At 36.4% G+C, this 288,358-nt stretch overlaps 4 protein-coding genes and 1 long non-coding RNA gene across 5 annotated transcripts; 2 read left to right on the top strand and 3 right to left on the bottom strand.

Moving 5' to 3' along the window:
* Positions 1-66,252: 66,252 nt before the first annotated feature.
* Positions 66,253-76,673, bottom strand: LOC140165793 (large ribosomal subunit protein uL23m-like). Its single transcript, XM_072189114.1, has 4 exons — positions 76,593-76,673; positions 72,446-72,568; positions 68,281-68,437; positions 66,253-67,305 (listed from the first exon to the last, which is right to left on the bottom strand). Exons 1-4 carry the CDS (start codon positions 76,628-76,630, stop codon positions 67,153-67,155), a joined length of 471 nt encoding a protein of 156 aa, XP_072045215.1. The 5' UTR covers positions 76,631-76,673; the 3' UTR covers positions 66,253-67,152.
* Positions 76,674-83,316: 6,643 nt separating this feature from the next.
* LOC140165791 (uncharacterized) lies at positions 83,317-191,744 on the top strand. Its single transcript, XM_072189113.1, is given in 11 exon segments — positions 83,317-83,772; positions 134,137-134,221; positions 168,961-169,613; positions 169,715-170,255; positions 170,258-170,554; positions 170,622-170,768; positions 173,579-173,767; positions 181,033-181,263; positions 183,971-184,035; positions 189,140-189,403; positions 191,104-191,744. Coding segments are annotated over 9 exon segments (2,349 nt in total). The 5' UTR covers positions 83,317-83,772; positions 134,137-134,221; positions 168,961-169,070; the 3' UTR covers positions 191,176-191,744.
* A 23,965-nt stretch (positions 191,745-215,709) lies between these two features.
* On the top strand, positions 215,710-236,268 carry LOC140165790 (uncharacterized). The gene is made up of 7 exons (XM_072189111.1): positions 215,710-215,864; positions 218,138-218,459; positions 220,724-220,795; positions 226,556-226,690; positions 228,685-228,840; positions 233,431-233,587; positions 235,454-236,268. Exons 2-7 carry the CDS (start codon positions 218,271-218,273, stop codon positions 235,501-235,503), a joined length of 759 nt encoding a protein of 252 aa, XP_072045212.1. The 5' UTR covers positions 215,710-215,864; positions 218,138-218,270; the 3' UTR covers positions 235,504-236,268.
* A 17,776-nt stretch (positions 236,269-254,044) lies between these two features.
* On the bottom strand, positions 254,045-254,422 carry LOC140166627 (uncharacterized). The gene has a single exon (XM_072190126.1). It carries the CDS (start codon positions 254,420-254,422, stop codon positions 254,045-254,047), a length of 378 nt encoding a protein of 125 aa, XP_072046227.1.
* A 6,331-nt stretch (positions 254,423-260,753) lies between these two features.
* LOC140165789 (uncharacterized) lies at positions 260,754-261,681 on the bottom strand. The gene is made up of 3 exons (XR_011860767.1): positions 261,615-261,681; positions 261,314-261,385; positions 260,754-260,826 (listed from the first exon to the last, which is right to left on the bottom strand). It is a non-coding gene; the product is annotated as an uncharacterized lncRNA (long non-coding RNA).
* Between the last annotated feature and the right edge of the window lie 26,677 nt (positions 261,682-288,358).

The following is a 288,358-nucleotide window of genomic DNA, read 5'->3' as shown; positions in this document are numbered from 1 at the left end:
GTAGATATAGCGAAAAAATCCTAAAACGCGTACCTTTACTCTGCCCGAATTAAAAAATCGGCATTCGGCCAATATGCCGCGCTATTAAAAAAAAAAAAAAAAGGGAGAAAAAAGAGGTAACAATAGAGAAACAGGCAGATGATAATCTCTGCTTTATAAGTGCCGTTTAAAATTTTGGTCAGCTTCGTTATTTTTACATTTCTTTATTATCTCTGCAGTCGGCATGCCGATTTTTCTCTGATCGCGCAACCCCGTTCAATGCAGTTTTACCGTTTCGCGCGGTACTGAATCATCATCTACAACGCGTGCTAATGGTTTTTTTGGGTTTTTTTTAAAATATTATTATTATTATTACTAGCGGGACACCCGCGCTTCGCGCGGGTCCCCGCTAGATGAGTAAACGGGAGCGTTCACTCAAACAGGAGGAATTACTGAACACTAGCGGGATACCCGCGCTTCGCGCGGGTCCCCGCTAGATGAGTAAATGGGAGCGTTCACTATAACAGGAAAAATTACTGAACAGGTAGAATCATTGAAAAGGTACATTTTATTTATCTAAATCTGTCTCTTCTAACATTTTCTTTTTTAGTTTCCTCTGCTTAGATTGTGATTTTCCGTTTCCATGTTATTTATTTATTTAACGCAGTTCCCATTATTTTCTAAATCTGTTCTTTCTTACATTTTAGCGATTTTAGCATCTTTTTTTATTTGCTGCTTCCCGTTTCCATGTTTTTTATTTAATTCTGTTCTCATTATTTTAGCTTCTTTTTTTCTTACATTTCCTGAATAGTTTCTTTCCTTCTTTGTTTCGTTCCCGTTTCATTAAGTTACTTTAACCCGTTGGTCTAATTACTCGTACCTTAATTTTTCTTTATAGTACCGCTTCATCCCGTGACCCGTCCATGTACCTTTTTGTCCTTTATTATTTTTCCTTCTTTCCGTATTATCATGTCCACTGATCTCTGGCTCGCATATCGTGTGGCTTTGCGCCGTTTACGCGCGCATTGGTGTAATGCGCATTACGCACGCGACGCCGACGCGCTGCCGGCCAGCTGCAGTGACGCGTAGGCTGGTAACCGATTTTCATAACAAAAACCCTGTTTTTACCCATATTTTCACTGTTTTTGCAGCCAATTCTTGACCGTTTCAACCAAATTTTCGCATTACCGTCTCGGTATAGTCTTTGATTTCCCGTATGAATTTGGTGACTTTTGGATCGAAACTGACGGAGCCTTTATACACATAGATAGATAGATAGATAGATAGATAGATAGATAGATACAACATTCCCCTATTTATAGTAAGATGTAGACTCATTGAAAAGGTAAATTTCATTTTTTATAGACCTGTCCCTTCCCTTCTTGCATTTCCTTTTTAGCTTCTTTCTTTTCAGTTTCTTCTCCCCCCTTTTAATATTTCCTGCTTAGCTTTTAATTTTTCGTTTCTGTGTTATTTTATTTATTTATTTATTTATTTATTTAACCCCGTTGCCTTTTCTTACATTTCTTTTGTGAGTTTCCGTTTGCATGAAATAGGCCTAATTAATTATATTCTTATTATATTAGCTTCCTTTTTTCACATTTAATTATTTATTTATTTAATCCATCCAAAGTAAGCCTACCTTTTATTTTAAGTCTTCGTAGGCCTAATCCGATCCCGTTGTCCCAACCCGTATCCCTAAACCATAACCCCGTACGCAAGTTACACTGCAAGATTCTCATCTGTGTGACGCCGATGTCACCAGAATGTCACTCCATCGGAAACTACACCTCGGTTTTCCATATCGCCGGTCCGAAATAGCCGGGTAGCCAGCCTCCTAGGTTTCTACAGAGTGACTTCGCGGCGCGGTGACTTCGCAGGAGAGTCACACCGGTGTGACTACGCGAATTGGCCTGGGTGCTCAGTATCGGCGTTTTGGGTTGCCGGTTTTGCTTTTATTGCCATATTTTTTATATTCTCTTGATTTATACAAATAATATTCTTAATTTCTTGCTTTTTTAGGGGATTAGGGAGGGGAAATTACAAACTGCACTTTAAAAATAAGGGAAATATTAGATGAATAAAATAAATTTGTTAGTAAAAGAAATAAACATGATAAGTAAACAAAGTATAATTCAATAAACTAACATGATGAATAAGATACATTTTTATTAATTGGTGGTCAAGTTATTTGAATAACTAAATAACTAAAAAATAAGAAATAAATAAACATGAAGAAACCAATAAACATGCAAAGAATGGAAGAAACAAAGAAACACTTCGAAAGAAAACAACTTGAGGAAAATTGAAATTAAAGAAGTTAAAAGTAGGAATATTATAAGCATGTAGGCCTATTGATGAATTAAAATATTAAATGTGTAAAATAAATTAATAATAATAATTATAACAATAATAATTTATAACAAGCATTAATATTTGCGTGATAAAAAATAAGACACAGTTTCAAACAAACACTGCAATAGGCATATATTGATGTGAATAAATAAAAAACAAAATTTAGTGAAATATATTTAAGTGAATATCAAACTCAAGCAACAAAAACAAGTTAGCTATTTTTAAAAAGTGCACGCATCAAATACAAAGCAAACAAAAGTCGACGACAATAGCAACAAAATACAAATAAAAAATTCCCCGATTTATAGGCATAATTTGATAACGTAAAAAAAATCAACATGACAAAGAAATCAAACTAATAGGCCTATAAAAAACACCATTTTGAAAAACGGAAAAAGAAAATAGCACAAGCCAAAGTTTTGCATAAACTTACGGCAGTAAAAGTATAAATTGTAGTAGGCCTATATTCAGGAAAGTGACAAGAAGTAAAACAAAATGCATGCTATAGGCCTACAAATCAATTAACAGAAAAATTCTTGCTTCAACATTTATAAGTGAAGCTTTGGCAAATCAAAATGTATAAATTGAAAATGCTAGGCCTATAGGCATAGGCCTACTTTGCGAACTTCGGCTGAAAATAAAATTAATATCGCTTTTAACACAATTTATTTTAAATAAAAAAAAGTGTCAATAGGCCTATAACGTTATCATGCAAAAATATGAAAAATAGGCCTAATTTGATTGCAAAACATGCCATCTAACCACTGAAGTAAACAAAGCAAAGTTTTGTGGGAAAACAAACAAACAAACAAATAAAGAAAATAAAAACGTTTGAAATGAAACAAACAAATAAACCAAGAACAAGAACTGCAAATAAAACACACACAGTTGATGAGATTATTAAACATGCAGCACGAAAAGAATTAAAATATATAAAAGAGAACAATAAATAAACGAAACAAAATTAATCGGAAGTCTCACAGTTGAAATATAAATGATAAAGAATGCAAAAGCACGATAAAAAGCACAAAAACGGCAGTACAGCTAGCCACGGACCCAGTGTACAGCATGCATCAATCAATTAATTATAAAACCAACTCATTCCATTCATGAGCGTATGCAAGCAGTAAACAAGCATGATACGCGTATTTTGTCATCATCAACGCGTATTTTGTAGATATACGCGCGCGTCCCCAGAGTGTTCGAACTCATAACAGGGCTCGGTCAACGACCTTTTGGCAGTGTAGTCACCTTGAAGTTCGCCGACTGGGCACCGAGCAGGCGACGCATGGGGCACTGGCTACGGAAGTCACTTTGATGTGACTACAAGATGTGGACCACTGTCGGAATCTACTCAATGGTGTACATCATGAGTCGCCGATGCGGCATCGAGCAGGTAACACATCGGAGGCTAGCAGTTGTAGTCACTGCGTGATGACACTGCTGCACAGTACCCTAGTGCCTTGTTTCCGATGTAGTCACTCTCCTGTAGTGACTCTGTCGGCCACCATAGGGTAGGTTATTCTGGAGTGACGGCAGTAGTGACTTTAGAGTTCCAGTGCGATATAGTCACTATGTCGCCAGGAATTTTGCAGTGTACAAGATGTGGACCACTGTCGGAATCTACTCAATGGTGTACATCATGAGTCGCATCAGGTAACACATCGGAGGCTAGCAGTTGTAGTCACTGCGTGATGACACTGCTGCACAGTACCCTAGTGCCTTGTTTCCGATGTAGTCACTCTCCTGTAGTGACTCTGTCGGCCACCATAGGGTAGGTTATTCTGGAGTGACGGCAGTAGTGACTTTAGAGTTCCAGTGCGATATAGTCACTATGTCGCCAGGAATTTTGCAGTGATAGCTATGCGGACCCGTGTACGCCGTGCGTGCAAGTCAAGTGGCGCGCGTCGTGTACGCCGACGACGCGGTTTATGCTAGACAGATTCAGATTCAGATTCAGATTTTATTGACATTCATCTTACAACAAGATATGGTCAAAACATATATAATAATACGATATATATAATACAAATAAAGTACAAGAACAATACAGTTTACAACTATAAAGAATATAATATAAATTAACTAGGCATAGGCCTATTATTTAAATCCCGTTTTTCAAATGCAGTATAAATGAAATTGGCAACTGCATTGGTGGTGTCAAAATCATTGGCACCCAAGATAAGAAGAAACTTATCATTTTCAGTTAAATTGTTTGTAACAAAAATATCATCTATTAACGTCATAAATCTATTACGGATATCGTTATATAAGGAACATTTCATAATGAAATGATATTCGTCCTCAATTTCATTGAGATTACAATATTTACAAATTCTTCGTTCTGGAGGCAATTTAGGTGAAATATATCTATCCATTTCAATCCTTAATTTATGACAACTAATTCTAAGTTTACAAAAAGTAGATCTATGCCTACGTTTTAATAATGTAACATAATTTTCTAATGAAAATGAACGCTTGAATTGACAATAAGTTCGAAGTTTAGTCTGATGGTTTTTACAACATTTAACCATGAATTATTATAAACAGTTTTAGACTATCTACAATTAATGTGTTAAAATTAGCCTTATTAATCATGGTAGGTCTATTCCATATGTCATATTTATCAATCAGTTTCAAAACATTCATAATTCCGGTGGACCAAGAAAAGGTGTTTAGTTTCCTGTTATCAATCAGAGCCTTTGTTACAAGAGAGGTTGAACCTAACATGCAGTTTAAATCAGGTTTAAATTAAGTTTCCACCAATATTTTATAGCTAAAGCAATCATAGTAATGAGAATGGGGTAACTTCCCAATTCTCCACGTACAGCATTATTTGTAGCTTTCTTATGAACACCCAGTACTGTTTTACAAAATTTTATATGTACATTTTCGCCAGGAGGCTTATCACAAATATTTACAAAATTAGTATCATTAATGTTTTTACATAAATAAGGCACCCATATTTCACTGCCGTAACTTAAGATTGGTTGAATGAGAGTACGGAATAATGTAGAGCTGCACTTATAAGAGTTGCTATAAAGGTTTTCACGAACTTTAAAATATGCTTTTAAAGCTTTATCTTTCAGCCTAACCATAGCATTTTGAAATGAACCTGATGGTGTGAAAATAACACCCAAGTATAGCAGTATTCATTAGTTATTTTAAGATCAGTATTGCCATAAGTAAATGTGAAGTTTCGAATGAGATGACCTTTTTTATTAAAGATCATGACGTTAGACTTGTTAATATTTACAGAAAGCTTCCATTTTAAACAATAATTATTTAGATTATCAAGTGCTTGTTGGAGACCTTGAGCACTTTCAGAAAGAATGACAAGATCGTCAGCATACATTATACAAGATAGACGATATTTATCAAGCAATACTGGATCACATGAATTGTCAAATATTTTTGGAATGTCACTGGTAAAAATATTAAAAACATTGGGCTAAGAATACATCCCTGTTTGACTCAACTGTTGTATAAAACGTGTCGGTTAACTTACTATCATATTTTACAGCAAAATTGACTGAAGAGTACATATCACGGATAATATTAATCAAGTGACCACCTATTCCAGCCTGCATCAGTTTATATAACAGTGCGCTTCTCCATACGGTGTCAAAGGCTTTTGAGAAGTCAATAAAACAAACAAAAAGTCTTGACTTTACTGAGTTCAAGCTTTGGTTCAAGTATTTGTCGATAAGAGATTTAAGAACGAGAATATGATCACTCGTACGGCTACCCTTTCTGAAACCAATTTGTTCAGTTGGAATGGTCTTGTATTTATCTGTAAATAAAACAAGACGATTATGTAAAACTAAGCAAAATAATTTGCATAGATTACTGGACACTGCTATACCACGATAGTTTCCTGGATCTGTTTTATCACCTTTCTTATGAAGAACAGTCAGTGTACTTAATCTCCATCTTGATGGAAATTTACCGCTAGTATAAATTGTGTTAAATAGTATGCATAAAGCAGGTGCAAGAATATGAATACCTTCTTTTAACATTTCGTTTCTTATACCATCAACTCCTGGTGCTTTGTTGTTCTTCAGTTTCAGACCTGCTTTAATGACTTCATCTGGAGTTATGTTAAAATTTAATTCATTATCCGAGAAGTCATAATGATCCCAGAGGCTGTTTAAAGAGGCCTCAAAATCTTTATCACTGTGTACGATATTTCTGTTCATCAGTGTTGAGAAATGATCTAACCATTTTTTTGGACTGATAGGATTAGTAGAATCAGTGTGAGAACTACTGCATAGATCATCATATAAGTTCCAAAATGCTTTAGGATTATTTTCCTGCATATTATCTAGCATATCAAAAATGTTATCACGGAAACTCTGTTTTTTCATATTAAGCAATTTCTTGTATTGCTTTTTCATATAACGGAACTTATGAATTAAAAACATGTTAGATGGTTGTTTCTTAATATTACGAGCCAAACATTGCAGTTGACGAAATGACAGTTTACAATCCTTATCATACCATTTACCATCTTTGCGTTTACGACATTTATGTAATTTATCAGAAGAACACTTCTTGCCTTTTACTAAGCCCGCTGAATTGCCCATGTTTTCAATAAGATCGTAAAAGTTATCTACGACTTTATTACTACGTAATTCCTCAGAAGTATCTGAAAAATTGTCAATTTGAACGTTATGGGTGAATGACTTAACAAATGATTCAGCATCTGGGTTTCTAATAAAATCTTTCCATGCCTGTAAAGCGTGAGTGTTCCATATAAACTGATCAGGAAGCACATGAAGAGGAGTTTCTTCAGCAAAGATGTCATTGTAGGTACACCAATTTGACTTTACAGTACAAGATATCATACAATGAATGGAGGATGGTGTTAAATCATGAACACGGAAATATTCAATATCATTTAATATGTTGGAACTACATAATGCATAATCTATCACACTTGGGGTACCTCGATGGTTGAAACAGGTAAAATTACCACAGAGATCACCTAGTTTTCGACCATTAATAATACGTAGTCCACTGCTCTTACATAAATCTAGTAACTTCTTACCATGGGTATCAACATTCTTTTCGTCACAGCTTCTCCTAATAATAGGCGTATCACTAACATAAGATGAAGACAGTGACAATAAATTATTATTATCATTAGTAATATAGTCGGGTTTACAGTTCGTTCGAGCATTGAAGTCACCAATAATGATACAATTACCCTTCACTGATAAACGTATAATGTCTTCTTCAATTAAACTAAAAATATCATCTCGTTGAGAAGAGAAACTAGAGCGAATAGGACTAATATATACATTACAAATATAAATATCTTTGTCCAGACCAAAAAAAACGTTTGTTTAATTTGAACCACATGTATTCAGAATGAGTTGATTTTAGGAAGGTAACCCCTTTAATCAAGGTTGTTTTCACCCCTACTGCCAGACCGCCGAAAGCATGAGGAGCATTTTTGATTGCGGTCTATTATTTTGTACGATGTGGTAACCAGGAACTGAAAGAGAATCAGTGGAGTTACAATGAGTTTCAGTAAGACAGAAGATATCTAGTTTTGATAACATATCAACAACATGTTTAAATGTAAGTTTGGAGGTACGAATATTTGCTATTCTAGTATGCACACCATCGATATTCCATCCTCCAATTTGAATATCAGATTGAGAAAATGTCTGAATGTTGAATTTGATTCAAAAGTGAAAGTTCGTAGGCTAACTTATCTAGAATTAGCAACATACCGTTTTCTTTTTATCACGGATATTTAAGGTAACTTCGATCTTGCACCTAATATTACTATATAATAGACTAGAACCATCTTGGGAAAGATGGTATCCATCAGATGCTAACAGGTGGTCTATTACTATACCATTTCTCAAGAAGTTACTGTGGTCACAAAACACAACATTTGGGAAATTAGCAAGTTGAATGGAGTGTTTTAGCATGACATTTACCATATCTGTGGCGAAGTTCAGGTTTTTGAAGTCTTTGCGTGGCAAACCGAGCGAGAGAATGAACTTGGTTTTGGATATTTTGAGGAGAATTCATTTAAAATACCCATTAGTTGGTGTGCGCAAATATGCGGTGGCATCCCTTTGAGAGAATTGGTAATCTCGTGGATTACGATGCAGTCAGGAGTGAATGAGAGGTTGGCTAACCTGTCGTAGACTTCTTGAATTGTGTATGCTGGTTCGGACAAGCATACGCGGGCGCGAGGTACCAAACGCGACGCGTCTACGTTGGAGAAGTGCGAGTTACCAATGATGAGAGCTGTCGGACGATAAGGTCGCTGGTGAGCATCATCTCTGTATTCGTGGTAGTAGTCCGGTGGATCAGGTCTATCACGAGTTGCTGATGCGGCAGGTAGGCCTGCTGATGGTGATGAATGATCATGAAGCGGTATGCCATGCTGCGCTGGAGATGATGAAGATGAAGCTGGTGGTTCACTGACGAGAGAAGGAGACTGAGCGGGTGTTTTGCGGGCTGTCTGTGTACGCTTAGCTGGTGTTTGCTGAGACTTTTGGTTTCTGCGGTTTACAGCAACGAAATCATCATCAGGGTAGACGGCTACCTGCGCCTGTGCATGTTTAGCTGGTGTTTGGTGTGACTTGCGGTTTTTGCTGTTAACAACAACAAAGTCATCAGGACAGACGGCTGTCTGTGTGCGCTTAGCCTCGTAGGCCTCCTCCTTGGCTTTGAAAACTTCAACCGTTGCAACTGCTAGTTGTTCTTGAAGTGTCGTGATCTGCTTGTCTTTCTCCGTAGACATGTGGACGCGTTAGTTGGCATAGGCCGTAAACAAACAACCGCTATATAATTGCCCGAAAAACTCACTTTTTTACTGTTTTTGCAGCCAATTCTTGACCGTTTTCAACCAAACTTCCGCATTACCGTCTCGGTATATTTCTCGACATCCCGTATGAATTTAGCGACATTTGGATCGAAACTGACAGAGCCTTTATGGACATACCCAGATACAACATTTCCCTATTTATAGTAAGACTAGCGGGATACCCGCGCTTCGCGCGGGTCCCCGCTAGATGGGAGCGTTCACCATAACAGGAATAATTACTGAACAGGTAGAATCATTGAAAAGTTACCTTTTATTTTTCTAAACCTGTCTCTTCTTACACTTTCTTTTCTAAACAACAAACATCTTTTTCCCGTATTTATACGTCCTCTCATAGCGTGTCTGCGGACGTGTTCACCCGTTATCATAATCCCGTGACCCGTCACGTGTACCTTTTTGTCCTTTATTTTTCCTTCTTTCCGTATTATCATGTCCACTGGTCTCTGGCTCGCAGTCGCGTGGCTCTGCGCCGTTTACGCGCCCATTGGCGTAGTGCGCATTACGCACGAGGCGCCGACGCGCTGCCGGCCAGCTGCAGTGACGCGTAGTCTGGCAAAGGATTTTCATAACAAAAAACCCGTTTTTACCCATATTTTCACTGTTTTTTGCAGCCAATTCTTGACCGTTTTCAACCAAATAAAGTTTAAACACGGTCCCGTATATTCATCGATCTCCCGTATGAATTTGGCGACATTTGGATCGAAACTGACGGAGCCTTTATAGGCATACATAGATACATAGATAGATAGATAGATAGATACAACATTTCCCTATTTATAGTAAGATTATTATTTTGCTTGCTTTCTTCTGAAGATAGCAATTTTGGTCAGCTTCGTCATTTTAATATTTCTTTATAGCTTTGCATTCGGCCTAGTGCCGATTTGTATACTAAAAGAAAATGTGGCGAGACATGCCGTAATTTGCTCGATTCTGGTGCCGGTGTCTATAGAGCTCCTGCATTGATTTACATGGGTAATATTGAAATTGAAATATCTCAAGAACCGAATACTGTATGACACTGAAACAAACTTTGAAATAAAGCTTTTACATTTCTCTATCTGTTTTATGTCATTTTGGTGTTTGTCGGATAAGTGTGATTTTGCTATCAACTGCAGATAGCTCAAATTTAAATGCCCGTTGGTTGTCGTTTTTGTCTGCTGGTGACGAGATATACCACAGAAAAGCTTTCCAGAGACTTTACGTGCTAAATAGGGGTCACGCGTTTTGGCCATAAGACGAGTTACGTCCAACTTTGAAATATATATTTGATATCATCTTAACTAGAACAAAATTCTGCATAACATTTCTGAAAATGACTACACATTTTAGGTCCGACTAATTTTTCAGAAAATTAGTGCTATATAAAAGGTCACATTTTCCTGTGTTTACATCCGACTGCTAACCGCTTTCTGACCTCGTTTGTTCATGCGCATATAATCGTAAATATCACTCAAATTTTCGCATTTTCTTTACAAATTTGTAGAGATCACATTCACAAGTTCTAGTAAAACACGATTTTCAACACTAAAATTGTTAATATTGTACAGATTTTCTAGAATTTTTATGCAAAGTTTGGGACTATAGGCGTGATAAACTTTTACCGGAAACCGCTTCGCAGGCGGATTTAGTGGTATATGAACCCAAAAGCGATATTTTATAGAATCACGTTACTGCTATCTTCTGAAGATCAAATTAAAATGTCAAATGTTGCTACATTTTGTTTTGCTTTATAATTTTAATTGCATGTGTTTTTTTCTTCTACCTACTGAATACTAGTAGGCTATATAGCTGAAATAAAATGCAGGCCTATGTTTTCATTGTCCCCTGCGCGAGATGATATATATTTTCGAATCGAATTAGGCCTACTGGTGATGATCTACTGAAAATCAAATTAAAATTGCAAATGTTGCGACATTTTGTTTTGGTTTAATTTGGGACTATATATGCGTTAATTTGGGACTATGTGAGATTCTAAATGCTAGGCCTATCTTCAGTAGATATAGCGAAAAAAATCCTAAAACGCGCACGGTTACTCTGCGCGAATAACAAAAATCGGCATTCGGCCCGGGCATTCGGCCTATAGCCTATGCCGCGCTATTAAAAAAAAAGGGGGGAGGTAAAAATAGAGAAACAGTCAGATGCAGAAAGTGATAACTTTGTAATATCGCTTTAAACTTTCTGATAGCGACTGATGTATTAGAAAGAAAAAACTCGCCGCTACATGATGAAGTAAAGATTTAGAGAAAATAATGTAAAACATTACTTCTAGTGTAGAAAGATGCAATGAATCGGGATGAGATTCTAAAAGCTATTTATTTATTAGGTCTGCAATGCTATCTTCAGAAGATAGCCGTTTGCGGGCGCGTTCCGAGAAAATGATGCAGATCGTAAAAGCTCGTAAATGATGCATGCCGTAAGTACAGGCTCGCGCGTGTTCACAGAAGATGATGCATGTCGCAACGGGTGATTTGCAAATCGCACCGTAAATGGTATCTTGGGTAGATAAAAAACAAACAAACAAACAAACAGACAGACAAACAAACATGAAATATAAAAAAATATACCAAATGATCTTTCTCGGCATTCGGCCTATATGCCAAGCTATAAAAAAGAAAAAAAGGGGGCAAAAAAGAGGTAAAATTCGCCGCTACATAATGAAGTAAAAATTTAGAGAAAATAATGTAGAACATTGCTTCTAGAGTAGAAAGGTGCAATGAATCGGGATGAGATTCTAAATGCTATTTATTTATTAGGCCTGCAATGCTATCTTCAGAAGATAGCCTTTTACGGGCGCGTTCCGAGAAAATGATGCAGATCGTAAATGATGCATGCCGTAAGTGGGCTCGCGCGTGTTCACAGAGGATATGCATGTCGCAACGGGTGATTTGCGAATCGCATCGTAAATGGTATCTTGGGTAGATAAAAAACAAACAAACAAACAGACAGACAAACAAACATGAAATATAAATAAAATATACCAAATGATCTTTCTCGGCATTCGGCCTATAATATGCCAAGCTATAAGAAAAAAGGGATCAAAAAAGAGGTAAAAATAGAGAAACAGTCAGATGCGGAAAGTGATGAGTCTGTAATATCGCTTTAAACTTTCAGATCGGAACTAATGTATTCGGAAAGAAAAAATTCGGTTACTCTGCGCGAATAACAAAAATCGGCATTCGGCCCGGGCATTCGGCCTATAGCCTATGCCGCGCTATTAAAAAAAAAAGGGGGGGTAAAATAGAGAAACAGGCAGATGCGGAAAGTGATGAGTTTGTAATATCGCTTTAAACTTTCTGATCGGGACTGATGTAGGGGCCTATTAGAAAGAAAAAAACTCGCCGCTACATGATGAAGTAAAATTTAGAGAAAATAATGTAAAACATTACTTCTAGTGTAGAAAGATGCAATGAATCGGGATGAGATTCTAAAAGCTATTTATTTATTAGGTCTGCAATGCTATCTTCAGAAGATAGCCGTTTGCGGGCGCGTTCCGAGAAAATGATGCAGATCGTAAAAGCTCGTAAATGATGCATGCCGTAAGTACAGGCTCGCGCGTGTTCACAGAAGATGATGCATGTCGCAACGGGTGATTTGCAAATCGCACCGTAAATGGTATCTTGGGTAGATAAAAAACAAACAAACAAACAAACAGACAGACAAACAAACATGAAATATAAAAAATATACCAAATGATCTTTCTCGGCATTCGGCCTATATGCCAAGCTATAAGAAAAAAGGGGGCAAAAAAGAGGTAAAAATTCGCCGCTACATAATGAAGTAAAAATTTAGAGAAAATAATGTAGAACATTGCTTCTAGAGTAGAAAGGTGCAATGAATCGGGATGAGATTCTAAATGCTATTTATTTATTAGGCCTGCAATGCTATCTTCAGAAGATAGCCTTTTACGGGCGCGTTCCGAGAAAATGATGCAGATCGTAAATGATGCATGCCGTAAGTGGGCTCGCGCGTGTTCACAGAGGATATGCATGTCGCAACGGGTGATTTGCGAATCGCATCGTAAATGGTATCTTGGGTAGATAAAAAACAAACAAACAAACAGACAGACAAACAAACATGAAATATAAATAAAATATACCAAATGATCTTTCTCGGCATTCGGCCTATAATATGCCAAGCTATAAGAAAAAGGGGTCAAAAAAGAGGTAAAAATAGAGAAACAGTCAGATGCGGAAAGTGATGAGTCTGTAATATCGCTTTAAACTTTCAGATCGGAACTAATGTATTCGGAAAGAAAAAATTCGCCGCTACATGATGAAGTAAAGTAAAAATTTAGAGAAAATAATGTAAAACATTACTTCTAGAGTAGATAGATGCAATGAATCGGGATGAGATTCTAAATGCTATCTTCAGTAGATATAGCGAAAAAATCCTAAAACGCGTACCTTTACTCTGCCCGAATGAAAAAATAGGCATTCGGCCAATATGCCGCGCTATTAAAAAAAAAGGGAGAAAAAAGAGGTAACAATAGAGAAACAGGCAGATGATAATCTCTGCTTTATAAGTGCCGTTTAAAATTTTGGTCAGCTTCGTTATTTTTACATTTCTTTATATCTCTGCAGTCGGCATGCCGATTTTTCTCTGATCGCACAACCCCGTTCAATGCAGTTTTACCGTTTCGCGCCGTACTGAATCATCATCTACAACGCGTGCTAGGCAATGTTTTTTTTTTTTTTTTTTTAAATATTATTTAATATTATTATTTTTTATTTTTTGCTTGCTTTCTTCTGAAGATTTTAATATTTCTTTATAGCTTTGCATTCGGCCTAGTGCCGATTTTTATACTAAAAGAAAATGTGGCGAGACATGCCGTAATTTGCTCGATTCTGGTGCCGGTGTCTATAGAGCTCCTGCATTGATTTACATGGGTAATATTAAAATTGAAATATCTCAAGAACCGAATACTGTATGACACTGAAACAAACTTTGAAATAAAGCTTTTACATTTCTCTATCTGTTTTATGTCATTTTGGTGTTTGTCGGATAAGTGTGATTTTGCTATCAACTGCAGATAGCTCAAATTTAAATGCCCGTTGGTTGTCGTTTTTGTCTGCTGAACGAGAGTACCACAGAAAAGCTTTCCAGAGACTTTACGTGCTAAATAGGGGTCACGCGTTTTGGCCATAAGACGAGTTACGTCCAACTTTGAAATATATATTTGGTATCATCTTAACTAGAACAAAATTCTGCATAACATTTCTGAAAATGACTAGGGGAAAGTGGGGTAATCCCGGGCACCTTTCGTTAAGGCTACACAGGTACAAGATTAAATAAAGTTCATCAGTGAAATTCATATCAATGCAAAGTAGGAGTAATGTTCTAACTAGTAACCCGTTTTTAATAACTCAACATCTATAGTTAATAAGTTATAATTAAAAAACAAAATGGAAAAAAATGATGGGGTAATGCCGGACACGGGGTAATCCCGGACACATGATTGTTGCTAAGAGGGAAAGTGGAGTAGGATGATAATCCCCTGAATGTATTAGGTACTTCTGTTACCTCAAGCATACAACTATGGGGGCTGTTGTTGTTGTCTATATTTTCGAAATAACAAGTGTCCGGCATTACCCCATCTGTATAGAGACGCATGTGTGTCCGGGATTACCCCTCACGGTCCCGATTTATTTTTTCAGTGCTTGTTCTACTAATCCATTTTGAGATACCAAAATTCATACATCCAGCTAACAATCAAGTATCAAACATAATTTTCATCCATACTTTATCTGTGTCCCTTGTCGCATTAACTGTCACCCAGCTAATAAATCACTTTTCAGATAAAAAGTCAAAAATGACAATTTCTGTTTTTTCGTAATTTTCACAAAGAAGGGCGAGACCCAAAGCGCTGGTAGTAGTACACGTGAGGTACACCTTGAGGTAGCTAATACCCTAAGGTAGTATAATAGTGCCACCCTTCTCCGTTTAGCTGCAATCGACGTGTCCGGGATTCCCCACAGTCCGGTATTACCCCACTTTCCCCTACACATTTTAGGTCCGACAAATTTTTCAGAAAATTAGTGCTATATAAAAGGTCACATTTTCCTGTGTTTACATCCGACTGCTAACCGCTTTCTGACCTCGTTTGTTCATGCGCATATAATCGTAAATATCACTCAAATTTTCGCATTTTCTTTACAAATTTGTAGAGATCACATTCACAAGTTCTAGTAAAACACGATTTTCAACACTAAAATTGTTAATATTGTACCGATTTTCTAGAATGTTTATGCAAAGTTTGGGACTAAAGGCGTGATAAACTTTTACCGGAAACCGCTTCGCAGGCGGATTTAGTGGTATATGAACCCAAAAGCGATATTTTATAGAATCACGTTACTGCTATCTTCTGAAGATCAAATTAAAATGTCAAATGTTGCTACATTTTGTTTTGCTTTATAATTTTAATTGCATGTGTTTTTTTCTTCTACCTACTGAATACTAGTAGGCTATATAGCTGAAATAAAATGCAGGCCTATGTTTTCATTGTCCCCTGCGCGAGATGATATATATTTTCGAATCGAATTAGGCCTACTGGTGATGATCTACTGAGAATCAAATTAAAATTGCAAATGTTGCGACATTTTGTTTTGGTTTAATTTGGGACTATATATGCGTTAATTTGGGACTATATGAGATTCTAAATGCTAGGCCTATCTTCAGTAGATATAGCGAAAAAAATCCTAAAACGCGCACGGTTAGGGCCTACTCTGCGCGAATAACAAAAATCGGCATTCGGCCCCGGGCATTCGGCCTATAGCCTATGCCGCGCTATTAAAAAAAAAAAAAAAAAGGGGGGGGGGTAAAAATAGAGAAACAGGCAGATGCGGAAAGTGATGAGTTTGTAATATCGCTTTAAACTTTCTGATCGGGACTGATGTATTAGAAAGAAAAAAACTCGCCGCTACATGATGAAGTAAAAATTTAGAGAAAATAATGTAAAACATTACTTCTAGAGTAGAAAGATGCAATGAATCGGGATGAGATTCTAAATGCTATTTATTTATTAGGTCTGCAATGCTATCTTCAGAAGATAGCCGTTTGCGGGCGCGTTCCGAGAAAATGATGCAGATCGTAAATGATGCATGCCGTAAGCACAGGCTCGCGCGTGTTCACAGAAGATGATGCATGTCGCAACGGGTGATTTGCAAATCGCACCGTAAATGGTATCTTGGGTAGATAAAAAACAAACAAACAAAACAAACAAACAAACAGACAGACAAACAAACATGAAATATAAAAAAAAATATACCAAATGATCTTTCTCGGGATTCGGCCTATATGCCAAGCTATAAGAAAAAAGGGGGGCAAAAAAGAGGTAAAAATTCGCCGCTACATAATGAAGTAAAAATTTAGAGAAAATAATGTAGAACATTGCTTCTAGAGTAGAAAGATGCAATGAATCGGGATGAGATTCTAAATGCTATTTATTTATTAGGCCTGCAATGCTATCTTCAGAAGATAGCCTTTTACGGGCGCGTTCCGAGAAAATGATGCAGATCGTAAATGATGCATGCCGTAAGTGGGCTCGCGCGTGTTCACAGAGGATATGCATGTCGCAACGGGTGATTTGCGAATCGCATCGTAAATGGTATCTTGGGTAGATAAAAAACAAACAAACAAACAAACAAACATACAGACAAACTAACATGAAATATAAATAAAATATACCAAATTATCTTTCTCGGCATTCGGCCTATATGCCAAGCTATAAGAAAAAAGGGGGGCAAAAAAGAGGTAAAAATAGAGAAACAGTCAGATGCGGAAAGTGATGAGTCTGTAATATCGCTTTAAACTTTCAGATCGGAACTAATGTATTAGAAAAAAAAAATTCGCCGCTACATGATGAAGTAAAGTAAAAATTTAGAGAAAATAATGTAAAACATTACTTCTAGAGTATATAGATGCAATGAATTGGGATGAGATTCTAAATGCTATCTTCAGTAGATATAGCGAAAAAATCCTAAAACGCGTACGGTTACTCTGCCCGAATTAAAAAATCGGCATTCGGCCAATATGCCGCGCTATTAAAAAAAAAGGGAGAAAAAAGAGGTAAAAATAGAGAAACAGGCAGATGATAATCTCTGCTTTATAAGTGCCGTTTAAAATTTTGGTCAGCTTCGTTATTTTACATTTCTTTATAGCTCTGCAGTCGGCATGCCGATTTTTCTCTGATCGCGCAACCCCGTTCAATGCAGTTTTACCGTTTCCCGCCGTATCGTACTGAATCATCATCTACAACGCGTGCTAGGCAATGGTTTTGTTTTGTTTTTTGTTTAAATATTATTATATTTTTTTTTGCTTGCTTTCTTCTGAAGATAGCAATTTTGGTCAGCTTCGTCATTTTAATATTTCTTTATAGCTTTGCATTCGGCCTAGTGCCGATTTTTATACTAAAAGGAAATGTGGCGAGACATGCCGTAATTTGCTCGATTCTGGTGCCGGTGTCTATAGAGCTCCTGCATTGATTTACATGGGTAATATTAAAATTGAAATATCTCAAGAACCGAATACTGTATGACACTGAAACAAACTTTGAAATAAAGCTTTTGAATTTCTCTATCTGTTTTATGTCATTTTGGTGTTTGTCGGATAAGTGTGATTTTGCTATCAACTGCAGATAGCTCAAATTTAAATGCCCGTTGGTTGTCGTTTTTGTCTGCTGAACGAGATATACCACAGAAAAGCTTTCCAGAGACTTTACGTGCTAAATAGGGGTCACGCGTTTTGGCCATAAGACGAGTTACGTCCAACTTTGAAATATATATTTGATATCATCTTAACTAGAACAAAATTCTGCATAACATTTCTGAAAATGACTACACATTTTAGGTCCGACAAATTTTTCAGAAAATTAGTGCTATATAAAAAGGTCACATTTTCCTGTGTTTACATCCGACTGCTAACCGCTTTCTGACCTCGTTTGTTCATGCGCATATAATCGTAAATATCACTCAAATTTTCGCATTTTCTTTACAAATTTGTAGAGATCACATTCACAAGTTCTAGTAAAACACGATTTTCAACACTAAAATTGTTAATATTGTACCGATTTTCTAGAATGTTTATGCACAGTTTGGGACTATAGGCGTGATAAACTTTTACCGGAAACCGCTTCGCAGGCGGATTTAGAGGTATATGAACCCAAAAGCGATATTTTATAGAATCACGTTACTGCTATCTTCTGAAGATCAAATTAAAATGTCAAATGTTGCTACATTTTGTTTTGCTTTATAATTTTAATTGCATGTGTTTTTTTCTTCTACCTACTGAATACTAGTAGGCTATATAGCTGAAATAAAATGCAGGCCTATGTTTTCATTGTCCCCTGCGCGAGATGATATATATTTTCGAATCGAATTAGGCCTACTGGTGATGATCTACTGAGAATCAAATTAAAATTGCAAATGTTGCGACATTTTGTTTTGGTTTAATTTGGGACTATATATGCGTTAATTTGGGACTATATGAGATTCTAAATGCTAGGCCTATCTTCAGTAGATATAGCGAAAAAAATCCTAAAACGCGCACGGTTACTCTGCGCGAATAACAAAAATCGGCATTCGGCCCGGGCATTCGGCCTATAGCCTATGCCATTTGTATGCCGCGCTATTAAAAAAAAATAGGTAAAAATAGAGAAACAGGCAGATGCGGAAAGTGATGAGTTTGTAATATCGCTTTAAACTTTCTGATCGGGACTGATGTATTAGAAAGAAAAAAACTCGCCGCTACATGATGAAGTAAAATTTAGAGAAAATAATGTAAAACATTACTTCTAGAGTAGAAAGATGCAATGAATCGGGATGAGATTCTAAATGCTATTTATTTATTAGGTCTGCAATGCTATCTTCAGAAGATAGCCGTTTGCGGGCGCGTTCCGAGAAAATGATGCAGATCGTAAATGATGCATGTCGCAACGGGTGATTTGCAAATCGCACCGTAAATGGTATCTTGGGTAGATAAACAAACAAACAAACAAACAGACAGACAAACAAACAAACATGAAATAAAAAAAATATACCAAATGATCTTTCTCGGGATTCGGCCTATATGCCAAGCTATAAGAAAAAAGGGGGGCAAAAAAGAGGTAAAAATTCGCCGCTACATAATGAAGTAAAAATTTAGAGAAAATAATGTAGAACATTGCTTCTAGAGTAGAAAGATGCAATGAATCGGGATGAGATTCTAAATGCTATTTATTTATTAGGCCTGCAATGCTATCTTCAGAAGATAGCCTTTTACGGGCGCGTTCGAGAAAATGATGCAGATCGTAAATGATGCATGCCGTAAGTGGGCTCGCGCGTGTTCACAGAGGATATGCATGTCGCAACGGGTGATTTGCGAATCGCATCGTAAATGGTATCTTGGGTAGATAAAAAACAAACAAACAAACAAACAAACAAACAAACAAACAGACAGACAAACTAACATGAAATATAAATAAAATATACCAAATTATCTTTCTCGGCATTCGGCCTATATGCCAAGCTATAAGAAAAAAGGGGGCAAAAAAGAGGTAAAAATAGAGAAACAGTCAGATGCGGAAAGTGATGAGTCTGTAATATCGCTTTAAACTTTCAGATCGGAACTAATGTATTAGAAAGAAAAAAATCGCCGCTACATGATGAAGTAAAGTAAAAATTTAGAGAAAATAATGTAAAACATTACTTCTAGAGTAGATAGATGCAATGAATCGGGATGAGATTCTAAATGCTATCTTCAGTAGATATAGCGAAAAAATCCTAAAACTCGTACGGTTACTCTGCCCGAATTAAAAAATCGGCATTCGGCCAATATGCCGCGCTATTAAAAAAAAAAAAAAGGGAGAAAAAAGAGGTAAAAATAGAGAAACAGGCAGATGATAATCTCTGCTTTATAAGTGCCGTTTAAAATTTTGGTCAGCTTCGTTATTTTTACATTTCTTTATAGCTCTGCAGTCGGCATGCCGATTTTTCTCTGATCGCTCTACCCCGTTCAATGCAGTTTTACCGTTTCGCGCCGTACTGAATCATCATCTACAACGCGTGCTAGGCAATGTTTTTTTGTTTTTGTTTTTTTTTAATATTATTTAATATTATTATTTTTTTTTTGCTTGCTTTCTTCTGAAGATAGCAATTTTGGTCAGCTTCGTCATTTTAATATTTCTTTATAGCTTTGCATTCGGCCTAGTGCCGATTTTTATACTAAAAGAAAATGTGGCGAGACATGCCGTAATTTGCTCGATTCTGGTGCCGGTGTCTATAGAGCTCCTGCATTGATTTACATGGGTAATATTAAAATTGAAATATCTCAAGAACCGAATACTGTATGACACTGAAACAAACTTTGAAATAAAGTTTTTACATTTCTCTATCTGTTTTATGTCATTTTGGTGTTTGTCGGATAAGTGTGATTTTGCTATCAACTGCAGATAGCTCAAATTTAAATGCCCGTTGGTTGTCGTTTTTGTCTGCTGAACGAGATATACCACAGAAAAGCTTTCCAGAGACTTTACGTGCTAAATAGGGGTCACGCGTTTTGGCCATAAGACGAGTTACGTCCAACTTTGAAATATATATTTGATATCATCTTAACTAGAACAAAATTCTGCATAACATTTCTGAAAATGACTACACATTTTAGGTCCGACAAATTTTTCAGAAAATTAGTGCTATATAAAAGGTCACATTTTCCTGTGTTTACATCCGACTGCTAACCGCTTTCTGACCTCGTTTGTTCATGCGCATATAATCGTAAATATCACTCAAATTTTCGCATTTTCTTTACAAATTTGTAGAGATCACATTCACAAGTTCTAGTAAAACACGATTTTCAACACTAAAATTGTTAATATTGTACCGATTTTCTAGAATGTTTATGCAAAGTTTGGGACTATAGGCGTGATAAACTTTTACCGGAAACCGCTTCGCAGGCGGATTTAGTGGTATATGTACCCAAAAGCGATATTTTATAGAATCACGTTACTGCTATCTTCTGAAGATCAAATTAAAATGTCAAATGTTGCTACATTTTGTTTTGCTTTATAATTTTAATTGCATGTGTTTTTTTCTTCTACCTACTGAATACTAGTAGGCTATATAGCTGAAATAAAATGCAGGCCTATGTTTTCATTGTCCCCTGCGCGAGATGATATATATTTTCGAATCGAATTAGGCCTACTGGTGATGATCTACTGAGAATCAAATTAAAATTGCAAATGTTGCGACATTTTGTTTTGGTTTAATTTGGGACTATATATGCGTTAATTTGGGACTAGGCCTATATGAGATTCTAAATGCTAGGCCTATCATCAGTAGATATAGTGAAAAAAATCCTAAAACTCGCACGGTTACTCTGCGCGAATAACAAAAATCGGCATTCGGCCCCGGGCATTCGGCCTATAGCCTATGCCGCGCTATTAAAAAAAAAAAAAAAAAAAGGGGGGTAAAATAGAGAAACAGGCAGATGCGGAAAGTGATGAGTTTGTAATATCGCTTTAAACTTTCTGATCGGGACTGATGTATTAGAAAGAAAAAACTCGCCGCTACATGATGAAGTAAAAATTTAGAGAAAATAATGTAAAACTAGAGTAGAAAGATGCAATGAATCGGGATGAGATTCTAAATGCTATTTATTTATTAGGTCTGCAATGCTATCTTCAGAAGATAGCCGTTTGCGGGCGCGGTCCGAGAAAATGATGCAGATCGTAAATGATGCATGCCGTAAGCACAGGCTCGCGCGTGTTCACAGAAGATGATGCATGTCGCAACGGGTGATTTGCAAATCGCACCGTAAATGGTATCTTGGGTAGATAAAAACAAACAAACAAACAAACAAACAAACAAACAAACAAACAGACAGACAAACAAACATGAAATATAAAAAAATATACCAAATGATCTTTCTCGGGATTCGGCCTATATGCCAAGCTATAAGAAAAAAGGGGGCAAAAAAGAGGTAAAAATTCGCCGCTACATAATGAAGTAAAAATTTAGAGAAAATAATGTAGAACATTGCTTCTAGAGTAGAAAGATGCAATGAATCGGGATGAGATTCTAAATGCTATTTATTTATTAGGTCTGCAATGCTATCTTCAGAAGATAGCCGTTTGCGGGCGCGTTCCGAGAAAATGATGCAGATCGTAAATGATGCATGCCGTAAGCACAGGCTCGCGCGTGTTCACAGAAGATGATGCATGTCGCAACGGGTGATTTGCAAATCGCACCGTAAATGGTATCTTGGGTAGAAAACAAACAAACAAACAAACAAACAGACAGACAAACAAACATGAAATATAAAAAATATATACCAAATGATCTTTCTCGGGATTCGGCCTATATGCCAAGCTATAAGAAAAAAGGGGGGCAAAAAAGAGGTAAAAATTCGCCGCTACATAATGAAGTAAAAATTTAGAGAAAATAATGTAGAACATTGCTTCTAGAGTAGAAAGATGCAATGAATCGGGATGAGATTCTAAATGCTATTTATTTATTAGGCCTGCAATGCTATCTTCAGAAGATAGCCTTTTACGGGCGCGTTCTACTGGTGATGATCTACTGAGAATCAAATTAAAATTGCAAATGTTGCGACATTTTGTTTTGGTTTAATTTGGGACTATATATGCGTTAATTTGGGACTATATGAGATTCTAAATGCTAGGCCTATCATCAGTAGATATAGTGAAAAAAAAAATCCTAAAACGCGCACGGTTACTCTGCGCGAATAACAAAAATCGGCATTCGGCCCCGGGCATTCGGCCTATAGCCTATGCCGCGCTATTAAAAAAAAAAAAGGGGGGGAGGGTAAAAATAGAGAAACAGGCAGATGCGGAAAGTGATGAGTTTGTAATATCGCTTTAAACTTTCTGATCGGGACTGATGTATTAGAAAGAAAAAACTCGCCGCTACATGATGAAGTAAAAATTTAGAGAAAATAATGTAAAACATTACTTCTAGAGTAGAAAGATGCAATGAATCGGGATGAGATTCTAAATGCTATTTATTTATTAGGTCTGCAATGCTATCTTCAGAAGATAGCCGTTTGCGGGCGCGTTCCGAGAAAATGATGCAGATCGTAAATGATGCATGCCGTAAGCACAGGCTCGCGCGTGTTCACAGAAGATGATGCATGTCGCAACGGGTGATTTGCAAATCGCACCGTAAATGGTATCTTGGGTAGATAAAAACAAACAAACAAACAAACAAACAAACAAACAAACAGACAAACAAACATACAAACAAACAAGAAATATAAAAAAAATATACCAAATGATCTTTCTCGGGATTCGGCCTATATGCCAAGCTATAAGAAAAAAGGGGGGCAAAAAAAAGAGGTAAAAATTCGCCGCTACATAATGAAGTAAAAATTTAGAGAAAATAATGTAGAACATTGCTTCTAGAGTAGAAAGATGCAATGAATCGGGATGAGATTCTAAATGCTATTTATTTATTAGGCCTGCAATGCTATCTTCAGAAGATAGCCTTTTACGGGCGCGTTCCGAGAAAATGATGCAGATCGTAAATGATGCATGCCGTAAGTGGGCTCGCGCGTGTTCACAGAGGATATATGCATGTCGCAACGGGTGATTTGCGAATCGCATCGTAAATGGTATCTTGGGTAGATAAAAAACAAACAAACAAACAAACAAACAGACAGACAAACTAACATGAAATATAAATAAAATATACCAAATTATCTTTCTCGGCATTCGGCCTATATGCCAAGCTATAAGAAAAAAGGGGGCAAAAAAGAGGTAAAAATAGAGAAACAGTCAGATGCGGAAAGTGATGAGTCTGTAATATCGCTTAAAACTTTCAGATCGGAACTAATGTATTAGAAAGAAAAAATTCGCCGCTACATGATGAAGTAAAGTAAAAATTTAGAGAAAATAATGTAAAACATTACGTCTAGAGTAGATAGATGCAATGAATTGGGATGAGATTCTAAATGCTATCTTCAGTAGATATAGCGAAAAAATCTTAAAACGCGTACGGTTACTCTGCCCGAATTAAAAATCGGCATTCGGCCAATATGCCGCGCTATTAAAAAAAAAAAAAAAAAAAGGAGAAAAAAGAGGTAAAATAGAGAAACAGGCAGATGATAATCTCTGCTTTATAAGTGCCGTTTAAAATTTTGGTCAGCTTCGTTATTTTTACATTTCTTTATAGCTCTGCAGTCGGCATGCCGATTTTTCTCTTATCGCGCAACCCCGTTCAATGCAGTTTTACCGTTTCGCGCCGTACTGAATCATCATCTACAACGCGTGCTAGGCAATGTTTTTTTGTTTTTGTTTTTTTTAATATTATTATTATTATTATTTTTTTTTGCTTGCTTTCTTCTGAAGATAGCAATTTTGGTCAGCTTCGTCATTTTAATATTTCTTTATAGCTTTGCATTCGGCCTAGTGCCGATTTTTATACTAAAAGAAAATGTGGCGAGACATGCCGTAATTTGCTCGATTCTGGTGCCGGTGTCTATAGAGCTCCTGCATTGATTTACATGGGTAATATTAAAATTGAAATATCTCAAGAACCGAATACTGTATGACACTGAAACAAACTTTGAAATAAAGTTTTACATTTCTCTATCTGTTTTATGTCATTTTGGTGTTTGTCGGATAAGTGTGATTTTGCTATCAACTGCAGATAGCTCAAATTTAAATGCCCGTTGGTTGTCGTTTTTGTCTGCTGAACGAGATATACCACAGAAAAGCTTTCCAGAGACTTTACGTGCTAAATAGGGGTCACGCGTTTTGGCCATAAGACGAGTTACGTCCAACTTTGAAATATATATTTGATATCATCTTAACTAGAACAAAATTCTGCATAACATTTCTGAAAATGACTACACATTTTAGGTCCGACAAATTTTTCAGAAAATTAGTGCTATATAAAAGGTCACATTTTCCTGTGTTTACATCCGACTGCTAACCGCTTTCTGACCTCGTTTGTTCATGCGCATATAATCGTAAATATCACTCAAATTTTCGCATTTTCTTTACAAATTTGTAGAGATCACATTCACAAGTTCTAGTAAAACACGATTTTCAACACTAAAATTGTTAATATTGTACCGATTTTCTAGAATGTTTATGCAAAGTTTGGGACTATAGGCGTGATAAACTTTTACCGGAAACCGCTTCGCAGGCGGATTTAGTGGTATATGTACCCAAAAGCGATATTTTATAGAATCACGTTACTGCTATCTTCTGAAGATCAAATTAAAATGTCAAATGTTGCTACATTTTGTTTTGCTTTATAATTTTAATTGCATGTGTTTTTTCTTCTACCTACTGAATACTAGTAGGCTATATAGCTGAAATAAAATGCAGGCCTATGTTTTCATTGTCCCCTGCGCGAGATGATATATATTTTCGAATCGAATTAGGCCTACTGGTGATGATCTACTGAGAATCAAATTAAAATTGCAAATGTTGCGACATTTTGTTTTGGTTTAATTTGGGACTATATATGCGTTAATTTGGGACTAGGCCTATATGAGATTCTAAATGCTAGGCCTATCATCAGTAGATATAGTGAAAAAAATCCTAAAACTCGCACGGTTACTCTGCGCGAATAACAAAAATCGGCATTCGGCCCCGGGCATTCGGCCTATAGCCTATGCCGCGCTATTAAAAAAAAAAAAAAAAGGGGGGTAAAATAGAGAAACAGGCAGATGCGGAAAGTGATGAGTTTGTAATATCGCTTTAAACTTTCTGATCGGGACTGATGTATTAGAAAGAAAAAAACTCGCCGCTACATGATGAAGTAAAATTTAGAGAAAATAATGTAAAACATTACTTCTAGAGTAGAAAGATGCAATGAATCGGGATGAGATTCTAAATGCTATTTATTTATTAGGTCTGCAATGCTATCTTCAGAAGATAGCCGTTTGCGGGCGCGGTCCGAGAAAATGATGCAGATCGTAAATGATGCATGCCGTAAGCACAGGCTCGCGCGTGTTCACAGAAGATGATGCATGTCGCAACGGGTGATTTGCAAATCGCACCGTAAATGGTATCTTGGGTAGATAAAAAACAAACAAACAAACAAACAAACAAACAAACAAACAAACAGACAGACAAACAAACATGAAATATAAAAAAATATACCAAATGATCTTTCTCGGGATTCGGCCTATATGCCAAGCTATAAGAAAAAAGGGGGCAAAAAAGAGGTAAAAATTCGCCGCTACATAATGAAGTAAAAATTTAGAGAAAATAATGTAGAACATTGCTTCTAGAGTAGAAAGATGCAATGAATCGGGATGAGATTCTAAAAGCTATTTATTTATTAGGTCTGCAATGCTATCTTCAGAAGATAGCCGTTTGCGGGCGCGTTCCGAGAAAATGATGCAGATCGTAAATGATGCATGCCGTAAGTGGGCTCGCGCGTGTTCACAGAGGATATATGCATGTCGCAACGGGTGATTTGCGAATCGCATCGTAAATGGTATCTTGGGTAGATAAAAAACAAACAAACAAACAAACAAACAGACAGACAAACTAACATGAAATATAAATAAAATATACCAAATTATCTTTCTCGGCATTCGGCCTATATGCCAAGCTATAAGAAAAAAGGGGGCAAAAAAGAGGTAAAAATAGAGAAACAGTCAGATGCGGAAAGTGATGAGTCTGTAATATCGCTTAAAACTTTCAGATCGGAACTAATGTATTAGAAAGAAAAAATTCGCCGCTACATGATGAAGTAAAGTAAAAATTTAGAGAAAATAATGTAAAACATTACTTTTAGAGTAGATAGATGCAATGAATTGGGATGAGATTCTAAGTGCTATCTTCAGTAGATATAGCGATAAAATCCTAACGCGTACGGTTACTCTGCCCGAATTAAAAAATCGGCATTCGGCCAATATGCCGCGCTATTAAAAAAAAAAAAAGGAGAAAAAAGAGGTAAAAATAGAGAAACAGGCAGATGATAATCTCTGCTTTATAAGTGCCGTTTAAAATTTTGGTCAGCTTCGTTATTTTTACATTTCTTTATAGCTCTGCAGTCGGCATGCCGATTTTTCTCTGATCGCGCAACCCCGTTCAATGCAGTTTTACCGTTTCGCGCCGTACTGAATCATCATCTACAACGCGTGCTAGGCAATGTTTTGTTTTTTTGTTTTTTTAAATATTATTTAATATTATTATTTTTTTTTTGCTTGCTTTCTTCTGAAGATAGCAATTTTGGTCAGCTTCGTCATTTTAATATTTCTTTATAGCTTTGCATTCGGCCTAGTGCCGATTTTTATACTAAAAGAAAATGTGGCGAGACATGCCGTAATTTGCTCGATTCTGGTGCCGGTGTCTATAGAGCTCCTGCATTGATTTACATGGGTAATATTAAAATTGAAATATCTCAAGAACCGAATACTGTATGACACTGAAACAAACTTTGAAATAAAGTTTTTACATTTCTCTATCTGTTTTATGTCATTTTGGTGTTTGTCGGATAAGTGTGATTTTGCTATCAACTGCAGATAGCTCAAATTTAAATGCCCGTTGGTTGTCGTTTTTGTCTGCTGAACGAGATATACCACAGAAAAGCTTTCCAGAGACTTTACGTGCTAAATAGGGGTCACGCGTTTTGGCCATAAGACGAGTTACGTCCAACTTTGAAATATATATTTGATATCATCTTAACTAGAACAAAATTCTGCATAACATTTCTGAAAATGACTACACATTTTAGGTCCGACAAATTTTTCAGAAAATTAGTGCTATATAAAAAGGTCACATTTTCCTGTGTTTACATCCGACTGCTAACCGCTTTCTGACCTCGTTTGTTCATGCGCATATAATCGTAAATATCACTCAAATTTTCGCATTTTCTTTACAAATTTGTAGAGATCACATTCACAAGTTCTAGTAAAACACGATTTTCAACACTAAAATTGTTAATATTGTACCGATTTTCTAGAATGTTTATGCAAAGTTTGGGACTATAGGCGTGATAAACTTTTACCGGAAACCGCTTCGCAGGCGGATTTAGTGGTATATGAACCCAAAAGCGATATTTTATAGAATCACGTTACTGCTATCTTCTGAAGATCAAATTAAAATGTCAAATGTTGCTACATTTTGTTTTGCTTTATAATTTTAATTGCATGTGTTTTTTTCTTCTACCTACTGAATACTAGTAGGCTATATAGCTGAAATAAAATGCAGGCCTATGTTTGGCATTGTCCCCTGCGCGAGATGATATATATTTTCGAATCGAATTAGGCCTACTGGTGATGATCTACTGAGAATCAAATTAAAATTGCAAATGTTGCGACATTTTGTTTTGGTTTAATTTGGGACTATATATGCGTATAATTTGGGACTATATGAGATTCTAAATGCTAGGCCTATCATCAGTAGATATAGTGAAAAAAATCCTAAAACGCGCACGGTTACTCTGTGCGAATAACAAAAATCGGCATTCGGCCCCGGGCATTCGGCCTATAGCCTATGCCGCGCTATTAAAAAAAAAAAAAAAGGGGGGTAAAATAGAGAAACAGGCAGATGCGGAAAGTGATGAGTTTGTAATATCGCTTTAAACTTTCTGATCGGGACTGATGTATTAGAAAGAAAAAACTCGCCGCTACATGATGAAGTAAAAATTTAGAGAAAATAATGTAAAACATTACTTCTAGAGTAGAAAGATGCAATGAATCGGGATGAGATTCTAAATGCTATTTATTTATTAGGTCTGCAATGCTATCTTCAGAAGATAGCCGTTTGCGGGCGCGTTCCGAGAAAATGATGCAGATCGTAAATGATGCATGCCGTAAGCACAGGCTCGCGCGTGTTCACAGAAGATGATGCATGTCGCAACGGGTGATTTGCAAATCGCACCGTAAATGGTATCTTGGGTAGATAAAAACAAACAAACAAACAAACAGACAGACAAACAAACATGAAATATAAAAAAAATATACCAAATGATCTTTCTCGGGATTCGGCCTATATGCCAAGCTATAAGAAAAAAGGGGGGCAAAAAAGAGGTAAAAATTCGCCGCTACATAATGAAGTAAAAATTTAGAGAAAATAATGTAGAACATTGCTTCTAGAGTAGAAAGATGCAATGAATCGGGATGAGATTCTAAATGCTATTTATTTATTAGGCCTGCAATGCTATCTTCAGAAGATAGCCTTTTACGGGCGCGTTCCGAGAAAATGATGCAGATCGTAAATGATGCATGCCGTAAGTGGGCTCGCGCGTGTTCACAGAGGATATATGCATGTCGCAACGGGTGATTTGCGAATCGCATCGTAAATGGTATCTTGGGTAGATAAAAAACAAACAAACAAACAAACAAACAGACAGACAAACTAACATGAAATATAAATAAAATATACCAAATTATCTTTCTCGGCATTCGGCCTATATGCCAAGCTATAAGAAAAAAGGGGGGGCAAAAAAGAGGTAAAAATAGAGAAACAGTCAGATGCGGAAAGTGATGAGTCTGTAATATCGCTTTAAACTTTCAGATCGGAACTAATGTATTAGAAAGAAAAAATTCGCCGCTACATGATGAAGTAAAGTAAAAATTTAGAGAAAATAATGTAAAACATTACTTCTAGAGTAGATAGATGCAATGAATCGGGATGAGATTCTAAATGCTATCTTCAGTAGATATAGCGAAAAATCCTAAAACGCGTACGGTTACTCTGCCCGAATTAAAAATCGGCATTCGGCCAATATGCCGCGCTATTAAAAAAAAGGGAGAAAAAAAGAGGTAAAAATAGAGAAACAGGCAGATGATAATCTCTGCTTTATAAGTGCCGTTTAAAATTTTGGTCAGCTTCGTTATTTTTACATTTCTTTATAGCTCTGCAGTCGGCATGCGTTTTCTCTGATCGCGCAACCCCGTTCAATGCAGTTTTACCGTTTCGCGCCGTACTGAATCATCATCTACAACGCGTGCTAGGCAATGTTTTTTTGTTTTGTTTTTTTTTAAATATTATTTAATATTATTTTTTTTTTGTTGCTTGCTTTCTTCTGAAGATAGCAATTTTGGTCAGCTTCGTCATTTTAATATTTCTTTATAGCTTTGCATTCGGCCTAGTGCCGATTTTTATACTAAAAGAAAATGTGGCGAGACATGCCGTAATTTGCTCGATTCTGGTGCCGGTGTCTATAGAGCTCCTGCATTGATTTACATGGGTAATATTAAAATTGAAATATCTCAAGAACCGAGGCATAACTACACAATACCCACCACACCATGGGCACAGCCCTGAGCTGCTTCAAAGGAATAGCCCCTCAATTTGATATTTTCTTGTATTTTGACAAATAATCCCCTATAGTCACATCATAATTTCTTTTACATTTTGGTTCTTGGACAAATGTCTTCAACGAAGCGCCATCTATCTAGTAGTTGGACAAATAATCCCCTACAGTCACGACATGGCTTTTGGTATTTTGGTATTTGGACAAATAATTTCAGACAGAGAGGGTGTGTTGGTTGAAAACAGCCCGACGGTGTTGGTCGGCGTAGACGCAGTGTCTTCAACGAAGCGCCATCTATCTAGTAGTTGGACAAATAATCCCCTACAGTCACGACATGGCTTTTTGGATTCTGGTATTTGGACAAATAATTTCAGACAGAGAGGGCGTGTTGGTTGAAAACAGCCCGACGGTGTTGGTCGGCGTAGACTCAGTTGAAAACTCATTATTTGAGTACGTCCAAGGTTCCACACCATGGGACATTAACCAAGTGCGTCCATGTGCAAATAGGATATGCACGCAATTCTTGGTTTTATGTTGGCGCAGTCGGCGCAGACGTAGTTCGATAGAGGGCTTATAGGTCTTGGTTTTATGTTGGCGCAGTCGGCGTAGACGTAGTTCTGAATTCGATATGGGGCTTTGAAAACAGCATGCTTCTTAACAGGACATAGACACACTTGCGTGTAGGTCTTGGTTTTATGTTGGCGCAGTCGGCGCAGAGGTAGTTCTCAATTCGATAGAGGGCTTATAGGTCTTGGTTTTATGTTGGCGCAGTCGGCGTAGACGTAGTTCTGAATTCAATATGGGGCTTTGAAAACAGCATGCTTCTTAACAGGACATAGACACACTTGCGTAAACACAATGCACGACTAAACATAAATATGTATGAGGGAATGCCTCGTTCTAACAAGAAAGCCCGACTGCGCGTTGGGACGAGAGACCTTATTTTTTGTAGTAGGCCTATATTTAGAATCAATCGTATCAAATTTGTACTTGAGTTGTAAAAACCATAAAAAGAGTCTCAATCAGTCTCATTAATTTTTATGTATTTTGCTGTTTGTTGGTATAAGAAAATATGTAATAGTAAGTGCAATGCATCGCAACAAGACCAAAGTCATATAATTTGGATTCTATTATTTTTTGGAATGTAGTTCAGCCATCAATTCGCGGGAGAATTTTCCCAATTTTAACGTGATAAAATGGACTTTACAAGCCATACCCCATGCCCCCCCCCCCCCCCTTTCTTTGGTTGCGGCTACCCATAACCCCCTTTTTTCTATAATAGCATCATCTAAATGCAACTAAACAATGCAGAAACTGTCCAATTTTGCTTCATTTTTTTCACATTTATGCCGAAAGCTTCAAAATTTTGCTACATTTTGTCACAATTTTCTACCCGATGACCCTTTCTTTAAATCTTATACTCGATGACCCCTTTTTATTTTGTTTGTACCCAATGACCCCGTAGTTTTAAAAATAACGCTTTGTACCCGATATGCCCCTACTTCGCGACTCCGGTAGGCACATACCCGTCACTTCCAAAATTGAGTGCCCCCCCCTCCCCCGAGGTTAAAGTTGTATATGGTATACAAATGTGACTCAAAGACAGAGATATACCATATACACAATTATTGTTTAATTCTTGATGGTTTATTGATAGTAATAACAAAATATACTTACAAAATTGGATGCAAATATAAGTGAGATGATTGTAGTCATACAGTTATAACAAGATTAGAATGTACACGAATTTGTTTGCCTTATTAAGAAATACAGAAAGGTGTACAATAGAGTTGATAATGGTAATCATGGCTATGTGTCATTCTTTTGAAAATATGCAAGCTTCATAAGCATGTAATTGAAGATTCCGCATGTTTTGAAGGTGATAATGATACTTTTTTGATAATTTTGGCTATGGAGCACGGGCCCAAAGGGGGAGGCTGTATATTGCACGTCCCACGGCTGGTACCAGAGGATGATTTAAGCACTTCCCAGCAAGTCTTGCGGTTAGCATAGCTGTGGGGGCGAACATGACACCACTGCCCGCCCACTGCATACACACGTACACGTGCATGGTTAAATTTGAATTTGGACAGATATATTTACAATAAAAACACCTTCAAAAAGTTGGCCGATTTCACATTTTATGTTATCTTATCTACAGAAGGTGTGATTTATCCTTCGTGCATACATCACTTTACATCTGAAATCGACCAAGTAATAATGACACACGGACAATTCTTAAACAACATCTTTTGCACAGAGTTCAATGGGATTTGAAAAATATAGTGGCAGTTGAAACTCAGAGGATGATTTTTAAAAGCACTTCCCAGCAAGTCTTGCGGTTAGCACAGCTGTGTGAGTGAACATGACACCACTGCCCGCCCACTGCATACACATGTGCATGGTTGAATTTGGACAGATATATTTACAATAAAAACACCTTCAAAAAGTTGGTCGATTTCACATTTTATGTTATCTACAGAAGGTGTGAATTATCCTTCATGCATACATCACTTTAGATCTGAAATCGACCAAGTAATAATGACACACGGGCAATAATACTAAAACAACATCTTTTGCACAGAGTTCAATGGGATTTGAAAAGTAGAGTGGCAGTTGAAACTCTAGTGATAACACTTTTACAATGCATCATGGGGCTTCCTTAAATCATCCTCTGGTTGAAACTCTAGTGATAACACTTTTACAGTGCATGATGGGGCTTCCTTAAATCATCCTCTGGGCTGGTACGTTCAATCTCAGCCCATTGTCATTTTGACAATTCAACAGGAAGGCCTGTTTCCATTGCTACATTCTTGATGTCTTATATTAAACGAAAGTACGATTGCCGGATTCCGAATGATATTGTTGATTGTAACACATAATAAGTTCTATGTTAAAGCTTTGTTTTACATTACCTAATTACAATTGGGTGAACAATGTGTTCGTATGTTTACTGCGCTCTGTACAAAATAGAAGAATAACATTACATAAAACCCTCCACCACTAAATACTTACAAATTAATACTTGAAGAAAATAATATTTAAACTGGACTACTGCCTAACATTTTGTGTCTTGAGCTGTTTAAGGTGGTTATGCAGGCATTATAAAAGTGCTCTAAACAGATTAATTGAGTAGACCAAAGTACACTGATCAATATGCCTTTTCTTTGGAATCAATCGGACATAGGCCTACGGTTTTCAAAATACATCAATTTATATTTTCTTTGTATCGTATTGTCTTTATCAATAATCAATCAAGTCAATAAGCTAAAATGACTGGAGAAGCTCTTTAACATATAATTTTTGCCAATATTTTGCTAAAAATCCATGCATAAATGTTCGGGGTACTTTTATTTTGCATAAATTTGCCCTGAAACTTGGTCAAAGTGTTTCTAATATGTTTTAATGTATTATATAGTGAAGGCCAAGTTCAATAATAAACAACATGTTTTACATCCGACTTATTCAAAACAAGGTGGAGGAAAGGGCATTTTATTTTTAGAGCAGAATCGTGAATACCCATAATTATAGTTATTCTAGCATACACTATGTCTGCACAAAAGAGGAGAAATCTTTTTATTTGTTATACTGACATATAGGACCCCCTTATTTATCTCAAAACATTCCTAAAGTGTTTCTAGTTTATTAGCAAGGCTATAGGAAGAATATTTGTTTTGTTAAAATAACTGACTTTCACAAAATACAAATTTAATTGAAGAAACCTCAACAAAGGAAACAAAGAAGACGTGAAACATGTTAATTTTGTTTATTTGGCCTAACTTAAGGGCTATATGTTTTACATCCTACAGCATTATCGTTGCTCAACAATGTAAAAACGTTTTTGTAACATTCCTAAAACATTTTTGAAAACTTGGTACAAATCATTCTAAACAGAATGTTATTTTGGAGTTGCAAAAATATTTTGAAAAACATGTTTGTCCAAGTATTTACAATCACGTTTTTAAAATGTTTTCACGACCTTTATATAACGCGACATTTAAATGTTATTAAAATGTTTTACGTTTTATAACATTCCAAAAACATTTTTGAAAACTTGGTACAAATCATTCTAAACAGAATGTTATTTTGGAGTTGAAAAAATATTTTGAAAAAAAAAATGTTTGTCGAAGTATTTACAATCACGTTTTTAAAATGTTTTCACGACCTTTATATTATGCGACATTGAAATGTTATTAAAATGTTTTACGTTCTTATAACATTCCAAAAACATTTTTGAAAACTTTGTACAAATCATTCTAAACATAATGTTATTTTGGAGTTGACAAAATATTTTGAAAACGATGTTTGCTCCAAATATTTCGTTTTTATAAATATTTACAAATGAAGGTAAAATGTTTCTAGTAAATGGTTGAAATTTTAAACAGGGTCAGTCCATATCAAATCAACCAATTTCTGAAAAGTTCCCAGGTGACCCTCTCAGATTTTGATGAAATTCCATCAGAATATTCTTTTGTGGCCACAATGAACCCATACAAAAATTTGGCTTCATAGGCCATGTCGTTTTTGAGAAATGGCCCTTTGAATTTTGGCCCGGACCCCCCCCCTTTTTTTGGCACTCGCGAGTGTCATTGGTGATTTTACCAACTTTGGTGGCTCATAACTTCTTGTTCTGAACAGATATAAAGCTGCAATCTTGGATTCTAGCTAACCTTATGTCATATTTTCAGAATCTGGCTCTAAATTTCAGATATCTGCTTTCCTTTTTAAGTTATGAGCACCCAAAGTTGGTCATTTATTTAACCGCAAGTGTGATTTTGTCATTTTGGGGGTCCCCTGGTGTCAAAAATATGTGGTCATATGACTCAAATGTCATAGATACATTGTCTATAGGTACATATCTAAGCCCACAAGCAAGTTTGAGCAAAGCAAACCATTAATGGAGGAATGGGCGGTATACGAAGTTGGGTTCGGGTGAAAATTTGCTGGAGACCCCCCCCTCTTTCAGACCAATGGTTGACCATGTTGACAGTTGAAACATGAATTGAAACTTACAGCCCTGAAACATACTTATGAGACCTACCTAGAAACAAAAAATCAGCTTTGGTACTCAACTCCATCATAGTTAGATGGCAGCTTGAAAATAGGGTGGAAAACCTACTATTTCTTGTCTAAGGGTGTTGAATTCAGCAACCATGACAACAAAATCAGCAAAATTTGACCAAGTTTTTTCACAAGTGTCATATGAAATTTGTTCTGGGTGTGTTTTAGAAGCTAATAAACACATCTAGAGTAGTCTGTAATGTACGACCCAAAAATATGCACATATACTAAGTAAAATTTTGCATATTTTGTTGCCATGGTTGCCGAATTCAACACCCTTAAACAAGAAATAACAGGTTTTTCTCCCTATTTTCAAGAGCCATCTAACTATGATGGAGTTGAGTACCAAAGCTGAATTTTTGTTTCTAGGTAGGTCTCATAAGTATGTTTCAGATCTGTAAATTTCTATTCATGTTTGCTCCAAATATTTCGTTTTTATAAATATTTACAAATGAAGGTAAAATGTTTCTAGTAAATGGTTGAAATTTTAAATGTTTTTGCTTCCTAAGACTATGTATTTATTATCAATATCATGCCTTATACTCTGTTTGACCAAACTTCCTATTCAATCATGAGATGGAAATTTGTTTTTTAAGATGTATCCGGGAGTTGTATAACACTTTCAATTTTCATTTCATCACGCTCTAAAACAAACGATTTCTTATGTATTACTTTGTTTCGTGATGAAAATCGTGATGTTTTATTTCATCACTCACGAAAAATTGATTTCTTATGTATTACTTTGTTTCGTGATGAAAACCGTGATGTTTTATTTCATCATCACGCTCTAAAACAAACGATTTCTTATGCATTATATTTGTTTTGTGATGAAAATCGTGATGTTTTATTTCATCACGCTCTAAACAATAATTATAGTTACATGCAAAAAAAAAAAAAAATCTTATTAAAACAGTATGTTGTTTAGAAAAATGTAGAAAGTGATGATGATGATGATGATGATGATGATGATGATGATGATGATGATGATGATGATGATGATGATGATGATGATGATGATGATGATGATGATGATGATGATGATGATAATGTCTCCAAAAGTGTCCCGGGTTTAATTTTTCTTGCCCTAAATCGTGCGTAGGCCCTAGGCACTTCAATAATCAATAATCAGTCCCGCGACGGTCTCCGCTAACTAGCTACTAACTTGGGTTATGGGCGCTGATTTTCATGTTCACTGTCACTTACTCATCAGCGAAGTACGACCCTTTGTCAATCACCTTCAGTACCCCATTTCGGCATACTATATAAGAAACTCATCATGATGATCGAACAGAGAGTACTTTAAATGTAGCTTGTACCGTTTTCGTGTGGCATTCTTCAGAAGTGAGCGGTCCGTTTACCAAAATTTTCGGTAAAATCTCCATTCAATTAACACGGGAGTTGGCTAGCTATGCCTTGCCCTCACTCACTATTTTACCAAAGTACCAAATTTCTGAACATCTAACCTATAGCTGTAATTTTAGGTCATGTACTTTTAATATTGGCCGGTTAACCCTAACCCTAACCCTAACCCTACCACAATATACTGCCGGCCATTTTGAAAAAATCGTGTGAACCAATGTAGATACATTTTATGCAAAAACCCGGCAAAAAAGCTTTCCGGATTCGCTTTCAGCAGCCAAAATGGCTATAGAATCCACTCGTCTAATAAATGATTTGCAAAAAATGCTATCATTTGCCCAGGTACGGTATTGTGCAAAATTTTACTAAACAGCAGAGTAAAATCTTTCCCTTACTCAACACCGGGTAATTTTACTCAATTCATGTGATGTTTGGTTTATAATGTGATTTTTGGTTTACATTGTGATATTTTGGTTTAAAATATGATCAAAAATTAGTTTTTGGTCTAAAATGTGCTTTTTGATCAATAATTTGATTTTTTTGTTGGTCAAAAATCAAAAATGTGACTTTTGGTCAAAATTAATGTGATTTTTTGTTTGGAAGGTGTTTTTGGTCAAAAATGTGATTTTTTTTGTATGTATGATTTGTTTTCCTTTTCTAAAACATCTTGTTTTAAAATTGGGAAACAAATGATAATGACGTAGATATTCATTTGTTTTATACACATTACCCACCTAAAAAAATGCGGACAGTCCTATATTGCATAATATGTATTTCGATTGAACATCTGCATTTTGTACCATTCAAAGAACAGTAGTTTTAGCTAGTAGTAACTATACAGTTAATATTGATGAGAATTTCAATAATATGATATTGGAATTAAATTCATAGTCCCTCTTTAAAAATAAAATGTTATCAATTTCAGACAATTGAGGCCCGATTTAAGGGGTACTACACCCCTGGCCAATTTTGTGCCTATTTTTGCATTTTTCTCAAAAATTATAGCGTATTGGTGAAAAGTAAGACATGTATATTATAGGGGCAAGGATTACAACTACTGCACTGAAAATTCAGCAACTCAAGCCAAGTAGTTATTGATTTATTGATCAAATATTGGATTTCCCTCATTTTTGACTGTAACTCCACAACTGTTGTTTGTGCTGAAATAAAATTTCCAGTGCAGTAGTTGTAGTCCTTGCCCTGTAATATACATATCTTACTTGTCACCAATGCGCTATAATTTTGGAGAAAAAATGCAAAAATAGGCACAAAATTGGCCAGGGGTGTAGTACCCCCTTAAGGAAAGTTAAAAATGAGAAAGAATCCTCACTTTGCAGTTTTTTATGTTTCTTATTATTTTGTGATGATAAAAGTAAGGATATTTTAACACTTTAGAAATTTCTCGTTTGTTACTTTCTTTAACATTGATAGATCTTCCAGATGAACAATATTCTCTTAACGCGGATCTACTTTTTCGGCGTAGTAGTAAAAGCCTAACAATTCCCGCCGATTACGAGCTGATCAAAGTCAGGTGGTGGCCGCATTGCATTCTCTAAATTCAGTAAATTCTCATCGTCAACCGTGTAATTGAATGGGATTATTTTCAAATTTTAAAACGCTTGAATTATCACAAACAAATAGGCCTACGTTGATAAATGATATAAATACAAGCTAAAACCGCTGGGGTTCGATAATGAACCCCACAAAACTAGCCGAGTATATTGGAAAATGCCATACGGCCGGGCGGTTTCACAAGTTGCCGGCCTGATCAAAGTAGGCCTATACAGCTTATTACGGGACGGACATAATAAAACTTAATAAACAGTGTTGTAGTCGAGTCCTCGTCATCCGAGTCCGAGTCCTTGGTGTCCTGTGTCCGAGTCCAAGTCCGAGTCCGAGTCCCTGCTAATTTCTGATGTCCGAGCCCGAGTCCGAGTCCTCAATGTTCGAGTCCGAGTCCTTATGTATCAAATTCAAGCCCCGGGGTTTTCACCAATACTTTATCAACGTATAGCCTATACTTAACCAGAATTTTAGTTCTATATTATTTTCTTGTAAATACATAATGCATATGCCATTTTTGTGTGTTCCCAATTTACAAACTTTAAATGGTTTAGATAATTATGTTTCGAGTGCAGCGAGTAGGGAAATCTGTATTATGTAAGCGTTTCCGTACTGTTTTCTAAGCCTTTTTAGAGCATTTTATTTGAAAGGTGCCCCATATGTGCCAAAAATTGCTTGTTCCTCCCTCTCGGCTTGCCAAAAATTCCTTCCACCCCGGCCCTTTCGATCGGTCAAAAAAATTTTACCCTTAGGTAGCATAGGGGGAGAATGGGGTAAGTTGAGCCACTTTTTACATTTCCTTTCACTATGCTCAAATAAATAAAGCAGGACCCAAATCCAGTGTTACAAATGAAAGATGTATGTTTACTAATATGATACCACAACATTTTAATCAATTTTTTGCACTTTCTCACAGTGAGCTACAGTGAGACGCCAAACATTATTTGCAAATTGGCTCAACTTACCCCAACGGTGGGGTAAGTTGAGCCAGTCGTGGGGGTAAGTTGAGCCACCATAGAAATGCACAGGTATATGCCATAGCTGTGAATTTCAATTTTGCCTTTTTGCTAAATTGTTATTTTCATGTATTTATTTCGAAAAATAGTTAATATAGAAGTAGTTTGTTCTAAATATTGCATACAAGTAATTTCGGACAAGATTTTACTTTGAATAAAAAAATTGGGGAAATTTCTGCAGGTTTTTCCTATGTTCAACTTGCCCCATGGCCTTTGGATCAACTTACCCCATGTGATCCTTTTTGTCAACAAGCAAGCCTCCCGCCTGACTAAAACTTGTTACAGTTGTAAATAGTTTTCTAAAATAGAATGTTTTCATTTGTTATATTTCTTATTATTTTGTGATGAAAAAAGTTGTTCATTACGGCGCCAATTTTTCATTCATTTTTTAAAATTATTTTGTGATGAGATACGTGAAGATTTCTATCACATTCGAAATATAATTAGATATGGCACGATTTGGGGGAGAAATTTTGGCACCTATTTTTTGGACATCATAATAATGCATCACTTTTTTCATCACTTTGAAAACAATATTACAAAATGCAATCAAACAATATCAAGGCATGGAATAATAATATTAAATTTCTCAATCCATGGGCTTAAAGCAACATTGTACATTATACAGAAAATTTAAAAAAATCCGAAGTAATTTCAAAATCTTTTTCCATACAAAATAATGTGAAACGTAACAAATGAAAAATTTGCGAAGTGATGAAAAAATCCTCACTTTTGTCATCACAAAATGATAGAAAACATTAAAAATCAAAAATATAAAAGTAGTAAAAAATCCTCACTTTTTTTCACCAGAAAAAATATAACAAACATAATAAATAAAAAATTTGCAAAGTTATGACAAAATTCTCACTTTTTTCCTCACAAAATATTAAAAGACATAAAAAATTCAAAATGTGCAAAGTGATGAAAAACTATCACTTTTCCTCACAAACTATAAATAAGAAACATAACAAATGAAAAAATTACAAAGTGATAAAAATCCTCACTTTTTTCCTCAAAAAATATTAATAAGAAACATACCAAATGAAAATATTACAAAGTGATAAAAATTTCGGGTTGGTACAATTTGTGACCCTAACTTCTCATACCCGACTTTTCAACCTAAAAATTTCAGCCAATATGGTACATATTTTCTAATGATTTAAGCAAAATATTTTTTTTAATTCTCAAAACCCAACTTAACTAAATAACAAAAACTGATGCTAAACTTAAAATGTGTATCCATTATTTAAATTCAATCAATCCCGGAAATTAAGCATGTTATTAAAACCCTAAGCCACGATGGGTAGATTTGTTTTTGATTACCCAGATCAGCTATAATGCGTATAATAAAGGCTACTGCATGGAGGTGAGGTTTATGACCAAGAAATGTAAATATTGACTTTCCCTCTGTGTGTGTCATCACATGAACAATTACGTAATCGTATTGACTTTTGTTGAACCATGGTTGAACTTGTTAAAAGGTCAGTGAACTCATCATCACTCCTGCCAGAGACCATTTTCTCGGGGGGGGGGCCTGTGCAAAGCAACATGATTCAGCTTTGGCCCTTCAGATCTGTAACCTAACTTTTCCAAGCTGTCCCAAAAAATGTCTTTTCCCGTGAAAATTTGCTATCAACGCTAAAATGCGAAGGGGGATACCGGAGCCAGGGGCCAAAATTTCCACATCGCATCGTTCAACCATCGAGATAAAATATATTTTTATCTCGATGGTTCAACTAAAAAACATTAATTACCAGGACAAATGCGCGCGAAAAAATTGCAATGAACAAAATAATCATGTGCCATAAAATCGTGCCAAAGCCCACCCCTATAGCCAAAGTCATCCTTAAAGAACTAATATCACTTTTAAAACATACTGAATCTTCAATTATTAGGGGGGGGGGCTGAAAAATATGTAGGGGGGGTTATAACATTTTGGAGTTCTGAATATAGGGGGGTGCAAAAGTTTTGGGTGTATGAAGAGGGAGGTTAAAAAGTTTTTGTGCACTTAGAGGGGGGCTGTAAAACTTTAGCAACATTAGTCCTGAAGCAAAAAATAAAGAATAGCCTGCAATATTTTCGTAAATGTTCCAGTATTAAAAGTCAAAACAAAAGTTCATTCCAGATAAGGGTATTTATTTGATACAGTTAACATAATTTAACTACGTCCACGCCTAAACGCAACACCTGCTATTTTTGAACTACGTCTGCGCCGACTGCGCCGACATAAAAACCAAGACCTACGGTCCAAACACTGCATGTAGCAGCAAAACACTCAAACACTTCTGGTATCAAACACAAAACAACATACCATCCCAATTCAACTTCAACGGGGACAAATCCCCCTCCACCACTGCGTCCATGCCCCATTGATAAAATCACCCATTTTAATTACGACCACACCCAAAGCCCAAACATGCTAAATTTCGACTACGTCTGCGCCGACATTAAACCAGGACCTATACTTTGTCCAATTTACATGTACCAACAACAAATTCAAACACTATCAAACACAAAACAACATCTTGTAGGCCTACTCCTTCAACGCCATTGGGGACAAATCCCCCGCAATACTGCGTCCACGCTCCATTTTTAAAATCACCAATTTTAACTACGTCCACGCCCAAACGCAAAATCTGCCATTTTCAACTACGGCTGCGCCGACTGCGCCGAAAAAAACCAAGACCTATGTCCAACATACTGTTCATGTACTGCCAGTCTGCCACCACATTCACACACAATTTAACATATTATACTAATTCAACATCATGGGCACAAATCCCCAAACACTATGTCCCATTCATAAAATCACCAATTTTATCCACGTCCAAGCCCAAAGCCCAAACCTGTTAATTTTCAGCTACGTCTGCGCCGACTACGCCGACATAAAAACTAGACATAGAATTTGTCCTAGTAGGCCTATACATGTACCAACAACTAATTCAAATACAATAACACAAAAAAATACCACATCTTGAACTCCTTCAACGGTATAACGGGGACAAATCCCCCCGCAATACTACGTCAACGCCCCATTTTTAAAAACCTGTCAATTTTCAACAACGTCTGCGCCGACTGCGCCTTGTTAAAAACCGACACCTAGGGCCTATAGGCCTACTCCCGAGTAGTACCAGCAAACATACTTCCTTTGTTTCATCTGCAACTTAAATAATGCATCTACGCTGCATTGATCAACCCGCCAATTTAAACTGCGTCCACGTCAAACGCCAACTCTGTCGGTTTTTCGACTACGTCTGCGCCAACTGCGCAAACAAAAAAACCAAGACCTATACTTAGTCTCCAGAATAACACACTCACAACATTACCATACACAAATCATTAAAACAGAATACCCCACTCAAGCACAAAACACCCTATTCCAATACATACAAACATGTTACAACTTTATACAACTATACCCCCGAGAGGGGTATTCTGTAGTTACTCCAGAACCGAATACTGTATGACACTGAAACAAACTTTGAAATAAAGCTTTTACATTTCTCTATCTGTTTTATGTCATTTTGGTGTTTGTCGGATAAGTGTGATTTTGCTATCAACTGCAGATAGCTCAAATTTAAATGCCCGTTGGTTGTCGTTTTTGTCTGCTGAACGAGATATACCACAGAAAAGCTTTCCAGAGACTTTACGTGCTAAATAGGGTCACGCGTTTTGGCCATAAGACGAGTTACGTCCAACTTTGAAATATATATTTGATATCATCTTAACTAGAACAAAATTCTGCATAACATTTCTGAAAATGACTACACATTTTAGGTCCGACAATTTTTCAGAAAATTAGTGCTATATAAAAAGGTCACATTTTCCTGTGTTTACATCCGACTGCTAACCGCTTTCTGACCTCGTTTGTTCATGCGCATATAATCGTAAATATCACTCAAATTTTCGCATTTTCTTTACAAATTTGTAGAGATCACATTCACAAGTTCTAGTAAAACACGATTTTCAACACTAAAATTGTTAATATTGTACCGATTTTCTAGAATTTTTATGCAAAGTTTGGGACTATAGGCGTGATAAACTTTTACCGGAAACCGCTTCGCAGGCGGATTTAGTGGTATATACTTTCTTTAACATTGATAGATCTTCCAGATGAACAATATTCTCTTAACGCGGATCTACTTTTTCGGCGTAGTAGTAAAAGCCTAACAATTCCCGCCGATTACGAGCTGATCAAAGTCAGGTGGTGGCCGCATTGCATTCTCTAAATTCAGTAAATTCTCATCGTCAACCGTGTAATTGAATGGGATTATTTTCAAATTTTAAAACGCTTGAATTATCACAAACAAATAGGCCTACGTTGATAAATGATATAAATACAAGCTAAAACCGCTGGGGTTCGATAATGAACCCCACAAAACTAGCCGAGTATATTGGAAAATGCCATACGGCCGGGCGGTTTCACAAGTTGCCGGCCTGATCAAAGTAGGCCTATACAGCTTATTACGGGACGGACATAATAAAACTTAATAAACAGTGTTGTAGTCGAGTCCTCGTCATCCGAGTCCGAGTCCTTGGTGTCCTGTGTCCGAGTCCAAGTCCGAGTCCGAGTCCCTGCTAATTTCTGATGTCCGAGCCCGAGTCCGAGTCCTCAATGTTCGAGTCCGAGTCCTTATGTATCAAATTCAAGCCCCGGGGTTTTCACCAATACTTTATCAACGTATAGCCTATACTTAACCAGAATTTTAGTTCTATATTATTTTCTTGTAAATACATAATGCATATGCCATTTTTGGGGGATCCCAATTTACAAACTTTAAATGGTTTAGATAATTATGTTTCGAGTGCAGCGAGTAGGGAAATCTGTATTATGTAAGCGTTTCCGTACTGTTTTCTAAGCCTTTTAGAGCATTTTATTTGAAAGGTGCCCCATATGTGCCAAAAATTGCTTGTTCCTCCTCTCGGCTTGCCAAAATTCCTTCCACCCCGGCCCTTTCGATCGGTCAAAAAATTTTACCCTTAGGTAGCATAGGGGAGAATGGGGTAAGTTGAGCCACTTTTACATTTCCTTTCACTATGCTCAAATAAATAAAGCAGGACCCAAATCCAGTGTTACAAATGAAAGATGTATGTTTACTAATATGATACCACAACATTTTAATCAATTTTTTGCACTTTCTCACAGTGAGCTACAGTGAGACGCCAAACATTATGTGCAAATTGGCTCAACTTACCCCAACGGTGGGGTAAGTTGAGCCAGTCGTGGGGGTAAGTTGAGCCACCATAGAAATGCACAGGTATATGCCATAGCTGTGAATTTCAATTTTGCCTTTTTGCTAAATTGTTATTTTCATGTATTTATTTCGAAAAATAGTTAATATAGAAGTAGTTTGTTCTAAATATTGCATACAAGTAATTTCGGACAAGATTTTACTTTGAATAAAAAAATTGGGGAAATTTCTGCAGGTTTTTCCTATGTTCAACTTGCCCCATGGCCTTTGGATCAACTTACCCCATGTGATCCTTTTTGTCAACAAGCAAGCCTCCCGCCTGACTAAAACTTGTTACAGTTGTAAATAGTTTTCTAAAATAGTGTTCATATATCACATCCTCAATACCCAGAATGCTATCATTAAAGCCATTTTCTTTCTGGTAGAAACATGAAAAAAATTGTTTTTTTCTAAAAGTTCAACAAAAGTGCGAAAAATGAACTAACTTCTAATGGCACTTTCTTACCATATGTGTAAGTGATTCCATATTACACTTGAGAAGCCTCTAGTATGTCATATACAAATATTGTGGAACTGCAAAGTAAGATAAGTTTTTAATTTTCTTTCTAAAGGGGGTGGATCAACTTACCCCCTGGCTCAACTTACCCCACTCTCCCCTACCTTGGAAACAGAGTATAATCACAGACTCACAGTAACTTATTAGGCTTGTGTTTTAGAGAGGCAAAAGATGCAATATTACACTAAAAATATGACGTCACTACCAAACCCCACTAACAAATGAAAAGGTGTTGGATCCGAGCTGTAGGCCTATGCAGTATTATTCTGGGGGTGGGGGTCTCTCACATGTAAAGATGGTATGGGTATGTCCGGCGGTCAGGGGTCCCTTTTCAGGCTCTCCGGCAGTCCCTTAACACATTTGCATCATGCTCCAGTTCATTGAACCTAACACTCTGAAAATTGTAGCTCTTTAGCTCAAATTTGGAAATATTTTGAATTTGTTAGCTCCAAAGCCTATAATTTGGTCCAATTTTAGTTCACAGACCTCCACAAAAATGTTGAAATTTCAGTTCATCAAGCCCCTATTTTGCCCCCAAATCAGTTCTTATAGTTCCCAAAGTTTGGCGCCGCACACCCCTACCAAAATTTAACTTGAGTGCCCCGAGTATTATTATTTACCCATGCAGGGGGCCACACAGGTTTACCTGACATGGGATGCTGTAAAAGGTTGTTTGGTACCAAAGTCTTCGGGGAACCTCCCTTTACACATTCTAGGTGGACAACCCTGAAAATATGCTACTGAAAAAATATGGCGGCCATTTTTCAAAATGGCCGCCATATAAATTTAGTTTTGACCATATCTCAACCTATAGTGTACATAGAGTTGTGATTTTGGTGGCTATAACCAGGTTTTGGGTGTCACATAATCTATTTGAGCAATCAGATAATACATGTATATGTAATAAACAAAATATGGCGGCCATTTTTCAAAATGGCCGCCATTCAAAACTATTTTTGACCATATCTCAGCCCAACATGCACATAAAGTGTTAATTTTGGTGGCTATACCCAGGTTTCTGGGGTCAAAGAATCCATTGGGGCAATTGCCGTAAAATGGGGTAACTTTGGGCACTTTTCAGAGTTTTTAAACCACTGCTTCCAAACAAAACCAACTATATTTCTAATTATCTCATTTTTATGACATTAGGGTTCCCTTCTACACTTTGAAGTTGAAAAAGATTTTTTAATAATTTTGTAAGGGTGCCCTAGGGGTTTAAAATAGCCTGACCAAAGTTACACTGCATTTGGGGCAACTCTGGTCAGAGTATTACATTCCATGAAGAAAAAAAATTAAAAAATTGATCTTCGCTGTATATGGGCAACGTGTTGTTTTTTGTGACATTTGACCCCTTGCAAAATTAATCAAGCACACATCCTTGCTCACAAATATTGATTTTTATTTTTTCTGAAAAAAATGTTAAAAAATGCTCATTTTTGGTAAAAAATCCCGATTTTTCGAGGAAATTGGACATGAGCGACTGTTATTTCTTCCAAATATATTTCTTAACAAATTGACACCAAATATGACTAAAAACAATATTGCTGTATGAAAATATGACCATTTCAAAAAATATATTAGATTTTAGACCGACCAAAGACAAAGTTACCCCGCTGACCGAAGTTACCCCATTTTACGATAGTTACATCTACAAAATATCCAAAATGGCTACCAATATGGCTGCCGTAACTACCACAGTGGCGCTAGAATGGTGAATACATGTATAAGTATTGAAATTGTTATTGGTATTATACCAAACTTTACACAGCTTTTGGTGTACCTGCTCTCATCACTACTCAGTTCATCAAGCTGTGCCAAAAGTACGGTAGTGCCGCGATTACACCTGTCTTGTAATCCGGTCCCGGAATCCGGTGCATCTGCAGCCGATATAGTATGGTAGGCTACATCTTTCTTGACGCAGGAACATCTGATAACACATCCTGTGGTGCAGGTACAGATCGAGCCAATTCTTGATTCCATACTGGGTCAGAAGGTGTTGCAGGAACAAAAGCGTTATCTATGACAGTCTAGACAAGTTCTTGAAATGGTGGCTTGGGAATATGAGCCGACTTGTATATCATGGTTGCCAATGATGCACGTTTCAGACGGAGCTGCTTTTGTTGGAATAAGTTTCAAGAGAGTGAATCGGTTATTCAGAACCCAGCAAACACAAAACGTTTTCGACATCATTCGCAAAAGGTTATAAAAGGTTGTCAGAAAACGTTTAAATGTCGGGTTATATAAAGGGTATATTAAGAGTATAAAACGTTTTCATAACCTTAAAAACATTTTTGATAATCTACTGCTCAGCAAACAAAAATGTTTTACAGAAACGTTTAAATGTCGGGTTATATAAAGGGTATAAAAACGTTTTAATAACATTCCAAAAACATTCTTGAAAACTTGATACAAAACATTCTAAACAGAATGTGATTTTGGGGTTGAAAAAAAATATTTTGCGAAAAATGTTTGCCCAAAATATTTTCAATAACGTTTTAAAAACGTTTTCATGACCTTTATATAACCCGACATTTAAATGTTATTAAAAGGTTTCGAAAAAAACATTTTAAGAACATTTCTGTGTTTGCTGGGTTTAAATATTTTAACATAATGTTATTTAAGTATTGACAAAATATTTGGCAAAAATGTTTGCAAAAATAGTTTACAATAACATTTTTTGAAAACATTTAAAAATATTGTGGTAGTGTGTTTTCATACAAAATGTTTTAAAACGTTATCATGACCTTTATATAACCCGACATTTTAATGTTATTAAAACGTTTTTACCTAAACCAAAAGCCAAAATATAACTTATTTAAAATGTTTTTAAAACGTTTTTGTGTTTGCTGGGAAACTTGTTAGCTCTGAAAACATCAAGTGTTTGATCTACATCATTTTTTTGGCATACACACTGAGCATAAGCTGTCTTGCTTGCTGCGTAAGAATGTAAGATTAACTTCAATATCAGAGGGAGTCAGCAGTTTCAGCAAAGTCTTGTAGGGCTGGTAGATTGAGAGCCTTCTTACTGGTGAAATAAAAGAAACGAGTTGTAGAAATCGGCATCGGGGTTGCCCTAGCGCAGCAGCTACCCGGTATATCATGTAGGCCTATAGGTAGGTGTATATATCTGTCTGTTCTTATCCATATTTCTGACACATCAAGTTGTAACAGCGAGGAGGCATAATAGATGAAAAGGACAACCACATCTGTGTCATTGGCATGGACAACCAAACGCTCAGCATTATCTTTCTGTACACTATTATATACAGCATGCAGGATGAGTCTAGTATCAGCCTCTTCCTGATCATGACAGTCTTGGTTTCTTCGCAAAAGTCTCCTCTTAGATACAGATTGGTTTTTCCGCGATGTATTTTCTGCTTCCTCCGCAGACCACACAAAGAAACTGTTCCAATGATCCACCTTTGTTTGATGACACTCAAAAACCCAAGTGGCTCTGGTACACGGATCTGTTCCTGAATGTCATAAACTTCGGATTGTGCTGATTCAGTCGTGATTCGCTTTTGACGTTCGGTTCTGTTCAAGCTTGCTGCCCTATATCTGTTGCAGCAAATGTGAGTCGATTCTGTGTTACTTGGTACATCTGAGAGTAGTAGGCCTAGGTGTTTGAATCGTTGGGCAATCTCTCCAAATGTTTCATCCTTATGGAAAGACCAATGACGAATGGCAAAAATGGCATCTAATGACTGCTGTTTTCGACTGGGTTTCTGGCAACTGGGGAACTGAACTCACCTCTGTTTCCGCTTTTATGGCCTTGACGAGGTTTGCTTATTACCAGATCTCATTTGACCATCTTCTATGAACATCGATGGTAGATATTTCGTGCATTCGTGGTTTATGATATACTGGACAATGTCAACTTTTCTACCGCTTGCAGCAATCTGAATCATGCGAAGAAGAGCAACAGATTCATCGCTCTTCACACTTGCTGAGGTTTTTTTGCCAGATTTTGCTGCCTTATGTTGAGTAGAAAATATCTGCAGCTTCACCGTTTTTTTCTGTTTCATCTGTATTGAATCAGATAAGACTTCGGTACCAATTTGTTTCAATTGAAGTGGTTGTTGTTGTACCACATTATCTGCCTTCTTACCAGGGGCGTAGCCAGCTTTCTTGGTCAGGGGGGGCAAAATAAAATTTTGGGGGCACAGACGAAAAAAATTGCAGTTGCATCATACAATAGGCCTACATAGAGACTGTATGTCTTCGAGCTCCCCGAAAAGGGCCTTATTGGGATGATATGCGCGCGTTGCGCGAAAAAAATGGTATTTTACACTATTTTCTCCCATTATCCGGCTAAAAAGGGCTTTATTGTTACAATGTGCGCGCGTAGCGCGGAAAATTTTGTATTTTACACTATTTTGGCCCTGAATTTTGCTAGAAAAGGGGCTCCTTGCCCTTTTTCTTTTCCTTTGCCCTCCTGATTTTCTCTTTCATTTTTTGTCAGAGGGCACTTTTTCTTTCATTTTTTTTTTTGTCAGGGGGCACTCTGCCCCCCCCCCCTTGGCTACGCTACTGCTTCTGACCATGTTGATGAGATTTGCATTCTTTACAAATAGGCTTTTTTCGATGACAGCATTTACTTTCTTCAGAATCTCTTTCAACAAGAAGGTGACCTCCTTCATGATGCGGGTTTTCAGTTTCCGGATCTAGATGCAGCATACTCTTCAACTGTGACGAGACAGCTGCGGTCATGGACTTGGTGTATACCCATTTGGTTCGAGCAACAGGATTTGTTGTTATTCCACCGAAACCACTTGTTTACTTTGCATTCTTATTGTAGCTCTGTTCAAGTAGCATATATGGAGAGACACAATTGTGATAACCCTCAGCTCCCCTTCCAACAAAGGCTCCTCGCATGAATGCCTGATGAACTTCGGGTGCTGTCTCTTGAAGTTGTTTTATCTCATGCAGGTACAACGGCAATAACTGCTGGTCATATTTTAATGGCCTGCTGCAGTTTAGTAGGGAAGTATCTTTGCTGCTTTTGACAAATGACAAGCCAGTTTCTCACTCTTTCATGCAAGATGAATTTATGGAGAATGTCGGACATATCTAGAAAGTTCACCCAGAATAGAGCTGTTGCCCTGTCTTGAAGAGATTATGCGGAAGACTACGAGTTGCTCCTGAAGTTGAGCTTTGCGTGATTTGCTTCATTCAGTTTCAACTACTCTTCTCGAGATCGTCATTGAACAACCAGGATCTGGAGCATTATGTATGATTGGGAATCATACATACTTAAACCTAGGTGACTTAGTTTCGTCTTAAATAAGTGTGTTTTTAATTAATACCAGTCTTTTAAAGGTCACTTATACCCTATTCTTGATAGCTGTAATGAAGAAAAAGATAAAATATTGTTTGCATCTTGAAATTAAATAATTTCCAATTTTGGCGACATTTTGGCGGCCATTTTGGATTTGTAGTAGATACAGGGACTCAATGTAATAATGTATAGTTCCAATGGATTCTTTGAACCGCAAAACATGGGTATAGACACCAAAATCACAACTCTATGAACATTATGGACTGATATATAGTCAAAATAGTTTTGAATGGCGGCCATTTTGAAAAATGGCCGCCATATTTTTTCAGTAGCATATTTTCAGGGTTGTCCACCTAGAAGTGGTTCCGGGAGGTCCCCTGAACACATTGATACAACACAACGTTTTACAGCATCCCATGTCAGGTTGACCCAAAAGGTTGAGTTTGGCCCCATGGGAATTATTCATTTACATTCTAGACTTGCGTCTAACAAAGCAGTCATGTAAAAACAAACGGATATGATTAAAATCCATTTAACCAATTAAAGATATAACTGAAAGCAATCTTGCTTTTTGATTGTAGGCCTACTTTTATTTACAAACTGAATTTATTTGCATGCAAAACTACTTAAAATTAATCATGTGATGTGACCATTGATCAAGCATAAGAAGTTTACAATGAACGAAAATAAAAGACCTAAATAGACCCTATTTTGCCGGACTCGAGGAGGACTCGAAGCCGAGTCCCCGAGTCCTTAGCTTCCGAGTCCAAGTCCGAGTCCTTGAAAAAAGGACTCGAGTCCGGACTCGAGTCCGAGTCCGAGTCCCGGTATGACCCGTTTAAATGCTTTAAACATGATTTGTGTTTGCTGGGTAGCCTACATAGCGCAAAAAAGTTTGTGAATAGTCTCCCGAGACAAATTTAAAAAAAAATTTCTTTCGGGTGATCTAGGGCCTATAGGTGAAAACAAATTCCGTGATACATGTATATAGGACCTACACAAAACTTGTGCCCCCCCCCCCCACGATCAACTTCGACTTGACGCCTACGTCCTGTGTGATCCCGGGGTTTCTGGAAATAAGAGTAGGCCCGCACCCCGGAGGTCCGGTTTGCTTTAATTTTACGGGCTTTCTTTACTCTTTTACGTGTTCCCAAAGACCTCATGGGTAACGCACCCCCTTGTCGGCGGCACTGCTCTCGTGGTCACAAATTGACTACAATTTATGGGCAAGGTGCACGCTGTTTATATAGGCAGCTGAAGCACAGGCGGGGAGGAGAGACCCCCTACAATTTTAACAAAATGAAAAATAAAGCAATGAATAATTGCCCTGTGCACCTTCCCCCCTAAAAAACACCTTTTTCGGGGCCAAAATTGCTCCATTTTTCCACGCTTCGCAGGCAGTGGCCCATCGAGTACCGAAATTCACCTATAGTCTGAAACTGTTTCGTGCCAAATATCCCAATAGGCCTATACGGCGCAAAATACACTCGTCTCCCCCCCAAGTTCCGCCGTCACTGACGCTCTTTTAAGAGAGTAGGCCTAGGTGATTTTAACAAAATTCAAACTTGTTTAACTCCGAGGAGGGTACCCCATGCACCCCCCCAGAATGGCCAATAGAGTTACATTTGCAGTTCCGCGCGCCGAAAATCTGCCCCCGGCATACACCGTCCGGTAGTGGGATCCAGGCGATGATATGTCCCCCCACTTTTCGGCAAAATGACCCATTTTTTGTTCTTTTCAGCCACTTTTTGACAATGTTAGCCAATTGTCCCCCGCCCCATATTTCAAGCGGGATTGGCGCTAATGAGTAGGCCTGTCTGATTAGGTTTTTGTGTAGGGCTTCATTGCCCATCCTGGAGGTAATCGGGGGCTGAGACGAAATATATTTGTCTCAGATCGGGGGTCCGTCTAAGTTGAAAATTTTACAAAAATGCATTGAAAATCGCCATTTTTATGAGTTTTCCTGTCATGACTGTGGACCTGCGTGGCCTTTCCTTTTGGGTGCTCGGAGTAGAGAAAATGTATCTATTTAAATCGGAAAGAAAAGCACCAGACTGGGTGTATAATGCTCATGCATGTCCCTTCGTGCACTCAGTTGGCATTGAGAGGCAAAGTGAGTATCCGAGGGGACAAACGTTGAGAATGGTGCGTATATTTTTTTAACCTCAAAAGTGGAAATTTTCCCGATTTGGCATGCAGGGGACAGCTGGGCAAAGACAGATTAAAGAGGAATGCGCAATGCCCTCTTAATTCATGCTCTCCTGTTTGACAGGTGAAAACTGGCGGCAAAGCCCATAAATGAGGGAGAGTTAGTGCCACCCCTACATGCCCTATTTGACTGAGATGGGGCACCCCCACCCCGTGTGCATTTGCATCTCCAAAGTTGTTTGAACTTATGTGATTTTTGAAATATGAAGATAATTTGGATACCCAAAAATAGAAACCACAAAATATTGAACCTTTGGACTTGTTTAGTCAATACGCACTTAGGCCCAGTCCCTGATAAACAAGTATTCCTGAAAAAAATTGGTGTCAGTTCCAATTTACAATGTAACTATTATTTTAATGTAATGTTAAAGAGAAGTTTTGCACTGCAGCACTGACAAGAACATTTAGTGGTAGTTCATTTTATCATTAAATAGGCCTAATTATACACTTACATAGGCCTGCGTGTTTTGGCGCAACGTCAGCCTTCTATTCTTCAAATTTTTTCACAGGAGGAAGATGGCGAATTTCATCATTCGATATCAGCAAAGTATCAGGCCCTTGCAACTCCTATACTAGCGCAATACAAAAACATGCTGGATGTTTTTATAAAAATATTGTATGTGATGAAGAAGGGGGCTGGTGGTTTGTGTAAAGGTCAAAATTTGTTTTGGTTTTTTTTTTTTTTTTTTTGTAATTTTGATTTTGAAATGGAGCCTTCTTTGGTTCGAGTTGTATTTTTTCCTGAATGTATTTTAATGCTTTCTCTCCCCCACCAGCTCCAAGTACTGATAAAATACAAAAAACTGAAAAAGAAAGAAAGAAAGAAAGATGTGGACACCGTCAGTTCCCCCCGTGTAAAAATGCTGCTGCCACCAGATATAGGCTAAGTAAAACAGCGTATTACTATCAAGACTTACGTTTGAAAGCTGTCCTCTGACGTCATCTGATGATGACTTGCAAAAACCGGGCCATGATTTTAAGCTTATTGTTAATTTTGCACCTTCAAACATACAAACCATCTCAAAAGTTAGGTCTTTATAGTAGGAAACCTTTTTGGGCGAAGGCACCATGTCAACAATGCCTAGAAAAGTTGCTTTTTGCCTTGTAAAAGTACGTAATTTTTCGGCACTTCCTGGTATCAGGTCAATTCGGCCAAATCAATTCGTCCACAGTTGACTTGGCCATATGCCAATTCATGCATTTGGCCCCAAGCTAAGTCAGCCACAAACCAATTCGATTGACCAAAAGGGATAAACGATTTAATATGTTAATGAATATATGTGACCGTCCATCTCGAAACAGCTGTAAAGTCGGCTCGCGGTCAATTTTGTTTTATTTCGTGTTTAGAAAATATATCATAAGCTTTAAAATGAAAAATCATTTGACTCCAAACGATATCCAGAAGTAAAAAGAAAAGAGGGTTAAGTGCACAACTGGCGTACAAAAAAGTGATTATATCTCATTAACCGATGATCCTACAGATATGCGACCACTGACTTTTTTTTTCCCTTTTGACCAGAGGAAAAATTCGACATATGGCACGACTCGAGGATATTTGGTTAAAAAGATAGAGGGTTAAGTGTACTTGGACTTGAACTTTTCCATTAATTTGCATGGCTTCAAAGCATCTTCATCGCATTGACTCTCACAAGTTTCAATTGAAATTTGTTGTTCTCATCTTAATAAATGTTTTTAGTAACATTGTTTAATTGGTTTAATTGCCTGTTATACCACCTTAATTGTGACCTTGTTATCCATCATATGCTCGGTTGATCTCCAACATTTCTTGTGCTCAGGTGATATAATCTGTACTTTAATTCATGCTCCCATAAATTTTCTTTCTACACAGTTCCACACAGTTCCAACTTGCTTTTGTGCTTCTATTTGTACGCTATTTATTTATTAGATTATGTTCATATTATATATGTTATGTATTTTGGCAGAACGATTTTATCTGGTATATCTGTTTGAGTGTTTTTTGTGTTACATGTTGGCAGCTATGGTAAGTGAATGTTATTTTATTGATATTATTGAAATGTTGTATTATTTGATACATATTAATTCTGTAATGATTGAAAAATGTAATTCTTGTTACAAAAACATCACGCATCACCAGCCAAATATTTTGTGTAATGGGTGTAATATATTCTATCACACCCGTTGTGTTTATTCTGATCTTAATCATGAGAGTTGGTTTTGTTTTAAATGTACTGGTGATATTTTCCCTTTTAATCATTATATTGATGACAATGAATTTAAATTTGCTTTATTTAGTTTTGACCATAGTATTGATTATAATAGAATGTTAAGTCTCAAATTTAATCCGTTTGTCTTCAATGACATGTTGAATAATTCTGATAATTTGAATCATTATGATATTTCACATTCCTGTTCTTATATTTTTGATCATGATGACATTTCTGCTTCTTGTGATGATGATTTTTCAATTTTGCATATTAACCCTCGTAGCTTTAATAAAAATTGTGATCAAATTAATGCCTTTCTTTCAGGATTAAAACATACCTTTTCTGTTATTGCATTATCCGAAACTTGGTTCAAAGAAGATGGGTCTAATATTATTTCTATTGAAGATTATGTTTTTCTACACGAGCCTCGTCATGGAAGAAGAAGTGGTGGTGTTGCTATTTATGTTCATAATTCACTTTCGTATAAAATTAGAAATGATTTAAAATTGAAATTTCAGTTCCTGGTAAAAAAAATATTATTGTTGGTAATGTTTATCGTGCCCATAGATCCAATACTGATACGTTCTTAAATGATCTTACCAATTGTTTAACTAAAGTTAATTCTGAAGATAAACATGTTTACATATCTGGTGATTATAATTTTGATTTGTTACATTGTAATGATAATTATACCATTAACGAGTTCCTTTCTATTTTTATAATCATAATATGTTCCCTCTTATTGACAGGCCTACCAGAATCACGCCCACAACAGCGTCTTTAATTGATAATATTTTTAGTAATGTCTTTACGCATAATATTAAATCTGGTGTTGTCATTGCTGATGTTAGTGATCATTTTCCTATTTATCAAATTACCAAGTCTGCTTCTGTTTCTAACATTAATTCAATTCAAATTCCAACTCGACTATTCAACCAAACCAGAGTTAACAACTTTCATAATAATTTAAGTCTTGTCGATTGGAACTTCGTCACTGATTTTGAGTCTGCTGATGATGCGTATAATGCTTTTTGTCATAAATTTGCTGATGTTTATAATTTCCATTTTCCAATTAGGTCTAAACGCCTCACTAAATCTAGCCGTCGTCGCATTCCTCGTAAACCTTGGATTACCTCAGCGATTTTAAAATCTATCCTTCGCAAAGAAAAGCTGCATAAGAAGTATGTAAGTCGTCCTACCGATTCTAATAAACTTGCCTATGTGACTTTCGTAATAAACTTACTGCTTTAATCAGAATTTCTAAGCGTCGCTATTATGCTGAGAAACTTGAAGAATCTAAGTTTAATTCAAAGCAAACTTGGAATGTTCTTAATAACATCTTGGGACGACATATAGCGTGTTTCTATTGAGTCCCCTGCATTTTACCGGTAAAACTGTTCGCCGTCAAATAGCGGCGAAAGGCGGATAACGGTCAGTTTCCATTGCACGTTGTTTACCGGTAAACACTCGATGAACAGCGTGAATTGACACACCTTTAAAGTTTGCCGGCGAAAGGTCGTGCACTGGGGTCAATCCCCGGGTCAATCGCAAAGCATTGTGGATTTTAATATTGTAGTATTTTCTTAATTGTTAAAAGAAGACTGAAAAATAATGGTTTTTTTATTAGCGTTTTCATTCGTTCTCGTACATCAAAATACGCCATTGCTTGGGAAATCCCCCTCAGTGATTAGCCTGAATCCTTCCAGGCCCAGAATTGCGGCGTCTTTATATTACCCACAATCCTTCACGTTGCCTTCACCATCAGCACAACCCGATGACCGTGCGTAGATGTTGATAGGACTGGAGGATTCAGTCTACTCAGTGATATCGACGTGAGTACTCAGTATTGTTGCGCGCAAAAACAAATAGGTCTTAGAATTTAATCTTTCACAGTTTAATTTCAGTTAATTCTTTTTAGCAAATAGTAATTTAACATCAACAACATAATATTAAATTCATGAAATCTTTCTAATTTTCTGAAGCACACACCGCCGCGGATCCGAGTTGATTTCTATTTTTTTTTCGCATGCACAGCTGGATTCATCCGCTGATGTTGTTGTTGTTTTATTTCATGGCTTTACTAAGGTCATAAATCATAACTCATGTTAAATATTTAGCATAATATGTATAATGCAGGGATAATGCATTATGAATATTTCTTCCATTTACTTTATTTATAGCAAGTGAGTCAAATATTTGTATGTGATTAGGCCTAAGAATTTTTGCGAACGGAATGGTATAAATTAATCATGGTAAATACATAAACAAGCTAGCTCATTGATGATGCAGAGGTCAATTTCGCGACTCAACTTCCGTTTTCTTCCCTGTATGCGCATTCAATCGGAACGGAGTGAGTTTCTATTGACGTTTACCGGTAAGCTTCCCCGCTATTTTCCTTCCTCAAGAAGGAAAACGTTACCGGTAAAAACTCGCCCCTGTTTACCGGTAAATAGCGGGGAAGGTCAGTTTCTATTGAGCAGAAATAATCCCTTTACCGTCTTTTTACCGGTAAACGGTCCCAATAGAAACACGCTTATAGAGGACCTAAAAATATTCCTTCCTTTTTCAAAGTTAATGATTCTCATATTTCTGATCCTCAAATTGTTGCTGATAATTTTAATTTTATTTTGTTAATATTGGTCCTGATTTGGCACGTAACATTTCTCATACAGACATTAATTTTCAACATTTTATGAGAGAAATCAGTTCTCCCTCTAGTTCTCTCTTTTTCTTACCAACTGACGTGACAGAAGTCCTCTCCATTTGCAAAACTTTAAAGTCTAGTGCTAGTAGTGGATTTGATGACATAAAGCCGGACGTTGTTAAATCAGTTAGTGATTTAATTGCACCTCCTCTTGTTCATATATTTAATTTATCGTTAAGTTCTGGTGTAGTGCCCGATAAGCTCAAGATTGCTAAAGTAGTCCCTATCTTTAAAAGTGGCGAGAATGATATCTTTGGCAATTACAGGCCTATTTCAGTCCTACCTGTTTTTTCTAAAATATTGGAACGTATAATTCATAAAAGACTTTATAGCTTCATTCATCGCTTTGATTTACTTCATAAAAATCAATTTGGTTTCCGTCCTAATTTTTCATCAGAAATGGCCATTCTTCAAGCATATGATAATATTATTTCCGATCTAGATAAGAGAAAGCATACTATTGGGTTATTCCTGGACCTCTCGAAGGCTTTGACACCATAAACCATGATATTCTTCTTTCCAAGCTTTCTAATTACGGTATTCGTGGTATAGCCTTCGAGTGGTTCAGGAGTTATCTCACAAATAGATCTCAATTTGTTACTTATAATCATCATAATTCGTCTTTATTAAATATATGTTGCGGGGTTCCTCAAGGCTCAATTTTAGGGCCTTTACTGTTCATTATTTATATAAATGATTTAATGTCTGCTGGTACACATTCTCGTTTTATTTTATATGCCGATGATACTAATATTTTGGTATCTCACAATGATTTGACTCAATTAATTAATAATGTTAATTTCGATCTTGCGAATATTTCTACTTGGTTCAAGGCGAATAAGTTATCTCTTAATGTTAACAAAAGTAATTATATGATTTTTAAAAATAGGTTCAGTAACCGCAATTATCCAGATATTCATATCACCATTGATAATCACATTATTTCTCGCGTTTCAAGTACAAAATTCCTTGGTTTAATTTTGGATGAATGTTTAACTTGGAAAGATCACAATGTCCAAGTTGCAAATATTGTTTCAAAGTATTCTGGCATACTCTTCAGACTAAAGCACGTTTTACACGTGAACATGTTTTCATTATATAATACCTTAGTTCTCCCACATATTCAGTATTGTAGTTTAATTTAATGACCGTAATAATTGCAATTTAGATTTAGTTCATCGCAAACAAAAGCGTATTATGCGTCTCTGTACGAATTCTCATTTTCTTGAACATTCGACACCTTTATTTGCCAGACTTAATACTCTTACTGTATATGATATTCATAAATTATCTAAAGCTGTGTTTATGTATAAATTTACGAATGATTTACTGCCTGTAAATTTTTCTGATTACTTTGTTACTGTCAATAGAATTCATAATTATGGTACCAGGTCTTCTGAATTGTTTCGCCCTCATAATTTTGTCTCTGATCTTGCCAGAAATACGATCAGAAGACAGGGTCCCATTCTATGGAATGCTATTGAGACATGTACTCGTAATTCCTTATCAGTTAAAAAATTTAAACTAATGTATAAAGTGAATTTACTGTCTAATTATCATTAAGTGGTGATTATTTTATGCTCTGAATATTATTCATGTTATTTAATAGTGTTATCTATATGTAGTCCGCACTTCCAGACATATCTGTCCTTTTCGTGTCATTTGCTCTCTTGTTATGCTGCTTTTGCTTTTCCATTTTGCACGCTTGTTTCGTTCATCCTTATGGACCTAACCAACTGTCTGGGAGTGTGGTTTACACATGGATCTGCCTTTGTTGCCAACATGTAGCGAATGTCTGTCCCACTTGTAGGTAATGTCTTTGTCTACACATAAATGGTGTCTTTGTCTTTGCACTGTTTTGTATTTTGTTATTACCTTTCAGGGTGGCTAAAGTCTTCTCGAGCTTTGCTCTTTTTTTGGTCATCCTACCATTATGTATAATATATATTTTCTTTGCGTTGATATGGTAAATAAATAAACTGAAACTGATATGTGACCGTCCATCTCGAAACAGCTGTAAAGTCGGCTCGCGGTCAATTTTGTTTTATTTCGTGTTTAGAAAATATATCATAAGCTTTAAAATGAAAAATCATTTGACTCCAAACGATATGCAGAAGTTAAAAAGAAAAGAGGGTTAAGTGCACAACTGGCGTACAAAAAAGTGATTATATCTCATTAACCGATGATCCTACAGATATGCGACCACTGACTTTTTTTTTTTTTCCTTTTGACCAGAGGAAAAATTCGACATATGGCACGACTCGAGGATATTTGGTTAAAAAGATAGAGGGTTAAGTGTACAAAATTTTAAAAAAGGTGACTATATCTCATTAACCAATGATCCTACAGATATTGTACCACTGACTTTTCTGTTCCTATATGACCAGAGGAAAAAATTGACATATGGCACGACTCTCTAGGATATTTGGTTAAAAATTAAAAAAAAGTGAGTATATCTTATTAACCAATGATCCTACAGATATGCGACCACTGACTTTTTTTGTTCCTTATGACCAAGGGAAAAGTTTGACATATCTCACGACTCTGTGGGAAATGATGTACATCATCATCATCATCATACATCATCATTTTATTTTCATTCAAATCAACATACAAAATATAAAAGACACAACATTCGAATGAGGAGATGCTCAAAAGGCCCAAAGGCCTGAAGCGAGCACCCCTTACACTGTCTTAAGTTACAACATACAATTACACAAAGTTAACAAATAAAAGAAAAAAGAAAGAGGAGAAGAACATGCAAAGAAAGACTCCAATATAAATATTTATAACATTTCATATAGACATTCCACAGTCCTCACAAGAAATTGATAGTTGGAGTGGAGATGGGGGGATGGGTGAGGTCATTAAATAATCCCTAAATATTAGATGTAATTTTTTATTAGACTTTTCTTTATTTGTAACTTAAACTGGTTTACTGATTTTGCCATCTTTATATATTTATCAGTAATGTTCCATTTCCTAGGCCCGTGTTGTGAGGGCCACAAACTGCGGCTACGTACAGATACGCGAACGCTGACTTGTTTTGTTCTTTATGACCAGAGGAAAAGTTCGACATATCGCACGACTCTTTAGGATATTTGGTTTAAAAGATAGAGGGTTATTGCACAAAGTACAACGAATTGGTTTGTGACCGAATGCAAGACATCAATTCATCTCAGATTTGGTGTAAAAACAACGGTTATGGAGAAAATCACGAAATAGTTAAATTTGGCCAACTTTTTTTGTACATCAATATACAGGGTTCGAATTGGCATGTGGGCGATTTGATTTGGGGCTGAATTGACGAATAGTATCGATATCGATATTGATATTTTTACAGAGCACGTGATATTTCGATATGATGATTCGAATTGTCACGTGATCGTCAAACCTGTACTAAAGGTGTCAGTTCTGCAGGAACTGACACAAAAACTGCACACATCGAACAACATGGCTGCTAAATATCCTTCTTTCGCTTCTGCTGCCGCTAATGACCTTGCTTGTCCGATATGTTTTCAGTTCTACGTCACACCACACGAACCTAAGAATCTTCCAAAATGCTCACATATGTGCTGTTCTCTTTGTTTGAAGAAGGTGACCGAAGGAGGATTGAAAACAATCAAGTGTCCACAGTGCAATAAGATATCCAACCTACCAGACGAAGGAGTAGATGGATTGATAACAAGTTTAACTGTAAGAAACGTGGCTGAAAAACATCCAGAAGGTATCAAGCAGCGCAAAGAAAAAATGCAAAGTAACTTTGATCAACAAAAGCAACGCAAAATTGAAAAGTTGAAAGCAGAAGAGGAAATCGAGAAACAGATCCGATCGTCAATTGAGCAAGAAACGAGGGAAGTTGAGAAAGCTGCTTTATCTGTGATTGAGTCCGTGATGACGCAAACGAAAGAGCTAGTCCGTCAGATTAAAGATTTGGGACAACCAAATCTGTCCGAAGCTCGGCAGAAGATTACACAACTCAAACAACAGGTAAATGACATTGAACAATCTGAAACCACACTAAAGACAATGGATGACAACGAGTTTCACACCCAGCTCGACAAACTCGTTAACCAAATCGACAAACTTCAGATCAATGAATCGGTCAGAGGAAAAACAGACCCTGTCGGTAAATTTGTAGCGCACAACGTGCAGTTGGGTAGAATTGTGAAACCGCGGAGACTGGAGCTAGTGCATGAAGTAGGTGATTTTTATCTTGCAACCGGTATCGCGTCGAAACCAAATGACAATATTTTTGCTGTGTGCGATACCTGCTCATGTCCTGAACAGGTGCATGTATTTCATAATGAGAATGGAGAATATAAGGAACGATCTAAATTTAAGATCGAAATGCATAGTAAACATGATCAAGATGGTGTATCCATAGATATAGCAGTATGTGCTGATGGCAAATACCTGATATCATATTGGGACGCAGGATTTGATGTGCATTCCTCAGATGGAAGGCTTCAGGAGAGGGTTAAAGTAGCAGAATACCCAGAAGAAACCTGTTCTATTACCACTACAAGAGATGGAAGCCGGGTCATAACAGGATCCAGAATTGAAATATTTATTGAAGGTGACGAAGATGACTCCTACAAGTACGAATATTTTATACGAGTGTATGATACAGCAGGACATATCCTGAAGACAATACCCACAGGTATATGTCCATTGTACATTACTGATATACGCGGGACACACGTAGCTTTCGGTGATGACAAAGTCTGTGTATACCACTTGCAATCGGGGAAGGAAACTCTCAATCTTGATATCCCAATGATAACAGCTATTTGTTACGATGAAGAGTCTGACTGTATGCTGATAGGAAGAGCCACAGAGAAAGATGAAGAGTATGGGTTCGGAATAAATGGTTCCGGTGTAATAGAGCAATACTGCAGCACGACGGGTAAACTAGTAGCTGTCATTGCACAAGGATTGAAATCTCATTTTAAAATGACCATCACGCATGACGGAATGCTTGCCGTGACAGAATCAGAGACAGTCAAACTGTACAAAATGCACTAGAACATGTAAATGTCAAAGGTCGCCTACGTATAAACTTGCACTCTGCGTAAATGGTATAGGCTATAATCTTTACACTATAATTTTGTTAATTTTTAATAGAAGACTATTATTGCAATTAGCAAAAGTACCCAAAGTGTTCCAAAATATTCTTCAAGAGTACATTTGTGATGTTGCCATAATTCCAGGGTTAAGACCACCCTTTACACTACACTACACTCTGTTCAATAGGTTTTGAAATGAGTACGATGACTGAAACTGGTGACAAATTTTTTGAAAGGCTTTATATATCTTTTTTATCCTTCATAAATGCATACCACAAGCATGGAAAGTAAGACAGTTCTTATTAAAGAGGCTCTACGAAATTCATATAATGAACATTCAGCAAGTCAAAATAAGGCAAACAACCCACTTTGTCACTTTTTGGATCAAAATGCAAGAACCCCAAGACCTACAAATGCAAAATTTGAATTCCCTGACAGGTGTAGCCATTTTATTACAAGTTTCCACTCTTCTTAGAATATATAAAGCTTTCAAAATGTTTGTTAAACAAACTATTTTTCAATAATAATCTAAAAACATTATTGTTTTAATGTTTTTTCATATATAACATTTTGATGACATAACCCAACATCAAACAAAAATGTTTTTAAAACATTGTAAATATTTTAATACGTTTGTGAAGATTATCATTCATCCAGATAGTAAACAATAATATATGAGCTACAATCTAGGCAACTGGACGTACGTTTTTGAGTGGGAAATTTTCACGTTCGATCCTGAACTTTTACTGTTAGAAGATCAGTAGGGCTGATGATGCGTTCAGGATCGAACATGAAAATTTCCCACTCAAAAACGTAAGTCCAGTTGCCTAGATTGTAGTTCAAATATTATTGTTAAGTATTTTAATATATTTACAAATGTCATTAAAACTTTTACATTTTAAAAACATTTTTGTGCTTGCTGGGAGGGTTAGGGAACAATCCAAAAGTTTGATGAAGCCCTATAAACGAAAGTCCTTTCGTTAGAAGGCCAACCCCCTCCACCTCCCCTCTAACATAAGTCAAGTGTCAAATATCGAAAATTCCAACCCGTATTCATTGGGCACAGGGCCGTCGCTATCACGGGTTAATAGGGTTGTGGAGGGATGCGACATTGCTAGGATATTGATCACGTTTAAGAAACAATAATTCTATTTTATTTTGAAATATTTGTCTTCATAAAAAACTAGGACTTGCTGGATTTTCAAATAAAAAAGAATCAAAGTGCGGTACAGCTGCTTTAAAAATGAACTTACAAGTTGCAGGTTGCGAGTACTGCACTCTATATTTATTTGAAATCATTTTGAAGCAACCACTGTAAAATGTCAATATCGTACTTCAGAAAATACTAAAATTTTACAATTATATATTAAATCCTTAAAAAAATATCAACGTTGACCGATGTTTTAAATACTTCTTTACAAACGTAATCGGACGTTTTGACCCCCTTCCCTCCCTAACAAAAGGATTTTCGTTTATAGGGCTTCATCAAAGCTTTTGGGTTGTTCCCTTACACATTTCCTGAAGGTAAAATGTGGCAAAATGGGGTTTTTCAAAAACATTCTTGCCAATAACTGCCAGACTATCCCTTTGAATTCCAACACTCCAAGAATACACCTAATAAGCCTAATAAATCCTTAAAAAAATATCAACGTTGACCGATGTTTTAACTACTTCTTTACAAACGTAATCGGACGTTTTGACCCCCCTTCCCTCCCTAACAAAAGGATTTTTATAGGGCTTCAAAGCTTTTGGGTTGTTCCCTTACACATTTCCTGAAGGTAAAATGTGGCAAAATGGGGGTTTTCCAAAACATTCTTGCCAATAACTGCCAGACTATCCCTTTGAATTCCAACACTCCAAGAATACACCTAATAAGCCTAATAAATCCTTTAAAAAATATCAACGTTGACCGATGTTTTAACTACTTCTTTACAAACGTAATCGGACATTTTGACCCCCTTCCCTCCCTAACAAAAGGATTTTCGTTTATAGGGCTTCATCAAAGCTTTTGGGTTGTTCCCTTACACATTTCCTGAAGGCAAAATGGGGTTTTTCCAAAACATTCTTGCCAATAACTGCAAGACTATCCCTTTGAATTCCAACACTCCAAGAATACACCTAATAAGCCAAGTTACAAAACTGAATGTACTTAAGGGGGTACTACACGCCTGCCCAATTTTGTGCCTATTTTTGCATTTTCCTCAAAAATTATAGCGCATTGGTGACAAGTAAGATATGTATATTATAGGGGCAAGGACTACAATTACTGCACTGGAAATTTTATTTCAGCACAGACAGCAGTTGTGGAGTTACAGTAAAAAATGAGGGAAAACCAATATTTGATCAATAAATCAATAGCTACTTGCCTTGAGTTGCTGAATTTCCAGTGCAGTAGTTGTAGTCCTTGCCCCTATAATATACATATTTTACTTGTCACCAATGCGCTATAATTTTTGAGAAAAATGCAAAAATAGGCACAAAATCGGCCAGGGGTGTAGTACCCCCTTAAGGCTCTCGTGAACTTATTCAAGTTGGCAAATGTGGACGTACATCTGGCTGGATGCAATTGTTGTGCTAACAATTACATGGATTTAACAATAAACACACTGCATGACATTTACACCTACATCCACATTTGGCATGAATGTTCATCTGAATTGCATTGCTGGGTGAAAAAAAAACCCAACCACCTCAAATGTAATTTCAAAGTTCATAATGCAAAACCTCATTTAAAGACACTTGTACTGGGAACTGTTTACAGTTAAAAGGAAAGGAACCAAAATTACATGAGATTTTAATATTGGGGCCCACTTTTTACATGAGGTTTTGCATTTGACCTTTGAAATTACATGAGGTTTTCCCCGCCCAGTGACAATTGGAAGTCCGTATGGGATACAATCTGATCCAGCCACACCAGATGCAATTTTGAAAATGAAAGCACAGATTATTGAAACCTTCCCATTCCTAGCATTCTTGGTTACAAAGATGTGAGCTTTTATAATACCTATTGTCTTGTGTATTTTTGTGTTTTTTTGCTCCGTAAGTTTGCCTGGATCTCAATCATTACAACCTTTCATCTGATTGGATCAGATCATGTCAAATATAGAAAATCAAAACTATTGATCTCAATATTGATTCAATACATAATAATATGTGATTTTATCATAATATCAAAAAGAGACACTTTTGGGCAGGCTATAAATTTTGAGTGTTTTACATATAGGCCTATATCTTGGAGATATTTTGCTCCATAATGCTGTTTTCCCCAATGAAATCGGACATTCCTAAGCGAAGATATTGAGTTTGTAAGTTATGGTATTATGAAATTGGAAATTGAGATATCAGCCTTTAAACAAATTATTGACAAAGTTGAGACTAGGAATGACCTTTAAAAATGTCTGAAAAAATACAAGATGACAGTTATATTTCGGTCTGAAACTATCAGACAATAATGTTAAACATTATTAACATCACAAATTTGCAACAAACCCAAATTGTGAAAAAATCAACCCCGGGCATATTTTTTGCTATTGCTCCGTTTACGATCCTGCCCAAAAGTGTCTCCTTTCGATATACCACGTCACATATTTGCCTCCAAATTTTCAATTGCTGTCACTACAGACATCTTAATTCAGTGTAAAATAAAGCAATAACCCACAAAACAACTGTTTGTCAATAAATTTATATTTGACACCTTTTGCAGAACATCCATTTTCATACATACTCAAAGTCTTTACAATAATTATGTTAAGAGGTGGTAGGGCTACATGCTACCCTGCACAAACCACAGGATTGGTTATTATAATCATCTAACCACAACAAAATACACAATCTCATTTCTATACATCACTTTTTATGGTGTTTCTACTTGGCTGCTGGCTTTTCTTACGCTGCTCTCTTCTTTGCTGCCCCCTTTTAGTGGCGGCTTCTAGGGCTGTTAGGTGCATCTCATCAATCCAACCTCACAACTGTTTGTAGGTAAAGTAAACCTGCATTTTTTAAAGGACAGAGTGCCCATCTCTCTTTCGTTAGTGATTAGGCCAGACTCCATTGTGAAATGTTGCTGTGGGGGGATCAGGAAGGGGGATCGTCACACCTCCACAGCGAGTCTGTTACCTTCCCAGCATTTAAGAATACCCATTTATACACATGGTGGAGAGGAGTAATAGAGATAAAGTGCCTTACTCAAGGGCAGAACACGATGGCGTCGAAAGGGCTCAAACCTGCATCTTTCCGACTATGAATCGGAGCCCGTTCTGCTCGGCCATAGTGCTCCCCAAGATTATTGTAGGGCTGAGTTGAAAGCAAGCAATTTTGCCTCTCCATAAAGGTTCAGTATTCACAACAAAATTAATCCTGGGCTACAATGTGTCTCAATTCAACAAGCAAGTTCAACTGTTTATTGAAGATCCAGTGAGAAATACAATTTGAATTGTTCAAATAAAAAAGGTCTTATGATGTTGAACTAAGCCAAACATTGCCCAAGACCCGGGCCCAAGACTAACTCCACTTTATAAAAATATCAGCTAAATTATATCATAAGTTCTATGTAATCTTTCATTCATCATAAACTAAACCAAGGAGAAATGCCTCCTCTATCTTTAACAATTCTATCCTGTTTCTTCTGTAGTTTCTCTAAGTTTTGCATTGTCTTGTCGTCCTCCTCTTTCTTTGTTGTTGGGAATAAGTCTGGAAATTCAAAGGTCTGTCCTGCAGGCTGTTGGCAAAATAATGAAAAACAAACAAAAACATGTAATGGATTAGTAAATGTAATAATTGCATTGAAAAGTGAAAAGATAAAAGCAATAATAACCTTGAATTATGTGGTATTGATTACTATAAAACAGGTAGTTTTGTGTGTATAATTTGTTGTGCTTTGTCGATATTGAACAGTGGCGGCGGAAGCATTAAAATTTAGGGGGGGAGCGAGCATATTTTTGTCCTGTTTTACAAAGACTTGTTTTTGAGCACAAAGCGTGCGAAAAATGTCAATTTCAGACAATTTTAGCCACAAATTACGGTGTTTTCTGCTATTTGATGGGCCAATGTACCCCCATTTGGGCCCAAAGCGTACAAATGTAGTGTTTTAAGTGCTAAAAAGTAAGATGCACAGGGCAATTATTGCTTTATTTTTTTCTATTATATTTTTAGGGGGATGTCCCCCTTGCCAAAATTTAGGGGGGTTATGTTTCCCTGGTTCCGCCACCTATGATTTTGAACTACTTCGCTTGTTTTTAAATCACACAAATTTTCCAAGCTTCCTTACAATTACATTGACCTAAACACGCTTAATAGAATGGGTGTTGTTAGTTTTCACTGTAAATGCTTACAAGAGGCAAAGAGAGTATCCGAGGGGACAAACGTTAGGAATGGTGCATAAATGTACCACACACATTTCTACTAAAGTACATATCATCGTGGTTTTCTCATATTGATCGGTAAAATTTGAGGGGCCGCTTCACAGTAATATGGTATTCATCAGTATGCAGAAACACACATCGACTGCTCAATGCCAAAAGTGGGTAAGTGCAATAGCTGCCATGTTTAGCTCCCATGTGTAGATGAGTACTATACTGTGTGTAAATTGCCAAATGTTCACAGAGCAGCTATTGCACTTACCCACTTCTGGCACTGAGCAGCCCAAAATAATAAGCTCTCCAGTATTTTTTGCTAACCAAAATTGACTACTTACCAGTGTGATGTGAGCTCTTTTGTAGTCATCCTTTGGCTTGAATCGCTGGTTTTTATGAGTCCTGAACAGAGGGATGGCCACTACTTCTGTGTTCACTTTTAATACTGGAACATTGTAGATTTTTTCTAAGTAGCTTTTGATCTCAAACTTTGTCATTCTGATAAAAAAGAACGAGATCAATTTAATACATTTATAATGTCGACTTTTGATATAGTAAAGCAGGGGTGACCTGTTAACACTATTTGACCTTAAGAGTGTACCACACAGACTGTCTTTTGGAATTTGCAGGAGAGCATTAAATAGTTCATCTTGAGCTGTTTAGTGCATTTACAACAGAGTGTAAGCAGAGAATGGTCAACTAAGGACAGCTAAAAATCACTCTCCTTTATATCAGATTTAAGGAGAGCAGTAGAGAGTGATTGCTCTCACTCTCCCCAAAAGGCAGTCCTTAAAGTGAGGAGTGAGGACCATGTGGCAAACGTTAGACAATTTGACAGGTCACATAACAGTGACAGTGCTATTACTAACTTGTGTTTTATATATATTCACATTTCATCAATATTCATTTTTGTAAAGTGAAAAGACTTTGAGGGCCACATTGGACATGGACATTGTCAAGGGCTGCATTTGGCAACCCCTGTTCTAAAAATAATCATATTACCCTGAAAAACACATTGTTTGATGGGCTCCCTAAAGCATCTGAATCTCAATAAAGCATGGTACATACTACAATTTGGAATTGGCCCCATCTTTTGTGTGTGAGTAGTAGGGGTTGCAGGCTAAAGATGACAAAATTTGGACCTTACAAATATTTTGGGTTTTGGTGGATCCAGCTTTGATTTTCGGCTATGTTCAGACCATCACATCTTTAATATGGTATATGGCCCATTTCACGGTTAGGCGCCACTTTTTGATTTTCAACGTATCTGGCCTGGTGTGTAAAAAATAATGGGGTTACAGAATTGACTGTTGGTGATTTTTCATTGTCTCTGTATAGCCTACCTCCACTAGCTTAATCGGCCTTTCTGCTTTTTATCTTTCAGGGCGCATTAGGGGTCAGAAGTGGTCAAAACCACATTTTACTAGCAACCTAAAAACTGACATTTATTTTCCAATGCTGCCACTTTTAACTATGTTGAGCCTACCAGCTGCTTTTGTTGTTTTTATGTAATGAACAAGTTGCACTATACAGCCATACATGAACAAAGTAGTAGTTGTCAGTTAAACTAGCATGAGAACCATTTAAATTTCTGAATTCGGATGTGACATTTTCCGTTCACATCTATGTACCTTATTCAATGTGGAATAGATCGACTAATACTTTACATGAATGGCAAACTAGTGTGTTTTAGTAAAGTTCAGAGTCTTGTTACTATTTGTTGAACAAATTACACTTGTTGCTCTTAATACGTAGATACAGCGATATTTTGAATTTTTGCCAACAAATTCCGTTCACAATTTTGTCACATCCGATTATTTTTCCAAATAGTATAATTTATAACAAATAAGTGGCAGAATTTGTTCTCCTTGATTTTTAAAAATCTCCTGCTATGAGCTATCTAATGACACCATTTAATGAAAACTCCTTCATCAACTTAGCTTGCAGATGTCATTTCAAAGTTTCCGTTCACATGTGTCACATACATGGTACCTGTCACATCCAAAATAGTTTCTTCAAAGAACTAAGACAGGTATGGGACTAGGATGCCAGTTTGAAGTTATTTCATTACAAGTTTGTGGGGGATCAAAAGGCACAATAAGTTTTTAATTCAGCATGCCTTCTTTAATTGTGGGACAGGAGATTCAAAAGCTTCAATTTCCGTTCACATGTCACATCCTCAAAATTAGTAGTTTTAGGCCAAAATACTTAAACAACATGATATTTTACTTTCTAAAATAGGTTTATTATTTCATACATGTCACATATGATTATTTCATGGCTTTGTTGTTGTCTTTTAGGGGACAGTTTTGTGTGCAATTTGCGGAGGCGGATGTGACGTTTTCGATTGTGAACGGAATATTTCAGTGTTATAGACATTTTGCTTGGCAAAAATAGAAAGGGTCAGGAAAAACATTTTAGCATTGCTCAATTTAATAGAATCTATCAAAATATATGTGTTAGAAGTGCTTTAAAGCTTATATTTTGACAAGCAAACTGTTTATGGTGGTGAAATATTCTGTTCACAATTGGGGGTGTCACGTCCGCCTCTGTAAATTGTAAACAATGTTTTAAAATGAACACTAACACAGGTTAATATGTTTCAATATATCCCATTTAATTTACTGAGTGTGTGAAAACTCTTTGAATCATTATTTTCTAAAACATACTCTACTTTACAGTGTGTGGTTTCCGTTCACATTGACATCAGTCACATCCAAAATTGCACAAACATAAGAATCTTGAATTTGACCTGTGCTTTCAAACTGGCTGATATTATTTGTGAACATTACCCATATTATGACCATCAAAGCTGTGAAATATCAGAGTCATTCATTGATTATTAAAATTGTTGAGTAAACCTTTTCATGTCAATTTCCCTTTTTTACCACAAAAATTACATGTAAGTGGCCATAAATTTGTCATTACTCAACAAAATTTGCCCAAATTCGGTCAGAAGAGAGCCTATGACATACTTGTTTATTTTAAATATCTATTATATATGTATTGGACAGTAAAAGTATAAATATTCACTACTCAATATTTATCACATTTGTTAAAAAATTACATAACATGAGATAATAAATTATAATTTTCTTCAAGAAGTAGAGAGATTTAAGCTGGGAAATGATATTTTTATGAAAATCTGGTCTTATGTGGAAAAGAAAACCCCAATTAAATGAAATTTAATCCATTTTGAAAATTTCAAGTTTTTTTCACCAAAAGTGGCGCCTAACCGTGAAATGGGCCATATCCTATGAACTTCTAAGTTGCATATTTGGATTCTACACAGAAAGTTATCCCAGAATACAAACTTTCAGGGTGTGGGATATAATATATACATTTAGAATTACGCCAGCTAGAAAATCAAAGTAGACCTTGCGATGCTTTATTTTCGCGTGCCCCCCTAAACGAAAAAATAAAAGGGAGTTACAACCTCAAATTTTAATTTCTCAATAGTATCTACCAGTACACAAAATAAGGAAAAAATCCATGAGTATGGGTTAATTCTCATGCTGACTTGGCATGTAATGTATTTACTCAGTTAATGACTTGCACACAATTACTTCTGGAGTTCTGGGGAATTAGAGGTTAATAACTATAATGTTTTCCAAGGTTCCTTTGACAGTGTTAACCATCGCGTACAATGTATGTGCGCAAGCGTCAAGCGTGTGCATTGGACCTTGTGCAAAATAATATGCGCTGGTCTGGGTAGCAGTACGCTTAATTTGTAAAAGGAAATCTGAATAACAGTATACGCATCGGTTATTTGCAAGGCATTGTGAAAAATCTAAACATTTTGCCTTTGGAACCGAGGAATATCTCAAGCTTTGATTCTCGGCCAGCATGTGCCCAGTTTGTTCAACGCACAACACGGTGCGCGCAGCGGTTACTTAATATTTACGCTGGAACAATTACGCATTTTGCAGTCAATTGCGAGATATTAATGACCTCGATTTGTGTTCACGTTTTTACAAATAATAAAATATGATTGGATCACACACATCACCTCTATTCATGAATCAGTCACTAACAAAACTGGGGGCAGTATTCGATTTACCAGTAAAAAAGTTACTTGCATTTGTGCAGGTAACATCTAGAAACCTGCACAAAGTGAAATAACTTGCACACAATTTAACCATAAAATAAGAAGTTTGTGTTGTGGAACTAATTGCAATAATTTGCCCTTGCCACTAACAAGCATAAGGCCTAAAAAAAAATTGTTTGATTGGCGTAACCCTACCGACCCTAAAAATAGGCCCGACCCTAAACTTTTTTTCTTATTTTTTTGCAAAAAATGAATTAAAAAATCAAAAAAGATTAAAAGAAAAAAAATCATGATTTTCAGCTTAAAATGTGTGTAAAAAAAAAAAAAAAAAAATTAGCGACCGACCTACCCTAATTTTTTTTTTTCATGTTACACCAATCAAACAATTTTTTTTAGGCCTAATGCATAAACATGCTCAGTTAGTACTTGGTACACAACTTTCCTGTCTATTTACTTACTGCACAGGACAGTGGAAGGTGACAATGTTAGGCGGATTATCCACTGCACTCTTCACGAGCCTCATCCAGAATTCAGGGAAAAAGTTTCTTCTTTGTGGACCACCCCTCACTGTGACTGGATACCTGATGAAATATAATAAATCATTCACCTTGGAATTAGAAAATAAACATCAACTATTCTGAAGGTATTTTGAACTTTACCAAGTGCTGCAGACCTTCAACCATCATATTCATTACGGTACCCGGTACCGTATATTACATTAGTACATGTAGTAATTTGTACTAGTACAAGTTCATGATGTAGGCCCTTCACAATTGAAGAATTAAAAATAGGCATGATAGGACGAGGTGACTTTTAATTATTAATTATCTATTATTTTCTTTATTTAGTATTAATTAGTTAAATCACACACAACCAATTATCAACCCGTTATGACTGGAGCCGACATTTAATTATGTTATGCTTACTTTTACACATAGTATTTATATTTAGGCAGGGTCTTAGGCAGGATTTGAAGGTTTGGGTGTGTAAATTAAAAAAACTGGGTGTGTAAATTTAAGATTTGTGTGCAAAGTATAGGCCATGTGGGCAAAAACTGGGTGTGTATTTACAAATTTGGGTGTGTAAAACACTCCCTACACGGCTGGCTGCCTAAGCCCTTGGTATAAGGTGCAGTATGCTGTTTGTTTAAATGCTGTTTGTTCATGTTAGAACAGGGCTCCGCAAATAGCGGCGCGCGCACCACATGTGGCGCGCCATGGCTTCCCGAGTGGCGCGCAGCGCCGTTTAGATTTACAAAATAAATAAATAAACAATGCGATTCCCATGTTATCCTTGTAAAGACAGGGTAAAATAGTGCAAAATGTTGCACCAAATGGCGTCATTTGCACCTCAAATTTAAAAAAATCGATAGCTTCACAGGGGGGCAACCCCCTCTGACTCCCCCGGCGACTTCGCAGCCATTGAGTGGCGCTTTGCAGGGTTTTTTTAATTTCATGTGGCGCTTCAACAAATCTATTTGAGAAAGCCTGTGTTAGAAAGTAGGAAGTAAAAGTCATTGAAAGTTATTTTCAAGAAGAAAATCCAAAATATAGATAAAATAATTAAATAATAAATATTTTGCAATTTTCAATTTTGCACGCGGGCGGTTAACAGTAAACTAAGAATTAATTGTGAAGGGCCTTATGTAGGCCTACTACAAACCATGCCAACCGTTTGTCAGGTCATACATGTAGATAGTAAACCAGGAACAAATGACTTGCGTGGAAAAATAGCAAACTGCGAACGAACTTTTACAAAAGTTTAAAACACACATGTACACACAACAAGAAAAAAAAACATGTCAATGAAATTATACACCTTGTCATGTATAGGAATTTTTTTTAGTATTACATTGTAATGATTATGATTATTATTATTATGATAAAATCACACAATTTGTGGCAATTTGATTTTTTGACAATTTTAGCTAAAGAAAGCCTAGGCTTGAGTGCCTAGCCCTTAGCCTTTAGCTAAGGCCATTGCATTGTAAGCTAAGGCATTTGATTTTTTACAACTGTGTGTGCTTTTTACTGCTTTTCCAACACAAATATATGCTTCAAAGTTTCTGTTTCAGCGAATCCGACCAGATTTTGAATGTAATGGTCTAGAGTGTGAAGCTATCGGTGAGCAAATTCTTGGCTAAAAAATAGCAAAAATAATAGTTTCTCGATCATGAGAGTATGAATGTACTGCGTGCACTAGACGTTCGCTTTTCGTATCTCTTTCCTTGTTGGAAAGGTATAACGTTGAGGAGATAGGAACATGTACAGAAGATACGGGACCTACTCTGCCATGTTTGGCTGAGTAACGGTACATGAACACGGTCTTTTGTGCCTATGTAAATTAGTGATTGTGTAAAGCTGTGTTTATACACACGGGTTACTCATCATCAGACTGAATCATTGTCGCTAACTACACAAGTTATAGTGTGCATTTTTAGATAACGTTGACCGACAGAGGGTGTCAATATAGGCCTACGTGTCGCTTTTGAAAAACAGCGAATCATGCGCATGCGACTGCGATTTAGTACACTGACCATGCGTGCGATTCAGGTTTCTCCAAAAGCGATTGAGTAAATGCATAAATGACCGGCGATTGTGTGTTCTCAAGTGGGTTTTATCATGTTAATTAGTGACCTCTATCAAGCATTGAAATGCTGTCATTTTTTGTACTGGATCGTTCAAGCATCTCCAACAAACAGAGTTCTAGGGCTAGCGTGCACTGCGACATGCGTAATGAATGTCGCAAGTTTAGTGGAATGATACAATAGTATTAGGGAGTCCAGTAGTTTCCCGATTTCCGAATTTGTATCTGGAAGCACGTAAAACACGCAAGAATGGTCGTATGTTTTAAACATGATTTTTATGTTCAAATGGAAAAATAAATTATGATTCGAAGAGATTAAAGATTAATCTTTCTAACTATATGATGTTTTTTCCAAAAAAAGTCCGTATAATCCTAGATCAATGCGATAAATACGGTGTACCTTCAGAGCAACAGATTAGCAGTAGATGCATTCGTCGCCATCTTGTCACATGAGCTTCCGGATGTGACGGAGTTTTTGGATCACATCTCATTAACCGCTGACCTAGTGCAAAATCTGAGATTATTATGGGATAGACAAAAGAATTCCCCATCCGGCAATAGTAAACAAATGCCCGTTGATAAAGCATGAACGGTAGTCAAAAGCAATTTCTGAGGCACCAAAATCAAGGTAATTTTTCCCGATTTTTCTTGTCAAAAGCCTTATAATTCGGTTATAAAGAGTCCATGAAACCTATATGAAACTGGTATTAGATTAAATTATAGACTTTCAAGAAGAAGTTGGCCAAGTTGCAGAGCAATCGGAGGTTGCTTGGTAAAATCTGAACCATGATTTTGTACAGGGAGGTACTGTGGTAACATGCGAAGTACGGGGAGTGTAGTGGTGTGTTAGCGGTGCATGCCATGTGCCTTGTCGGGTTGACGCCGGGTGGTAGATGTAGCGCATTATCGGGTCTTGAGGGCAAGGATAAAAATGAAGAAAGCACACTTAATACAAGTGATATTATTTATGTTACTACTTTTAATCATTTTTATGATACTTAAAGAATCTGTGTAATATTTTTTAATTTTTTTTTCACTTCCTTTGTATTTTTTTTTTCAATTCTGAAGTTAAGTAGTGCAGTGTCAGATGAGCTTCATAAACTAAAGACAAGAACATTTTGCATGAGGGCTTCAGAGAAATATGAGAAAAAAACCACTTCAATGAATTGATATTATTTATGTTACTACTTTTAATCAACTCCAGTATAATAAGAATCTCTGTTCTAAACTTGTTATAAAAATGTTTGTGTTTTTTCCCGCATATGCCCGAAGTTTGGGGTGACTTGAGAAAAAAATAAAACACACACAACTGCACTTCATACTATGTAATCAATCATATGTTGTTACTTTTTTATTCAATAATTGTCAATATGATATTACAATACTTTTAACTCCCTTTCCAAATTTTATTAGATTTCAAATAAATTTTGAGACAGTAATCGACATAGTAGGGACTTCGTTGCACACATTCCAGTTGGTCATGGCGACAGACACAAAACCTGTACGCCTTTACACAACTTTAATTGAGCATAACTTCACTATACTTCAAGCTACTGAGCTGATTTAAAGACTGTTGGTTTTCTCTTTAAATTCTCTTTCCAGTGATACCAAACTTGATAAGGTTCGCTTAAAAGGCAAAAAGTGCCGGACTCCCTAACAATAGCCATGATGATGATAGCGCGATCGATTGTGCACGCACAGGAAATGCAGAGCGTGTGTGGTAGGAGTTGTACGTCGACGCAATTGTCATTGCGTGCCTATTGAGCTCTCATGATCGAGAAACTATTATTTTAGCTATAATATAAACTTCTCGAGCAACATGCGCCGGCAGAAAAAACGGAGACGAATTCGACAGGCTTGTGTTAGTAGTTCATCATGATTTACCAGTTTTCTCTACTATCACTTCAAGCTGCAAAGTGATTTAGCTACGAAATGATAGAGAACAGTCTCCGTTGCTCAAAGAAAACTTCTAACATATCCCTGGGTGTCTTGATATTGTAATATGGTTAAATTTCATACCTGTGCATGGGTCTGAACGTCCTCCCGAGGTGAGCCATTTTGTTTTTTGCACCATTCGACCGTAGGTGGCGTCCTTCATTAGTGTTGCCAAGTTTTATTTCAAAATCATTGATTTCAGGAATTTATGATAGCTTCGAAAAGAGACTGCTCTGCAGTATTTCTTTTCTTTCTTTTTTTTGATAAACAATTCATACCTTTCCATGCATGCCGTGGCGTAACTAGGGTTCGTAGCGCCCGGGGCAAGAAACAAAATTGGCGCCCCTACCCCTCACCCGAGAATATCTTGAGAACATTATACCCCTCCCCCAAGTGAAACAATTGCGTGAAAAATTTTGGACAAATAAGGCCTACCACTACTTAATTTTGGTTACTAGAAAGAAGTCGAATATCGGTCTTAAAATGTTCTCTTAATTGATTTAATGCTGAAATACGCGTGAAGCGCGCGAAAATTTTGACTTTCATCGCTGCAGAATCGATGCTGAATAGGTCAATTTAGTGTTGCCCCTGCCCCCCCCCCCCCCCCCGTAGTTATGCCACTGCATGCATAAAACATACCGGTAACACATCCCCATAGAAAAAAGTCTCATGGATAGCTGAGCTGTTGAATCAGAACAGGATTGGTGGATTTTCCATGGTCAGGTCTCTGGGTCAGGTCAGAGGGATTTATAGGGGATGATAAATTAAAATGGTCTATTACAGTAGACTACGAAAAGATATGAACATGAGATAAAAGACTAGCAAAAACAAATTTAGGGGGTGATTTATTTTAAACAAAAGTTTCCAAAATAAAAAGTGAAAAGCAGTAGACAGTGCAGTGACACTAGGAATGTTTCAGAAGGGGTGGGGCATTGTTGGGTCAACGTTAAATTCAGGGCAAATAATTGTCTATGCAATTTAAAGTTGAACTTGCCGCAAGTCGTCGGTAGGGCCTACACAGTGGCGTAGCCAGTGGAACCAGTGCCCCCCCGCTCGTCATGCCGCGGTTCATGTAAGGCCGCGTCGGTAGACTGAAAAAAAAAAAAAAAAAAAATTGGGTTAACAATAGGCTATTATTCAGCCAGGGTGACAGAAAAAAGGGGCGAATGATAAAAAAATGATGAAAAATTTTTTTTTTTTTTGCTCTTCAGTTTTTCAAACCATGCAAAAAAAATTTGGGTCAACAAATCACAACTTCCGACGGCAAAAAATATTTCTGTCGGTACATTTACAAGTTGTGCCCCCTCGATTCAAAAATCCTGGCTACGCCACTGGGCCTACACAAAGGGCGTTCAGTTGGTAAAAATACTGGGTGACACTGAAAACAGACATCCCAATTGAATAAAAAACGTAAAACCGAGTGGTTTTTTTTGTGTGTGTGTGTTTTTTTTATAAAATTTGAATCCCTCCTCCCCCCTTACTTTCTTGAGTAAAAAACATTGGGTCAACAATTCACAACTTTCGTCGGTAAAAAACAGTGGTATACAAAATCCGTCGATATAGACCTACTACATTTAATTTACAAGTTGCTGTGCACCGTCGAATAATTTGGAGAGATTCCACCCCATCATGGTGGAAGTATAAAAATCAGACAAAAGAAATGTCTTTTAAAAACAGACAACGCAATTTAATGGATGTACTTTCACATAGAAGTTCATAGATATTGGTAAGGAGGACTTGGTGCTTAAAATGAAAAAGCTGTTTAGAAGAAGTGGCACTATAGGCCTAAATGTGTAATTTACCCGGCCGGGTATTTTTCTAATTTATATTATATACATTCGTTTCTTTAAATTCAACATGAGAAAACGTGAATTCTAGGTCATTGTAGGCTAGGTAGGCGGTAGGCCTATGACATGTATGACTCGTTCTGTTCTATAGTTTTTCGGCAATCGCCAGATTTGGGGCTGATCGGTTAACCATCAAGTCGTATCATACTGCAGCCGTCCGTTTTCCTATACACAATACACAGTGCTCTTACCATTGACGCGTGACATCTACAAATAGCGTACGTTAGAAGTAGAAGTCAACAATCATTATGTTGCTCATTTTCAAGAATGCTGGTTAACAAAAAGCAGACCATTGTCTCATTTCGTGAACAAAGGTCCACTACCACCCACATACCATTGTTTCCTTGCGTTTCCTTTATAATCGGTTACCCAACTGAAGCTATAATACTAGTCTCCTCCGCAGCCAGTTTGGTTACGCTCCCTCCACACAAACAGTCTGCCAATGGCCACTTATAACGCCGTTTCTGATTGGCTACACGTAAGTAGCCGTAGAGCTGTACATACGGGAACTTGATTGACCTCAGTCTATAGCTGGCGAGATGGCGGGTCAAGGGGGCGCAACACTAAATCACTACGCATTTATGTAAGAACGAAATTCGGCTAATATAGTCCCCCCGGGTATAGTCCATAGTGAGTACTGATGAGATTGTAGCGACCATATCTACCGACATGTTCACTTTAAATCACTCAATATCAGCTCATATGAATTCGACAAGTGTCTTCAATGATAACATGCAGAAAAAACCGGACATTTTATCTCAAAAGCGATTCTCTGTGGCGGATGAAGACAACTTCCGATTTTGAAATGTGAGTGGTGAATTTAGTATATTTTTAGGCCATATTTTTTGCACCGCGAAATAGCGAAATAGCGAAAAAAGTCAACGGTCATCGATATATGCCGACAAATGTTTTGGAATCTATAGAAACAGAGCTTTAATTTGATACCAAATTTATTTTTCCAAGTATTGCAGGGACGCCAGGAATGGCGCTCGAAGTAGGCCAAAATCACACGTTATCCTATGGGACGCTTATTTAACGCGTTCTTTTTACATTCTTCGCGTAAAATAAGAAATGCGCGTCATGAAATGTGTTCTATTTCAATCATGATGATAAACAAGGATTACGAAAAGTCACCCTGATGAATTATTATTGGGGAAAATGCTTTATTGGCCGAGCAGGCGCCTGCAAAGTCTAGAAATTGTATCCAAAAATCTTCAAAAGGCTCAAAAATGGGTTTTAAAGTTAATAGGCATTGTTAATCTGCATGAAGCCGTTTTGCTGCATATTCAGTAGGCCTATGCAAAAAGACCATAATTGTTACTGCTGAAACAGGGGGGTGTTTATACTTCACACTCATTAACAAGTGCTTTCCAAAACAAAATGGCAAGACAGATAATCTATAAATGAAATTAAACTTGGTTCAAAGACGTGCTTAAATTGTTGTCTGTCACTAGTTTAGTGAGGTTTTGTGTAAACTCTCGCATATTGGAGGAAAAGTCGAAATATGCGATTTTCCGTGTTTCGGCACTGATCTTTAAAACAACATTTCTCTTGAACGAAATGTCGCAGAGACATGAAATTGTCGGTGTTGAGCTACAAATTTTCTCTAATTTAATTAATAAGTGACAAATGTGGATTTTGAAAACTTTTAAATCCTTGTAACGGCCGTCGTTTATGAACGCGTTCTTTTTACATTCTTCGCGTAAAATAAGAAATGCGCGTCATGAAATGTGTTCTATTTCAATCATGATGATAAACAAGGATTACGAAAAGTCACCCTGATGAATTATTATTGGGGAAAATGCTTTATTGGCCGAGCAGGCGCCTGCAAAGTCTAGAAATTGTATCCACAAATCTTCAAAAAGGCTCAAAAATGGGTTTTAAAGTTAATAGGCATTGTTAATCTGCATGAAGCCGTTTTGCTGCATATTCAGTAGGCCTATGCAAAAAGACCATAATTGTTACTGCTGAAACAGGGGGGTGTTTATACTTCACACTCATTAACAAGTGCTTTCCAAAACAAAATGGCAAGACAGATAATCTATAAATGAAATTAAACTTGGTTCAAAGACGTGCTTAAATTGTTGTCTGTCACTAGTTTAGTGAGTTTTGTGCAAACTCTCGCATATTGGAGGAAAAGTCGAAATATGCGATTTTCCGTGTTTCGGCACTGATCTTTAAAACAACATTTCTCGAAATGTCGCAGAGACATGAAATTGTCCGGCAGGTATAAAAGACTGGTCACTGATTACTGATTGCTGATCACTGACTGCTGATTGCTGATTGACCAGTTACTGATTACTGAATGGTTACCTGATTACTGATTGATCAGGAGCTGATTACTGATTGTTCAGTCACTGATTACTGATCGTTCAGTAGCTGATTACTGATTGTTCAGCAGGTATAAGACTGATCACTGAAAACGCTGATTGTTCAGTAGCTGATTAGGCCTACTGATTGGATTGGAAATTTGCTGAATGACTTGTTTAAAAGGGGCATTCGCAAATTTGAAGTTATAAAATCTAAATTAAAGGAATATTAATCAAGTTGTTTAAAGGGGCATACTTTACAGTTATTACCTCTGAATTAAAGGATCATTTAATGAGCTGTGGTTGACAGATTAAAGGGGCATTCGCAATTGCAGAGCTATAAATTGAAATTTAAGGAATATTAATTGAGTTGTTGGATAACTTGTTTCAGGGGGCATATGTAGTTCAACATCGTTTGGTATTTTGCACGAGTCAATGATTTTTAGGGCATAAATTAAAATTACAGTAATCAGGTAACCATTCAGTAATCAGCTACTGAACGATCAGCAATCAGTGGTCAGTGACTGAACAATCAGTAATCAGCTCCTGATCAATCAGTAATCAGGTAACCATTCAGTAATCAGCAACTGGTCAATCAGCAATCAGTAGTCAGTGATCAGCAATCAGTAATCAGTGATCAGTAATCAGCAATCAGTGATCAGTCTTTTATACCTGCCGGAAATCGTCAGTGTTGAGCTACACATTTTCTCTAATTTAATTAATAAGTGACAAATGTGGATTTTGAAAACTTTTAAATCCTTATAAGGGGCGCAACACTAAATCACTACGCATTTTATGTAAGAACGAAATTCGGCTAATATAGTCCATAGTGAGTATGAGATTGTAGCGACCATATCTACCGACATGTTCACTTTAAATCACTCAATATCAGCTCATATGAATTCGACAAGTGTCTTCAATGATAACATGCAGAAAAAACCGGACATTTTATCTCAAAAGCGATTCTCTGTGGCGGATGAAGACAACTTCCGATTTTGAAATGTGAGTGGTGAATTTAGTATATTTTTAGGCCATATTTTTTGCACCGCGAAATAGCGAAAAAAGTCAACGGTCATCGATATATGCCGACAAATGTTTTGGAATCTACAGAAACAGAGCTTTAATTTGATACCAAATTCATTTTTCCAAGTATTGCAGGGACGCCAGGAATGGCGCTCGAAGTAGGCCAAAATCACACGTTATCCTATGGGACGCTTATTTAGTGTTGCGCCCCCTCAAACTTGCTCATGAATAATAAAGTAGCCGTCTAGCCGATCGACCAATTGAAAGCTTTGTTTGACGTCAAGCTGGATGACGTCGGCAGAAAACCGTTAGCGAATCAAAAAGGACCAGTTCGTGACCATTGGCAGACTGTTTGTGTGGAGCAGGGTGTGGAGGGAGCGGAACCAAACTGGCTGCTACTATAATACCAGCTCATTGCAATACCGCACATATAAAACAGACACACGTGCACAACCAGAGAAGATCTGATTTAATCAGTTGAGCTGTTTTCAATGAGTGTTATCTTGGTTTAAAGCTGTTTAATAGCTTTTAATGCGGTTTAAGTCCCGCAAAGGTCGTGGTGAATTCTACTGTATACGGTACATGAGCTTACATGACTGCATCATGTATAATTATATCATAGACCATGGAAATAGAATATATTTAAGTTGCATCAAAGCATTTAATATGAATAGCCATTTTTGTTATAAGAAGAGAATCATGCCTTTCGTGTTCAACAATATAAGTTACAAAAATCCATTGCTTATATCGAGAAAAACGTGATTTTATGAAACATTTTAGGTCCCATGGAGGCTTTTATATGTTAACTTGTAATTGATATTTTCATAAGAATGGAATATTCAATATCTAATCTCGGACTAGGTGGGTGCTTTTTGTCCTATAACGTTCCGGAAATTGTGATTATCTTGATTGATTATTGATTATCAATGATCGATTATCCATTATCGATTATCCATTACTTGATTGACACTATACATCCCCCTCCCAATGCAAGTAGATACTTCGAGCTACTTCGTAAGGTGATATGCAATAATTATGAGCCCTTTATAGGTAAAATTGGGGGGGTTTGGCGAGCCGAAGGGGTGGGGCAATCAATTTTGGCAAGCCGAGAGGGGGGGATTGCTGGCACACATTCATGGGGGGGCGCCTTTTCATAAAAAACAACCTTTAGGCCACATCATGTCACAGGGGAAATTCCCAAAGTTTACCAAATTGACATTGTCATAAAACGACGGTCACAACATTTAGTATTGTTAAATACGTAAAATGGCCCAAAGCTGCATAACATAACATTGCGGAACACTACCGGGTACATCATGAACGATTTTCGGCAGGTCCGTATGCAGGCTTTTTTTGGGGGTGCTGATAACACGGTGATAAGAGGGGCGATTTTGTGAAAAATGGACTTTCTTCCCAAAATTTGGACCTTTTTAGACCAAAAAAGGGTAAACAACCTGCTCTCTATAATATACGCTCTTACGTTAGCGTGATGCGTCGAGTATTAAAAATCATGGCAATGATGTCTTCCTTGTTGACTCCCGGTGCTGACGGATGAGATGAGATGTTTCGCGATTTAACCACGCACGAATTAGCATTTTGTTTAGTAATTTTGAATCTGGCAACCCAAACAGTCTCTTGCACAGATACAAGATTCTCAATAACGTGTAATTGTCACATAGGACGCCTTTGTGTGTTTACGTTGTAGAGACGACGTTGTTTTCAGGAGATGATCACACTTTTTTCGGCTGCTCCTCTTTCGCTTCCGGATTCTTGTCTGTCCTCATAGATGGAACTCTTTTGAAATTTAGCCCATCAACTTTGAGAATTTATTCTTCTGAATCTGCTGCTGGAGAGGAATACACGGCTAGCGACTGGCTGACGGGGTAACTAAGGCCATTTCAATTTTGGCACGATCATCATCTGACTGAGCAGCTTGCTCAATCAACAACAGTCAGTCAGTGCATGATGAGTGACAGGAACTTGCATGCTTGACATTGATGACAATATCAATCAATAAGCTTACACTGAGACAGTATTAATAACTCGGATCAGAACTGCTCAATAACCTCGCCTGGTATTTGCAAGGTAAGATCACCACACCATTTAAGTACTAGTACTTCCATGACCACACGAATATGCATGGCATTAAATGTTAATAATTATCAAATATTAAATGATTTGACATTTACAGTACAGCCTCTGGCTCAGGCAGAAACTACTCACTCCACAGTCGGCCCTGATTTGGTAAAATGATCTAACTTGAAATTAAAATTGTTGTTTCGAGAAAAGGAGCTTTAAAGTTTGAACACTTGACGTTTTTCTTTTTGAATAAAATAAATTATTAAATAGATCTAATGTATTAGAAAATATAAAAATCTCATTATTTGGTGGCATGGTGGTGCTTTTAGGATGTCACCAACATAGACATACCAACCTAGACCTATTACTGCCCATCCTTTACCACAGCGGGAGGTGAAGCCCCGTATCCAAGGTGATATTGACGGATTGACGGGGTTACTAGCGCGGAGAAATATCATAAACATGTTTGACGCGCTTCGTTTGCGTGATTACTGCGCCGTTATCGCCTTGGCGTCAAATGCAACATGTTCCATAGACGCGACACATGTCTGCTTGTTTGCGTCGGGTATGCGTCCTTGTCAAATTCGTTTGCTAAGCAGTGTCGGCTTCACTACGCGAGTCAAAGTCATAGGTCTAGGTTCTTGTTTGTCTGGGGTCACCAATGGAAAGAGCGCCCTCACATTACCCATGATATGGATTTATCTCAAAATATCCAAATTTCAAGTTAGATCGTTTTACCAAATCAGGGCCGCACTGCCATGCCACGCTGCTCAGTTCTCAAGTCCAGCTCCACCACCATTTGCTCGAGAGCCACAAACTTGCTCATCGTCATAATCTTCAGCTCACATTCGAGGCTAGAGACTGTTTTATTCAAAATCTAGTCTGATTTGCTGAAGCATGGCACCGTGTAAAGCAATGGAAGTTCAGTAAACACGGCTCAGCTGATCACGACGGGCTATCAAGTCAAAAATGTACTTTTTACAAAATTTTGGACTGTACGAAATAAGCAATCTTTTACTCAAAAGATACAGTTGACTATAACTTTAATTCAAATGTCATTGTTAACAAAGCAATTAGCAAACAGCATAAAATAATATCCGTTGCAAAATTTAAAATGTCAACGGTGATCGAATGCGGCTAATAAACTACCCCGGTATCGTGTGCAAATTTGAAGCTACATGTAGAGTTCTCGAGTAACCCCCCTCCCCATCTGACCCTGGGACCTGGCCCCATCATGAATTCATGTAATCATCCCCATCCCATTCATTATACCCTGTGTGAACAAGTCATACTTCAGTATGACTTGCCCTGAACGTCCATATACCGTATTGTTTGTAATAAACGCTCCCCCTCTAATAAGCGCCCCCTCTAATTTTTCTGTGAAAAATTGACAAAAATGCGAACATTTCCATGACATATCGTGTAGGTAAGCTTAAAACTTGCATCAGTCATGTCAGTCACGATCGCTAAATTGAATGGACAAAACCTATTATGACTCAACTCCCAACCATTTCATTGCCTAATTATGGTAGAATTTCACTAATTCCATGCACTTACAGGTGTAATTTTGTTGTATTCCCCACGAAAATATCATTTTCCGTGGGCGCCGCCATCATGTATAGTGTAAATCCCTCCTTTTAATAGGAGCACCATCGGAAATTGAACATGATTTTAAGCTTTTTCACTGACAATTCACTTCCAATAAACGCCCCCCTTTTGGAAAAATGCAACGCCCAGGCGTTTATTACAAACAATCTGGTATGTTAGGAAGAGACGGATACATTGCATGAGAGCCTGCCAATTTAAGCTTCCTATAATATCAATTGCAATAAACATACGAAGTCACAAACTTACAAACTTCAATATGCACTTCAAATACAGCAGACCAGCTGTTAATTATTACCGATCCTGTAGAATAACTTACATAATCGTCCATTTCATGGAATCCCGTTGCTCAGAATTGCCAATTTCATTTTTATCTGTCAAATGCGCTGTGGATGTGCTCCATTAAATCACAGCTGTGAAACTGACTTTATACCACTTGCTCGCTTCCGTAGAAAAGCCAGCCTCGTGGCTCTGGGGAATGACGTCATCGTGGACGTATGCAAAATTTCCGACGGGCGTCATATAACCCGTATTGTGATTGGTTGCAAAAGCCATTCTTTGAAATCGTAAGCCAATCAATGAACGCGACGGCCTTTTACGGTATTAATTAATGTGACTTGCCAGTAAAGTACGTCTAACCTGATTGGTTTACAAAACTATTTTGATAATTGCTAAGCCAGTCAGCGTGCTCGATGCAACAACCTCGTAGAGGTTTTCGAGAGGCGAATTCACGTGGGGATCCAGCGATCGAGTATAAATTCAGCTTGACAACTGCTCTCGCGCGAGATCGTAGGTGCAATAACAATACATGGAGACAATCAGTGACAACTACACAATGTAATAATGAATTATTTATGACATGCATCGGCTGGATTTTACGATCGAGGTAAGGTTTTTGGCCTGTCCCTGCGTGAATATCCTTAGTTTTCAGCATCAAAGATACTTGCTGTTACGTTCACTGCCGGCTTATCTTCTTAATAAAACTATGAAATCACACCATCAGGCGAAGTTTTACCATAATTCTTAGACTTGGGAGTCCTTTTATTTCTCTCTCCATCCTCTCTCTCCTCTTTTCTTCCCATTCCATAGTTTTACGACATCAGCGGTCGGACATTACATTCAAAAGTGAATCACAATAATAAAATACATTCGCAATCATGGCGCTCACGCAAATCTGCGGACATAGCGCCACGCCCTTTGATACTAGTTTGAGCGCATATTGCAATTAATCGCGCATTGATAACATTACCACATGACACTCCCGAACTCCTATATATGATTGTGTCAATCATCTCAAAAATGCACATTTAAATCGCGTTAAATTTACATCTTTTTGTGTGCATAAATATAATTTCATGCATACATTTGTTTTTAATGCACGTTTTAATTCATTTTATAAAATATTCTCCAACGTACATTTGCCATAAATACAAATAAAATTTATGTGATAAATTTCTTCTCCAATGATAATCTCACACAAGTTTCCATCTCTCCAAAACATAATGAATTAAGTTATACATGTCCATGTTTATATGAAATGTCGCTTGACTAATTGCGCACTATAGCTGCAATACCAAACGCTTGTCCAGAAATTTAAATTCATCATGAAATCCTGATCAATACGCACATTTTGTGATAAAATCTTATTTTAAACACAACAGTTTTTTGACGACCATATTATATAAATACTTTATCCCTTCATTTCAATTTTAAAGAAATGTCGACTCGATTGACTTGCGCACTACTGCTGCAATCCCAAAGCGCTGTAAAGCTTATTACATGTACAACAATCCAATAAAAAATCTTACACATATTTTTGTACTCTGGCTCGAGTTTTTGCATGTGAAATAATGCACACATTTGTCCATGTGCATGATAACACTAAATTAAAACAATATAATGTTTCATTGCTGTTTATTTTTTATAAACGCAATTATACTTTACACAACAAACATTTTTGAATGCCACAAAAAGATTGACGTGCATTATGTAAGCTTAGGCCTACATCTCTACTAAACATGATGTATACAACATTTAATTTTGATATGTGCATACACATTTCGGTGTACGTACTTTTCATTTGTGCACGTACATTTGCAATATTTATAATACTTGCTTCACTATCGCACAATCCTCGTTTAAATTTTATAATATATTACTGATCATTTTCATCCGTGAAAATATAAACATCTCTTGATTGTCTTCAAGTAAAAAGGCCAACAGTCAAAATATCATACCAAATGTCTGGTCATTTAGCAAGGAATCCAAGCAGGCTAGAACCTGAAGACAGCCTCTCGTAATCCATTTTCCACATCAATCTGCCACACCGATGCGTAGATCATGTAGACAACACTGCCACTGATGAAAACACGATTCACCTGTCTTTTTCCAGAAGAACACAAATCAGCAATATATTCCAACGATGAAAATGTATTAATGTGCATCAAATCTCACGGTATTTGAACGGAATTGATGATGATACAGTCACGAAGCTACTCTGTTTTCTTCTCTTCTTTCTTCTGTAGCGAAGCTATCTGTGACGCTCTCTTCTTTCTTCCAATACAACAGTTATTCAGTTCTGCGTCCTCTTCTTTCTTCCAATACAACAGTTAAGGTTTTACCATCGTAACTAAACCTTAATCAGTTATACTGATCTCTTCTTTCTTCTTGTTCAACAGCAGTTCTGCGTCCTCTTCTTTCTTCTTGTTCAACAGCAGTTCTGCGTCCTCTCGTCCTCTTCTTTCTTCTTAGGGCTAACTCACTGAAGGTTTCTTCTTCAAAGCTGAACTAGTCTTTAGCGACTTTGAGACCTTCTTTGTCGATTTTCAAGTTTCTTTCTTGAAAACTTTGTTGATGTTTTCTTTGGTAATTTTCCAGTTTCTTTCTTGAAAACTTCGTTGATGTTTTCTTGGTGATTTCTTTGAGTCTTTCTTAGGCTATTTCTTGGAAATGGCGTACCTGTAGATTTACTTTTTCCGCTGCCACCATGTTACGTTCGCTTCTTAATAAAACTATGAAATCACACCATCAGGCGAAGTTTTACCATAATTCTTAGACTTGGGAGTCCTTTTATTTCTCTCTCCATCCTCTCTCTCCTCTTTTCTTCCCATTCCATAGTTTTACGACATCGCGGTCGGACATTACATTCAAAAGTGAATCACAATAATAAAATACATTCGCAATCATGGCGCTACGCAAATCTGCGGACATAGCGCGCCACGCCGCGTACTAGTTTGAGCGCATATTGCAATTAATCGCGCATTGATAACATTACCACATGACACTTGCGATGACCAGTTTTTTGCGGACACTTTGATAACAGGTAACTTTTATAGGTCATAGGGTAGAAACTATAGTTGTACAATTTGTACGAACTTACATTTTGTTATAGGCCTAAAATGTTTACAAAAATATATTGGTCCGTACGATGTGCTTGTATTCAGTTGTTCGGCGTATAGTAATTCATCAGCACTTCAGCTCGAGGAACAAGACATATTTAGTAAAATTATTAAAGTACTGGGGTCTAATTATTTGGGCAAAACACATCAATTGATTTTTTATGGGTATTTTTTTTAAAACCTGCGTGGTGGCCTAGTGGTTAGAGCGTCCGCCTCACGATCGGGAGGTCGCGGGTTCGGCTCCCGGCCGGGCCATACCAAAGGCTTTAATAATGGTACCTACTGCCTTCTTGCCAGGCGTTCGGCATTGAAAGAATAAAGGAAAGTTAAACACATGGCTACCAGTGGACTAGCCCCTGCTGTAGCTTTTCTGCTTGCAGACATGTGGCCTAGGGTTATGAAGCGCCGCCCAATGGGCCGAAAGGCTTGGGAAGGATTTAACTTAACTTTTTTTTTTTTTTAAGGGTATACCGGTATTGAATGTTACGGTACGGTATTGTAAAATATTTTGGGCAAACATTTTTAGAAAATATTTTGTCAACACTTAAATAACATTCTGGTTAGAATGTTTTGCATCAAGTTTTCAGAAATGTTTTTTGAATGTTATTAAAATGTGCTTTTAATACCGTACCCTTGAAAAATTTTAACGTTTTGTGTTTGCTGCCCAGGTATTCTGTATTTTGTTAAATGTATACTTTTCAGCCTTCTTTTATGAATGAAGTTAATCCAGACATGCCAACTAGTACGGTTTCACCGTATTTTGTACGGTAAAACGTGAAAAATAGTACGGTCACCCCAAAAAAAATACGGAATTCCAGAATTTTGACCAAAATAATGAAATGTTGTGTCTTAAAAAGATAAACAGCTGCAAGATTAGACTACGAACTGAATTACTGGTATCATTGACCACTTTCTTGGTCTGTTTAAGTGGTTGCCTACATCGTTTTCTCTCGACTTTTGATGATGCATGCACATTAAAAAATTATTATAAAATAGGCCTACAAGATGCTTTCCGAAATAATTTTCTTCTGACTTGCAGATTTTTCGTGCACAGAAATATTTTTTATTAACCACCTAATGCTATGTCTGCTGAAGGTTATTAGTTACAGTCAACATTTAGAGCCAAATTTTTGGAAGGTCATTTTGGGGTCATCTGGGGTCACCCAGGGGTCATCTGAGGTCAAATTAGTAAAAACTGTCGTATGGGCATGAAACTTGGAGGGTACAGTCAACATTCAGAGCCTAATTTTTAGACAGTCATTTTGGGGTCATCCAGGGTCACCCAGGGGTCATCTGAGGTCAAATTCGTAAAAACTGTCGTATGGGCATGAAACTTGGTGGATACAGTCAACATTTAGAACCAATTTTTTGGAAGGTCATTTTGGGGTCACCAGGGGACAGGGGTCATCTGAGGTCAAATTAGTAAAAACTATTGTATGGGCATGAAACTTGGTGGGTACAGTTAACATTTAGAGCCAAATTTTTGGAAGGTCATTTTGGGGTCACCAGGGGTCATCTGAGGTCAAATTAGTATAAATAAATAAATGTTAAATAAATGTTGGTATTTATACAGCGCCTTTCACATGTGAACATGTACCAAAGCGCTTTACATTTATTCCGCTGTCATTAGAATATGTCAGCTGCCATACAATGCCCAAGGCATGCTCATACCTTTGGGTGGCGCTCAATGGACAGTATTCATAACAGCTCCCCATTTCACACCTGGGTGGAGAGGAGTGTCGAGATAAAGTGCCTTACTCAAGGGCACAACACGATGGCGTCGCCGGGCTCGAACCCGCAACCTTCCGATTATGAGTCCTAGCCCGTTCCGCTCGGCCACCGTGCTCCCTAAACTACTATGTGGGCATGAAACTTGGTGGAATGAAATTTTGGGGTCATCCGGGGTCACCCAGGAGTCATTGAAAGGTTGTTTTGGGGTCATCCAGGTGTCATCTACATTGTAAGGTCAAATTCAGTCTCCTCTTGAAGCTTGAAGCTTTGTATCAACTTGTGAATTCACATCACTCCCTTTAGTGGAGGCATCACGGTCGACGCTGTGCGCCGAAAACCGCGACATCCGAGAACCGCGGTCCATCTAGTTAAAATAAAATGTTGACCAAAATGTTTATCCAGAATGTTAACAGGACCTCACTTCAGACTCTGCGAGACTTCTGCAAGAATCAATTGATTCTCCCAAAGTCGGAGCAATATGTGTGCGAGCTGCGAAGTGGACATCACAAGAACGTAGCACAAAGTCCATGCAGCTGGGGTCCAGGGCCTGCCTAAGGGCCCTGGTTTCTCTCTGGTGCAATCTGTGGTTAAATTCTTTTTCATAAAATTTATGACCAATATTTCAGAAATAGATCAGGCCTTGTCTTGTCAAATTTCCAGGAGTGCCTTCAAGGAGAGCTGTTTAGACTTCCTAGAGCATTTACAATAGAATGTAAGGAGAGAATGGTCAACTAAGGAGAGCTAAGAATCACTCTCACATAGCAGATTTAAGGAGAGCAGTAGAGAGCGATTGCTATCGCTCTCAAAAGGCAGTCCCTGCTGTATATGCTTTAGTTGGGGTGTGCACTGTGCAATGAGGTATGAATCAAATGAGTTTTTGCCTAATTCTGCCTCATTTCATCAAAATTTGCTATTTTTATTGCTAATAAAATAAAGGAGAAACCTTTCACAGAATTTTGAAAAGTTCAAAAAATTCTACAATTCCGAAAATGACAAAACATTATTTTGAGTGCAAAAGTTTTTACCTTCTGGGTAAGATTTTTTTCTTGCATGCAAATGATGCAATGTCAGCATTTTTCTTGTAGGTTAGAAATTTGATAGTTCCATGGATGAGTTTTGTATGGATACCTAGATATATCAAATTTCTAACCTGCAATAAAAGCCACAAAAGCTTCAGAACAATGTGGACACATTTTTTTAGATTTTTCAAAACAATTTAAAGACTTTGGAGAACAGGATAACTTGAATACAATGAAGTAAAACTTTTACACAACATACTTTCATGTCTCTTTGTGGTACTCTACCTGCTGGGGGGGTTTATCCTCCAGAAAGAAAGAAAAAGGGCTTCAATTTCTTCAATCACTTTTGAAAAGATGGAAAACTACTATAAACAATTTACTGGGTACATTAAAAAACACCCACCTCCCTTTCTTATCAAATCATGAAAATCCTCCGGACAAGAACATGCGATTAATTTTATGTGACCTTAATATTTAAGAAAATGTAACAGTGCTTTATAAAAAAATACATGTTAGGGAGCGATCGTTATTTATGGCAGGGGGGAATGGGTAAATTTTTTGTGGTCTTGAGGGGGAACCTGAAATTTTAGTTGAACCAGGAGGGGGATTGTTAAATTTTAAATGGAGAAAATTGGGAAAACAAGGGGAACGCGAAAATTTTGAGCGGACGCAAGGGGGGAACGCGAAATTTGTTGTCGATATTTTTGCCAAAACACCCATTCCCCCCCTGCCGTAAATAACGATCGGTCCCTTAGTAGAGAATGGCCATTACCCCAGTAATACTCTTTGCAGTGTATGTGCATTAGTCGTATTGCACATTGTACTAAGTCATGCTTTGAGCTTGTATGTTCAGTAGCCTGGTCATGCTTACAAGTGCTGTGTGAGATGGATGGGCGACATGACACATTGAAGATTATGTAGACTCTGGTACAGACTGGATGATAGTGTGTATATTTTGCCCTCAGAGAAGAAGAGCTCTATCAGAGACTAGTTTAAACTAAGCTCGATGTTTGATGCTGAATCATATTCTGAATTAGCATTTTAAAGTAAACAATTTAAGGGAACAAATGCCTTTAATTATGTAGCCAACTAGCCATACACGGTACCCAGGGTTCAAATTTGGCTGTATCGCATAGCAGTTTGCTCCTTATTTTGAAGTAACTGCTACCCAATTTTGCATTTGTATAGCACTTTTTATAGTGCTTTAGTATATGGAAGTATCCTGATTATGATGAATTAGCCAAAAACTGCTACACGCAAAATTTTTTAACTAATTCAAACCCTGACGGTACCACCCCTGAGCCCGTGGGGTGGGGGTGGGTATTAAATCTTGATTGGGTTCCAATGCTTGTTCAAGGGTGTCAAAACTGGGCAGGTTATCATCACTAGTTAGCCTACAGCAGGGGCGTACTGGGGCCAACGAGGCAGAGGAGGGCAAAATTTCAAATCGCACAGCTGACCTGTTTATGGGGACAGACCTGGTTATGGAGGAAGTGCATGGAAATGTGCAGTTTTAAAACTAAATTGGGCCAAAATGTTTGTGTGTTGTCTTGTCACTTTGCCTTTGATAAAGAACATGCTTAGTGCTAGGATCGAAAGCTAAGGCCCTCAAAAAACTTTACTAAACAGGCTATTTTTGTGGATAAGCAGTTTCCAACAGCTCGCTTTCAACTTTTAAATTAAACCACAGACCATAGGGTCTGGTTTAATAACCCTATAACTAACCCTTCTATTTATTAAACCATAGACCATCATTAGATAGTCTATGGTTTTAAAAACCCTAGTAGCGTCTATTGGTGTTAAGGTCCAGTGGTGGCGCCAGGAATTTTTTGCGGGGGGAATTGAGGGGGCAAAGTAAATTTCGGGGGGGGGGGGGCAAAATCAACAAATTCTGCGCAAATTTTGGTTGGGTTTTTACGGGGTGGGGAAAGAGTTCTGACTGGGGAATTTGCCCCCTCATGCTTCCCCGTGGTGCCGCCACTGTTAAGGTCATTGCATGGGCACTTTGGGCAGGGCAGACAACACAGGGCAATACCTATATCAAACCACTCTTTGCAAATAAAATTGCAAAAGAGTAGGTGAGCAAATGAAATGGAATTTCCTAACTCCATTCCAAATTATTATAGTAAAATTACTTTGAAAAAGACCCACATGGACATGCACCCACCCACACATATTTTTTCAACATCTTCAAGGACTTTGCCTTCTTCCTCCCTTAATCATGAAATATTCACCAATACTCAAAAGCATAAATTTATAAATCTTACGGTTCTTTTGAGATGTATAAGTTGGCATTTAAAATGTCATGGGATGATTTGCAACTACATTTTGTACAGCAGGGCAGGGATGGGCAAGTCATGACATTTACAATCACTGACTTGAAGTTAAGTGGCTACTAAGTATGCTTACCATTTATATACCTGCAGGTCTGCCATGTGATCTAATCAGGCACTTGGACCACAATGGCCTCATCCCAATGACAAAGTCCAATAACCTCAATTACATATTCATAGTGCAAAAATTTGACCTCAAGTTGAAAGGTATGAGTTTTTGTACCCAAATTTTCAGAGGTCATTCAATGAATGTACAAATGTATTGGGGTTTAAGAACTGTGCCCTGATAGATGTGCATATTGTGGAGTGAGGTCTTAGAACACTGTACATCTGTACCTTTAGGAAACAAAGTTCGTGCCCCAGATGTCGTTTATTGAAATCTTTAGCCAGTCATTTGGTGCACTAAATGTAAGCACATTTCAGAAAGTCATGAATAATTTTCACATGTTTTTTTAGATATTAAGTTTCTGAAGTGCTGATGGCTCGGAAAAGGAGTAAAGTTGTTTACAAATCAGATGGTGAGGTCCAAGTCGGGGTCCAAAGTTTAAACATGTACGGGCTGTGAAATAAGCTCTCAATACGGGTAAAAATTATGGAGGGGGATACTTTTTTGCAACCTGAAAAAAGGGAGGGCAAGCAATTTTTGGTACATGCCAAAAGGGGCAATTTTTTGGACATTTTTCAACAAAACAAAACAGTACCGTACCAAACATTAAATATGCAAAATTTCCTGCTCACTCTCAACACTCTTATCATTTTTAAATTAGACAAATATTTGAAAAATGGGTTCATAATAGGTCATGTGCTGGGGGAGGGAAGGATTTTGTTCACATGTGAGGGGAGTGAAGCATTTTTTGGCACACTGTTACTGCCCACATTGTCACATGACCCGTAATTATTGCACAGCCTCTAACCCTCAAAGGGACCGGGAGGGGTGGGGTGGGGGAGGGGGTTGTCAGATGGCATTTGTGTATATTTCAGTGCCTATATTAATTGAAATATTCTTTTAAAAAAAAGCAATGCCTTCCCGTGGTGTTGGAACCTAATAAACAATCATTAAGATTTGTGTGAAATAAAGGCAAAATTATACAAGATTAGAAGGTCTCCCTAGCACGATTGCATTTCTATTCTATGCACATTTCACATTTTGTGACTTTAATCTAGACAGAGGTACATTTTAATGATATTTGAGAAGTGAGTACGGCAATGAATAATGTATAAAGAAGTCAAATGTCATTTTAAGACAGGGCCGTAGCAAGCGGGCGGCCGGGGATGCCATGGCCGCCCCACTTTTTGAGAAACTTGTTATGTTTTCTTTTATATCTCTATTTCAATTGGGGCATATATTTGTAATTTGGTCGCTCCACATTTGTGATGGCCGCCCCACATTTTTCAACCTTGCTACGGCCCTGTTTTAAGAGCATGCTCAACAGAGCTTCTTGACATGTTTTTAAAGGAAAGATGATTTCTAAAGGCCTTTAGATTTGTAGATCATGGCTTTAATTGTACTCTCTAAATGTGCACCGAGTGGTAAGAGCGGAATAAAAGAGTGAGAGTGAAATGGAGGACAACTGCTGTTTGAGTTGAAAAATTTCACTCTAAAAGGATTCAAAAAAGTAGTCTGTATACTCTCAAAAGGGTGAATATTGCCTAAAGAAAATGTACTTTCTTTCATTTTAGAATGTTATTCCACTCAAAAAACGGGTTGTGCTTCGTTCAACTCCTTTTAGTGTGGAAATTCACTCTTTACATTTAGAGAGTAATAACTGGTCTCACAAGAAGTTCAGAACAAAAACAAACAAATACTGTTTTTAAAACAAAGTAGCCCCTATAACAGCAAATCAACAGCAGTAATTCTGGAACCAAAGTGCAACTTTCAAAGCTACATCTTTCCTTAGGCAATGAGCCATTGTGACTGAACGCCATGATGTGATACCATAAATTAAACCAAGTGTGTTAAACAAACATAACTACCAATAATTTGTATAACTTTGTTAAGTTGAGTAAAAAACTTATACAGCAATTATTGAAGAGATTCATCAGGAATACAATATTTAGATTTTTGCCGAAACTGTCTGGAAAATGTGAGTTTTTTATTGGAATTTTGCTAAGAAAAAACTTATACAGCAATATTTTCATTTATAGTCAATAACACAGAACTTGTGAATTTGTAGGGGCCTATATTTCCCCCTTTATTTTAAAATAGACCAATTTCAAAATTGCAATCAACAATATTGACAATGTTTGAATTTTTAAGCAAAGTTGCAACCCTGGGATATATTAAACTGCATGGTATGATTCATTACTTGTTTACAGCATCTCCTTCATCATGTTTATAGAGGAAACCACAAACTTATGACTTATTATGCATTTTTATAAAGTTGAAATGGATACCACTGTTTATGACTGCACTATTTACACCCATATAAAGGTACCCTGGTTGGTATTGGTAAAAATAGATGATGATGTCATCATGCTCCGCACCTGCTAATGGGTGTGGTCCATCTCTGGTATGTTGTAAATATTGTTGACCTAATTCTATGCAAATTAGATTTGTCTGGTCGGTAAACAAATACCATGATTAGGTCTTGTAATTTGCATGGTCTGCTGACCCTTGTCTGCTGTTGGGAGCTGCTGGGAAAAGAATGTTTTTTTTCTTGAAATTAACGCTTTCTGCAAGTTTGACATGTAACTTGTAAAGGCCGGTAGCAGGTAGGCATCACAAGTGATGCACCTATCTACATGTATGCCTAGGTTAGCCATAAAGAAAATTGTCAAAATTACCTAGAAAAAAATGAATGTTTTGGACTTGATGATGATAAAAAAAATTTGTAAGCTCTTGAAAATTAAATTAAGTCTAAAAATGAAGGGAACATTTTGCTACTTGCTAGTTTGTAAAAAGCTGGATTTATTATGGCCAAAATGAAAAACTTGAATGTAAAAATGGAGTTTGTTTATTGAATTTGATGTCGAAAATTTACACTTTCATACATCATCAATAATTGAGCTTAATGCTGATCAATATAAAATCACCTTTTGATGGCTTCTTCAATAACAATGTTCAATAGCCAGGAACAATAGCAATTGGATCACAAACACAAAGGCCCATAATGACTAAAATGAATCATGTTATTTCCTGTGATGGGTGTAAACAAGCAAAACTTAATTTCCTTTGACACTTGATCAATTCAATTAGCCTCTTGAGCAAGGTATTCAGGTATTACAAACAAGAACTTATGCAACTCAAATGAGGTCATTGTCTCACAATGCTATTAGGCATGCTAAGTTAAGCCTTAAGGGGGTACTACACCCCTGGCCAATTTTGTGCCTATTTTTGCATTTTTCTCAAAAATTATAGCGCATTGGTGACAAGTAAAAAATGTATATTATAGGGGCAAGGACTAAACTACTGCACTGAAAATTCAGCAACTCTAGGCAAGTAGTTATTGATTTATTGATCAAATAGTGGTTTTCCCTCATTTTTGACTGTAACTCCACAACTGTTGTCTGTGCTGAAATAAAATTTTCAGTGCAGTAGTTGTAGTCCTTGCCCCTATAATATACATATCTTACTTGTCATCAATGCGGTATAATTTTTGAGAAAAATGCAAAAATAGGCACAAAATTGTGCAGGGTGTAGTACCCCCTTAATGTACAATCTTTTTAAAATTTTAGATTTTTTTTTCATCCAAAATGATAATATGCTATCATTATGAAAGTTCCCAATACATTTGGACGCGAAAAACATTGGGAAAGAAACAACATCATAAACTTCACCTCTATCACTCGAAATACCTTGCACTTTTTAGATTAGGACAGCGAGTGCGGCCTCAGAGTTAGTCTCCTATGCAATCAGTTTGGTAGCAAACTGGCTTTGTAGGAGACTACGATTTGCGATCTTTTCGACGTATTATCGTAATCTGAAAAATTATGATAATATGTCGGACCAACAGAAAATCATCCCGTTTTACTACAAATTGGACGAATTTGACAGTTTGCTCATAGATTTAAGTTGGAACATGTGTTACAAGTATTACTATTACAAATATGCCAAAAAATAGGTTTTGAAAAAAATAAAGGTATATTCTGAAAAAAGATCGTACATTAAGGCTTTAAACTATGCAATTTTGGAGGCCTAAATATGCACCTTGATTTTCCAAAATGCAAAAATGATTGCAGCACTTGGCTCTACATGTATGTGAAGGGACTCTCCAAATCTGCACACAAAAAAATTGCAATTGCGTAATCTTTGCAGCCCTACTATTAATGATGTGTTGGCCAAGATTCAAATCATGGCTTGTACAATTAATTTAATTTTTATTGATTGAAATTGGAATACTTGGGCTGGGTAAGTATCACCATAGTATTGCTTACTAATTAGCATTGATTAGTTTTACTCAATTATATTCCAAACAGGGTTGCCAAACCCACAATTTTGTAGCCCAATTGGGTAATTTTTGAAGATTTCCCCTGGGATTTTCCCTGTGACTTTGAACTATTTCCTGTCCCATAGCAATGGTTAAGACAAAAATTGGGCGACAACATTGGCTCCTGCAACTTCTGGTAGTTTCCACCCCATAAAATCAATTATTTGTTTGTGGGCAGATATATTTTGTCAATGAACCCTAATTCCAAAGATATTTGTAATGTGACATGTGTAGGGCGTACATTTTCTACTTCCGAGAAGAGAAATAAATTAGCAGTTTTTCGCCAGGCATTTTCTTCGGAAGGGGGGTCCCAAATTTACAAAAAGTCTTGTGTTAATAAAATTGCGACCCCCCTATTTCAGCAACAAAAATTTTATGACCCCCGCCACCGATACACTGTACACCCTAAACAGGCTAAAATTGTATTGAATTCAGTCTTTTTGAATAAATTAATTTAAACACTATCTGTGGTCATCTTGTGACTATCTTCATTTTGGTTGGTAACCAAAAATTTTATGACCCCTATATTTCACTCAAAAAATTTATGACCCCCCGTATATTTGGGACCCCCTTCCGAAGAAAATGATAGCCCCTTGAAGATCATTGTTTTTGTGTTTCGGTCTATTTAATTAGATAGTGATATCTTTATTCCTAAAATGTTTGTAATGTAATGTGAACATTTTCTACTCTGAGAGAAATACAAATGGCATTCCAAAGAGGACTCGCCAGATTAGTGCAAGAAATGAACTATTTTGGTCGGGGTCGGCTTGTTATTATTCCAAATTGAGAATATGGATATTATTCCAAAGGTTTATTCCAATTTATATAAAAAATGGTGATTGCGACAAGTCCTACGCATGCAGTGCAGACTTTACATTGTAATGATGTCATACAAAATGAATCCCCTTGGATATTGTTTAATCATTAATTTTTCAGCAGACGTGAACTATTGATTTTTTGACAGCATAGTCATTTTTTAGTTGCTCAGACCATTTCTTGATTGATTTTCATCTCAGTAAATGAGAATTGAAGAGGAAAGAAACAAGGTCATTAATTGTTAATATTGCCATTAGTCGGAGAGAATAGAGTACGGTATTTATAAATGAACTTACATGTAAAACAATACTAAAGTGTACTGTAGTATCTAGTATGTTCCATGTTAGCTGCTTTTATAATGGTAAAAAAATTCCTTTAAAATAACTTGCTGTGATGGTATAGTTGCATTATATTCAAATTAAATGTTAATTAATTCAAGGTTATGCAATTAAAACAAACTGCTGAATATAACATTTGGTGGCTGATGATAATGTGAATATATGAAGGACATGTTGATAAGTGGTTATCTGTGCATTAACTGGAAATTTAGTGTAGTTATAATATATTTCCCGGAGTTATTTAGTGCTTATGTTTGCCACAATTTTTCGGCCCATTCCAGTATTTGTTTCAATTTCCTGTAAATTGTATCAACGTACTGGGTTAGCTCGTTCACGTAGCGTTTTCGTTGTCCCACTGGCCTACTTCAACGTTAATAACGTAGATTGCCTGGCGATCGGAGTGTTATCGTCAGAGCACCTCGGACTAGTACTGGGTAGGCCTATTTGTAGGATTTCTGATGAAATGTTGCGTCTTTAGGAATAATAATTGTTTAACAGAAAGACCTTGGTGCTATTTTCAAGAAAGAACAAGTTTTCATCAGTGAGTATTGGCTATATCAGGATATGATATTATTCTGTAATAAATGACCGGGAGGGGTTACTTCCCTGTAGGTAATTAGGCAATCAGATGTGTATATCATTTCACTGTAACTATATTGTTCAGTATAAATTTCTATGAAATCTGCAGTTTTTGTATGACCCCCAATTTTTACCAGATCTCTGCCCATTTGGGAGGGAGTTCAGTCATTTAAAATAGCTATTGTTTTGATTTATTAGTTTGGTCTTGTTTTGAGTTCACAGAACTTACACTTGAGCATTATTTTTAGAATTTAGCATACATGTACAAAAGTCGTGTTCACATTGTCGGACGTACGCCCGGCAGAACTTGGTCGGCGCAAGTTGCTAGGAGTAGCGGTAGGCGCTGCCAGGAGTGAACGATGGTCAGCGTAAGTTCCGCCAGGCGTACGTCCGACGATTTACTCCTGACAAAAGTCAGGAGTAGCGAGATGGGTGTAACCTCCGCCAGGCGTAAGTTGCAATGTAAACACAGATTACGCGGCACCCGGAGTAAGTTTGACCTTTTGTTGGTCAGAACTAAGAAATTACATATCGCGTGGTTGATAAAGGTCACAGAAACACCGGAAGTGGTAGCCAATGTTTACGCCGACCAGAAGTGAATGATTGGTGGAACTAGTCAGCGTACTGCTAGGAGTAGGCTAGGTGTGGACACGCGGTAGGAGTAGGGAAAATATTTGTGGAATTTTGATCAATGTTAGCATAAGTTTACGCCGGGTGTAACTCAAAATGTGAACACGACTTTGTACATGTATGTCGTACACATTAATTTTGCCTGTCGAAGGAGCAAATTGCCCATCCAGAATTACGGGTGGATGGGTGACTAGCTTTTTTGACAAAAAGGTAGCAAATCGCGTAAAAACAAGTTTCATTTTTTACTCTATATTTAGGGTCATTTCAAACATTAAAATAAAGCCTGATTGACAGATTGTCTGTGTGCCCATAGAACAGGGATATTTTTTTTTTTTGGCTTAGATACACAGCCCTCTGCAAAATTAAAGTGTCCGCAAAACATTGGGTGCTGTGGGTGACATCCCGCTATCTCTAAGGTCCGCTATCTCTAAGATTCGCTATCTCTAAGGTTCGTTATCACTAATTTCGATTAAGGTTCGCTATACCTAAGGTTCGTTATCACTAATCTTAAATAAGGTCCACTATCTCTAATTTTAAATAAGGTCCGCTATCTCTAATTTCAAATAAGGTCCGCTATCTCTAATTTTAAATAAGGACCGCTATAGCGAACCTTATTTGAAATTAGAGATAGCTTAACCTTATTTAAAATTAGAGATAGCAAACCTTATTTAAAATTAGAGATAGCGAACCTTATTTGAAATTAGTGATAGCGAACCTTAGAGATAGCAAACCTTATAGATAGCGGACCTTATTTAAAATTAGAGATAGCGAACCTTAGGGATACCGGGATTGTTAAAATTAGAGATAGCGGACCTTATTTTAAATTAGTGATAGCGAACCTTAGAGATAGCGAACCTTCAATAAATTAGAGATAGCGAACCTTATTTAAAATTATAGCGAACCTTATTTAAAATTAGTATCGAACCTTAGAAATATCGAACCTTTTTCAAAATTAGTGATATCGAACCTTAGGTATAGCGGACCTTTTTTCGTAATTAGTGATAACGAACCTTAGAGATAGCGAACCTTAGAGATAGCGAACCTTAGAGATAGCGAACCGTAACCAAAACATTGTTGCTGTTGTCATTCTTTTGTACTGTGCACTTGCCAGTCTTGAGTGAGTCAGAAGACAAATCTCATGGGAGTTTTTCGTTCCAGAGTTGAAATTATTTATTAGTCTGCAAGAAGTAAAGTATAGTTTTGAATCTAGAGCCAACCTGTTTTCCATGGCAAGATTAAATATGTCAAAGTGAATGGAATTACATCTAGGTTTGCATAAAATGTGAGTTATGAGTGACACTGATATTGAATTGAAGTACTGTATGATGATTTTGACTTAAGATATATACAGTCATATAATATGAGGTATTTGGAATGCTATTTATATGTAAATTGCAAATTCCCATTCGTAAATTTCATAAGTAACCCCACCCCCCAAAAAAAATAACTAAGTTAAAGCCATATTATAACATTTGCTGAGGAGAACGCCCTCAATATTTTTCAAAATTCTGTTTTTTACATGATTATTTTACACTTTAAAACTGACATGCCCTGCAAAAATCAAGACTATAGGTGCTGTAGTTTTGTCAAAATCCGACATTGTGAATAAAACGCAGGAACCGTCGTTTTATTATTACGATGGAAATATTAGTCGAACATGTACACTATGTTCGTAAAACACAGTACGTGCATGGCATGCGGGACGGATCGTACACATCAAAGGATAGTACCGTAATACAACCGACGGAGTGATACACATTGGCAAAATCGTCGCTGGTATAGTGAATTCCAATTTTCTTTGCTTTACCTCAGTTGTTTGGCTCAAAATTAAAAGTTACATATCTGATAATAAAAGCTAACATTTTATGGCAAAGAAATACTAATCTATTTTGTATGGAAATGTTATAATATGGCTATAAGCACCGGGGGGGGGGGCTAATTTAGGTCGAATATCGTACATGGTAGTTAAGTCAGCTTGCCATTTTGGAAGTAGTTTGCATTACCGTAAGTCTTGATTGAAAGGCTGGCTGGTAATTGAATTACAATGATACCCAAATGTACAGTTGTAAAGCTTAAATTTGATTTGTCTTCTGGCGATACATGTTCCTTGAAATATTAGCAGGGTGAATCTAAACCATTTAGGATGGAATCAGTCGCTGGAAGCATTTCCAAGTGTCTCGGGGAAAAAGTACTGTATGCATGATATGGCATTGGAAATATAATTGAATAGGGCTTTTTTATATTTGAGAAATTGCACTTTTTCTGTATCAAAATGATAAAACATCCTCTCTGATTCTGACACAATTGAGGATAGTATTTTCCTATAGATTTGAAGTCACTTGGTTCTCCAGATTGGTAAACATGAGTAGGATTTAATCTCTCCCTAGAGTTCTTTTCAGAGGGCAAAGCTTTTGTTTTGTTTATCATTCATAACCTCATTAATATACGCAGCAAGTGCGATCCAATCACAGATAATAACTTTTAAATACGCGGACGCAAATGCAGGTCATTGAAAAAGTATAATGACCGCGTCTCGTAACGTAGCTAAAAGTACGCTCTACAATGACCGTGTTACGTGACGTGTTACGCGTTCGAACAATTTACGCGGACGCTGACCGCCGTATTTGGACATCGCATGATTGCGTGCTAGTATGATTGGTCGCTAGCGGTATTTCCTTAATGGGCTATTCGATTTTCTACAGGAAAACGACAGATAAAGTTAAAATTGTGTTCTGTTTTCAAATTAAAAGAAGAAAATGTGACGTAAATTGACTTTAAAAAAGTGAAACGTACCGGTTATGAATGAGGTTAATGACTTTGCATCAGTTATTTTTTTTTTATTGTGAAATATCTAAACATTGTGCTTTGTACCTCGGAATATCCCTCGGGGCTGCGCCCCTCGGAATATTCCTTGGTTCCAAAGCACAATGTTTAGATATTTCACAATACCCTCAAAACAACTGATGCGCAGTCATTAACCTCTAATTAATTGTATTTTTAAAATAAGTAAAAAATTAAAGCCATATTGTAACATTTATTGAGGAGGACACCCTCAATATGTTTCAAAATTCTGTTTTTGACATGATTATAATAACATACCCTGCAAAATTCAAGACTCAAGGAGCTGTAGTGTTGTCAAAATCCAAGATCTTTAAAGTAGGAACCGCTGTTTAATTACGATAGAAATATTAGTCAAACACATGCGTGATGTTCATAACACTACGTACATGGTGTGCAGGATGGTCATACACACATCAAAGGACTGTACCATAGCATGACTGACACAGTGACACATATTTTCTTTGCTTTACCTCAGCTGTTTGGCTCAAAATTAAAAAGGGACATATCTGACAATGAAAACTTACATTTTAAAAGAAATATTATATGATTGAACTACTTTTGATAACACTCTCTGTTGAACTACTTCTGATCAGTTACTGTTGAAATTCTTCTAACCAGAGTCTCTGTTGAATTTTTGGTTTTGTTGTTGAAAATTCAAAGGAGCATTTGTAAAAGTTAAAAGATGTATATTGGAGCTGGTGAATTAAAGTATGATATTGCACTTGCAGCTATAAAAGCCATAAATATTCTTGAGATCCAGGCTCTTTTTCAGATAATATTTCAAAGAAATAATTTAATGGAAATTATATTTTATTAAAATTGGGTGAAAAAGGAAATTTTATATTTGTTAGAAAATTGCAGAAAACTTTAATCAAAAGGGATGACCACTTGTATGCATTATCAGTTTCTAAAATGAAAAGGTTTTAAAAGTAGGTTCATATAAGGCCGGAAAAAAAACATGGTTGTTTCCTGTAGCAGGTCAAAAAAGTCTAATGCGAAATGCATTTTTTAAAATCCATGTCTTCAAATGACAAAAATGCCTTTTTTTTTGCGATTGGAATGGAAATTTACAGTGGGTCTCTCCGACACACACAAAAAAATAGTGTTTTCTCCAGTAGTTTTTCACTACGTTCGTTTGTTGTGTAATGTGTAAATGTTTACTCCAGTAGTGTTTTATATTATTTTTTGTGATTTTTTCATTTTTCTTTGTTTTTCTTTGAAAAGTGAACAAAAAACCCCTCTAATGCGCAAAATAAGCTGTCAAATATGTAATGCACGTCGCTACAGGAAACAAACTTGTTTTGTTTTTTTGGCCTAATGCAGATCTCCTTTAGCTAGCTGGAAATAATTTGTGTCTTACCAGTTTCCAGGTACCGGTAACAAGAGCTAGTTTTTGTTATTACCGTGGTAGCAACGAGATTGAAAGGAACACCATCGCATCAGAAAAGTAGTAAATCAAATTTTATGAGTTTCCATATTAATAGAGAGACCTGTTATAAGGCCTGAAAATTTAATTTCACCAGGATTGTCATGAAGAAAAATGGCACCTCGGTGTTGGTTTCTGTTTTTTGAAATTCATGATGCAACATGAACAAATTTATTGACGAAATGCCAAAATTAAAGTAAGAAATAAACAACTTCATATTCTTATTAACTAATTTTGTCGCCACTTTGAGGAGAAATATATGAGACAGAATGTTTATCGTTTAAAAAGTTGCACCCTATTTGTAAGTTGTATTGCCCTTTGCACGGATCTACCATCTTGCTACCAAAACGAGGTCCTCCTGTAAACGCTTGCGCAAAAAGTGCATTTTTGTTTCTTTCGCTTTTCCTGCAACGCACCAGAAGGATTTTGCAAAGCATGCGTGACAATTAAAGCACAGGCAAAATTAATGCAACAAACACTTTGCGGGTAGAATCTCGTTTTGAGATGCCCGTGCGATCGGCGAATTGCAGTAGGCAAATGTCACTTGCTATTTCTGAGGTGGATTATCAATTTTATCATGCTCATGCAAAATAAATGTGTAAAAACGGTACATTTTCACAGGCAAGCAATGTATATGCACGTACATCGCAACAGTGTTATAAACATCAAAAATCAGGGAAAAGGGTAGGCCTATGTTTTACATGACATGATAAATAACTTAATTTGGCTAAAATACTTGTTTTAGGTGTTACAGAAGCCCTGGGCGAGTCCGTTTTGAAAAGTCCGTAAAGTGTCGGATCAAGTAATTGAGAATTAAGTTGTGAGAATTCATTCACTTATTTCCTTGGAGTTTTATTTTAAAAAGAAGTGCAATAACATTTTTACTCCATATTTTTGCCTCTATCTCAATTTCAAATTTGCCGCCTTTGGCCCCCATGGACCAGATTGTGTCACATATAGATGGTAATATTGCACATAGACATATTGATCAGGTCAATGGTCCTTTTAATTGGTTTCTGAGATTAAATTGCACCCTAGATCATGTATGAAGATACATATTCATCTTTTTTTTTTTTCTTTTTTTTTTATGTCGGGCATATCTAGGCATTAACAGCTGAAATCTAGGAGATAACGCTGACGAAACTTGCCAGATACAAGTGACCTGGTGAGCGAAGGGTGTCGCCGTGAGATAGCTGGTCGGGGTATTTTTACAGGACAGGCAAGTGTAGCCGACAATCGGGGGTTACCCTGATCGGAACCGCCTGTAAACGAGGTCTTTTCTCCTGCAAGTAAATATATCACAGTGTCTGGTATAAAGCACCTGCTGTATGCTACTTTGATCCCTCAGTAAAGAGATAGATGACATCAATAAATCAAACATTCTTGAATTCAGTTGCTCCTGGATGTATTTTTTCATCAATATTTGCTCCAAACTGGATGCTGTTGGATCTAGAGTAACCAGGATGGTGTGTTCTTAAATTTTTGGGTAGAATAATCTAGTTACATTTTGATTTTTGTGAGGTGCATGGGAAAAAATAAGTAGAGGCACCAATGGTATTAAAATGCCTTGGATGCCCTATGCCTTTGCCTTGGTGCCCCTCAACAATGTGTAACTTTGGATGTATTCTTTAACATGTGATTGCCTTGGTGCCCTAACAGACCTTAGCAGAATTGCCTGGCTGCCCTCACAAATGCCAAACCCAAAAATGTACTTTTTTCGCTGGAGGTGTGATTAAAGTAATGTATTATTTTATGTTTTTTCTTTTCCCATTAATTTCCCTCAAAAGGCAGCATATATGCACCTGATAGAATTTCATTTCCAACCCATAATGAAGTATTTTCTGCATGAACTGTTGCGTCAAGCCAATGTCATAATGTCCATAGTAATATATGATTGATGCATTGTCTATTAATGAACACAAGGCATGTGCTTTTCACCGGATGTGTACCGCAAACATAGCAACTGTATAGCATGTTCCAAAAGACTGACTGTTTTATATACCAACATGATCAACAGAGATAGTCTGATTGGAAATTTCTCATTAGCTGTGTATTGTCATGAACATTTCACAAATTTTGGACAGTTTTTAGGAATAGTAAATTTTTCTTATTTATTAATGTTAGGACAAATTAGCTCTCTCTCATCAAAGTGATTAGATTATTACAATTGTAAAACATATAGTCTGGTGACAGGGTTTTAGCAAGAAATTGAGAGTTACCCGTCATTTGAATAACATTGCCTGTCCTAATTTGACCTTTAAAACATTTACCAGACACCTATAGCCCATTGGGGGTTCAAAGAGTTCAAATATGTGTTGATATATGGCCTTGTTCTACAAATTGGGTCTACTAAAAAGGTCAATTAGCTTCTCAAAACATACACTTTATAATATAGCATCTGTCAAAGACATTAATTTTGCCCGTCCCAGGAGCAAACTCCCCGTCTAAAATGACGGCCAGACGGGTGGCTAGCTAAGACCCTGTCTGGTGATCCGTTTTCCGAAATGGGACCAGACTCGAGGAAATTTCTCACACAATATTGAGTGCATGGGAATGATGTTTGGAATCATTTTATTTCTCCTAAGAAAAAAAAAAAAAAAGCTTTGTCTCAAAGCTCACGAGAAATTTAAAAACAAATGCGAAATGCGATTTTTTTGTATTTTTATTCACGACTTTTTTTTCATGGTATTTTGAGAAAAACTCTGATTTTCGCCGATTTTTCTATAAAAAAAAAAAAAATTTGAAATAAAAAAATTTCCGCATTTCTTTTTTGTCAAATCGTGCGATTTTACAAACGCGCGCGCAAGCTTTGAGACAAACCTTTTTTTTTTGGCCTAATACATATTTAGCTTCTTTAGTCTGTCTTGTCTGAAGTTGACCATGTTGGGTTTTACAGTGGAAGGTTCGAATTGCGCATGCTGACCTAATCCTGCGGGGGATATACACATGCATAGAAGGGCGATTTGTCTGTATGTTCACAATGCAACCATGTAAGCACACTGATTCGAATCTGCCACTCCCGGTGGGTTCAGTCTTCACTGACAATGTGTACGCATGATGGTTCCAATTAGGGGTACTTTTCAAGAAATGTCCGTGGAATTTTCGAGGACAAAATTGTTCGCGATTGTCCAAATTAGGGGTGTTTTGGAGCAAAATTGTCCTTGAAATGAAAAATAGGGTGTACTTCTAGGACTTTCGTCCGTGTTTTCCCGCTACAGTTTTCGTTATTGTCCTCATTTCCCTCGTAAATAGGGGGGACAATTCAAAAGCGTCCTTGAAATGGTAAAAATAGGGGTATTTATTTCTGAAAAATGTCCTCGATTCCTCATGATAAGGGGGTGAAATGAAAATGCGTCCTCAAAATGATAAAAATAGGGGAGGTATATGGGGGCAAATTTTCCTTGATTTCGCGCAAAATAGGGGGTAAAATTGCTGCAAATGTCCTTGATTCCCCGTGAAATAGGGGTCATTTTCAAATCCTGGAACGGTCATACGTCCTACCTTTAAATACAAACTGAACCCACCGGGCTGCCACTGTGAAATCCCACATGGGGTTACTCTCAACTGAGATGAGACACACTATATACATTTAATCTTGTAGTGAAAGTGCCAAACACTGTTTAAAACTTCTTTTAATTTGCCAGTTAAAAAAAAGAGTTTAAGTTTTGTCACAAGCATGGATTTGATTTTAGAATTCACAAGTGCGTCTTTTAATAAATTACTTTTTCCCCTCTCAAAGTAGACTTCAATATTGAAGTATGTGAAGAGCACAGTAACATCTCTATGCTACTTTAAAATATATCTCCAGTGAATTATTTATTGAAAGTTCACATGCATCATACTTTTAGTTCTACAGTTTTTATAAGAATTTAAACTTGTATGACCTCTTTCTAGAAATACAAAAACACTATTCTAGTTTGTAACAACACATTTCTTGTAACAACTTCAAAAAGTTCTGGAAATTGGTGGTCCTAATTAATTAAAAGACCCCTTGCTCATTTTGTGAATTTAAGTAGGCACACATTTTCAAATATTTTTTGTATCTCCATAGCAATGTAAATCATATCACAAAACTGGATCAATATCATTGAGAAAGGGAAGCATTCTGCCGTACATTCACCTTCTTGCCAACATAGAAGCAGGGTTGCCAAACCTATGAATTAGTAGCCCAATTGGGTGATTTTTGAAGATTTCCCCATGACTTGGTGGGAACATTACCTGTCCCATACAGTGGTATAGATTTCTTTTTGACATTGGGGGGATGGGGTTGGAAAAAATATCTTGAAGTATAGTGAATCCAGCACCTTTTGGCCACAAGAGTAAGTTTATGAAATTTTTTGCCATTGAAGCTAAAACGATGAAATATGTTACAAAATTGGCACTTTTTAGGCTAAAATGACCAAATATGAGGTTAAGTTTGTCAGAAACCCATATACAGGCGTCAACATAATTGGGAATAGGGCGATGATTGTATGAACCACCTGTTTTATCAAAATATCAGGATCTATGCCTTTTGTCCCATAGAAACTTCTGGCCATGACTTCTGGTAGTTTCCTGTGACTTAGAAGCCAATGGAAAAGAGGAAAATTGGGTGACTTTTTCGATTATTTGACCCACGATTTAGGGCAGAACATTTGAGGCAACCCTGCATAGAAAGTGTTTTGTATTTGACAACACTGTCATCTTATTATGTCATCTCTGTGATCATGTTCCTGGTCTCATATGTATTGATATAAAGATTATGTGTTGAAGACAAGCATTTAGTATGCTGTCAATGAGTTCTCAAAATAATGAGAGCTTCAAAATAGGTATGATGAGAATGTGATATGATAGTATACTAGTGTATGGTATTAATAGGCAAGTCACACTTGTTCGCTAAATTCTAGATTAAAAGAAAACATCCTTTCTGTAAAGATGTAATATGAAGTCATTTTGGGCTTTATTTGAGTTGAAAGCCTTGTGTTTCATTCAGAATAATTTTAATGTTGATTTGATCACATATATTGTGTCTGAAACATGAGCCTGTTAAACGATGTAATCCTAGAATGTGTTTGTGTGTGCATTTAGGGTTTAAAGTACATCAAATTCCTTGAAAAATCAATTAGTATTAAACTTGTGGCAAACACAAAGAAAGAGAGAAAGTCTATTTACCCAATCTTATTAACATCAGATAGCCAGAGGTTTGAGTTAGATCATTCTTATTAGATCAAGATATAACTTGCCAAATGCCAGCAAATATAGATGGTATCTTTTGAATACCGGTATGGAGAAATGGTAATAAGCTTCTCAAGTTAGCATGGACGGATGTGTACTAAATAATGATAGCTCTAGATAAGTACATTAAATGCCATCTACTGAAGATAGTATACCAGTATGTACAGAATACACTATCTGTGATGATATTGAAGATAATGTTAGATGTACATAGTATAATAATGCTGTCTACTGAAGATAGCATTCAGTATAATGATAATAATAATTATACAAAACATTTATAGAGCACAGTATATCAAATATCTCAAAGCGATTACAGTATGCCCAGAAATGTTTACTTAAGACATGAAAGATAGCATTAAATGTAGAATGTTGTATTGAAGACATCATTTCATGTGCACAGAAATTGCTGTCTACTGAAGATAACACTGTATGTGTATGCATATTATACAAATATTGACTGTTATGAGGGGCATGGTTAAAATTATAGGCCCGCGGTGATCTCAAAACCATGCTATGACCGAGGCGCAGCCTCGGGTCATAGCATGGTTTTGAGATACCTTGGGCCTATAATTTAACCATGCCCCTCATAGCAGTCAATATTTGTTTTATATACCTCATTAATATAGATTTTTGTCATCTGATTGGTTAAAAGGCCGATTTTATTGTTCATAGCCATGGTAAAATTTACAAAGAAAGCTTTTCGTTATGAACCGATCGCGTCACGGAACTGGCAGGCAGCGTTGGCGCCAAGCGTGCGTAATCTTAACACGCCATCGCTCGCGTAGAGTTTGATCGGGACGCACACCGATGATGTGAAAATGACTATGCCCGGGTCTTTTTAAAAGAATGCCCGGGGAATAGTTCAGTTTTTACGTAATTCTTAAAAAAGAGGGCATAGCTAATTCAATGACTGCACTTTTAACCAATCAGATGACAGGAATCTATATATGAGGTATATAACAAATGCTATCTACTGAATATAGTGTTGGATGTACATAAATCAGCAAATGCTATCTACTGAAGATAGCGCTTAATGTGCATATGTGTCCATCAATTGCTATCTATCTAATGAAGATAGTGCTTGATGTGCATACATCATCAAATGCTATCTAATGAAGATAGCACTGGGTGTACATACATCATCAAATGCTATCTACTGAAGATAGCACTGGGTGTACATACATCAATCAAATGCTATCTAACAAAGATAGCACTGGATGTGCATACATCATCAAATGCTATCTAATGAAGACAGCACTGGATGTGCATACATCATCAAATGTTATCTACTGAAGATAGCACTGGATGTACATACATCATCAAATGCTATCTACTGAAGATAGCGCTGGACGTACATACATCATCAAATGTTATCTACTGAAGACAGCACTGGGTGTGCATACATCATCAAATACTATCTACTGAAGATAGCACTGGATGTGCATACGTCCATCAAATGCTATCTACTGAAGATAGCGCTTAGTGTTCATATGTGCATGAAATACTATCTACTGAAGATTGCGCTGGATGTGCATACATCATCAAATGCTATACTGAAGATAGTGCTTGATGTGCATATGTCCATCAAATGTTGTTGAATACAGATAGCACTGGATGTACATCATCAACTGCTGTCTACTGTAGATAGCACTGGATATTTATAATGTACACCAGATGCAATCTACTGAATATATAATTGAAGAGCGAATTAAAAAGAATGTGTGCATGCACATTGGTTTTAGTAGTGAGCTTCAGTGAGACTTGAATGGGTTAATGCAATGTAATCTACATCAGTTCATTTTATTTTATGTTAGAAAAATTCAAAATAAAACAAAAAGAATAACTTTGGAACCACACACTTGGCTATTCACAGTAGGGGAAGAAATTTCCATTTTGTAATCCAACTCTAAGCCATGTACAATACCATGGGAAGATATTGAATCCATAGACAAGCCTATTACCATACAATACTTAACATTACCACTACATGGAGTTCCCTTACTTGACTTATGCCATAGGTATAACATTACACACATCAATAATCGGATAATCAGAGGTGACACAGCTCGGGCTATTCAGTCTACATGCCCCATATTTTTTATGCATTTTCATTACTTTTACTTCACCACCTTGCAGCCCAGATTTTCTTATCGTTTATCTTAAAATACCGTGTGATGACGCGCTAGTAATAAATCATGGCGACAAGAGACAACAAACTAATCACCGTTGCTAAAGGATGCTGTGCAATTTGAATAAAAAACAAGTAGATATAACCTCTTAACAAATGAGTTGTTCTTGCTTCTCGTTATTAGGCTATTCCATTTAAAATCTAAACCCCTGTGGAAAATTTATATCTTCTATGGGCAGGGCTGGAAAAAATGAAAATTTTTCTGGAAGATGATCAAAATTTCCCTTCAAAAAGACAAATTTCCCTCCAAATTCTTACGTATTTCTTTGTTTAAGGACCTTAATTTCCCTCCAATCTTCCAAACTTCCTGGGAAGGAGCTTCCCACTTTCCACATTTTTTGTTGGACATTATGAATTTCAAATGGAATTAATACATTAGCAGCTCCATTTGAAACTCATTCTCCCTCAGGGGAAGATTCAAGTTGAATCTTTCTCAGAGGGTGCTACCTTACATGTGCTTATTCCATTTGAAATTCATACTCTCCCTGTGGAAGATATTTCCAAAATCTTCCGCAGGGGTAGTCTGGATTTTAAATGGAATAGCCCATTGGAGGAGTAATTTTCAATCCTCATGTGATCAATTTCAATTATAATGTATATAATTTATTTTGATATCAGTTTAGGTGTACAAGTTTCCTCTTTGTCGCCGAGTCGAAGTAAAACCATAACCTGTTAAATAATGACTATGAACCAGTAATATCCTAATTACTTAATGGTAGACTATGGATAATATAGCTTGGCCGCTTACTAACCTGATCATATTCACATAGTTAACTTGGATTTGACTTAACATTCGGTAGCTTTACATGAGAAACAATCTGTTAACAGTGTATAATACCGAATTTATTAATTTGTTTTAAACAATTCATTGATGCCAGCACTGGTGGCATCCATTACTGCCTGTAGAAAGAGTGTCTGGAAAGGTGACCTCAAGGCTGTGGGTGGCCTTCCTGTGCTTTTGAATGGGACAGCAGTAACCGTGGCCAATTTTTAGACTGAATAATTTTACGATTTTTGACATTATTATCAAAGTTGGATGAGGGTAAAAAAAGTCACTTTTTTTTAACATTTTCCGTTCGAAATTTCATCAGAAAATATTATCATGTGAGAGAAGGATGTTTTTCCCTGTCCATATTTGCAAAAAGTCAATTCTGATTTTCCACCCCTACACATACATTATTTGGCCCATATCTCAAAACTAGGATCGCCAATTTCCGACTGATTATGCTTGATCGCATCACAATAATTGTGCTAGTGTCTGTTGCGTGATTCTTCTTTCCCCTGTATATTGATATATTAAGGATAACGATTAAGCATCATTAATTTGATCTTGTGCGCTAGTTTTTAATGTTTCTATGTTCCTGTGAGCCTCTTCCCTTGTTTGTATATTATATTAGGCTGGCGGGTAAACATCATTAATTGATCTTGTACACTGGTGTGCTATGTACTGTTTACCCTGACTGCTCATATCCGGAAGTACCAGACTTGAGCCCCGTTTATCAGGGTAGCTCAGTGGTTAGAGCACTCGCTCCTCAAGTGAGAGGTCTGGCGTTCAAGTCCCCATACAAGCAGGTATGTCCAGAGTTTTTACTCTGTTTTATCTGCCTATGCATGTTTTGTTCCTACTTGTAATTTCAAGTTTAATTGCGCTAGTGTGCGATGCACGATTCTTCTTTCCTCTGTATATTGATATATTAAGACTAACGATTAAGCATCATTAATTTGATCTTGTGCACTAGTTTGTAATGTTTGAATGTTTCTATCAGTGTGTGATGCGTAAACCTCTTCCCTTTTCATACACCCTTAACTCTACACAATGATTCTAAACTCTTATTATAACAACTGACTGAACAAAATCAAAATGCCTTAAGATGGAAGGCCTAAGGTTATAGGTCTAAGTTGAAGTCATCCAGCTCTACAAGTGACAAAGTATCAATGCACAAAATCTTGAGGTAAACCTGGTTCAATTGTTCTGAGGGGAACTACAATATGTCAGGCAAAATTCTAAGATTTTTAAAAACTTAGGCTATATGTTGCTGTGTGACAAATCTGTCTTTCCCTTCACTTGCATACTATGTATAGTTGTATTAGGCGGCAAGCCTGTGTACGCCCACAGTTTGGTACATTCTGATGGTTTGCGGCACAAGTTGTTAGTTCTGTGACACTAGGGATTTCAGGATCAAGGATGAGTTGAAACGTAGTGATTTATAGAACCGTTTTAAAGGTATTTTGAATTTTGCATCTAAAGAAAGACAAAACACATTCTCTTAATGTTTCAGTGTTTAAAGGGGCATTTTTTAGAGTTTGAAGGCCAGGGGAGATGTTTTATCTGCTACATTCCTCAATATGATGAGCTCACTTAAACTTTTTAAGGGAGCGCAAATACATGGTGCTATAAACATTTGTGCAGTTAGGTAGCTTTAATGTTAGGTATTTTTCTTTTAACACACATTTAACATTTTAACTCCTCAAAAAAAGGCATGTAGTTGAACAGTGCATCAGTACATGAAGCACATACAAACTAACGACATCCATTACATTACGTTAGAGATGGCCTCATAAAGGTAATACAGTGCGCATTAAATACCGGTAACAGGGACTTGACATGCTGGAGAAGTGTACGAGTAAAGATCAATCTTCGCATTAACTTTGTTTTCGTGAAACTTGAAAAGTTCTTTTGGTACCTAAAACTGGATTCAAATTGTTTTCATTAAAGCTGGGAAGGTGGATTGAACAAAAAAAAACAGTAAAAAAATGTGCAACAATTTTGAATTTCAAAATTTGTTTCAAAACATAACATATTATCATTGAAATTAAACAGACGGCAAAATAAAGTGTTTTCTTCTTCACCCGTACCTAGTTCTTTGATTATGTCAATATGATGGCAATGTCTCATAGCAGCTGAAGGGAGTATCCCATCATGCATTGCAGTATACCTGCATGCCCCATAGCAAATGTATGCAAAAAATAAACAAGAGTCGCTTAGATATTGAGAGCTATGGATAGTTTCACAATACTTTAGGGGTCATATTTTTGCAAACAAAACTCTAAGCTTCCCTGATTTAAACGAGTTATTGAAAGTTGAAGTGAGGGATTTGTGTACATTTTCTATGGCACATTCAGTTCTATTATAGTACTGCAAAGCATGATGGGATACTCCCTTCAGCTGCTGTGGCAATGTCTAGGATGAATGGAGCCAGTGTGAAAGAAGGCAGGTTTAATTATAAATGCTTAGCTAAAGCTGACAAGTCATGTTTACATTAGCACTGAAATATCGGTATTGTGGATCACTGAGAAGGGAAGATGATTTTTAGTGAAGCACTAAGTCTAGGATTTCAAGAGGCCATTTTGGTGATTTTACTGTTTAAGTAGTTTTGGGTCAGGAGTGCATACATGAATGGGAAGGCTGGTGGAGATAGAGAGTTGGCAATAAAAATGATTTTAGTTGGGCAACTTGTAGATCTATAGCATTTGATGATGTATGTATGTACAAACAGCACTATCTTCAGTAGATGGCATTTGATGATGTATGCACATCCAGTGCTATCTTCAGTAGATAGCATTTGATGATGTATGCACATCCAACACTATCTTCAGTAGATAGCATTTGATGATGTATGTACATCCAGCGCTATCTTCATTAGATAGTATTTGATGATGTATGCACATCCAGTGATATCTTCATTAGATAGCATTTGATGATGTATGCACACCCAGTGCTATCTTCATTAGATAGCATTTGATGATGTATGCACATCCAGCGCTATCTTCAGTAGATAGCATTTGATGATGTATGCACATCCAGTGCTATCTTCATTAGATAGCATTTGATGATGTATGCACACCCAGTGATATCTTCAGTAGATAGCATTTGATGATGTATGCACACCCAGTGCTATCTTCAGTAGATAGCATTTGATGATGTATGCACATCCAGTGCTATCTTCATTAGATGGCATTTGATAATGTATGCACATCCAGTGATATCTTCATTAGATAGCATTTGATGATGTATGCACACCCAGTGCTATCTTCAGTAGATAGCATTTGATGATGTATGTACATCCAGTGCTATCTTCATTAGATAGCATTTGATGATGTATGCACATCCAGTGATATCTTCAGTAGATAGCATTTGATGATGTATGCACATCCAGTGCTATCTTCAGTAGATAGCATTTGATGATGTATGCACATCCAGTGCTATCTTCAGTAGATAGCATTTGATGATGTATGTACATCCAGTGCTATCTTCATTAGATAGCATTTGATGATGTATGCACATCCAGTGCTATCTTCATTAGATAGCATTTGATGATGTATGCACACCCAGTGCTATCTTCATTAGATAGCATTTGATGATGTATGCACATCCAGCGCTATCTTCAGTAGATAGCATTTGATGATGTATGCACATCCAGTGCTATCTTCATTAGATAGCATTTGATGATGTATGCACATCCAGTGCTATCTTCATTAGATAGCATTTGATGATGTATGCACATCCAGCGCTATCTTCAGTAGATAGCATTTGATAATGTATGCACATCCAGTGATATCTTCATTAGATAGCATTTGATGATGTATGCACACCCAGTGCTATCTTCAGTAGATAGCATTTGATGATGTATGTACATCCAGTGCTATCTTCATTAGATAGCATTTGATGATGTATGCACATCCAGTGCTATCTTCATTAGATAGCATTTGATGATGTATGCACATCCAGTGCTATCTTCATTAGATAGCATTTGATGATGTATGCACATCCAGTGCTATCTTCATTAGATAGCATTTGATGATGTATGCACATCCAGTGCTATCTTCATTAGATAGCATTTGATGATGTATGCACATCCAGTGCTATCTTCATTAGATAGCATTTGATGATGTATGCACATCCAGTGATATCTTCAGTAGATAGCATTTGATGTATGCATCCAACACTATCTTCATTAGATAGCATTTGATGATGTATGCACATCCAGTGATATCTTCAGTAGATAGCATTTGATTGATGTATGTACACCCAGTGCTATCTTCAGTAGATAGCATTTGATGATGTATGCACATCCAGTGATATCTTCATTAGATAGCATTTGATGATGTATGCACATCCAGTGCTATCTTCATTAGATAGCATTTGATGATGTATGCGCATCCAGTGATATCTTCAGTAGATAGCATTTGATGTATGCGCATCCAACACTATCTTCATTAGATAGCATTTGATGATGTATGCACATCCAGTGATATCTTCAGTAGATAGCATTTGATTGATGTATGTACACCCAGTGCTATCTTCAGTAGATAGCATTTGATGATGTATGTACATCCAGTGATATCTTCATTAGATAGCATTTGATGATGTATGTACATCCAGTGCTATCTTCATTAGATAGCATTTGATGATGTATGCACATCCAGCGCTATCTTCAGTAGATAGCATTTGATGATGTATGCACATCCAGTGATATCTTCATTAGATAGCATTTGATAATGTATGCACATCCAGTGATATCTTCATTAGATAGCATTTGATGATGTATGCACACCCAGCGCTATCTTCAGTAGATAGCATTTGATAATGTATGTACATCCAGCATTATCTTCAGTAGATAGCATTTGATGATGTATGTACATCCAGTGATATCTTCATTAGATAGCATTTGATGATGTATGCACATCCAGTGCTATCTTCATTAGATAGCATTTGATGATGTATGCACATCCAGCGCTATCTTCAGTAGATAGCATTTGATGATGTATGCACATCCAGTGATATCTTCATTAGATAGCATTTGATGATGTATGCACATCCAGTGATATCTTCAGTAGATAGCATTTGATGATATATGTACATCCAGTGCTATCTTCATTAGATAGCATTTGATGATGTATGCACATCCAGTGCTATCTTCATTAGATAGCATTTGATGATGTATGCACATCCAGCGCTATCTTCAGTAGATAGCATTTGATGTATGCACATCCAGTGCTATCTTCAGTAGATAGCATTTGATGATGTATGCACATCCAGTGATATCTTCATTAGATAGCATTTGATGATGTATGCACATCCAGTGCTATCTTCATTAGATAGCATTTGATGATGTATGCACATCCAGCGCTATCTTCAGTAGATAGCATTTGATGATGTATGCACATCCAGTGATATCTTCAGTAGATAGCATTTGATGATGTATGTACATCCAGTGATATCTTCATTAGATAGCATTTGATGATGTATGCACACCCAGTGCTATCTTCAGTAGATAGCATTTGATGATGTATGTACATCCAGTGCTATCTTCATTCGATAGCATTTGATGATGTATGCACATCCAGTGCTATCTTCATTAGATAGCATTTGATGATGTATGCACATCCAGTGCTATCTTCATTAGATAGCATTTGATGATGTATGCACATCCAGCGCTATCTTCAGTAGATAGCATTTGATGATGTATGCACATCCAGTGATATCTTCATTAGATAGCATTTGATGATGTATGCACATCCAGTGCTATCTTCATTAGATAGCATTTGATGATGTATGCACATCCAGCTATCTTCAGTAGATAGCATTTGATGATGTATGCACATCCAGTGATATCTTCATTAGATAGCATTTGATGATGTATGCACATCCAGTGATATCTTCAGTAGATAGCATTTGATGTATGCGCATCCAACACTATCTTCATTAGATAGCATTTGATGATGTATGCACATCCAGTGATATCTTCAGTAGATAGCATTTGATTGATGTATGTACACCCAGTGCTATCTTCAGTAGATAGCATTTGATGATGTATGTACATCCAGTGCTATCTTCATTAGATAGCATTTGATGATGTATGCACATCCAGTGCTATCTTCATTAGATAGCATTTGATGATGTATGCACATCCAGTGCTATCTTCATTAGATAGCATTTGATGATGTATGCACATCCAGTGCTATCTTCATTAGATAGCATTTGATGATGTATGCACATCCAGTGCTATCTTCATTAGATAGCATTTGATGATGTATGCACATCCAGTGATATCTTCAGTAGATAGCATTTGATGTATGCGCATCCAACACTATCTTCATTAGATAGCATTTGATGATGTATGCACATCCAGTGATATCTTCAGTAGATAGCATTTGATTGATGTATGTACACCCAGTGCTATCTTCAGTAGATAGCATTTGATGATGTATGCACATCCAGTGATATCTTCATTAGATAGCATTTGATGATGTATGCACATCCAGTGCTATCTTCATTAGATAGCATTTGATGATGTATGCACATCCAGCGCTATCTTCAGTAGATAGCATTTGATGATGTATGCACATCCAGTGATATCTTCATTAGATAGCATTTGATGATGTATGCACATCCAGCGCTATATTCAGTAGATAGCATTTGATGATGTATGCACATCCAGTGATATCTTCATTAGATAGCATTTGATAATGTATGCACATCCAGTGATATCTTCATTAGATAGCATTTGATGATGTATGCACACCCAGTGCTATCTTCAGTAGATAGCATTTGATGATGTATGTACATCCAGTGCTATCTTCATTAGATAGCATTTGATGATGTATGCACATCCAGTGCTATCTTCATTAGATAGCATTTGATGATGTATGCACATCCAGTGCTATCTTCATTAGATAGCATTTGATGATGTATGCACATCCAGCGCTATCTTCAGTAGATAGCATTTGATGATGTATGCACATCCAGTGATATCTTCATTAGATAGCATTTGATGATGTATGCACATCCAGTGCTATCTTCATTAGATAGCATTTGATGATGTATGCACATCCAGCGCTATCTTCAGTAGATAGCATTTGATGATGTATGCACATCCAGTGATATCTTCATTAGATAGCATTTGATGATGTATGCACATCCAGTGATATCTTCAGTAGATAGCATTTGATGTATGCGCATCCAACACTATCTTCATTAGATAGCATTTGATGATGTATGCACATCCAGTGATATCTTCAGTAGATAGCATTTGATGATGTATGTACATCCAGTGCTATCTTCATTAGATAGCATTTGATGATGTATGCACATCCAGTGCTATCTTCAGTAGATAGCATTTGATGATGTATGCACATCCAGTGATATCTTCATTAGATAGCATTTGATGATGTATGTACACCCAGTGCTATCTTCAGTAGATAGCATTTGATGATGTATGCACATCCAGTGATATCTTCATTAGATAGCATTTTGATGATGTATGCACACCCAGTGCTATCTTCAGTAGATAGCATTTGATGATGTATGTACATCCAGTGCTATCTTCATTAGATAGCATTTGATGATGTATGCACATCCAGTGCTATCTTCATTAGATAGCATTTGATGATGTATGCACATCCAGTGCTATCTTCATTAGATAGCATTTGATGATGTATGCACATCCAGCGCTATCTTCAGTAGATAGCATTTGATGATGTATGCACATCCAGTGCTATCTTCATTAGATAGCATTTGATGATGTATGCACATCCAGTGATATCTTCAGTAGATAGCATTTGATGATGTATGCACATCCAGCGCTATCTTCAGTAGATAGCATTTGATGATGTATGCACATCCAGTGATATCTTCATTAGATAGCATTTGATGATGTGTGCACATCCAGTGCTATCTTCATTAGATAGCATTTGATGATGTATGCACATCCAGCGCTATCTTCATTAGATAGCATTTGATGATGTATGCACATCCAGTGCTATCTTCATTAGATGGCATTTGATAATGTATCATCATGTATGCACATCCAGTGCTATCTTCATTAGATAGTATTTGATGATGCACGCACACCCAGCACTGTCTTCAGTAGATAGCATTTGATGATATATGCACATCCAGCGCTATCTTCAGTAGATAGCATTTGATGTATGCGCATCCAACACTATCTTCATTAGATAGCATTTGATGATGTATGCACATCCAGTGATATCTTCAGTAGATAGCATTTGATTGATGTATGTACACCCAGTGCTATCTTCAGTAGATAGCATTTTATATTATATGTTTTGTGTTATTCTTATCTCATAATGCCATTGGTTTACCTGACAAGTTGTGGTTTATTTTACATCCTTATATAACTACCTTGTTTGACATGCATGGTCTCTTATGCTTTCATGCTTCTATCCACTCATGAAATGTTGGTTCGTGTTAATTTATCATTAGTTTATTAATTGCTTTGATTTTGTTTACAATGAACTCAGTCATGGGTAGCATGATTGACGGGAGTTTGACCAGCTGTTTTAAGTAGGTCAGACCTCTTCAATCATGGTATCCATGGCAGGGTCCTATGGCATGGTTGATGAAAAATTTTATTTTATATTATTTGATTTGCGTCATATTATCTCATACTGCCATTGGTTTCAGGATTGATTGATGATTGTCCTGCTGTTTTATGTATGTCATGGTATCCAGAGTCTTGTCACATTTAAATTATTTTGTGATTTTGTGATATTGTGAGCTTAGAGCAATCCTTCATTTTTCATCACTTGGATTGCTCATCCATAATCTTTGTAAATTATATTATTTTGGATTATATTAGTACTTTAGTCCAAATTGGTTTACATTATTTGTTTGTTTTGTTTTTCTTTTTTGTAATATTTTTGGTGATAACAATAGTGTTTAATATATTTATATTTTCTTATATATATTATGTCAAGTGCACAAAATTGTTGTATTATTTGTTCCAACTGTATTAATATAAATGATATAAGTTTTTCTTGTACAATATGTAACTCATTTGCTCATGATGAATGCATTAGAAGTGATAGACAAGACCTGGCTTCAAATTACTGGAATTGTAGGGCATGTATTATTCGAACTAGTTTCCCATTCAACCATTTCAATAATGATGATGACTTCAATAATGCTATTCAAGGCTTTGATTCAATTGTTGAGCATGATCAAATAGATATTGATATCACTAATAACTTTGATCACCTCTGCTTTAATCCACTTCGACAAGATGATGATTTTAATGCGGCTAGTTGTGATATAGATTATGTTTGTAAGTACTTTACATCTGACAGCTTTAACACAAATGTAAATAACAACTTGATTAACAATGGTATATCAATGTTCCAGTTGAACATCAATAGCATGAACAAAAATTTTGATGAATTGAAATCTCTCCTGCAAGTATGCAAACATCGTTTTTCAATAATTGCTGTGACTGAAACATACTTTAAATGTATCCCACCTGAATACTATAAGCTTCCTGGTTATGAATTTGTTTATAAAAACAGAGAAGGTATGCATAAGGGTGGTGTAGGTATGTATGTGAGTAATGATATCAAATATAAGATCAGATCTGATTTAAATGAAATTCATTCATCATCATTTGAATCATTCTTCGTTGAAATCGAGGATGAAAAGAGTAAGAACATCATTGTGGGAGTAATCTATAAACCACCAACATCAGGAAATAGTATTCAGCTTTTTAACTCTGATTTTGATTATGTTCTAAACAAACTCAGCTCAGCTGAGAACAAAATCAGCTATCTCTTGGGTGATTACAATATTGATTTGCTTAAAGAAAAGAGCAATAAACATATTAGTGATTACTTGAGTATGATCTATTCTTATGGTTTTACCCAACAATAGATAAACCGACTCGTATTACCAGAACATCTGCAACTATTATTGACAATATTATTACGAATAATTGTTGGGCCAATCACCAATCTGGAATCTTTGTAGTTGATATCAGTGATCATTTCCCCATTTTTACTAATACTAATATAATAATAAATGGAAATAATGCTACGCCTAATAAAACTCAAACTGTATATAAAAGACAAGTTACGGATGATAATATAAATTTGTTATTAAAAAGACTTTCATTAGTTAATTGGAATGTCGTACTAACTGACGAGGTGGATGTAATGTATACTAATTTCATATCTAAATTCAATGACTTGTATGATGAATGCGTACCAAATAAAAAAATTAATCGTAACAAAAATCAAGAACCACATTCTCCATGGATAACAAAAGGACTCTTAAAATCAATTAACCATAAAAATAAATTGTATAAATCGTTTCTGAAACATCGCACGACTGCCAAGCAAGATCGGTATAAAATTTACAGAAATAAATTAAATTCACTCCTCAGGAAAGCCAAAAAAAGTTACTTCACAAATAAACTAAATAAATACAGAAACAATATGAGGAACACCTGGAAAATACTTAAAAATATTCTGAATAAAAATAAAAGTTCAAACTTCACCACCAAATTTCGTGATAATAATAAAGTATACACAGATCCAAATGACATTGCAAATGGCTTTAATGATTACTTTGTTAACATAGGTCCAAAATTGGCTTCATCAATTGAATGTATTCCAGGTATTGATTACTCGCATTATCTGTCAATGAGTAAAATCAGTCATGACAACAGTATGTTTTTACACCTATCACTGAGCATGAAATCCTAAAAATTATCAATGGATTGGACTCTAACAAAAGTCCAGGGCATGATGGACTTGGTTCATTTATAATAAAAAAGTTGCTCCAGTGATAGTAAAACCACTTCAGATAATTTTAACGAGTCTATTTGTACTGGTAAAATACCTGACAGTTTTAAAGTAGCGAAGGTAATTCCACTATATAAGAAGGATGATAATGACTTGTTTTGAATTATCGACCAGTATCTGTTTTACCAATTTTCTCAAAGATTCTGGAACGACTTGTCTTTAACAGGTGCATGTCATACTTAGATCATCATCGCATTTTATACAAACGTCAGTATGGTTTTAGGAAAACCACAGCACATATATGGCAGTGATTGACTTGGTTAACAAAATTACTGAAGCTGTTGACAATGACTATTTTACAGCAGGTGTCTTTTTAGATTTATCAAAAGCATTTGATACTATAGACCATACAATATTGCTTGATAAACTCTATCACTATGGTTTTAGAGGTATTACACACAAATGGTTTGAGGATTATTTGAGTAATAGAAAACAATATGTTTATTATAATGGTGTTTCATCTCAACAGCAAAATCTTACTTGCGGTGTGCCACAGGGTTCAATACTGGGTCCACTGCTTTTCATCATTTACGTTAACGATATTCACTTAATTACTGATTCACTTGATGTGATTTCATTTGCTGATGACACCAATTTATTTTACTCTCACAATCAGTTTAATGTTGTTGAGGAGGTTTTCAACAAAGAGCTTATAAATGTGAATAGATGGTTCCAGGTAAATAAATTATCTGTCAATGCTAAAAAACTAATTATATGTTACTCGGTACCAAGAAGAACACAAAACCCGAGTACAACTTGTTACTCTTTCTTGATTCTGACATGCACTCTACAGCAAGAACACCGCTTGAAAGAGTGCCAAGCACTAAGTTTCTAGGTCTACAAATCGACCAGAATATCACTTGGAGAGAACATATTGATAATATTGTAAAAACATGTTCAAGAAATGTAGGTATCATTAATAAATTAAAAACTTCCTCCCACATGAGGCGCTACATACATTGTATTGTTCGTTGATATTACCGTATATCAACTATGGTATTTTAGCTTGGGGATGTGCATGTTCATCATACATAAATGATCTTTTTAAAATTCAAAAGAGGGCACTTCGTATTATAAGTGCAAGTGATTATAGAAGTAGCACTAATCCCTTACTGATTAGGTATAATACTTTAAGTGTCAGGGATATGTATACATTTGAACTTGGTTTATTTATGTACAAGCATGAAAATGGATTTTTACCAAGTGTTTTTGATGATTTGTTTATAAAACAGTCTAAAATCCATGACTTAAACACCAGAAATGGTGCTCGTCGTAGGCATTCCTTTTAAAAAAAGAGCTTTCTGTGAAAAATCCATCATCAAATATGCAGCTACTAAGTTATGGAATAATGTTGATAACAGCATTAAAAGATCATCATCGATTAATCAATTCCGCCATGTATTTAAAAAACATCTTATGCAAAGTTACTATTAACTCTTATTGTATCTGGTTTATATGACCACATTGGATATTTATATTGTATATTACTTATTTGTGTTGTGCATTTTCTTATTTACTATTGTTAACTGTTATTTTTTTTTATTTAGGTTAATTCATATCAAGATATGACAGCTTACTGTTACTTCATTGAAGTGACAGTCTGCTGCCATGTCAAATGATGAATTAACCAATCAAGGGATCACAGATTTTCAGGCCTCTCCTTGGCCTTTCCTGTGATTCCTTCACTCTCACTTATATTATGATTTTGTATGTATTCTTGCTTTTTGTAATTTGATGAGTGAAAAATAATAAATGAATGAATGATAATGTATGTACATCCAGTGCTATCTTCAGTAGATAGCATTTGATGTATGCAAATCCAGCATTATCTTCAGTAGATAGCATTTGATGATGTATGCACATCCAGTGCTATCTTCATTAGATAGTATTTGATGATGCACGCACACCCAGCACTGTCTTCAGTAGATAGCATTTGATGATATATGCACGTCCAGGGCTATCTTCAGTAGATAGCATTTGATGATGTATGCACATCCAGTGCTATCTTCAGTAGATAGCATTTGATGTATGCAAATCCAGTGATATCTTCATTAGATAGTATTTGATGATGCACGCACACCCAGCACTGTCTTCAGTAGATAGCATTTGATGATATATGCACGTCCAGGGCTATCTTCAGTAGATAGCATTTGATTGATGTATGTACACCCAGTGCTATCTTCAGTAGATAGCATTTGATGATGTATGCACATCCAGTGCTATCTTCATTAGATAGCATTTGATGATGTATGCACATCCAGTGCTATCTTCATTAGATAGCATTTGATAATGTATGTACATCCAGTGCTATCTTCAGTAGATAGCATTTGATAATGTATGCACATCCAGTGCTGTCTTCAGTAGATAGCATTTGATGATGTATGCACATCTTTTGCTATCTTCAGTAGATAGCATTAAATGGATGTATGGATAGACATAAGTATGCACATCTATTACTATCTTCAGTAGATAGCATTTGATGGACATGGCCATTGCTATCCTCAGTAGATAGCATTTGTGTCCATATATCCATTGCTATCTGCTAATGAGCATCAAGTCTAGTTTAATGTATTTGATGATGGGTGTTGTGAAACTTCAATGCTATCCAGGGGTTGTAGGCAAAAGCATTTTTTCAATGCACTTCAATAAAGTCCCAACTTAACCTTAAACACATTGGACTTGAAAGTTTCTCACACCCATGGCTCGAAAAAGTGGGGAATTGGGGAAGCTCATTCCCAGGAAATGTTGTTGTTTGGAGGAAATTCTGGTATTTGGAGGAAATTGTATCTTTTTGTATATAAAAACATGCTATAAATTGTGGGAAATTTAGCTTGCTTCCCGGGAAATTAAATTTTTTTCGAGCCCTGCTCACACCCAGATTTAGATTATATCAAGATGCATTTGAGTGGCTATAAAATATTCCACCCAGACCAGTGTTTACTGTGAGGCTGTATGTCGTAATTTTGGCCTGTGAAAATTATATTTGGCACACACAGATTAGCAATGCTGTATTCAGGGATGTGAGAGTTCCGCGTTTTCGCGAATTTCCGCGTTTTTAGCATGCCTGCGTCGCGGTTTTATTTTTCCCAAACTAAAATCCGCTGCTTTGCTTTTCCCCAATGATTTATACATTATACGTTGTCCGTCCGCCTGTCTTCCATTAATTTAATGTATGAGACTAACTTACGCTATGTATTAAACCTGCATATGAGACTAATTTGCGTAAAGACGACCGCATGTATAGAGATCCGTGGTAGGATGTGTAGCATTGTGTAGTATCATATCATATGGCAGCGGTCATCGAACGTTGCCGTTGGGATCGATGTTTTGTTTACGCATTTGGCACGCCATTGCAGAATTGTTTCATGTGGGTTGTCGAATTGTACCATTTTCAATCGTAACCATCCATCTAAAGTGTGACAACATGTTTACTAAAAAAAGCACAAGGAATTAAGAGAGGATATATCATGGCTACCAGGATTGTAATTTTGTCGCGCAATACTCACACATATGTGCAATGAAATATAGCTTTTAATCTTCTAATATTTATGATGAAATACGCACAAATACGGATGGTAGTAGGTAAGCTTTCTATGCGTGCTTCGAACACACTAATGGATACTTGGTTTTTTTCCGCGTTTTTTGGAAAGCTCCACTCACACCTCTGTGTATTACAATTTGTTGCTGTTTTGACATACTGTCGTAGACTGTTTCATTTTAACTAATTACATTTAGGTCTCAAAACTTTGTGAATATTCACAGATTTTGAAAGTTTATATAACCCATTTTGCCCCAAAATCGTCATACGACAGTATGTCAAAACAGCGACGAATTAGTCAATTTGAGGAATTACTGAGACAAAATTAGATCAATTAGGGGGAATTTTGCTTTATATAATGGCGCACCCAATTTCTGGAGAGAGTTACCACTGCTACAGACAAAATGCACAATTTAGTACTCTACCCTGCAGTACAGTTATTACTCATGTTCGCACAATCAGTATTATTTTCTTACATGGCACACTAGTGTGCACATGAAAACATTGGATCTAAATTGAGTAAATTCTATTGATTGAATCAGGCCAGTAGTAAAAAAGTGTACCTCTGAAATGTTGGTAAAGACTAAACAAGACATACATCCTGCCTGCTGCAGCCATAACTGCCATTCTGTTACTGTGTCAAAATGGTTGGTTGTCATGACGATGGGACCTTGTAAAGGATTTGACATGGCGCATCATGAATTTTTTGGAGGCAAATATGTTTTCAAACGAGTTGCTAACTTGTTCGTGAAATGTTACTTTTGCCCATGGCATATGCATGTTACAGAATTCAAAGAAATGGCACGGTAGTTTTGGTGATTGTATTTTCTTATTAATGGTGGCAAATATGCGGCAAGTTCAGTTTGTGTCGTTCTAATGTTTCAAGCATGCAAAGGTGATACTTCAGGAAAATGCATAATTACCACATGGTGTCTGGTAAATGCCCGTGTCCAAATAAACGTCCCCATAATTTTTTCAGTGAAAAAGTATTTTATCAGTCAAAATAACTTTTTTGAATGATCAAAATAAGTTTTTCAAAGGTGTTTGGAATGTTTTGGTATAAAATAAAATCAGACTTTTCAGGGTACATACTTACAGTGCATCATTTTGGGACAGTTTTGATTATAGATGAAAACTTAAGATTGGCTAAATAAAATGTATCACAAGTTAAACATGATTTAAAACAAAGCAATAAGTATACGTGCTTTTTTTTTTTTTTTTTCCCCCAAGCACTAAAACTTGAATACAAACTTGGTATACCTGTAATAAGGCATCAAGGATTATTTCATCAGAATTTGTCTCATTCTAGTTCCGCCGAGATGAGGCACAGTGAAAACCTATTGTCCACTTACTTTTCATTCTCTAATTTTAGGGTGAACCATGATTGGAAAATTTGAATTATAAGCCCACGCAATTTACAATCTATAGTCTGACAAACAAGACGGTATAATTCGCAACCTGTGCAGCCCATTCAACATTAGAGGAAGCGGAACTAGGCTACTACACACCACAGCAGCTGAAGGGAGTATCCCATTATGCTTTGCTTTACCATTATAGAACTGATTGTGCCATAGAAAATGTAGGCCCTACACAAAATCCCACACTTCAACTTTCAATTACTCGCTTAAATCAGGGAAGCTTAGACTTATGTTTGAAAAAATATCACCCATCAGGTATTATTGTGAATCTATCCATAGATCTCAATATCAAAGCGGCTCTTGTTTGTATTTTGTATGTATTTGCTATGGAGCAAGCAGATATACTGCAATGCATGATGGGATACTCCTTTCAGCTGCTGTGACTACACACTGAGAGCTTCATAGTCACTTTCCTCCAATTATCTGATTCTCAATTTCATTTTGGCTCTTTCATGTCTTGTGTTGTCTGCTTCTGTAGGTGGTTAGAAAGAATGGGCTATTCCAGATGTATTCCGCACCCCCCCTATGGAAGACACTTCCGGAATTCGGGGCTAAATTGACAGCCGGAATTCACATGTCAGGAAAAACCCATGGAAGACACTGCGGAATTGTGGTAATATGGCCAGCCGGAATTCACGTAAATGTAAATGTCTTCCATAGGGTTCCAGCTGGAATTAGAACATTTTTTGTTTCCAGCCAGAATTCAAGTAAATGTCTTTCATAGGTTAATCGAGATGATGATCATAAGTGAAGATTCTGCTGGAATTGGAGCATTTTTGACCATTTTCCAGCCGGAATATTAAGAAATGTGAATGTCTTCCATAGGCACATCATGGCCTTTCACAATCCCCACTCTTGTTTTTTTGTTTATTTTAGCAGCCGGAATTTCACCTAATCTCAATGTCTTCCATACCCTCCAGCCGGAATCTTTGCTAAAAATGACTGCTGGAATTCTAGACACATCTCAATTCCAGCTGGAATTGTATTTTTTATATGTCTTCCATATCGGGGAGGTGCGGAATACATCTGGAATAGCCCAATCAGATCCCTCTTGTTTCTCTGACAATTGATAACAACTGAAAATCAATGTTATTTTATTTGGCTCTGTATAGTAGTTCCGCTTCTACAATGTTAAGACCCAAAAAAAAAGGTTTGTCTCAAAGCTCGTGCGCGCATTTGTAAAATCATGAGATTTGGAAAAAAAGAAATGTGGAAATTTTTTTATTACAAAAAAAAAAAAAAAAAAAAATTTTGTAGTTTTTCCAGAAAAATTCGGCGAAATTCAGATTTTTTTCTCCAAATACCATGAAAAAAGTCTGGAATAAAAAAATCAAAAAAAAAAAAAAAAATCGCATTTCGCATTTGTTTTCAATCCACTCGTGAGCTTTGAGACACACCATTATTTTTTTTTGCCTAATCAAAAAGGTGTTTTTTTTTCATGTGCAATGCTAGTGACAAATTGGGTGTTATTCTTCAGGATTTTTCCTGATTTTCTGGATTTTTTTGGCCAAAATTGTCATAATTTCAATGATTTTCAGCCCATTTTGGAGCATGTTAGCCCCATTTCACGCTGTTTTCAGGATTTTCTACTATCAGGATATTTCACAAGCTTTCACACCCCTGTTAGTTACACTTAAAGCCCATATTGTAACATTCCAATAAATATTTTGAGCCAAACAACTGAGGCAAAGCCAAGAAAAAAAATTACAATTAAATCAAGCGCCAATGTTGCCAATGCGTGTCATTCTAGTGATCATATGAGGTCGGTCCTGCTGTTGATGTGTTATGACCATTCCGTACACCATGCACAGTGAGTGTTATCAACATTGCGTGTGCGTTCGACTAATATTTCGATCGTATGAATTAAAAGACGAGACACACAATTTGATTAAAATTATAGGATTTTGTCTCAAATACAGCACCTAAGGGCATGGTTGTTTTTCAGGGTATGTTACTGTTTTTAGTTCCTTAATGTACATTACATTCATTTTAAACTCAGAATTGATTTTTGACCAAACTTGAGTGTCCTCCTCAGCAAATGTTACAATACATAGGCTTCAATTTTTAACCTTGTAAAGGGGATGTATTAAGCTCTGGATATGTTGGTCATTTTGTCTTTTAAAACCTACATTTTGGAAGTTTTTGTACAAAATAAACAGTTTTTATCATTTATTTTTGTGGGTTCTGTGCACTTTTTGAATCTTTTAGATCTATCCCAATTGTTGGTCCTTTTGGTACTACTTGAGTTTGATTTTTAGCTCTCAAAATCAAAAGCATTTGAAAGTTTTAAGTTTTATCTGGAGTTTTGGTTTATAAAATTCCACACTGTACACAGAATTCTTTGCTCAAAATTGAATTGAGAAATATTATTGCTTAGGGCACATTTTTTCAAATGTGCCAAGAAAATGGCATAAACGGAAACTGTTTGCTTCGCAGTGTCATCGTATATGCAAATTAATGTGAAAGGTGAACCACAAATCAAAAAAAGCAGCAAAGAAAAACCCCTATCAGCTGTAAACAATATGTGCCATATTGTATATTGTGATGGCCGACTTGACGGAAAATGGTACTCGATGTAATATGAGGATGCAAGGAAATCCATATAAATCCTACTGAAACGTGATCTAAAATAAAATCAGGGCGGTGTTGCTAAGGTTATTTAAAGACCACTTTTCCTAAAGTTGCTTAGGCCATCTTAATTTAATAGTTTGTCTCAAAGCCTCCGCGCAAATTAATAAAATCACCCTCTTTTTTGCACGTTATTCCCGCTGGATTGAGTAAATTTCATTTTTTCCCTCTTTTATGTTTTTTTTCCAAATCCAACACACAAAAAGCTCACATCTGACAAAGTCGGACGTGAAAATAGCCTAAATCATAAATCTCAATAAAAGTCTTCATCTTGACCACAGTGAAACCTCCTTGAGAGATGAAAGGATGTCTGTTGTGAGTTTAATAAATCCTCTGTTTTAAAATGGGTGCTAGTTTCACTTTTAAACATATTGCAAACTACATATTAAATTCATGTAGGGAACAGTCGTACACTCAGTTTTAGGCATAAAATTAAGGATTCTAAGTGTGAATTTGACATTATAGAAATGTGCTATTAACATTCAGGGTGCGATCGACTAAAGAGATATACCTGTAGGACAGTATAATTCAAGTGGCCTGGTTTTAATCTATCAGGCTTTTACATGTAAAAAGGAACACTGTGAAAGTTGTTAGTTGTTGTCAACTTTGACCCACAATTTTCCCTGAAATATCGAACAGAAGTCGTTATTATGCCGAGCGTCAAATTGTTACAAGCTTAACTTAAGGCAACTCGATTACAAGTTGCTGCGATATTTGCCAGAATTGAATCCCTAGTAGCATTTTGCACAATCGTTACCAGTATTGGATCATCAGCAATTTGTCTCTTGATGTGACACCAAAAACCAACATAGTGTCATTCACGATGGCATAGTTCAACAACCCCCATGTATTAATCATTGCTCAAAATTTGACCTCAAGTTGCAGAGGATGAGTTTTTGTACCCAAGGACATTCTATGAATGTACAAACATATTGGGATTTTGAACTGTGTCCTGACAGATGAGCATGTCACTATGGACCACAATAGCCTCATCCCAATGGCACAGTCCAATAACCTCAATTAAGCAATCAGAATGCAAAATTTGACCTCAAGTTGCACAGTATGAGTTTTTGTACTCAAATTTTCAAAGGTCATTCAATGAATGTGCAAATGCATTGGGGTTAAAGAGCTGTGCCCTAATAGATGAGCATGTTGTGGATCCTAGTTGTGTGTTTGACATCTTAGTGTATGATATGACATTAGTGTTCCTTTAAGCCACTTTAGTCAGGCTGGAGATGTGTATACCTGCTGAAAGCCTCAATAATACATTGACATGCATGTGGAGAACGAGCGGGTGGAAAGAAGTACTTATTAGCATGGTGTTCTATTTATAACTTTGTCATTTAACTACATGTAGGTCTTTTGAAACTGGCTTCGTGTTTGGATTGACAGAAATGGTTACGAATAATAGGGAATTGCCTGTAATTATTACAATGTTGCAAGCAAACCTGTGGTTACAGAGCAATATGGTGATTTAATAGCAATTTTACACTTGTTTGTCTATATTTTACTGATGTGGATGTTGATAGGCTACATACAAAGAGAACAAATCAGATTGATAACCTTCCCCCACCATAGACTTAGAGGTGAAGGGGATGGGGAATCTTGAAATGTTGCTTGTTATGTCCATCTCTAGGCCCCTATATCTCTGAAGTGGATGTTACTTATGCCACATACAAAGAGAACCAATCAGATTGATACCCTTCCCCCACCGTAAAGGGGATGGGGAATCTTGAAATGTTGCTTGTTATGTCCATCTCGAGACCCCTATATCTCTGAAGTGGATGTTAATAGACCACAGACAAAGAGAACCAGTCCGGTAGATAAACTTCCCCCACCATAGACCTAGAGGTGGAGGGGATTTTTCAATTTTTGTCTTATCTGATCTAAAGACTTATATAGCCTGCTGTAATGGAGGATTGATTTACAGATACATGTTGAAGAACTGACAGAGAAGTGTGAACTGGAGGACTTGACCACTACCAGATGCTACTCTAGTCATTATCTAGTGGCAGCTAAGGGGTGGCTTTAGGGGACTCCGGAATTATGCAAAAACAGCCTCTTTCTGGCATATTTCAGGCACTCAGCTGGTTGAACAAATGTCTGGGAGCATCCTTGCTATCTGTGAGTGCCCCATTGGCCTGCCAATCCACCTATTAAGAACAATATAGCTGTGGCATTTACATCTAAGAAGCTTAAAATGTAGTCTTCTTAAATAGGGTTAAATATAGCTTGGCATACAGTACATGTCAAGTTGAAAGTGAAGATTGCAGCAGCCGTGACATACAGTCTTAGGGACCGTTCACAAACACTTGTTAAGGGGGCCTGATGCAAAAAAATTTCATCACAAAAAAATTTTGGCCCCCACCCTTTACAGACCTCGAAAAATTCAGGCCCCCCCCCTTTTGACATGAAAATTATGGGTCAACCCCATAGAAAAGCATATAAACTCAATTTTCCCAGGAAAATTTGTGGTCATTTTTTCAGGCCCCCCCCCCCTTAGGAGGCCCAAAACTTTGCAGGCCCCCCCCCTTTTTGCATCAGGCCCCCCTAACAAGTGTTTGTGAATGGTCCCTTAGTATATTGAACATGTAGATGATTTGATGTCTTATTTTTACTTATTTTCCTTTATTTTTTATACAGGTGGGAGCTGTTGTTTTGAGTGGAATAAAATAGACATTGAGATGTAGATGGATTCACACAATGGGAGAAGAATGACTGTGATGATGTAAGTTATGTTTTTAAAACCAAATGATATATCAAAAGAAGATATGTTACACTTCCCATAATGCATTTCTTCCATTTCAATTTTCTGTACTGCGGATTTGCTATCTAGTGCAACATGGGTCGATAGTGAAGAAATGTACCTTAATAAACCGGGGGCACTTCAATTTGAAATGGATATAGGTGTAGGGCTGGCACTTTCGCACTAAGGGGCATTCGGTGAGAGCAAAATGTAAAAAATATGGGGTCATTGGGTGAGAGCATGATTTTTTGCATTGGGTGAGAGCAAATGTAAAAATATTGGGTCATTGGGTGAGAACATGACCTTTTTTAATGGAATCTTTGGGTGAGAACCGAAACAGCGCCACAGAAACCTCAAAATCAATTTCTAGTTCCAAATGGCTAAATTTAATTTCTTTGTTTTTTCAAAATAAGTAACAAAATCAGTGATAAATGAAAGTTGCTTTGGGTGACAGATCAAATGGAAAAATAGGGGGTCTTCGGGTGACAGAGCATGTGTTCGTAAAAAAATATGGGGTCTTCGGGTGACAGAGCATGTGTTCGTAAAAAAATATGGGGTCTTTGGGTGACAGCGATGCTGAAAAAAGGGGGTCTTAACAGCTCTACATACGCGTCACCTCCAAATTTGGAGTGCCCCCCGGGTAATAAACAGAGCACATAGAGCACATCCAGATTGCAACAGATGTTTATTTCTTGACGACCGATCCACGTTTAGCCAGTATATTCTCAACATTATGAATACGAAGGGAATCTGTGCAAAGAAATGAGGGTGTCGTTTGATGGGGTTGTATCATATTGCAAAGGATTCTGGGAAGGGTAAGGTATCTTCTCTGGCTCATACAATTAAAGACACTTTGGTGTGGACAGAAATTCAAATCCTGCATCAGGAAAAAAAATAATGATTTATTATGAAAATTTACTTTATTTATTCATACTTATGATCTTAAAAATGAAACTTGATTTTCCAAGAAATAAAAATAAAAAGGACATGTCACTTGCCTTGCATCTTGAATATCTATGTGTCTAAAGCATCGCCATGCATGCATTATATCAGGAGAATTGTAATGTCGTTGGCTGAAATCTATTATAATTTTTGCAGTGCTGTATAATGATTGATGAACAGAGTTCATTAAATTTTAACACAATTCATAATTCAGTTCATGTCTTGCATACAAATCCATTTAGCGTCAGTGTAAACAGACTGGGGTTTAAAGGAAGGGTAGACTTTGATACTTGCGGGTATATAATCCATGTATATTAATGTTAATGCTGTAGGCGTCAGGGTTCACAGTTTGCTCTCAAATAACCGGGTCCACTTTTTTATGCTGGACCCATTCAGATCCCATTTAGTTGAAATTTGCGGGTCCCAAATTGATTTTTGTGGGTCCAAATTGTACTTATACATGTACTGAAACTTCAGAAACACCCGAAATGTATTTTCAGTACTGGCATAAACGATAAATATTAAAGTATGCTGAATTCGCACCCAAAACTTACCAAAGTCGAGTCAAATTACTGGATAAAGAACGACTTGCCGCGATCGGCCGACTTTCTCATAAAGAACTACAATTACTACCTAATAACATGCACTACTTTAATCATCTAATTATTTGGTTATTTTGTTATATTTGCTCGGGTGAAATATACAACTACAGCAAAAACGTGTTTTCGCGATGTCACCAGGAATTGACCCTGTTTTGTTGACATTTTTATTGTAACATAATATTTGCACGATCTGAAAAAAAAAATCGCAAGTCAACCTCTTCCACAGTTCCCCTCGTATCGCTGATCAAATATCTGTGCATGAAATAGCGATGAAGTGTGTATCATGTTGCAGCGATTTTTGTAATTGTATTTGTATGTAATTTATGAATGAAAAGTGAGCCGATTGAGCTGGGTTATCGCACAATGGCGATCTATGATGATATTTTCTATTTCTTCCGGGTCCAAGCACAGCCTGATGGACCCATTCAGGTTACATAATCTTACTTTTTCCGGGTCCAGTGAGTTCAAAAAGCGTCTTGGACGTGAAAACGCGATAAACTGTGAACCCTGGTAGGCGTACCTACTGTAATAACTTTGAGAGCGGTGGTAGTATGAGAAACGTTTATCCAGGGGTGGAAGAGAGGAGACAAATATGATAATTTGCCTAAAATTGTGCAGGTTTTTGCCCCAAATAATGAAATTTTCAATGTTTGGTTGCGAAAGGGTGCAACTGGTACAGACAAAGCCCAAGTTGGGAGGGGAGGAGTACTTATTAGAATGAGATTTTATTTTTAATTGACAGTTGAATTATGATAATCCCTATTCAATCATGTGTAAGGCAGGAAACTAATTGGTCCATTACTTAGAATAGCTCAATTAAATTTGGCAAAAATATCAAAGCATCATTTACAAAATTTATCCATTACGTTTTTATTCAAATCATGAAATGTCAAAAATGCGACTTGCTCCTAGTTTTGTCAGATCGGGTAACATAAATATTATTTACTCTTACAGCATAGATACAAGATTATAATTATCTAAACTGCTTTCAAAAGCTAACTAGTAATCAACTGTAATTTGTTTGAATGTAAAAACTTGTGAAATTATGTAGGCTAATTAGTTTTGTGATCATGTATTTAGTAGAGCTGTATGCTATGTCACTTTCATTTAGGTCTTTTCTTTTTTTCCATTTCTTCCGATTCTAATAGCTTCAACTGTGTATTCTTATCTTAAAGTGGTATTTACCCAGCTCTTTGAATTTTACAAATTATATATATGTCAGTTTTGATCACATCTGTGTTAAAAATCTACCTCAACTGGCACAATGCAAATTTGTCATCTTTATGAAAACCTTTGATAAATTGCTGTGGTAGCTTGTTTTTTTAATGATTTTCTTGGCAAGAATGAGCAGAAATTAGGAAACATATTGTAATGGATTTGTGTGATCCTACTGCAGTTCCTATCTTGTTCCACCAGTACAGATTTGTTGATGAAGTATAAAACAAACCAAAATAGTTTTTACATAATTATATATGTGACACGATCTGGTCCATGGGGGCCAAAGGCGGTAAATTTGAAACTGAGATAAAGGTAAAACTATGGAGTAAATAACAACAAAATACATAAGAAAATACACATCACAAAACCTCATAACTTTAGAACCAAGTATGCTAAACCTTTGGTGTTTTCAGTATATGATAGCCTAATTTTACTAGAAGGTAATAATTATAGTAACTCAATTGTCAAAAATGCCTCCTTTGGCCCCCATGGAGCAGATAGTGTCACATATTAGTTCTAATGACATGCCTATATCCAGAAACAATTGAGCTACAGCACCATTGGTGCTCTTGTTTGAAAATGAGAGCAGTTAATCAAATCTAGGCACTGGAGGAAAACACAATTTTGGAAGCCCACAACACTCACTTTGATTGTCCAAAAAATGCAAAAAACTGTGATTTCCCTTGTTATTCAGGAACCGGAGAAATACTGCTCCTAAAAAGAAAAAAGTTAAAAATTCTGAAATTTTTTTTCAAAGCCACAGAGGGTCTATATTGTCTATAACTTTTTTGTTTTTAATTTATGTAAAAAAAAATCTTTTTTTTGTTGAAAAAAAACTCATTGCATTTTTCTCTGATGCTTATTCAAATCAGTGTGTTGTTTTATGTGTACGTTTCTTGTTTTTAGCTAAATCTGGAAATTATTAGCTTCTGATTTTTACTTGTCAAATCCCTGGCTAACTACTTCAGCAATAGTTATTCAAAATCTAGGTTAATGGAGATGATAGTGCCTTGAGGTGTTAAATAATTACATGTCAATATGCATGAAATCCATTACAAATTACTGTCCGATGGTAATTTGTTAGGCTCACGTACTGCAATTAAGATGCGGTCAATATATGGTAGTGACAATCTTCCTTATTTACTTGCATATTAACTTTATCATGCTGATTATGTGCAGGCTTCCTGTTAGTTTACAGGAATACATTGCAAACCTCAAGAATTTTTTCATTGATGGTTGAGACCTTTGCATTGATTTATATTTGTTACACTTGCATGATGATGTAAAAAGGTCATGTGACCAGCTCCAACAAAACCTGGAACAAGTCGCCAGATATGTTTTTGAGTTTAGCCTTTAAAGATGACATTCCCATAAAAAAAAAATCAAATTTTGGGACTAAAATGGACTTTCAAATCCTTGAAAGTACTTATTAAAAACAGGTTTATTTAATCAATTATTAACAGTTGAACTATGATAATCCCTATTCAATCCTAAGGTAGGAAACTAATTAGCCCATTACTCAGAATAGCAATTTGGCAAAAATATCAAGGTATCATTTACAGAATTATCCATATCTTAAAAAGTATTGATGCTATTTATATAATTTTGGTATCATTTTAAAGCTTATTGTCTAGTGCTTACATTTTTATTCGAATCATGAAATGTCAAAAATGCTACTTGTTCCTGGTTTTGTCAGAGCGGGTCACATATATTTGTTACACATAGTGCATGGTGATGCAAAAAAGGGGCATTGATCTCGAATGGTGTGATTTTGTAGTATTCTGTAACTGGTGTGCGATGAACACAGGTACATGTATATACATATACAGGTCTCTCATTATAGTGTGAACATTGTGGTAATTGTAGGGTAAAAGCGCTTTCAAAATGATAGGCCTGCAGGCATCTCAACAGCCAACACATAAGATGGTTATGTTGGAAAAAGGTCTTTCACTTTGGCCCAAAGGAAAATATCATGAATGTGGCAAACATTGATTTTCCTACATGACACTGATCTGAAAGTAACATCAATTTAATATTGAAGAACTTGTTGATGTGTGCATGGTGTAAGTTGTGTCAGATCAAGAAACTGGCACTTGACAATGTAGTCAGATGGCAATGTAGTAAGTTTATAGCACAACACTGTATGCATTACTTAATCTACCAAAAAACGTTTCAAAACGTAAAAAGGGGCCAAGTTTAAAAATCTTTCCTGTGTGGCTTTTCACCCTTTTTAAACTTGGTCCCATTCAGTAAAGTAGTACCGTAATAACATGAAGAATGAGTCCTAATTTCTACATGCAACAATTAGGTTTAAGACTGTTCGAAAAGCGGTGCAATATGAGCGTAGGCTATGTATTATCAAAAACATTTGAAGGTTTATGTTTCATTATATTGCGTGTTCATAAAGAGTAGTATAGAGTATTATATATACTTAGCAAATTGACTGTCTGTCAACCTGTTACATATTATAGGCCCTACATCTGTAGGAGACGAAGAAGAATTTAACAAAGTGAGTATTTGCTACTTTTGCTTAAATCAAAATACATTATATAACGTCTTTACGGAAAAACTTCAATCAAGCACGAACATTAATTAATTTACTCTACAAAATAAACACTGACAACTAAGAAAACAAACAAGTAGCCTAAAGATGACTTCGTATGGGTCTTTAGAAACTTTCATAAATGGGACCAAGTTTAAAAAAGGGTGAAAAGCCACACAGGAAAGATTTTTATGCCTCCACCGCTTATGCCTCCACCGCGAGGCATACTGTTTTTGCAATGTCCGTGCTTCCGTGCTTCCGTCCTTCCGAGCTTCCATGCTTCCGTCCGGACGCTATATCTCGGGCATGCATGGGCGGATTGACTTCAGATTTTCAGGATAGGTGGGTCATGGTCAAAAACTCTGGCTACTTTTTTTTTTGGGTGAGGTTCAAGGTCATATACTGAGGTTAAAGGTCATTTGAGGTCAGGGGCCCATTTTCCTTATTTACCTCTTTTCTCAGAGACTAGGGGTCATACGTTCCTCAAACTTGGTGGGTGGGTGCATCTTGACCCCAGGCAGAACAAGTTTGTATTGGTTAGTGGGTCAAGGTCACCTGAGGTCACCCAGGGGTCATCTGAGGTCAAATGAGCAAAAACTGTTGTATGGCCATGATACTTGGTACATACAATCAACATTTAGAGCCAAATTTTTGGAAGGTCATTTTGGGGTCATCTGGGGTCAGCCAGGGGTCATCTGAGGTCAAATTAGTAAAAACTGTCGTATGGGCATGAAACTTGGTGGGTACAGTCAACATTTAGAGCGAAATTTTTGAAGGTCATTTTGAGGTCATCCAGGGGTCATCTGAGGTCAAATTAGTAAAAACTAGCATATGGGCATGAAACTTGGTGGGTACAGTCAACATTTAGAGCCAAATTTTTGGGAGGTCATTTTGGGGTCATCCGGGGTCACCCAGAGATCATCTGAGGTCAAATTGATAAAAACTGCTTTGTATCAACTTTTGAGTGCCACATCGCTCCCTTTGGTGGAGGCATCACGGTCGACGCTGTGCGTCGAAAACCGCAACATCCGAGAACCGCGGTCCATCTAGTTTAAACTTGGCCCCTTTTTACGTTTTGAAACGTTTTTTGGTAGATATTAATTCTTTTTTGAGGTAAAAAGATATTGCGCGGTAAGTGGTTCTTTGTAGCCATGCGAGGCGAAGTAGTTGGATATCCATATTTCGCGGTTAATGGTTTTTTGTAGCCCGGCGGGGTAAACTAGTTGGATATCCATATTTCGTGATGAGTGGTTTTTTGAAGCTTCGAGGGGCAAACTAGTTGGATATCCATATTTCGCGGTTAGCAGTTCTTTGTAGCCCTGCGGGGCAAACTTGTTGGATATCCATATTTCGCGGTTTGTGGTTCTTTGTAGCCCTGCGAAAGGCAAACTAGTTGGATATCCATATTTCGCGATGAGTGGTTTTTTAGCTTCGAGGGGCAATCTAGTTGGATATCCATATTTCGCGGTTATCAGTTTTGTGTAGCCCTGCGGGGGCCTATGTTCGATATCCTCATTTCGCGGTTAGTGGTTTTAACGACCGTAACCACCCCAATCAGCTGCATGGGGTAAAAGAAAAAAATAATAGCTAAACCCAATAGTCAGCCAGGGACTGGAAACGACATATTGATGACTATATATGACAGCGTTCGAGCTTTGACTTACGTTTGGCGGACAGAATGGTGGGAACTTAAAGTGAAAGATATCCTACTTAAAGGAACATTTTCTGGGGTGAAATTTTGTGTAGAAACTGAATCTGACATAAAAAATGCATAATTGTCAACTTGAAAATTTTCCCCATAGCACTGTACAGGCATATTTCTGCCCGAAGTCCTCAAATTTGAGCGAAAATTGGCGCAAAAAAAAAATAAGTGCTTCAAAACTGGGACTCTCAGGGCTAAACAAACATAAACTTGCTCTAGAGGGAGGTCTTGGCTATAGCAAGTTTATATTTGTTTAGCCTTAAACCTCACAGTTTTGAAGGACTTATTTTTTTTGCGAAGGCCTTTATTTTTTTCACACCCGCCGAAATGTTAGGGGTAGAGGTAACATATTACTACTTTAATTTTTGTCAGTACATTCAACTGTGTCAAGTTTTATACCACTATTTAGCTAGTGAAATACTGAACATAAAGACACAAAAACCATCTCGATAGCTCATACCATTGAGGAGTTATGGCTTTTTCAAGCTCAAAATTAGGCGAAAATTTCATTTTTTCCCAAATCAATTGTCACCCTGACCTCCAACTTTCTAACCCTGTTACAAAAATGAAGAAACAGATTTAACCCATTTAATGATTTGAATATCACAAATGTACCTTTGTCACATAATTAGCACAAAAAATTAGGCACTACTCAGTAGTTTTCATGTTCATACACTCACAGGAAATTAGCAAGTCAAAATTGTTGTCACCCCAAAACGGCCATTTTCGGCCAAAATTGGACCAGAAAATGAATTTTTCTCAAAATCAGTGAAAAATAAGGGGTTTTAAGTGCCAAAATCTGAAAATATGTGACATTTTACCTCTAGAAACATTTAAGCAATCAAGAATTTTGACTGTTTTCACCCCTAAATATTTTTTTCACACGCGTGTCCGCCAAATGTAAGTCAAAGCTTGAATGCTGTCATATAGAGTGTATTCAAAAAACCCAAGCGGAACGAGAGCTGCTAAGTAACCGCTATCCGAACCATAAACACATGCATGATCAGACAACGAGTGTTCAATTTCCTCATAGCTTCTCACGTTGTACACACGTCAGTCGAATTTGGTGGTGTTGGTTTGTTAGCCCTCCAAGTTATAACATCGTTCACTTTGTGTTGAACATTGTATGTGGGCCGCACTGTAACATAAGGCCTCGTATCCATAGGCCGTTCCCTTGTGGCGTGTGCCCTTGTTCCGTGTTTACTTTTTCCCATGTGACCTGCCACACAGACAATCTATGGATACGGCCACTAAGCAAAACAAAGGTTCGTTGTCTGTGTGGTAGGTCACATGGGAAAAAAAGTAAACACGGAACAAGGGCACACGCCACAAGGGAACAGCCTATGGATACGAGGCCTAAAGATCAGTCTGATCAGTGTGATGATATCATTTCAAGAGGTCACTTCCCGATTAACATGATTAACAGTGGCCAAGCACGAAAGGTTTCTTGTTATCTCTTCAAGTATTTTTACCTTAGGTCTATAATCATAATGCAGGCCTAAATCCCGGGCCTAAATTAAGTGTACTGTTCGAGTAGGAGGATTTGTTTGATATTATTCTTGACTTTGAATAATATTATAGTACCTGTTTGTTTCCTTAGCATATATCGGTTATTAAAATTACAATTCACCACATACACATTCCAGTTTGCGAGAGGTTTATAATGAATAAGCGAATAGGTGTTATTATTTGAATTATAATTATTTAGGGAGAGTGTTTTAGGATTTTGTTAGAAAAGGGATGATTGTTGATCATGTTTATTTTATTGTTGTATGTATTTTCCTGTCAATTCCTGCAAACCTAATAAAGATATTTTGATAATTGAAAATAGTCTGTATCATAAATCGTAGAGGTTGAAAGAGTCAACAAGCGTCAGAAATTATAATTTGCCATGGAACTTCGGTCATATTTTATTTGAAATATAACTGGATGTTAGGGTCTGCATGCATGGTATGCATTGTACGATGACATACAGACACTGACCTTTCCCTAAAACTATTAAGCAGCAAGTTGTGTATCACACCCATCATGGGTTCGAACCCCTTTATTGTATTTTATTGTTAAACCTGAATAGCGTGATTACTTTTGAATGAGCGGCAGCACACATATTTTGTTTGAGGATAGCTGGATCTATCTCCTTTTCCTCACATCTTCTCTGCAGTACAAAGCTGTCTTTTTATCTAGTGTTTAGACAATTTTTATTCAACCATTGCTATCAATGGATGTTGCCATTTTTGACGACTTCTAACTTTTGATAAGCCCAAAATGAATCAATAAAACCGTGTATAAGATATTTGCGGGGATATTTGGGCGCGATTACAAAAAATTAGAAAATAAATGGGCACTTCAGGGTTGGGTATCTATAGAGGCCCTGCATGAAATTATTGATTGGCTCCAAACAAAGGATTTGAACCGGTGTCCTTCACCGTAGTTATGGCGTAGTACAGTCCATTCAATCAAATGTTGTCATCAACCTATTTGATCGTAGTGCAGGGTTATGTGTGTGAGACGAACTGTCACGGTAGATTGCAATCATGCTTTTGTTGAATGCATTTGAGTAGTCTGCCATATTTACGGGATGATACGTCACATGCAATGCCTCTATAGATTCTATAGAATTTAAGTATGATATATTTTCGATGGTAATATATTTTCACTTTCAAAGTTTGTAGTTTTCATAATTGCAATTTCTGAATATTATATAAAAAGCACTAATAAGTCTATAAATGTAAGAGTATCGGATCATTTTGAATGTTAATAAATGCGAAACGACGGCGGTAGACACCTGCGATATCAGGGATTGCCGCGATTCTTGCAGTAGCTTTTATGAATAGAATACAATAGTGGATACAATAGCGGATACAATAGCGGAACAATAGAGCTCTCTTACGGGCAAATACACCTCGTCGCGTTTTGCTAAATTTCACTTCTTCTTTTTCATGAACTAACCGTTATTTCATTAAGTAACCGTTATTTTTAAAACTTGGCAAAACCTCGACGCGAGGTTTTTAATGATGCTGACACTAGTGGTATAAAATAAAAGATGGGAAATTTATTAGGACAATAGGACATACATTTTTTATTTTGAACTTTTTGCATGTGAAATGGAAATATCGTCAGCCTGCTACACTAATTGCCTAAGTCATTTTTTGTAATTTTGAGAACAAAGTACAAAATATGGTTCAAGCATGAATTTAAGCATATTTATTCACCAATCTTTGCACAAGAACAAATGATAATGGTACGGTACTAATAAAAGTGAATAATCTGAAATAATTAGGGTGATTGACTGATGCATGCTTGAACCACATTTTGTTCTTTGTTCTCAAAATTACAAAAACTGACTTAGGCAATTAGCGTAGCAGGCTGATGATATTAAAACCCATGACAATATATTAGCCCATATCATGTACAATCTATGTAGAAGTATTTAGATAATAATATATAGTTAAGCCCTACAAATTGTTCCGAGCCATAATTTTCTAGATTCATGACAAAGTTGAATTCCAACATGTGGTGTCATAGTCAAATGCAAGGAACTCCTTGAATTTAATGAAATGACAGGATTGTTGCAGATTATTTAAAGAAATCTGCTAATAATAGTAATATCCAGGTGCCAGTAATGTTCTCAGAATTGCTGTCACTGTAACCATGGTAACTGTCTCCAACATTAAACCAGACATTAGATGAATTTAACGGAAAGAGGAGGATACCAGCACTCAGTCTGACCCAGTGTTCTGTATATGATACGATAGTGTTGCAGCATATGGAGGCCGAGGGTTGAGAGCCAGAAAGCCTCAACTTTTAACTCACAAGCATCTGCTCCCACAAAATGAGCATAAAGTCGCCAGGACACTATAGAAGATGCAGTCCCTTAAACATGACAAAATTCAATAGAGGTAAAAAGGTAAAGGAGACGATCCTGTATAAACAGTGATCGAGTGCCCGCTCTCTCTTTCATTGGCGATTGGGCCAGACTCCTCCATGTAATGTTGCTATAGGGGATCACTACACCTCCTCTACAGCGAGTCTGTTACCTTCCCAGCATTTAAGAATGCTGTTACCCATTTAAACATCTGGATGGGGAGGAGTAATCGAGATAAAGTGCCTTACTCAAGCAACCTTCCAATTATGAGTCAGTGCCCGTTCTGCTAGGCCAACGTGCTCAATAGAAATCAAAAGAAATTCTGGAGGAAATATTGATTTTTGGAGAAAGCAGACATCCTAACATGTTTGGTATGAAGTTAAATGAGGATTTGAAATCTGGAATATCTCAGGAAGTTGTTGCAAACTTTATGCTCATTTTGTGAGAGCTGGCCATAGTGAGTTACGTTTTTCTGGTGCTCAACACTCGATATAGTTGCTATGATGAATTGAAAAGAAAAGTTCCACATGAAAGTGTCATATCAAATTCCTGTCAGAAAATGTCAATTTTGCCTTCTATTTTAATTAATATTTGCACCAAGATTTGTGTGAAGGAAAAGGGATAGATACCACTACCAGGAGGGATATCACACAACAATGAACGGGGAAAGAGATTATTATAATATTAACCTTTACTACATGTACATGTAGGCCTAACTAAATAAACATCCCAATTAGGTCTTGTATGTTTAGCAAAAAAAGAAAATTGTATAGCCCTTAAAGCTCCTAATATAGGGTCAGTCGTGTCGGCCAATTCTTTTGTATGTAGGCTATACATTTTGCCAATTCAATTTTTGTACTGGTATATATGTTTCCACCGATATTATTGAAAATGCAAGTTTCTCCTCAAATTACGATGGTAAACAATGATTTATGCAGCTTGTCAGGTTCATTTCTGGAATATATCAGACGGCAGTATTCCAAATTACCAACAGGAATACCAAAAATATGAAAATTCAAAAAATGACAAAAAAGTACACTTGCTCCAGTAATAAGAGTACACGTAAACTCATAAAATCCTATTAAGAATTAAAGATTTGACATATATATTACCATGGTTACCATTTCCACAAGTTCAATTATTACATGAAAAGAGGTTTTCATAAGCATGTTTAATGCAAGAACGTGCAGGAGATTTAAAAAGCAGTCGAATCTGGTACATGATAAACACATTGCATTTTCCATTTCATGTTAATTTGGCATCCATGTCCTTGATATTAGGAGGAAAAGATTAAAGTACATCTGACTTTTTATGTACGAAATTTGGAAACAAGTATTAAGATGTAAGTTTAATGCAGTTTAAGAATCACAGGGAAGTCAGGAGAAGCAGTTGATATGACCTTGGCCATGATTACTCATCAAAAACTAAAGGTGAATGAAGTCATATCAGTTTAAAAAACAAGTATAAAAAAAGAGAAAAATTTATTAACGTATTTGTGTCCAAATCGTACCTATTTTTGAATACCCTATATCCTCGAATAGTCCCCCCCTTCAATTAAACACCCCACCATTTTTTTTCAACCAAGATGTTTCAAAAATGCTGAGCATCCATGCTATCTTATACAGTAAGCTTACCAAGGTGCACACACGATTGCTAAATGGCATCGGTAGTTGGCGAAAGTCTGATTGTAAACCCTGAAGTGAACCGTAAGTCATCGTTCCTAAGTTTTTAAGCAAAACGGGAATTATCGTTCTATAAATGACCTCCAATAAACGTCCCACTTTTGGAAAATGCAACGCCCCATGGGGACTCATGGAGACTATTCAAGGATATACGGTACTGATTTTTTTTAAAGACGGTGATACACACAGGATATCATGAGCCAGTTGAAATGTGCGATTTCTTGATTTTAAACTTCTTTTTAACTTCAAACAGTCACAAACTACTTTGTTCCATTTTTAGTGCCATTTTTATTATCCACAATATATCAAATTTTAATGACCTTCCTTTTCACTTCCCCCCCCCCCCCCCGAAATCATGAAATTAAAATATTCAGGGTCTGTGCTCTTCTTACTATACAACATTCTGAACAAAAGAGCGCATCTGAGTACTTTTTACCCAAATCAGTAAATTTCGTAGAATTCTGATGATTAATTCTCAAAAATCAGTAATTCCCACATGAAAGCATAAAGAAATTTGAATAATTCTAAGAATGCCAGGTTTTCTGTTACCCCCAGCTTTCTGTGCGTCTCAATTACGGATGTAACCCTGAACATAAAGCATGTTTTTGACACATGTTGCCATATCGGTCGTCTACCCCTACACATTAGTCATCATCAACAAGGGTAAGAGTACATGTACATGCCTTCTTGTTCTAGTTGTTTTGCTTGCCAATACCAAGCAATTTAAAAATAAATATTATCATCTATTGTTGCATCACTTGTACATTGTCCCTTTCATGACCCAAAGCTTGTGGTTCCCATAGCAACCAGGTTCCCCACCCTCCCATTGTCAGCATGTCAGTGAGCTTGAAGTGTGAGTCGGAGTGGGCGTTGTCATTGTGGTTAGAGGTATATCCCAGGAATTCTGACAAATGGGCTATTCCAGTTGAAATTTATACACCCCCTATCAAAGCCATGGCCTTAATATCCCATACAGGGGGTGTAGATTTCAAATGGAGTCACCCATTCAGGTAACCCCATTTGAATCATAGGTCTATGTTTGAATTCACATTCTCGGTGTGGAAGATTAAGGTCATGTCTTCCATAGGGGGTGTGTGGATTTCAACTTGAATAGCCTGATGTGGAAGTGTATGGGGTTCATGGTCATATATTACCATTGTTTAATTTGATGGGTTGTTTTTGTTGTTAGTAATAGTGAGAGATTTTTGAGACAGATTAATGTTGTAAACATAAGTGGTGTAAAACCAATATACCCTTAGGCCAAAAAAAATTGTTTGAGTTGGTGTAACATAAAAAATTAGGGTAGGTAGGGCGGGATTCTTTTTTGTTTGTTTTGTTTTTGTTTTGTTTTGTTTTTTTTTTGCTTTTTAAGCTGTAAATTTCCTTTGATAAAGGCTTTGGAACTTTTTTCTTCTTTATTTATAATTTACTTATTTTTATTTATTTCTTTTAATTTCATTATTTATTTATTTTTTGCAAAGAAAAAAAAAGTTAGGGTCGGGTCTAATTTGGCCACCCCTTCCCCACTCCCACCACCCCTTCCCCCAAAAAAGAAAATGGTCCTGTTGTATACATTTTGATGATTTTGTATTGATTGTTTTAAATCACCATTGTAGTGAATATGTCATACCTTTGTTACTCTTTCTCGCTTGGTTTGCACACCTGTTAGCAACCCATTGACTTTGTGTAGTGATCATTTTGATAGTGGTTCCAAATACAGAGAGCGTGAACCAATTTCCATCACACTGCCACAGCAAATATCTATTTTACATTTGCTGTGATCTTGCTTACAGTGAATACATTAATGTATACTGTACTGTAATGTAAGCAATAAACTCTACTCAATGAGGATGAGTAAGGTAATAACTCCACTTGGGAACCATGCAAACAAGCATTATGGTATCGTAATTACTTTTTCGTCAGCCACAAATCTTCAACATTAACAAATTTGATGATGCTCTACCATTATTAACAAAACAACACAATGGGTTTATAAGTGGTTAAATTTTCAAACCATTGTTTCATGGTAGGTGTGTGGCTAACAATTAGCAAAGCGCTAATTGATATGTGTTGTGATCTGGAATCTGAAATGACCACCGCAAGTATTTTTGTCGTAGTGCAATGATATGCGCATCATCATCATTGATAGGGTTTGGCAGTTGGTAAATGAATTGTTGTTGGAGCGTGATTGCAGAGAATGAATATCGGCAGTTAGGTTGATGGTTGCTTTGTGATATTACTTGGCTAATGGCAATGCTCATTCGGTCTTTGAACCTTGGAGGAATTGTTATTATAGTAATGGATGATGGTTGTAATGATGATTATTAATAATTTCTTGTTGCATTGGAGTGAGTTTAATTTTGTCTAGAATGGATGGAGTTCACCATAATTATGTGACACGATCTGGTCCATGGGGGCCAAAGGAGGCATTTTTGAAAATTGAGTTACTGTAATTATTACATTATACATACAATAGGCTATCATTTACTGAAAACACCAAAGGTCTAGCATACTTGGTTCTAAAGTTATGAAGTTTCTTGGTGTCTATTTTCTTATGTATTTTATTGTTTGTTTATCCCATATTTTTGCCTTTATCTCAGTTTCAAATTTGCCGCCTTTGGCCCCCATGGACCAGATCGTGTCCCATATGTAGAAATACAGAAGAGGTAACCAATATGTTGATGATATTTTACTTTTAAGGAGTATTTCGTGATCCTAGCATCCTCTTTTTATGACAGTTTTCAGTCGATATCCATGAAAAAGCTTATTCCCAAAATTTCAGCTGATGCGATTTTGCGTTTGCAAGTTATGATCATGTGTATTACACTGGTCCAAAGGCCACTGTGTTGTAATTTTGTTCTGATGTACCAGAATGTAATTCAAATTTGGCGATATTTTTGCTAGCTAAAACGAATTAATCTGCAAGAAATTTTCTGTACATAAATTATGTAGCTAGAGGTTTCCAGTGGCTTAAACATCTCAACTTATTTTGAGAAAAGTGGGAGATGAGGCTGTGGATCACAAAATGCCCCTTTAACTTGATTATAAATAAAGAAGAATCGATAAAAATGAAAAAAAAAAAAAAAAAAAAAAAAGGTTTGTCTCAGGACCCCGGACGAATAAGTTTTAAAATGGGATTTAGCGCGTAGCGCTACGCGCTAGTGTTTTTTTTTTTTTTTTTTTTTTGAATGATAAAACATCGTAGTTTTCAAGAAAAATTACATTTTCGGCACAATCAATTGGCGATCATTTCTGACAAAATGTCAAAAATAAATACTCCAAGAACTGTATGACATGTTCGCTCTGAATACCGATCTCTTGAAACAGTATGCAAGTAACGGCTCTGCGAAGCGAAATAAGCGGGACAATCGACTCTACTTGTAGATCTAGAACACGTCACTGGGAATTCCCCATGTGCAGATATTTTGCTGCTCGATAAGCGATTTCATATCGGTATACCAGAGAAAAGATCATCATTTAACTAATTTTCATACCATGCCGAGTAAATATAGGAGTTTCCTCAACACATAAATGTCAACTTTTTGTACTCCTTACTTACGGTAATGTTTAAATGTAGGACAAAATAGCGGCGCACATCAACATTTGTGGTGCTGAATTTTGCACCAATTCATTGGCACTACTCACAACATTTACATTGTCACGTCGTGTGATCGAAATTTTTCAGAACTTGAACGGAAACTTGAATTATTTAGCATATTTTTTAGTATAGGTTAGGGTTTAGGTTAGGGGTTTTAGGAGGTGACGGTTAGTTAAACCGGGAGTAAGAACTACGTTTGCGTATGCCATGTTATTTGGGGCGGCGTTCTTGTTACAAAAAAAAAAAAAAAAAAAAAAACATCGAAGGACATAGCCTGTTTTTCAAAAAAAAAAAAAGAAAAAAAAAAAAAGCATAGCACATAGCTTTTTAGCCAAAAGGTCCAGAGACAAACCTTTTTTTTTTTTTTTGGCCTAACAAGAAAAAAAGTAAATGAGTAGAAAGTTGAAACTATGGTCGTTGGTGTTTAGTAATTGAAGGTGAGTGAAGGTTATATAGCTTTAATGTCTTCAATAAATAAAAGGATACAGAGGGTGGGGGGGGGGGGCAGGATTTGTTGATTTTTGATTCATCAATTATTAAAGAGAGACAATCCTGTTTTCTTAAAATTTCAGTGATGGCAAATTTAAATGTAAGAACAGCAGAAAATTATGCAAATTTCACTTTAAAATTTTACTATTGTATTCTCTTTTAGTCTATAACTCTATGATAAATGCAGACCTGCAAAACCTTCTGAATTCTGAAAGTGTTGCACACCTCAAATCTCTGAATTTGTCAGTACCTGGTTTGCATATGTTAAGTCATGCATGCAGGGTGTGTGAACAAATTATTAAATTACAAATGTGATTAATTTTTTAGATCAATAAACATGCTGGAATATGCTTATCATGTTTGTGGAATAGGATCCGTGATGATGATGATGATGATAATGAAGATGACATCGATAATGATAATGACAACAAAATTGATGATGAAATGAAGCAATGCCTGTAAGGGACGCACCATTAGACTTCAAGGGAGGGCGAGGAAGTTTTTGGAAAAAATTCCTTCACTACACATGTGAGCAAAAAAACAAACTTTCCCTACCAACACTAAAAAATAATAATAATAATCCCCACCTAACTGAATGCATAAAAAAAAAATTTTTAACAACTTTGCGGAAAAAAACAAATTTGCCCCGGCCCCAACTTCCGCCATCCCCCCTTGAAGTCTAATGGTGCGTCCCTAATTGCTTCAAATTCACAGGTGATGGCAGTAAATACGAATTAAACTGAAACATCTTGGAACTAAAATGAAATTGCCCTACTTCTTTCATTGATCATGTTGATTTTTAGGAAAATGATTTAAAATCGAAAAGATTCTTTCTGTTCCTTTTCCTGAACTTTGAGTGAACTGAATTGGCCTGAAACCAACCTCATAATAGTATTTCTCTCTCCTGGTGAGTCTTGTAGTACAAGTTCGCAATTAAATGATGATGCATCACTGTCCGATATTTCACCTTTGATTATGCAATCTGTTTATTCATATGCTAATTAGTGCAACTATATTTGGTCGTCTCATATCCACCCCTGTTGTGTGCTGTAGATGTCAATCATTCAAATGTACCGCCCATATATTGACTCATGTTGGGCAAAGTGCCACTTTGTAATTTATATCATTAATTGAATCATGAATGAATTTTGATCATGTTGATTGGGCCTATTCTAAAAGGGCAACATATGGGGAAACATAATGTAAACACAGTGCAATTATGAACTATACAATTTGCTCATTAACACACTAATTTTGTTGCGTCATTTAATTACACATATATCCTGTATTCACAATCTGACAGGTAGTTTTGGAAAGGATGGTTAGCTAATTAATAATAATAACAACAATAATAATAATGTGGATTTATATTGCATGCAAATCCACCAAATTGATGGCGCTCAAGGCATGATACAAAAATTACCCTACAAAATTAATTTAACTTACTATACAACTTAATCTATACCTAAACAAGAAACAATCAACAGGGGAACAAAAAATATGTAGACACGCGTCAGAGTGAATTTTTAAATTACGCTAGAGATGTACTTGATTAAAATATCAATTATGTACATTTCCGTTGGTTTTTACAAGAAGATATTGTCTTTTTCAAATTGAAGTGTCAGTTCTTGAAAACACCACTATTTTAAATTGTTTTTTGCCCGAATCTTCAAAATTAATGTTAGGTATTAAAAAAAGAAGGGGAAAAAAAGAGGCAAGAAGAGAGAACTCAACTTTCAGATCTTCTTAAAACTTGGTTGTGATAAACCTGTTTTAACAAAAATAGCCTAACATCCACATCCAGTATGTCCAGTCATCTTGGTACCATCCTTCATATGTGACCATCCACCACAACTGAGCCCGGATGTCTCCAGTGCTACTATTGAGATATGCTCCATAGACAATAAACAATAGGAAACAAAGGATATATTGATTGTTTTATTGATTTTTCACTACTTAAATGTCAAGTACTATAGACATGATATACATCGTTTTAAAGCCAATTTCAAGCAGAATATTTTGGTTGAATATCTCAAAAATGATGATTGGCGACTTCAGGGCTCAGTTGTGCTGGATGGTCACATATATAAAAGTGAAATACTTTCTTTAGGTTTTTGTAAGCTCAATCCAATATATTGGTCTTTGAAATGGATATATCTTAGTTTTCAGTTGTCCCATTTTAACCGGCGCAAAAAAAATCTGAAACAAAGGTCCACTTTTTTTTGTAAAAACATTGAAATCAGTCTTATTTTGAAGGAAAATTTCACAAAAGTTCTGCAATCTTCAGGAAAAACATTGAAATTAGTCTTTTACTGAAGGAAAAAAAATTCACAAAAGGTACCCGCTCCCAAATAAATTCTGGCTACGGGCCTCCTTTCACATTTGCCATTTATTATGGCAATTTTGTGCAACAACAACAAAGTCGGTGTAATCTGGTCAGGGCACCGTATAAAGGGAAATCACTGATTTGGAACCCCGGGGGGCCACTCAAATATGACAGTGTACGCATGCGTGACCAAATTTTTTTCAAACACCCCCTAAACGAGTTTTACCCTACCAGCAAATTTAGCCCCTTAATAAGGTAATTTAGTATAGAATTTACCCCCTAATGAGTTTTTGGCTGGTGAAAATGCAACAAATGTACCCTTTTTGGACTCATAATTTACCAAAAATTTGAAAAGGTACCCTAAACAAGTTGTCCAGTTTCAGAAAACTACCCTTATTCTTGAAAATCACTGTTTTTTAGACCCTAAGCGCGTCACGCACAGTAACTTGCCTTGCCTAAAAAAAACACCCCCTTTTACTTGTTTTTTTGGTCACGCATGCGTACAGACCATTTATGTGAGTGATCCCCCCGGGTTTGGAACTCAGAAGTCAAAGTTGTAATATTGAATGCTTGAAATTATATAGCATATTTCTATAGATTAATGGACAGAAAGTTTGTCAGGGTTCAAAGCCTGGTAGTATTTACTTTGTATAGGTGCTGCAATACTATGTCTCTATTGTGTAATTAATATTCACTCGCTAAATATTTGCCTTACCAAATCATTATCATATTTTATTTATTTTGATATCAGGATACCGGATTTAGTTTGCATTTTGATAAACGTCAAATGCTTGAGTAAACTGTTCAACCGGAATGCTGTCAAGACTAGCTAAATGGGAAGCACAATTTAGAAATCTGCTACTTTTTACAAAATTGTGAATCTTTCAATAAGTAAATTTATCAGCAGGTTTGGAAGCATGACATCGTGCACATATAATACTCCAAGTAAATTTATGTTTGAATTACACTGAGTCCTGTATTCATGATAATAACCCAGCAAACACAAAAATGAATTTCAAGGCCTATTCAGTGATTTGCTCATCTGGACGTTCATCAAAATTCAGATGTTTGTCCCTTTGTCATGGTCATAGATGTGTCTGTATTTAAGACAAAATAAGGCATTTTACATAAATCTGTAATTTATATATTGACAGTATTAACTACATGTATTTGAATAGGGACCGGGGAATGGAGCAGATTTTTCCATGCAAATTTCCACTGAGGTGGGTTTCTCTGAATCCAATCATACAAGTAAATGTTTCTCATTTGATTTTCTCAAGAAATCTCTTGAGAACCCCATTAATTGCAGACAATTAACAGTGGATTTGTGGAAATTAATTATTTGTTAGAAGAAGTTCTTCTAGGTCAAGTATGGAAAGCTTTCCTATTATCCACACACATACTGTATGTACCCAAATCAACAGTTTGCGATGCATTAAATTAACACAGACAATAACCGGAACAACGCTATCAATATTATTGATTTAGAGTCTCACTCCAATAATGAATTATTAATCATTTATATTGATTAGCAAAGGGAATCCCCCTAAACAACTCCTATTGTTATCTAAATCATTCATCTCTTTTCTCATTTTATGTACACAATCTAAGCAATTACGCTCATTTCTTTGAACTAATTAACCAAATAATTGCATTTCGGCCTAGAATGGTTGAAATAGGGAAATGCGCCTGTACAGTGCACACACATGCTTTATACAACATCCGGGATATTTTCCTAGTGAAGAGTGAACCTTGGTCAAGTTGGTTGTAACAAGTATATAGGCGTGACTAACAGTCAGATTATTTCATAATTAATATTTTATCAACGTGGATATACTGTGTATAATTATTTGCTGTGATCAGAAGCAATAGTTGTTTAGTTATACAAGGGAAGCTTTCTTGGTCTTTTGCGTTTGTGTAGGATAGTATGGATAGAGTATATATTATGCGAATGTCTCCACTGATAAAGGCAAAACATCAGCTTGAACTTCAAGAAATTAAGGTAAGAAATGGATTACTGAGTATCTCTATTATTTGAAGAACTTAAAAAGCTTTTAATTAAGAATCCAATTTCTGGCAACAAAAGTTGGAATTATATATATATATTTTAAATGTTGGTATTTAAGCCTATACAGCACCTTTCACACGTGCCCATGTACCAAATCGCTTTACATTTATTCCGCAGTCGTTAGAATTATGTCAGCTGCCATACAATGCCCAAGGCATGCTCATACCTTTGGGCAGCTTAATGGATAACATTCATAACAGTTCCCCATTTCATGTGGGTAGAGAGAGGCAAGTAAGGTAAAGCACCTTGCCCAAGAGCACAACATGATTGCACCGTCTGGGCTCGAACTCGCAATCCACTGTTTACAAGGCAGAGCCCATACCGCTGTGCCAACGTGCCCCTACATATTTCATGCTTGAGGGCTCTGACTTTGTTTGTCACTTGTATCACCAAAATATCAGGCAGAGTTTCACCTGGATTTCTGACAGCATTTATGTGTTGCATGGATATTTAATATGATGGCAAAAGTCTCTCAATAACAGAGTTGTAGATCATCCGTCTGGAGATACAGAGGTTCTGGATTTAAAGATTTTGATTTCTGCTTGGTTATGTTGACTAGTAATTCCTTGATATGGTATATGCAGGCCTTAAGGCCTGCCAAAGATGGCTCCTGGTCCTATAGTTTGTAGTGTAAAATATTGGACACACCAGGAGCTAAAACTTGGTAACCATGGGGTAAAAAAAGCCTGGGTGCCTGGTTAATATAAGCTTTGGGTATATGTGTTCAATTTTATTAGTCTGATTGAATCTTATTCTATTTTGGTTTTGATGACATCAAAATCACATTTTGTATTCATTTAATTATTATCATAATCATTTGATGCAGCATTATTTGTAAATTTAATTTTGTAAGAGGAATACCACAAAACCTCATCTACAAGCATATAGAGTACTTCTGATGAAAGCTAAATTAATCCAAGCGCCCTCATGGAATTTGAGCAAATAAATTACAGATCCAAGCATATATACAAACAAGTATTATTGTAAGACCAATCTATTGTATTGGCATATTTACGCATATATCGTATTAATTTAGCTTTATAATTTAGCTAAAAACTCTATATGTGACCATCCAGCACAAATGAGCCCTGAAGTCGCCAATCATCATTTTTGAGACATTCAACCAAAATATTCTGCTTGAAATTAGCTTTAAAATGATGTATATCATGTCTATAGTACTTGACATTTAAGAAGTGAAAAATCAATAAAACAGTCAATAAATCCTTTGTTTCCTATTGTTTATTGTTAAGTTCAATGGAGCATATCTCAATAGTGGCACTGGAGACATCTGGGCTCAGTTGTGGTGGATGGTCACATATATGCTTGTAGCTGAGGTTTTATGGTAATAGCATAAAGTGGTGCTAATATTATGACGAACAGTTTAATCGTAGGAATTATTTGTTGTAAGTGGACAAAGCTAATAGTGTTGAATTTCATGTTTTGGTGAGCTTGTGCAAATGAATGAGAAGTGGTTAATTGACCTCCTTGAGATTACAGACTGTCTTGAAGTGGAATTAACTGTGAAATTATGAGTTGACTTTGGATTGGATTTCATTTCTACAAAAGTTTGACTTATTATTTTTCAATTGGGAAAGATGTGTTAGCTTTCTTTTAAAATGTAGGTACATCTGGTTAAACATTAGGCCTATACATTTTTGTAACATTGTAAAAAGTGGCTTTAAAAGATAAAATCATATGTTTCTTAAAAGTATAGATTTGTTTGGATTAAGGATGCACACAGGATCACTGAAGTGTTACATGGCCAAAATTGAGTTTTCATCACTAATGTCATCTTCAAACCGTATTTTATCTTGTCATTAATAGATTTTAAAGAAATCTTAAAATTTGAACCATAAGAAAAGCTATTTTAAAGACCCTTTTTTTTTTATTTTTTTTCAAAATGCAAAAGCAAATAAATCATTGTTTTTCCGCAATATATCGCGTTCTCAGAACGCGTACTGCGGCCACAGCTAGCAAAGACACGCACACATGGTAAACATGGTAAACTGGATGGGCGAGGTGATTGCTGATTGAGGCGCTGGAGTCGCTAATCGCGATCACTACCGTATTTATCTCTTCCAAGGTAGGTAAAGCTTGCATTGCGAAACTGCGGGCCGACAGACCACCACCGTCCCCGTCCCAGTAGGCCTACTCGATAAATTTCGCCAAAAAAGTGCTGATATAGTGGTATAAATTATAGGTTTTTATTATAAAAACATAATAGTGAATTTTTTGTTTGTTTTTGTTTTGTTTTTCAAGTTTAATTCTGAACTTGAAAAGATGAAATTTATCTGTAAGAAGTAGTTGCCCGTAAGAAGCCCTGTGACGCAATCTGGTAGATACAATAGAAAACGTAGGCCCTAAATATTTTGCTAGTAGACTAGACTTAGCCCATATAGTACATCATTAAGCTTAATATTTTATGTTTAAAAATTTGTTTTATTTCATTCATTCATTAATTCATTAATTCATTCATTCATTCATTCATTCATTCATTCATTCATTTCATTGTTATTATTTGATTTACCAAGTTGGTGTAGTTGGACAAGAATATAGGCCTATTATATTAGCTTATATTTTATGCATTCCCAGCCTTGGTTCGGGGGCCTCTGCGGTCGTTCAGTCTCGTCTTAATTTTGAAGACCATAAAAAATAGGCAAGCAGTTACTACCGGTAGGCCTATATTTATACCGAAGGCCCTGAATAATGTTTCAAAGTGTTATTAAAACACGGATTTAAGATTCGTTTTCAAACGTTCTCTACTCCTGATTGACCGTTAACGCAATGTCAAAAACGTTGACATTTCAATACATAATATCGACCATCTATAGGCATGGCCTACAACTCTATGTCAAAAGTGTCGATATTTGAAATCGGCATATAGCGAGCACGCTTTTATGAAAGAATTTTCATGAATGTTTTAATGCTAAATAATACTTGCAAACGAGAAATATAATCGAAAACGCAAATTCGTGATTTTTTCATAACCCATTTTAACTATATTTCCATTAGTAGGCCTATTGCGATAAAAGCTTTTGGTTTACAACACTTTTTGCGAATGTTTTGGCCGAATGCCTTTTTATTTGCAATGTTTGTTTGGCTTTCAACTTTCACGTTTATAATGTTTTCTGCATACTTTAAAAGGCAAACTGCTTTAAAGCTCTTTATAGCATGATGCCTATATACGGTAGGCCTACTGCATAAACCACAATCTAATTTAAAGCTATAAGTGTTCCGTTTTCTACTTTTGAAATTCGGTTTTGTTAGGCTATGTCAATTTCCGTGTTTTTCAGTTTTCTTGTGACCTCTCCGTGTTTTGCCCGTTTAACATATATATAGGCCTACTTTTTGTCCGTTTTACAAGAAGTTTATTCAAGACATATTACAACTTTTACCCCACTTTTTACATGCTTATTTGATTGAAAACAACAACAGACACACTTGCAGTACAAAATATTTTACAACTTTAATGTGGCTTTAGGCCTATCGCCTATGACTTTTGTACGTGTTTGATATTCCGTAAAAAGTTAAAAATAAAATATGATAACAACAAACAATTACAATAACAAAAACGGAATATTGAGTAATGCGACACATCAGAATCTTTTAAAATTTTACTTGGGATTCCTGTGGTGTAGGCCTAGTACAAGGAACTTATACGATGTTCACAAGTTTACGTTGTGAACTAGTGTAGGCCTAGCTATAACGGGCGTTAAAATGCCTATCTTTGGCGCGGACGGGCCGCTGTGGTGCCTCTCAAGCACCAACTAAAAAGAAAAAGCAACGAGTAGTAACAACTAACAACATCATGTTTGCGGTTCACAAAAGGACAATGAACATAAAAATGCAATATTTGTCAACACCAAAAAAAAAAGGAAAAAAAAGAAAGAAAGAAAATCACCAAAAACGATAAATTAAAAACATTGCATTTTAAAGCAAAATTATGAAAATTAGGACAAAACAGAAATTGCAATTATCATGATTTATGTCTCCATTTATTCTTCATTTCATATTCTTCATTTCAATTGCTTGTCAGTTATTCTATTCTACTTTTAATGTTCTGATGTTTTCCGCAAATTTTAATACAGAGCATGATCTTTTTTTTATACGGAACAGGACAATAATTTGTGCTTAAATAATCATGGTTTCGTTCGCGGCAACACGACCATGCACTGTGCAACTTATTCGCGTAACCTGTCTGTCTGTCCATGCGCCCTGTTTCTCCTCAAACGCCGACGCTTGACGCCGAGCCTTGCCGGAAGCTCTGCTGCACCATGGAAACAAGACTGCAGTAAATAAAATGGCTACACCATGTGGATAAACATCTGCCGAATGTGCACGGATAATTTTGTCATATTGTATATTTTACCTTCTAAATCACCAAAAAATGCCAATCTGCTGCAGTTGGAGGTCCTTCTCATTTTCTAACTTGACCAAAGCGTCACAAGTCACGGATTATATATTAATGGAATAATCTTCAAAAATGGACCTAAAATCCGCTGTATTTTTCTAAATCGCGATTTTCGGCAAGTTCACTTTTTACGACTTTTAACCATTTTTGGTCCGCCATAGCGTCTAAATGAAGCATCACTGAGGTAAGTTTTTAAGTCAAACGTTTAGATATGGCCAAAATCTAGATAGTGTTTTTTCATTTTTTAAAATTAGGGCCTAGAACTTTTTTTATCACCCAAGATTCAAAAATTTGAACACGGGTCACACGTTTTTACTGATTTTTGCCTATATTTTAAAAACTAAGCAAAATTTCAAAAAAATAAAAAAACGCTTTCTAGATTTATTTGTCTAAATTAATAAAATTCATGTTTTACAGTTTTTGATTTTCAAATAATTTTTTTATGGCGGACCAAAAATTTTTGGTCAAAAAAGCCGTTTTTTGGGATTTTCTCGAAAATTGTACTTTTTGACCCAAAACTGACATTTTAAATGGATTTATGAGCTCATTTCCGTTCAAAAAATGTATACTTTTATATACTTTACATAAATAGTTTTCGAGTTATGAGGTGAATAATAATGAATAATTAGTGATCCTGTGTGCCTCCTTAAGGGGGTACTACACCCCTGGCCAATTTTGTGCCTATTTTTGCATTTTTCTCAAAATTTATAGCGCATTGGTGACAAGTAAGATATGTATATTATAGGGGCAAGGACTACAACTACTGCACTGAAAATTCAGCAACTCAAGGCAAGTAGTTATTGATTTATTGATCAAATATTGGTTTTCCCTCATTTTTGACTGTAACTCCACAATTGTTGTCTGTGCTGAAATAAAAGTTACAGTGCAGTAGTTGTAGTCCTTGCCCTACAATATACATATCTTACTTGTCACCAATGCGCTTATAATTTTTGAGAAAAATGCAAAAATAGGCACAAAATTGGGCAGGGGTGTAGTACCTCTTAAAGCAAATCTAAACAACAGACTGTTGTAGCAGGCCTGTATGTAAGAATTATTTTTTGGGGTACACAGAAAAAGCTTTTTTGAATGAAAAGTGTGCTACCGAAATTTTGATAATTCTGAAATATGGGCAATAAAATGTTGTAGAAGTTGTAATGAAATACAAATGATGTAAATGCATAAATTAGTCAAATTAATGATACCTGTGAAAAATGCTTCTGCGCAAACTTTTCTTCTTTCGTACTCGGCATTATTTACGGAGTATTAACTTTCCGGGATTAACTTGCGCAAAGCTTCAAATTGAGTTTGTTTTACAGTTTCATGTTACCATGATCAAATAATCAGCCATAAAGTACATCTAAATTTAGACCTCATGACCATGCGCTAGCAACTGGTCATTTGCATCACATACTGTCATGTGTCATAAGGCTGCCTTGTGTGATTTTTATTATCATTGTTGTATTTTATTGTTATTTTATATTTCTGCATGCTTCTTTTATGAATGGACATGAGATTAGAATAAAAATAAAAAATAAAATAAATTTTGGATTTATAAAGCGCCTTTCTCCAGATCTGAGAGGACTCAAAGCGCTGTAATTTCGCTGCAATGATGAATCATCACAATCAGATCGCATCAACTAGGTTGCTGCCGAACGGCGCACACGCACACCTATCCGCATTTAGATTGTAACATCCACCAATTATTGTGCAGCTCCCCAAATTCCATTGGGTGAAGGAAGTTTTTGATAACCAAACAACTCGAGAGCGAGCATGGAATCGGGATAAACCAAGTGCACATGAGTCCTTGGGCCGCGCCGGGGCTTGAACCCGGGACCTCAGTGGTGCAAAGCGAGGGAACTACCGCTGCGCTAACCTTAAAATTAATATATAAAGTTAATTTTACAGTGTATGATTCTCATCACAATTGGATGACGATCATAATTCAGTCCAACCTCCCTTATAGTTACGGACCTCTTTTAAACGGATCTCTCTATTATCCGGATATGTGATCTTCATAGCAAAGGATGTTTTAATGCCTTGAGAGCATGCACTGAAGCATTTAGAAGGCCATTACTATGTGGCACTCAAATACCACCTTTCAGTGTTATTACCCCATTTTGAGTAGCCTTTGCTGTCCCAATGTTAGCAATTCAGACATTCAATACAGAATTACATATAATTCACTTATCCTGATTTTTCACTTATCCAGCCAATGCTTGATGCCATCATGGCCAGATAAGAGAGGTTGGACTGTAACTCAAGTCAAATTACTCAAGGCAGCCTTTTGAGATAGGACAGTATAAAGTGATGGGACAACTAATTATGCTGAAGGATAACAAATTCACCACACAATAGCTGAAACAATGTATTTGAATGGTGACATAATTTGAAATTAAATACGGGTTTGATGAATATGTTATTGGTTGTGGTGTGTGCTGTGTAAACAGGAATTTGCTAGAATAGAAGACTAATAGATAGATGGTTGTATAACAACAGTTGTTTGATCAGGATGATAATCATGGATAGAAAGTAAAATGCCTGGTAAAATGCCCGGTAAAATGGCAGTACTAATGATGTGTATATAATAGATGTTATCTGTCAAGGTGACCGGTATAATTCTGGTATACCATGCGCACCCTGCATTTTAGGGTTAGGATTGTGGTTAAGATAAGAATTATGGTTGGGGTTATAATTAGGGTGGGTTAGGATTAGGGTTATAATTGGGATGGGTTAGGGTTATAATTAGGGTTAGGATTAGGGTGGGTTAGGATTAGGGTTAGGGTTATAATTATGGGTCAGGGTTAGGGTCAGGGTTAGGGTTATACTTATGCATGAGGGTATTCCAGAATAGCTAATAAGGTGGTTCACAAGTCCTAAGTCCCCCATAGACTTTAAAATATAAAGTAGAAAAGTCTGTTACAAAAGTAAAAAAATTATAAGAAATGGTGGTAGCTTATTTTGTTTTATACAACTTGTCACACATTGCTGCGTTTGGTCACAATGGCACATTACGTAAGAAAAGATGCAGTTTTGAAAGTTGAAAGCACTTTGAACCATTCCGAATATCACAAAGCATGCAGAAATATGTAATGTACAGTAGGTATTGTTTGAGAGTTGAATGGACCAAAGTGCAACTTTTTCAACACTGCATCTTTTCTTAAATGAGTCATTGCTACCGAATGCAATGATGTGTGACATTTTAAATTGTATCAAACAAAATGTTATAATTTTTTAATTGTGTAAATAATTACTCCCGAGTTATTCTAAAAAGTCTTAGGGGAACTAGAACTTGTGAACAAGTTAAATATGATAAATACATGTCGATACATGGGTCAATTCTGTGGCCTCTAAATTCATAGTACATTTGGGAAACATTTGAAATGTCAACAAGGAAAAAAGCAGTAAATGGTCATTCTGTATATTGTATGAACAAGCCGGGGGGAAAAGTGATTTGGGGGGAGGCCAAAATCACAAAATTTTGCACAAAATTGCTGCAAAAAGTGGAAATTTGGGTTTTTTTACTGGGGGGGGGGGGCAAGAATTCTGACTGCATGTATTTCTTTGTGAAATTATAAAACACAAAGCAACTATAAATAACCCAAATTGGTACATTTGTAGATCAATGGACACAAGTCAAACTGTCAATAAATGAGTAGTTAGTAAATGCAATTCTCTACTTGCACGGTTCCGCCATTATGCACTATGTGCGGGGAGAGCCTCGAACTGGCAGGATACATGAAAGGAAGAATTATGTAACCTTACACAGAATGTTATATGACTAGTTCAATTCCCATTCATGTATGCTGCCAGTTCGAGGTTCTCCCCGCACATAGTGCATAATGGCGGAACCGTGCAAGTAGCGAATATGCTGAACTGCAAATTTGTTTGTTTGTGTGATAAATGTGCCATCCGATTGTCAATTAGTTTTGTATGTAAATGACCCGGACCCAGTTCTGTGCTTGGCATTTTGAATAGCATGATGCTGTCACTGGGAAGGTAAAAGTGGAAATCTGTCGTTATCTTGAAGAGGAGATTCAATATTAATACCACTGACTCCACATCAGAAGTTGTTTGCTCCTGAAATAATTGTAAATGACTCAAGATGACTCATGGGGGTTTACATTATCAGTCTCTTCCACATATTAACAGGTATTAGTCAACCTTTATATCCTGTTCATACCATAACAGTAGGGAGACAGTAACAGAGTTGTGTGCTAATTTTAGACTATACCATCAGGGGTTTGAATGAGGGGGTGTTCTGTCAAGAGTGAATAATGTGGGGGTGGGATTGATAAAGTTATTATTGTTCTATCTGCAGTCAGGGCCATGCATTCATTTCAATAATGTGTTTTGATTAAGCAAAGGCATGCTGTTGGAAGAATGTTATTGACAGATTCAAGTGGCAATTCAAATATTCACAAGGAAATAATTTTGTTTAGTGGTGACAAAAAGAGGTAAGGAATGTTGAATGCCAGCAAACTGTATTACATAAGTCATACATGTAGCTAATTATTAATGATGGTTTTTAATTATTTGAATGTCATCATTGCTATTAGTGGCAAACAGTTAGTACTCTAACATTGGAATTAGGTAGCTAATTTGTGAATGAAGTCTTTCAGTTGAATTAATGGAAGGATTCTTTTAACATCAATTGATTTTAACAATCACTGGTAAAATTTCACACTTCTGTCTTTCTCTTCGATCTCCTGTAACAAATTATTGCCAATATATTAAACATGGGCACTGGTTATATTGAATTTTGTCACATCGCAGTATCAAAGCATTATTGATTGATACATAATAATTATTATGTTTTTTGACAATTACAGGATTTAGGGCAATTTCCTGCAATGAAGTTTCCTTTGTAAAACAGACTTGGTCAATTTGACACAAATTGCTAAATAACAAAAAATGAATTTTTTTCTCTTTATTCTGGCGGATAATGTATTAAAACCATACAAAGCTCATTATATATATTATTACCTAAATTAATAACTTATACTAAGTTATTAATTTTATTTTGATCCATTCAGAATTTCAGAGAAACATAAATTAACAGTAAAACCAAAAATACAAACTTTGACAGTTCACCTGCATAAATTACCAAATCTACGCTCATTCACTTCCGCTAAAATCGCCTCAAGCCGTCTTAATATAAAATGAATCATTATCAATAACCTCAGGGGGCTGTTTTTCCCAGTAACAAACCTGGATAAATTATATCTACGCTTCCATACATAAATTGACCACGCACGTGTACATTGTATAGCCATGTAATCACCACTCTTAAGCTGCAGTATGGTCAGATGCACTCATTACAAGGAGCTCAAAGTCAATATTTTCACCCCTCTGGCCAAGAATGGTTGCATCCTAGATCTTTCTTTTGAGAAGATGGCACCCTGCGAGTCGTACAGTGTCATCTGCTTAAGCTGGATGCAAAATACATTCTTAAATGAACATTGCTGATCTCTAAGGCATGTTAGCTTGCTGATGGACCATATAGCTTATGGATTAATACTACCTATTGTTTTGGATGATATATTTTGGATAAGTACGATTTGCAGATGATAATGTTGATTGATATTTAGCTTGAGGGACACAAGGTAAGGGAGTTGCCCTGTTAATCTGTTGCGTGTGGATGTGTGGCGTGATGGTGCAGCATGGATGGTTTTTATGGTGTAAGCATGGGTGATATATGATTAACACAGACACGGTGGAGTTAAAATCACAACTGATATATTGTGATCATTTGTTAGCTTCAGATATGTTTTAAAATATATATTTTATAACCATTACATAGTAAATCTACATAGCTATGCAAAGGATAGTTAAATACTTATTGAGTAGTATTAACAGGTCAAATTTAATTAAGAGAGTGGCAAATGGCTATTAATTTTGTGTTAGTGAACACTTACTCATTCTAAATTGTCTGTGACATGCTTAATTACAGCTTTTGTAAATGCCACAGTTGATTGGAAGTAACAGTGTACTGGTAATAAACTAATAAATCTGAAAAACAATTTGTATGCTATGCTATGAGTCTTCTCATCTGAAAAGTGTCCAACATGCTCAATTATGTGGTTTTTATTTTGCACCACATCCCAAATTGAGTTGAAATTAGAATTCACCTTTATGCATTTCCTACAGGAAATTATTGTTTAATCATTATTTAATTTTTTTAAATCTGGGTTAATTATTCTCTTCATTTTTCTATGCTGTGAGGATGTGAATTTCTCATGAGCTGCAAGAACTTAACAAGTCAAAATTATTTGATAACTATAACTCAATAATTTTGGTGCGGGGGCTGGAATACCTTTCTGCCCCTAAAAAATTGTGATAAAATAGAGGAAAATGGGTGTTTGTGACATATTTTGCCAAATTTTCTGACTCCAGGATGGCCCACCAAAAATTCTTCCAAGTTTCAGCTCCCCCCAATGTTGAAAATCTTCCTAAGCCAATGTTATTGGTAATGAGATTGCAACCATGTGAGTTTTCATATTATTATTACTCCTCCAGGATTGAAAATATGCCCCAATGATTTGGATCACAATCATTTACACCTATTTGTATGTTTGTATATTATTATTACTCCAGGATTGAAAACATGCCCTATCATTTGTAAACACTAAAATGCACACATTGTACTTTTCCATTTCTTGCTCATAGATCTTTGTATGTTTTTCTTGATATTTGAAAGTTTGTTGTGTGATTAATACCGGGGATTAAACTGACGCGAGTATAGTCCCACCTTCGAGTAAAGTCCCACCCCCAAATTTTCGAAAAATTTCAGAAATTAAAAAAAAAAAAAAACATTTTTTTTTTTTTTTTGTAAGTTATTATTTTTTTATGACTTTGGAGTGTCCCAGGACCTAGACCTAAATGCTAGGATCATTCATGGTTGACCTAAAAAAATTTAAAAAAATCAAGATGTTTTTGTATTTTAATATGAAAATTGATACTTGGTATTCATGTCATAATCTATTAATGATTTCAAAATGCATTCAAATTCAATGCATTTTGAAATCATTAATAGACTATGACATGAATACAAATTATCAATTTTCATATTAAAATACAAAATATCTTGAAATTTTTTTTTTTTTTTTTTTTTTTTTTTTTTTTATTTTTTTTTTTTTTTTTTTTTTTTTTTTTTTTTCTATATTTTTAAAATTATAAAAATAAAAAAAAAAAAATTAAAAAAATATTTTTTTTTTTTTTTTTTTTTGAAATTGAGTATAGTCCCACCCCAATTTTGAAAATTGTTCACCCAAAAACGGAGTGTGATTATACTCGCGTCAGTACGGTAATATAATTATGCTCCTGGTTATATTTAACATAGATCTGCAACTACATTTATTATAGGCCTAAGCTATATAATATTAACTAATTATATCAATTAAAGAAAGAGACTAGATTCAATAGAATTGAATATGTATATTCTCCCTCAGTAAATACATCAAGCATCAATTTCTCTATCTGTCTGTGTTTGCATTATAAATGTGCATTTTTGTAAATATTTAATATTTAAATTAGAATGGTTATGCACCTGTTTGATTACCAAATACAATCATGATTGTGAATGTATGTGTCATCATTTGAAGGATTTGTGCATTCTATGATATAAACACAGCCAAAAAAGAAAGTCTCCAGTAGTTCCATCCCCATTTAATCAGAGTCTGATGAGTTTATGGCAAAATAATTTATATAATAGTTTTCAATGTACTTTCCTTCAAGCGTTGATACCAAATTTGATATAAAAAGTTTAATCATCATGAGCATAGGAGCCATTGTTTGTAAATTTGTGCAATTTTAAAAATGACAAATTACGAATTGACCACATAACATCCAATGCATGGTATCAGCTTATTATGTGGCCTGAAGCAACCCGTACAGGAATCATTGCACACTTGCCTGCGCACAATTGAAAGAGCGGGGTATTTGATTTGCATTTTGACATGCATGGGTAAACCTTTAACCTGCCGGCCTATTCAGGCGACGTAATTCTTGGCATTCACGCTAGCTCTGCTAGTGATACAATTCCCTATGTCATTTTTAAAATTGCGCGAATTTCCAAACAACGGTTTCTATGCTCACGATGATTAAACTTTTGATATCAAATTTGGTATCAAACTTTGAAGGAAAGTGTATAGAAAACTATTATATAAATTATTTTGCCATAAACTAATCAGACTCTGATTAAATGGGGATGGAACTACTGGAGACTTTCTTTTTTGGCTGTGTTTATGAGTTGTAATATCATAATTTGTAGAGAGGTTTTAAATGGAAATATATGAACTGTACGACTTCATATCACTCTGTTTAAAGGCATGTATAAAGGTTTGCCACCCTGTTTGTTTTTGTTTTGTTTGTTTGTTTGCCTATCCGGCAAACACAAAATGTTTTAAAGAAAATGTTCAAATGATAGGTTATATAAGGGGTGTAAAAAACATTTTAATAACATTCAAAAACATTTTTGATAACTTCCTGCAAAAATTCTAACAAAATGTGATTTTTAAATATATATTTGAATAAAGTATATAAAATATTTTTTGAAAAAATGTTTTCAAGGGACAATTTCTTTTTTAATTTTACTTTGTTTTTTGTTTTTTTTACTTATATTCCTACATCTAAATAACAAAATCCTGAAATAGTAACAATATAGGTCAATCTTTGTCACCAAAAGACTTACTAGCAACTTATATTGATCTAAAAACAAGTATGATTTTTGTTGTTTGTTTTATCAAGCCTTTCAGAATTGAGAGGTAAATTTCTGAAATGCTCATTTGTTTTCTTTGAATAAGCATTCCCTGTTAGTAAGGTTCAAATTAAATGAAAGACCTTATAGTTATTTTCTGCAGGGGCAGGGGGACTGCAGAACTTACAAACTGACTATTGCTATTTTGCTGCTGCTGCTGTATTAATTCATTGTCCAGTTACATTTTTATTAAAAACATTTTTAAAATGTTGATATGAACTAGCAACTTTCTAGGATGATTTTCTGTTGCAATCTTTTGACTTGTTCTAGTTATAGAGGCCGTCAGCCTTTCGCCATCTTGTGGGTACAAATGATCTGTGTGTTCTTGCGTCGGACACTACGCGCAGGGCGCAGCTTGCCACGCAGCTGTTATCGCGCCTCAACGCGGTGATTTTGCTGTTCACGCATGGAGATCGAACGTCCATCACAGCGTGTACCCACAAGATGGCGGCATATGACGTCACGTTGACGGCCTCTATTGTATGACTGATTCTATTCCTGTAATTTTCATATCTTTCCAGAATAAAAACCTACTTCAAAATTGTATAGACCAGAAGTCATGTGACAACAACATCACCAAGGATACCAAAACCATGGCGGCGTCACCTGAATTGAGCCGCCACCTACCCTGATGCAGGCTCCATTTCATGTGGAGGAAGACTCGGAAGCATCATGTGGATTCAGCCGGGATTTTACCGATACTGGGACTATAAAACGTGCTAAACCAAAGAGTAAGCACAAAGATGAAATTGGTGTTACAGCCGATGGACATACTAGCGGTGTGTCATCGGCGCCTTCATCACGGACAAGTACTTTGAAGGCTGACCAGAGATCAAAGAGTCCTCATAAGCGCAGTCCACGATCACCTAAGTCTCCATCATGGCGCAAAAAGGACAGTACTGTACCAACTGTGAAAGCAGAAACTATAAAAGTGATGGATATGTTTTTGAAGAGAAGGAGCATGAGCTTAAATGATGCTGTACTGCAAGAGGAATTCTTTTTACAAGAACGAAAACGCAAGGATAAGGATCTCAAGGCACCTCGTAATAAAACCATATCAGTGTTTTCTACCATAAGTACGGATTCCACTGAATATCCAAGAAGTAGCGGAGATTTTGGAGATAGAGTGCAGATTACCAGAAGAGGCGCTGCTCCAATCGCCGGTGCGGAAGATGTCACCGTGGAGCGGACTACGAGGATGATACTTTAAAGCGTAAAGATGGTAAACCAACGGAAGATGGAGATGAAGAAAGTACTCTCAAAAGGACGGTTAAGGGGAGTTTACGTCAAGCATTACGCCATCCTGTTGATCAGGAAGGCGGTAGGCGAGCAAGGGAACAATCATCAGCTGATGATGAGGCATCTTCTCCTGAGCAAGAGCGAGGACGGGAGATCTCACGGTCAGCTCCATCGACTTTACGCATGCAAGTTGGGCCACCGACTAAAGCAGATATTGATAGACTTAAGAAACATGGCAGTGCTGGTAATGGTGTGGCACTGCATGCGTATCCACATCATCATCATCATCACGCTCATCAAAAAGTTGTCGTAAGACGCGAATCTTCCAAGAAAAGGGATCAGCCAAAACGTAGGAAAAGTCTCCTTGATAAAGCTCGGCAGAGGTTTGGCTCTCCGAGTACTCATCGTAAACCAACTCAGGACGATAGCAAAGATGACGATAGTCGTTCAGATAAATCTGAAGTACATAAAGAAATGAAAAAGACTGGCTTTGCAGCAAGACTACGTAGGACTTTCGGTCGGCGCGATTCTAAAAAGGGATCTCGCGATTCCGACTACATGGCGAATCGGACACCTCGGCAAGTGTTAGTGTGAGCGCTCTTCCAATACCTAGGGACCATCACAAACAGAAAAGATGGCCGTCTTTTCAATTCAAAAGAAAGCCTAGGAAAAGTGTCTCCACACCAACGGATGATAGTCTAGCTGGTGCTACGCCATCGGACACGGCTTCCATGACAGACTGGCCTTGTTTCAGTGATCGCGATCCAAATCTATCGCTGACGGAAGCAGAGCGTCAAAAATTACTTACAGAAATTCATAGGGGTGTCCATCTACGAAGTCCTGCTTCAGCTGGTAGTGATACGCAGCTCAGCAGCAGTGTGCAGACCGTTGAGAAAAAGCAGGTTGTGACAAAGACAATGTCAGCGGGAGCTGTACCTAAAAGCGCCCGATAGGTTGTCGGGTTCTAGAACAAGCTCACAGGAGTCTAATCTATCCTCCATTAGCTCAGAATCAGGGCGTCATCAGAGACCGCAGAGTTTGAATCTGAGAGCTAGAAGAGCAGAGAGAGCACGACGTGCTGGTTTAAATGGTAAGTGTCTTGAGATCACATCACTTTATCATCACTTTAGTATCAAATGTTACTTTGAATAATTCACAGAGAAAGAGAAGGAAGAAGAGAGAAAGAGATAGAGTGAGGGAGGGAATGAGAAAGATAGCGGAGGGATATAAAATGAGAGAAGGAGGGAGAGATATAGGGAGGGAGGGAGTGAGAGAGATAAAGGGAGTGATGCCCCTGTCAGACTTATAATGTTGCTTGCGGCAAGCGGCTTGGCAGGACGAGACAAATTGACCATACAGGGAAGTGCGCAAACATGGGTAGCATTTTTGGCCTTTTGGTGTATCAATGACTCCTTCTTGTTAGTTAATTTTGGTATATGGATGGGCCCTTTTTTCAAAAGTTTCTTAATTTTTTTGGAAAATAGCCCAATTTGTCCTCAATCTTGCCAAAATTTGGGGGAATATTTGTGAAAACTTAAAACAATTTGGGTTAAATTTGTCCGAAATAAATAAACTTGGCAGTATCACCTTGAATTGAAATGTTTTGATAAAAGATGCATAATTTATGAATTGCTGTGTTTGAAGATGAATACTTACAATATCAGTACGTCATATATTTGTAAGTAATGTGCATGGGTAGATAGATATGAATGACATTGGGTAGAATATTAGAATTATCTGGATAATTGGAACAAAATTTTCATTTTTCCTTGGTTTTTTTAGGAAATGAGCCATCTTAAAAACGGAGAGGGGAAATCCAGAATGTTAAAAAAGCTTGGGAAAAAAAAACCCTGAGAAAACTTGGTGAAGGGTATTACTTGTATTAATATCAGCAATGACCCCTTTTTAAAGGACCTTGTCACCCAATGGCTCCCAAATTTGCAGTCAATGATTAGTTTCCAATCATCTATCGTCCAAGCATGCCAATGGCTACTACTTTTGCAGCAATATTATCACATTTTGATACATTTGTGGAATCGCTGCAAAATGTCTGAAAAAACACTGAAAATAACACCATTCACAATCTGTCCCCTAATGACCCTCCTTATTTTGCAGACCTGCACTTAACCCCCTTTCCCCAAAAAGTCTTAATTCCTTCTTATTTCATGTTCTAGTCGCAGTATTCTTTGATGAGTGATCCCTTCCCCCTTGACTTTGACACTTTGAAATTTACACAGACATGTGACACACCCCACCCCCACCCCACACACAAATTGCTCCCCTGCCTTGGGGAAAAAACCCTGAGAAAACTTGGTGAAGGGCCTTACTTGTAATAATATCAGTAGGCTCCTTTTGGGGGATGAATATCTCACACAATGACCCCTTTTTAAAGGACCTTGTCACCCAATGGTTCCCAAATTTGCAGTCAATGATTAGTTTCCAATCATCTATCGCCCAAGCATGCCAATGGCTACTACTTTTGCAGCAATATTACCACATTTTGATACATTGTGGAATCGCTGCAAAATGTCTGAAAAAGCACTGAAAATAACACCATTCACATTCTGTCCCCTAATGACCCTACTCATTTTGCAGACCTGCACTTAAAGTGAAAACTCCACTTTTGGTTCAAGTTCTTTGGGGAACTAGTCAAGGTTTAAATGTATCCATTTAAATTCTGTTCTGTCTGTCATCAAAGTAACAGGTGTATTGTCAGTTCTTCTGTGGAGAACTGGGCAAGCGGGGCTTCATGTTTAACACCCTTTCCCCAAAAAGTCTAATTCCTTCTTATTTCATGTTCCAGTCGCAGTATTCTTTGATGAGTGATCCCTTCCCCTTGACTTTGACACTTTGAAATTTACACACACATGTGACACACCCCACCCCACACACAAATTGCTCCCCTGCCTTAAAAAACAAAACAAAAGATGGACATTTGGGGGGAAGAAGATAGTAGTCATAAATTTTTTTGTTGTTGTGAGCCACCTTAATGAAGATATAATTATGTGTACGTGTGAAAAGAGCACAAGAAGTATTAAGATGCTCGAGGCTTGCAGCTGTGAATTAGAAGCTTTGTGCAAATGGTCTATGCATTGTGTGTATGTCACTTGCACTGAATATTATATAATGAATGTAATTATTTCATCAATAAGTCCATATTAATGCTCTGCGTGCTATTCATGTGCTTCAACAAGAAAAGTTCAAGTTTTGAAATATTTTCTCAAAATATCAAGAGCTATCTTAAGAACTACTGAACCAATACTAGGCTTGTTTGTACTCATTTTAATGCAATTTTCATGTTGATTCCAAATATGGTCAGGAAAATTTACATTTCTGAAATTTTTTAATTTTTAAGAAATTTTTGAAACATGTCGTCTGCAGTCGACACCCGCGTGAAGAGAGTTAAAAACTGAAGTAATCATATGGTAATTATGTTGTGATACATCAAAATGAATATTATCTCTTCAAAGCCAAATCATGTGTTGAATAAAAATTACCTTGAAATGAAGCCTATTCTGGGATTCTGAGGTGCGTAAACAAAATATTTTGCCATATTGAGCATCATCATTTTGTTTGAGAAGAATAGGAACTTGTTTTAAATCGCCTTCGCTTTAAATATAGAATAGGCTTGTAATAAAAAATCTTGTAATGATACCATAGTGTCACTATATTTCAGTCATTTTAAGGATTCTGATACCTGTATGATCTAAGGTAGCCACTACAGTATTACTCTCATCGCTTGCGCTATTCGAGGGGTGTTCCGGTTTTTCAAACGGGGCTAGTTCTAGGATGAGCATAAGAAATCATTATTGACAAACAATGTTTCATAAAGTTATTGCTGCTGAGCTCTAGATACCTTTGATTTGTGATTTTAACTGTACTTATTCTGTGAACTTCCAGAAATGCTCCACATTGACAGGACAACTCCGGGTCATGTCCGGCGAGACACCAATACCGGGGAACCCCTTATGCCACCACCTGCAAACTCAGATGATGTCTTGACAAACGGGGCTCCGGATAACGTCAGCGAAGGAACAAGTGAATTATGGGAAACTAGCGGAGGTCAGAATGTGTTTGCTATGGCATTAGGTATTGCATGATTGTTCTTTGTTTGCTTCTGTACTTTAGCTCTTTGGTTGCTTTGTAATGTGATAGGGTTTCCAGAAGGACAGAGGGGTGCATTATCAAGTTAAAAGTTCCCCCCTAATAATTTTTAAATCGAAAACTAATTTATGAAACCTAAAAGTGTAAAAAGGTATGTGTAGCTTTATTTGTTTTACACATATGGACCAATTTATAGCGTCACAGTCACAATGGTTCATTATGTGAAAAAGAGACTGATTAAAAAGTTGCATCTGAGTCCATAGGAGTCAACTCTCAAACAATACAGTAGGCCAGGCCTATTCATGTGTTTGTTGTAATGTTAAGGAAATCCTGACTGCTATCATAATGGACTTGGTGCAACTTTTAAAAGAGCCTATTTGTTACATAATGAACCATTGTGACTGAACGCAGTGATATGTGATGCTATATTGGTACAGATGTGTGAAACAAATAAGGCTACACATACCTTTTTACATTTTTACATTTCGTAATAAATCTCCGCTATCCCCATGGTTCATCTGGTAATGGCGGGGCAGATGATCCATGATAAAAGACCTTGTTACAGTCAGTTCCGATCAGAGTAACCCCGATTGTCGGCTACACTTGCCTGTGCTGTAAAAATACCCCAACCAGCTATCTATAGCGACCCCATTCACCAGGTCACTTGTGCCTGGCCGAAGTTTCATCAGCATTATCTCCTAGATTTCAGCTGACTCAAATGGAGCCGCCAATTCAGGTAACCCCATTTGAAATTCACACTCCCTGTGTAGAAGATTAAAATCATGTCTTCCGTAGGGGGTGTATGAATTTCAACTGGGATAGCCCAGTCATTTGCGGTCATTAACAAAAAGGTATAATGGGCTGTTCCATTTAAAAACCACACTACACTGTGGAAGAAGGAGTATGAATTTCGATTAGAATGGAAAATTAGGTAACTTCCATTTGAAATACTCACTCCAGTTGTGCAAGATACAGGCAAAGGCATGATACAGGAGGAGTATAGGTTTCAAAATGATTAACCCTGACCAATTACATTTGAAAAACATACTCCCTTTGTGGAAAATATTTCCAAAATGTTCCACAGGGGTAGTGTGGATTTCAACTGGAATCACCCAATATAATAAAAGTAACACATTTGCAGTCATTTTCATTCATACTAAGTATCCATTAAATTAGACATGTTGCCAGTCTTGTTGTTGATATTCATCCGGCGATGTCGATCAGTAATACACAAAATACATCTAGACCCGCATCAAAATTCAAATTGAACCGCAAATTGGAGCTGACATTTAACAAGTGCATTATACTTATGAGTCCATTCAAAATGATTTTTTTGCCACAACTGAAGCTTTTTACCACTTAAAAGTAGTCCCATGCGGGCATTCCTTTTATATGAAAATGCATTATATGGCTGAGAATGATTTGTTTTACCTTTTTACAGATTTTTTCTTGACTCTTGTACATTTTCCAATATTGCTATAAATAACCAGTATTGTATTCTTTGTGTCGTTTAGTATCAAGTATAGTGCTTTTAATCTAAGCAGGGAGTGTGAGTAATGATGTGTATAAAAGACTGGCATTGTAACTTCTTTCGTCTCTTAAGGAATTGGATAGCAACGTTTCCACAGTGTTTTCAGACATATCAAATTGCATTCTGAATATGAAGAATGTCCTTTTGATATCAAATCATTTTGATTTTTTTTTAAATTGGTGGTATAAATTTACAAATTTAATAGCAAATTATTAAAAATTTATATATTTTTATATTTAATAGTTCTCAAAGTAAACTTTGTAAATCTAATGATATGTACGTATAGTATCTGTAGCTGGGAGGACAAGCCGGCCATCATGTAAAAAATTTGACTTTTCGTATTGAAGATAAAACTTTTTTTTTTCCCAAAAAGACCTACATTTTTTTAGCTGTTAAATATCAAAAATATCAAAAATATCAATTTGTAATAATTTGCCAAAAAATTTGTATTACATTGCGGATTTCAAAAAAATTGATATCAAAAGGACATTCCTCGTATTGAGAATGCAATTTGATACTGTTGCAACGTTCATACCAAAGCCCTTAAAGGCCCATATAAAATTAACAGATGTGGAAATAGGAGTATAAACTGACCAATAGATCCAGTTGTAGTCCTACTAATTCATGGCATATTGGATGGCATAGGGAAAGTTAGCCCATATTAGCAAGACTATCCTTGCCTTCAAGGTGAAACAAACCTACTCATGTTACCCTCTGGCCATGGGCTGGCCTGGTGTCAGATCTTACCCAGGGAAAGATGACATTCCAATATCGGCCTTTAAGCATTTTTTTCAGTGTTCTGAAATAATAGTTTATAGGGTTTTCAGTGGTCATTTAACTTGCAACACATTTTCAATAGAACGTGAGAAATTTGGAAAATTATAAAAAATGGAGATAATTTCTAAAATGTTAGGTTTGAAAAAAAAATTAGTGTGTTTGTTTCACCCTGCATGCATGTATGTACACATAAATTTGTGTGTTTGTGATTGTGTTCGTAAGCTCAATAATGTATACATATAAGATATTTTGTGGGTATGCGTATGTATTTCACATCTAAGATATCAGATATATGTGTATAATACTAGGTGTTAATGTATCAAGTTTTTTATATGGCATGGTACATGAAATCAGAAAGCAGTCTTAAAAACTGAACAGTACATGATGCTGCGTTGTATGTTGTGTCGCAAAAGACGATCGATATTGCATGGTTGATAATTTACCGGATAATTATGGTATATTTGTTTGCTGATGATTGTTAAAGCTATGCAGTGTGTAAGTGTTGAGATTGGAATTAGTTTATATATTGTGACTTATATTATCAGGGTTTTATTTTCAATTTATTTTATTTGAGGAAATTTTATGTAATATGAATGTTTAGTTGTGATATTGTAGCATATTGTGATGCCAAATATACTTTATTTTTATTTTTGAAATACTATCAGAAACAGTCATTTTCATATGCACACTTGTGACTTTGTGTAACACACACATAAGCACCCCATCCCTGCACAACCCCATTCCACCCCACACACATACCCCATCCCTTTCCATACAAACACAAGCAAATGCCATTATATGATTCTGCCTAAGTGTTAGCAATACATGGTCAATTTAGTTATGATAACATTATCTAATTACCACACCCCTACACACCCCCCACCACCCCACACACACCCCCACATACCCCACCCCTTTACATACAAACACAAGCAAATACCATTATGATTCTGTCTGAGTATTAGCTATACATGTACAATTTAGTTGTGATAACATTATCTAATTACCACACCCCTACACACCCATTCCACCCCCCACACACACACCCCCCAACCCTTCTATACAAACACAAGCAAATACCATTATATGATTCTGCCTCCTGAGTGTTAGCTATACATGGTCAATTTAGTTGTGATAACATTATCTAATTACCACCCTATACACCCCATTCCACCACCCCCACATACCCCCACCACCCCTTTACATACAAACACAAGCAAATACCATTATGATTCTGTCTGAGTATTAGCTATACATGGTAAATTTAGTTGTGATAACATTATCTAATTACCACACCCCATTCCACCACACACACCCCACCCCTTTACATACAAACACAAGAAAATACCATTATATGATTCTGTCTGAGTATTAGCTATACATGTACAATTTAGTTGTGATAACATTATCTAATTACCACACCCCATTCCACCCATACACACCCCCACCTCACCCCTTCTACACAAACACAAGCAAATACCATTATATGATTCTGCCTGAGTGTTAGCCATACATGGTCAATTTAGTTGTGATAACATTATCTAATTAAATAAAAATGAATCTCTACAAATACCCTTGGGATGTCCTTCCACTGAGCTGATAAACAAGCTATTGCTTAACTGTTATATAAAGAAATCCTTCACCAGTTTAATATTATGCCTTATAATTAAGGCTCAAGGAATATACACTAGTATGTTTATGTATAGACCTAGGGATAAGAAGGATTAAGTATAGATACAAAAAAACAACAACAACAAACACACAAAAACACAAATTTTAGCTTTTTACTTTTCTATAGTGTGTTTACAACATTTTTAGGCTAATTAAGTTGTTGTTTTTGTGATTTTCTCTAAAAGTGTCATTTTTACATCAAATCTGCATTTACAAATGTATAATATTTGACTAATTTACTTTCCAAAATGTATACTTTTATTAAATGTTGCATGAAGAAGTAAGAAGTGCACAGCCATGTTAGGCCAAATAAAAAAAAATACATGTTTAATGTCCATTTTTTTTACATGAGGGGGAGGGGCTTTTTTTTAATTGGAAAAATGGTGCAAAACCCTATTTGGTCCATATTTGCATACACTCGATACCTGGAAAAAAGGAGGCAGCCTTTTTCATTTTTTGTCTGGTAAGTCCATCTACTGATCACAAAACTTTCCTGGAGTGCTTCTTATACATTTGTATAATAGACAGCTATAGAACTTCTCCAACTTCTTCATTAAAAAGTTATAACTGAAATTTCAGAAAATAAAAGAAAATTTAAGAATCTTCAAAAAAGGCAGCGGGAGGGCACGCTAAACATGTTTCTTTTTTTACTCGGCCTTAATTTGCCATTTTGTTTCTTCTCATTTATACTTCTCCCATATAAACAAACACATCAAATTCATCATTATTATACAATCCACAAGGAGAGACCCAGATAGATGAACAAACATACATGTACATGTATGTATTAACTTCCTGAATGTGAACCACACAAAGTATAGACACCTAAATTATGCTTACAAGTCAGTAATTCAAATTCATCAGTTAGTGTTAAGGCAATATTTGCATTGCTGATATTGGTCATCATATACCGTATAAAAACCTCATCTACAAGCATATAGAGTACTTTTGATGAAAGCTAAATTAATCCAGACGCCATCAATCGATAAAATTATAATATTATGGAGTACAAACAAGTACTATTATAAGATCAATCTATTGTATTGGCATATTTTCAGCTGTCTCATTTTAATTTAGCTTTCATCAAAAACACTCCATATGCTTGTAGACGAGGTTTTACGATATGCATGAAATGACCAACCATGCAATGTTTATTGGGTTCACTTTTTATTTACGAACTACAAAGTACAAGACTTGCATTACACTGTATGTATATGGCTCAAAATAAGCTAAGGTGTCATAAAAGTGTAACACACAATTATTTTTCCAGCTCTTTTCTTTTGGTCTCCAACCAGGTTTAAATTATAGTATGCACATATATCGTTCATAATACACTAAAAGAAAGATAAGTTATAGACCATTTACTTCACAAATTTAATTTTCTAGCCCTTGCGTACGTTATATTTGACAGACACAATTTTGATGATTTTCTGCAATCAAATAAAAATTTATAAAGTATTACATAAGGTATTTTGTGGTTATTTAGGTGTAGGACCTACAGCAACTGATTGTGGAAAAAAATGTGTCCAAATATTACAATAAGGAGGATAAATTGTTATAAATAAAATATGTGTGTCCGTCAAGCCATAACATACATAAGATGTCTGTCAAATGTAACATACAGAATAATAATTTGGCAAAAACAGTAGTTCAAGATGGGAAATTGAATAAAGATCACATGCAGTTTATAAATCACATGTTTTAAAACACTTTTATAAACTCTAAACTATCATCATAATGTGAACATCAAGTGATTTTTAATTTTTTTAAACAAATTGCGTATGTTACTTTTGACAGACACATACAAATCTTGCGTATGTTACTTGCGTACAAATGTTTGACAGACAACACTTAACAATGGATTGTGTCATCAAAAAAGCTTCTCCTCACAAAGTGATAGTGCCACAAAGCTAGGTGGAGCTAAATGCTATGTCATGTAGCATAATTAGCTGTATCACCCTAGTTTAGCAGGAATTACAGCACCGTCTTGCGTATGTTATATTTTGACAGACATTTCAAGAAAAATTTTTAAATTGTTATATGTTCAAAAAGATGGAAGACAATTACAAATTGATTATAATATGGAGAAATGAAGTTATTTACAATAGATTTACCCTTTAGTTTATGCTTCAAGTCTTTGTTTATAAAAAACTGAGGGACTTCAAAATCAATCAAAAGTTTTACAGACAATAGTAACATACGCAAGGCAAACTTTTAAATCCTTTTTTTGATCTGTTAACTTATAATTCATAATGCCTCTTTCTGGTTTTTTTATTGGTTTACTGCACCATTTTGGGAAACAGGTCACATGAATTTCTATAAGGATCCATAAAAAAAATTAAAAGCTGTTGAAAAAAGGCGTCTCTTGGCATGTTACAAATAAAAGTGTAAAAAAAGGCATTTTTACAGCTATTTTTTTTTTAATTATTATTTAGAGTGAAAGGATTTTACTTAAATTGTGTATGCTATGTCTTTACTACCTAAACTTGCCACTAAACTAGCAAATATTCCATTTCTATAATTATTATTTTTAAAAAAGATGTCAAAATATATGGCTATAATATGACACCTTAGCATATTTTGAGCCATATATATATCCTTGAATTGAGTCTAAACACTTGACTGCATAAGGGAGGGGCCGTCTGTGGGATGCATAATGAAGTATTTCTACTGATTTTTTTTTTGTTTTTTTTTTTTGGTTTATCCAAGCGGTTACATTCAAGCTATTTCAGCAGATCTCGTCCAAGCTCCCATTCCTTTTTAAAGGGGATTTTTATTTTAAGTTGTCTTCACTTTTCAGTTTGCTTCTTTTGACTTAAAAAGAATTGTTTCAGATACCTGTACAGTGAAATGATATTGCAAAATGAACAGCAAAATCAAATTTGTATTACAGTCCAACCTCCCTTATCCGGCCTTGATGGGACCAAACATTGGCTGAATAAGTGAAAAATCTGGATAAGTGAATTATATGTAATTCTGCTTTGAACTGCTTAACATTGAGACAGCAAAAGGTTCGGAAATGGGGTAATAACACTGAAAGATGGTATTTGAGCGCTTTATGCCACATTGTTATTGCCTTCTAAATTATTCAGTGCATGAAATCAAGTTCTCAAAGCATTTAAAGCATGTTTTTCTATGAAGATCACATATCCGGATAATAGAGAGAGAGAGAGAGATCTGTGTAAAAGAGGTTCGGATAAGGGAGGTTGAGCCGTATGGATACTTATGAATTATAATTAACATGTTTCATATCTCCCTCTCTGATCCACAGCCGAAACAGACGACAGTTCACGGTCTTTCCATTCGTTGAGCCAGGAAGAACAAGAGGAATTCTTCAAGAGAATAGCAGACAGATTGGCACAAATCGGTGACCAAATCGTTCAAGATTATCAAACTACAGAGGGCGCTGCCAATGCGTTCCCTGAGGAGGAAAGTTCTGGATCATCAAGCTATGTTTGGACAACTTCTAGTGGTGCTTCTGCTTCAGCTCCTATACCAGATGGTAAAAAAAAGTTTTATTGTTTTTGTTTTGTAAATGAGCAACCAGTGGTTAACCCCCTGAGCACTACCTGCTGATCTAACATTGCCTCTGATTGGTCATTTACATGATATCTTCATTTTAATCACCAATCAGAATGGAGCTTTGGAAATAATTCACCCCAATTTTTTTGCATGGTGAAATTCTTCTAACAATGTTGCTGATTAGTCCAATTGATAATGAAAACTTCTTTTTGGCCAATCAGCAGGTAGTGCTCAGGGGGTTAAAAGTGTTTGCCTATGATGCACAAGATCCATCATTTGGAGAATTGGCATATCCAGGTTTTCATAACAAGGGAGGGCATAAACTTGCAAATGTACCAACAGAAATATTTTTTGCTGACTGAAATTGTGAATTGTTGACCCCATTTTCCCCCAGGGTGCTCAAGAATCTAAAGTGGGAGTTGGGGTAGTAGTGTAGCGGTAGCCAGGGTTTTAGTGTGAGGGGGCAAAGCCAAATTTTTGTCCCCATTTATTGATTTTTGTCCCATTTTTATTCATTTTAAGGGCACTTTTTGACGTCCCCATTTGCTCCCTGAAAATTTTCTGGGTAGGCAGTTTTTCACCCCCGGCTCTACCCTGGGTAGGGGTCTGGGAAGGGGGATGAAGCTAAAAATTTTACAGGTGAAAGGGAGAAGTACATCACAGATTTTGGCAACATGTAGTATGGTTCTATGGTTCCCAGGGCAACAAGTACACACAAAATTGTGAATTGCTAACCCAAATTTTCTTAACCAGGGATCGTTGTGTACAGACAACCTGTAATGTACCAACAACAGTCCATGATTAGCGGGGTAGGGGCAGCAGGCTATGCCACTTAATTGGATTGGGTGCAGACCCCAGGGTAAACCCACTTGTCCACTACGTGTACAGAATGACACCTTTACATGTAATTTACAGTCAATTTTGAAAAAGAGTAGGATATAAAGCATAAAAAGAAATCACATGCTGAGCTGTGACACAGAAAATAGAACCCAAATACTTTCAAATGCAAATTATTTCTGTTCTGTTTTGTTTTGATTTTGGTTCTAATTTTTTCAAATAGCTCCACATTGATAATATCTCATCTGTTTATTGAACATCAAAATCAATGACAATCAATTCCAGCAACCAAATACAGAATCCATAATTATATGTCCGCACACTGCTCCTACAATTCCCCCATGACTTAACTAATTATACCATGATGATTTCAAAGTCTATGAGGTTATGTCTGGCCAAAGTAAGGTGTGAATTTCACTGCCTGTAATACTTAGCGTTACCTACATAAATGAAAACACCTAATTCTCATTACATAGATATAGTTGAACAAGCCATTTTCACTGACTTTTGATTTAAGAATTGTGTGAACCAAAAAGTGGTGTATTCTTGATGTAGGATATTTATGAGTTACTCCCCATTCCAGGAAAAAAATTCTGGAATGGGGAGTAGACTAGTGTAAATACTCCATTGCAAACACCCAGGGGGGTAAAAGGAGGGGCTAGATTTTGCAACACCCACAAAGACCGACAGTTTGATATTCATAGGTTTTCTTTCCCGGAGGTTTTTCGGTAGACAAACACAAAAGATGTGGAAATAAAAAGCTTTGAGACAAGTTCTATGTCAAAAATTGCATCCAAATTCCATTGTTCCATGTTATGAAAGGCATAATTATATGTAATTTGTATTGCCTCTTGAATGTCAAGGTTCTAGATTTGTATGTCAGAAGTGATATATCAAAAGACAGTCTTTAAAGACTGAACAACCCACCTCAACATAAAAATAGAAACTTTGTTATAAATTTGTCTTTGGGAGACCTAAGAATAGAAACTACCAACAAGCCTTTGTATAGTTTGATCGGCAACAAATAGTTTAACAACATACCTTGCAAAAATTCAAAGCCTTAGGTGCTGTACTTGTGACAAAATCAGCCTGAGATTTTAGATAAAATCTTGGGATCCGAGATGTAATTCATAATGATTGGAATATTAGTTGAACTTGCATATATGGCTGAAATATCATGTGTTGAGCTTGAGAAATAGTGTTTTCATGAATGTGCACCAAGTAAGTGCTAATTTGAGCCCTGTTAGGAGTAGGATTGGAGAGCAGTGGCAGCCAGGAATTTTCTTTTTGGAGGGGGGAAAAGTGAATTTGGGGGGCGGGAATCAACAAATTGTGTTCAAAGTTGATGCAAAAAGTGGACATTTTCATAATTTTGGATTTTTACTGCGGGTAGGGGACAAGAAAAATATTTGGTGAATACCCCCTTGTCCCTTTCACCCTCCCTACTGTTGGGGTGGCATCCCTTGAAGCCATAATGTACAATATTTTTTAAATGAATTTGGTTAATTTCTTGGCATATTTATAATGTTTACACATGTTCAAGCTTATATATCTAGGGCCAAATTTCTTGTGTTTGTAGGAAAACAGAACAATTTTGAAATCCCTCATAGAGCTAAAAGTTTATCTCAATATTTCAGCTTAAAATGACCAGAAAACCTCCTGACAGTAAAATACTAATAGTATTTCATCATTTTTAGCAACAGATAAAATTGTTTTAATTTGACCAAAATCATATATTATGGTTATACTATTACCTTCCACAGACAATTTCTCTAAATCTGTTGTACATGACATTTTTACAATTAAATTCGTTTTTTTCTTCTTCAATTTTCCCCCTTTCTTTCCCACAGACAATGCAGAAACCTACCGAGCTATTGGTGAAAGGATACAGCAAGATGTGGACAGTATAACAATGGTAAATTTTCTAGTTCACCTACTGCTTGTTTATATGAATAAGCAATTGAGAAAGAAACAAAGTCTAACCCGGACCTGACCTAGCAGAAGAATTATGTGTTTACACTGGGCAAAAGGTGTTAGCTAATAACAAATTCAGTTTATTTTTGAATTACCACCAAGGATTAAATTAATTAATTAAAGTAATTATAAAAAGTAATCAATAGTGAAGACTTAGAATTCAATTTCAATTAATGATGACCATCATTGGAATGGCAACCTTTTGAATTTTAATTGACCTTGTCTGTAAATCCCATACACCTTTGCGAGTAGACCTGAGATGTCGTCATTTGATAACATTCATAACCTCATTAATAAACGCGATGCGTGCGATCCAATTACATTTAGTTATTTGTGAAAACGCGAACGCAAATCGAAGTCATTAATATCTCACAATTGACCACAAAATGCGTAATTGTTCCAATGTCGCACACAATTGACCGGCGTTTGTGTGTTGTTGTGCGTCGGACAAACTGCGCGCACGCTGGCTGCCGTATTTGGATTTGCGCTACCATATTTGCACAGATTGTGATCGCACTTTTGTTATTGGTCGTCCTGTTTTAGCCTTATCGATTTTTGGAAAGGGAGGATTTAAAAATCATCTATTTTTATAAACTTTTGAGCAAAATTTTGTGTTATTTTGTAAGGTGAAGAGATTAAAGTGACGGTTATGAATGAGGTTAATAACTTTGCATCAGTAATATGTCGGGCATTTACGCTCCTCGGGATATTCCTCGGTTCCAAAGACAAAATGATAAAATTTTCACAATGCCCTCCAAATAACCGATGCGCAGTTATTAACCTCTAATTGTTACTGCGCATTGCAAGTCGGCGTGACATCAAATGACGATATCTCGGGTCTACTCGCAAAGGCTTATGGGATTTACCGAAAAGGTCAATTGATAACAACTGTACTTCTTGACATTTACATCAGAAAGGAAAACGTGATGACATGAAATATCAATCGCCACTTTTGCCCAGTGTACATTAGTTTAACCTTCATTCTGCAAAGAGGTTTTCACAAATATTACAAATTATCAACTTCCATTTTGGATATTTTAAAGATTATCCTCATGAAGTGTCAGCTGATTAAATGCTCATTAATGTGTAATGATGTTATGGAATTGTTGGCACTTTATAAATTGATATAATTTGATACTGGCACAGCAGAAGTGATGTAATGGGTTATTTCAGTTGAAATCCATACGCCCCCTATGGAAGACATGATCTTAATCTCCCACACAGGGAGGGTGAATTTCAAATGGGGTTACCTGAATGGGTGCCTCCATTGAAATCTACACTTCCTACGTGGGAGATTAAGGTCATGTTTTCTTAGAGGGTGTATCGCTCCATATACCCAAGACTGAGTAGATCTGATGAGGTCACTACACTGAGTTTCAGAGAAGAATGCCAGTCCCTTGCTCAGATTGACGCGAGCGCCTTGTTAATAAGCAGCGTACGCGGAGCTGTGTGTTCGCTTCAATGGCGCCGATCTGTGCTGACCAACAATTTGATGCACAATCGGCCAATCAGATTATCGTGTCTGTTGCTATGATTGTCAGACGATTAATTCAGCCAATTCCAGAACCCCACTTCCGTGTTTACGCTCTTCACATGTACACTCTCAAAATGTAAACAAGTGCCGTTCTTCTCTGACAAAAACTGTAATATAAACTAGTTATTCATACGTGTACACTCTTCAACTTCTCTTCCTGATACACCTTTATCTTCAGTACATGGCATTACCATAATACTGTCTGCACAGATCCTTGTGCTTAGAATTCAAAGAATATCACAAGTGCTTAGTTATGCACTTACAACCTTCTGACATTCAGTTAACAAGATATTCTTATAAGTAGACCTACCATGCTACTTTCACCATAGAGGTTCTCCAGAAGGGGAAACTATATCACTGATTTGCAAGTCATCTCCAACTTACCTACCGTTTTAGTTGTCTGGTCACGTCATCTATCTTGGCTTTACCAACAGCAGCTGAAAGGAGTATCCCATCATGCATTGCAATATATCTGCATGCTCCATTGCAAATGTATACAAAATATAAACAAGAGTCGCTTAGATATTGAGAGCTATTAATAGATTCACAAACCTCTAGGGGTGATATTTTTTCAAACAAAAGTCTAAGCTCCCCTGATTTTAAGCGAGTTATTGAAAGTTGAAGTGTGGGATTTTGTGTACATTTTATATGGCACGTTCAGTTCTATTATGGTACCGCAAAGCATAATGGGATATCCCCTTAGCTGCTGTGGGCTTCACCTATATCCAATCCCCTTATGCATGCAAGTAAAAAGACTTGGTTAACTAATAAATGTGTTATTTATAAAAGTGCGTCTGGCAGGACTTATCAACTTTCCATTATATATACACTAGGATCCACAACATGCTTATCTGTCAGGGCACAGTTCTTTAACTCCAATACATTTGTACAATCTACATTCATTGAATGACCTTTGAAAATATGAGTACAAACACTCATACTCTGCAACTTGAGGCCAAATTTTGCATTATGATTGTTTAATTGAGGTTATTGAACTATGCCACTGGAATGAGGCCATTGTGGTCCAGAGTGATATCCACTAAGCAACACATGAGGCTATATTCCAGTTGAAATCCATGACCTGGATCTTCCACATGCACAGGGAGTGTGAATTTCAAATGGGGCTACCTGAATGGGTGATTCCATTCGAAATCTGCACCCCCTTATGTGGTAGATTAAGGTCATGTCTTCCATAGGGGGTGTATGGCTTTCAACTGGAATACTCCATTATCATTATTACTTCTCGTTAAACAACAATTACGTTTGTAAACATCACATTTTTTTCATGCTGAAATTTATAGCACATTATATTTTGTATGCTGAAAGCAGGGCTTGAAATAAGCAGGAGCAAGGGGAAAATTTACCCCTTCTAAAAGGCATAATTCCCCTGGTTCTGAAACAGAACTGTGTGTATTTGTGCAATATTTACACAAAAACACCCAAAATTGCTCCTGGATCTGAAATCCTTATTTCAGGCCCTGGCTGAAAGAATGATAAACGTGCCTCAGCTCAGTTGCAATATTGTTGTAGCCTGAAATTATGATAAATGCCTCTTAGCAATGCTGCAATATGGTATAGAACAGAGGGAGTAAATAAATAGCGCAGTTTTTGTGTATGCTGAAGTTGTGATAAATGTCCCTCAATTCAGTTGCAATATAAGAATGGAGAGAGTTTCTATAAATAGCACGAACACTGTGATTTTGACAGCACTTCTTGCTAATTATCATTGATGGTCAATTTTTTTGTAGGCCAAACATGTGCCAACATGCTGACAACATTGGCAACTAAAAATCATACAAGAGCTTGTGTTCCATACTAAGCCCTTAAAGGATATCATAACCACCATCATAAATATGCATGGATGTTATTTTCTTTGTCATGTTAGACTAGAATATGATTAATGGCATATATTGATTACAATTATTACCATGGGAGTGATTGAGATTTTTCTTGCCTTGTGTACTGACTAATGCATCATTAACATGGGACAAAAATGATTTAAGAGCCATTTAGACATTGAGTCAGTTAGATGTGGGCCAAGTCATTGCTGTAAGGCTGTAAATTATTGTCTGCTAAGATGTGTGGTACAGCATTTACCTGTCTACACCAGGCACAAAAAGAAACTCGTCAGTTATATTCATCCTTGCTGTTCAATAACTTGATCCTTTCGGATTATTCTGAAATATACATTTTGTTAATTGGACGTTTCTTTCTCATTTGACACCCTGTTCGTGAAGATTGAGCAAGAATTGACCAAGATATGCACCTCAAACTCTCAAACCCCAAAATGAAAAGTTGCAATTTTAACGATTCAATTGTGCCTGTTACACTGTGTGCTTTATTGATTGGCCCGTGGTGCTTGTGTGCAATACAACGATGCGTTCCCATTGAAAACCGTTGAAAATGCAACTTTTCTTTTTGGGGTTTGAGGCTTTGGAGGCACATATCTTGGTTCGTTTTTCACGAACAGGGTGTCAAATGAGAAAGCAAAGTCCAATTAACAAAAAGTATATTTCAGAATAATCCAAAATTATCACGTTATTGAACAGCAAGGATGAATATAACTGACGAGTTTCTTTTTGTGCCTGGTGTATACCATATTCTGTTTGACTAAGGGGTACAACTTTGGACAGGACAGTAGCCAAGATTTGGGAAGGGGGAAGGCAGAGAACTAAAAGGTTAACCCTGTGTGAACTTTTCCTTTAAAACAGGGCCTATGTAAAACCAAATTACTAAAAATTGTGGAATTTTCTTCAAAAAATCGGTTGATTTTCAATGTTTCTTACCGAAAAAAAAAAACAGACCTTTTTCGGATTGACTTTTTTTTTGGGGGGGGGGGGTGTTGCACCTTGACACCCCCTGCCTTTTGATATCTATACATAACACTCTATGCTGCTGTTCTGGGTTTTTTTCCCAAATTGACATATATATGGGTCACTTATATTCAATGAAGTAAGTACCAACATTCTCCATACGACATCACTGTGACATGATGATCGATACACGCTTGTCAAAATTGAAAATCCAAGCTGTGAACTTTATTTTTTTTTGAAATTCGAGTATAATCCCACCCCCCAATTGTGAAAAATTTTCACCTAAAAACGGGTGGGACTATACTCGGACCAATACGGTAATTGTTTTCCACTCTCCACCCAATTGGGTGATTTTTAAGCATTTTGGTACTAAAAAACACCCACATTGTGAAAATTGGGTGCATTTAGTGTATCATCATTCAAGTTTAGGCTATTTGGGAACTCTTGCAGCAACCATATTGTCACTGTTTGGAACTGAAAACAGGCAATGCTGCCTCTGAGGTAAGTGTCATATTAAAGTTGGTCATACTCATATATAGGTAGACTAACTAAATGGTTTCATCATCATCATCAGGCTTAGCCTTATCACATGTATGCGGTGTCACTTACTAACCAGCTCACCTTGCTTTTGCTTCCATTCTTTCCTCTCCTATACTCTTATTATCACTGCACTTCTGATCACACCAACCAACCAACAGCGGAATCGTCATCATCTGCCTTTTCCACAGCAATCCATCATGACCGTCATACGCAACCGTACGTACATGACCTTCTACGAAACCATGCAGTCGCTGCTCGGACAGAATACCAGTCTAGAGGAGCTGGCGTTGGTGTTTAAATTTACCAAGTTAGCGATTAAAGTGGCACATAAGCTTGGGCAGAGGGCTAGTACTATCAAGGAGAATAGTATACGATACATTGGCGATAGGTTTGCTGAATGGCTGGATAGTCAAGGAGGATGGGTGAGTTATTGGGCTATTCCCGATGAAATCCACACTACCCCTGTGGAAGATTTTGGAAATATCTTCCACAGGGGGAGTATGTTTTTCAAATGTAATTGGTTAGGGTTAAGGCCACAATAAAAAAAGGTTTGTCTCAATGCTGACAAGTGGTTTGAAAACAAATGCGATTATTTTTTATTATTATTCCCGACTTGGTATTTTTATGGTATTTTGAGGGAAAAACATCTGATTTTCGCCAAATTTTTCCGGAAAATTTTTTTTTTTAAATTGTTTGAAATAAAAAAAAATTCTGCATTTTTTTTTTTTTTTTTCACAATTTTACAAATGCGCATTTGTAAGTTTTAAGACGAACCTTTTTTTTTTTTTTGGCCTAATCATTTTGAAACCCATATTCCCCCTACATGGCTTTACCTATATCTTCCACAACTGGAGTGAGTATTTCAAATTGAAGCTACCCAACTGTCTATTCTATTCAAAACCCATACTCCCTCTGTGGAAGACTTTAGCTAAATCTTCCACAGGGGTATTGTGGAATTTAAATGGAATAGCCCATTTTTATGATATGTCTGACACATAAAATAAATTCAGAGGGTAAAAAAACAAAAAACAGAATCCACTGTATAGAGCAAAATAAAATTGCCTGCATGGCAAAAAGTACAACATAGAGTTCTGGTTAGAATATAATTATATAGTATAGCAAAATACCTTAACTACACTACAAGATTCTTATTGCGGCCACCTGTACGGGTACACCATCACCAAGGTACCTGACTGGTGCACACAAAGTACCTACATAGTACCAATGCTTCTACTGCACAGAACCCACCAGCAGTGGCACTGCACTGGTACTACACTGATATTCCCCTGGTACTGCACAGTACCAACCTTGGCGACGATGTACCTGTGCAGGCGACCCAATAGGAATTTTGTAGTGTAGTTCTGGTGATTATTTGCACCTGTATGTAATGATGCGCACAATGTGTGTCATATATAACCACACATGACAACCTGCCAACATAGTGTGGATGCACTCAACTATTTGAGAATTTCACTTCATGGAAGTAAGGAATGAAAAAAGGATGGTATAATGAGCACCAGAGGCGTTAATTGTCACACTATTTTGCACTTTTACACAAACTTAAAATGAGGAAAATATTTTTGTAGTGTTAAGGTTAGTGTGAACAATATAAAACATCTAAGTGAAATAAGATGTTTAAAAAAGTGAGAATATTTGAAACTTATGGACCTAAAGTATGCTTCCATCTAGCAGATCTGAAGACGTTTGAAAACTGAATAATTACCTCAAACCTTTATATTGTCATATAAAATCTAGGTGTTTAAAAAAGTGGCACTATAACAAGCCTCCTCCTATGAAAAAAACTCATGTAATAATAATATGTATAAGTTTGTAGAATGGATCAAACTTGTCAAGTTTGATAAAGTCTAATTGGCCCTAACCAGTCCTGCTGATTGTGTTTCAAGAAAAATTCTTTTAAAGTTTAGAGGTGCTACTCATCAGATGAACTTATCATAAAAACATATAGGAAATGGTACATATAACAAAACTGAGATACAATCTCATTTGAGATTCTGTATAAAGGAATATTGCTTCTCTAAGTCTATAAATAGTTTCCCTATGTATGGTGCCAGTTTTTAAACTGTTCTCATGTCATTATTTGTTTTCTCCTTTTTTCATGCAGGGTTCTGTGGTATACAGCAGTGATTCAGACAGCGACGAATCCAAGGAGTCCAAAGAGTCTGAAATTGACTGATGAGTTTAGCCATTCATAGCTAGATAGATATTCCTATTAGCTGCAACACCATAATTACTGCCACATCTTATAACTCCCTTATGGGGACAGTATGAATGGGGAATTACGGCGATTATGATGATGTTGACTACTTCAAATGGTGTAGGTGTATCCGCTTCTTGGTCACATACATTATAAAAAAGTTTAGGCAAATAACGATATATCCATTTTTCTCAATTTTGAGATATTGGCAAATATAACTGGCCAAATATAAGGAAAATAATAAGAAAATGGGTGCTAATTTTCATCATTTTGTCAACAATTTGCCATGGGAGTTTTAAAAGTAAGGTGTCAATTTAAAGCCAGTTTTATAAGGTACATGTTTGAAGTCTCAACACAAAAGGTTTATAACATGTTGGTGGCCTACTGGCCTTACCTCAAAAAGTTTGAAAATGGCATATATTGATTTGTATCTGAACTTTTAACATACATTGTATCCTTGATTCAGTGTATTGTAGTGTATTCACAGATCTTGATATCCAAATGGTGTACATTTTGATGAGCTGGAGACCTGAATGAAGCTTATTTTGATATAACGGAAGGATCAACAAGGATGAATATAAGGCATCTCAAACTGACCACTCTGTGTTGTTTATTCGGCTAATGCTATAGAACCTGGGTCTGGATTCTCAAACAAAGACCAACTACATGATGCTTCATATGCTAAGACCAACTACATAAGGGCCTGTTTCACAAAGATCAATCTTACGATTGATTTAATAAGGGATATGTGTGGTAAATTAATCGTAAGATCAATTGTAATGCTTTGTGAAATGGCCCAGACTGATCATCTACTAATGATAGATTCTCCTGAGAAGTGTTGAAGAATTTGTGTCCTGGTTGAAATGTTTGTACAACGGTCACTCAAGCTCATCAATCATCATTGGAATTGTAATCATCATTGGAATCAATCATCATTGGAATTGTAATGACTGCATTTTCATCATGATGGATTATGCATAACAACATTGACATCATGTCAGAACACTCGTCACATTAAGTGGTTCATTCCCTTCAAGGCCAGTTCACTCATCTTACCTGCGGATGATAGTCTGATGTTATTCCACTAGGCCTGTTATCGACTGTCGTATGTGTCGTATTATCATCGATATGACCCTAAATCCGACATGTCAAAATAAATTCTCCTTTTTGTCACTTTACGACACATATCAAAAAGAAAAAAAATGAAATTTCCATGCTATTTTGTCCGAATAAGCTTACCATACGATCATGTTTTCATCGGAAAGTTGAAAATTACCTCCCAAAGTTTCCCCGAACCCGGAAGTATAACAAACCACAAAGTATGTTTACACTGGAAGTCGGTAATCGTAACTCATATCGATGTGATTTTAAGTTTATCTATCGACTTTGTTCAGCATTTTTATCTCATTACGAGTTTCGAAATGTGTCGATTGTCGTATTTTTTCCCCGACGAAGTGTTGAATAAGAAATCATGTGTCGATAACAGGCCTATATTCCACAACCTTCCTAGGTTGTGAAGACTGATAAAAGGTGTCATGTCGGGCATCTACATTCCTGTCAAGAAACTCAGAAGGGCTATAAAGGCCTATGATTACTTTCTGGTGTGATATATTCTGTTATATACTAGTAAACCATAAAATGATTATTCCGGTGTAGTTAATCGTAATTTAATCAACTCTGTATCACATATGCTTAAGATAAGTTGTTGCCATGACAGTATAATTCCATTGTTGCAGATTTGAATAGCTTTTTGCTCGTATAAAACATCATTCTAGTGCACAAAAGCAGCATTACAGATATCTTTTGAACTCAGGCGTAACAATGTACCTGTATTCTGTCAGAACGTATTCTTGGTTTCAGATTTACAATGGAGTATTGCTGTAAAGTGACAACTTTTGAATGTCCTTCATGTAAGCATACACAAATTTAGCCTATTCGAGGGATCAGTGACACAAAGACGTAACTCCATTTTTTGTGAATATGAGATTTTGATATCAAAATTTTCCAAAACATGAATGCTTTCCAATAAACTCATAGAGGTAATTCCTTATTAGCACCCCATTGAAATCAATGGCCAGTGAAACATAGACTTAACTACAAAAGTCATTGTGGACCAGTATCTTTAAACTCATTTTTCTCAGAATGGCCAAAATGGAGTTACGTCTTTGTGTAACTGACCCCTCGATTTTCAAGACTTCATTGAGGGATTATACAAGTTGATTCTTGAAGCTGTATAAGCTCTGTCTCTATACTATAGTATGTCTTGTCTCAATTTGGTAGTAACACAGTGGCAGATTTGAATCAGGTGCGTTAACCTGATCCCACGGGGCGTATACACACATGTAAAAGGGCGATTTGTCAGTACGCTGGGAACTCAACTGTGTAAATGCATCGATCCGAATCTGCCACTGCGAAATCCAACATGGCATTACTTTGAAAGAGACACACTATAGGCTAAAGCTGAGTATGCTTACGAAGATAATACTCTTTGAATAGTACTCTCCATGTAAAGGTACATTCAATCTCATGGTTCGTGCCAGGGTATAATACAAACAAGTGAATTTTGTTGGTGTAAAGTGGAACTGGTCAAACAATTCAGATAATATAGTCATAATTGTGCCATGATTTTTGTTTAATTTATATCAAGTTATGAAATGTTAAAGTATGGCATTGTGATTCAAATCATTATTCAAATGTTCTCTTTACACAGTGACTTGGGTCCTCATTTGTGTAAAATTAATTCAACAAAGCCATTGCTTCATATCTTATGTGAATGAGCATGTAATCAAATGTATGTTGATTATCCATTTTAACCAATGGTTGTCACAGCTAAATGTAAACCCATAACTCAAAATAAGTAGTACTAGTCACCAGATATGATTTTGTTAAAAGTGACCACTTTCTGGTACAGTCCAGCCTCAACCGTACCTTATTTATCCATGTTAATGCTCTTAAAGCCATGTTGTAACATTTCCATACGAACTAAAAAAGTCTTGATTTTTGCAGGGTATGTTAGGTTAATAAAGTACATTACAATATTTGTGTAAAAAACATAATTTAAAAAAATATTGAGGCATCCTCCTCAGCAAATGTTACAATATGGCTTTAAATAAAAAAACATGCTTTTTAATGCCAAGGTACCATATTTTATGGTCTGAAGCAATACATCTTTTCAGTGTTGTACCAACTCCATATGATGTCCAAATTTGAGCACTTTGACTTTCAATGCGGAATTATGCAGAATTCACTTGTCTAGATTTTCACTTATCCTGTCAATACTTGGTCTCATAGGGCCAGTTTCCCGAAGCATGGCTAGTGGTCAGGCTTCCTAAGCCACCAGGCTTAAGCCCAATTAGTCCTATATACCAGTGCTCATAATTTCACATCATACATCACCAAGGATAAATCAATAAAATGGATCCACATTGGTAAGGCTAGTCTACTGTTTTAGGAAGCTTGATCACCAACCAAGCTTCGAGAAATCGGACCATAATGGCCAAATGAAAGAGGTTGAACTGTACTAGATGTATTTATATAAGTGTGATTATGTTAAAAGGGACAGCAGTCCTTTCTCTCTGGAAAAGTCTAGAAATACAGGATACAGGGTCAGAGGTTAGATGCTGCTTGCAGAGTGCTTAGGATTTCACCATATCACAAGAACACAGAGTCAAAGCATATAGGCCAAGTAAAATAAATAACATGTATAACATCTGGACTTTCTCAAAATTTAGTGAAAGAGGCCCTTGTTATTTGTTAATGTGTTACAGATTTACTATTCATTTCTGTGCAAAATTGCAATTGCAAAGGCTTTGTCAACACATCATAGCAACACATCAAGCCCTACACCTAGCTTGAAGAAAGTGTTTGCAATGTGTTTATAAATGATAACCAAGAACTTCTCAACATGTCTTTTCATTACAACAATTTTAAAAACAAAGTAAGGGAGCAAATAAGAAAAGTATTTGAAATTCTCCAAAAATCAGTGAGGGCGGGGACGATATACATGTTATTTATTTTACTTGGCCTTATACAAAAATGTTATTGTATAGTACTAACCAGAGTACTGCATGTAGTTATTATCAAGGTAAATCAAATAGTTTGTCAGTATTATTATCATCATCTCAGTAGATATCATGAAATAACAGTAGCTACAAATGTACAAATATGTAAAATAGTGTAGTAATATTGGAAACTAGACACAGCTTCCAAGACAAAGCCAAAGTGTGGTCACTCCAATACAATGGTTACTCAATCAGTCCTTTTATACCATGGCATTTAGGCCGTATAAAATTAATGTTTTGGTTCTCGTCCAGAGGATTTTCATGAATTGATGAGGGAGGGAGGTGTTTTTTTTTTTTTTTTTTTCAATGTAAAATTAGCATTGTCAGTAGTTTTCGGTCTTCTCCAACAGTGTTCGAGGAAATGATGAGGCCCTTTTTTTTTTTTCAAATGTGAGATTCTGAGGGATAAACCCCTAGAGTACCACAAAAGACTTGGAAGTGATGCTTGTTCTCTAATAAACTTATTTATATGTATGAAGATTTCATAAATCATTCCAAAGTCTAAAAAATTGAAAATCTAAAAAAAAAAAAAAAATCTGACAAATCCCAGAAATTGAGGAGGGAGGGGACGAGAACCAAAATATTAATTTTACACGGCCTTATGGTGGTTTGCCACAATTCATCAGTATTTTTGGTTAATATTTATTTCATCTCAAATGCAGGTAGCACTTTTTTTGCTACATGTACAAGTAGCTTTATGTTAATTGGAACATGTTTCTGATAAGCAGACAGAAGCTTTGCTTCAGTCCTGATGAAGTCAGAGCCACATCTGATGAAAACTGTTTTCAATCAGGCGGTGTAGCCATTGGCACCTTATTATTTTAATATTCATTTATCACCCTTAAGGGATCTGGAATGAGCGTTTCGACAGTATTTTTTGTGGGACATGAGAGCACATCGGACATATCGAATTGCATTCTGAATACGAAGAATGTCTTTCTGATATCAAATAATTTTCATTTTTTTGAATATACAATAAATACTGTCCAAACGTTCATACCCCAGCCCTTAAGTAACATTCTAAGCAAGAATGAAGGTATGAATGGAAAGACAACATTTTCTGAAAATTAGTCAATGAAAATAATAGACTTTCAATGACATTTCATGGTGTTGTATTTATTTTTGAACGGAAAAGTTAATGTGCTTTAATTTGTGACACATTATGATCCACACAGGTCAATTTAGGGAATTTTGAGTTTGAGGTATTGATAAGAATAAAGAACAGAAAACAAAAGAAATATAAGAAAGGTATAGCAATAGTTTGTGGTGATAACTCAAGTTTCAAAATTGTCAACATTGGAATGAGTGGATCAGATATGTTACATTTATGCTCCGTCCATAGAACAGGTAGCACAATATGTATAAAAGTATGAAGTATGATGTTAACATGCTAGATGCAGGAATGTAAGTTTTCCGTGTTTTAATACGGATCTGGATCCGAAATACTATTTTTTTCGGGGGAGCAAATTATTTGAAAAAAAAATGTTTTTTATTATTTATTTATTTATTTTTATTTAAAAAAAATTAGGGGGTTGATACCCTCATCTTGCTTGCTTCGCTCGCAAAGTTTCAGGTGTTTTTTCAACAGCTACTTGCATCCCTGTATATATGTTGGCTTGAGTCTTGATAAGTTCAGTCTTGATAATTTCAGCCTTCAGGCAGACTTAGATGATTTTTCCATTCTTTTTGCCACTACCTATTTTCAGCACTAGAATATTTGGTTAGAACAGTCACTTCTGTTTTCAACAGGATATTTGGTTAGAACAGTCACTACCTATTTTCAACATTAGAATATTTGGTTAGAACAGTCACTACCTGTTTTCAGCACTAGAATATTTGGTTAGAACAGTCACTACCTGTTTTCAGCATTAGATTATTTGGTTAGAACAGTCACTACCTGTTTTCAGCATTAGAATATTTGGTTAGAACAGTCACTACCTGTTTTTCAGCATTAGAATATTTGGTTAGAACAGTCACTTCTGTTTTCAACATTAGGATATTTGGTTAGAACAGTCACTACCTGTTTTCAGCATTAGATTATTTGGTTAGAACAGTCACTACCTGTTTTCAGCATTAGAATATTTGGTTAGAACAGTCACTACCTGTTTTCAACATTAGAATATTTGGTTAGAACAGTCACTACCTGTTTTCAGCATTAGAATATTTGGTTAGAACAGTCACTACCTGTTTTCAGCATTAGATTATTTGGTTAGAACAGTCACTACCTGTTTTCAGCATTAGAATATTTGGTTAGAACAGTCACTACCTGTTTTCAGCACTAGAATATTTGGTTAGAACAGTCACTACCTGTTTTCAGCATTAGAATATTTGGTTAGAACAGTCACTACCCGTCTTCAACATTAAGATATTTAGTTTTTCAAAGACTGTTAATGCAAGAAAATTGTATGTAAAATAGAGTTTTACAGAATAGCTGCTTCTTACAAAATGCATTCCTCTTACAGCACAAACGTTATGTATACACTGTTAAACTGATGAGTAATTTTTATCCAACGTTGGGTCAAGAACTTATATCTGTTGGGTAAAATCCGCTGTGTTATTTTCAGTGAAATGTTTACACCAAACACCCAAAAGAAATTCCTTACAATATCTGAACCAACATTGGGTAAAAATACCCAGTGTTTTAATAGTGTAAGGTGTTGATTTTCTGTATTGTGTTCCATTCGACCAAGGGTATGTGGAAGATGTTTTATTAGAGCAACTTTAAAATCTATACCACTCCCTGTCATGCACACTCTGATTATACTTTGAGAACAGTGCAGCTCATGTGCGAGTATTCACCCTTTACACTGATCCGCCATCTTGTTACCAAAACGAAGTCCGCCCTGCAAACGCATGCGCAAAAAGTGCATTTTTGTTCCTCGCACTTTTCTAGCAATACGCCAGAAGGCTTTTGCAAAGCGTGCGTGGCAATTATAGCATGCGTTTGACAGGTGTACGCACACACAACAAACACTTTGCGGGTAGAATCTCGTTTTGAGATGACCGTGCGATGGGTGAATACTCCAGTAGAGGTCTTCTGCTCACTATTGGAAGTTGATGATGGTGTGCTTGGTGTGAATTTGATATTTGAGACATACATATGGATATTTTAACCCCTGAGCACTACCTGCCGATCTAAGATTGCCTCTGATTGGTCAATTACATGATATCTTCATTTTAATCACCAATCAGAATGGAGCTTTGCAAATAATTCACCCAAATTTTTTTGTGTGGTGAAATTATTCTAACAATGTTGCTGATTGGTGATAATGAAAACCTCTTTTTGACTAATCGGCAGTTAGTTCTCATGGGGTTGATATCGACTTACTCAGGAGTGGCAACTCCTAATAATGGTTGCATGTAAATCTATATGGTTTTACTGTTTTCATAGTCATGGTAAACATGCACAGGGAAAACAAACTTTATATAAATAAGCAGTGTTTTTAAGTTTTGTAAATAGAGATTGTACTATTTTATGAAAAGCATTATTGGGTATGGTTTTATTATACAAGAAAAATGTAAATGTGCAAAGCAAGTTTTTTGCATGAATAATAAATTTGATTGTTTTAATGATCAGAATCTGTGCTCTTTCATTGATTTTATTTTGTACTACCAGTTATTATGTTTCTACATTTATGTCATTTAAACTTTATACTTTATGTCATTGTGTATTAATCAAAAGTGAGGGAAGGTCTGGTACAGAACTGTATTGCCGTATATCCTCGAATAGTCGCCCCTTCAATTTAACACCCCACCATTTTTTTCCAACCAAAATGTTTCAAAAATGCTGATATTTTCATGCTATCTTGTAGAGTAAGCTTACCAAGCTGCCCACATGATCGCTAATTTTATCGAAAGTAAACCCAGAAGTGAACTGGAAGTCATCGTTCCTAAGTTCATAGTTTGTCATTTCAGTGTGAGTTTTAAGCTTACCTAATTCCCCCTTTTGGAAATGCAACACCCTCTGGGGCGACTATTTGAGGATATAAGGTATGTATATTGTAATATGTTATACAATCTGATCCAATCAGTCTGAAGTTGGCAATTATGAAATTTAGATAATAATAAAAAACATAAGAAAGTGGACATATATAATTTTCATAACTTTGCAACCAAGCAGGGGGACGCATTGATTGATTAAGTTATTCGCTGTCGTAGTGCACGTTAGTAACCATTGGTTACTGCTCCAAGCCTGTGCCCATACACCTGTTCCGAATTTTGATATGCCATAGGCTTTGTGTTGTGATCATTTCGATCAGTAGTTCGTAACAAAGAAAGTGTGATCCCATTGACCTAGCAACAGCCATACTCTAATGTGCACTACACCAGTGAATTGATATGAGTGGATCAGATTAAGTCACATATGTGTTATTTATATATTTTTGTTGAAAGGGGACAGGGAGAATCATGTGCTACCTGTATATGTATTCAATTGTAGTAATGTTTCAACCTGAAGTACTGTCTTGTATTTCGCCACATTAGACTTGTAATCAATTATGAATATTTAATTTGTATAAGCCATTTATGATAGTCACCTGTTTTTTACTTTATTTGCTTTAGGCCTATAAAAATTGTTTGATTGGCGTAACCGAACGACCCTAAAGTAGGCCCGACCCTAACTTTTTTCTCTTTTTTTTGCAAAAAAAAAAATAAATAAATAAATTAAATTTAAAAAAGAAGAAAAACAGTTCCAAAGCCTTTATCAAATGAAATTGACCGCTTAAAAAGTAAAAAATAAAAGAATCCCGACCTACCTACCCTAAGTTTTTTTATGTTATGTCAATCAAACATTTGTTTAGGCCTTATTGTTGTTTTAGTTGCTTTTATTTTGTTTTTTATCTTGGTTGCAATAATTTGCTATATTTTGCCTATTTGTTTGTGTGTCTTTACATGTGCAATGTATAGAACTGTTTACAGGTAATTTATATTAAAAACCATCTTATTTATATAGTTGTTGCATTTTGAGTTGGAAGAATCGGATTGGAAGTCATGTGTGCTGTAATTGATAAAACCAGAATGGCCATTGGCCATTCTGGTCATTGGCCAAGGTTGTAGGTAAAAAAACATGTTATGTGAAATGTGCACATCAAATAGTTTATTCGACCTTAAGCCAAAAAACATTGTTATTGGAGTAACCCACCCTATCCTAAAATTGGGCCTGACCCTAGAACTTAATAAAAAAATAAACAAAGAAAGCAAAATGAAACTGCTACAGACTGTATCAAAATGATTGGTACCAATCAGTGTTGATGGTTATTGCAAAGCCTGCTTCTTCCAAACAAGGGTATTCATGAAATGACTATAATTGCTTGTTATATGACTGTTTATGACATTAACCAATGCATTATATGTTGCATTTTGATGTGGCAGTCATGCCGATAATCACTGAGATATGATGGGTACCAATCATTCTGATACAGCCTGTATGCGGTGCTCCTCTTCAAAAAGGAATACAACTAACACAGAAAATATGCGATTGTAGAACAGAGGTACAAAATAGAGCACTTTCCCTGCTATTATCCCTTGATCTTGTCATGCACAAAAGTGTACCCTTGTTGTAAGATATTCATTAGGAATAAAGCATCTTACAGAATAAAGCTTTGTAATCCTTTTTAGAAGATTCCCGTGCAAATTAATTCCATGCAGTTTTACACAAAGGGTGACCCAAAATTGTTTGGGAAATGACAATGTTCATGGTTTAATGAAAACACTTTATGTGATGTTTCAGAATTATTGTGCCTTTAGGCTGAGTTCGCATAGGAGTATATGGTATTCGCTATACGATATTCGGCTATGCTGCGATAGGTCAGTTTGTCACTTTTATAACTGAATCTTTGTCTTATCAAATGCTTGTAACTTTACTTCTTGAGGTCACATTGCATTCAATGAGGTGTCATAATGTGCAGAATTAGATAGTGCATCTATTAAAAAATTAATTTACCCACATGGTTTAGTTTTAAAATTAGGACAGTATACGCTGCACTAAAATAGAACACGCACGATTCCCATTATACTATATGCAGGTATACAGCCTTTTCGAAAAGTGCCCTCTTATTTGATACGGTATTATAAAATTACCTTGTTCGATTTAAGCTATACGTCTGCCCTGCAAAAGCGTACACCGTATACCAGACTAGTATACTCCTATGTGAACACAGCCTCATTCTTACCATCAAATATTAATGTTAAATGTATAACAGCCCAGTTGGTTAATTCAGGTTATGTAGTAAATGCATATTTGCCCATTGCACAGTTCCACCATATGCAAGGAGCCTCCAACTGTTAGACGTGAAAGGGGGCTTTACACTATGTTATATGACTGGTTCAATTCCCATTCATGTGTTCTGCTGGATGTAGGCTCTCGCATATGGCTAGACTTCTCTGTAGTCCACTTGCCCATTTTGCATACTCTGGCTATTACATTTAAGCATAAAATGCTGATTTGTATTAATTTGTGTGCAAATGATAGATTTTCACATCTGATCTTTTCAGTCACCATACATGTGTACTCCCTCTGTTTGTTAGCTTCCCAAGTGGACTACTTACTTTGGGTTGCGGTTAAGATTCTTAACACGGGACTCTATGGAGAGTTAGGCCAATTTCTGGCCTAACTAAAATTGGCCATGATGTAATGCATCTTTAAATGGATCTGGCTTGTGATTGGTTGCCCAGATCTCACTATTGTTTAAATCCTCTGGGCACGTGCCAATACCATTAACTACATCGTACACAACAATCTATGGAATTTATGCACGTTTGTGGTGGCCAAAGTTAAACTCTCGGTGGTGCATGGGCGTACATTTAGCGCATCATGTACGTGCGGTTAAATTGGATTGATAAACAAGACAGTATGATTGACAGTGTGTTTTAGAGACCAAAGTCCCAGGGTAAAGTTCTGCTTAAAATCCAATGTTCATAGTCGGATTTATTACTCGGGCTATCGCTATCAATAAACTGGTAGATTCCAAAATCAGAATTGTTTAGTATTGAAGTGAGCCATTATAATTATGCAAGATATGTTGCATTCAATAACTTTTATTGTCACTAATCATCTAATTATATAAACTCTTTATGACCATTTTATACTATTAAACACTTTAATTTTAACATGTTTAATAAACATCAGTATAATTTTGAGTTCAACGGAATGCGTTCATTGTGATTGAATAATAATAACATATTTTTATCAAAATTCGACTATGGCATAGTCTAGCATATGGCGGAACAGTGTAATGGTCGAATACATATATAAGCGTATAAGCTCCTTATTATTAGTAGTACTGGTCCCAATTGCTATGTGAATAATCATCATAATCATGTTGCCAACTATATACCAAAATGTTTCATATTAAATACAACTTTCTTCTTTTATAATCCAAATTAATCCTCTTATTATTCCATATTTGATCAAGAAATTCTTAAATTTGTATATTTTGTATCAGTCCATGGTGTGACAAGTTATATATGTTGTGATCAATAGTTACGTATTATAAGTCACTCTTGATCACTTAAAGTGATAGCCCATAATGAGTGTTGTGGTATGATCTACTCTTCCAGACCAAAGGAGGCAATTTTTTGTATCAATTATCATTTTCAAACCCTTAATCTGAGGGTGGAGGGGTGCCATGTACTTGTACTCCCCAGTTACTCCCAAATCGAAACAGAAACTGTTTACAACTTATTTTGGGTAAATTGCAAGATCTCCCTTCCCCGAAATTTACTTTACTCATACACTCAAAACACTGGACAGACTAAAAGCATGACTTTTGGACACGAGATACAATTTACAATTTTGAGCTTTAATGGTATACAATGTGGCCTTGAACAATATGAAATTTCCAAATTACGAAAAAAAGTGTCCAAATTACGCATGAACCTATGATAATTTTGAAATCAAAATATCTTTCTGCAAAAGTCCTGCAGAGATTAGGGTAACTTTATTACCATACAGTGCCAGTGCCAGTGCCATAGGGGGAATAGGGGAAATTCCCCCAGTCAGAACTCTAGCCCTCTCCCCGATCCCCTGGTAAAATTTTTGCCCAAACATTGATTTTTTTTGTTATAAATAATTTTTGGTTTGGGTCAAAACATGTTGAGAACATTTAAATGTCATGTAAAGATTGTGAAAACATTAAAAAAAACACTACAATAAAAATGGTATCAAAATGTTATTAATTAATACTTTAAATAACCAGATATTTGAATGGTCAGTGTAAAACAATTTGTGTTTGCTGGGTATCAAACTTCTGTACTGGTGAATTTCTCAACCAACTTACTTTGCTAATCCTGATGGATCATATTATGTAACTTTATGTAATGTATACTGAGTGAGTTAATTAGAGCAATTAATTAATTAATTAATGGGTGATTTATTGGCACAGTCCTTGCATTCTATGCCTGATCATACTACATGTATCTATTTTGGATATTCAGCCCTTTTTTTTAGAGAATGAGATGTACAGATATAAAGTGTTACACTTAACCTGGGACCAATTGTTTTATAAGTCTCAATAAATATACAACAACAACACACACAAATGCCCTCACTCACACACCACCCACACCCCTCATCTTTTTCATGCGCGTATATTGAGGGGGACTTTGGGGGTGTAAACCCCTCGGGTAAAAGCAGCGGGCGGCAAAAAGGAAAGGGTGCCAGAAGAAGTGGTGGCAACAAGAATTACTGAAGAAAAAAGGGCGGAAAAATTGTAAAAAATGTTTTAAAATTGTGAAACTTTTTAAAACAATTCCAAAAAATGTTGGGTCAACCTTTTAGGCTTTTGATGAAGGGGGCGGCACATTTCACCTTTCTCCAGCTCCCTGGTTAGGAACGGCCTGGGTATGCCACTGTTTGGTGCAAATTGTGGATGATGTATGGGACTATCAAAATACACTGGGCACCAGAGGGGTTCTTGATTTTGTTTTTGATGATGATGTGTGGTTCGGATTCCAAAAACTTAAATCCAATTTACATTTCCCCAAGAACTCATGTTTTGAGGAGTCCACATTGTGAACGAGGCCCTCATTGTGTCGGGTGTGTTCAGGTGGTGTCCTCGGAAGTAATGCATAGTGGTAGCACGGTGGGCAAATACCCCCTGTTGTGCCCGGCCCCCAGTAAAAACCTAAAATTGCCATTTTGATTTTGCCCCCCTGAAATTCACTCCCTACCCCCTGAAAAAATTCCTGGCACCGCCACTGGTAATGCGAGGCAAATGGACACAGACACACCCCCACACATCGAAATGCAATGAGAGAAGTTATGTTAATCTGGGTTGTTTTAAACTGATGTAATACTAAAGATGTTTCGAGTTATATCAAACCAGTGTCATATACAACTTTTGTACTGTATATTCACTGTATGTACACTTGGGTGTGACGTCAGTGTATTTCTGATGTCATTTGTGATCAATAAACGTAAAAATGTCCAGTAATTTAAAAAAAATGATGAATATGTTATATCATAATGCTACGTGACATATTGTGTAAATCAACCAAGGTCTGTGAATGCAGAATAAACGAGTCAGATATTGTTTTTCAGAAAAACTTTGTTTTCTTGTGTTTTTGTTGTCTTACTAGTCCTACAAAATGCTATATCAGATATTGATTGGATAGCAACGTTTGCACAGTATTTTTGCGGGGACATGAGAACGCATCAGACATCGAATTGCATTCTGAATACGAGGTTTGTCGTAGCTGGGAGGAAAGCCGATGATCATTTCAAAATTTTGACCTGTCGTTTTGAAGATACACATTTTTGCCCCAAAAGACCTAAATTTTCAGGTCTTTTTGGAAAAAAATGTATATCTTTAATACAAAAAGTCAAAATTTTAAAATAAATGTCGGCTTTTCCTCCCAGCTACATTATCATTAGATTTATAAATTACTTTGAGGACCGTTAAATGTCAGAAATATCAATGTTTAATAATTTGCCATAAAATTTGTATTATATCACAAATTAATTCAAAATTATTTGATATCAGAAGTACATTCTTCGTATTCAGAATACAATTCGATGGCCTATGTCTGATGTGCTCTCATTTCCCACAAAAAATACTGTGCAAATGTTGCTATCCGAGCCCTTGACCTTAAACAACCACCTTTAAAATTTAATTTTGTAAAACGCTTTGAAAAGAACACTTTTGTTTTTATTTAAGTTCAGAAAATAATTTGAGAAAATTCCATTTTTACACTATCCTGAAATTCGCGTAGGAATGATATCTATTTTCTTCTTGCAGAGAAAAATTAAATACAGAAAATTTGATAAAAATGATTACTATTGTTCAGATCGAAATTATTTGCAATAGTGAATATTATCCATTTTGTATATAGCTATTAGCAACAAGGCAATATTTTTTTCCTCCCGAAAAGTGTCTTTCGGAAAATGTAGATCAGTCAAGAAATAAAGACACATCCAAAATCCATATGAAGATGCAAATTTGAAAGTTGCAGATTGCTCCATTGGATGCCCTATTGATTTGTACACAAAATGTTCTCCAACAAGAGAACTAATGCCGTACTTCCCATGATCATGATGATTAGAACATTAAAGTGTACTTCTGATTTCGTTTCTTCCTTGGATTTTCGATCAAGTCTGTTTCTTTAATTACCAACCTATTTCAACAGATGAAGTCTTAAATTAGAGCTAAAGGGTATTTTGACACATTTGTCATTGTTTATGACATAGGCCTACAAGGGTGAACATAACTGGTACCTTATTCTTCTGCAACCTCAGTGTAATAAGTTCAGTTTGTTCATGTTGTTGAATGTTGCGAAACGTAATTCAACGCAATTGATTATTTAATAGTTTAGTACTCCGATCAATAAGAGTTCAATAAGAATAATGTTATACAACAGGTGGATGTCAAATAATTGTCTATGAAAATTGATTAACTTCTGGGCGTAAAGGTAAGGTAAAGGTCATGGCATAGCAAATTCTGTTCCTTGGCATTATTTTGTGCCAGATTAACCTCCCTTGCAAATTTGTTGCATGTGCATGTTTTAGCAGAGAAGATGAGTCCTCTCTGCTTTTAGTCAATACATCTCCTATTCAGCAATATGCATGTATGTCAATACCCATTTATACACCTGGGTGGAGAGACACAATCAAGGTAAAAGGGCCCTAAAGTGCACACTCCTCCAGGTTAAGGGGTACTACACCCCTGGCCAATTTTGAGCATATTTTTGCATTTTTCTCAAAAATTATAGCGCATTGGTGACAAGTAAGATATGTATATTATAGGGGCAAGGACTACAACTACTGCACTGAAAATTCAGCAACTCAAGGCAAGTAGTTATTGATTTATTGATCAAATATTGGTTTTCCTCGTTTTTTACTGTTGTCGGTGTTGAAATAAAATTTCCAGTGCAGTAGTTGTAGTCGTTCAATTTATATATCGTTAAACAAAACCTTTCTTTTTATTTAAACATATCCAACTTAATGACATTAACAATAATGAAGTCCCGAATACAACGGGACTATATAGAGAGATTGCGAAGAGGCCGCACGGCAAACGCCATACGGGTTACGGATTTCTGCATTTTGCGGTAGAACGTCATAGTCCCGTTCACATCCAAATTAGCCTCCTGCACAGCCAGTTTGTGTTGGTCCTAACGCTCGTCGTTCCTAGTATGTTCGTGATAGCCGCATAGAGTCTGAATCTGAACCAAGACTACGTGTAAACGCAATATTGCAATCATGATGGCGCTATGCTGAGACAAATAATCAACGCACTGAATGGTCTATTGTTCTATTGTGTCCGATTTGAGCGCTGACATATTGGAAAATGTTGCCAATCAATATTCATGAGAGTGTATATACATTCAACGTCCAATTTTCGAAATTGGGTGACTTGTGCTTGGCAGGTGTAAAATACATCTGACTGGGCGTTTTAAATACGTAACGCATAAAGGCATTGACATCATCGAATGGCTGCCTATAGTGATGTTAGTGTTAGGCCTATGTGGGGGGGGCTGTGTTTAGTTTCTATAATAATTATTATAAGGCCCAAATTTATTTGTCATTCCTTTCTTTTCCTTTCTCTGTACTTATTCTTTCCTTGTTAAAGTATCACTCCCTCTTCTTATCACCCTTCCCTTCTCCATCCCCTCTTACTTTTTTGTCCCCTCTCATTCCTATCATTTTCCTTACCTTTCTATTTATTTACATCTATTTATTTATTTTTCTTCATTTCTTCCTCTTTCTCTCTTCCTCCAGTCCCCCTCTCATTCTTCATATCCCCTCCTCCACCTCTACCTCCCTCATCCCCTCCCAAGACCTCTCACAGAAGAGCTCCCCCCTTCAGTACGCCACTGTTTATGACATTCTCCTTCTTAAAATAAAATAAAATGTCAATTTGTGAAACAACTTTTATATAGGCCTATACCGGTATACTTATTATATGTTACATGTATACGTAGCTATTACCATTATACAGTACTATAGACATGCAGACATGGCAGCCTTGATGTATAATCATTCAGCAAGCGCATTCAATTTATTTAAATGAAGCACCTAAATTCAGTAGGGTGACAACGAACTGTACATCAGCGGCTAATGTGTGCCTTTTGTGCTTACGGCTACTCAATCACACCCTTGAGTGGTATGACAACAAAAGGTACTTTTCGTTATAGTAGGCGCTTTCACGCGACTTTCGTTTGATCACTTATTGACAGTAGTCAGCTAGGTAAAGCGTTAATACACTGTCGGGTCAGCTTACCGATTTAATGGCGGAAGCCCTTTGTCCCAAACAAAAGGCACCTTTCGATGAATGACGGACCGCTCCGTTCTGAAGGATGCCACAAAAAAACGGTACAAGCTACATTTAAACTATTCTATGAAATTCTAGAAAATATAGTTTTGTAACATGTCCTAAATTTTTAGCTAATTTAGGTGTTTGGAAATAGTCGCACTTTTGTGTTTTAGGAAGGATATGTAAACGACAGATAACACCAAAAATATGAAGAAATTATTTCCAAACCGTGTTAAGTCAACAATCATTATGTTGCTCATTTTCAAGAATGCTGGTTAACAAAAAGCAGGCCATTGTCTCATTTCGTGAACAAAGGTCCACATACCATTGTTTCCTTGCGTTTCCTTTATAATCAGTTACCCAACTGAAGCTGTATTATAGCACCTCATAGCCATACAGCACATATAAAACAGACACATGTGCACGACCAGAGAAGATCCGATTTAATCAGTTGAGCTGTTTCAATGAGTGTTATCTTGGTTTAATAGCTTTTAATGGGGTTTAAGTCCTGCAAAGGTCGAGATGAATTCTACTGTAGACATGACTGCATCATGCCCCGTCCCAAACAGACAATTATACCGCATTTATGCCGTAACACGACACGATCTTGCCTAAAACACCTCTTCGCAAGCTGATTTTTGGACGGCATTTTCCACACACAAATGAATAAGCAATCTGCCCGTTCGAATTCGCGTCGAAAAAATCGAAATTTATTCACTTCTTCTTGTCTATACGAGATCAAATTTTAACCCCCAAAATGGATTTTATTACATGTCGGACTCTACTTGTTCTATTAGGATACTTTGATTCGCTTCATAACATGATAAACATAACATTTTTCTGCATTTTATAATGCGGTTTTTTTGTCATTTTGGAACGTCATTTTTTGCTACCAACCACAACGTGATCGCCTTACGGTAATTCCACGATTGACCAATTCACAATAGATTTCACCCTCTAGAGGGCATAATAACCGATTTTCGACTAATGTAGCTTGCCGTTGGCGTTCCCGTGTCACGTTTCACGTAAATTTCGCAATCTCTCTTATAAGTCCTTGCCCCCTGCACGTGTAACACCTGATGCATGCCTATTTCCGACTTTGTGTTGAGAAATACTTGTTTTTGAGAAATCTAGATAAAAACAAATTGTTTTATTGTTAAAAAGCTATTAACTAGAATAACTAGTAAGAAATTCACCAGATCTTCATTCATAATATTTTCACTGTAAAACCCAATAAGCATTAATAAGAAAAACTCCAGATTTCCATATATTTCCATTGTAACATTGTCTTTCAGAAATCAGTAGTAATCTGACTCATCGGGGAAATACCCATAGCTAATAAACAAATCGATTACTGGATGTCCATATCGTTCTCTTTTCCGATAACTTCATAAAATCAATATATAAATTATTCTGTGGTGCGAAGACATTAGGGGCTGTGCAATAATTATGAGCCCTGGGGGGAGGGTAAAAATTTTGGGTAAGAATATTTTGGTAAGTCTAAAAAGAGCGGGGTCGAAGGGGAGGGCAAGTGACTTTTTGGAACACGGGCACCGCATTAAATGACTCGCTCGGCTTAGGAAAACAGGATCAGGAAAGAAACGTTCAAATACAAAATTTCCTGGTCGCATTGTATAAAAATAAAGAGATTTTAGGTTTAGGCCCTATTATAGGCCTATAATTGGAACCCACAAATTGGCATTAATTTAGGGGAGGGCGAAGATTTTTTGGCAGGCCGATGGTGGGGGGGGGGGATGACAGGCCGAGAGTGAAAATGGAGCAAACGATTTGTGGATGTTACTACCCCCTGTTCAAAATTATTGTACAGCCCCTATACTTGTTTTCCTTTTGCAAAAACAAATTAAAATCAATTACTGCCAATTTATCATTAGACCTTGGGACTTGCATAATCATCTCATTAAAAAGCTGGTCCAGATCCAAGATCTAGACTATGGGTTTTCTGCTAACACAGTAACAGTTCAATAGTATGTGTGGTTTATAGAAAACTATACCCACTAATTACATGTAATATGATGATTTACAGATATGGCGGGAAAATGTTTCATTTTCTTATAAGCGAACAAGTACGGGTTAATAGAAAAGATACAAAAGATGGAATTGAATATGGATACCATCAGTCTCAGCTCACCATACGTCTTGACAGTGATGTGTTCTATCAACAGCAACAAACAGCCAACACCACCGGGGACAAGCCAATATATAAATTTGAACTACATGTATATTCATATTATATAATTATCTATATTATTGTGGTTTACTATCTGAAATACAAAATGTGTAAGATCCAATGTGCCCTGTCTGTGGAAACAGGACGTAATGCATACGCTATACATGAAGATCTTCACGATCGGCAAGATGCAGATTTAATGAAGATAGCCATTGGATTGGCACAGATTGGTGACCAAATCACGGATAAATACACCTGTATACCAGTGCCGGTATTTCTAATGACAAAGATGTTCACTTGTCTAGGTGGGATATTCACCTCAAATGATGATATTGGTCTTGATATCTTCAATTTTGTGATTCATGCTATATGTCGTGGAAATGGATTGGCAGAAGTGTATCTGGACAATTGTTGAAGAAAAAGTCTTGCTTGTTTTGTTCATATAGTTTGGTGTCTTGTTGAACAGATATATAGATTAGCTCTGCGGATTATACAATTTACTTGTGGTAAGTAGGCCCTATAGATTGAAATATTATCTGAATATCAATATGTTGACTCTTTTATTCAATAAAATTATGCCTTAACAAAGTTTAGTTCATTTGTCGATAAATTTCGACCTTCACCTATTAAAAATATGCTTGTAACCACAGATATTGGGTTGGGTGTGTTCCAATATATGTGTTGTAACTTTGCTTTTAGCGGACGCAGTATAATTATTCAAAGAGGCGTCAAAATTTGCAGAATAAGATATTGAATTTATTGAAAACAGAAATTTGTCCAATTATTGTTTAGTGTCAAAATTGTGGACTCTTTTCTAAGTGTGAGCGGTACATTATTACCACTTTCCTGGTATAACTAATGTTGTGTGGGTGCTGGTGCATACATCGGGTGCATATACATTGGCAACACAAGCTGTGACAATTATTTGGGTTTTCAAAATTTTACTGCTGGAAGACATGTCAGCTCCGAGTTCAGCTACATCATGTATTCATAAACATATGCTTTATACATTTTAGAACGATATTCTTGTTTTTGACGATGTCATAGAAATAAAATGACAACATTTTGGTGTATGAAATTTAATATTTCTTTTATCTGAAATTGAATATTTCTTTTATTTGAAATTTAATACCTATTTTATCCGTTGTTTTTATTTAATATGCAGAATTCGACATACCCATCCAGGATAACATCAGTATACCGATGCAGCAAGATCTGTACCATCTGGAATGGATTTGAACTAGAATTTTGCAGATTAATCGTGTTGAAATATCTAGCATTGTATGATTAAGATGGGACTCATTTCAACTTGATACGATGATATACCGGAAAATAAATATTTATTATTACATAAATGCCTACTGAAAAACTCCTATTTTTCCAGGGATGTCATATTGTCTACACGCTTACAACACAGGATACGGTCTAACTAGAACTGTACTATATTAACCCTAACACTGAGCCGCACTGAGCACTGCTTTTTGCTATCGGAAGTTAAAGAAGAAATGAACAAAGAGAGAAGATGAACGAAGAAGTTACTTGGTACCCCAGGGGAAGTTTGAACCTTAGAACCCTCGCGTTGCAAGCACACGATCTCCGACTGGTACCCGCCGGGGTTGCGCTGGCCCGGTCAGCGATTCCCTGAGAACTTAAGGTGATTGCGTCATTGGTGTGAAGAGGAAGGTGTAGCACTACTAGCACAGGACCCACTCTCAAAATAATACTCACAGTCTTTCCTGACGATAAAATTAATACCACGCATATAAAGGATCCTAATAAAACATATCCGTAACAAAATTCATTGATAGATGCCTCTTGCTTCCATTTATCATTTTTATTCTGAAATTTAACATGTTGCTGTTAATTGATCAAAAAGCATTAGTTGTCATTGCATTTTTGTATATATATATATATTATAACCTTACCTTTGTATATGAGGTATTTCTGTAACACATATAATGTATTGATTGACGTCTATGATGATTGGTATTTAAGGGACTGTGCAATAATAATTATGTGTCGGGGGTTAAATGTCAAATATCGTGCCAAAAATTGCTTTCCTCCATCTCGGCCGGCCAAAAAAAAAATAAAAATCCCTTAGCTTTGCACATGCCAATTTTTTTGTGTTTAAGATTCTCAATTTGAAATCTTAAAATGCAACCGTAGCGAGAAGGACATTTTGCATATATTTAAACGCTTCTGTACTGTTTTCTTAAGCTTTAGAGCGTGTTATTTAACAGGTGCTCCGTTACATGTGTGCCAAAAATCGCTTCCCCTTTTGATCTGCCAAAAATGATTTGCCCTCCCCTTTTGCCTTGCCAAAATATTCTTGCCCCCTCCCCCTATGTTACCGTTCCCCTATGCCTCGTAATTATTATTGCACATGGATAGGTATGAGTATACTCTTTCCATTGAAGGTACAAACATATATACCCAGGCCCGTACGCAGGATTTTTTTGGGGGGTGCTGATTTTGAAAAAGTGGACTTTTTTCCCAAGGGGGGATTTTGTGAAAAGTTGACTTTCTTCCCCAAATTTGGACCTTTTTTTGACCAAAAAAGCGTAAAAAACCTGATATTTTGCTCGCTACGCTCGCACAATTCTGGTCTTTTGGGACTTTTGTATACTTTTGCACATTTGGGGAAGTGCTGTCGCACCCCCGCACACCCCCCTGTTAATATACCTATGTTGAAGTTGCATGGCGTTTTTTATAATTGTCCAAATCCTTGAAAATCTACCCATTGGATTTGCTTTGTATCATCAACGAATTTGGATGAAGATAATATTGTATAATTACTGCCAAACTCATACCAAACGCATTTCATGTAAACAGGTTTTTTTTTTTATAGTTTATTGCATATCATGCATTACTAAAATAATATAAGGTATCATTAAGGTTAGCAACTATTTTAAACTGTTGCGATTTGGTAGTTCACAGCATCTTGCGAATGGTAGTGAGCTTTGGCAAAAATTGCATTGATCATTTCATAGCGAGTGTTTATACGTTTTAGTGTATATGTTATAGGTAATAGGACATTGCCTAGTTAACGTCACTGTGTGAAAAATAACCCGCCAATATTTAAAGTATTCTCTGAAATTCTAGAAAATATAGTTTTGTAACATGTCCTAAATTTTTAGCTAATTTAGGTGTTTGGAAATATTCGCACTTTGGTGTTTTAGGAAGGATATGTAAACGACAGATAACACCAAAAATATGAAGAAATTATTTCCAAACCGTGTTAAGTCTACAACCATTATGTTTCTCATTTTCAAGAATGCTGGTTAACAATATGCACACTATTGTCTAATTTCGTAAACAAAGGCCCACACAGTATTGTTACCTTGCGTTTGCTTTATAATCGGGTTACCCAACTGAAAATATAATACCAGCTCATTGCAATACCGCACAGGTAAAACAGAAACATATGTGTAGTGTGGATTTAACCAGAGAAGATCTGATTTAACATAGTTGAGCTGTTTTCAATGAGTGTTATCTTGGTTTAATAGCTTTTAATGGGGTTTAAGTCCTGCAAAGGTCGTGGTGAATTCTACTGTAGACATGACTGCATTATGTTCTAATCGACGCCTCTCTAGATATGTTTTAAAAAACATTTTCGAATTTCTGACTTCTTACCATAAATGGTAACTCAACCCTGGAATTACGAAACCTTTTAGGCCTCATAACTGCCAAATTGTTGGTCTAATGGTTTTTTTTTTTGGGGGGGGGGTTCATATTTTTTTTTAAATTTTGACCATGCATTGAATGTATAATATGCACCAAAATGGTTAAAAAATTTGTAAAATATCACAAAAAGCATGATTTTCACCCAACATGCCCAACTTTCAAACATTTTTGGCGAAGTTGGTCAAAAGCCTTTCCTAGATATTTATTTCTAGTTTTGAAAATTAATGAAAAAATTCTTAATGAAGAAATTTGACGCCACAGATGAATTCGTCAAGTGTTTGCCATTACTATACTTTTTAGACCAATAATTCAGTTATGAGGCCCAACAGTTTTCATAATTCCAGGGTTTAAGTGTTTTTGTTCAGAACCGTTTTTTTTTTTAATTTCAAAGGGTCGTTTGTCCAAACACGCTTTAGGTCATAAACCTGAAAGGCTTTTCTGGGAAAACTGGGGCCATTCAGTGGCCAAAACATGTTGATTCATTAGTTCGAAAATGATACAGGGGTCTTATGAGAAACCTCCCTCGTGTTCCTCATGTGGAGCAAACATCTTTCGGATTATAAACACGATTGTCTTTTTTCATCCGGAATAATAAGCTTTCGGAATAAAAACCTTTTGGAGAAAAAGCTGCACGGAATTAAGTATTTTTGGAGCACAAATTTATTTCGGAACAAAAATCATTCGTACGGTGTCCCATCGACGCCAAAAAAATCAGAAATCAAAAAAAAAATCAAAAAATAAATTCAAAAAAACAAACAAAAACGAAAGAAAAAATCCCCCCAAAAAAACACCGTACATTCGGAACAAAAACACTTCGAAATATAAACCAATATCAACTTGCTTCAAAGAGACAATCGTACAATACTACAAAGAGACAATCGCCTCGCTTCTTCTATCCCTGTTCACACTATTTCGGGCTTGTCAATGAGACCAGGGACTTACCAAGCAAACCTTGGGCTGTTCCATTAGAGATCCACACCCCATATGGAAGCCATGACCTTAATCTTCCACATAAGGAGTGTGAATTTTGAATAGGTTTACCTGAATGGGTGACTCCATTTGAATTCTACACCGAGACCAAGTTATCAAATGGGTTTAATTTAAGTTAGTTATATATGAAATGTTAAAAATTCACGAAAAAGGGCGAGGTAAAACCAAACATATAAAAGCAACAATAAACCTTCATAATTTAGCCGCTGCACTGGATGACTTGAACTTGCCAAACTGACAGGAAAAATGAAATAACAAAAGAACCAACAAACGCCTGTCTATACCATACCTAATTCTTATTGTACCACACAAACTGTACCGATACACCAGGCGGCGAGTGGCATGATAGAACCGGCAACTTGTGAAACCGCCCGGCCGTATGGCATTTTCCATATACTAGTACTCGGTTAGTTTTGTGGGGTTCATTATCGAACCCCAGCGGTTTTAGCTTGTATTTATATTATTTATTAACATAGGCATATTTGTTTGTGATATTTCAAGCGTTTTAAAATTTCAAAATAATCCCATTCATTACACGGTTGACGATGAAAATTTACTGAATTTAGAGGATGCACGGCGACCACCACCTGCGATACACCTAACTGTTGATACACCTGAAAGCACAAAATTTGTCACGAATTGTGCCATTGACCTGGAAAGGCATTCAGTCTCGACTTCCACGGCGCCGTTCATTGAACTGTATTCATTTGTTAAATCTTACGAGAGTGACCTCATACTGTGGAATATGATATTTAGTACCCAATTTATAAGAATTTATTAAATACGTGTATTTTATATACATTGACGTTAAATAACTTTGTGCCTGGGTATTGTTATATTTGAGATATTGAATGAACAAGTTCAAGTTGAACAGGTCTTGACAAAAACTGCTGAAGTCACACGAAGAAGAACTACAGGCGTATAAAGTCATATCGGTACACTTTGACTGCATTTGGGAAAGTTTTGACTTTTTCATAGTTCTGCTGTCCAAAAAAGGTATGTTGAACAACTAAAATGTTCTGTAATAGTTAATGTAAAATTGCAGGGAAGTATAGACGTAGTAAGTGCCTTCATTCTGGCAAAACATGGTTTTAATATTGGGCCTATATTTTCCAGTTCAGTAGTCTTTCAATCATTACTATCAAGTATAAAGAACCTTATTTACATGTACGCCATTTTGTGGCCTTAGTCAACCATTGTATTTGAGCAACTCCCGTGATCTTGTCCGATTTACAGAATATTTAGGTTTTAAAAAACGAAACTTTTCCATTGTCTTAGGCTAATGAACTTGTTGTTGACGATTGACAGTGAAATGAGGCACATAGAATGAGGACGCGATAGCGTAAATATGACGCAAATGAGATAATAATAACAGCACTTAATATAGCGCTTTTCCAACCTGATCAAAGCACTTTACAAAGATACAAAATATATACAAAAAACACATAATACCAGAAAGAGGCTTAAAAAACAGCAATAATCAGTACAAGTGAGTTTTTAGGTTACTCTTGAAACTATCTACAGTGGGGGAAACTCTGATGTTTAAAGGGATGTTGTTCCACAGTTTGGGTCCCTGTACACTGAAAGACCTATCACCAATTAATCTGTTGCTCCTGGGGACAACTAGACGAGTTGCGTCTAACGCCGAGCGTAAACCCTCTCTGGTTGGGATATAGATCGTCAAACAATCAGACAGGTAGATTGGTGACAGATCATTCAGTGACTTGTAGATGTATATTAGGATTTTGAATATGATGCGTTTTTCGATGGGTAGCCAGTGGAGGGAGTCAAGAAGCTCGGATGAAGAGTAGCGGCGAGGGACTTGGAATACAAGATAGGAGCGTGTTTTCATGTAGGGGATGTTTGTCAGGGTATGTGGGGTGTCTGTGAAGTGTGGGGTGGGGTGGGCGTGTAGAGGGTGTACGTGATACTCCCGTGCCCCGGCAGACTGGGCCCCGGGGTAATAATGCGTGTAGTAGTGTAGCCTAATAACTGTTTGTGCGTGTACATGTACAGGTTTGTAACTTGTTTTGTTCAATATGCACGTCAGATATAAATGTCGTTTTTCCTGTATCAGGAATAACTTTTATTAAGGACTGAAGGAATCGGATAGCAACGTTTGTACAGTATTTTTTGTGGGTCTTGAGAGCACACCAGACATTCTGAATTACTAAAAAACGTTTCAAAATGTAAAAAAAGGGCCAAAGTTTAAAAAATCTTTCCTGTGTGGCTTTTCACCTTTTTTTCACCCATTTAGTAAAGTCGTAATATGCAGAACGGGTCATAATTTTTACATGCAACGGTGCGGTGCAATATGACGTAGAATATGTATTATCACTATCAAAAACATTTGAAGGTTTATGTTTTATTATATTGCATGTTCATAAAGAGTAGTAGATTATTATATATACTTAGCAAATCGAATGTCCTTCTGATATCAAATAATTTAGATTTTTTAATTCGCGACAATATACAAATTTTATGGCCTGAACCATGGAATTATAAAAACGTTCTGGCTTTGTAACTTCTAAATCTAAAGTGTATAAAAGTACACATGTTTAGAATGGAAATAATCTAACAAATCCAATGTTGACGTCAGATTTATGTAAAAATTCTCAATTTTGGAGAAAATGATCAAAAACTGTGAGTTTGACTAATTTTCGGTCACCGTAACTAGTTATTTTTTTCAGTAAAAAACCTTTTCTTATTGATTTTCAAAAATTAGATATGAAGATCTAGGATCCGTTTGTTCGTTTTTTTGTTGTTGCTTGTTTGTTTTTCTTTTTTAAATTTTGACCATCTTTTAGAAATATTCACCAAAAAACAGTTTCAGCCTAATTTAGGCAATACTAGAGCTGGCACATATTTTTGTTTTTTGATGGAAAAAAGTAGGCCTAATGTCGTTTTACCTGGGCTAGGATATATGCAATGTTGCGAACCTTGGAAAACATGACTTGTGAAGGTTGGATGTGAGTGTTATCTTAAACCTGTGCCCTGTGGGACCGCGACCGATTCTTAGCCGAACAACCTTATGGAGATCTATTTCCTTGTGTAGACAAAAAATAATACTGCACAAAGAAATATTTAACAATGCCAGGGTCTACGGGGTCTACCCATTGGATTTTGGCCTTTTAGGCCTATGGTGTAATGGCCCCATTGGTTATGCCCTGTGAAGCCAATCAGTGGCGGCACCAGGAATTTTTTTCGGGGGGGGGGATTATTTGAACCTTATATTTTGAAATTGCTATTTTTTTTCCAATAATCTAAAGGATCAGCAATGGCGGGGTGCCGGGTGCAACAGTTGTGTACAACAATGGCAATGGCCTGACCAACGGCCCCTATGTACAGCGCAACGGCTTTTTCGGGAATCTGTTTGGTGGAGCTCCAGGTGGAGGAGGAGGTATGTTTGGTGGAGGTCCAGGTGGACCTATGGGGGACTGCGGACCAGCAAGCTGGTGTGCCATTATCACTGGATCACTTCTTAGCATATTGGGTTTAGTCTCACTGGGTGTGGGAATCGCACTGGCGACCTACTACACGGGTTTTTCTGGATATGGATACGCCTATGCACCATTATGGGCTGGATTACTGGTAAGTGCGACGACGATAAAGGATTCCACAAATTCTAAGATTTTTAAAAAATAAATCGAAAAATATTGGAAGCCTATTTTATAGTTCATTACATCATGTACATAGGGAAAAATGCATTGCAATTCGGTCCGCTCAGCTCTCACAAAGATGCAGAATCCAGTTAATCCGGTATCTACGGGAATTTAATGATGTCCCCCCCCCCCCACGGACTCTGCCAAACCAACTTTTTTAGCTTCCCAGGTCCTATAACACATTCAAGATGTTAACAAAAAATAATTCCCGGTACTCTGGCCATATTCAAGGTTAAATGTCAACACAGGGGTCCAATTTCAAACTTGCTCGAATCTGGTTAACAAGTACACCAACTTATTCCTCTCATTGCAAGGATTCAGAAATACAGGCTGAGTCAAAAAGAAGTAAACTCATGTTTGAGGGGCTGTAACTCGAGATCTGCAAGGAATCTGCTAAAAATAAGAATACCACTGGAAAGAGCAAATTCTACACGTCTAATCAAAAAAATTGTTGCAATTGCTCACAGCAAACTCAAGTTATACTCATTTGAATACAACCACCCATTTTTGTAGCTGCACACGGCTGATTGATTTTCATCCATTTAAATTTCGACGAATCAGCAAAGTGCTAACAGTATTTATTGTTGAAAAGACAACTTTTGCTATTAATTAATATTCAACAAAGTCCATGACGGTACTATAGTTTGTAGGGATACCAATTCAAGTCTTTACGAACGATCAGGTAGAAGCTTGATTGGGGAATGTTGGGTAAAGGATTGAGCTGATCTTTGGTCTTGCTGTAACGCATGTCTAACTCTAGCAATGTTCCCTTGTGATCTAGCAGTTCGTGGTCTGCCTGAAGCTTCCGACTGTCTGTTCCTTAGTGTCCCATGCACATTGAGCTTGTTCACATTCTTATATACTGCTCCCTTACATGAAACCCGGTTAGCTGTAGGAATTTGGAGACGAAAAAGACGCTGAACTTCAGTGGGACTCTTAGTTTCATGCTACTTCGTCGACAGAAACGTGCGCTCCCGTGCGGTAAATTGTGGTGCCATCCCAGCAAACACAAATATAAAAACGATTTAAAAACGTTTTAAATAAGTTATATTTTGGCTTTTGGTTTAGGTAAAAACGGTTTAATAACATTAAAATGTCGGGTTATATAAAGGTCATGATAACGTTTTAAAACGTTTTGTATGAAAAAACACTACAACAATATTTTTAAATGTTTTCAAAAAATGTTATTGTAAACTATTTTTGCAAACATTTTTGCCAAATATTGTGTCAATACTTAAATAACATTATGTTAAAATATTTGAACCCAGCAAACACAGAAATGTTCTTAAAATGGTTTTTTCAAAACGTTTTAATACCATTTAAATGTCGGGTTATATAAAGGTCATGAAAACGTTTTTAAAACGTTATTGAAAATATTTTGAGCAAACTTTTTTCGCAAAATATTTTTTCAACCCCAAAATAACATCCTGTTTAGAATGTTTTGTATCAAGTTTTCAAGAATGTTTTTGGAATGTTATTAAAACGTTTTTATACCCTTTATATAACCCGACATTTAAACGTTTTCTGTAAAACATTTTGTTTGCTGAGCAGTAGATTATCAAAAATGTTTTTTAAGGTTATGAAAACGTTTTATACTCGTAATATACCCTTTATTTAAATGTTTTCTGACAACCTTTTATAACCTTTTGCGAATGATGTCGAAAACGTTTTGTGTTTGCTGGGATGTTGTCATTCGGCCCGTTTTATTATAATGTAGTGCAATGAGGTAAAATTCATATTGAAAAGAGCCCTTTAACATGTAGGAGTTATTGATCTAAACCACACCTGCCACAGAACTTTATTTGCATTTGAATAATGCGCCTTACCAATCAATATAGGCCTAATAGGTAGGCCCCTACTTGGGAAGTGAAACCGTGTGCAGCTACAAAAATGGGTGGTTGTATTCAAATGAGTATAACTTGAGTTTGCTGTGAGCTATTGCAACAATTCTTTTTTTATTTTTTATTTAGACGTGTAGAATTTGCTCTTTCCAGTGGTGTTTTCATTTCTGGCAGATTCCTTACAGATCTCGAGTTACAGCCCCTCAAACATGAGTTTACTTCTTTTTGACTCAGCCTGTACAGTAAGAAAACCATTGAAATGATAAACTAAAATCTATAAAAAAAAAAACCTAACAATTTTTTGGCCTAATATAGGTGCCTATGACCATATTATGCATTTATTGTCTTTCAGTGTGCGTTAGCCGGACTAATTGGTTTGTCAACATGTTGCTGTTGTGGAAATTATGATCTCGCTCGATGGCTGGTAAGTTGTAATAAAAAGTAGGGCAAGACTCAGGCGAAAGAGCGAGAAGCGCGTACGCTTCCCGCCCAAAAAGTAAAATCCGTTAGGCCCATATCCAAATCACGTGTCAGCTGATGTGTGCCTCCCCACCGCTCAAAACAGGCACAAGTAATGTGGAACATATTTTAAAGCAACAATGTGTGATTTACATAAAGAATAGATTCCTATTTAATGTTAGTTTTCACTGATAGGCCTAGCTACTGATCATATTATCCCCTTTTAATTTCGAACCAAATAAATGAGGTAATACGAAGAATGTGTCGATGACCCCTCCCCCCTTTTTATCTCATGCTATAACCCCTTTCGCACAAATACCGAGACAAAGTTTTCCAAAAAGTCGAGAAATGTGTGCGCTAGAGAACACACCACTAAATAATCGCCCCATTGAAATACGTGTAAAATTGCCGGTTTTGTTTGCTCGTTTTGAGGCCATTTGGGAGCTTTTTGAGATATTTTATGATAACCAGACGATTGCAAATCAATGAATGTTTCAATGTATGGGTATAGCCATCCACCTTGTACCTCGATTTCCCGGTATGAGGCCATAAACAGCGTCCTCACTATTTTTGACATGCTCTCAAGACTGCAAACCTGTTTCTGCCCACTTTTTAGTTGACTGACCTATTTTCTCGATAATTATCGACTTTTTTTGGCAACTCAAATTCATCCATAGGCTTTACACTTTCATTAATTTAAGCTATAATCAGAGGATGTATAAAGATATTCCCATAACCCAATGGGGTTTCTGGCCTTGGTATGTCTGGCTTTTGTACACATGTGGCACAGTTGACCATACCTTGCATTGGGATTGTGTGTAAATATCTGGTGTTTTCATCGTTTTATTTAACATTCAAAACATTGAGATTTATGTTTTCTATAAGAAATATTGAGTTCGTAAGTTATGGTATTAAAAAATTGGAAATTGAGATATCGTGGGTAAAAAGGTGAAAAGAAAAAAAACCAAAAAAACAAAACAGAACAGAACAATTTAGAGAACAATAATGAATTAATAATAATGAACAATAATGAATTAAAGAGTTGACATGAGATTAGGAGTTAATGTTTTCTGCAGTTTCAGTGTACATGTTCTCACCGTTGATGGTTTGGTGGACTGTCATGCAACATGGATGTAGTAAGCCGTGATCCTAAAAATGCCTTTCACATTGACCAAAACTAATTACAAGACCTCTTATACATTGAGGCTGGCTTTCCCTTTTAAAGGGAATTTTTATCTATACCGTGTGTCATAAGTCTGTTCCTCCCCCCATAGGAAAACCATTTTAACATGCTTTAAATTAAACTTACACAATTAATTTTATATTAATTTGTTACTGGTTATTGTTTTGGGTGAATATAAATGTCACTTAGCAATTTATTTGAAGTTGTTACCTTTTTATGGTCCATAACCTCCGAATGTCTGCAAACCTCGGTTATTGTTGTTTTTCTATTGAAAATCAAGGTTTGCAGACCTTTAAATCTGCCATAACATACAAAATTAGCTCTAAATTTCTAGAACAACGGCCGACATATTTTTTTCGCTGCAATGAGCCTTAATGTTCATTGCAGCTAGTAGCCTAAAGGCAAATAAACAGAGGGGGTACTCCATATTGAGAAAAGCTCCTGGGGAAGTCGGAATATAGGGCGGAACGGACTTTCGACACACGGTATATAAGAAAATCCAATTTAATTTGATAAGTCTCAACTATTAGCTCATTGGCTGCAATTTTAAAATTACCATTTTGTGTGTGTAGTAATGGGGACTTTGCCTTTAAGATTAGAACTAAGATTAGGTTATTGATCAAATTTCCCAATTATAGTGCATTGTAGGACATTAGTGGTGTGCTCCTAGATGCATCATAGAATATGTGTGGAAAGAAGGTGTGCATGCGAGGTGTGCAAACAGCTATAATTTGCAACTCTGTCTGATTTATTAGTCTAAAGAGCCCAAAGTACCTCAACAATTTTTTGTATTTTACCCACAAGTGATTTTACCCAAACTCATTAGGGTTACACAAATGGCTCATTGATTTAGTGGTGTGCTCCCTAGATGCATCATGAATATGTGTGGAAAGAAGATGTGCGAGGCCGGTGTGCAAACAATAACGAAAGCACGCGCACGCCGCGAAATATTTGAGTAACTATTTTAAACTGTTGCGATTTGGTAGTTCACAGCATCTTGCGAATGGTAGTGAGCTGTCAAAAATTGCATTGATCATTTCATAGCGAGTATGTAATTCGAATATCACATATATACTTTTGTATAGTTCACGTGGTTCTTGAGTTATGTTGTAAAGATGGCTGAAAGGCTGAACATGATGCAGTCATGTCTACAGTAGAATTCATCTCGACCTTTGCAGGACTTAACCCCATTAAAAGCTATTAAACCAAGATAACACTCATTGAAACAGCTCAACTGATTAAATCGGATCTTCTCTGGTTGTGCACAAGTGACTGTTTTCATGTGCGATATCGCAATAAAGCTGGTATTCATAGCTTCAGTTGGGTAACCGATTATAAAGGAAACGAAAGGAAACAATGTTATGTGTGGCTTTGTTCACGAAATCAGACAATGTCGTGCTTTTTGTAAACCAGCATTCTTGAAAATGAGCAACATAATGATTTTTGACTTAACACGGTTTAGAAATAATTTCTTCATATTTTTGGTGTTATCTGTCGTTTACATGTCCTTCCTAAAACACAAAAGTACGACCTCTCCAAACACCTAAATTAGCTAAAAATTTAGGACATGTTACAAAACTTTATTTTCTAGAACCTATTTAGAATAATTTAAATGTAGTATTTACCGGTTTTTTGTGGCATCCTTCAGAAGTGAGCGGTCCGATACCAATATTTTCGGTCAAATCTCCATTCAAATAACACGGGGAGTTGGCTAGCTATGCCTTGCCCTCACTCATATTTTACAAAAGTACGACCATTTCTGAACATCTAACCTAGCTGTAATTTTAGGTCATGTTAGAGAAATATATTTGCTAGAAGTTTTGGAGAATAAATAAAATATTGGCTGGTTATTTTTCACACAGTGATGTTAACTAGGCAAGTGTCCATTCTCCCAACATACATCATTTGTAGGGTCACGCGTCAATGGTGAGAGCACTGTGTATTGTGTATAGGAAAACGGACAGTAACTGCAGTATGAACAACAACACTTTTGTAAAACGTGCATAACTCATTAACAACAATAAATCAAGCAAGTTTTCAAAGTATATGATTTGTAGAATGATCTTTTGCAAAACATCAAGTTGTCATTTTTCAATAATATGTGACCGTCCACCACAAACCGCTCATAAAGTCGGCAAATTGTATACAGTGCAAAATGTGCATAAAGGTTGTATTTAGGCCTATATGTAGGCCCTACCTCGAGTTGGTGCTACATGTTTCTGATTTTGCTAGTGCCAGTCAAACACCTTTTAAGGGGGTACTACACCCCTGTGGTAAATTTGTGACTATTTTTGTATTTTTCTCAAAAACTAAAAACACACTGGTAACAAAAGTTATGTATATTATTGGGGCAAGGAATCCAATTACCACACTGAAATTTCAGTGACTCAAGACAAGCGGTTCAGTATATATGATAGGAAATGAGGTACATCCTAGCGGTACCTTAGTTCTTATCATAAATAACGAACCGCTTTTCTTGGGTCACTGAAATTCCAGTGTAGTTATTGGATTCCTTGCCCCTATAATATACATAACTTTTGTTACCAGTGTGTTTTTAGTTTTGAGAAAAGTGAAAAATAGTCACTAATTTATCGAAGGGTGTAGTACCCCCTTAAACCAATCATTAATCCTACTATTGAAGAGGATGTAAGCTTCTACTTGTATATAGAATTCTTAAGGGATCTAAAATGAGCGTTTATTGCGTTTCGACAGTATTTTTTGTGGGACATGAGAGCACCTCAGACCTATCGAATTGCATTCTGAATACGAAGCATGTCTTTCTGATATCAAATAATTTTCATTTTTTGAAAATCACAATATAATACAAATTTTATGACAAATTATAAAAATGTGATATTTTTCAAATTTTTGATATATAACAGTCCTCGAGTAAATTATATAAATCTAATGATATATTCTTAAAGTGTATGTAGCAGGGAGGAGAAGCCGACGGTCAATTGAAAATTTTGACCTATCAAAGTGAAGATATGGCGTTTTAAAACAAAAAGACCTAATTTTTTTTGGTGTTTTGGGAAAAAAAATCCATATCTTCAATACGAAAGGTCAAAATTTTCAATTGATCGTCGGCATTTCATCCCACCTACATACACGTTAAGTATAAATCATCAGATTTATAAAGTTTACTTCGAGTACTGTTAAATATCAAAATATCAATTTTAATGATTTGCCATAAAATGTGTATTAAATTGCGAATTTCAAAAACCAAAATTATTTGATATCAGAATGACATTCTTCGTATTCAGAATGCAGTTCGATATGTCTCATGTGCTCTAATGTCCCAAAATAAATACTGTCCAAACGTTCATACCCCAGCCCTTAAATAGCTCTTTTTTTGTTTGCATTGGCTAAATCCTGTTCAAGTGGTGGGTTAACTAACAATTAACAATGAGAGGACATTCCTGAGAGCTCCTGAACCTCGTTGAATTGGGGATGATTTGAAGTGACCGCCAATTATGACCATTTGATATTTAATACCAGCAATTATGTGGAAAAAGAGAAATAATGTAGCACCGAAATATGAACCCTTTTGCTGAATGAGCAAAGTTTACCAAACCATAACTCCGCTTTTATAGATATCGTTTGAAGTCAAATGATATATCATATTGTAAAGCTTAAGATAATTTCTAAACACGGAAGAAAACAAAATTGACCAGGGGCCGACTTTACAAGCGTTTCATGGTGGAAGATTACATATTGATTTGGCTAAAGAAAATGATTTTTTTTTGGCTGTTTCGACCAACAATAATACCTAGTCTGTACCTTTAATACACTCGACGACGCGACAACGCTTAAATTTTAACATTATCATGATTATAGATTTTAAACGGCAAGTTGTTGTCGGTAACCAATTGTCAATCTGTTAACGATTGATGATAGGAATCAATCTAAATAGATTGAAAAATTGATTGAAATGTTTTTTTGTTTTCATTCCAACTGTCTTTGTAAACTGATTTCACTATGATTAGGCCTATCTAATCAAGTGTTTCTCCTAATGCACTGCCAAGTGACATGTGTTGCATATGTTTGGAATGAGATTTCAAACTGTTTTAGAGTGAACATTTTCAATCCTTTCTGCTGAAAATTCAATCAAAAAAGATTTGCCCCTAACTTTAATCGCTAAAAGATTGTAAAAGATTGAGAATCACTCCTTTTGATTGAAAATAAAGTTTGAAAAATTCAAATCACCGTCGAAAACGATTTGTCCCTAATTCGGGACGGCGAGATTGAAAATTCAATCTTTTGATTGAATATTCAATCGAGCAATTTAAGAGAGAACTTAAAATTCTCTTCACGCGGGTGTCGACTGCAGACGACATATTTCAAAAAAATTTTCATGACCATATTTGGGATCAGCATGAAAAATGCATTAAAATGAGTACAAACAAGCCTATATATAGTATTGGTACAGTAGTTCTTAAGATAGCTCTTGATATTTTGAGAAAATATTTCAAAACTTGAACTTTTTCTGTTGAAGCGCATGACTAGCACGCAGAGCATTAATGTCCTCTTGTCTTCTTTCAGATCGTTGGATTCGCTGGATTTTGTTTACTGGTCGTTATCACAGGTTTGATACAAGTTGTACTAGAAGGCATGCGTTCATCGGAATTGAGTCTGATTGATGATTATGAAATTACCAACGCTAATCCAGTAACATACGTGAGTAAATACATTTTGCCGTTTTCATTTTGTTTTTCCGTGATTTAAAACACCGAATTCCGCGATTTTCCGTGCGTGGTTTTTAATACTAAATTCCGTGATGTAATTTCAATTCCGTGTTCACATTTCGTGATTAAAAATCAAATTTCACAAATCAAATTAAATATAAGCGTATATCTACTTTATGTCTAGTTGTTTTAAGGTTGATATCTTTGAAGACAGACTTCATTTTTTCATTATTTTTACCTCACATTCTCATTATTTTTTCTTCATTTTTATTCTTTTCAAGGAAAAACACGTTTTCCGCGAATTTCCGTGTTTTCCGTTTTTTCTTAAATTCCGTGGATTTGTCCGTTTTTCCGTGACATGGGAAACTTGCCACTTTATCCTAGAGTGTTATCCCAGCAAACACAAAAACGTTTTAAAAACGTTTTAAATAAGTCATATTTTGGCTTTTGGTTTAGGTAAAAACGTTTTAATAACATTAAAATGTCGGGTTATATAAAGGTCATAATAACGTTTTAAAACGTTTTGTATGAAAACACACTACAACAATATTTTTAAATGTTTTCAAAAATGTTATTGTAAACTATATTTACAAACATTTTTGCCAAATATTGTGTCAATACTTAAATAACATTATGTTAAAATGTTTGAACCCAGCAAACACAGAAATGTTCTTAAAATGTTTTTTCAAAACCTTTTAATAACATTTAAATGTCGGGTTATACAAAGGTCATGAAAACGTTTTTAAAACGTTATTGAAAATGTTTTGGGCAAACATTTTACGCAAAATGTTTTTTCAACCCCAAAATAACATTCTGTTTAGAATGTTTTGTATCAAGTTTTCAAGAATGTTTTTGGAATGTTATTAAAACATTTTTATACCCTTTATATAACCCGACATTTAAACGTTTTCTGTAAAACATTTTTGTTTGCTGAGCAGTAGATTATCAAAAAATGTTTTTTAAGGTTATGAAAACGTTTTATACTTTTAATATACCCTTTATATAACCCGACATTTAAACGTTTTCTGACAACCTTTTATAACCTTTTGCGAATGATGTCGAAAACTTTTTGTGTTTGCTGGGTACATATCATGAAAAATTAATTTTTCACTAATTTTAAAGTGATACTTGTAACCATTCTTCCAACAAATGTTTTTAAATACACATTTACGATATAGACCTTTTTATTAAAAAAAAATCGGCCAATTTCCTCCGAGAAAGCTACCATATAGCAAGCGGAACAATTCTTCCAGGCTTTTCTTGCTATAGGGCCTATATCTTATGGATACTATTATTCACATAAATTTAAACATTTAGGCCTTATATAGGGCTAGCAAGCATTTGACTCAGGATTCTTAATGCGATGGGTACGAATTAAGGTGCACTTTTTCCCACCACCCCACCACATGCAAAAGACTTAGTCATTTCCCCCTGAAAAGTGGGTCTTTTTGTCCATTTAATTTGGACGGTGAAGCACCCCTGCATGGGCGTTAATCCGGGGGGGCAGGGAGACGTGTCCCCACCTTTTCGACAAAATGACACATTTTTGTTCTTTTCAGCCACTTTTCAGGCCGACGCGATTGTCCCCACATTTCAAGCCGGATTGGCGCTAATGCCCCCTGGCCAGGCCCGTACGCAGGGGGGGGTGCGGGGGGTGCGTCACACACCCCAAATTTACCAAAGTGTACAAAAAGTCCCAAAATTTCAGAATTTGCGAGCGTAGTGAGCAAAAAAATCTGTTTTTTTACGGGTTTTTCGTCAAAAAATGTCCAAATTTTGGAAAGAAAGTCCACTTTTTTCAAAATCGCCCCCCCCCCTTGGGAAAAAGGTCCACTTTTTAAAAATCAGCACCCCCCAAACAAAATCCTGTGTACGGGCCTGCCCCTGGCTGTTCCAGCTTCCTTAGCAGTGTTTGATCACAAAAAGAATATTTCTAGGCACAATGACAAATATTTCTTCGTTTTTATCCCCGGTTTTATTTTGCAGAATTCCCTTAAGGCGATGCATACGACGGCGTCTATCTTTGGGGGTATTGCAGCTCTAACTGCATTCATTGCTAGTATAATGTTATGCTGCTGTGTCTGTTGTGATGATGTACAAGGTCCTGTCACTCCTGTCGTAATGCAGAACACCCCAAACGTGGTAAGACTCTATATCTCTTTTGCAGAATGATATAGGCCTATTACTATAATTTATTTCTTTTCATTTGTTAACGAAATTCATATTCGCCGTAGAAGTAGTGAAACAGGATTACCATAGCAATGGTTTTAAACTATTTTTGAATGTATTAGCCGCACTATATAAGCAGCCTATAGCAGTTTGCACTCATCACCTGTGTATGTCTGCAATCATAGATTGAATACAATACCCGGGATACAATACAGCTCTTTTCAAAGACACTAATTTTACAGGTACGAGTGATCAGCATGATGAACATTCTTTATCCTTGTTCTTTGATCATCTATGTGCAATACATAACGTCTAGTGCAGGGCAATACATTCAAAAATTGTGTAAACCCATTGGTATGATAATTAATCCTGTTACATCACTACGTCTACAGCGAATACCATTAATGTCAAAAGCTGCATGTGATCATTTCCAAGACATTCCCAAAACACGATTAATGCTCAGAACTTTAAAACTTCATGCATGTGCAAATTTGGTATTAAATGAAAGCGGTTAGCATGCTTTTTAAAGAGATTGTTTGGTATTGTATCTTGAAAAGTAATGATGATAAGCACATAAAAGTATACATTTTCAGAAGGGAAATGATGCAAAGAATCCAACTAGCACAGCAGATTTGTGCAGTTTTTGATAAAAGCGCCAAACAAATTTTCGGTCCGCCATAACAACTTACCTTAAATATCCAAATTGACGAAAATTGCATATTTGTGTTCTATAGAAACAAAACTAGAAAATATAAGGTAAGGTTAAATCGAATTCTGGAAATAAAATTTGCAACTTACATGCGACAGTTGCGTCCGGTAACTCCGAACTTCATCAGGCATCTGATTGGTCACGTGACAAACGACGGGGAAGATTTTGCAAAGCTTGGTCCCAGGCGTGCGGCAGTTGAAAGCGGAATCCCCTTTTTTTTGTTGATGGCTGGCTGCTCCACTCTCTCCCAAATGGCTTTCCTGACACCACGCTCGAACCACTTTTCTTCTTTGTCGAGGATCACAACCTCCTCTGGCTTAAAGAAGTGTTCCGTTGTTTTGCACGTGACCAATCAGATGCCTGATGAAGGTCGGAGTTACCGGACGCAATCGAATTCTGGAAATAAAATTTGCAACTTACATGCGACAGTTGCGTCCGGTAACTCCGAACTTCATCAGGCATCTGATTGGTCACGTGACAAACGACGGGGAAGATTTTGCAAAGCTTGGTCCCAGGCGTGCGGCAGTTGAAAGCGGAATCCCCTTTTTTTTGTTGATGGCTGGCTGCTCCACTCTCTCCCAAATGGCTTTCCTGACACCACGCTCGAACCACTTTTCTTCTTTGTCGAGGATCACAACCTCCTCTGGCTTAAAGAAGTGTTCCGTTGTTTTGCACGTGACCAATCAGATGCCTGATGAAGGTCGGAGTTACCGGACGCAACTGTCGCATGTAAGTTGCAAATTTTATTTCCAGAATTCGATTTAACCTTACCTTATATACAGGGTGTCCCAGAAAAAATTACCGGGCGAATAAATTTGGACGTAAGTCGAGCAATAGCCATCAGAATCCACAAATCTAACAATCAGCGTGTAGCCCATCTTATTCTGCATCTTACCCGTTAATTATACTGGATTGATTACGAAGAAATGAGCGACTACGTAACGCATGCGTCAATTCACTTCATTCTAAGTTTGAAAGAAAGATCATTCAACACAATGCACACTAGTGGTTAACACTGTCAATGGGCTTCATATTTTGTTCGGTGAAATCCTTTTCATTCTTTTTAAACAATCTGATTCTTTCAAAACAGCTAATTACGTTTTGTTTAAATTTGAAAACCTAGCTGCACGATATTGAAAATGAAAGCTTGCATGTAATATGATGATCGGTACTTGTAAATATCTTTTTTCGTTAATGTGATTATATTGATATAAATGTTACATAAAGAATTATTGCATAATGAATTCCAGCTGGCTGAAAAAAATTCTCACACACATTAATGTTTTTGGAATATTTCCAAGAAATTGTAATGCAAAGTTTAAATCTTTTAAAACTTCAACATTAATGTTGCATGGCATCAAAAATCACACGTAAAGCTATAAGCACTTGATTATTGTCATTCTTGGCTCCAATGTTCTTTGGAAAGTTAAAATATAACATATTTGCACAACCTAAAGAATTAAAGTTGGAAAGCTTCCAATTGCAGAAATTAAAGTTTATCTTCAGTGAAAGCATGAATATCATAACACCGTGACACCGTCGGCTTATAAAATAGATATTGTGGACTAAATTTAATGAGATACACACACTTTAGGAACCGGTAGCTACCGGTGATCGAGTATGAAAAAAGCGCCTGTTGATCAAACTTGGAATGAACTGCATTGATGCGCGCATTATGTAATCGTTAATTTCTTCGCAACCAGTCAACCGAATCAAATACAATTTTCGTATGTGATGCACAATAAAGTAGGCTATGCGCTACATTTTAATTTTTTTGACGTTGATATCTATTTCTTGACTTTTTTCAATTTTATTCACGCGGTAATTTTTTATGGGACACCCTGTATGTTATTCACTGGATGACTAATCTACACCAAGATAAAACTAGAAAATGTTTCTCAAATTTTTGATTTTTTTCAAAATATACCTTTAAATATCCAAAACAAAGCCTAAGTTTAATCCTTTTTGACCCATATTTTTAAAACGAAGAAAACATTTCAAAAATTTAACATCAAAATGGTAAAAAGTCACGAAGTATTCATTTAAAATGATAAAGAAGAAACCCATGTACATCATGACATGTGGCCTTACAGCAAACATTTGATTCACTTTAATTTGGTTGACTTTAATATGTTGGTTGACTGATTGACTAATGGAGCTTTGGAATATTTAAACCATATTTGAACTTAATTAGGCATAAGACAACAATGTTAAGGTGTCATCAGCTCGTTCTGTATGGATGGCGGATACCTTCAAAATACGCCTAAGATAATACGCCTAACCTTAGACGCCTATAAGATGCAATCTTAGACGTCTACGAATTTCGCGGTAGACTTAAAACAACGAATGACAGGACCAGAAATCCCAAACAACCAATCATCTTAGGCGTATTAAATTATATAAACTGAACTGAACTGATTATCCCGCCGTACTTTATGATCGATCACTGCGCATGGTATCTGTAATACGAGCTGCTAGTAGTCTTTCAAGGTGCTTTGCGAGCTTGGCGAGCGATCACATTGGTGATACCGTCCATCACTAAAATATCAATCTTAGACGTGTAAGAAATCTTAGGCGTGTAAAATCTTAGGCATCTAAGATTTCATTGGTCAATATTGAATACGCTTAAGATGATTGGCTGTTTGGGATTTCTTCTCCTGTGATTCGTTGATTTAAGTCTACCGCGAAATTCTTAGACGACTAAGATTGCATCTTAGACGCCTAAGAATGCATCTTAGACGTCTAAGGTTAGGTGTATTATCTTGGGCGTATTTTGAAGGTATCCGCCATCTATAGTTCTGACCTCACAACGGCCATTGGGCTATTCCAGAAAATATGGGCACACCCCCTATAGAGGAGTAACTTTTCAATCAAAGAAATGTCTGGATTTCCAAGTCTGCTTTCTGAAAACGACTGGAATTAGAGTTGCCAATGGCACTTGAAAAGGCTTGGAAAACAAATTAAATGAAGGAAAAATCACGGAAATGTCCAAAATGAAGTCTCATTATTGAAGATTTCTGATTTTTTCTGCTGGAATTTTTGCCTTTTGGACACTTTAAAAGTCTGGATTTCCAACAATCACGACTGGACAAAAAGTCTGGAAATCCGAACTCCTCTATAGACCTTTCCCCCTCTTTCCCATCATGCACTATTCCAGGGGGGTATGAGTGTCGCAAACTACATCATCTCCCCGGGGGAGTACAGAGTTAAGTTCATTACATTCTGGAATACGGACATTTCGGCTGGTGCCTTCATCACAAAAAAGGAATCCCCAATAATCACGATAATGGCGCCGCGATCACTAATACCTTTCGGGGGCAAAAACAACATTTTTATGCCTTATGGACATGGTGTCCTCAGCCAAAAAAGTTTCCTGCTATTGAAACCTAACTTTGTATACATTTTATAGACCTAATGGTGAAAAACTTATGACGGGACACGCAGTGATATTTTGTCGGCGTCCGTTTCACTTTTTTTTTTCGGAGATGAAAATAAGACGTAAACATAAATCTCTTACACAGATGTTCTGCATCGCTCCGTAACTGCATCACTCGTGTATTCAATAATTACATAATTAGTAACATCGATGGCCTTTACGATAATCCGCATATATGGAATCAGTATGCCCATATTAAGACAAAATAATTGCAAAGGCCTGGCAAAGACCATCGGATGCACACGATCTATGAGGTTGATGAACTACGTCATACCCCCCTGGAATAGTGCATTGTGGGATAGAGGGAAAAAGGTCTATAGGGGGGCGTGCATCTATTTTCTGGAATAGCCCATTTCGTGAAATGAATCAAAGAAATACTAACAATAGACTGCGTCCTATTTTGATTTTACAACAACAGATCAGGGTACCTCAACAACAAAGCATCATCAATGTACCTGCTCAACAACGTTTACCAGGCATCATTAGTGTACCTGCTCAACAACAAAGCATCATCAATGTACCTGCTCAACAACAAGGCATCATCTTAAACCAAGGACTGCCTACCTACAATCAAGGTATGCTATAATGCAGTTAAAATGATTAATTAGTTAAGTTAGTTTAGTATCTAATCAATTCAATGCATGTGTTTATTGGCTAATGAATTGCTGAGTGTGTGTATTTAAATTTTATCTTATTTTACTTCATTTCATTGTATTCTAAAATTTGTTTAATATGGCTACTTTATAATCAAAGTCTTATTTTAGGATGTAAACTTAAGCGATCTGGAATGAGCGTTTTGGGCGTTTCGACAGTATTTTTTGTGGGACATGAGAGCACATCAGACATATCGAATTGCATTCTGAATACGAAGAATGTCTTTCTGATATCAAATAATTTTCATTTTTGAAATTCACGGTATAATACAAATTTTATGACAAATTATTAAAAGTTGATATTTTTCACATTTTTGATATATAACAGTCCTCGAAGTAAATTTTATAAATTTAATGATATATTCTTAAAGTGTATGTAGCTGGAAAGAAAAACCGACGATCGATTGAAAATTTTGACCTTTATATTGAAGATATGGATTTTTTTCCCCAAAAGACCTAATTTTTTTGGTGTTTTGGGAAAAAAATCCATATCTTCAATACGAAAGGTCAAAATTTTCAATTGATCGTCGGCTTTTCATCCCACCTACATACACTTTAAGTACATATCATCATATTTATCAAGTTTACTTCGAGTACTGTTAAATATCAAAAATATCAATTTTTAATGATTTGCCATAAAATGTGTATTGCATTGCGAATTTCAAAAAATCAAAATTATTTGATATCAGATGTCTGATGTGCTCTAATGTCCCACAATAAATACTGTCCAAACGTTCATACCCCTTCCCTTAATTAGGTCTTTATTACCCAAATTTAAACTGTAGATTTGTGCAACTTAAATCCCTGTTAGGCTAAAAAATGATATCACTCAAGGCTGCTTTTTTTACACAAAATATATGTAAAAAATGTTTACAAAAAGCATTTTGTTTGAGTAATTGTGTGATTAACACTTTAAAATAGTAAAGATATTTCATTATGTGTATATAAATTGTTAGATTTAAAAGTTTCGAGCATCTCGAACATATTTTGACTGAAATTCGCAAGCTTTGAGATATATTATATGTGACCGTACACCACGAATGAGCCGTAAATTCGGCCCGGTTATTTCTGTTTCATATCGTGTTTAGAAAATATATATCATAAGCTTTAAAATGATATATCATTTGACTTCAAACGATATCCAGAAGCGAGGTTATGGTTTGTTGAACTATGCTCCTTCAACAAAATGGTAACCTTTTTTCGGTTCTACATGTGTCTCTTTTTTTCACATTGCTGGTAATGAATATCAAACAGTCATAATTGGTGGTCATTTCAAATCATCACCAAGTCAACGATGTTCAGGAATGTCCTCTCATTGTTAATTGTTGGTTATACATACCTCGATAAAATACAATGCTTTGTAACCCACCACTTGAACATGATTTAGCCAAAGCAAACAAAGACTAGAGGTATTTAAGAATTCTATAGAAATAGGTAGAAGCTTGTTATCCTCTTCAACAATAGGATTGTTGATTGGTTTAAAAGGTGTTTGACTGGCGCTATCGAAATGAGATAAATGTCGCACCAAATTGAGGTACCTGTGAATACGACCTTCATGCACATTTTACACTGTAACTCAGAATACAATTTAGGACATTTACGGCTCATTCGTGGTGTACGGTCACATATTTTCTTGCCTTATCTAAAGCAGAATAATTCATAACTGGCCAAATTACCAAGCGTCTTTTAAACATATCAATCACAATGATCAAAAAGGTAATTTTCTCCCTCTTAGTCTTATCTTTTATATTTTTGACACACTTTCTCTCCTTTTGTTTCATTTTACAGGTGCTATCATCGTAAATGATGGTCCAATGCTGTCGGACATTATCATATAACTACATGTGACCACCGCCCGGGACCACCGGACTCTTTCTGCAGTTTCACCACACCGAAGTTCCATATTATTATCAAAATTATTATGAAAAATACATTCAAGACTATTAAATTGAAATATTGGGATTGTAATAATATTTTTTATTACAGGTTGGAAAATATTTAACTTTTAAGCTTATTGAAACTTTATGACTAGCAATCTTTTGGAAAGAAAGATTGACTATTGAACAACTCGCAATTGCTGTGTGTTCAAAACAGAAAATTTCCGAATGTACTCTTTTTTGTAACACACGCTGAATGCTAGTACAAGTAAAAAACTATTACTACTGGTGTCATATCATGTGCGATAACATTTGGCAGTTTAGTTTAAATTTTAAACTATCCATAAAAGGAGACGTCGTGATTTCATCAAGCGCCGTGCTTCCATTGATTAGCACGTTAAAACTAGCGTCGTGCTTTCATTGATTAGAACACAAAATTAAAAGTGCAACTTTTGATTTCGTTTCTTCATTATGTATTAGATCACCGTTTCTTCAATTCTCAACCAATTTCAACAAATAAGGTCTTAAATCAGAGCTAAAGAGTACAGGTATTGGTTGCTTGTTTTAAATTTTATTTAGGATATACAAGGGTGAACACAACTGGTACCTTAATTTTTTGGCTTACTGTAGTAATAATTGTCTAATCTACTATATGGAGAATAAGTTTGTACGTATTTTTATCTAAATATTCTACGCATCACTTCAACAACATTGTAAATATTTTTTCTTAAGGGATCCAAAATGAGCGTTTATTGCGTTTCGACAGTATTTTTTTGTGGGACATGAGAGCACCTCAGACCTATCGAATTGCATTCTGAATACGAAGCATGTCTTTCTGATATCAAATAATTTTCATTTTTAAAATCACAATATAATACAAATTTTATGACAAATTATAAAAATTTGATATTTTTCAAATTTTGATATATAACAGTCCTCGAAGTAAATTATATAAATCTAATGATATATTCTTAAAGTGTATGTAGCAGGGAGGAAAAGCCGACGATCAATTGAAAATTTTGACCTTTCGTATTGAAGATATGGATTTTTTTTTCCCAAAACACCAAAAAAATTAGGTCTTTTTGGGAAAAAATCCATATCTTCAATATGAAAGGTCAAAATTTTCAATTGATCGTCGGCTTTTCATCCCACCTACATACACTTTAAGTATAAATCATCAGATTTATAAAGTTTACTTCAAGTACTGTTAAATATCAAAAATATCAATTTTTAATGATTTGCCATAAAATGTGTATTAAATTGCGAATTTCAAAAAATCTAAATTATTTGATATCAGAATGACATTCTTCGTATTCAGAATGCAATTCGATATGTCTGATGTGCTCTAATGTCCCAAAATAAATACTGTCCAAACGTTCATACCCCAGCCCTTAAGATATTTATCGCAAGTATATAACGCTAGCCTCACAAAGTCAAAATACAGTATCTACGTGTGTGTTCCCCTCAATATACTGCATTTTACGTTGGGAGGCACGTGTATAGAAGATGATCCTATACCGTAAAACCTCGTCTACAAGCATATAGAGTGCTTTTGATGAAAGCTAAATTAATACACACGCCATCGATCGACAAGAGTATAATATTATGGAGTTTGAGCAAATTAATTACCGATACAAACATATACAAACAAGTACTATTGTAAGACCAATCTATTGTATTGGCATATTTACAGCTGTCTCGTTTTAATCTAGCTTTCATCAAAAACACACTATATGCTTGTAGACGAGGTTATACGGTATGTATTTCATACGGGTTATGGTCATCTGTATATTTTTCTAAAAACAAAATCTGCCCAATTGCTTTTCTGTATTATAAAAATTAGTTTTAAAACATGTAAATAAATAAATGTCGGGGTTTCTTTTATATCGCCTTTTCAATTTGTTCACAAAGTGCTCTCGCTGCCATATAAGATATAATGTGGCTGCCAACAACGGCGTCGGTATGACTGCCCATAACAGCTCCCCGTTTCACACCTGGGTAGAGTGGGACAAACACGTATTGCCCAAGGTCACAACGCGTTGACCTTGACGGGGCTCGAACCCACAACCTTGTAACCATGAGTCGAACGTCCTAATCATTTAGGTCATCGTGTAAACATGTAAAGGAAAAGTGGCTGGATTAGTATGGTTTAGGAGTGAGAAAAAAGTTGCAGGTTTTGAAAATACAGTTGTCAAAATGTAGTTAGAGAAAAATAGTTATTAGTATTACCATTACCTGCCTGCAACAATCTGGTTATAACTGTCAAACAACTGTTTGTTTCAGGTAGGGCCTACCTGTTAAAATGCGCTATTTAGGATTGCAAACAGGACTCATTATAGTTGAATTGAAATATCTAAAGTATGCAGATGTGCTTAGCTTGAAGCGACTTGAAGTACTACGAAGTACTATTGAGTTGGTGCCGAGTTTACAGCCCGGGGGGGGCCACTCAAATATGACAGTGTACGCATGCGTGACCAAATTTTTTTCAAACACCCCCTAAACGAGTTTTACCCTACCAGCAAATTTACCCCTTAATAAGGTAATTTAGTGTAGAATTTACCCCTAATGAGTTTTTGGCTGGTGAAAATGCAACAAATGTACCTTTTTGGACTCATAATTTACCAAAAATTTGAAAAGGTACCCTAAACAAGTTGCCAGTTTCAGAAAACAACCCTTATTCTTGAAAATCACTGTTTTGTAGACCCTAAACGCGTCACGCGCGTAACTTGCCTTGCCTAAAAAAACACCCCCTTTTACTTGTTTTTTTGGTCACGCATGCGTACAGACCATTTATGTGAGTGATCCCCCCGGGGTTTACAGCAATAATACATAATGAGTAATAGTCATTCAGCAGTAGTAGATAGAATTTTGGAAGTAAATCTAAATCTAACACTGAAACAACATACTTTTTGCAACTTTGCTGCATTGCGTCTGGAACCACCTCCAGACTTAATAAAGCAACTTTGCTACATTGCGTCTGGAACCACCTCCAGACCTTTTAAAGCAACGTTCAAGAAGTAAGTTCCACTTCGATTTACTTCTAAAATTCAATAATACGTAATGATAATGTTACAAGACAATTTGCTAAATAAACAACACGCAAACAGGTGAAACAATCGCTGACGTGATGACACGTTTTTAATGAAAATTATTTTACAGTGCTATAAAATCACATTAAAAATGTAATTATCATGTAATCAAAAATAAAGTCTGCACAAAGAGTAACGCAGCTGTTATAAATACGCATATAGCTTCAGAACTAATAATTGTTTTCACAATATTTCAACATAGAGAGAAGGATGATTTATTTACGCGCATTTTGATACCCCGTTTGTCAAATGTCGTTCAATATTAACAATACAGTAGTGCTTTTAAAGAAAAATACCCGAAATTGAAAGTTGCAGTTTACGCGATCAATGGTTATTATGCCAGCACTGTAGCACGTAAAGCCCGCCATTATCTTCGCGCTTACAATACAAATAGCTGCAACTTTTAAATTCGGGTAGTTTTCTTTCAAAACACTGCTGTATTGTTGATATTGAACAAAATTGGACAAATTGGGTATCAAATTTCGCGTAAATAAATCATCCTTCTTTTTATGTTGCAATATTGTGAAAACAATTATTAGTTCTGAAGCTATAGGCGTATTTATAACAGCTGCGTTTCTTTTTGTGCAGACTAGAATACGTTGCACACATAGTGGCACAAACCTGGGGCTGCATGTGGTATTATTTTATACTATTTTATAATCTAAATTATGTATATATTAATTTTTGTATCGCTGTAAATCAATGCAGCTACTTGCCTTTACTAGTAATTTATATTATAGCTATACAACTAAACTTGAACGCAAACATTATAGAGAAGATGTGTTGACAAGAAGTTGTTGACAAAAAATAATATTCCTTAGATGCACTTCGTACTTCATAATGTTAATATTCAAATAAAGTTCATATAATTTTTTTAGACATGATTGTAGTATTTCACTGATGCCTAATTTTGCCTATTAGTTAAGTTGGAAGAAGGGCTTACCGTGCACCCTCTGAAATCAACTTCTAATTAACATTTCTAGATCAGAAAACATGCGTAGAAAAAGATAAACTATCAAGTAGTAATTTGTGTTTGGCAAAACCAGTAAATTTTTACTTACTAATATTTCGTCCATCTCGTCGGAGGACTTCATCAGATGTGAGCATCTGATCCACTTTCCCGGGAAACTGGCTTCCGGTTTTGAGTAGTCTTACTTCCAGTCTTCAAAAGTGGGGTCAAATACGTGACTTAGGAAATAAGTGCCTTCCTCTCTATTCATGGTCTTGGTCCCCCTCTTTCTGATCTCCATCGCTTCTCGTACTTCTCTTAACTTTCTGACATGCTCCTTGCCCAGTATCTTGGAGTCCTCCCAATTGACTACATGATTTGCCCTTGCGACATGATCCGATATGGCTGACTTTGTTTGTTCTTGCTCGGATGCCCTACGTTCTGACCGAGTAAACTTTTTCTCGTTGGCTTTCTTTACTTCCGCTTTGTGCTCCGCAAGTCTTATCCCAAACAAACGTGAGGTTTCGCCAACATAAGTGAGATCGCAATTTTGGCAGCCAATCTCATAAATACAATTGCCTGTTTTTAGCTTGTCTCTTTTGTCTTTGGGGTGGACCAGGATTTTTTTGAGGGTTTGATGAGGTTTCATAGCGGTGTCGACTTTATGCTTTTTGAAAATTCTTTGAACTCGCTCGGAAATTCCATTGACATAAGGGAGCACTACCATACCCTTGCTTTTGTCCTCATTCTTTTGGTCTTTCTTTGCGGTAGGTTTCACAGCTGGTTTTGTTTTAAGTTGCATTTTTGATTTCACTTGGTCTACTGCCCATTTTGAATAGCCACAGTTTTTTAGGGCTCCTCGCACATGTTTCTCTTCATTTGCTCTATCCGCTTCGTCCGTGACCACGCTGTACATGCGATCAAACAAGGTTCGGACTACACCCATTTTCTGATGGAGAGGGTGTGCTGACTTAAAACTGAGATATTGGTCAGTGTGGGTTGGTTTCCTGTATACCAGGAGCTTTACTGAACCATCAGGTTTCCGGACAATTAGCGTGTCGAGAAATGGAATTTTTCCTTCTTTCTCTTCTTCATAGGTGAATTTTATACTGTCTGTTTTGTCGACTGTGTTGAGGTGGTCAGTTAAGTTTTGAACTTGGCCTGCTTTGATTATTTCTAGTACATCATCCACATAGCGACGCCAATACCGTGGCTTACAATCAATCGGGGCAGTCGCGATTGCTTGCTGTTCCAGAAATTCCATAAAGAAATTTGCTATGATGGGGCTGACTGGGCTGATCCTTGTCCTCTACCAGTCTTTTTTAATCACATCTAGGGCCTCCTTTATTGGCGTGTTTGTGAACAAGGATACCACGTCGTGCGAGTTAAAGATTTCATTGTCCTCAATACACACTCCACTTATAGATCCTCCGCTAATTCTTTCGACTCAAAACCGGAAGCCAGTTTCCCGGGAAAGTGGATCAGATGCTCACATCTGATGAAGTCCTCCGACGAGATGGACGAAATATTAGTAAGTAAAAACTTACTGGTTTTGCCAAACACAAATTACTACTTGATTTGATTTACAAACCTGATGAATCTATTCACTGAAGATAAACTATGCTTAAAATACTGAGGAATACTTTGGCGTGGTTTTTGACAAAATCTGAGCAATTTTGAAATTTCAATCCCGTTGTATGGAATTTGACGCCCGTTGACCCTTAGAGTTACTTTTTTAAATTTATTTAACATAGCATATCTCTTTCTACGCAAGTTTTCTGATCTAGAAACGATGATTATAAGTTGATTTCCGAGGGTGCACGCTAGGCTCTTCTTCCAACTAAACTGTATGCTTTCATATTGCATATCGACGATTGAGAACCAGAAAGCTTTCTGGCTATAACCCTCGATATAATGTTCCACAATAAACATGTATGCTATCGTATCTCCTTGTGGCAGTCAACTGCAACTAAATGCCAGCATGGTTTTATTTAAAAGGGCATGAGACTGTTTATACTGTTCATACCTTTGCCCTTCAAAACAAATGTGTATTATTAGCGATGTTAAATACTTGATACGTACTTACATTAGAATAAACGCAGTAGCATATGGACACTCGGTCGTTTCAAATATGGAATTTTAGTTTTGGTTTTGGTCACGTGGTTTCTTATTATCCTGCCTAAGCTCTTGAGTGACATCATTATCGACATCTTTATTTGTACCCTTTGTTAAAAACTTAAGTAGCAAGGAGTTTCGGTTTTTATTTCAGTTTGTTACATCGTGTGAACAACATAATCGCTTGGTTTGAAGTTACCTGATCTAAGTATATAAAAGAAATGTTTAAATTTCGCATTGCAATATTCACGAGCAGAGAAATCGAGCATGTCAATCTACATTTAAAAGCGTAGTTTAAAAAATCCAATCAGCCCAGTCTATTTGCCCTGTGAAAAAATATAGACCATCGAAATATTTGCTCCCGAGATTACATAAACAACATCTATTCGTCATGTTCATGTGCTTATCGCATGCAGGAAGATTAATAGAAAGCTATATGACTTCCAATATAATATAATTTAATCCGCTGATTTTTGGTTTCTGAATACAAGAGAAACCAAAACTTATAATTTGAAACGAGGGACTGCCCGATCTATTCGCCGTAGAAGTGATGTAATAATCGGATTAACTACCAAAGCAACAGATGAATACAATCTTGAATATATCGCCCTGCACTATAAGCAGGTTGCACTCATCACCTGTGTATGTCTGCAATCATAGATTGAATACAATACCGCTCTTTTACTTACTTTTACTTTTATCCACCACTGTTGCCTTTCGTAGCGTCGTGGGAAATGTAACCTTCTTTCCTGGGCGAGTCGGGTAGCCTCACTCATGGCAATCCCATGTCTTGCGAGCACTTGCTTTACTCCATCTGCCCACCTCTTCCTTGGTTTTCCTCTAGCCTTAGGCCCTGTTGTTTTGCTGTTATACGTTCTTGCTGCAGATTGGCTAGGGGCCATTCGCATAAGGTGACCGAACCATCTAACAATTTTCACATAACTGTCGTAGCGCGAAAATGGCATATGTACATCCCCTGTTTTTTTCTGAAGCCAAATTGTGTTTCACTTATATAAATTTGTTGCAGCTCAACTAGAGGTCGAATTCTTCTCTCTATGATCTTTGCAAACATATTTTGTCGGCCTGACTCAGCAAGGAGATGCCCATGTATTGCTTCCTTTCTTATTCCAGATAGGAATCACTATTGCCTTTTGCCAGTCATCTGGTGCTGCTTTCTCGTCCCATGCTGCATTGAAGACTCTAGTAAGCCACTTGATTCCAACATCTCCACATGCTTGGGTGGCTTCTGTTGTTATGTCGTCAGTACCTGCTGCTTTATTTTTGGTACTTTCTTTCACAACAGCTCGAACTTCATCGTCCAAGATAGAGGGTTCCTCTTCATCAGGAAAACCTTGATTAAAGGGTTCCTGGGAGCATTGACTATCCCTGATGTTGAGGAGACCATTGAAATATTCCTCCCATCTGTTGTTTATGTCTTCTTTTCAAAGTTACTAATCTTACAGATTCGAGTGATCACTATGATATGAATATTCTATAGATTTACGATAGTCTTTATCCATGTTCTTTGACATCTATATTAGTCCAGTCAATCTAAGCAAATAAGTGGTGTCACTCACCACTAATTGCAACAGAATTTTTTTAACTTTTATACATTTTAGAGATGTCCCCTGCACATCATACCAAAAATATACTTGGTGGAAAGGTAGTTTTTGGCGGGAAAAGGTCATACAGGGGTCAAATTTCAAAATTGCTTTAATCTTTTTAAAAGCTACAACAAAGCATTCCTCTAGTCTTAAGGATTCAGAAAAAGTATAGTTTGTCATATCTGTGATGTACCATTCTCAAGTTATAAGCAAAAAGGTCAAAGGTCAAATTTTGGGCTCCACGTGGGTCAACATCGAAAAAATGCTCCGATTTCCTTAAAAATGGTCTCAATGTGTTCGTCGTTTAAAAACACTCCAAAATAAGAATAGTTTGCCATATCTAGGATGTTTCGTTACCTAGGTAGCAGGGCAAAAGAGGTCATTGACCATTGAACTCTATTGACCCCGACCTAGTTTTCGATGTTACGCATGTAATAAACAACCTAAACAGTGCAAATATTCTTTAAATGAATTATGTTTGCAAGCCGAACAATTTGAGACCATTTTGGTTAAAATCAGACAATTTTAGTTTTTTGACCTCTGTTGAACCCAACATTTGACCTTTGACCTTTTCGGTTATAACTCAAGAACCGTACATCACAGATATGGCAAACTATATTTTTTCTGAATCCTTATGACCAGAGGAATAATTTGGTATAATTTTTAAAATGATTGGAGCGATTTTGAAATTTGACCCCTGTATGACATTTTCCCGCCAAAAACTACCTTTCCACCAAGTATATTTTAGTACACTTTTTGTATGCGGTTCAAGGGACATCTCTGATATTCATAGCCGTGAAAAAAATTCTGTTGCAATTAGTGGTGCGTCAAAACCCACTTTGACTGGACTATATGGGTAAATGCATACTATTCATTGCATAGGTACCGCATGAACATTGTAGTGCAGGGCGATATATTCACAAATTGTATTCATCTATTGCTATGGTAGTTAATCCGATTATTACATCACTTTTACGGCGAATGGTGAAACACCTTTTCGTTATTGCCAGTCCGTTTTATCCATATGATATAAACACTCTGCACCTCAGGCCCAGAACATATTTCCCACACGATGTTTTCTTTTAAGCTATTACTAGAAATCAATTATCTTACACATCCGTTTGATTTCTTGTCATTGACAGTCAGCTGTGATAAATGAATACATTATAATATGTAGACAGTGTAGCGGTTTGACTTCCACGACGAGTTCAGTTCAGTTCAATTCAGTGAAGATGCTTAATATCATAGATTCTAAATGTGATTATACTCTGTCGATAAGCAAATAATTCGCGGTAAATGTATCCTAGAATTGTCCATGTCACAATCAATTAGTCAGCGATTAGTCCCTCGTCGCTTGAGACGGGTTATAATATAGACATGTCTCTCCAGCAGTTGCGAAACCATATCCCAGAATACTTTGTAAATGACAGAGGACTAAAATACTCGGGGCTTTCATTATTAGTAGAAGTCCATCCTGTAGAGTTCGTGACCAACTCATAGAACAAAGATTTGAAAGTTATTTTGGGATCTTTGATTGATTCTGAATCAATTTAGCTTGGGCTCACCTCCTGAAACTTCCGGGCATTCCGGGAAGGGGTCAATCAAGGTTATTTTGACCAAATTAACCTCATATTTGGTCATTTTAACCTAAAAAGTTATTCCACGTTTGTACCATATTTGACCAGTTTAGCTTCGCGCGCATTTGTACCATACACTCATGTAAAAAAAGGTGCTGGATTCACTATGCTAGAAGAAAATTTTCAAGCCCACCTATGCACCCCCAATGTCAAAAAGAAATCTACGTCACTGGCACATGCCTTCCTCACGGTGAGTTTGGGGCCTCCAACTTTTGGCCTGGCCCAGGGCCCCCAAAAAGGTAAACCCGGCCCTGTATAGGGCATAGAGTGAGGATGCTTAGAGCATATTTGTGGTTAATTAATTGGTCCTAGAATCTTCCATGTCACAATCAGTTAGTCGACGATTAGTCGCTGGTCGCTGGCCTCATCCTGTATTTTCATTTGTTCCAAAATGCTAATATTCACTGTTATGCTCTAAGCATCTTCACATTTGACCGCCTCGGATTCCTTGTATCTATTGTTCGATGCTTCCAATGTGTGCGCTATAACCAACACCTCGATATAAGATCCACAATTGAGCTCTTCCCCAGGGAACAAAACTCGGCCCATTGGATTTCAAGTGGTGATAATATCTGTGCCAAAAATCGCTTGACCCTCTTTCATCAATGATTGGCCTTGCCTTCTGAGTATTGCCAAAATTTCTTTCACCCGGTGTACCCCTAATTACACCACCCATAGGCTAACCATTTTCTATAAGGAGTGGAGTACCTCGCCATCTACATTACAGCACTTGACTGAGGCACAAAAGACAACAGAAGACCAGATCACACTTTATACACATGAAGACCTGAGCGCAAGAAGACCGTAACTCCGCTTGGCCCCTCAACATGTATGCACTAAAGTTGCGTATAGTTTCGTATAGTTTGGTAATGTTTTATACATGTTCAGGGGCCAAAACAAATCTTTCACATCCTTTCATGGTGTTTTCACCCTGGAACATGTATTAACACTATAAAACCCAAAGAAACTATACGTAACTTTAGTGTATACATGTTGATGGGCCAAGTAGACTTACGGTCTTCTTGCGCTCATGTCTTCACATGCACAGACAAGGATCTGGCATGAGCCTAGGGATAAGCCAAATCGGCATTAGAGGTTTGCAATGCATTGTGGGACAGTTTTTGTATTTTTAGGACACTTTGTCCTTTGCCCTATCGCGAAAATTCAGAAAAATTGTTTTTTGTGCATACAAAATATAATTTAAAAAAGTTTTACTAGAATAAAAACAAATTCAAAAAACATGTTTATTATATAAATGAATTATTTAAATATTTTTAATGATAACATATTACAATAATAAATAATAATTAGAGCAATTTCCCCGATTATGTCAGAGGTCAAAGTGTCCCAAAAGTGCTCCAAAAACCGGAAGTTACAATGGCGATTGGGCTTATTAGGAAGATTGGTACTCCGACTACTTGCAACCATCAACGTTAACAATAATTTTCTTCAAGTTTAGTTGAGTATTATGCAATGCAGGCGCAAAGCCAAAAGTTTTCAAACGGTTTTAATAAGTGAATGACCATCATCAAACATCACATGCCGTGCGTTGCTTATAAAAAATCAGGCATGCAAAACACACCACGAATCTGGTAACATGATCAATACCGAAAAGCATTGTGGGAAGTGGTGTATGGGCCATTTCCAGTTTAGCTGTATAGCTTAAGTTTACCTTGAGCCACCATTAAGATTGTTACGTAACTTCTAACTCAAGCAGTCTTACTTTTTCATGTGTATGGACACTTTCCAATTAGGAAGTATTTCAATTAAGTACTCTTAGAACATACGGATTGATTAGTGTAAGAAGAATAACGGACAGTACAACTTCTAGTAAAGTGAACTAAAACTAGTTTATACAATATAAAATGGAAATCGCGGTGAATGAAGTCAACAATAAAGCAAAAAGTGTCAAACCTAACGGACTCTTAGAACATTGGAATACTTTTGAAATAGACACCGCCTTGGTATTAACATTCGTAATACAGACCCGTGACAACAAAATGGAATTACTACAAAATTATCCAGATAATGGTAAGATTTGCAATTAATTTTTATGCGAAATTTATTCAAAATAATCTTATTGACTAATGACATGAATGACGCGATTTGAAGTTGTAAAAGTCAATAGTTGACGCAGTATTAATGTCACAAAGAACTGTGTATAATGTCATTTTGTGAATATGTTCGTATTGCGTAATCCGAGTGATTATTAATTTTGTGTATTTTTTCTATTTATTCACAGTTGCCAAAGACTCACAAGACTTTAAAGACATAACACCACAAGAGCAAGAAGACCTTTTTGAGAAGATGGCGACCCGATTGGCTCAAATTGGCGATCAAGTGGTTGATGACTTCGCAGACGACGGTGTCGGAATCAGCGCAGTCGTCAACATGGTCAAGAGTCTTCAGCAGAAGGAAACTGACGGAGCTACATGTAGTGTTGCGAATATCATCAGGAATTGCACCAGTGTATTCGACGACGCTGTCACGGCAAGTCAGAATGGAAGTACAGACGAATTGATGTTAGTTTTTAAGCTTACATCACTTGCTATAAAAGTTGCATGTCCGCGTGTGTAAATCACAGAAAGGAGATTGTGTCATGCTGAAACACACCTTGAACCGACGCTGTTTATAAGGCGACATTTGCAGCTATTTGCATGGACACATGTAATATCGGAGCTAATATAGAGAGGAAGCCGTTGGACTGAAATCAAGTCATCTGACTTTTGAAAGATATGAAGGGAATACGTTGTGAACCCGAAATCATCCTCCAGTGAATTACAGTACTAATAATACATCCAATGCAGCTAATGAATGTAGAGAGGAAGCCGTTGGACTGAAATCAAGTCATCTGACTTTGGAAAGATATGAAGGGAATACGTTGTGAACCCGAAATCATCCTCCAGTGAATTACAGTACTAAGATCCAATGCAGCTGATCATATCTATAGGAAATATATTATTTACCAAAGTTCCATTTATTCCACGCAAACATAAATCTGAAATGACTTCAAATAACTCAGTACTATTCCTATTTATTTTATGAGCAATCGATAATTTTCACGGATTGAACTTGAACTGAAATATGTAATGGAATCGTATAACACGTGAGAATCGTCAACGATTAACTTTTGTAGTTTCAATTATTATTATACTATTCAGCAAATTACTTCAGCGATGTCTGTCTGCTCTGTCTGATTATCGCGTAAAAAGAACTAGGTCACGCGATACTACGCAGTTCGACTAGCGAATGAGGTGCGGTGATTTGATTCAATTAGCCAATCAGAACCCCACTTCCGCATACGCCATAAACTGAGCCAAATTGGCAGACCGCTGAATTACTGTGCTGAAAGCTATCATGGACAATACTTTGTATCTGTTAAACGATATTATTGTATCATACTTGCAGTTGAAGGAGGTTTTAACTTCAGGAATAAACTAAGGAAGCCAGATGGTTTTGTAAATCCAATTGTAATGGACCTGTTAACCCCACACAAAATGGATGTAGATTATTTTATAATATTTTGTTGAACGTTCATAAGTGTAAATGGCAAAGTGAGTTAATGTGCAATTTTTACGGAAACAGGATGGAAAGATATTTGCAATCTCTATTTCAAATTTACAAATATAAAATAAAGATGGCTTCAGTGCAGAATAATACACATGATTGAAATGAAATGTTGTTTAAAATGAATAAACATCAACACGATCTATGTACATTTTGCACTGAAGAGAAGGAGACGTTATCCCACCATTTTATCAAAATAATGTCCTTTCTCATCATGTTTGTGGATCAAAGTACAAAAATATATAACAGAAAATACCTCCCATAGTCTACTTGTTTACTTATTACATTGAACCCACTAGATATTATGTTTGGTGAAAATGGTCATTATCTGAGGAATCTAATTGTTGTTTTAGGAAAATTTCATATAGAAATCAAAAATGAACAAAAGGAAACCTGATTTGATTATTTTTAAACAAAAATTGAAGTATTATTATAATACGCTAAAGTGTGTGGCTTCTTGCAATTTTAAAACGCAAATTTTCCATAAACTTTGGGAAGGCTGGGTAAACATTGTCACGTAACCCTTATATAACCCTTTATATATTTTCTGTTAATACATTTTGCTTCCTGCCCTGTTTGATACTATACTTTAAGAAATAATCTATTTATTGTATACCATTAAATTTAATTTATTTAAATGTTCTATGTTGTTTGTGTTAAAATTCTAACTTATATAACATTGGTAATGTAAGATGTTTTGTGGCAGCTGGTGGATCCTTATTGTATGTTTTTCTTTCCTATCACCAGCTCCAAGTACAGGGAATAAAATTTACGAAAAAAAAAACACGATTTCATTTTCTTTTCATAAAAATATTGTAAGAGATATCGGCTTTTTACATGGTAGTTCAACTTTTCATATTTAGGAGAAAATCCGGTGAAAGTCCAATGTTCATAGAATGTTTAGCCGAAAATAAATTTTGCTTATACTTTTGTACATAGCCAGAATGTTCCGATTTTGCAAGGGAGCGCTCACATTATGACGTCATAGCGACATTATATGGGGAATGTTTGTACTGGTTGTACTTATCACTGGATAGCGGAGATCAAAACCTATCGTGATGTGCCTCAATTTATTTACTTTGTTTATAATTTAAAGCTATTTCATGAGAGGTATGAAAGATGGGAACCCCCTGTTCAAGTAATCATGTAAGAGTTAGTGTATCCCATTTTAGGGGAATTTCGTTTTGATCAGGAAACAAAATCCAATCATATCTATTTTTGGATCTTGGAAATCATCATATGATTACAATAGCGCCAACTTGTTTTAAATTTAAACTATTTAAACTTGCTGTTTTGGCTTTTCGTCACTTCGATAGCACATTACCAAAAAAAAATAAATATCTGAAACGTTGATCAAATATGTGACTCCTCGCCACAACTGAGCCCGGATGTCGCCAGTGCCACTATTGAGATATGCTCCATCGAACTTCTCAATAACCAATAGGAAACACAGGATTTATTGACGGTTTTATACATTGTTCACTACTTAAATGTCAAGTACTATAGACATGATATACATCATTTTAAAGCTAATTTCAAGCAGAATATTTTGGTTGAATATCTCAAAAATGATGATTGGCGACTTCAGGCTCAGTTGTGGCGAGGGGTCACATATATATTTTGGTATGCATAGAAACCTTTAATCGTTAGCTTTAACAAACCAAAACAATTATTTCAATTTTTCGAAGATATGCCCTTTAAAGAAATGTACCCGTTTTTCACTCTGTCCACGGATGGGGTTTGGCTACATCAAAGATTAAAATGAAACACACGGTTAATGACTTTGAAATATAATAGCATTAGGCTTTGGATCGCATTCACTATGAGCGAGAATCACCAGCTAGCCTCCAACATCTTCGCAACAGTATTGGTGCTGTATTCGCAAGTATTGGCGCACAAAGAGGATACGCAACACAATAGATGCAATGAGGACCAGGGCTGAAACCTTTCGGAGATTGGGGAGAGATTGCCGTATAGCTCCTTGTTGGTGGTGTGCGACTGCCAGGTAACATTAAGTGCTTTTCTAGTTCTCAGTAGTCTTGTGTAACAACCATCAAGCGCCTTCCTAAACTTTGATGTAATTGTCCAGGTTTCTACACCATACATCAGAACTGATTCGACTGTGGTGGTGAAAAGCTTGGTTTTAAGATTTCTAGGCAGGCTCCTCTTCCATATCTTGTTCATGCTGTGGTACGTGTACTCTTTTTCAATCTTTGAAGTAGCGAAACCTCCTCCGTGGACAGAGTGAAAAACGGATACATTAAAAAAAAAAAAGAGCATGTCTTCAAAAGTTGTGAGCCGATTGATTTTGGTTTATTAAAGCCATCAATTAAAGGTTTCTTTGCATACCAAAATATATTTGATCAACTTTTCAGGTTCTGTGTTTTGGGACACCCTGTACAAAGCACAGATGGTATAATGTGCCATCGAAGTGACGAAAAGCCAAAAAGTTTAAATAGTAGTCAAGTAGTTGACGCTAAGTAATCGTGACTACAACGATTATGACGATTATATGGTGGTCGAAATCGAATACAAACTAAAGGTAATTAAGTGCCAAAACTTACATCGCTACCGGAAGTAACTTCCCGCCAGTCATCAGCACTCGGATCATCACAACAACAAGGAGCTTCGAAATAGTCAGTGATTCATTGACGTCTCTCAACACGCAATATTCAAATTTCTCGGGCACCGAAATTGCCGATGGCAATGACGTCCCAGTAAATATAATGAAGGCTGACGATAATTGAGCACAAATAACCATGACGTTATTGCCATAGGCAATTCGGCGCGGGAATTTTGAATATCGCGTGTTGAGAGCTGGCTGATTTGATTCATTTTCATGGTCAATATGAGTTGTTTTAAATAAAACCATGTGATTCGTGCTTGACAATTTATTGGTTTTCTTACATATAGGGCATAATGTTGTGATTACCGGAGTGGTCCTTTAATTACCGCAACTAATGAACGTGTTTCGATAAAAAACAACTGTTAACAATAATAAAGGGAGAATACGTGTTTTATCGTTGTTTCCTTTTACATTTCGTAACCGGAAAAAAAGTTCAGGATTTTACTGCTTTGCGTAGATTACCACTATAATTTTGGAGATCTATGTTTTCATACGATAACAAACGATAGTTTAATGTATATTAGATGCATAACCCAGCAAACACAAAACGTTTTGACATCATTCGCAAAAGGTTATAAAAGGTTGTCAGAAAACGTTTAAATGTCGGGTTATATAAAGGGTATATTAAGGGTATAAAACGTTTCATAACATTAAAAAACATGTTTTGATAATCTACTGCCCAGCAAACACAAAATGTTTTACAGAAAACGGGTCGGGTTATTTAAAGGGTATAAAACGTTTTATTAACATTCCAAACACATTTGTGAAAACTTAATACAAAATATTCTAAACAGAATGTTATTTTGGGGTTGAAAAAATATTTTGTGAAAAATGTTTGCCCAAAATATTAGCAGTAACGTTTTAAAAACGTTTTCATGACCTTTATATAACCCGACATTTAAATGTTATTAAAACGTTTTGAAAAAAAAATCAAGAACATTTCTGTGTTTGCTGGGTGCAAATATTTTAACATAATGTTATTTAAATGTTGACAAAATATTTGGCAAAAATGTTTGCAAAAATAGTTAACAATAACATTTTGAAAAAATGTTTGCAAAAATAGTTAACAATAACATTTTGAACACATTTTAAAAATATTGCTGTAGTGTGTTTTCATACAAAACGTTTTAAAACGTTTTCCTGACCTTTATATAACCCGACATTTTCATGTTATTAAAACGTTTTTATCTAAACCAAAAGCCAAAATATAACTTATTTAATTCAATGGCAGCTGGACGTTGGTGGTGTCCTTGTTTTAAACTATCACACATGTATACTACTAAGTTCTAACACGTATGAGAGTATTCATTCCAATTACAAATACGTTATCATATTCTGCATGTAATAAACTCCAATCTTCATGTAGATAAATTAATGATCCTTGTTATGCCCAACGTGGAGGCTACAAATTTGGTTGTAACACGCATCAGGTTTTGCAACACTCTGGAATAATTGTGAAATTCAAACCTTAGCCAATTTGGCCTCCTCAAGACAGTGACGTCAGTACTTTGTTGCAGATGCACCAACTTTTCTTTGAGTCAACTCGCGTGATTTAATACTTCGAATACTGGATCAGTGAAAAAGTGAACAATGGTGGCGCTATTTGTCTTCAATTTTGTTTGCATCTTTAGAAGGGTCAGACACTTGTATAATGGCATTAGAACATCAGAAAACAGATTAACAAGTAGCAAGGAAAATTTTCAAAAAACATTTTATCATGAAATGTGAGGAATAACTCATATTATTTGCCTAATTTAAATTTAAAATGTATGTAAATAGCGCCCTCAATTTGTACACAAATGTGCAGTTGATAGAATAAATATTACCACAAAAAAGCAGAAACACCCACAACCGTCACTCTTTCGAGGAAGTCAAACGTACATGTACTGTAGTTACGAAAGCTTTGTACTTGGACATTTTTGATTTGGATTTTGTTCGATATCCTATCCTAGATTTTAATTCTAGTTCACTAAGTAAAACTTAAGGAGTCACCGACGATGGTCTGGATGAACTATCGCTTGAACGTGTTTTTTATATGGATAAAAATAGTTCTCACTACCTGGTTGATATTCTAAAAAATTTCGCTGCCTTTAGTGATCAAATTATAATTTTCATTTAACATGACTTTACTCATCTTTACGTTATATTCTGTAATGGCTAAAGAAAATAAATAGCATAGCTTTGTAACCGATGAGGCCAGATTCTTTGTTTGGAGTAAAAAGAAAAATATCTATATTCGAAGAATATGATACCAATATACATTATTTAACATTTATATTACACTTTAAGGAAAAATAATGTCGTTTATTATGAATTTGTCTCTATGTTAAAAAGAACAGAGGATCTGACCGCGCAGCACTACAACATTACTTTATCCTATACACCACACTTAACGCAATAAGTGATATGCTACCCTCTGATTCCAAATTAAAGCGCTGCTCCAAAAAAATAATAATAATGCGTAACTTGAACATAACAAGAGACGAATCGATATTTGATAGTCTGCCAAACTCATAACGATAAAATTGTAGGACGCGAATTCTAAGAACAATAACTTGTGGGAAATTAATCTGAAATTCAAAAACTCATTGAAAGCAAGAATAAAACAAAATAAATAAACAAAAATGTAGAAATGTAGCAATAATTATTAGTCATACATGTAGATAGTGATGATAATAGACAGGAAATTGAGGCTCAGGGAACAGAAGCTATGATTAGAGAAATCGTGTGAATTTCAAGCACCTTACTTACTGCTTATTGCTCCCTTAACCAGCTTGGTCGTCGGGGGCACCACTCTCTCTCTCTCTCTCTCTCTCTCTCTCTCTCCATAATATTCTTGTCTTCCACTGCTCTCTGTGAAATGGAAAATTTCAGGCCAGTCCATTCTTTTATGTTGTCTTCCCATCTCTTTTTTGTCATCCTCTTTTTCTTGAACCATTCACTGTACCCTGTAGGATTGTCTTTGCTAACCCAGAGGAGCGAGAGATGTGGCCGTACCAACATAGTTTACGTTGCCTGACTTTTGTTAGTAGGTCGTCATAGAGACCGATAGCTTGCTTCACCTTGGTCCGTACCTCTTTATTGGTCAAGTGGTCTTTATAATATGAGATGTTGAGGATCTTACGGAAACACCTCAACTCTAGTACTTGTACTCTCCTTTCCAGGTCTGGTGTCAGTGTCCACGATTCACAAGCATACAGGAAGATAGATATATGGCGAGGGTGCGCATTAGTTTGTTTTTTTGATCCCAGAGAGATGTTCTTGTCATTCCGCAATGGCTTTAATTTTGACATGGCACTGGTTGTTTGTGCGATCCTCGAGAGCACTTCAAGTTTTGACCCATCATCTGATATCATCGCACCAAGATATTTAAAGCTGGTTACTGTGCCTAACCTTTGCTCGCTTATTTCAACTGCTTATTTCTATTCCATACCTCTGTGATGTTTGATAGAGATTGTTAATCAGGACTTTAGTTCTTGCTCACTGCCAGCTAAGTCATCTATATCATCAGCAAAGCGAAGATTGGATGCTGCTCTGCTGCCAATGTTGACCGTTCCCTCATGGTTCTCAAGCGCACCAGCCATGATTCTTTCAAGGAATACGTTGAAAAGGGTTGGTGATAGCAGGCATCCTTGTCTAACCCCCACTGTTGTTCGAAACCAATCACCTATGCTTCCATTTGCCAACACTGCACTCATGGGATTGCTGTACAGCTGTTCGATGGTACTCACTAGTGTTGGGTCGATGTTATAGGTTCTCATAGTCGCCCAAAGCGCAGCATGCCACACCCTATCAAACGCCTTCTTAAGGTCAATGAAGACATGGTATAGGTCCTGCTGGTGTTGGAGATATTTTTCACATAGTATTCTAAGGTTGAATATCTGTTCAGTTGTGCTCCTGCCTGCTCTGTCAAAAACCTGCCTGTTCTTCAGCGATGATGTTCTCTGCCAGAGGTTTCAGTCTGTTCAAGATGAGTCTTAACATTATATTGCTGGGATTGCTGATGAGGCTGATTGTCCGGTAGTTTTGACAAAGCTGGACGTTTCCTTTTTTTGGGAGTGTGATCACTAGTGACTGTGTCCAAGGTGTAGGCCCGTTGCCTGTCTTCCAAATGTTGTTACATATCTTAGTAAGCACATCAATAGCTGCATCACCTGCTGCTTTAACAAGCTCAGCTGGAATGTTGTCTATCCCTGGTGACTTGCCCTATTGCATTCACAGTAACTTCCACCTCTTCTCGATATGGCTGACTTTCCTCATTATCTGGGTAATAACTGTGGGCAGTCTAGGATAGATGGACCGCCTTGCAGTTCATAGTTGTACAAGTCAGAGCAATACTGCGTCCACCTGGTAAGGATCTCTTTTTCTTCCAGTAGACACTTCCCGTTCTTGCCCTGAATAGTGGCAGATCTGCTGTTCTTTACAGTTGATATGCCTTTCTACTGTTCCTTTTGTTCAGGCTGGACTTTAACCTCTTCACACTGCTGACTAATGTTCCCGTCGCTTTCTTAATGCCGTTCTTAACCAGCTTGTTGGCCTCTCTGTATTTTCTTACTCCATCTGGATTGTATCGTTTACACTTCAGACCTCCAGCACTTTCTTTGTGATCCATGACTTCTTGCACCTTATTTGTCGTTAAATGAATGAAATGCCTGAACAATATCTTTCATATAATATATATGAATTCACCGTCTTTAAAATGTTCGCCGAGGTCTATCCTCGACTATTGAGTGCAGGTCATGCTCCGCTTCCACCAGCCTTAAGTGCTCAATGTTCCTTTTGAATCCGTTAGATTTTGAGAACTACTTTCGAATGCGAATTGCTTACAAAACTTATTATAAGATGTCACATGAAAACAAGTAATCAACAATAACGGAATCGTATGGCATATGAGCTGCAGAATAAAAGCATTGTTGTCAAGAAACGTCAAATTTAAAAACATAGATGTTAGTTTTATATGCGTAGTGCGTAATTGTTGGTACCAGTTTTAAAATAACAAATTAATATTTTTATAATACAATCTTTCACAATATTTAATAGATATTCTTTGTTCAAAGAGTATACACAATGGTCTCTTGTAGGATAACACGTATTTGGTTTCTCATTGATTATGTTATCCAAATCCCATCTAAGCAAAAGTACAAGGGAAACGACGACGACGACGACAACAACAACACATGTTGGTAGATCAGCTCTCCAGTAGATAAGCTGACTTAGTTTCGTACGTATTTCCTTAATAATGTTGCTCTATGCTACAGCTATTTTAATTATACACTTAGATCCATGTTACACTAAAACACGACTAAACAACAATAGTTTTTCATAAGATTTCCACTCTGTTGTCCAAGAACGTCGTCAGGATATCTAGGATTTAAATGTGGTTAGCTGACGGAGGGTCTTCAATTGACTTGCTGCAGATAATTTGTCTCCGTTATCCAAAGTAGGAACTAATACAGCTTGAACTTCTGCACCTTTCACCTGTAATAATGAATGTAAACATTTGCTTTGATTACACTTATTTGTGTATATTTCTTTTCAAATCGATCACGTCAAAACATTTTTCTAGATTAGGTTTATAATGAAGAAGGAGAAGAAGAAAAAGAGGAGGAAGAAGAAGAAAACGAAGAAAAAGAAGATGAGGAAGTGGAGTTGGAGGAAGAGGAAGAGGAGGAGGAGGAGGCGGAGAATAAAAATAATAATTTATTAGAAAATGACGACGACGACGAAATAGAAGCAGTAAAAAAGAAAACCAATCAACAAAGATAGCGCGTGTGATATCCACAATCATATTGGTGGCACATTCCTGATAGCTCATGCTAAGCCAGCCTTGCATTTCATACACAGTAACTATCACATGTCGAAACTCTAATTGTTAGTAGCTTCTTTACTGTGTTTTGGAATTCTACACTTTTCTGAAATTTATAGTCTATTACCTTCATCCAATCGTAACCCTAACGATTGACATGCTTCCTCTTTAAACATTGCAGGCCCAACCCCAAATGGGTGTGTCTTATTTAAAACATTTATATAACCATACTGGAAGGGTCCTCCCTAGCGTAAAGGTATATTGGCATGAGTCACAGTTTTGGGATACCGTTCCATCAATTTGGTTTATTGATTTGTGGGTTTTTAGTAGAGACCAATGCGTCCAATTTGGCGCATTTGTGCAAAAGTTCTCTTTAAAACACCCACTTTAAGCAAGTTTGGGTCCTTTTGGGGAGCTTTTTGTAAAAACAATGGGTATACTGATGGGTTGCAAAAACAGCCAAAAGTAAGTATAGAGAATGTACGAAGATTTTTGCTCACCTTCTTCACAAAAATACAGTCCTCCGTTACACTTGAACACCGAATACCCTTGTCTTCAAGATATTCCAATGCATTCTCTACGTGTTGCTCGATTGTTGCAAGATTATCTTTAGTAAGGTCGCTCTGTTTATTCATGTTGGCTAAGGTCAAGTAATCGGAGCTTTCAAAGGTTAAAGGTGAAATCAGAAGTACGTGATTGGTCACCATTTCATCACTCATGGTTCGAGCTTCTACATCTAAATATAAATAAAGTCATTATGTCAATGGTTTTACATAACTGTATACAACGCTCCTTTACTCGCGTAGGTAATAGCCAAGTTATTAGAGAATTCTTTATAGCCATCGTCACCCTGCATTCCAGATAATTCCGAAGCTGTGTTGTACCAACGCGAGTAAATAAGATGTCGAACAATTTTGGTTTGGCATTTACAGCAAAATCCAAAGTTACACTAAATTTATTCTAAAAGTAATAAATTCGAGAAATTCGTTATCTTAAATATTGTACCGCAGGAGTTAACATTAACAAAATGGAACTAGTATTTAAAATAGTTTTTACCTCACAAAGACACCACATTTAAAATATTGAACAAAATAATTACCTCCTAAATATTGTAGCTCTGCGTCATCATCACATTGATAAGTACTATTAAAGTGTGATCCATGAGTAGACAGTGTTTCCTTGGATGATTGTGACTTCTTCTTCTTGTTCATCTCACGCGTAAGAATAGTGTAAAGGTAAGGATTGAGAGACGAATTCAAAGGTAGTACAAATACCGCGATCCAGGCGTAACTTATAGGTGGTATCTCCACCACTCTAGTTGTAGCCAATATACCCATAATGACGATAGGCATCCAACAAAACATGTCAGAGAAAACCAAGAAAGCCATACGTAAAGCCAGCTCAACCTCCTTCGCACGGTTCACATCACGACGACCAACTCGTCCTGCTGAGGACTTCACAGTCATATACATCACACCATAGCAAGCTAGCATGACGAGGAAGGCAGTCATGTTTACCCCGAGAAAGATTGTAGCTGAGTATTCCCAACCTGATGGACGTTCTGTTGTAAGCGGCAAAGCTAAACACACACTTGATCGACCGTAGAAGGCATCATTAAAGTAGCCTCGAATAAGGAGTGGTAACAAACTTATAATGAAAGCCAAAAACCATATTAAGCCAGCAGTAATGTGTGTAGATTTTGGTCTGAGTTTCACTTGACTAAAAGGGTACACAACCCCAATGAATCTATCCACGCTTATAGCAGTCATGAAGAACACGGAGCCTTCAGCTGACAAGACAGAGAGAAAGCCAGCCAACTTGCAGACCGCGCTTGACTGCCATTCCTCAGCATAATAAGCATATATATCTCGATAATACACATCCGCCGATGCAATGATCAACATATAGACGCCCATAAGACTATCAGCAACAGCGAGATGGCCAACCATAATGTTCTGAACCCTGCCAACGCTCTTCTTAGTTCCAAGTGTTCGTATAACTCGCCTGATAATAACATAAGCATTACCAAGAAGAGCACTGATACCAAGAATCCAGATACATATACGGAGAATTGAAATTCGCATCAAGTCTTCGCAGGAAGAGAATTGATCACGCTCTGGCAGACATTCCGCCACTGTTTCTAAACCCCTTATCAAGCAACAAAAGAGGTACTTGTCAGAGTGCCTGAAATGATAGAATCATCGATAACGGTTTACAAAACGTGTTTGTCCTGGGATAAATAATGAGGCGCATACCGCTTATTGGTTTTTGGTCAAATGGATTGTGTATGATATTGAACCAAAATATACATATTATTCAATTTGGGAATGTCAGTGGTATATCAACATCTTAGTACCTAATCAAACTTATGCACACGCTTTTCCAAGGTTCAGATAAGTGCAACGGTAGTCATCACAGACTTCTCCAGGGCATTTGACCTGGTTAATCTGTTGAACGTTGATTGCTTTGAGGGAGTACGGCGGCTATCGTTCTTTGGGTTTGCGGTTTCCTTAACAATCGCAGTCAGTGTGTGAGATATGACCAAACCATGTCTGATTATGCCCCCTTATGTGCTGGTGTTCCTCAAGGTACCAAAAACGTGGTCTTATCATTTTCCAGGCTGTCATGAACGACGCGGCTCAAGGTTGCAGTTCTCACTAGTGGAAATATGTCGACGATCTCACACTATTTGAGAATCGTGCTGTAATGAGAAAGGCAACCTTTAGTCTGATCTTGATGACTTCCTGGACTGGTCCGTAAATAACCACCTGAAACTTAACCCCTGACAAATGTCAAGCCCTTCAAATTTGATCCATGTGGAACCCACCCTCTCATCCCAATCTGAAGATAGGCCCTTCATTGCTTTCTTTTGTTTCATCTGCCAAAGTCCCGGGCATTTTCATACAACATAATCTTGCCCAGGTGGATCACATGTTCATGCTCCGTTCTCTGATATGTTTTGGTTTCAAAGTTTCTGAGCTGACCACAGATTACGTTGATTACATATATCCCCTTTTGGAGTACTCTGATACTATTTGGCATTCATCGCTCACTGTCAAGCAATCCAGTACTGTTGAACGTGTCCAAAAAAGGGCCTGTAGAATAATTTTGGGTGCTGATGATATTTCTTATGATAATGCAGTTAGTCTTTGTAAGGTCTCTTTGTCTCTCTCTCTCTCTCTGCCAGGAGGGAACAACACTCGCTTAAGTTCGCGCATTCGCTTGCTAAGTCAGAGCGTACTAACATGTTGCTCCCTGCTATAGAAGTGAAGTCCGTGGAAGACAGCTGAGAAATGCAGCTCATATCTATAAATTGTGCGCACCCACTAGCCGATTTGCCAAAAGCCCCATTCCCCGCTACATTAATCTGCTGAATAAGCAATAGTAGTTTGTGTGGTGGTGGCTTCACTTTGTGCCCTTTTACTCTGCTGTATTCCATGCCAAATTGTCTTATATCATAGTTTTGCCTTTAATGTGTATTTTGTTTCTTTTATTTTGTTGTGTTTCTGGTATAATGCAATTCGGATGTTGTACAGGTTAATACAATCATAAAATCATCAAAAAATGATTGCACCAAATGAAAACGAAGAAATTTTGATACTTACAAAGCTGTCAATGAGCTTAAATGCGCAAAGGTTTCCTCATCACCACGTGGTAAAAGTATATTGGTCATGTCCCTAGCAAAAATAAAGCGATTGGAGAGTGATTGTGAAAACACTTGAACATAGGTCGATTAAAATTGGTTTCGATCATAAATATATTGATTCATCCATTTTGATTAAAATCTAATTAAATTGATAAATTATCATGATTACTTACAGAAATTCCAGTCTTCCAAGATTCGTGAATGCACCTCCGTCAATAAACAAAAGCGGGTTGCCAGATAAGTCACTGTCATAAACATGGAAAGAAAACAATGCATACAAAATATACAATAAACAAAATGTTTGAAGATAAAACAAAACAGAAACAAAACAACCCAAAATAAACAAACAACAACAAGAAAACAATCCTGGAGTGAGGGTAGTACCAAACATATTCATGGACTACTTTAGCGGTTTAGCGTTGAAGATTTTAAAAATGTTTATTAAATATACAATGATTCTACTAAAACTGATAACAAAAAAGGCCTTAACATAAAAAGTTGCAGGATTCTGGTACATTTTGACCGCCAGTCGATGGTTTTTTGATCATTACCATGATTACAATGACCAGCGCGCTATCTAGTGCTTCTCCTCTATTGAACAAGTTGTTAATTCGTTTTCGAGAGACAAATTGTATCGACGGATTCTGTCGATTAACTAACTGTAAAGAACAAATGGTTGCAACTTTTTGTGGACTTGTATTGAATATTAAGATTGTCGTGTGGTAGACTTACAGGTATCGCAGCAAAGAAAGTGTCAGAAAAGTTGCGTTCTGCAGATGAGAAATCATGTTATCAGCTAGAGACCTGCATATAAATAAAACAATACAACAAATAAAAATAAAAGACGCTTGGAAAGGCGTTGTTTGAAGTATTACGTTTAGACAATAAGAAGTCCAATTGTGTCCACAGTCACAGTACAATACACATGTACACCAATATTTACAACATAACAAACATTAACATTATCAATTTATATTTTGACATTATTTCATCCACAAATAAATAATTTAATATGCCATTGGCTATTACTCACAGGACTTTCAGATTGCGATTGGAAGAAAAGGTCATTGATGAAATATGCTGTATAGCATTGCTCGATACATTCCTGCAATTAAATAATTTGGCAACATGGTAACATGCTAATAATGGACCCTTAGAAATACCCACCCGTCTATGAACAGGGCACACATAAATACATGTCGGTTTCAATTAAATTTTAACAAGGGATTTCATTTGGAAGAGAAGCTAGATTTAACGTAACAGCAACATAAGCAGTAAGCAAAGATCTTGTGAAGACATGACGAACTGCCGATGTTGCAGCTCACAAATATTGGGAACTACATCGACACTTGCGATTTGATGGCATTAACATTCTTAGTATAGTTGATATCATATTTTAAATAAACCCTCTGCTTTCAATTTAATATTGTAAGCGCATATAATACAAAGGGTGTGCAATACGCATTACACTATCTCCGCAATTGCATCGACTTGGTTATACGAGTAGCATTTGAAGAAAGATCTGCTGATTTTCAAGGAATTTATTTTTAAGTTAAAAGATCTGTATATAGGTTTACTTGAAATTGAATTTTGTACACTTACAGCAAGATCAGAAATTTCATTTGTGTCAAATCAATATTGAGTAGACTCTCAACATCGTGTTTGGCGTCATCACTACTTATGTCATCAGTAAGCCCAATTAAGTGCCTGAAAAAAGAAAGATATAATCACAAATCGAGATATTTGTGGCTTCTTATTTAATAGTTGCGGTCTACTAGTATTGTTTTGTAGTGTAAAGTTGTAGTGTTGTACAACCAAATACCTGGAACAGAAACTACAAACAGCCCAAAGAGCAATGCAAAGGAAGATGCTACACATTACCTTAAGGGATAAAATTAAGAACACTTAAATAAGACGCCAAACTCAAGTCAAAAACATTATGGTGAAACTCAAAGAAGGGAAATGGAGATGGGCAGGTCACCTTGCACGAAGGAAAGATAACAGATGGACTAAACGACTTGCAGAATGGCAACCAAGAACAGGGAAAATATCAAGAGGAAGACAGAAGAGGAGGTGGCCTACATGGGATCTACATGGACAAGAAATGCAAGAGACAGAAAACAGTGGAAGAATCATGAAGAGGGCTACGTCCAACAATGGTCGAACACAGCCTGGTGAGGTGAGGTGAGTGAGGTTGTAATGTTTGGGGTGGGAAGATGTGTGTGGGGTGTGAACGTGGGTGTATCTGTATGTTTGCCTGCCCGTCTGCCTTTCCTGAAGTCTATCTGCCTACTTACAATTCTCTTATGCTTGTAGGAACATCTGTAGCGGCCGACTTGTCCCAGAACACGTATTCGCAAGATACAAAGAGGCCGAAGCATACACAGCCAACAGGGCACGACATACCTGAGATAAGCGTTTGGAATCAATAACGAGCTTTTTCATGACATACAATATAATATTATTATTATTATTATTACGTCATGTTTATTCCATTTCACTCAATTTTAACCGGACAACAGTGACATACTGGGTTCAAATGATCAATTTAAATTCTCTCTCAGTTAAAAGAACAATGAAAAAGTTGCCGACTTCTCTGAAAATACCGTCGGTCGTTATAATATTTTTGATTTTAGAATGGAATTTCAACACATACACAAAACGTCTCTAAAATTTGAACTTAATTGTAGCTTATAAAGAATTACAGGAATCAACGATATAACAATAAAATTCATGGAATAAATCTGCAAAGAAATATAAAAGTTATTTTCTCACCACAAAATAGTTCGTCGTCTCCATCAATACAGTCTTTGATTCCATCACACACCTGCGACTTACTGACGCAATTCTGTTGATCATGACACTTGTAATACCCAGGACACTGAAAATCGTCTGTATAGTGATCATATAAAAAATAACCGTTATCATATTATACTTGGTAAAAAGTACCATACATGAATTTGAAACCACATGGAAAATAGATTACAAAGTTCATTTTTCAAAACCAAGTAGATTTGTGCACTGTATAACCTGACAGTTTCGAACGTCATGGTTCAACATCCTTCTTCAGAGTGTTGAACTATATAATGTCCCAATACCTTTCCCGACTAATTTCGGCCTATAGACCTTTTTCTCTCTTTCCCATCATGCACTATTCCAGGGGGGTATGAGTGTCGCAAAATACATCATCTCCCCAGGGGAGTACAGAGTTATGTTCATTACATTCTGGAATACGGACATTTCGGCTGGTGCCTTCATCACAAAAAAGGAATCCCCGATAATCACGATAATGGCGCCCGATCACTAATACCTTTCGGGGGCAAAAAACAATATTTCTATGCCTTATGAACATGGTGTCGTCGCCAAAAAAAGTTTCCTGTTATTGAAACCTAACTTTGTATACATTTTATAGACCTAATGGTGAAAAACTGATGACGGGACACGCAGTGATATTTTACCGGCGTCCATTTCACTTTTTTTCGGAGATGAAAATAAAACGTAAACAATAATCTCTTACACAGATGTACTGCATCGCTCCGTAACTGCATCACTCGTGTATTCAATAATTGCATAATTAGTAACATCGATGGCCTTTACGATAATCCGCTTATATGGAATCAGTATGCCCATATTAAGACAAAATAATTGCAAAGGCCTGGCAAAGACCATCGGATGCACACGATCTATGAGGTTAATGAACTACGTCATACCCCCCTGGAATAGTGCATTGTGGGATAGAGGGAAAAAGGTCTATAGAGTTCGCACTACTCGCGGAGATGATGAACCTGATGAATCTATTTACGCACATCCGTCATTTTTTGCACACTTGTTTATATAAACAAGATTTCTACTGATTGTTTTATGTACCCACCACAATTCATCTCATCTTCTCCATTCGGACAATCTTGTCTACCATCGCAGCGATTTTGTACCGGAATGCAATACGAATTGGGACATTTCACTGTCCTTTCCGTACATGTGAAGTCAGCTGTGCGAGCAAAAAAGTGACATATTTAAATGTTACATTTCTACAGTGGCGATGATACAAATTTATGGCTTAGATTGTCTACATGGAGTTCGATACTGCGATACTGTTTCTAAACAAATGTACTTAATAATAATATGATGTTGTTAATGGATATGAATATGCACAGCAGCGTAATGGTACGCTGAGGGTAAAACGACATTAATTAGGTTACGGTTAAGGTTTGACCCAACGTACCATAAATAGTGTAAAGCGCATTGCGGAATCTGTGATTCATAATGCCTTACATAAATTCCGTTTCATTACTTATTTTTATTATCATTATTACTATTGTCATCATCATCATCATCATCATCATCATCATCATCATCATCATCATCATCATCATCATCATCATCATCATCATCATCATCATCATTATTATTATTATTATTATTATAGTATTGAGTATTAAAATAGGGCAATAAAGGTAGAAATGTCTCCAGTCCATTCCATTTCTTTTATAATGTTAAAACAAAAATGGTGAGTATTTTAACTCGCGGAGTTGTAAATATTATTATTAAAACCTCGTCTACAAGCATATAGAGTGTTTTTGACGAAAGTTAAATTAATCCATGCGCCATCCATTGACAAAATTATAACATTATGGAGTTTGAGCAAGTAAATTACCAATACAAGCATATACAGGGTGTCTCAATAAAAATAGGCCCTGTGGATCGGGGGATATAACTTAAAATATCAGCCGTAAAAATTAAAAGTTTCTTGCAGATTCAAAATCATTGAAGTGTCTTCTATAGATTGGTGCATAAAGCATCAAAATCCGTTCACGCGTCACTGAGATAATTGGGAAACTACAAATAGACTCATTTTTGGACCTTTCCAATGGGACAATACACATTAACAATAATGTGACTGCATTGTAGTTTAGAATTGAAGAAATTAATGAAGTTAAGAGTTGACTAAGTATTGTTGGTCGAAACAGTCAAAAATATCGATTTTCATTATATTAATCAATATATTATTGAATAATAACACCTTGATGTTTTGCAAAACTTCATACTTTGAAAACTTGCTTGATTTATTGTTGTTTATGAGTTATGTACGTTTTACAAAAGTGATGTTGTTTCATCCCTATTTACAACATAACTCGAGAACCACAGGACCTACAAAAGTATATCTGTAATATCAATGCAATTTTTGCCAAAGCTCACTACCATTCGCAATATGATGTGAACAAAGTATTCTGGTCTGAACTACCAAATCAAAATAGTTTGAAATAGTGTAAAACCTTAACTCCCAGTGTTGCTATGTAGGATGTATCACTTGGACATTTCATTTTAAGGGAACGAATTTCTTTTGAATCAAATATTTCAGCCACTTCAATATAAAGTTCAGCCCTACTGTATGGTTAACAGATGTATGAACAGCGACATTTTCACGTATTGTTTGTGAGACCTGAGAGCACATCGGACATATCGAATTGCATTTCGAAATCTTTTTAAATTCGCGATTTATTGCCATTTTATGGCAAATGATTAAAAATTGATATTTTTTAAATTTAATAGTCCTCGAAGCAAATTGTATAAATTTAATGATATGTACGTATACTTAAAGTGTATGTAACTGGAACAAAAAGCCGTCTATCATATGAAAATGTTGACCCTTCATATTGAAGATAAAAAATTTTTCCCCCGAAACACAAAAAACACAAAAAAATAGGTCTTTTTGGGAAAAAATCGATATCTTTAATATGAAACGTGTACATATCATTAGATTTATGATGTTTACTTCGAGGATGGTTAAATACGGTATCAAAAATACAAAAATATCAAATTTTAACCATTTGCATAAAATGTGTGGTATATCGCAAATTTCAAAAAAATATTTGATATCAGAAGGACATTCCTCGCATTCAGAATTCAATTCGATATTTCTGATGTGCTCTCATGTCCCACAAAATTTACTGCGCAAACGTTGCTATCCGAGCCCTTAACCCAAAGAGAAATGTGTGAAGAACATTCTTTGGGAGATTGATTGATTGATTGATTTTGAACTCCTACTCAGCAACACTTGGCGTTTCCTTTTATTTCTTTTATAATAAACTACACATTTTTGTTTATGTGTATTACCCCCATTGGAATGGTCCAAAAATGTGTCTCTTTGTACAAATTTAATTAGCTCAGTGATGCGTGAACGGATTTAGATAATTTTTGCACCATGTTAAGCAGACACTGTATGGTAAAGAAGAATTTTTTTATTTTACTGCCGATATGTTAAGTTATGCACCAATTTCCATAGGGCCTATTTTTATTGAGACACCTTGTATAAACAAGCATCATTGCAAGACGTAATGGCATATTTACGGCTGTTTCGTATTAATTTAGCTTTCATCAAAAACACTCTATATGCTTATAGACGAGGTTTTACGGTATTCTATATCATTCAACATAGAACAACAGGCGAAGTCTGAGAAACATGAATTAAAAGGGCATTTCGTGATCCACAGCCTCATCCCCCCACTTTTCTCAAAAAAAGGTTGAGATTTTTATACCATTGGAAACCTCTGGCTACATAATGTTTATGTACCAAATATTTCTTGCAGATTAATTCGTTTAGCAAAAATATCGTCAAATTTGAATTTCGTTCTGGTATACCAGAACGAAATTACAACAGTGGCCTATGGAGCAGTGTAATATACATAATCATGCATAACTTGCAAACGCAAAATCGGAATCAAATGAAATTTTGGGAATAAGCTTTTTTCGTGGATATCTACTGAAAAATGTCATAAAAAGAGGATGCCAGGATCACGAAATACTCCTTTAATTAAGGGGTGAGTATTCAATAAATAAATATAGGAAGGAGCACAATGGTTAGCTATATACCACAATTTTCTAGATGTGTTGCATCTCGACAACCAAGAGGAAATCCGTATTTATCTGTGCCATACTGGCATTGATAATTTACATCGGCGCATGCGCCATTCTTGCAGGATATTTGAAATGGACTACATGTAAAGTTTTGACGATAAATATCTGTAATAGATAACAAACAAATAAGTGGATTATAATAGTATTAATTCAAATGTATGTAAGGTAAGAAATTAGAAAACAATGAAATGATTTAAAAGTGTAAAATTATGACTATCGTACTATTTTTTAATTCATTTTAATATATTAAAATTATATAAAAATCCAAGAAAGGTTGAAACCATGGACATGGTAAAGTGCTCAACCAAAAAGGGAGCTTAATACATGATAAAACTTAGATGACCCTGCTACATTTGTTTTACAGAACTGTTTCGTAAGGGCCGTAGCCCTCGCTCCTCAGAAACTTTGTGCAGAATGAGGTTCAAATTATTTTCCTGGTTGGTATTGTAATATTAATTTGAACCTCATTCTGCACAAAGTTTCTGAGGAGTGAGGGCTACGGCCCTTACGAAACAGTTCTGTAAAACAAATGTAGCAGGGTCATCTAAGTTTTATCATGTATTAAAATTATATATTATAATCATATTGAACTCACCACAAATGAACGGTTCATCTTCCCAATTCTTTCCCGCGCAGTCTCTCTGGCCATCACACCGCGCATGCGCTGGTAACCACGTCCCATCATAACATTGTAACGCCTGCAATGTTTCCTCTAGATTATAAATATATATTTAAAAGACTTTCTTAAAAACAACAACAAAAAACAATCATAATTAAAATTATATACACAAGTTTAATTATATTATCATTATCCAAAAGCTCACATGAAGTTAATATTTTCTTGCTTGATGTTTTCCATACTTAAACACAAATTACTTTTATAAGAAATTAATCAACATAACCATTATCAAATTCCTAATGCATTTCGAGACAGTTTTAGCACAGTTTGGTACATGTGATTATAATAATAGTCTCTCTCTGGGTCAGATGGCGCAGGATTGGGCTGCTGTGGTCTTCACAAGAGTACGCCATCTACTTCTATCAAAAGCCAAACGTGTTGCACCATACATTCCGTGTGATGAAACGGTCTTCACATCATTTGTCCAAGATGTTGATGGACGTCCCCTTCCACGATGGCCTTCCACAGCTTCTCAACTCCACCATCCTTTCTTACAATGTGGCCAAAGTAGCGCAATTTCCTCTCAATGATGGACTTTCTGATGTTTAAGTCTGTGCCAATCTTATTCAGGACCCGGATATTTGTCTTCTTGTCTTTCCAAGATACTCCCAACAGCCTCCTATAGCACCACATCTCAAATTTTCGCACCCGTATGTAGCAATTGAGAAGACTGTTGCACGGAGTAACCGTACCTTGAGGTTGATTGATAAACACGACTCTTCCAGATCTTTGACATACTCTGAGTTGTTGTCCTTGCCATAGCTAATCTTCTTTTGATCTCGGATGTGCTATCACCTTTGTTGTCTATCATTGAACCCAGGTATTCAAATTGTTCAACCTCCTCGATCTTTTGACCATCTATCACAAAGTCCTCTCCCGTTCCATTTCTATCAATAACCATTACTTTAGTCTTCTTGGCATTTAGCAGAAGGCCTTTCTCCTCACTGGCTTCCTTGATGCATTTCAAAAGGGCCAGCAGTTCCTCTCTACTGCTGCATATTAGGGTGGTATCATCAGCATAGCGTAGATTTGTGATACTGCTACCGCCAAATTGGACTCCACCAGTAAACCCGTCCAAAGCTTCTCTCATGATGTCTTCTGAATAAATGTTAAACAGGTTTGGTGACAATATGCAGCCATGTCTCAGCCCTCTTCCAATCTTGAACCATTCAGCATCTCCATTACTTGTCCTGACTGCAGATTCCTGGTCCTCATATAGTTGACTAATAAGATCAATAATGTGACCAGGGAATCCCATCCTTCTCATTGTTTTCCACAATTGGGGATGGCTGACACAGTCAAAGGCCTTGCTGTAGTCAATGAAGCACATATAAAGTGGTAGTCTGTGATCTTTACACTTCTCAATTATATAGTATACAAATATTAACTGTCTATGAGTGTAATGGTCGAAATATAATCACGAGGTGAAAGATGGATTGTCAATACATCTTTCACCGAGTGATTATATTTCGACCATTATACGAATTTAAGACAGTTAATATTTGTTTTATATCACTCATGCATAAATTCTATTACTAAAATACTATTTGAGATAGGAAATACATTTATTCATCAACATAACACCATGTTTTGCGGTGATATACTTCACATTTTGGGGTCCACCCCATAACTAAATCGGCGAGTCCAAGAGTCAGCGCACGGTTTGGCGCAGGCGCACTACAGCAAAGCACATGATGGTAAAGACTATCACACGGAGTGGGTGATGGTAAAAATGGCAAATGGTAATCAACCAATGAACTGTCTAGAATGTATGTATGAGTGATATAATAGATAATAATAATAGTAGAATGTTCTTATTTCTAGTCCAATAAACAGTACTCACTGTGGACGTTTCGATGTCTACCAGACATCTTTTTCAACACAACTGTTGTTGTGACGATCTTCTGTATACCACTGATGCTGATGGTTGCTTAGCAACGTGGTTGCCAGTTCTTTTTCAAAGAAGATCGTAAAACACGTGACTGAGAATGTATTGCCTCTCGTCCCTGTTCATGATGGTCTCCTGTTTTCTGATTTCTATCGACTCCTTAATCCACCGCTTGTATCTATCTGCCTCTTTACCTACTACCTTAGCCTCTTCCCAGTCTATAACATGGTCGTTCTCCTGCACATAGTCTGTTATGGCCGATTTATTGACAATAGTTTTTCTTTCTAGCCGCGCGAGTCCGCACATTAGCCTCTGTCTTTTCCGCTTCCACCCGGTGTTCTTCTATTCGCCTGCCGAACTTTCTTCCCGTTTCTCCTACATTATGTTGAGTCACAGTTCTTCAGTAAGGTGATTATAAATTGTTACTAACATAAAAACTGCCAAACTGTCTCGCAACACAATGCATTAGAAATTTGTAATGCCAATATCGCTATTGTTATCTTTTATAATAATCCAATACTTATCGCACCCATCCTCATCCACACCACCATAATCATGATAATGATATGACAAAACCCACACTTACCGCACCCATCCAAACCACCATAATGATATGACAAACCCACACTTACCGCACCCATCCAAACCACCATAATGATATGACAAAACCCACACTTACCGCACCCATCCAAACCACCATAATGATATGACAAAACCCACACTTACCGCACCCATCCAAACCACCATAATGATATGATAAATCCCAAACTTACCGCACCCATCCAAACCACCATAATGATATGACAAAACCCACACTTACCGCACCCATCCAAACCACCATAATGATATGACAAAACCCACACTTACCGCACCCATCCAAACCACCATAATGATATGACAAAACCCACACTTACCGCACCCATCCAAACCACCATAATGATATGATAAATCCCAAACTTACCGCACCCATCCAAACCACCATAATGATATGACAAAACCCACACTTACCGCACCCATCCAAACCACCATAATGATATGACAAAACCCACACTTACCGCACCCATCCACACCACCATAATGATATGATAAAACCCACACTTACCGCACCCATCCAAACCACCATAATGATATGACAAAACCCACACTTACCGCACCCATCCACACCACCATAATGATATGACAAAACCCACACTTACCGCACCCATCCACACCACCATAATGATATGACAAAACCCACACTTACCGCACCCATCCAAACCACCATAATGATATGACAAAACCCACACTTACCGCACCCATCCAAACCACCATAATGATATGACAAAACCCACACTTACCGCACCCATCCAAACCACCATAATGATATGACAAAACCCACACTTACCACACCCATCCAAACCACCATAATGATATGACAAAACCCACACTTACCGCACCCATCCAAACCACCATAATGATATGACAAAACCCACACTTACCGCACCCATCCAAACCACCATAATGATATGACAAAACCCACACTTACCGCACCCATCCAAACCACCATAATGATATGACAAAACCCACACTTACCGCACCCATCCAAACCACCATAATGATATGACAAAACCCACACTTACCGCACCCATCCAAACCACCATAATGATATGACAAAACCCACACTTACCGCACCCATCCAAACCACCATAATGATATGACAAAACCCACACTTACCGCACCCATCCAAACCACCATAACGATATGACAAAACCCACACTTACCGCACCCATCCAAACCACCATAATGATATGATAAATCCCACACTTACCACACCCATCCACACCACCATAATGATATGATAAATCCCAAACTTACCGCACCCATCCAAACCACCATAATGATATGACAAAACCCACACTTACCGCACCCATCCAAACCACCATAATGATATGACAAAACCCACACTTACCACACCCATCCAAACCACCATAATGATATGACAAAACCCACACTTACCGCACCCATCCAAACCACCATAACGATATGACAAAACCCACACTTACCGCACCCATCCAAACCACCATAATGATATGATAAATCCCAAACTTACCGCACCCATCCAAACCACCATAATGATATGATAAAACCCACACTTACCGCACCCATCCAAACCACCATAATGATATGACAAAACCCACACTTACCACACCCATCCACACCACCATAATGATATGATAAATCCCAAACTTACCGCACCCATCCAAACCACCATAATGATATGACAAAACCCACACTTACCGCACCCATCCAAACCACCATAATGATATGACAAAACCCACACTTACCACACCCATCCAAACCACCATAATGATATGACAAAACCCACACTTACCGCACCCATCCAAACCACCATAACGATATGACAAAACCCACACTTACCGCACCCATCCAAACCACCATAATGATATGATAAATCCCAAACTTACCGCACCCATCCAAACCACCATAATGATATGATAAAACCCACACTTACCGCACCCATCCAAACCACCATAATGATATGACAAAACCCACACTTACCGCACCCATCCAAACCACCATAATGATATGATAAAACCCACACTTACCGCACCCATCCAAACCACCATAATGATATGACAAAACCCACACTTACCGCACCCATCCAAACCACCATAATGATATGACAAAACCCACACTTACCACACCCATCCACACCACCATAATGATATGATAAATCCCAAACTTACCGCACCCATCCAAACCACCATAATGATATGACAAAACCCACACTTACCGCACCCATCCAAACCACCATAATGATATGACAAAACCCACACTTACCACACCCATCCAAACCACCATAATGATATGACAAAACCCACACTTACCGCACCCATCCAAACCACCATAACGATATGACAAAACCCACACTTACCGCACCCATCCAAACCACCATAATGATATGATAAATCCCAAACTTACCGCACCCATCCAAACCACCATAATGATATGATAAAACCCACACTTACCGCACCCATCCAAACCACCATAATGATATGACAAAACCCACACTTACCGCACCCATCCAAACCACCATAATGATATGACAAAACCCACACTTACCGCACCCATCCAAACCACCATAATGATATGACAAAACCCACACTTACCGCACCCATCCACACCACCATAATGATATGACAAAACCCACACTTACCGCACCCATCCAAACCACCATAATGATATGACAAAACCCACACTTACCGCACCCATCCAAACCACCATAATGATATGACAAAACCCACACTTACCGCACCCATCCAAACCACCATAATGATATGACAAAACCCACACTTACCACACCCATCCAAACCACCATAATGATATGACAAAACCCACACTTACCGCACCCATCCAAACCACCATAATGATATGACAAAACCCACACTTACCGCACCCATCCAAACCACCATAATGATATTACAAAAAACCCACACTTACCGCACCCATCCAAACCACCATAATGATATGACAAAACCCACACTTACCGCACCCATCCAAACCACCATAATGATATGACAAAACCCACACTTACCGCACCCATCCAAACCACCATAATGATATGACAAAACCCACACTTACCGCACCCATCCAAACCACCATAATGATATGACAAAACCCACACTTACCGCACCCATCCAAACCACCATAATGATATGATAAATCCCAAACTTACCGCACCCATCCAAACCACCATAATGATATGATAAAACCCACACTTACCGCACCCATCCAAACCACCATAATGATATGACAAAACCCACACTTACCGCACCCATCCAAACCACCATAATGATATGACAAAACCCACACTTACCACACCCATCCACACCACCATAATGATATGATAAATCCCAAACTTACCGCACCCATCCAAACCACCATAATGATATGACAAAACCCACACTTACCGCACCCATCCAAACCACCATAATGATATGACAAAACCCACACTTACCACACCCATCCAAACCACCATAATGATATGACAAAACCCACACTTACCGCACCCATCCAAACCACCATAACGATATGACAAAACCCACACTTACCGCACCCATCCAAACCACCATAATGATATGATAAATCCCAAACTTACCGCACCCATCCAAACCACCATAATGATATGATAAAACCCACACTTACCGCACCCATCCAAACCACCATAATGATATGACAAAACCCACACTTACCGCACCCATCCAAACCACCATAATGATATGACAAAACCCACACTTACCGCACCCATCCAAACCACCATAATGATATGACAAAACCCACACTTACCACACCCATCCAAACCACCATAATGATATGACAAAACCCACACTTACCGCACCCATCCAAACCACCATAATGATATGACAAAACCCACACTTACCGCACCCATCCAAACCACCATAATGATATGACAAAACCCACACTTACCGCACCCATCCAAACCACCATAATGATATGATAAATCCCAAACTTACCGCACCCATCCAAACCACCATAATGATATGATAAAACCCACACTTACCGCACCCATCCAAACCACCATAATGATATGACAAAACCCACACTTACCGCACCCATCCAAACCACCATAATGATATGACAAAACCCACACTTACCACACCCATCCACACCACCATAATGATATGATAAATCCCAAACTTACCGCACCCATCCAAACCACCATAATGATATGACAAAACCCACACTTACCGCACCCATCCAAACCACCATAATGATATGACAAAACCCACACTTAAAACCCATCCAAACCACCATAATGATATGACAAAACCCACACTTACCGCACCCATCCAAACCACCATAACGATATGACAAAACCCACACTTACCGCACCCATCCAAACCACCATAATGATATGATAAATCCCACACTTACCGCACCCATCCAAACCACCATAATGATATGATAAAACCCACACTTACCGCACCCATCCAAACCACCATAATGATATGACAAAACCCACACTTACCGCACCCATCCAAACCACCATAATGATATGACAAAACCCACACTTACCGCACCCATCCAAACCACCATAATGATATGACAAAACCCACACTTACCGCACCCATCCAAACCACCATAACGATATGACAAAACCCACACTTACCGCACCCATCCAAACCACCATAATGATATGATAAATCCCAAACTTACCGCACCCATCCAAACCACCATAATGATATGACAAAACCCACACTTACCGCACCCATCCAAACCACCATAATGATATGACAAAACCCACACTTACCGCACCCATCCAAACCACCATAATGATATGATAAATCCCAAACTTACCGCACCCATCCAAACCACCATAATGATATGATAAAACCCACACTTACCGCACCCATCCAAACCACCATAATGATATGACAAAACCCACACTTACCGCACCCATCCAAACCACCATAATGATATGACAAAACCCACACTTACCGCACCCATCCAAACCACCATAATGATATGATAAATCCCAAACTTACTTACCGCATCATCATCACCCACATTACCATATGATAAGAACTGCCATAAGATAAAAACACAAACTTACTACACCCATCATCCACACTGCATATGGTAAAACCCACACTTACCGCACCCACCCTCATTCACAACTACCATATGATAAAAGCCATACTTGCTGCACCCATCCTAATCCACACTTACCGCAAGCACCCTCATCCACATTACCATATGATAAAACCCACACTTACATTACCCATCCTCATCCTCACTACCATATGATAAAACCCACACTTACCACACGCATCCTCATCCACATTACCATATGATAAAACCCACACTTACCACACACATCTTTATTCGCACTTCCTTATCTTAAAATCCACACTTACCGCACTCATCCTCATCGCTGCCAGTAATACAGTCTTCAATCAGATCACATCTCTTTATGATTGGCACACACTGTCCATTTGAACACGTAAATTCATCGTCATTACATATAGGGAAACCTGTAAGAAAACAAGAATAACACATATTTACCTTTTATCTTTCTAAATGCCAATAGTGTATACAATAAAGGGTCCGTTAATGCTTCACTAGACTTCTCCGTAGTCCACTTGCCAATTATGCATACTCTGGCTATTACATTTAAGCTTAAAACTCTGATTCAATTATTTGTAGACAATTGATAGATTTTCACATCTGATCTTTTCAGTCACCGTACTCCCTCTGTTTGTTAGCTTCCCAAGTGATTTTAACTCGGATAATAAACTGGCAGATTCTAAAATTAGAATTGTTCAGTATTGAAGTGCCAATTGTTATAATTATGCCATTTATGATATGTTGCATTCAATAATATAAGCCTACCTATACTTTACTTTTACTGTCACAAATATAATTATATAAACTTTTTCATAACCATTTTATACTAGTATTTTGATGTAATAAATATCAGTATAATTTCGAGTTCAACTGAATGCGTTCATCATGATTAATAACATTTTATTTATCAAAAATCGACTATGGCATAGTCCAATGCTTCACTGACGTGCTTTATCAGCATTTCATTATCTTATTTAATTTATTCAATTTTATTTAGTTTTATTTAATCTTATTTAATTTTATATCTGTTTTATCCAATAAGAAACAACATTAAATAGCACTTTAATTATTTAATAGACATGTAACTTACTACACATTTCTTCGTCGGAATTGTCTTGACAATGCTCTATAAAGTCGCACACAAATGACACAGGGATGCACTCTCCACTCCTTTTACACTGAAACTCGCCTTGACGGCAATTTCCTCTGATCATCATCGTTGAGTCCATTGTACCATCTGCAATCGTGAAATATGAAAATCCGGAAGGAAATACTTGCATGAACGGACATTGTTTTAAAGATTTGAAACTGGTGTTTGATTCTTGCCCTTTTGAATCATGTCTTGTGACATGGATTTAAAAAATCGGTACTGGTGTATTAATTAATTTCTTACTTATCTGTAATTTGGGGTAAGTGGACATGCTGGAAGGAAATTCGTATGCCACTTGTTTCAAGACATATTTTAGTTTTCTCCTTATATCCCAGTAATGAAATTTGTCATCGGGAGAAGAGTGCAGAAGTTTGATTATGAATACAATAAACAAAATAGTTCAGCATTACCTGATTGGCAATATTCGCCTTGAAGACATCCACTATCGCAACTGAAGATACTGTGTGAACACTCCCCATTCTGGCATTTAACAAGGTTCGATGGACAGTTATCATTTTCGCCTTAAAATGATGAAATATTAAGGATATTATTCAACAGCTACGACAGATGCATGTCATAAAATCGACAAACAGGGTAGTAAAACCAGTTCTTTAGAAGTTTACTTGAATTCATTATCTCTGGGTCTGCTGACAATTGGGACGATTGTGCTCGCGACCCATATAATAGTCCGGGATAATAGTTTAGGAATCATTGGCATAGATAAATTATTGCAAATAGCCACGAAACTTTCGATATTATCTTGAAAACATACCGTAACTTAGCAAAGCACCAATCCTGTCTGGAACATTGCTTGGAAATCGCGATGAGTCTGCAACAGAAAACATCAAGGCAATATTTGTTTTGAAAAACAGTACTACCTATTTGTATTCGATATTAATTTGTAATTAATTATACAGAAATCATTTAAATTTTTTTATATCTTTTGGATGTGGCAACGAGAAACGGTAAAATTTGCGATAGAAACCAATATAAATGACTTTAGCTTGTGTTTTTGTGAGGTTTGTGCACATAGCGCCTTCAAAATCTGTCACTTTCAACAAAGATTTACCTTTTTTTATGTGAAAAACGTTCCGTATAGTAGCTACGGTGATTCAAATTTAGTTTTGACGAAAACGGCATGCACGTTATTCATTCAAGGACTTCATCCTCCCTCTATTCTGGGAAATGTGAGTAGAGGCACTGGTGGGATTAGGAAGCGGGGATCACATTATATAGAAATTAACCAATGGTGCTTTCCAGGGGCCGTGAAAGACCTCCCGACCCTGCTACCCGGGATTAGATGGTACAAATAACGGATCGTGTGGCATGTAATACACACTGGGATCCTCAGTGGCCATTAGTCCAACAATTACGGCTAGAGGGGGGGAGGATATGATTAAAAAGTGCATTATAACTGGTAATTTCTATATATTATGTGTATATTACACTCCTCTGTTATATCAAAGCCCTATATCCTAAATTCTGACATGATGCGGTCTCAGTCACTCGTGTCAATTCAAATGTTGTGGTAATTGTGTGCTTACCTCTCATACAAATGAATTTGTGAACGTCATTATCAGCCACACACGGTGTATCATGCCAGTGATCGGTTGAGTGAAAATTCACCATATCGATGAGAACACAAGTCTCTAATTTACCTCCATCCGGTTGCCTGTCTTCCCAACTGTAACAAAATCGTACAGTTTTTATTTTTTATTTATTATTATATATTATTTTTGTTATTATTTATTATCCTCACCAGGGGATCAGCTAAAAGCTATTCTTTGATTTCTTATCTTGGCAGTAATACAAACATTTACAAAGTGAAGAATCACACATAAAAATATTAGCGTTCTACAGTTTTAAAACTCATTTTAAATTTTAAGGGACTACTGTTATTTCTAATTATTTTCTAATGTTTAGATTTGCATGTGAGCTAATACCTTTTCGGTGCGACCCAATCAGTGTAGCTCAGCGGTTTGCCGTCGGTCCATCGATGGACCCAGTCAAGGTGCTCAAGCTTTAAACCTGAAAAATTAAAGAGATCAAACAATTTGAATGAGCAAAATTCAAAAACAAATATGTCGAAGATATGAGTTTAAATATTACTCTGGAAAAATGATACTAGCTTTCCTTGATAATTTTTCACGAGGAATTATTTAAATATATAAATATTTTTAAGCGCATGTGGGAACTACGCATAAGTGACCAGCGGCGGTACCATGGTGGAATGGATGACGTTTGTGTAAATCTTGCTAATTTTTGTTTTGACCTCCGATACATAGGAAATATAAAAAAGCAGTGTTCTTGAATCTTCCAGTATCTAGATCTATAATCAAGGAATATAGGTGTTCCACAGAATTCTTTCTGGTGAAGTTCTTTGCAGAATAAAAACCACACTAAAACCTCCCTTTTCCTAACATTTTACACACTTTATTTTAGTTTCTTAATCGGAGAATATAACATATATATTTACAGCTGCGCATCCAGCTAGCTATAATGAACGAATGAAATGCATAAAATGAACGTTGCAGTTACCTTCTTGTTTATTTTGGTCATATTTTCTTTGTTTTCAATACATTTCAGTCTTTGAAACTTACCAATGTACACCCTATATGGTGGTTTAGAATATTCATCAAGACTTGCAATAAGAAGCGAATGAATAAATTCCATATCACCCTCATCTCGAATACTAACAAGATGGCTGTCTAAATTTTTGCATTGGTCTTCGGCATCCACCCATCGTATGATTTCTGGCGTATGTATTATGAGGTAACACTGCTCCTTAAAATATGACCACGATTCAGGACACACATTTTCTAAATGTTAAAAAGACAGTGAACTTGTTTTTTACTAGTATTATTAAAAATTGAGTTCATAAGTTATATTGCTGATAGCGAACGATAGCTTTTGGGAACTTTGCCAGATAATGACGACGACGATAATGATGGCGATGACATTGACACCAGGTACTTTATGCCGAGAATATGGTAAAAACTTTAACTTAAGGTGCATATTTATTAGCTTGACACTTGTAGGACACTGAAGCTTTTCAACAATTTTCAGCACGACCTTTATTAGGTAAAGAGTCTATCTTGGAGTTCGATCATTAGGGTACCTTGTCTACTTTGTATTAGTCTACCTTGTATTGGAATTGGAACGAAATATTTCAAAAGTGCTTACCAATTCAAGTAATATTCTAATAACATAAGATCCGCATAAATTACCCATAAGTTTATTTGACCATACCTGTAACGTTAATCGTTACTGCCCGTTTAGTTTGCTCATACTCAGCTAAGAATCCACTCCCAGGGTCCTCTGCTCCTGTGGTAAACTTCAAATACAGCCGGTTGAAATCACTCAAAATTGGCACAGGTGACATTGGTGGTCTCAAAGAATTACAGAAGACATCGCCATCTTCATCTTTTTCATTTGAAAATGTCAAATAGCTCGAGTCACATTCGCCCAGCGAAGGAACATCAAATGACAGAAATACTAGTGATATGTAGCTTCCTAAATCCGATGTAATAGTCCAGTAACATGTACTACGTTTGAGGTATTCACCGGGGAAGTTCACCGAGGAAATTTGGCTTTTCTTGTATGCACATTTTCTGGTGTAGTCACATGAAGCCATGTTGTCCATTTCACACCGTTTGGTTCCTGTGATAGACACACACAAACAAACAAAAAAAAGGGGGTGGAGGTTAGTGCATATCCAAAAAGCACCCAATTACGTCTCTAAGCTCAAGACACAAGTACAACGAATACAAAGTATCACGAACTTTGGGGTGACAGAATTATATGTATCTTCGTCATCGTTGTAAGTTTAAATCTGTTGAAAGAATCAAATTAATGGAAGAAAATGAATTTTTATGGTGTCTCGGTTTGGAGTACATTGACAACAATGGTTTCAATATATTAGAACATTTATCTTTATCACTTTACGCTCCAAGAGTATTTAACGACACCGTGGACCATTTGTTGCACAACTGCTAATAATGAGATAGACCAAAGTCTTTGGGTAAGAACAGTTGTGAAGACTCATTCGTTTGTTCTTGATATCAACATCAAGTTTGCATTCCACTTACCTCCAGCACATCCAATCAGCTCTACACGTAAACATATAGCATTATGCCATGATATAGGATGTAACCATACAGTATCACCCATCACTTCTGTAGTAACATCATTTCTCACCAAAGATTGAGTATCACTGTTTCCTTTGAGTATCTATGAACACAGAATATTTTTGAACTTATTTAAAACTTTCATACTGATATGAATCTTACAATGTAATTCATTTTATTTATTTAGCTGTTTAAGTAATTTATGGTTATAGATCAATTTGGTGTTTTGCCACATTAAATGATGGACATTAAATGTAAAGACATTTAGAAGATGAAACAATAATAATTTGGTTACCAATTCAACTATTTACATATTACCATACAATCTTGTTTTATGTGTATAGATCAATATTGTCAATATTGTGTACTGATCCATAAAAGGATGAAAATTATATTGAGAAAGTGAATAAACATACTTTTTGTTACCAAATCATAAAATGTGACCGTACAGCACGAATGAGCCGTAAATGTCCTAAATTGTATTCTGAGTTACAGTGTAAAATGTGCATGAAGTTCGTATTCATCGGTACATCAAGTTGGCGCGATATATATCTCATTTTGATAGTCAAACACCTTTTAAACCAATCAATAATCCTATTGTTGAAGAGGATAATAAGCTTCTACCTTAGATGTCTATAGAATTCTTTAATAATTGTTTGCTTTGGCTAAATCCTGTTCAAGTGGTGGGTTACATAGCATTCTATTTTGTCTATAGGTATGTACTACCAACAATTAACAATGAGAGGACATTCTTGAACCTCGATGACTTGGGGATGATTTGAAATAACCGCCAATTATGACTGTTTCATATTTATTACCAGCAATGTAGAAAAAGAGACACATGTAGAACCGAACAAAGCTACCATTTTGCTGAAGAAGCAAAGTTCAACAAACCATAACCCCACTTCTGGATATCGTTTGAAGTTAAATGATATACCATTTTAAAGCTATGATATATATTTTCTAAACACGAAATAAAAAAAAATTGACCGGGGAGAAAATTACGGTTCATTCGTCGTGTACGGTCACAATTAATATGGAAGCAATGTACATCTCTTGAATCAATTGCAACCCAATTACCTTACAATCCTGGGAGGTATCAGATTCTGAAGCCGTGTAATACTTCGGTACCGTTCCGTCACTCGAATATGACAAACACATTTCTGTCACCCAATACTCCCCGTTACCACAGCCCTGCGTTACTATCGATCTAATCAAGTAGATCTCGTTCATAGTAAGTTGAAGCCACGGGTTCGTATCCTGTTCAGCGGGTCTCCATCCAGTCCCTGGTAACCCAATTTCTGGAAGGAGTCTTAAGGCGGCGGTATTGGCGGAATTGTCGCTACTGATGGCGGAAGAAGCAGTTACAGTGACATCATTTATCCCACCTGTTGCCACACCGATCGAATAATCACAATCTGTATAGAATGATGAAAGCGAGGGTGATCTTTAAAATAAGTGATTGACGTACCCCCACTCGATACAATTAAGTGGACGAGTTTTTATTTTCTATTGTAATTAACAACAAAATAAAATTAGTTACCGCTACAGCTGTATCACTTGATTATATGGCACACTTTAAGTGCAAAATTGTGTAACTGATCCTTGGGGGAATTTCCAATGAAGAAAAAAAAGACTATTTGCTCAGTCAATTCACTGCATTTTAGAGTTAGAAGGAGCAGTGACTTGACTGATGGTAATCCAATCCCTTGCGTCTTGAGCTTTAACACCACTTGAACAAGTGGAATTGGACAAAATGCAATTAGACAAAGTGGGAATTTGATTAAATTGATAAAGACCAAGTGTGATTGGACCAAATGAGAAATCCACTTTCCCTAACTCCCAAAAAACACTATAAAATAATCTCAACATACAGTTTGTCCACTTTGAAGTACGAAGTAAAGTACGCAGTAAATTACGTAGTTTCGGCGCGCTGTTATGGCAAAAGGAATTAACACGCTGCTTGCCACACACAAACGATGAGCGTCTTAACACACAACGCACGATACGGTTACGTAAAATTTGTGTACCTTCCTTTGTACTTCAAAATGGAAAAATTGTATCTCACCGTTGTCCTTGCAGCCCATAATCTCCATTCGAACACCAGTAATACCGCGTGTATTTGGCGGTATCAAATGGCCCGTCACATAGATTCTCATATAACTAGCCTTAATATGCGGAAACAACGGTACATTTATCATGCAACCGTGCCGGTGCGAGAACTCAGTCCCATTTACAGTTAACAAACAAACCAAAGCGCCACACTAGAGGATAAAAGATATGTTTTATGTCTTTAGATAATTTCTCTTTCTTTTTACGACGAGTATCTTGGGTGTAAAACGGAGCAAAATTACGCTAAGATTTCTATAATAATAAAATTCTTAACAAAATTTCGCCATTGTTGTTAAGCGATTAAAAGGTTTCATTCTGTTTTGTAACAGACTCGTAGGTTAAATCTTTATTTATTTATTTATTCATTTATTTATTTCATTCTTATGTAGTTTAAAAAGGTAATCAGCAAAAAGAGTGGATCAGGGTCAGGCGGGACAGCCGGAGCAGACTCCCAGCCACATACAGGCCACAGAACCCCAACCCCGACCAAGGCACTGTTAGGGCCCCAGGCTGGTCAGGGAACAGGGAGACAACAACAATAATTGATCCTCTCCCAGCCCCCGACCAGTCACAGTCCCCAAAAGCACACAATCTAAGGAGAAAGGTCCAGCGATCCACAGTCATTCATTCATTGATATTTTATTCATCAAACAATATCATCAAATACACATGTGCCCAGGACACCCCCGGCTGTCCATCCATACCCGAACACCTATATTGCCCTAAGAAAGACACTATAAAAATACACATTAAAATACACTAAAAAGACAATAAATCTTTGTGGTGCACAATTGGTACCTTTGTTCTCGTTCCATCATCCCTCTCATCGATATGATAAAAATAAGGCTTCCATATTACTTCATCATCACTGTGTTGCATGTAGAAAGTTTCCAGCCATATCCAACCCTCATCAATGTCCCAGTCACCATCCATGACCAAGGCTGATATCACCATACGCTCTGCAAATGCTACTTGAATCCATGGTTGTGGATCATCTAATCTTGGGCGCCAGTAACTGTTGTGGTTGAGACGAGCAAAATGTGGAAGGTGACCTTCATCATAGTAGCTTGATGCCGTGATTTGTGAATCCATGACTTGATTAGAGGCTAAACCTAGCGGCATTTCACATGCCCCTTAAAGCAGAATAAAAACATCGTTCGTGAACTCGAAATATTATTTGATTCCGAACTTAAAGCTACAACCATGGCCAAAATGTGTTGGGACACTTATGGAAAACGTACACTATAGTATGACCTTATTTCCGTTATTATTAACGTGATAAAGTGGAGGTTTCTTTGGTGTCAAGCCTAAACACTTTCCTAACACCCAACCCTCCCCTTCCCCACCAATCAATGTTGGGTGCCACAAGGCTCGTGTGACCAAAAAGTCGAATTCAACATTGATCGGGGAGTGGGGGCTTATTTACATTACCCTATCAAACCGTCCCAACACTTATGGCCAGCATTGTCTCTAAGGTACAAAAATCAAATTTTAAAATGTGTGTTTTGGCCCATATCTCCTCAACCATAGCTTGGATTTTCATCAAATTTTACATGAAAACGGAGAAACTATTTATCTTTTCACTTATATAAAAATTATTGCATTTTCCTCATGTGATTTAGGGATACGGTCACGTTTTATACGCAATATCATGTATTTTACAGTGCGTTCTGAACATTATTAGCCTATGCCAACTACGTATTTTGCGTAAAATGACGTTTTATTTTGAAAGAGTAGTGATTTAATCGCCAGAAATACATGATATTTGTTGACAGGAATTGATTGAAGTCTTTTAAAAGAGTGATTTTGGGAAAAAAATACTTAACATTTTAAAAAAAAAAGCGAATTTTTAGAAAAAACAACAACAAACTTTAATCATTTTCATCGTTTGCATCAAAAACGTATGTGGTATTTGCAACGAGTATATCGTGTAAATATAATCATAGTCGGCAGGAGTAGGCTTAAATTACATTTTATGACTGAAATTTATTAAAGCGCTTTCAAAGAAACTTATAGTAAGTATAGAAAGTAAAATATAGGTAGACATACAGAAAAAAAGAAAAACGGACATTGGCAAAAATTAATAAAACAACAAATATAATATGATGAAGGATATTGTAAAATAATAACAAAAAAGAAAAGAAAAAGAAATCTAAATAAATTCAGGGGCTCGAACCCGTGTCCACTGCGCCTGTGGCAGATGCCGTATCCATTGCACCACAGAGCTGTGTAACTTCAACAGACTTAAACTATAATATAATGCTATTCAACATGCATGTATATAAATATACGCTCTCTACACACGATATACAGTCAAAAAATAAATTTTACGGCATTTGTTTCATTAACTGAATATTTATCATATAGCAGGTGTTGGCTGACATTGTGCTCCACATTTAGTTCAGTTTTGTCCGGGATAAATGACTACGGGACAAAATCGGACGGTATACACGTCTTTAAAGAGTAAAGAATTTTAATATAATATTACTTTCTTTTTCTTTTTACAAACGTGTATATCGTTCGTTTTGTCCCAAAATCATTTTACCCCGGCCCAAAACTGAAATATATGTGGAGCACAAATGTCAGCCAACACCTGCTATATGATAAATATTCAGTTAATGAAACAAATGCCGTAAAAGTGCGATTTGTTTGACTGTTTATCGTCCGTAGAGCGTATATTTATATACATGCATCTTGTATAGCATTATATTACAGTTTAAGCCTGTTAAAGTAATACAGCTCTGTGGTGCAATGGATACGGCATCTGCCACAGGCACAGTGGACACGGGTTCGAGCCCTGAATTTATTTATATATCTTTTCTTTTTTTTGTTATTATTTTACAATATCCTTCATCATATTATATTCGTCGTTCTATTAATTTTGCCAATGTCCGTCCTTCTTTTTTCTGTATTTGTTGCTTCATTTGTGGTAAACTGCGGTAAATTGGGAAAACAAGTGTGCATGGGTTCGATTCCTTTATTTGTTTTTTATCACGAGATGTTGTGATAACTTTTATTTTCTTCTATAGCTGTAATGTAACATTTTAATTGGTGGAAACAATAATTTTCCATTTTAAAACCCAAGTTTTTGACAGTTAAAGTGACGAATAGTGAACTTAGACAGGGCCAAAATATCGTTTTAAGACATTTTAAGTGACCAGTCCCTAAATGTCAAATGTAGCCATCCAAAATTTATTTGGTTAAGCCACATGATAAGATCTCTAACTGCTCCAAATTTGGTGTCAATATCATATTTACTTTTTGAGTTATAAGCAAAAAACTGAAATTAGATGATTTTTTTTCTTTTTTTCAAATACATGTCTCTAAGGTACAAAAAATCAAATTTTAAAATGTGTGTTTTGGCCCATATCTCCTCAACCATAGCTTGGATTTTCATCAAATTTTACATGAAAACGGAGAAACTATTTATCTTTTCACTTATATAAAAATTATTGCATTTTCCTCATGTGATTTAGGGATACGGTCACGTTTTATACGCAATATCATGTATTTTACAGTGCGTTCTGAACATTATTAGCCTATGCCAACTACGTATTTTGCGTAAAATGACGTTTTATTTTGAAAGAGTAGTGATTTAATCGCCAGAAATACATGATATTTGTTGACAGGAATTGATTGAAGTCTTTTAAAAGAGTGATTTTGGGAAAAAAATACTTAAAATTTAAAAAAAAGCTAATTTTAGAAAAACAACAACAAACTTTAATCATTTTCATCGTTTGCATCAAAAACGTATGTGGTATTTGCAACGAGTATATCGTGTAAATATAATCATAGTCGGCAGGAGTAGGCTTAAATTACATTTTATGACTGAAATTTATTAAAGCGCTTTCAAAGAAACTTATAGTAAGTATAGAAAGTAAAATATAGGTAGACATACAGAAAAAAAAGAAGGACGGACATTGGCAAAATTAATAGAACGACGAATATAATATGATGAAGGATATTGTAAAATAATAACAAAAAAGAAAAGAAAAAGAAATCTAAATAAATTCAGGGCTTGAACCCGTGTCCACTGCGCCTGTGGCAGATGCCGTATCCATTGCACCACAGAGCTGTGTAACTTCAACAGACTTAAACTATAATATAATGCTATTCAACATGCATGTATATAAATATACGCTCTACACACGATATACAGTCCAAAAAATACATTTTACGGCATTTGTTTCATTAACTGAATATTTATCATATAGCAGGTGTTGGCTGACATTGTGCTCCACATTTAGTTCAGTTTTTGTCCGGGATAATGACTACGGGACAAAATCGGACGGTATACACGTCTTTAAAGAGTAAAGAATTTTAATATAATATTACTTTCTTTTTTCTTTTTACAAACGTGTATATCGTTCGTTTTTGTCCCAAAATCATTTTACCCCGGCCCAAAACTGAAATATATGTGGAGCACAAATGTCAGCCAACACCTGCTATATGATAAATATTCAGTTAATGAAACAAATGCCGTAAAAGTGCGATTTGTTTGACTGTTTATCGTCCGTAGAGCGTATATTTATATACATGCATCTTGTATAGCATTATATTACAGTTTAAGCCTGTTAAAGTAATACAGCTCTGTGGTGCAATGGATACGGCATCTGCCACAGGCACAGTGGACACGGGTTCGAGCCCTGAATTTATTTATATATCTTTTTCTTTTCTTTTTGTTATTATTTTACAATATCCTTCATCATATTATATTCGTCGTTCTATTAATTTTGCCAATGTCCGTCCTTCTTTTTTCGGTATTTGTTGCTTCATTTGTGGTAAACTGCGGTAAATTGGGAAAACAAGTGTGCATGGGTTCGATTCCTTTATTTGTTTTTTGATCACGAGATGTTGTGATAACTTTTATTTTCTTCTATAGCTGTAATGTAACATTTTAATTGGTGGAAACAATAATTTTCCATTTTAAAACCCAAGTTTTTGACAGTTAAAGTGACGAATAGTGAACTTAGACAGGGCCAAAATATCGTTTTAAGACATTTTAAGTGACCAGTCCCTAAATGTCAAATGTAGCCATCCAAAATTTATTTGGTAAAGCCACATGATAAGATCTCTAACTGCTCCAAATTTGGTGTCAATATCATATTTACTTTTTGAGTTATAAGCAAAAAACTGAAATTAGATGAGTTTTTTCAACTTTTCAAATACATGTCTCTAAGGTACAAAAATCAAATTTTAAAATGTGTGTTTTGGCCCATATCTCCTCAACCATAGCTTGGATTTTCATCAAATTTTA

The sequence above is a fragment of the Amphiura filiformis genome, chromosome 12 (assembly GCF_039555335.1).
Source record: "Amphiura filiformis chromosome 12, Afil_fr2py, whole genome shotgun sequence".
In the NCBI taxonomy this organism is placed as follows: domain Eukaryota; kingdom Metazoa; phylum Echinodermata; class Ophiuroidea; order Amphilepidida; family Amphiuridae; genus Amphiura; species Amphiura filiformis.
Note: the sequence above shows the minus strand (reverse complement) of the source record. Positions and strands in the feature narration are given on the sequence as shown.

Coding starts and splice junctions, on each gene's coding strand:
- LOC140166627 (XM_072190126.1), bottom strand. CDS start 254,422: ATGTCAAAATTAAAGCCATTGCGGAATGACAAGAACATCTCTCTGGGA.
- LOC140165790 (XM_072189111.1), top strand. CDS start 218,271: ATGTTTGGTGGAGGTCCAGGTGGACCTATGGGGGACTGCGGACCAGCA. Junction 218,460..220,723: donor CATTATGGGCTGGATTACTG/GTAAGTGCGACG, acceptor ATTGTCTTTCAG/TGTGCGTTAGCCGGACTAAT. Junction 220,796..226,555: donor ATGATCTCGCTCGATGGCTG/GTAAGTTGTAAT, acceptor GTCTTCTTTCAG/ATCGTTGGATTCGCTGGATT.
- LOC140165793 (XM_072189114.1), bottom strand. CDS start 76,630: ATGGCTCACCTCGGGAGGACGTTCAGACCCATGCACAG. Junction 72,569..76,592: donor ACGTTCAGACCCATGCACAG/GTATGAAATTTA, acceptor ATATTTCATCAG/GTATCCAGTCACAGTGAGGG. Junction 67,306..68,280: donor AAAGAGCTCACATCACACTG/GTAAGTAGTCAA, acceptor TTTTGCCAACAG/CCTGCAGGACAGACCTTTGA.